This window comes from Myodes glareolus, chromosome 1 (genome assembly GCF_982192425.1).
Source record: "Myodes glareolus chromosome 1, mMyoGla1.1, whole genome shotgun sequence".
Taxonomy (NCBI): Eukaryota; Metazoa; Chordata; class Mammalia; order Rodentia; family Cricetidae; genus Myodes; species Myodes glareolus.
The window spans coordinates 129,591,673-129,880,030 of NC_142026.1; the positions used below are offsets into that span (position 1 = coordinate 129,591,673).

At 41.0% G+C, this 288,358-nt stretch overlaps 3 protein-coding genes, 1 non-coding gene and 1 pseudogene across 8 annotated transcripts; 2 read left to right on the plus strand and 3 right to left on the minus strand.

Annotated features, from left to right (window-relative positions):
* Positions 1 to 10,568: 10,568 nt before the first annotated feature.
* Fbxo5 (F-box protein 5) lies at positions 10,569 to 17,834 on the minus strand. Its single transcript, XM_048419949.3, has 5 exons — positions 17,418 to 17,834; positions 13,716 to 14,379; positions 13,054 to 13,144; positions 11,799 to 11,978; positions 10,569 to 11,384 (listed from the first exon to the last, which is right to left on the minus strand). The coding sequence occupies exons 1-5, from the start codon at positions 17,494 to 17,496 to the stop codon at positions 11,127 to 11,129; spliced, it is 1,272 nt and encodes a 423-aa protein (XP_048275906.3). The 5' UTR covers positions 17,497 to 17,834; the 3' UTR covers positions 10,569 to 11,126.
* Positions 17,835 to 20,750: 2,916 nt separating this feature from the next.
* On the minus strand, positions 20,751 to 30,875 carry Mtrf1l (mitochondrial translation release factor 1 like). Of its 3 annotated transcripts, none has more exons than XM_048419961.3 (8): positions 30,482 to 30,875; positions 28,804 to 28,883; positions 27,290 to 27,473; positions 26,991 to 27,107; positions 25,960 to 26,123; positions 24,427 to 24,544; positions 23,377 to 23,513; positions 20,751 to 22,778 (listed from the first exon to the last, which is right to left on the minus strand). In XM_048419961.3, the coding sequence occupies exons 1-8, from the start codon at positions 30,717 to 30,719 to the stop codon at positions 22,578 to 22,580; spliced, it is 1,239 nt and encodes a 412-aa protein (XP_048275918.2). In that variant the 5' UTR covers positions 30,720 to 30,875; the 3' UTR covers positions 20,751 to 22,577. The 3 variants fall into 3 exon arrangements, with proteins under 3 accessions (XP_048275918.2, XP_085544121.1, XP_048275928.2); XM_085687995.2 differs by having other exon boundaries at positions 28,799 to 28,883; positions 30,482 to 30,500; XM_048419971.3 differs by lacking the exon at positions 26,991 to 27,107 and having other exon boundaries at positions 30,482 to 30,865.
* A 2,452-nt stretch (positions 30,876 to 33,327) lies between these two features.
* Rgs17 (regulator of G protein signaling 17) lies at positions 33,328 to 127,663 on the minus strand. 3 transcript variants are annotated; one of them, XM_085687979.2, is made up of 5 exons: positions 127,519 to 127,663; positions 62,863 to 63,001; positions 46,040 to 46,129; positions 43,855 to 44,089; positions 33,328 to 40,468 (listed from the first exon to the last, which is right to left on the minus strand). In XM_085687979.2, the coding sequence occupies exons 2-5, from the start codon at positions 62,979 to 62,981 to the stop codon at positions 40,280 to 40,282; spliced, it is 633 nt and encodes a 210-aa protein (XP_085544105.1). In that variant the 5' UTR covers positions 62,982 to 63,001; positions 127,519 to 127,663; the 3' UTR covers positions 33,328 to 40,279. The 3 variants fall into 3 exon arrangements, with proteins under 3 accessions (XP_085544105.1, XP_048275938.1, XP_087768182.1); XM_048419981.3 differs by having other exon boundaries at positions 62,863 to 63,005; positions 127,519 to 127,657; XM_087912056.1 differs by lacking the exon at positions 127,519 to 127,663 and adding an exon at positions 127,127 to 127,365 and having other exon boundaries at positions 62,863 to 63,005.
* Positions 127,664 to 155,337: 27,674 nt separating this feature from the next.
* On the plus strand, positions 155,338 to 155,833 carry LOC125392227 (large ribosomal subunit protein uL11 pseudogene; annotated as a pseudogene).
* Positions 155,834 to 156,558: 725 nt separating this feature from the next.
* On the plus strand, positions 156,559 to 156,662 carry LOC125392432 (U6 spliceosomal RNA). The gene has a single exon (XR_007229512.1). It is a non-coding gene; the product is annotated as a U6 spliceosomal RNA (small nuclear RNA).
* The last annotated feature ends 131,696 nt before the right edge of the window (positions 156,663 to 288,358 follow it).

The window sequence follows — 288,358 nt, forward strand, 5'->3', positions numbered from 1 at the left end:
CTCCACAGGGACTCTTCCTTGCATCGAGAGTATTGCACACCAAGCCTGGCTTCAAGCACTTGCCATGTGTCTAAACTTACTTAATACTCACAGCTACCCAAAAGACAGGTTTTATCAGGACAAAAACACTGCTGCTCGGAGAGAAAAGCCAGAGAAATTCTCCATAGCACAGAAAGGATGGAGAGCAGAGTGGTGTCCTAACTCAGAGCTTGGCTTTGGGTACCCTCAGCAACGATTCCTAGGAGCGATGAAATTCTAACCTTTCAAAGAAACCCACAAAGTCTCATCTGAAACAGTGAAGAGGACAGCTGCAAGCTGGGGATTAGGTGGGTTGCTTCTGCCCTCTGGTGGAAACCCAAAGAGGAACAGGATGGGAAAGAGACCATTCAGTACAACCGGAAGAGGAAACAGCAAGTTCACCCACATTCTCAGCTCTTCGAAAGGGTGAATACTTAGAAAAACAAGAGGAAAAATCTAGGAACAACCTTTAAGAATATAAAGAGTGTGTCCAAGCACCTCACACAACACAGATCTCTCGAGTTCTAGCTACACAGGCAAAGCTTTCAGAGTGCCGAAGGGAAAGGCAATGCAGTACCATGGTACCACTTCAAATTTTACTAGAAATAATTCTCAATAAAATAGTTTTTGTCGGTATTGAAAGGACACGGTCTTGTATCTACAGCACCTTGCCTCTTAGGAATGGATTGGTTAAAAGAAATGTGGTGTTCTCGTCCTTATCCCATTGGAGTTGACAAAGCTGATGTGTTTCCGAAATGAAGCCCCCCTAGCCCTTATTGGCATTCTGTTTGCGGTACTGGTGACTCTCCAGGAAGAACCCATGTGGATAAGATCTGATCCCAGCTCTTCACTTACCAGGCTATATTAGTCTAACACCAATGGGTCAAACTGGCAATAGCGCAGGGTTCCACATGAAGTCCCCAACACAGATACATTTCCTGTGCTCCAACAAATGCAGAAGGGTGGGAAGGGCCATAAGGTCCTCTCTCCCCTCTGCCCTTCAGTCTTGGCAATGCCAACACCTGATTTCATGTGGGCCAGCAGACTCCAGAAAAACTTTTGCTATCCCCTGTAGTGGTAAGAAACTGTTCCCCTCAGTTTCTCTTTTTGGGTAAGTATCCCCTATCTCTTCCCAATCACATCTCCCCAGAATATGGATGGCATAGATATTGCTTGTGCATCTGTGGCCTGAGAGTCTGGAGAGAAAGGACATTCTCCCCTTCATCTTGGGTCTGGAACATCAGTTCTCCAGTGGTCTGATTCCACCACCCTTCCTCCTCTGTCCTCCTACACTCAACTCCACTCATTAACATAACTTCTAATCCATCCTCTAGAGAAAGGAAGTCAGTCATTAATACAACTAAAACATTTCTACTAAGAAAGGTTTAGCCAGTATGGCAGGACACCTAAGTCATCTCCTATTAACCGTTAGGAGGCCTTAAAACCGAGTTCTCTGATGGAATTTGGACACAGGCTCTGCATTTGACATTACCCAGACAACTGGCATCATTGTACACAGAAGGTGCTCAATAGATGTTCTAAATATGGACAGATGAATGACTTTCAATGTTTACGTTAGCACTTTGAAGGTATTTAAAGGTTCATTAGCTCCATCCTGCAACAACATTTTTATCCCGGCAGTAAGTCCGTTTTCTTTTGTCTCCCTATTGAGGACAAAAAGCTTTTTAGTTTACAGCCTCACAGTAGTAGAGATAATAGAAAGTTTAACACAAGGTTATTTTGGTGACAAAAGTCACACAGTTGTTGGGAAGAATTCCTTCATTTTGACTACCATAAATAACAAGATATACATAAGAATTAACATTTTGAGCATGATAAGCTGGTATTATAGTTACATCTAACTATGCCACAATTATTTGAGCATTTCTCCTGTATTTTCTAATTTAATCATTGTGTTAATAATATCAAGTTAGTCAGTATTCCTTTTTCTTTATGATATGAAAACAGAAGTTTACTCATGTTAAAATAAAAAAAAATTGTGTCCACGGTTAAATAGTGAGACAATCAGAGGCTGAAGCCACAGACATCTGATGATGAGGGATCAGGTGCCATCACTGTGTCGTGGAAGCACGGGAAAAACAAATCCACTGTAGGGTTGGAGAGATGGATTAGCAGTTGAGAGTGTCCACTGCTCTTGCATGGACAGAGTTCAGGTCCAACACCCATGCCAGGTGGCTCACACTTCCTGTAACCCCAGCCCCAGGGGACCCAGTGCTCTTTCTTGTCACCTTTTCTCCGTGCACAAACATGTATACATTTGAGTAAAGATGGGGTGTTTTGGTGTACCTAGTGCCTGACTACATCTCCTATTCGGTTACGGATAAAGTTACCTTTTACATATTAGAACTCAGAATCACATCAACAAAACATAGTGAATATTTAGCCTCCAGCTTCTGTAAAGATCCTTTATTTTTTTTTCCAGCAAATGTCCTCTCACCTACATATCTATTAAATAAGAGGATTTCTTTTAATAAAAACAAACAAAGAACTTTGAGCTCTGAGTGTTAGGGTCCTCTATCTTGACACATCACTTAAGGTGCCAGAAAAGACATCTCTGTAACTTGGGTATTTTAATTACTCAGTAAATCTAATGTATGCTTATTTTCATCAGTAGTCAATATGGAAATTGTTCAGATGATTTTGTTTTATTAAGTTCGGGTCTCCAATATCTGGTGCGCATGCTACATTCATCTCAGTTTGGACTTGGATGAGCTGTGATTCAAATGTCCTCAAACTCCACGCTGCTTCCTCACAGGTTGACACAGAGCTGCACTTTGTAAGGAACGATGCTTTCAAACAGTAAGCAGAAGTCTGAAACCAAAAGTTAAACTGTTTAAAATATAATTATCCTAACATATCAATATATATGTACTCGATCTTCTCATCTTGGCAACATAAATTGAATAGAAAAGCAATGATATTCTTCCATCCCTTTTCTTTTACATTCAAGTCACAAGACGGTGCTGAAAGAGCGCCATCTCGTGGCCATGTGTTCAAACTGTTGAAGTAGAAGTTGAGGAAACAGCAACAGTGCCTTATAGTCAAGGGTGGGACTCTAAGCAAGAAACTCTTAAAATTGTCTTTCATATAGTCAGCGTTTATAGCAGCCCTCGAGTTGTGTGAAAAGGCCTAACAAAGCTTCCTAGACAGAGTCCTGGAAACTCTCATCTCCTCATACCCAACAGCCAATGCACTCCCCACAGGGGCGTCGGTGCATGGTAAATTGAAAAGACAGCAATTGATTACATGAAATGGGCAGCACTGAGGTTGAGACACACCCGCAAAAGAGCAAGGCACCAGGTGGCAGTGGCACCAGCTTTTAATCCCAGCTTTCAAGGGGCAGAGGCAGGTGGATCTCTGTGAATTCGAGGCCAGCCTGGTCTACAAAACAGTCAAGGCAAGGTTACACAGAGAAACTCTGTCTTGAGAAACTAAAAACAAACAAACAAAACAAACAAACAAAACAAAAGAAAAGAAAAAAGAACAATGCATATGGGTACACCGGAATTTTACGGAACTCTCATCTCTCATTTCCAGCATCTGAGACTTGAGTTAACACAGGACTGCTAAATGCTAAGCCAGAACTATCTCATGAGGTGAAAGGCCTCAGCAAATCTGTACCAGTGGGCAAAAGGTTATTCCAAAGCAACACATCCACCTCCCACTCTAGCTGGATGGGGAGGCACAGACACTGGAGAACACAGGCTTCTCCCTGGTTTGATCAGAGGAGCCAGGTAAGGAAGGCACTGCCAAGATGAACTCCGAGGAGCCAGGTAAGGAAGGTACTGCCAAGCTGAACTCCCAGCTTGAACTTTGCTTGGCCAAGGCCAGTCACTTCTGACTGCCGCAAGTGTTCTTACTCCAATGTAATTACAGTATCTTGTGATCTAGATTTTATCTAGGTTCAATTCAAAGAGCTGGGCCAACTGGGTGTTACAAGAAGCTTCCGTGAGCTGTAAGCTAGCCCTCTGGCTTCCCCTGAACAAGCAAATGTGTACACAGTGTATACCTCATCGCTGAAATGAGGGTAGAGCTCTCATCGTCTCAGCACATCCCAGTGAGTGGAGACCAAATTATGCAGCAAAATTCCAGCTACGCTGATCAGTGAAAGGAAGACATTTATAGATTCCATAGCATGAAAGGGACCTTTTTGCCCACACCATACTAACCAATTTAGTAATTATTGTTCCAGGGAAAAATACTTGAATAACGAATGTATTCAAAGAGAAGTGAATAAAAATGAAGACCTGAAGAGTCTTGTATCTAATTTAAACACACGCGTGAACACACTTTTCCAGATCCGGGCAGCTTTCTGGATTTGTTTGTTTGTTTGTTTGTTTGTTTTTCTAGACAGGGTTTCTCTGAAGCTTTGGTGCCTGTCCTGGAACTAGCTCTTGTAGACCAAGCTGGCCTCGAACTCACAGAGATCCACCTACCTCTGCCTCCTGAGTGCTGGGATTAAAGGTGTGCACCACCACTGCCCGGCAGCTTTCTGGATTTCTAGATAACAACAAAGGAAGAGAGCCTTCCAATTTTACATGAACATCCCGGAAACTGTAAATGGCAAGTATGTCTCAGACACTGTAAGAAGTTACAAGTCAACATCTCTTATGCACACAAGCACGGCACTTCTCAACACGCTCATGTGCACATGCACACACAGTGTGCACACACATGCACACACACCCAGGCACTCACACATACACATGTAATCCAATAATGTAAATAATAAATATCGTGACCAAGTGGCCTTAATCCTAGAAAGGGAGGTTGTTTTAACACTAGAAAATAAAGGTTAATTTGTGGTAGCCATGCTCCCAATACCCAACATGACCATGTTTGCAAGGGAAAAATACTGACAATAGTCAACACAGAGGAGTATCAGGTAAATGGAGGCAACTCATGAAAAAAAAATGACAGCTAACATTGTTCTTTATGTTTTCCTTAATATCTGGGACATGACGGAAGCAACACCAGCATTTCTGCTGAAGTGCCGGTTTTAGCCTATAAGATATGTCACACACACACACACATACACACACACACACACACACACACACAATCAATAAACAAAAGGCATCTTTAGAGGTTTATAGATTGGAATAAGAGAAACAAATTTGCTTAATACAAATCCACTCGAGTACTCAGCATACTAATATGGTCCCCGAAAACCCAATCAAAACGAATGTGCTTCTATAAAAACTGATAAACAGATAAGATTTATGTAGAAAATAGGCAACATAACTTGGAAAATGTCTGGAAAAAGATTAAAAAACTGCCACTGTCAGATTATAAAACTTACCAGAATGGCGTGGAATCTACGAGGCATTCCAGTAGACAAAGGATATGTGTCAACAACAGTGCTGGGACAAATGAGTACCCATTTCAATAGACTCCTCCCACCATTCTCACCTCCAGACCAGTCATAGACTCCAAACATAAAATTATAAAGTGGTCTTAACTTCCTTGCTCATACTCTCCCTCCTTCCGCTCTTCAACTGGACCTTGGGAGCTCAGTCCAGTGCTCCAGTGAGGGTCTCTGCCTCTGTTTCCATCTGTTGTTGGACGAAGGTTCTATGGTTAAATTTAAGATAACCATCCATCTGACTACGGGGTAAGGCCAGTTCAGGCACCCTCTCTATTGCTTAGGGTCTTAGCTGGGATCATCCTTGTGGATTCCTGGGAATTTTTCTAGAGCCAGGTTTCTGCTAACCCTATAATGGCTCCCTCAATCAAGATATCTCTTTCCGGGGGCTGGAGAGATGGCTCAGTGGTTAAGAGCACTGACTGCTCTTTCAGAGGAAGACCCGGGTTCAATTCCCAGCACCCACATGGCAGCTCACAACTTTCTGAAGTTCCAGTTGCAGGGGATCTGACACCTTCACACCAATGCACATAAAATAAAGTTAAATAAACCATAAAAAATAAAATAAAAAAGGTATTTCTTTCCTTGCTCTCATATCTGTCCTTCCTCCATCTCATCTATCCCATTCCCTGAAGCTCTCCCCAACCCTCCCCTTCTCCATTTCCTTCTATTCTCCGCCCCATGCTCCCAAATTTTGTCAGGCCATCTTATCTACTTCCAATTTTCAGGTGGATCCATATATATGTTTTTCTTTGGGTTTACCTTATTACTTAGTTTCTCGAGGATCATGAACTATAGGCTCAATGACCTTTGTTTATGGCTAGAATCCACTAATGAGTGAGTACACACCATATTCATATTTTGGGGTCTGGGTTATCTCGCTCAGGACAGTGTTTTCTAATTCCATCCATTTGCATGCAAAATTCAAGATGTCATTGTTTTTTTACCACTGAGAAGTACTCTAATGTGTATATGTGCCACACTTTCTTTATCCATTCTTCCATTGAGAGGCATCTAGGTTGCTTCCAGGTTCTGGCTATTACAAATAATGCTGCTATGAACATAGTTGAACAAATGCTTTTGTAGTATGATTGAGCATCTTTTGAGTATATTCCCAAGAGACCCAGCGAGACAATGTGCCTGAGCTAATGGGAGCTCACCAACTCCAACTGGGAATGAACAAGCATGGGATCAAACTAGTCCCTCTGAAGGTGGCTGACAGTCGGGCAGCCTGAGAGGCCGATGACAATGGCACTGGGATTTGTCTCTACTACATATACTGGCTTTTTGGGATCCGATTCTTTTTGGATGTATACCTTGCTCAGCCTGATGTAGTGGGGAGGGCCTTGGACTTTCCACAGGGCAGGGTGCCTTTCCCTTCTCTTAAGATTGGAGGGGGGTGGGTGGGGGCCAGGATGTGTGGAGGGAGTGGGAGGGAAGTGGGAGGAGGGGAGGAAGTGGGAATTTCGATTGGTATTTTTTAAAGTAATAAAATAAAATAATAAAAAATTATAAAGTATACAACTGGATCAGCAAAATGGCTCAGCAGGTAAAGGTGCTCGCTGCCGATCCCAATTACCTGAGTTCAATCCCCCAGTCCCACATGGTACAAGTTGGAGAGAACCAACTTCCACAAGCTGTCTTCAAAGCTGCACCTGTAAACTCTAGATCATGTGTCTACCCACCCAAGCCAAAATATATAGAATGTTTATAACGTAAAACATCTAAAAGTGAACATAGAAAATTGCTGTGTATGTAGACTAGACATTTCTTAGACGCAGCAAGAAAAGCATGATCTATAAAAGAGACATCATTCAGAACAATTTTTAAAAACATTTCCTCTAAGGTGCTAGCAAATTGAGAGACAAGACACAGGTGAGTAAAGAATTTGATCAAGTATACCACCCCACCCCACCCCACCCCTCCAGGTAGCGGTGGCACACCCCTTTAATCCCAGCACTCAAGAGGCAGAGACAGCCTTGACTGAGAGGCTCCAAAGCTATAGAGAAACTTATCTCAAAAAGCAAAACAACAAAAAATATATAGCGAAACAACCCCCAAAGTTATCAGAGAAGCAATGCAAAGATAAATCATTCAAGTTCACACTTCACCAAGGAAGATGAAGCCGAGCAACAGAGATGCTAATCATCCATCATCGGATAAAAAAGAGCCCGACAGGAGGGAGCCACTTATACACCCCAGCCAGTACAGCGGCAAAAACTACAGACTACAGTAGTGTTGACCGGAATCCCAAATAAATGGAACTCTTGAACATTTCTTCAGAAGATGGTGCCAATTTGGAGAACATCTTGATATGTCCCTGAAAAGCAGCCGCCTAAGCTACTCTCCAGTCTGTGATAAAACCCCACAACCAAAAGTAATTTGAGGAGGAAAGGGTTTGTTTCAGCTCACAGTTGACAGTGGTCCTCTCTCATGAAGGGGAAGTCAGAGCAGGAGCTCAAGGTAGGAGCTGGGTACGGGAACCGAAGCCGAGACCGTGGAGAAATAGTAGTTTGCTCTGTGGCTCGCTCAGCTTGCTGGTTTTATACACCCCGGAGACACGCATACAGGGTGGCACCAACGACAGTGGGCTGGGCCTTCCACATCACTCAGTAATCAAGAAATGCTTCTCCACAGATGTGTGTACTGGTCAATTGTATGGAGGCATTTTCTCAGTGTGTGTGTGTGTGATTTCCTCTTCCCAGATAATCCTGTGTCCAGTTAAAGACAAAATGAAATAAATAATATACACATATTGAAATTTTCTCCAAAAACTAGAGGCTTCTCTCAAATGACGGGATACAAGTTTTGGTAACCAAGGGGAAATACTAACTATCCCAAGGAAAGAATCATACTGGAGACCAAGAAAGGGGTGGCAGGACAGCTCAGTTTAGAGCAGTGGTTCTCAACCTTCCTAACGCAGTTCTTGTTGTGGTGATCCCCCAACCACAAAACTACTTTTGTTGCTACTTCATAACTGTAATTTTGCTAGTTGAATTGTAATGTAAATATCTGATATGACTCAACAAAGGGCTGTTTGGCCCTCCCAGGGTCTCCTGACCCCAGGGTGAGAACTGCTGGCTTAGAAGACAGAAAATGCCTTATGCATGATTGGGTGTAGGCAAGCCTGTGGAGCATTTCCTTAGTGATTGATGAGGAAGGGCCCAGCCTACTGTGGATGGTGCCATCCCTGGGCTGTTCTCACGTTCTGTAAAAATGCAGGCCAAGCAAGGCAGTGAGCAACACTCCTCCGTGGCCTCTGCATCAGCTCCAGCCTCCAGGTTCCTGGCCTGTCTGCTTTTTTATTTTTTATTTATTCATTTTTATTGAGCTCTACATTTTTCTCTGCTCCCCTCCCTGCCTCTCCCCTCCATCCCTCCCTCAAAGTCCCCCTGCGCCCAATTTACTCAGGAGATCTTGTCTTTTTCTACTTCCCATGTAGATTAGATCTATGTGAGTCTCTCTTCGTGTTCTCCTTGTTGAAGTTCTCTGCAATTGTGATTTGTGGGCTGATTTTCTTTATGTTTAAAAACCACTTGTGAGTACATGTGCTAATTGTCTGTGTCTGGGTTACCTCACTCAAAAATGTTTTCTACCTCCATCCATTTTCCTGTAAAATTCAAGATGTCGTTATTTTTCTCTATTGTGTAGTACTCCATTGTGTAAATGTACCACATTTTCTTTATCCATTCTTCAGTTAAGGATTTAGGTCGTTTTCAGGTGCTGGCTATGACAAACAATGCTGTTATGAGCATATTGAGCACATGTCCTTGTGGCACGATTGAGCATCCTTCAGATATATACCCAAAAGTGGTATTACTGGGTCTTGAGAAAGGCTGTTTCCTAATTTTCTGAGAAATCGCCACATTGACATCCAAAGGGGCTGTACCAGCTTGCATTCCCACCAGCAATGCAGGGGTGTTCCCTTTTCCCCACAACCCTCTGCAGCACAAGTTGACATTAGTGGTTTTGACCTTGGCAAGAAATTGGTTATCAAAAGAACAAATAATCTAATAAAAAAAAAATGGAGTACAGACCTATACAGAGAACCCTCAACAGAGGAGGAAATGTTCATCCTTAGTCATCAGAGAAATACAAATCAAAACAACTCTGAGATTCCTTCTTACACCTGTCTGCTTTTGATGAACTGATCTGAACTGAGTGAAATTTACTTTCTCCTCCAAGTTGTCTTTGGCTCTGGTGTTTCAATAGCAACAGGAACTCTAAGTCACCTCAACAGGTGAGACCAGGCTCATGAATGAGCAGCAGGAATTACAGACCCAGGAATGATTTAGTCAGGCAGCTTTAAGTGGAGGGGGAAGCAATTATGACATCTTTGATCCAACTAAGAAACCAAATCTGAGACCCAGTGTTGTTGAAAGCCTGAGGCAAACTAATGATACAGAAACCTATTTAATGCAACTGTAAAAACTCCTCTAATCCAAGAGAGGGAAAGTAGACCACCAGCTTCAGGAGCCATTACCAAAATACCAAAATATAAACTATAACAGGAAACAAAACAAAATAAAACCTTCCTATGCTTAAAGTACCAACACTACAGAATAATACTGAGTGTCAGGTGTCAAGTTATTTCCATAGGTAATCCCATTAGCAATGACTTGAGGTCAGGTCAGCTGGTCTAGTGATTTCCAAGACAGCCAGAGCTACACAGAGAAATCCTGCTCCGAAAACCAAAAATAAATCAAACCAAACTAACAATTAAAAAAAACCCCACAAAACCCTAAAAACAAGAACAAACCCTAATTCGCTCATCAGCAATCCCCAAAGCCAGGAAAACACTGATGGATGGATTTCAAATCCTGCGTGAAGCGAACACTCACTAGGATCACCGTATGCATCAGGTTATTAAACCCGAAGGCGTGAGAGACAGACTGCTCAGGATAAGCAGAAGCAATGCACGACAAGATCGCTACGCGGGCACTGCAGGTTACCTACAACAAATTTTTGTTGGATAAACCAACAAAAACCGGAAAGTAAAATCAAGCAATTGCCCACTACTCTGATGAGCCGGTCTCGACACAGAAGGTGTCCCCCCCATACTTCAATGTTTAAGAATATGCCACTAGGGGGGAGAAATCCCTTCACAGCTCAAGTGCTTGTTTCCAGTGCTAACGTGTTCATAAAAATAAACAGCATGCGTCACTGAACTTATAACAATTTTATTTATAACAAAACAAAATAAAGTTATGCATATTTATTTTCTTTGGCACGTAAAAACAGAAATATTTACAGGTATAAAAAACATTAAAAAAACAGACCAGAAATAAAGCAAACAAGTTACAACAGATACTTCAAACACTGAAAATGGCTCACACCAACAAAGACAGACATTTAAATGCAGACTCAAGCTAACAAGAACACAATTGGTAAAGCATCACAGACGCCAACACTGAGCCACATCGTTTTAAAGACTCCATAAAATTACAGCCTTCACCTGCCATAAAATCCAACGAATTGATTTTAATTTACCATCTAACTACAAATAGATATTCAGGTTCTTTTCTTAAAAGATATGAATCTTTTGCATCTGAATGGATTTTAATTTTTTTCATATCAAACTGTATTGTTTTAAGAGGCTCTATGTCCTCTATTCGCCAAGGGGCATAAAGGCACCAGGCATTTATTTTTACCTTCTCAAATTAAAAGTTCACATTTCTTAAAAAGTAGCCCTTAAGATCACCTGCAATTGATTTACTAAGGGTCACAACCTCTGTAAGTTCTTTTTACTCTTTTTTGTCCCAGGCAGAGGGCCCATCACTTTCCAGCTGGCTTTGAGGAGTTTGCTATCCGAACAGTCTTTGGTGTTGGTATGGTAATCACACAGACACCTTGTACAATAGTCGAATCCACAGCTTTCCCGTTTGCAGGTCGCTCGCTCCAAATAGTGGTCATACTTTGCAGGGAAATTACAGCGAATACAGGCTTTAAGGCTTTCGTTGTTTTTTAATGTCTTGCCCGCCTAGAAGAAAAAAAAAATCCATACGTGTATTTTGGTGGACTGAACACATTTTAGTAACTAAACCAGGAAGGGCAGTCATGCCTCCAATATACAGATAAATATTTACAGGAGACATTTTAGTATCTACTACCGAACGGTTCAAAAGCTACAGCAAACTGCATTTGTGAAAGGCCCTTTTTTGTCCGCCCGTTCTGATGACAGCATTCACTACAAAATGTAGTACGGAATAGTTTGAACAAAGAGGACAGAAGGCTCGACCTCTTCAATAACCGCCCTAATGCTTCTCACTCGAAACTGAAAGAACATTATCACTTAATTTAATTGGGTGGCAAACACTAGATACTATGTACTTTGGAACCCAGCTCCCTTTAACAGTAAGTGCCCCTAGTTCTGTCACACCGATTAGATAGTTACCTCGAGGAACTCACTGTACCGGCTGTAGGCAGAACCCTTCTGATCACGCTGCCTAGGAAACTTGGCTTGAGCATCTTTTTTGGGAGGAGTGCAAGTCGATGACTTCTGGACAGAGGTCAGGGCCATTCTGCTCACAACGTACCCTCTGGTTGAAGTATGCAGTGACAACTTATTGGTTTCCTGGTTGAAAGGGGGTTTAATAGGAGATTTTAAACTCACGAAAGTACCAATTAAGTAAGCCTATGAGGGATCAAGGTGACTTTAACCAAGACCAAAGTTCTGTTCACAGAGCATTAAGGTCATTCACCCCACTACCAGTAGGTGGCAGTAGTCAGTCATCAAACATGCAGTTAGTTCAGGTTTTTGAGAAGAGGTCACAATGTAGCTCCAGTTCTCAAATCTTCTCAAGCCCCCCAAATTCCCGGATTACTGATATTAGCCACCACCCCACCCTAGCAGCAGATTTAACCCTTTGAAACAGACTTCCATTACTAATAAAGAAACTGAGCACAGAATTTAAGAATCCCTTGTCTATAGTCACCTGGTTAAGTCTTAAGTAGCATTTGTTGCCCAATCACATACTGACCAGTATCAGAAATACGACAATCACCAAGCACTTCAGAAACTTAAACACTTTCTCTATACCAGCAGTGTATACCACCCTGTGGGTTACGACACTTTTGGGGAGGAGTCTAATGACCCTTTCACAGGGGTTGCAGATCAGATATTTATATTACTACTCATAACAGTAGCAAAATTAGTTATGAAGCAGCAACAAAATTAATTTCATGGTTAGGGGTCACACACCATAAGGTATTAAAGGGTCGCAACATTAGGATGGTTGAGAACCACTGATCTATACAGTAGACACTCCAGTATGTTGACAATTCATTTCTTCTTGTAACTGACCAAGCTAACACACAGCGCTTATTTAGAAATCAGTCCAGAGGAAACAGCATTTCCAGGTTATGGAAGTGTAACCTATGGAATGATTATCTATGGAAGACCCGCACACCGCCGGCCTCTCAAACCCTTTCTCTTTCTCTCCAGCCCCTGCTTGGGAGACTGAAGCGCTGCTTTATAAATTTAAGGGACTTACAAAAGTCTTTTTTTGTTTTCAAGCAGTGCTGGCTGTCCTTGAACTCAGAGATCCACCTGCCTCTGCTTCCCAAAGGCTGGAATTAAAGGCGTGTGCCACCGCCACCACCCAGATATAAAATTTTCTAAGGAAAAAGAACGATGACATTGAACTTACAAGGACTCTCTGCAAGGCTCTGCTGTACAGCTGGGATGCTCCTTTATCGGTCTCTACGATCTTCTTCCAAATTCTGCTCACTTTAGACAAGCTAGAAGGGAAGGGGACAAAGATGCTAAGATGAACCAAGAACGGAGCACAGCGCAAGTTTCTCTAACCCAACTAAACATCAAGTCTGCTTAGACGACCAAGCCCGGTTACTAGTGTTTAACCAGACTACCAGGGGGCCAAAACGTTAAAATGTTTTAAAAGCTCCATCAAGCTTCTGTCACATCCAAATTTTCTGTGTGTGTATCTGTCCGGAGAACCAATTTCAAACCAGCACAGTGTGCACACCTCCACCTTAGCTATTTGATAAGAGAACTCTCGGCCACTTGTAATACATTTTGAAAACGCTTTGTATTAAGTGAAATGGCACACTCCACAATGCGGGTCACAGAAACCAGCCAGCAATAGAAACCAACACATCCACCCTGTTTCACGTCAGACATCTAGATCACAGCCTTCTAATAGCAAGACCAGACTAGATGTAGATTTCCCCAAGTTTTCTTTCATTTCAAATGCTGCCCATCAAACACGAACCAGCTCTGTTAAGGCCGGTTTACACTCATCTGCACAAGCGGGTCCCATGTTATCTAACACATGCAGTGTGCAACACTCACTTTATTAAGTCCATGCCACTGAGCTTCGTCAAAATATTAGCTAAAAGGTGTTTAAATCCCCTCCGGGAGAGCTCAGTAAGGATATCTAGATGTTCCAGGCCCATTTTCTTGCCAATTACATTTTGCAGTCTAAAGTTTCCACTGGCAATAACTTCCTTCAGCATTTCTCGATCCATTTTAGGGTTTCGCTTGGAATTCTTTTTTAATGTTGAGCAAACCACTCTTTCAAAATGCAGGACAGGCAGCAGGTTCTTATTGGGATACTGGTCTGGGCTCTGGGACGGCAGCAGGCAGGGCTGGGTACTGTTTCTGAAATTCTCCAGAATAAGGATGCCATCCTCATGTTCGCTTTGAAGGGTAAATGACGCATAGCCGCTATCGTCATACAGTCGGCTGGACTCTAGCGCTTCTATTTCACTAGAACTGTTGAGTATCTTTTGTACCCGCTGATTTTCCTTGTTATCATGTCCCACAACTGGTGACTCGATGAAGGACACCCTTTCCTGGTTTCTCAAGCAGTCCTTACAGGAAGGCTCCACACACACGGGGCTGTAGGAACCTTGCCGCTCACTGTCAGGCTTCACCACTTCAAGCTCAGAAAGATCAGGGTCACAATTAAAACACTTCATTTTAACACAGACAACAGGGCTTTCTTCTTTACGTCCTATGAAAAGAACACAATAAACAGAGTATAAATCACTTTGGGGCTAACACGTTCCCCTTCTCCTTGTTGGGGACTGACCCAGGGTCTCACACCAAGGATCAGCATCCTTACATACCCAGCAACAGAAATGGACATATTGTGTTACCATGACAAGCATGTCCCAACCAGATTAACCAATGGTTACATGGCCCTTCAGCTCTTCTCCCCTGTTCCAGGCCACCACACTCCATCTAGATATCGCTATTTCTGTAGGCTTCCTCTCACCCTCCACTTTTTTGTGAGGGTGTGCATTCGACACAATGCACATGTGGTCAGAGGGCGACCATGAAATTGGTTTTCTTCTCTCTTTATGTGGGTTCTGGTGGTTGGGCGCAGGTGGCAAGCTGGTGAGACAGCACATTTGCCTTCAGCTCCGGCTTCCCTCAGTCAATGCCTCTGAACTGAGATTTCTCTAATGCATTTCCTCATCTGAGACAGGACTGGCAGGAGCAAGAACACCGCAGTGAACAGCTCTGGCACCAAACGTAGTCCAGGAGGCTCCTGTTGGCTCAGACTGTTCTAGGTTTTGCTCATATGAGCTTTCCCAGCTGGCTTGGGGCTGTATTTCACATGCTGGCATCACTTCACTTTTTAAGCAGTTTTTTAAACTTTTTCAGACTATAGGAGCCCCTTTATTTTTTGTTTTCTAAATTAGAGAAAGTATCAGAAGACAAAAATCTGGAATGAATACATTATATATATATATATATATATATATATATATATATATATATATATATATCCATCTTGGATGAAGAACTTTCCAAAGATCAAGCTAAGAGCTCCTAAACAACCCAAAATACTTTATCAAATGATCACATAAAAAAAGCAGATTACCTGATCCCATACCCCCCAGTCAAACAATATACGGGGCACGTATCTAGTTCTGCCATTTTATCCATCTCATACTCATTTAATGATAGATCACTTTTAGAGGCAGGCAGACAAAATTTTTGCATTTTTCTAAGCAGAAAGAAATTTGGCTCCAAATTTGAAAAGGTCACAGGTCACCAGCAATGGTGAATTGCAGGGAAGTAATGGAATCAAGGCTAGAAGCGTTTACACGCGTCCCAGTGGGTCTAGGGCGTAAGGCTGTAGTAGAAATGCAGGCAAATGACCCCAATTAACGAGTGCACAGGATATGTATTGTTAAGCAGAATATAAGAAATATCCTGTGGTTCAAGACTCCAGCAGTCATCATATAGAATACCATTTACCAAGCTGGGAGAAAACGACAAAAACTTAACTCTAAAGCTTAGTTTTCCCATCCACAAAATGGGGAGGAAACTGTCTTACTCAAGAGCACCAGTCACCGTCACCCACATTAAGCCACCCTCCCTCCCATTTCTTCCACTGTTAAGATCAATTCCACGCACGTAAAAATTTAGGAAGCAAAATTTCAAATGAGAAAGATCTCTGGTGAACGTTCCAACCAGCTTATTCTATTAGGAGATTTTTGGTTTGCCTTTAAACAAACCCTCAGATAAAACTCACATTTCACCGTTTAGAACTAACTTTATCCCTCAAAAGGCCAGTCAGTGGGATGGGGGAGGGGGCAAGTTTGAGTTACAAAGGGCACCAAGCCTGACCTTTCCTTCGCATCAATAGTGACTTTACATTCTATATCAAACACTAATTAAAACTGGCATTAAAGTCTCTAGTTCTTCCATCTGTTAAGTAAGTTTCAGTCTCAGTCCAACCATGTGGCCAAGGTCAAGCCCTTCACTTCTCTGCTTAAACCTGACGAAAGATGACCAAAAGTAGAATTCACAAGAGAAAACCTTTAAGTCTACTTGGAAAAATATTTAAATGAACAAAAGTAATTTTTAAAAAATGTCCTCAAAGCTGTAAACCAAGTCGGGGAGGGGACTCGGAGGCAGCACGTATTTCCTGAGGAGGAAAGCCGAGCAAAAGAATTCCACCGTAAAACTTTAACATTTCCGACATTTAGGGTTGATTTAGGATTCAAGATCTTTTGCAAACACAACGCGCTAATCCACCAGTTTCTACCTCTCAAGACTTAATTCCGTTTCTGATGAAGTAAGATATCAAAGAATTGTGTTTTTGTCGTCGGCTTCGAAAATTTCTAGGGTAAAATAGATGCATCTGTCTTTCATTGTGAGGCAACAAAGATAGATTATATAGAACTAATATATGTTATATTTATATGCAACTGAGTTTCTTCAACTCTCACCCAGGCTTTGAAACAAGTGACCATTAACTTCTCAGTCCACAGGGGGGGAAAACAAAATCTTCAATCCTCACTGTCAACTAAATAAGAGGCAAAATCATGTTTTTTGATTTTTTTTTTTGGCGGGGGAAGCGCTTTTCAAAACCCTCCCCTGAGAACTCCAGGTCTTAAGACTTACTCAGAGAAGAGGGGAAAAAAAAGAGGAGAAAATAGATCTTTTCCCATTGAGTTAGGTAGGGTGGGCAGAAGAGGGTCTCTACATTTGGCGGGAGCAGGGAAGGAGCCCCTAGAAATGCTGAGGGGGTCGGTGGTGGGAGGTGCCCCGAGGGCGCGGTGCACGAGGAGAGAGGGCGGGAGATAAGCGCAATCTCCCGCGCTCTCCGGCCAGGACGCTGAGGAAGAAGAGTTTGGGAAACTGAGGAAGTGAGCTAGCTAAACAACTGTGAACAGGGGGTTTAGGGGGCTGGAGATGGGGCCTCTGGCTGGTCTGGAAGCCCAAAGCCCTGTCACAGCTCGGGCAGGAGTGGGGGAGGGGAGGGGGCTTTTGGCGCCCATGCAGGGGTTGGGGTGGAATCCCGCGCGCAGCTGCCACCACCTGCACGTCCCCACGGCGGGACACCTGGATGAGATGGGATGGTGGGACCCCGTGCCAGCCACACACCTGTCTCCACTCTGCACGAGGCGACTCTCCTCCCCGGGCCCGGAAGGCCGCCCGAGGCCCGGGACCCCACGATCTGCACATGCACCCGGTCATGAGGCTGCAGCCACAGAGCGGGGAACCCGTCCCTACGATGCCCGCCACACTCACCGTCCGGGACCGTCCGCGAGCCGAGGCTGCAGGGGCAGGAGGACGGCCGGGGCAGCCCGCTACAAACGCGCCGGCTCATGCCGGAGGGCGCGGGCTCCGACGCAGGTGAAGTGGCGGCGACCACAGGAAAGAGGCGACTGGCCGCTGCGCCGAGCTGTAGCTCTTAAAAGGCGCCAGCTGGTACTTTTAAAATCTTTGAATTTGGTGCCCAAATCAGAACAGACCAATGGGGCGCGGCGTCCGTACGCGCGCGCCAATAGGCAGGCGGTGTGAGGGGGACGCCCTCGCTCGCCCAATAGGAAGCCGCGGGGGCGGAGCCAGCCGCGGAGCCAGGGTCCCGCCCACCGCCCGGATCCGCGCCTCCCCGAAAAGGCAGAGGGCGTGGCAAGACGGCTGGGGCGGGGCCTGCGAAGGCGGAGCGCCGGCGCAGACCCGCCGTGCTTCCCTCCCCCCCACGCTTTCCCGCGAACCGTCCTCCCGCGAGTCCTTGTGTCCAGCGGACAGCTGCGACTTCTGCCTGCAGATCTGTGACGGGCACAGGCGGGGCCCATGTCCTCTTCCATCGTCTCGTTAAGCGCGAGCTCGGCGAGCGGCAAAGCCCGCCGCCCGAAGCGCAGATCTCCCAGAAAGCAAGGCCTTCCCCTCCGTCTCAGGACCCGCCTCTCTAGGATTTAGGCGCGCTCCACTCTCCCTCCTAAATTGGCTCCGCCCCTCGCCTGGAGCCTCCGCGCTTGCGCCCTGCCCGCCGGCCGCGCTACGGACTTGGCGGGTCGGCGCTTGCGCACTAGGGGCCTGGCGGGTCCCTCCGGGCGGGGCGGGACAGGTGGCTGCGAGAGGACCGCCCTTGCCCTCGGGATGGCGCGCTGAGGCGAACCTCGGCACCGCTGGGCTCGGCGCCACCCGGGGGCTGAGGGCGCGGCCTAATCTCCAGTCCTTGCCGCAGCATTCTTTTGGATTCTCAACCACGGGGAATCCTTATGAATGTTAATTGGTATTTTCGCTTTTCTGTGTTTTTTCTTTCCCTTCTAGGTTAAGCGCACAGCACACCTGTTTCCTCAGATAAGTCAAACTCCACACTTTTGGGGAGCCCTGGCTAGGTGGATATTTTTGTAGCAAGGGTGGGAGCGAATGTGTTAATTACTAAGTCTGATGGCGAGCAGAAGGGCGCCGCTAGTGATGCTGGGCATCGCACACCTTGAATTTGTTCCTAAATGGTGATCATACAACACCGGACTCGGTTTCAGAATATGGCGCCCTAAAGCCACAGGATGCTCGCTCGGAGAACGCCCACCCCCTCCTCTTGCCACTTCCCTCTTGCTTTTCTGTGAGAATATTTGACTTTCAGTTAGGGTTCCTTGCTGTCAATGACAGCTCCTGAGTAAGGCGGGGCCAAGACTAGGCTGAGTCATACAAGTGCGGCATGGATCGAGTTCTTGTCTAAATTTGTTTATTCCTAGTTTTCTGGCTTTTGACATTTGAAATGTTGCATAAAAGTAGTTGTGGATGGTGATGCTTACCAAAATCTTGGCAGCATTTTCTGTTTTGTACTTGAGAACTGAGCCTCTAACTATAATGGACGGAACAACAGTCTTTCTGGAAGTTTTTGTAATAATGAGAACGATACTGGCAATCAAAATTTTCAGTAAATGAAAATAGATAGTAAAACAAGTGGTAAAAGAACTGTAAACAGAGACGTCGTGGGTTGAGAATTTTGAATAGTCAGCTAAGTCTGAGTCTTTGCACCGATCTTGCAAAGCACTGCCTAAAAAGTGCCTGCAGCTCATCGAGCAAGGGAATCGGAAAAGTGAGAAGCTAGATCTTGGGTCTGCTGGAGATTTCCGTGTGAACTTGTACATTTCTTCTAATCGCACTGCATAGGGATTTCAGCTAATTTGCTGAGTGAATGTTAAAAATGCTGTCTGATCGGGTATGGTGGCACACACCTTTAATCCAAGCAATTGGGAGATCGAAAATTGAGTTCCAGGACTACACAGAAAAACCGTGTCATGAAAAAGGAAAAATATTTTTTAAAAATGCTGTACAAGAGCGACGGTTGTGTAAAATATAAACACTAATGGAGAAGCGCGAACTGAGTACAGAGCGTTGGTGGACTGTGTGTACGTACAGTAATGGATATGGGCTTCAGAGGCAGCGGAGACCTCTTCAAATGCTGGCAGGGAAAGAAAAAGATTGTATTGGCTTGCCATTCTTAAATAATCTTAGCATTATTTTCACTTTATAATGATTGTGCTAAGAAGTCTTAAGTCAAATTTCCCTGTGATTAATAGGATTTCAGAGCTAGTCAAGAGGGTGCATGGACTTTTGATTCCTCCAGGACTAGGGGGAAGAATTCTTGAGGAACTGAGAAGGTGAAAAATCCACGTTACTTTAGGGAAGTCCAAGGTCAGGCAGTGGTGGTGCACATCTTTAATGGAAGCACTCTGGAGACAGACAGGTGGATCTTGGTGAGTTCAGGCAAGCCTGGTCTACAAAGTGAGTTCCAGGACAGCCAAGGCTACAAAGAGAAACTGTCTTGAAAAAACAAAAATTTCCTGTTTCAAAAAATAAGCATGTTGGAGCATCATCATCACAGCTGTCTAAAGAACATTTGCATCAATCATGCAAGGACTATGGATGACCCTGTCCTAAAAATATAATCTGTACTGCTGTTTTTTCAGAGAACCTAGGTTCGATTCCTAACACCCACTGGCTGTTCACAACTAACTGGAACCCCAGGGGATCAGATACTCTAATCTGGCATCCAGAGGTACCACATAGTGTACGGACACACATGCATCAAAAACACCCATACATATAAAAAACAGATTTAAGAAGTATTTTTAAAGGTAAAGTACTTTCCATAGAAGGGAAGGATTCTGTTTACGTTACCTGATTTCTGTATTAAATACTGTAGACAGCTTGAAAACCCTTGCTTATCATTAATGGTTTTGTACTACTCACTTTCCAGTAGAGTGAGACACTAAGTCCTCAGTATAAAGTGTACTGAAATATATAATTGTATATATATATGTTTATATATGTGTATATATATGTGTGTGTGTGTGTATGTATATATAAGATTAAGAGAAGCACATTCTCATTGTTCCTAAAAACTTAAGACTAAAGCTGATAACTAGAAAATCTGGGCAAGTGCCTCATAATTCCTTTATTATTTAGGCTAGAGGCTCCTAAATCCTAGTAGCAAGGAACAAACCCTCCCTATTTCAATAGGATTTTTTGCGACAACAGTACTAAGTCACAAGAAACAGTATTTAAAAGTTTCTGTACTCTGATAAACCTTTCCACCGAAGCAATAATCCAAATCAGACCAAATTATTTAATGGTATTTAATGAATACAAACGCTCCTAGATGGCTCTCCAGCCCCACAGAAAGGAAATGGGAAAGGAAGACCAGTTTATTCTCAGGGTGGGAGTGGTCTTGAACATCTCTGGGGAGGGGTCATCTTTTGGCTGGGTTTAGAATCTGGACTGAGGCAACTCACAGGGGAGGAGGGTTGGGATGGAACTTCCACCCAAACACTCCAGACTCGTTGGATATATGGATGCCAGGGGCTGTGGTGTGGCCTTAACCTAAACATTCCAAACTCTTTGGGAATTTGGATGTCAGGGGCTGGGTGACGCTTCCACCCAAACAGGTGTGGGCAAACTGACCAAGTCTCAAGTGTTAATATCCAAACAACTCACATAGTACCAAAATATCTAGTTTGATCTTCATAGATGAAAATCCAGTGCAATGTCTTGAAAATCAGGATCAGAGGTCTATGAAGGGTAAACCCACTGGATTATGTACATAGTTAGATCTTAGTTTGAGAAAGTCAGCTCCAACACATCTGGGGAAGAAGCAGAGAAATCTCAACTATTAGTTTTAAGTATTTGGGGTCTACCATGAATTGTGATGTGTGATAATTATGCTTAAGTAGTGCCAGTTGATATGTGTGAGAGTGAAATGTCTTGTTTGCAATTTATTTCAGACACTAAATGTATGAAAACATTATTGAAAATAATGACAGTGACTCTGGGTGTTTGACAGTTAAGACTTTAAACTTATTCAGAAGGGACGCTTAAAACCTTAGTTGTGAAGCTGACATACTTAATATCACACTGGCAACACCTGGGTTTTGAAGGGGACACATTCAAACTACAGCAGCCTTTCTTTGTGGTCAGTATGTGAAGCTTGTCGGCAGCAGGTGGTGGAGAAACACTGTAAGTAGGGCAGGACATTTTTCATTTCTCCTCTTCCATGGTACAGCCTCTAGGGAAACTCTTGGAAGGAAACCTTAATGGTCTATTTCACAGATCTGGCTTGCTGTTACCAGTGTATTTGGTAACACATTACTTTAGATCTTCTCAAGTTTTGGACGGCACTGACATTGAAATCAGTGAAATGTCAGTTAATCTACATTGCCCGTATGGTAGCATGTTTACCCAGCCAGGCTGAAGGCCTGAATAGAGAAAACCCAGCCTCCTCCAAACAAGAGAGCATTCCCCAGCAAACTTCCTCTGAAGTGAAGTGAACCATTGCCTCTTCTTGGTCTCCTCCCAGCTGATTCACACTGCAGATCTTGGACACAGAGTACTCTATGTGGGCATCCTTACAGTCCATCTCTGTAGATACATCCTACATCCTATCGGTTCTGTTTTTCTGGGAAACTGATACAGGAGCCCACCAGGCTTATTATTCAGGAAATTTTGTTCACATTTTAACAAGAGGTTTTCTGCTTACCACGCCCCATGAGCTTGAGGTACTCTGTTTGCAAGGTCCACATTCCCAGCTGCAGGGCAGTCCAGGAACCTTTGCACCACTGAGTGGGCTACACCATGCCCTGCAAGAGACCTGACTCTGGTGTAGACGGGAGCACCTTGTAATGGTATCTTTACTCTAGGAACTTCATGTAGGCCATTCTCTCCCAGTCCCAATGTACCTGACTTTTATTGCTTGTTAATTTCACTGTCAGATTCTGTCTCTTTATATCGTAAAAACATAGATATTTCTGCTTAGTATTATGTCTAATTTTTTATAGAGTAGAGTCCAAGAAACTGTTAACTTACATTCCTCAAGAATACCGGTTAAGTACTTGCACACAAGGATTCGCTCTAGGATTTTCCTAGTCTATATAAAAAATAGCTTTATACAATAGCTTAGTCTTTTCTGGAAATTATTTCTACTAGAGATTCGTAATCCGCATAGTCTTTCAGTGACTGTATCATGCCATCCAGAAGATAGTCTCCTTGCATGAAGCTCTCAAGGTCATGTAGTGATTTATTTATTCTGTGGTCTGTGACCCTGTTCTGCGGAAAGTTGTATGTTCTTATTTTCTCTGATCTTCCTTTTGTTCCAACCTAAAGAAATAGGGAGAGAGAGAGAGAGATGAGACGCATGAGGATCCAGGAGCCTACAGCAACTCAAGAACCAAGTCTACGTCCCTGATTAATGGCACAGAGAACAGAGGTGGACTGTACAGACACAGTACCTGGGTCCTGCCTCTGCCCCTTCAATGCATTATGGCTGAAGTCTAAACTTTAAGTTTCCATCAGCAAAATACTGATGACATAATGGCGGGGTCGGCAAATGGGTGGTATTTAAACAGCAGAAGCAGCACATTCATGTGTACATTTTATGTGTATGTTATCCCGGAGTGATGATAAGGTGATGGGTGGTCATACTAGAGAAGTCATGGAAGGACTGTGTATGGCATAAAATCAAATACAAAACAGTAGGTTCACACTTCCAGTATTCCTGCTTCCAAAAACTCAAAGGACTAAAAGCTGAATAGGGACGCGGTCCACTCTGACAAAGCTAAGACAAACACCTTTGACTACAGAAAACAGGGTAAAGCTCTCCATAGGTACTGCCCTATAATACACACAAGAACAGTACTAATGTAAAAACTACACTACCCATAAACATTTTATAAGTGTTTCTGAAACTCATTCTTACCTGGATCTTTCTAGCATTGTATCTTTTTGCAGTTTCCTCCTCTAGATGCATGCTGTATAGCCTTGCACGTAACTTTTTCATAGCCAGCTCCCTGTTCTTCAGCTGAGATCTCTCTTGCTGGCATTCAGAAACAACACCTGAATAACGATATGAGAATTGGTTTTAGTATGAAAAAATCTTTATTATCAAGGATTATTCCTCTTCTTTCTTATCCCTTTTCTTCTTTTCTGAGATAAATCAAGAGTCTGATAAAAGACTTTAATATTTTTAATACAGACTTTCTTCACATCCTCAGCTAGCTATCAAAATCTTAAAAGGCGTATAAAAATGGAAGTATATAGAAGTACAAATCCTAGTATTAGAGTTAACAGAATATAGCTGAGGATTTCCTTTTTATCTATTTGTATTTATACATCCCACTTATCACCTCAATATTTAATGGTTTTCTGTAGTTACAAGGACAAAATCCTACCTGCCCACCAGTCTTCTTAACTACTGGTCAACAGGAACTACGACAATTTGTTCTAGTTAAGGGACGTCTGAAATGTATAAACCAGGCATCCTTGCCCCCTCACAAGCCACTCCAGTACTCTAGTAATACTTCAAAAGCATGGTTCTGCTCAGCAGAGTACAGTCGTTTGCCCAGCTATTTAGATTCAGATTGCCATGGACTTTACAGTCTTAGAACATTTTCTGTTAAATAATTTAGGGAATTATCTCACTGAGGGTTTTTTGGAAATAGTGATATCTATTAAGTATTTGAACCCCCTCCCCCCGGCAGGTGGCAGGACTCTTCTCTTCATCGTCACTACCATGGAAAGCCCTGTGTTTAGCCTTCCCTCTCCCTCTCCTTGACTCTGTATCCTACACAGCATCAACTGCGGAACCTACAAGTCATTAGTTAAGAGCCCTTAATGGTTTCTTTTCTTTGGGAACTGAAGATCTGCTTCAGTGGAAAAATCAGTCAGTCCCCCAGAAACTGATCTTGATTCAGAGTTTCCCGTGAAAGCCCAGCACCTACCTGTGGGAAGATGGACGCCCAGCACCTACCTGTGGGAAGATGGACGATTCGAACAGCGCTGTCGGTGGTGTTCACGTGCTGACCTCCAGCTCCACTGGCTCTCTTAGTGTCAATTCTCAGATCTTTAGGATTAATCACCAGCTTAATCTATACACATAAAGAAAAGCTGCAATTTTAAGAAGCAATTGTATGTACTAACTGTCTTCAGGTGAGACCTACACACTGTTAAATACATGCCATACATAAATCACAAAACATTTAAAGCAGTTTAAAAATAGACCATGATTAGGATATCATTAAATGGTTTTTTTTTTCTTCTTTGAATGGAGGGAACAAAAGCAACACTCCCTAATCCTCAAAAACTGAGCTTTTTCCTCACAAATGATGCAGTTGAGGACAGTAAAAATAGGAGATTCAGGGTTGAAGAGATGGCTCCGTGGTAAAGAGCCTGTGCTGCCCGTATGGAGGACCTGAGTTTAGTCAACACATCAGGTGGCACAGCCTCCTTTAATTTCAGCTCCAGTGGATTCGTGCCCTCTTCTGGCCTCCATGGGCCACATATACATAGATCTACACGCACAAACAATTTTTTAAAAAAGTAGAAAATGTAGTATTTTACTGAATTCAAAAACTTTAGCAGATGAAATAAAAAATAATAGCAGTTTGGGTTCATAAAACTGTTTTAGGGAGAGAGGAGATGCCATTTCTAAAACGTTACACCTATAATTTAGAGGCAAAGATCATGAAGGCAGGGTATGCATTCCATGAACACTGGAATCAAACAGGATGACTCACTCCCAGGAGATAACATCAGAAGCACCATGGTTAAAACTATCTGCCCAGTGAGCAACTAGAGACTGCTCTATGGCGTGTCAATCATCCTGCAGTAAGATAACGCCCTTCAGAGTTGCTAGGAAAGCTACACAGAGCCTGGCCCTCACTCCCAGATCCTGGAAGCTATCAGGATTCCTGACAGCAACTCTGCTGCCCGCCCTCACTCACTCTTCTCACAGATATTAAACCAAGGAAGGAAAGCCTTTCAACCCTATCAGACATCTAAGTAGTACTATTTCTTAAAAATAACAGGAAGACACCCTCAACTCATTTATCTCTCATTTTTAAGTGAATTAATTTGCCACTTTTAGCAGAAGACAAATTAACAAAGCAGGCTATTGTCTTACACACTGAGAACTTGCTTTGTGAGGAAAGACCCACACTCAGGCCCCTTCTACTACAGCTGAGTCAGAAGGTAGCAAGTGTGCTGAGTGACTAGTTCTTTCCTGATGGCATCTGGAGAACCCACCCTGCAATGTAGGGAGGCAGGCAATCAGTTCACAGTATTACCTGACCCATGATGGGGGTGTACAATGCCCTTTACTGCTGGAGAAAAATTCTGGCATAAATCTGGACAATCTATACATATTTTTATTCTTACCCTCTGTTGTAAAATTACATTTCTTGGAGCAAATTTTCAAAAGTAACTCAAAATATGAAAGGAGGACCAAATGACAAGGTGACAGTGGCGGGGAGCGCCCTGCGCGAGCTCCGTTCCTGTGCTTTACCTCAGCAGGCTGGGGCAGAATCGCCACTGTCATGGTGCTGGTGTGGATGCGGCCTTGCTTCTCTGTCCTCGGCACTCTCTGCACTCTGTGCACCCCTCCTTCAAATTTCATGTGCTTGTAGGCTTCCAGGCCTCCAATGCTGGCTGACGCATGCCTAAGGCCACCTTGACAACAGGGAGAGCGGAGTCCTTTTTACCGTTCTGCCATGCATTGTTTAAACTGACCATCACATGTATTCTCATGAAATACAGTTGAAAGAGCCTCAAGCTAATAATAGAGAGTACAGCACATTGAAAAACTTTAGCAAGTCTTTGATATCTGGTGTTTCAAAATATAATCTTGAATTTTTAAAAAGATTTATTTAATTTTATGTCTGAGTGTTGTATCTGTAAAAGTTATGTGTGTGTAACACATGTGAGCCAGGTGCATGCGGAGTCAGAAGGCAGCATCAGATCTATCAGAGATGATTTATGGGTGGTTGTGAGCTACCGTGCGGGCGCTTAGAACTGAATTTAAGTCCTCTGCACTTAAATTCAGGTGCTCTTCACTACTGGGCCAGCTTCCCAGCATCTTAACACATAACTGTTTCTGTTCAGTTGTTAAACTACAACACCGCTGAATCCACATCAGTAATAGCTAAAAGACCACCGTTTTTGGTTTCTTTTTGAAACAGGTTCTCCTGTAGCCAAGGCTAGTCCTGAACAGTGTAACTCTTCTGCCTCAGCCTCTTGTGTGCTAAGATTACGGATGTGAGGCCAGAGTACCCTACAACCTCTTTTCAAAGTGGTAAGTGATTATCATGGAATAGTTTTCCATCATACTTTACAGCAAGCTTCAAAACTCTATTTTTATTTAAAATCATTAGGTAAATAATTTAGTCCTTACAAATAAGTTCTGATCATCATCTTGCCTTTCTGGGACACACTGTAGATAAATCGATGCTTTACAAAAACAAATCCACCCACTTAACAACTGCGCTGTTTAAAATCATCTAGGAAGCAACTTCACCTGAGAAATGAGTGCACACTGACCTGTAGGGAAGTCTGTGAGCTCTTCTCTTGATTGATGACTGACGTGCGAGGGGCACTTGATGAGGCAGAGTGGTGCTACCCCTGGGCGAATGGTCTTGGGTATATAAAAAAAGCAGGCTAAGCAGCCGGAGGGAACAAGCCAGTGAGCACTTTTCCTCCATGCCTGTGTTCCTGGAGTCCCTGCCCTGACTTCCCTTCACGGTACTGTAAACTGAAGGATGAAACAAATCCTGTCCTCCCCAAGCTGCTTTTGGTCATGGTGTTTATCACAGCCACAGGAACCTAACTGAGAGACTGACCTAGTTCACTTGAGAAATATTCCAGCGTTTCAAAGTGCCATCTTTTAAATGCCGCATACTGCTGGTACATGGCAAACATCTCAGAGGTGAAAAGCATGGCTTCCTGGCCGCCCACACCTGCAGTCACCTCCAGGATCAGGTCACTCTCGTCTGTTTCTTCTGGAGGAACCAAAAGGGAGATGATCTGTAGATACAAAGACAGCACCTTCCTGTAACTAAGAAATCCTTCAACTAATGCCCAAAGCTACGAAATTGGAGAATTTAGATATGTAACCTAAGTTTCTTTAAACAACTCATCTAATTGCTCTTCCATACAGTTTGATCAGCTTGCTAGCTAAAAACGTATACTGCATAACTTCCATTAAGGTATTAATTTTCAGTTACATTTTAAATATTATAAAATGCATCTACTTTGATGGGTTTGTTTTTATTTCTTCTTGGAATTCTCTCTTGTGTTTTGGATGCCCCTGCCTCCACCTCCTCAGTGCTGGGAATACAGGTGTGCACCACACCAGATTTTATGTGGTGCTGAGGACTGAACGCAAGGCCTCATGATGCTGGACAAACACCCCAATAACTGTACCGCGCCCCAAGCCCCACTTTGGAAATCTTACATGCTTTCTATCAATTCCCTATTCAGGTAATTCAGAATTAAATGCTGGGAGCAGGACATTACACCACAAGTAGAATGTAAAAGAAATTCTCCTCTGTTGAAACACAAGCCTAAGAAGGAAGGCAAACCGGTCCTCATCTTGCATTTGCCAATTACGCTTCCTTAACACGGGAGGGAAAACTTTTGATTTTGGAAGTTTAGGAATGGCACTCTGTCAATACTGAGATAAAAGCCACATTCTCATCCTGGGGAATCTTTCCTATCTACTGTCCACACACAATGAAAAGAAAAAAAAGCAGAAGCAGATTTGTCTTTTGAACATATCTTTTTGCCTTTGCCTTCCCAGTAAGAGCTGATAACTGAATTTCTCAGTGAGACCTGTACTCTTGTAGCGTGAAAAATGTGGGAAATAGGAAGCACGTCTTTTTCCGCTTTAGAATCTCCTTTGACCTTGGCAATCCCTTCATGGAATGTGCATACTAGAAAACATCACATTGGAGGCCTCCAGTTTGTCACTTGAAAGCCAGCAAGACAGACAAGAGCTAAAGAAGTCTAGACTTGGAGAGATGGAAATAGCTCAGTGGCTAAGAACAATGACTACTTTTCCAGAGGACCTGGGTTCAGTTCCAGAACCTACTTCACGCAATTTACAATCTGTAACTCCATTTCCAAGGGATATGACACCTTCCTCTGGCCTCCAACCGCATCAGACAGGTTTGTGGCACACAAACACACTTGCAGACAAATATTCATAGAAAAATACAGAAAAGACAGCAACAACAGCCTGCTCTATCTAAACAGATAGTAGTAACAGGCTACTTCTCTGGACTCTTATAAGCCTGCGATGAAACATGTAAGGAATAAGGGCAGAGATGCTTTACTCTTTGTGTACATACCATACCTGATGCTTCAGCTGAGTTATTTCTTCTCGACACAGAGCTATCTCACTTTCTGCAAGTTTCTTCAACTCTTCATTCTCATCTAGGAAGAAGAGCAACAGTTATGTTTGTCTTAATTAGTGCTGAATTCACCTCCATGGAAGTCATGATAATAGACTTTAAGAGAGAAAAAAAAAAAAACCTAAGGGATGGAGAAACGGCTCAGCAATTAAGAGCACTTGCTATTCTTGCAGAGGACCTAGGTTCAGTTCCCAGCTCTCAGATGCCGACTCACAACCATCTCTAATTCTAGCTCCAGGGATCTGACACTCTCTTCTTATTTTCGTGGGCACCAGGCAAGCATGTGGTACACATGTATACACACAGGCAAAATACTCATACATATAAAGTTAAATTTTAAAAATGTTTACTGGTTTTATTTGATATGTATGAGTATTTGCCTGCATGTATGTATGTGCCACAGTGTATGCTGTGCCCACAGACTGGGGTGCTGGACCACCTATGGCTGCAGTTACAGACAGCCGGAAGCTGCTGCATGGGTGCAGGGCACACAATCTGGGTCCTCTGCAAGGGCAGTAAGTGATCTCCACAGTTGTGCTTTCGCTCCAGCCCCAGTAAGTAGACTCCATTTACCAAGTTAGGCTTTACAATACCAAATAGATGCATTTAACTAGTTAGAATACCCAGGAGAGGCACAAAAGGTTTTAACAGCTAAGCCAAAATTGAAAACTACAGTCCAAAGTTAGTCTTAGTGAACATTTCCTTCAGATGAAATAAGCATGTGACCCAAAGCATTGCTGGAGTCTGTCCGGTGTTTACACAGGATATTCCTTCCATCCCTGCTTTCATAATTATTTTATCTTTGGGTTCTCACTTGTGACTTAGAGATCCACTTTCTCATTCCTGTTGCTCTGTTCTATGGACATATGCAGCCTAGGAAAGGGGATTACAAACTGTTTGCTCTCTGAAACATCAAACATACACACAGTTTAAGAGTGCACGCTTATCTATGAAGAATCTACATTGATGGGAAGTGTGACAGTACACAAGCAGGGCCTTCCGAAGGGCAACACTGTAGCTCTAAGTTCTGGGGCTTCTCACTTTGGAAGGTTTGGTTCTTTCCAATTCTTTAAGCAATTATTCATTGTGAACTCCAGTACTCTCGATAACTAGAAGTTATTTTTGGATTTCCTGATTACACAAATCACACTTCTAATTAAAATTCTCTTTGGTAAAACTGCCAGATTTAAAGGTGTTTTTCAATGTAAGCTGGAAAAGGTGAGTTCATCCTAAGTCAGGTGCCGGCACGATCTTGTTTCACGTAAGTAACTGGTTTCTATAGATTCAGTTAGTGAATTCTTTCCGAGTCCCAGATGTCGGTGCTGAGAACTCGGATTTCCTGGTCTAGGATTCTAACTATACAGTACATAGCACCTCACACTAACGGGTGAGTACCATGAAGTCACCGGGCTGCAGAGCCTGTCGCAGGCACTACTATCTTGTCTTTCTGAGCTGCCAGAAGAGTAGGGAAGACAACCGAGAACCTGAGTAGCTTCTGAGGACAGACCGGCGGAGCACCGAGTCAAGGGATCCCTGCCGAGCCTGCCAGAGGCCATCAGAACCCCAGTGACGAGGTCTGGAACTCGGGTGGCTTCAAACGCGCTGCAGCGGGCGGCTTACCGTGCAGTAAGGACTCGGTGTCCCGCAACTCCCGCTCCTTCTCGCTGAGCAGCCGAGCCGCCGCCGCCAGCTGAGGCTCCCTGGCGTCCAGAGTCCCGGCCTCCGAGCACGCACGGCGCTCCAGGAAGGCCCGAAGAGGCCCTTCGCGGGCGAAGAGCTCCTCGGGCGGCGGCGCAGTGCGGCTGAAGGCGCGGAGGGCCCACAGGCGCCGGGCACCGCTCAGGAACCCGCTCCGCATCCCGGCCGACCAGCACCCCGGGGCCGAAGCAACCCAAGACTCTCGGGAGGACTCGGAACCCGGCTTTCAAGCCAGCTCTTAAAAACTCCGCCGGAAATGTTGCGAGAACTTCCGGCAAAGTATGGGAAAGCCGCTAGGTTTCTAAAGACCAAAAGGTAAAGGGGCGGTGCGATCACAGGACGTTTGCCCCGCCTCCAACCCGAGCTATGACTCCTGGGCCCTGCCCAGGGGGAGGGACTCCAAACCCTAGGCCCCGCCTCCAAGGGGGTTGGGAGCTCCAAGGCCTGGGTCCCGCCCCTCCAGGGAGCGAGTAGAAGCTGGGCATCCTCGGCCCCGCCTCAAGTCTAGACCGGTCCTCCAAATGGAGTGCTCCAATGCCTCGGCCTCACATTCAGAGAGGAAGCTCGACTTCCTCGGCCCGGCCTCCAAGTGGGATTCCGCGATGCAACGGCCCGGCCTCCAAGTGGGATGCTGCGATGCAACGCCCCGACCTCCAGAAGGGGCGCTCCAATGCCTCAGCCCCGCCTCCGAGGGGTGGGGAAAGAGCGGCTTCCTCGGCCCCGCCTCCGAGGGGGAGGCTCCGTCGCCTCGGCCCGGCCTCCAGGGGTGGAGCGCCATTGCGTCTACACCGCCCGGACCGGGAAGCGCCTAGGCCTCGGCCCTATCTCCGAGAGGGGAGCTCCGAAGCCTCGGCCCCGCGTGCATGGGGAGAGCTCCGCCGCCTGAGCGTAATTTCCATGGGCAGAGACCCGCCGTCTGGGCTAGACCAGCAGGGGCAGAGCTCAGCTGCCTAGGCTGGATCTCCGGGAGGCATGAGTAGCGCCAATTCCTCGGCCCCGCCTTCGGGGAAGGGCTGCAGAGCTTCAGCTCCGCCCACGGGGAGGGAAATTCAGCCGCCTAGGTCCCGCCTCCGGGGGAGGGCTCCAGAGCCTCAGCTCCGCCTACAGGGGGAGGAAATTCAGACGCCTCGGCCCCGCCTTCGGGGGAGGGCTCCAGAGCGTCAGCTCGGCCTACGGGGGGGGGGAATTCAGCCGCCTCGGCCCCGCCTCCGGGGGAGGGCTCCAGAGCCTCAGCTCGGCCTACGGGGGGGGAGGGAATTCAGACGCCTAGGCCCCGCCTCCGGGGAGGGCTCCAGAGCCTCAGCTCCGCCTCCAGGCGGAATTCAGACGCCTCGGCCCCGCCTCCAGTCGAGGCTCCGGCCTCGACCCCGCCCCCATGCCAACTCGGAAGCCTTGACCCCGCCTCCAGTCTGATCTTGGACGCGCCCCCAGGCCAGTTCCAGGGGGGACAAGCCTGAAGTTAACTGAGGCAATGTCTTTGGCATTCGACAGTGAGGTTTTGCTTCCCTAGTCTGCGCGGGTACTTGAAGAACCTGTGGATAGTCAAGTACCCTGCAGACGCAGAGGTACAGCCACGGAGGTCATCTGTCCCCAATCTCTAAGAGTGACTTTTAAAATGGCCATCAGTGTTTTCTCCTCTTCTTTTGCCTGCTCTAAATTTTCTGACAAATGAGTTAGATTAGTTCTCAAGGCAGGTGTAACCTACAACGACTTCCTAGTGATGCTATCGTCACCGATCACAGCTTTCTCACGGTTTACTGTCTCACATTCGGGTCCATTCAGTCCAGCTCTCTATTGCTCTTTCCCTCTCTTGCTCTTGGCCCACCCTCCCACTCCTGCAAATCCGTGTTAAAACTAACAAACTGCAACGCAAGGAAGCCTTCCTTCCTTCTGTTCTGGAGTTGTTCCTCACAGGGGAAGGACTCGCTTAGCTTGCTCAAGGCTTAGTCTCCAGCCCTGCAAAGAAAATATCAAAGACCTGCTTCTGGTATCCATCCCATCCTAACTGCTAACTGAAGCATTTGCAACTTCAAAAGACTTAACCACAGCCCACCTGAGAAGTGGGTACCGGAAGTGGGTAAATACAGCCAAGCCATTCTTGGGAAAGCAGGGATTGAAGCTACAGGATTACTAGTTGTTGTTGTTTTTATTTTTTATGTATGTATATATATATATACATACATATATATATATGATTGTGGCTCATTGCTGAACAAGCTATTCTCGTTGTAAAATAAAATGGTAAAGAATGGGTACTCTTAAGGTGAAAAAATTAAAACTATTAATTACAAAACTAAAAAAAATGAATTTTGCATCATATCTCATCAATCCTTAAAATCAAATACAAAGGTACTGAAGTGAAGAAATAAAGTGTCCCTTCAAATAACTGCAAGCAATTCCAGTACCTCAACTTTCCCTCATCCTTGTGTATTCAAGCGACACCCTGTAAATGTTTAGCTGTAAAATGGAGGCTGAGAGCCCGTTTTGTTTTGATTCTGACCTGAGTACAGAAAAGTATTATCACGTGGTTTTCTATTAGGAAAAGTTCTTTCTAACTCTAAACTCAAATTTGAAGTGATTTTTTTTTTCTGCCTTAGAAATCATGGTGAGAGTACTTTGAATTCAGCGTCAGAAATCCTCCACTGCTCCCTCCAAGGTGTCAGTTCATTTAAGACTAATCTAAGGTTCCATCACGGCATGAAGAATCCACAGTCATTCTACTCAGATAGCCGTACACCAATGAGCAAACAATAACTTGTCTACATGTATACATGGGAGAATTCTTTATTAATTCAAAACAGTTTAAGAAAATCGGTATAATGCATATGCACTTTACAATAATAGCCATAAATCTCCACAATATAGTTAAATGAAAACACTTGTTATTTGATTTACTTTAAAAACTCAGATACACTTAGAGACTTCTGAGTTTTCTTACAGTATTGTCATGCTCAAATCTATTACATGGTAAAAACTGTAGCACTTCCAGGAAGTCTATTACTGTACACAGGTAAATGATAAAATCTACTCAGTGGAATAAAATCCCAGAAAAACAAACTACAAGAAAAAGAATCTGGATTATCTATTCGGTTATGAGTACCCATAGTTATTTTGGTATTGTGAAATAGCCAAGCATGGTTACTCTTGTATTCATGTCGTCAGAAATTGTGGGTGGTTTACTAATAATACAAATATGGAAATAGATTACTAAATAGAATGAGCATGGAAGTAAGAAATTGTACATGTTCAAAATGATAAATTTCACAGAATCAAATTCATTAAAATACTTTTTAGTATTTTGCAAACTCTTTAAAACCATACACAAGAAACACTGTGACAAACAGGTTAAAGCTAGAGGGACAACATCAAGTCTTCCACACCACTTCAGCGCTGTGTACACTGCTCAGTGGATAGTATAGAGGAAGGCATTAAACATGAGTAATAAATAACCTCTTGCTACAATTAATGAGACTAAAATCTTTGACTCCAGCATATGCACAGAATCTAAGTAAGTTCGCAGGGTGTGTCGGGGAGAGGGGAACTGGTCGCACTTTCACTAAGTGAATATTCATGCTAACACTGGTTTGGAATTTGACCCATTTCGCTTCCTGATTCATTGCACTTTCTTGATAGTATTTGTTAGTGACCCTTTAATGAAACCTAGTATTAGTGCTAAGAAGTCTGACAGAATTGTTTGTTTTCCTTGCTCAATGTAAACGCAGAATCCATTTGCCTCTAAGACACCCTCTTTGCACATGTGCTACTTGTCAGCAGAGAGCCGGCCCTTTCATGGTATGCTTTAATCAGGTGATAGGAGAAAGATGACAACAAGAGGAGCCCAAAGCAAGAGCAGTTAGCCTGCTGACATGTGCCTTTGATATCATGTAATAAACGTGGCACTATTCAGGGCTGGACAGGTGGCTCAGCCGGTAAGAGCACTTGCTGCTCTTGCAGAGGACCCTGATTCCGTTCCCAGCACACACCTAGGGACTCAAAACCGTATGTAGCTCCAATTCCTGGGGACGCTTCTGGCCGCTGAGGCATTGCATGTCACACCCACACACGCAGACAAAATACTCATACACATAAAGCCAAAGTAAATCTTTACAATAGCAAGAAAAGAATAACACGATTCCTTCCAGAAACCAAACGCTCCTTCTAAACACGAGGAAAGTAGGCAGAGCCCAGCAGAGAGATGCTCTGCACAACACATATGTGCCTCTTCTCAAAACTGTCACGGTTCTGCAAAATAAAAGAGCATTTCTAGAAAGTCACAGCTGAAAAGACAGGAGGAAAGGTAACAAACGGCTTGTGGTTACCGGAGGGAGGGGCAGAGAAAAGACACTAGGTGAAACATCTGGATATTGGAGTGGAGTTCAGACTCAGTGAGCTAATATTACTCTTTTAGCTGTGACTAAGGGCTTCCCAGAGGGGTAGGGCATGAGGCCCTTCTTCACTACCTTTGTGAATTTTCTATAATGCTGACAATATTCTAAACTCTGATGAGAGTCTTAATGAACCCATAGCCACTTTCATTAATTTCTCTATAACGCTGAGAATAGTCTAAAATCTGATGAAAAACTTCTTGTATACATAAGCACTTTCATTAATGTTTTCTATTCACAGATGCGTGATAGAATTGACAAAATCACGCTAATATTAAGAAATATTTTTGTAATGGTGCTTTACGAAATTACATTATCTCTATCACTAATTGACATAGTTGGAATATTGCTAACTAACTTGATTTTATATTATTACTATCCTTGGGAATATTCATTTTACTTCCTATGTTTCCACCTTGGTATGTGTGAGTGTATGTGCATGCAGGCATGTGTGTGCCCACGTGTGTGTGCATGTTCATATTTATATTTTTCAAGTATGTTTCAAGTAATCAAGGGAAGTAGAGGGCACAGGGAAAGTCAGTGGGTAATAAATGAGAACAAGATGTAACAAAGATCTCTATGAAAATGTCATAATGAAACCTTTTTTGTACGCTAACCTAAAAACTTAAAGGAAAAATTTTGGGGAAAGTACATTAAAATGACATTGACTACATACCTTCCTAAAAAAAAAAAATGTGACTATTACTGGCCTGAAGAACTCTGATCAATTATCATATGCAACATCATTGTTCCCATGGCTACCCCATAATTAATTTTCTTCACTTTCAGATAAAGAGACAGATTCAGACAAGATAATGGCTTTTCTACCATCTCTGGATATAAATGCCACTTGAAATCAGCTTAGTCATTTCAGAAGGAACTGTGCCCAAACCTAAGAGAGGGCATTTGATTATCGTTCTAAAACACGCATCTCTAGCTACTTAAAACCTGAAATGCTGCAATAAAGGGCTAAATCCGCAGGAAAATTTGCATCCAGAAACATTTAGTACAAAGACGTGCCGGGGAACTGAATTTCAGATTGCACACATAATATTAAAAAATTGCCTTTGGTCATCACTGTCTGCTCGCGATAACGGCTTTCCCCAACTGGTAGCTGCTGTCACAAGAACCGAACAAGCCTCCAGCCCCATTTACCCAGTTGAGGCAGCCCTGCTCCTCGGCGTTTTCCCTGGGATGATGGTCTGGAATATTCACTCAAACTGGTGGGGACGCGAGTCACTTATGGCTGTTCAGGACGAGTTCTATCTGTAAGAGTAATATTTTTTTTTTAACCTAGGCAGAAACCAAAGTTTGTTGTTGGGAACTAATACTTTTCCATGCCCTGTGTGTTGCAATAATAGGATAATCTGGAGGGAGGTTTGGGATGTTTTAGTGGTAAATGTTTACAGTTGTGGCAAGTGAAGAATTACTAAAATTATTACACTTGTTACACTCCTTTCTAAGGATGGCATAGTATATTGACCAGAAATTTAAAAACAGAAAAACAATACTCAAATACTTGAAAAACATACTTTGGTGGTTGGTCATTAACTGGCAATATAAACAGATAGGCAAGCCAATCTTTCGACATTCTTTCTGATTTCAAAATAATAAGCTAATATGTAAAGCTTAACGAATTCAGAATTCATGTTATGTCAGGTTCTAGTTATATCTTCTAGCTGTTTAAAAACAAATTGGTGGTTTTTCAAAACGTTCTTTCCCTAAGGTTTATTTTAAATTCATCCCAGTTAAAAATCTTTACCAAAGCACCCAATAGGTTTTATTTGTTATGAGTGGATTTCCCACAATCACCATGCTATTTTACCCAAGAAAATTAAAGAATTACAAAAAAAAAAGAATAGACTTAAATCAAGATTCAAGTATTATTTTAAATCAGCACAATAGGGGAGGGCATGTACCTGTTTTCAATAAACAAGACTTTATCTACTCGTTTTACACTGAACTATCAAATAAATAAAGCACATACTTCCTACTAGGAGGCACTGGAAAGCACTAATAAGCGTTCTGGCTATTACCACTGTTAGAACTGCTCACATCTAAGCAGTATATGATTTTTTAAGGGTTATATTAGAATTTTGACTTTTGCACTTCATATTTTCAGTATCAAAGTCCTGTTTTGCTTATATCCACGTGCGCCTTGTCATACTGTCAGAACATCTGTGAGAACCATAGATAACATCATGATAAGCCAGAAAAAGAAGAGTCCTCCATCCAGTGTTAGCATGCCTGTGTGAAAGGTCCACCTCTGAGGACCTCTGTCTTCAAGACGCCTCTCTATATAGCATCTGCACCATCGACGCTTCTCTCCATAGCAGACATGCCGATAGATAGGTACTGCAGAAAGTGCATTCACTTCCTCTGTGTGCACTAGCAGATTCTAACAGACGACGTCATCTTGGCAATCTAAAACACAAGGTGCTTCATTTTAAAGTGCTAGTATTTCCCCAGGGAGCTATGTACTCACTAGGAATGAAATCGAACTTGAATAAAGCGAGTGAGCTCTTGAAACGGTGGCAGGGACACGAGTGGAGGGCTTTTGTTGGTTTATTATATCTCTGTGATTTAAACAGAAGACATCATACTGTACCTTAAAAACCACAGACACACTCTTCCAAACCTGAAACATTCTGAAATGAAATAAGGAACCCTCCCCCTGAAATCGGATTTTAGCACAAAACTGCACACACGCCATGACACGGATTGTGCAAATGTTCCCTAGAACTTTCTCGATGAAACTTCTTAACCCGGGTTCCAAAAAGACACAGCAACTTTGCAATGCAAACATAGCAAATGCCCAGGTTAGAAATGAGGACTCCTTACGAAGGCCCTTAACTTTTACATTTGGTAAAATATTCGATGCATTGTCAAGCAGACAATTCCCCTAATAGTCCAGAGCATCTTGTAAAGATAATCCAAGATAGTAAGTCACCAGCATCCACAGTAACAACAGGTTTATAAAGGCTACATCGAAAACAACTTTGCATGCAGGGCGTCATAGTATATTACATATCTCCTGGTACGCGCACCAATGCATTGTGCCTCAAACACAGAAACACATATGATGCCATACTATAAACGTGTACACATCACAGTAGCGTAAGAAACAGTAATCAAGAAAAGAGTTAAATGATTTAGATGAAGGGACTTCACAGTAGAAGCGACGATGCTCTTTGTAAGCTTTCTTGACTCTTTAGGAAAAAAAAATAGGATTTTTTTTGTAAACATCTTCATAACTATCTTTTTCTCAACATATTACTGAAGCTACACAAATAGTAAATATCTAGGAAACATGGATAAAGCACATCTTAAATACACTAACACTTTCAGAAAAAAACACAGGCATTTGTTAAAAGATGACTATTATAAATATTTTCTATCTGCATCTTCACTATGTCTACATAAATAATGTATTTAAAAGTGCTGAACACGGTAGGATAGTCAGCGCCGCCAGTGTAAACACAGCATTTTGTTTTCTACTCTGCAATTGTTTTTAAAATCCCATTTTGTCAAACACTGCAACAATTAAAATATTTGCATAGGGAATAGGTAATAGCCCTTTTAATCATAGCTCCTGAATTCTATATAAGTTAGAAAATCATACTCGTTTAAAAAAACAAGTCTTAAAATGCTTTAAATTTATGGAAAAAGAAACATGATGCCAACCTGTCAAGTAAAACAAATTTAAAAAGAAAACTCCAAACTTTTCTTTTTAAAAAAATATGTTTAATAAATTAAAAAAATGAGAGGTAGTTAAAAAAATGACAAATAAAACCTATAATTTTAATATCATCCTTAATATAAGGCCAGTATTCTCAGTGGATATAAATCTTTTTAAATCTTCCATTTTTTTAGATTACTCAACATTATATTCATTGAGTTTAAGATTAAAAAAATAGTCTCCAGGGGATATTGATATTGAAAGATAAGACCTTGATATAAATATGACATTGGTTGTAACTTTGGATTTGTGCACAATATGACCGTTCTGAAGGTCAGAAATGCATGCCAAGGTCAGGTGAGTATTTCATGTAAAGAGATGGTGTAATTACAAAAAATAACATTGGCAGCTAAAGAATTTGAGCACTGTACTGCCTTTTAATTGTGGGTGAGGGTTAGTAGTTTGTTTTGAACAATGTTAAAATAAGTCTTTCTTGAGATACCACATGAAAACCGTTAAGGTCTGACTTCCAAAGTTTTCATCTTCATAACCCCTTGTAAAATGTTGCTTAGGAAAAACTTAAGCTTTTCACTGGATTATATGTCCCAGGCAAATACGCCACATGCCAGACGCAGTTCCTCAGATGCCTTTCACAGTGCTGCATGTAGGCATTCCCTACTAAATCTTTTCCTTCATAGCCCCACACTGGATTATCAAGCATCCTATTGTTTTCTTACTGACATACATACGTTTACACAACTATTTTAGAACTGGAGAGCCATTCTTTAATAAATTAATTACAGTATCGGACATTTGATATATACATACTCATTTCTTCTTTCATACCTAAAAACAGTATCACTCTCGGATTTTTTCAGCGAGATAGGATATCTTCAGATTGTTTTGTGCTTTTTAAAATATTTTTTATCATTGTTAGATTTTTGTTGCTGTTTTATTTTCTTTTCTTTTAAACATAGCAAATTCTTCTGTAATGAAAATGCCGGAGTTTGGGCAGTGAACAACCAGAGGACTCTCAGACCAAGATCCCGTCAACAGGCAGAGATATACAGCTACTTTTTCTTTCCATGTACAGAAAAATTGGCTTCAAAGTCTATGTACTAAACATAGTATGTAGCATGGTTAACTATCACAGTTGCATGTTTAAAATAGCTTTTTTGTATCAGATTAGGCTTAAAAAATGCAAACCACAGCCAATTTGTTGGCAATTGTTTCTAAGAGACCATATTGCACAAAAGTCCTGAAATACATAGATAAGGTACACTACAGATTAAATAGTACAACGAAGTGGCAAACAAAGCTGTTGTACTTTGCACATGCGGCCTCTGGAGATGCAGTAGGAGACGGTTCAGAGGACTAGGAACACAGTTTGCTTGCAAGTAGAACAAGTGTTGAATCAGACAAGCTTAATTTGGCAATTTTCATTGTCTTATATAGGCTTTCCTCCACCCAGAATCATGGATAACCTTGATAACAATGGAGACAAAGACCTTCACGGCTGTCTCTTGCCAGCATCCCGAGGGTGCCGACCTGTAGTTCTCCAGGAACTCAATTTCTGATGTCATTTACCTACTCACATTTCCCATCCCAGCCCTCTGAAATGATTACTTTTTTTTTTTTTGGCCTTTCAAACGAAAATTAAGATTCAGAAGAGGAGGTGGCAGTACTTTCAACAAAAGTTTTATAGATTTGCGAGTTCAGGAATCTGGGGAAGGAATCCCTGTGCATTAGGGTGTAGATCTGCAGCTGGGCATCTTCGTACATGTGAGGGCTGGGGTCCAGCAGGTTCCTGTTGATCACCTCCCTAACTCGGGAATCCAGGCTGACCTGAAACGGAACAGAACCAGGTATGTCCGGGTGGTTTGCAAACGACTTCTCAGAGAGACTTCATCGGTTAAGTCGGACACCCAGAACCCCAGATACTGTCCTTTCAAAGACTAAATATTTGTGATTTCCCCCCTTTTAATGGTAAATTAAACAACAGGAAAAAGGAAAAAGGAAGGAGAAGAAGAAGAGAAAAAAAATGGTTGGCAGCTATCTTGGCATCTTTGTGTTTATCTTCTCCATGCAACATTGTGTAGCAGAGACTAATCAGAATATTATTCACACCCTTCATTCCTTCGATTGCTACGGTGAATCTGCTGACAACTAGGTACACATCTGAAAAGAGTTCTCCAACCACACTCAACACACATATCACATAAGGCACTCATTAGTTTCATATTCCAATGAAAGGGTAAGGCAGAAACAGAAGTAGGTCTAAAGTCCTAGGAAACATCTTTAAAAGATCTCTACCAAACAGACACTAGGGTAATGAAGCATAATATTTAATAAAATAATCTTAGGAATTCGGAATACTTACTAAAATTACCAATGCAGTGTTGCTTTGTAAGTATTCAGAAATTAAATTCTATTAAAAAAGAACACCCAGTAAGCCATCGCGTGGCCCATTACTGAACAATTTGCCTGGGGCACAAAGGATATGTCAGGAAAGTAGGAACAAATGAATAGTACTAAGGCCATGGTGAGGGGAGCAGAGTGAACAATCTGTCCTGAAGGACCATGTTAGAACAGAACCGACAAATGGAGAAGACCTCGATACCCAGCCCAGTCAGGGAGGAGGAGAAAAGGAAAACTCTACAGAAGGCAAAACAATCATCCAGGGTGGGGCAGGCAGTGGTGGTGCACGCCTTTGACCCCCACAATTGGGAGGCAGAGGCAGGTGGATCTCTGTGAGTTCAAGGGAAGTCTGGTCTACAGAGTGAATTCCAGAAAAGCCAGAGCTATACCAAGAAACCCTCTCTTGAAAAAATAAACAAACAAACAAACAAACCAAAAAATCCAATCACTCTGAGTGTTGCTTTCAACTGTGGGCTCTTAGCATGCACAGTCTTTTGTGTTTATACTGAAATGCCTTGACACAAGCATGTTGGAAAAGCCATCTCGGTTCTGGGTGCTTTCTTCCTCCACAGACACGTCTGTGTGTTGTCTGCAGGGATCTCGGAATGAACCCAGCAACCGTGTGAGGTTGGTGGAGACCCCAAAGGGCAGCCTGCTGGGTTTCTCAGGAAGCAGAGATCAGCATTCAGGTTCCTCAGGTTGACCTAACCAACTTATGCATAGAAAAACGTGTTCACCTCTTAGCGGGACTGCACATTCTTTTTGTTTGGGAATTCTCTTTTTTAAAACATGCTTTATAAATGAGCTCTTTACCTTTTTGCCTTTTTAATGTTATATAAAGTCACCACCACCAACAAAGTAATAAAATTGTTAGAGCTTTCATCCGAGGCTTTTATCTTCTCTAAAGATCTTTTTTTTTTTTTTTGGTCTGTTTCTACTGAATAAAAATATTGGGATTGGAGTTCAAGCTGGCTTATTTTATCCCGAAATGTCACTGTCAGATGATATCCTGCCAGATACCCCCACCCCCCAGTTTTCAGCGAGGGGGGGGAACGACTAAAGATCTGTGGCCAAGAAGAGAGGTTTATTTGCTTCTTAACGGTATATTGACTTCTAGAGCAATAACGACTTCTCGGTAGCTGGTGTCACATTAGTTATCGTAACACAAATAGAATCTAACTTTTATCTTTTTGAACATTAACAGCAATGAAATATAGTAATCACTGTGCAGCGCTGCATTTGGACCCTGCAACCATCATGTCTTTGCATTGGCCTTTTAGAAAACGAAATACTGACCCCTTCCTCCCACGAATTGTTTTATCGCAGCAATAGAGATGCAGATTAGGACAGAAGGTTGGTCGATGTGTAGAGAAAATACTGCTGGAGTATTCTGGAACACTGGTGACATTTCAATAATAAAAATCGAGGTTATTCAGGAGGACTTCATTCAAAGTGAAGCAGTTTAAGTCACATTCCCAATCTAAAGACATTTTTACATGTCTCAGAGGAGGAGGAAGGGTAGAGAGGATGCCTTCCGACTGAGAACGGGACAAGGCACCGACACCTACAGTCCAGTTCTAGGGGACTTCAGCCAAGAAATGCGCAAGAGGCTAAACTCTGGGATACAAAAACAGGTCTGGAATTTAAATGCGTAGGTTAAGCGTCACGGACGGAAAAGGCAAGAGACAGGGCAGCGAGGAAAGGGGAAGGCATTCTAGAAGCCTCCGCGTTTTCTGGGGGCTGGCAAGACATCTAGAGCTCTGACACCCAGGCTCCGGGGGTCTGGTCATCACATTATGGTCACCCCTTGATGGAACATTTCTCAAGAGCAAATTAACTTCAAATTTTAATATGCCTGCCAGAAGTATTCCTTAGAGGTTCATTCAGATAATGGGAGAAACAGGCTAGCACTTCTGATAAAGTGTAAGGAAGGAAAACAGTTTCTATTCTCCATTTCTGTCCAAGAGTTAGTAGTAAAGAAAGGAGGGCGGGGCAGGAGAGAAAGGTCCAGTTTAAGAATGAACAAGGATGCCTTGGGGTTTTATTTGTTTTTGTTTATTGTTTGTTTTGAGCGCCATCTAGTCGCCAAATGTTTTCAAACTAGTATTTATGTGAACAGCTGGGTAAAAGCAAGGGATCCTGGGCTCTGCTTCCCTAAGTCCAGACTATAAAGCAGTATGGGGTGTAGTGGGGTGTGAGGTGGGGCTGGCTTTGCAGTTAATGCACTTGCCTTGCAGGCATAAGGCCCAGAGTTTGGTTTCCTTCCCAGAAACCCACAGGAACGCCCCGTGGGTGAGACAGTCCCTTGAGAGTCTTGGAGGAGGCAGGAAATCCCCAGAGTATGAAGGCTGGAGTGGGGAGTTCTGGGTTCAATTGAAAGAACCCACTTTGATGAACAAAATGGAAGGACAATTGAGGATGATTCCTAATGCATGTGCACTGATAGGCACACACATGCACACACATGCACACACACACACACACACACACACACACTCTTGGGTATAGGCTGTGATGATTGGCTTTTTTAGACAACCGACCTAGGAGACTCTCAGGCAAATGGCCCGAGCGTCATTCTTTGGAACGCGCCACCCACATTAAAACATAGCCACTTGCTTCTTTCTGCACGGCACTAGTTCTGGAAAGCAAGCCCCCGTCACATACCATTTGGCTAGAGATAAATTAACAAAACCCAACTGGGAGACCTGACCTTCACCATGTCCAGGGGGCCACTGAATGGCAGCTCATTAGCCTACCCAGAGAGGGTCACCCTGGTCTCAGAAAGCCCACCTCAGCGTTCTCCAGGTTCTTACCTCCTTCGGCGACAGTATAGAAATGTAGTCTTCATATATAATCCTGGCCTTCTCTTCAACGACTTTTTTGTTCTGCTCTTTCTTTAAGTCTTCGCAGGCTAGCCAGAAGAGGAGGTTCTCCTCGCTGTATTCTGTTCGGAGGAACTCTCGGAAAAGGTTTCTTCCTGCAGGAGCCTTCATCATCTTGTCAAAATTTTGAGACCAGGACATGACCTCGTCTGCAGTGGGGTTTTGGCTGCGGAGACAGAATGAAGCCATTAGAAGCAGCTTCCACCTGTGAGTGCCAGCAAAGGGCGGGTGGTTTTAAATTCCTAGTCACGTGCTGCCCTCTAGTGGTCGTATTTCGTTATTGCGTCTGGCTTGATCTGGCAAGCAATCTGAGGGACTGAATCAGTCCTGAGCTTTGACAAATGACACCGTGGGTGCAAAGGCAGCGATGGGAGCTGGGAGTCAGAACAGTAAGGAGTAAGATACCACATGACCACGGCTGTCGGACAGTCCTAAAGAATCCTGCAAGTGGTGATGTTTCTTAGCTTTTTCTTGTAAATGAACGGGAGGTTTTCCCTCTCCCTCATTTGCACTGGTTTAACCGTAAGAAAGGGTTGATTTTTCACCTCCAGTACCCATGGCTTATTATTTACACAATCTAAAATAGGAATACGTTTTGTGCACTTTATCCCCAATGCTCAAAATATTCCCTGGAAGGCAGAGGACTAAGGACAGCGTGCGGGATTTTCTGGATAACTATATATAACAAAGATCATTATTGCCAATCCACCAGTCACTGGCCAATTCGCCTTCATACCAAAGAAGAAAGAAGGAGAAGCACAAGGCTTGAAGTTTTTTTTTTTTTTTATCCAGAATCTTGGCTTTTGACTCAAAATATATTTGGTTAGTAGGGGTGTTATTTTATTTTTCTTAATGTGTAGCCAGGTCTCTTAAATAGACTAGCAGCTGCCCCATAATATCTGAAGCTCTCCATTCATCTACAATATTAAATTTAGGGCTGGGGATGATTCAGTGGGTAAACCTGAGTTTGAATCCCCAGCCCCCGTGTAAAAGCCAGGTAAGGGGACGTGCTTCAGCTAGGTAAGGGGTCGTGTTCCATAACCCCAGTGCTTGGGGTAGGGGACAGAGATAGCCAGATGCCAGGCACTCACAAGCAAGTAAGTTTAGCAAAACTTTGAGTTCCAGGTTCAGTGAGAGACCCTGCTTTAAGAAGGTGGGGGTGTATGGCGTGATAAAGGGGGTCACTTGATGCTCTCCTCTCACATGCACACCTGCACACATGTGCACATACGCATCCATAAACCATGAACGTACACCTGCCCACACTCACCACAATAAAAAATTAAATGTACAGCTGTCTAACGTCACAGTGAAACTCATACTGAACTTCCATGAAAAGCAAAAGAGGAGGCGTTTACAACGATGTGAACCATCAACTTATAATTAGGTTGTCACCTCTAAAATCACGTTTCATTTCCTCGTTTTGGAAAGATGCGGTTGAAGTCTGTTGTGGTGGCTATAAAACCAGGAGTTGGCTAGCTGGCTATTTTTCCTGGTTGATTTTGGTAATTCAGTGTGTGTGTGTGTGTGTGTGTGTGTGTGTGTATTTCTGTTATGCATATATGTATATGTATGTTCTTGTGTATATGTGTATGTGTGTATATGTACATGTGCATATGTATGTATGTGTGCAGTAATGTCCATGTGTGTATGAGTGGGTGTGCATGTGTGTTTGTGTGCATGTGTGTGTATATAAGTGTGCATGTATGTGTGCAGTTGTGCGTATGTGTGCATGTGGTATTAAGATTCCTATAAAATGAAGACAAATTTTAAAATATTTCCAGTAAAATATTTTAAGAGAAGTTAAAGTAAAAGAGAAGTCAAAGTAAGGCATTTTCTGCAGTAATTCATGCAATAAATTTATTGAACTACTAGAAAGATAAACTTAGACAATGCTTGACTTTGTAGCATAGCTAATAGAAAACCTGGTCAAAACTAACTGCAATCATAAGTAAGATCTTCCAGGCTGAATGCTGAGCTACCATTCCTTTCCGAGACCCACAGAGGTGATGCTTCTGCACGGGGTGGGGGCGGGGGCGGGGCGGGGGTGGGGGCGGGGGCGGGGGACAGTGGCACCGACACACAGAACGGACTCCAGCCCGGCTGCCACACTCACCATTCCTCTAGGACCTGGATGCTCTCCATTTTTGTGGTGTGGGGGGGTCTCCCCGCAGAGTCTCCTCTCTCCTCATTCCTGACGGTGAGGCTGAAATGAACACATTTTGTCATGGGAATTGCAAAAAGTCAAAGAAAAAATATCACTTCCACAGGAGAAACAGGTCACAGAGATTTTACTGCCAACCATGTGGGGTTATTTAAAATACAGAAGGAGGAATACCACTTTTAAATGATGGTGGAGAGTTGGTAGGTCTATACCAACTTAAAAAATCATAAAATAACTCAGAGCCCTGACATGGATATCAGTATCTATTCTGACTTCATTATTATGTAACCATAACTTAAATTACTTAAATTCTTTTTAAGATTTATTTATTTATTATGTATACAACATTCTGCCTCCATGTATGCTTGCACACCAGAGGAGGGCACCAGATCCCATTACAGATGGCTGTGAGCCACCATGTGGTTGCTGGGAATTGAACTCAGGACCTCTGGAAGTGCAGTCAGTGCTCTTAACCTCTGAGCCATCTCTCCAGCCCCCTTAAATTCTTTTACATAAGTGTACCTTTATAACCTCAACACTGGACATGTGTTAATATTTGAGATATCGTTGTGTTACCTTTAAAAGTGGAGAGTCATTTGATTTTTGCTTAGTTCTGTTCAGTTTTTCTCATTTGTTTTCTCCCTATTAGTAGCTAAGAAGATAGAATATGTCAGAAGCCAATACAGACTTAGATACCTTTGTACCATCCTTCCCTTCAAGCCAGATTTTTGTCATCAATACTGTTGTTCCTCCAGACCCTAAAGTCTGAGCAATTGGATTGGATTCTATGTCAGTCAATCTCCAGCGGCTTGGGAGAGACAAGGAAGCCATTGCAAGGGTGTGGAGCAGGAGACCATTGGGTGAGTGTGCTGATCATTTTCCACTGTCACCTCAACAGGATCCAGAACTATCAGGAAGACGGGACTCTGGCTATGCCGATGGGGGAAATACCTTGATTATGTTCACTGATATGGGTGGAGTAATTTAACTGTGGGTGGGGCCATTCTTCAGCCAGAGTTCCTGGATCTTCTGAACACGTTAGCATTGCTCCTCGGTTTCCTTACTATGACTATGGCAAGACAGTTGCTTCGGGCTCCTGCTGACTGAACCTCCCCACCATAATGGACCATACCTTGAACTGTGTGCTAAAATAAGCCCTTTCTCCTGTAAGCTGTTTTTGTGTGTGTATTCTATCACGGTAATAGGAATGAAGCTGAGGCTGGAGAAAAAGGCTCCAAGTCAACGTGACCCAGAACAAGAGGTTGGGGACCAGGAAAGCCCCATGTGTTCCATTAGAACAAGAAGAATCACTGATTAAGGTCAACTGTAGCTTAATGGTGCCTTGTGGTAGAGACCAGGGTTAAGGGGCAAACGAGAGAGAGAGAAGGGTGTCCTGTAGATGCCAAGGGCAGGTGGGATGGTTCCAGGGCTTAGTTGGTTAAAGCACCTGCCCAGTGATGACTCAGTGGTCCTTCATCAGCAGAAATGCAAGTTCCTGAGTTTAAAACAAACAAACAAACGGATATTTCTGTCTAGAAGATGACGGGCTTCTTGGGAACCCATCAGGAGCAAGCACAGGTCCTATATCATCTCTTCCATTGGCTCATTCGCTCATGTACAACCAACAGCAATGGAAGTTAGCTGTTAGTGACACCATTCTCTCTATGTTAAATATTACTGCCCCCATTGTATAGGGAAGGAAAGCAAAGGTCAGAGTGCTCTAAGTTGGTCAAAACCAGAGCGGAGCTGTATGATATGGCTTGAACTACATCTTTATTGCGTGCCTGCTCTATACACCAGGCCTCCTGTTAGGTACAGTCATTGGTAACCACTAAATATGGCTGTGGTAGAAAGGAAGCCTGTGGGGTCAGGGAGATAACCCATGAGATGTTCTTCTCAGCCTAGAAAGTCTGGCTAGCGAAACTGCGAGACAGTGTCTCGTGAATATAGTCGTGACTCTCAGATTGTGGCAGGGAAAGATGGAGAGACTGTAGTGTAGAGAAGAATTTAAAGAATTCAGGTTCGCAGGGTGGTGGTGGCATAAGCCTTTAATCCCAGCACTCAGGAGGCAGAGGCAGGCAAACTTCTGGGAGTTCGAGGCCAGCCTGGTCTATAGGGTGAGTTCCAGGACAGTCAGACCTACACAGAGAAACCCTTTCTTGAAAACAAACAAGCAAAACGAGTTCTGGCTCCTACCAGTGAGGCCAAGCTACCTTTGAGTCTGACTAGGTGGAAAAATTAATCGGCAAAAGTACATCCATTGGAGAGAAAAGACGTTCTCTTTTCTCTTTCCAACGTTGGGAAGGACCCTTTAATACAAAGAAAAATAAATAAATAAATACAACTTAATAATGAAGTAAAGTACATGTTCCTCCTCCCAGCTTGGGGTGAGGGGCAGTGGCCAGCTTGCTGAAATAGGACTAGAGCGGCAGAGGCTTCGGTGCAGCGCAGCCAGGGGCAAGACGCTGAGAGAAAGCAGCAGTGCTCAATTTAGCCCAGCGTGTTGGCACTAGGGATACGCTTGAAGTCCGAGATAGCCCAGAAACCGCTGCCTTCATTACAGTGATCCTAAGATTCCTCGCTCGCTCTTTGAGTGAAGGTGTTCCTGGAATTTGAGTGGCTGTTTGGGTGAGACACACCGCGACGTTACTCTGTCGCATTTCCCCCACATATATCAAATATGTGCCTTTCGTGACTTTTACAAAATCTCTCATTGAGACCGGAAGTTCCTCATTTTCACCCAGCGTCCCAGAGAAGGTTTCACACAGAACGCAGGTCACCGCGCACGCTCACTTCATGCAACATATCTTGGAAATTGCTTCCCTCTGGGCCTCCGCTGCAGGCAACCAATCTGGAGTCCATGTGCATGAATCACACGCTTCCGAGCATAAATCCTGGCTCTTGTGTCTGTTCCTGCCATGTTTACAAACATCTCAAATGCCGCCATATTAGAGCCATCAGTACGAAATATTGGATTCTGTTGGCATCTCTCGTTTCTACAGATGGTAAAATATGGACACACATTTGGACTAAAACTAGTTGTGACAGACATTCAATAAATGCTTCACTGTTCTCCACGGATGCCGTTCTTAATTTAATACTGGGCACAGCCTTAGCTTTCGATAAAAAAAAAAAATCAAACTTAAGCATTGGTAGCGTAGGCACATAGTACAAGAATCCCCAGAGATAGTTGGCTAGGTACATTAGCCAAGGGGGTGATTTCTGGGCTTGACTGAGAGACTCTGCCTCAAAGAATAAGTTGGAAAGTAAATTTCTGATATTAACCTTCCTCAAGTCTGTGCACGTGTGTGCTCTCTCGTGCAAATTTGCACACACACACACACACACACACACACACACACATGGGGGGGGAGAAAGAAAGATTAATCACCAGAAATGTCATCTAGAGCTTGAGATGGAGAAAATGAGGGTGAAATCGTTGCTAGTCTGGCTACCTGTCCAGAGACTGACGTCTTTTCCTTTCACTTGGCTCTGCCCTAAGGACTCATGGGCTTGGGTTGTTTTTGAAGGTAATAAATTATGGATCATATTTTAACTCTAACCTTCTCAGTGTTCTGTGTGTTTGAAGAAGTTAAAACATAAGAGTTGTGAGATCTCAAAATGATGTGTGTGTTAATTGTCCATTTGACAGGCTCTAGAATCGCTGGAGAGATGGGCCCCTGGGCATGCCTATGGGAGTTATATTGACTGTATTAGTTAGTGTAAGGAGACCTAACTTGACTGTCAATGGGGCTAAGAATCTTGTAGGGGGTTCTAGACTATATAAAATAGGGGAAGTGAGTTGGACATTAAGACATGTTCGCTGCTGTTTCTTGTCTGTGGATGTGATGTCGCCAGCCAGCTACTTCAAGCCCCCTGATGGACTATACCTTAAATTGTAAGTCAGAGTCAACTGCTCGCTCCTTAAGTTATGTGACTTTTTCTCCTTCTTCACTTTTAGGTTGATAACAGTTAAATAAACATTTCTACCTTCTGATCTAAGACACAAAGAGAAGGAGACACACCCACCGTGCTCTCTGTGGGGTTCTCCATCAAAGCCTACACACTTCAGGAACATGGAGCCTCAACAACCCAGGCTATAGCTGCAAAAGCAATCATGGAGACTCGTTAGAGATTCTCAGGCCTGGTGACCCCGGGATGGGAGGAAATATGTCTAGTACATTTCAGAGAGCAAGAAGTGGGCTTTGCCTGTGGCTGGTGGATTGATTGCAGAGCAGCATCAATTGTGGCAGGGGTGAGGGAGTGGGGAGTGGGGGGTAGGAGGGGCAGGAAGAAACGCCTGAAGCTGGTGGCGGCTTTCCTCGCCCGTTATCAGAAATCGAGCACACTCCATTTTGGAAGGCGGTCAGCTGCTGTAAGGAAACAATGAGTGCTTAGAAACAAGGCTTTAAGAAAGTGGTAAATACCATGAAACCTTTGCGGTAGCCATGGTGATGCTGGAATTGCAGATGATCACGCGTATTTATGTAAAATGCGGTGGGGAATGAGTAAAGTGCACAGATTTAGGCCACGGTGACAGTAAAGCTCCAGAAGGGCACCACCCTCATCAGGGGACAGGGACTGGATTACCAACCAGCACCATCTCATGTGCAGGGACACAGGAGCTCAGGCCGACTCACACTGCCCCCAACCGCAGCAAGCTGGGGCCGACATCCTCTGACTCCCCGCCTCATGTGAGCTTGGCTCGGCAGCATGACCACTGCCTCTTCTTAGAAAAACTGTCCTGGATGTTTTACCTTCTCAGTTATTCACAGAAGTGGCCCGATCTTAGAGAAAAGCTGTGGGAGGGGCATATCAGAGTGCTATGGGCATTGGTCCACAACACGGGGCACACAGAACACACACACACCAGACACAGACAGCTCTGCAGTCTCCAGACAAACCCACACCTCCCCCAGGACACACAGCACACTGAGACAACAGCAAACGAATCACAAACACACTGAAGTCAGACAGTGGCCAAGGATGCCTTCAACGTCAGGCAGAGGCTAAGTCATTTTTAAACTAAGGATGTGAACATCTCCACGTCCACATGTTTGTAATATAGCTTGGTTTTGAATGGCATGTAGAGAACAGACAGTTTAAAACTCATGTCTGGAACTGTCATGCAACACATATGTATAATTTTGGTGTATTTAGTGAAATGTTAAAACAAAGCTGCTGGGTTTGAAGATGTAGACCAATGAATGGAACACTTGCCTAATGTGCATGAAACCCTACGTTCAATTTCCAGAGCCACATAAAACCAGGCACAGTAGTGCACACCTGTAGTCCCATCACTAGGGATGGGAAGGTGGGAGAATCAGAGGCTGAAGGTCAACCTCAGCTTGTTCAAGGTCAACCTATGCTCTGTAGCCGCAGTCTCAAGAGGATCAACCAATCACAGCACACCACATCACAAAGACTCTTCCTCTTTACAATCATATATTATGTGATGAAATAAGAACTCGTTCAGCTTTTTTGTTGTTATTGTTGATGATGATGATATTTAAGTACCTGGAGTAAGATAATATGCTATTAAAGTTGCTTCCACTAGATGGCTGTGTTTCCTTTAGAAATACAAAGGTAAGTCAAAAGAAAGACTGAAAATCTTTCTGAGAGCAATTACCCCTTTTTGGAAAAATAAATATTCGTGGGCAGACACTGTCTTGGAGATGACGTGTGGGTAATCATCCTACTCTTTACATGACTTATTCGACCGGGGCGCAGGCATGGGACTCGGTGTTCTTGCAAAAACTGCAGAGGGGGGAAGGTTACGACGCTAGCAGTTGATATACAGAAATGCGCTTCATAGTTGGCAGGGATTCATTCCCCATTCATCGCTCGACTGGGACTTCCCAGTTCCTATGACTAAGATTTCCTGTGGAATGGAAGTGGGGGGCATCACTGGGGATGCATATGATCGGCAATAACAATGTTAAGCTGCAGGGAAATGTCAGTGCTCCATATGGAATTTCTGAGGCTCTGAGGATTTTCTGCCAGCGTGGTGCATCCTTCAAGAAGATTCTAGAGAAAGAATGCAGAAATGGTATTGGTTTCATTAACTGGCAATGTGCTAAGGAGAACATTGGCAAGCACACAGTGGTCAAATCTTACTATGTCTGGAAAATCCCTTGTACACTGAGACTTATGAGGTCAGAATAACTTTAGTTAAGGATTATTCATGTGAAGATTGTAGAGTAAAAGGCTTCTATGTACATGAACGCTGGAAAACACAACTCTTGCTATACAAACTTGAGGACCTGATTTCCAGCCTCAGCACCCGTATAAAAATATGGTACAGAGCTGTAACCCCAGTGCTAGGGAGGCAGTGGTCAGGGGATTCCCTGTTCTGCCAGGCTAGCCTCATTGTTGAGCACGCAATGATAAGTTGTGTTTCAACAGAAAGGCGGAGGGTTATTGAGGGACAACTGAGGTTTACCTCTGGCTTCTGTATCTGCACATGAACATACATGTAGAGTCACACACATGTGCACATGTGTGTGTGTATGCGCACACACGGATTTGCTTATGTTCTTAATCACATCGTACTAAAGAAGAAGCTGAAGCTCAGAGGGATTAGGAGACTTGTCAAGGGCTTCACGTTTACATGTAATAAAAGGGGCATATCAGATCTGCCTAATCCCAGACTGGCTAGTCTTCTTAGGTTGTGTCCTGAAAGTCAGCTTTATTTAAGGGAAAAAAATATCTTGAGAATTTTTGTGTTGTCTTTAAATGTGACAGGGCACCTGTTATTCAGAATGAAACGCACGGCACTACCACTGTTCTGTCTCTTACAGGATGAATAATTGGGATGGTTCCATATTCTTATGAAAAATACACGGTTTTATTAAAAAAGTGGTACACATTTGCTTTCCACTTGGCAACTGATGCTGTCATCCGTGAGAGGTATGTTCATATTTACTGATATAAAAACACAGATATATGTGATGATTAATATTGATTATAAATTTGACACCATTAAGGATTACATAGAAGACAACCCTCTGCAGTTGCCGTGAGGGAGCAGTGGGATTGGGTCAACCTCTGGCCACACTCGTGAGAGATTCTCCTGATGAGACTGGTTCACATAAGCAGATCCATCCTAAAGGCAGACAGCACCATTCCCTAGGCTCGGAACCTCAGCGACTAAAGGGAGAGCCAGTGGAGCCCCGGCCTTGCTCTTCCTTTGCCTCCTGACTGTGGTGCAATGAACCAGCTACCCTACGCCCCTACTGCCAGGACTTCCCTGCAATAATGAACCATACTTTGAACTATGAGCCAAAATAAAAAAAAAATTCCTTCCTAAGTTGCTTTAATTATGGTATTTTTTTTTAAAGAGAGAGAGATTTATTTATTTATTTTGTATACAACATTCTGCCTCTGTGTATACCCGCATGCCAGAAGAGGGCACCAGATCTCATTACAGATGGTTGTGAGCCACCATGTGGTTGCTGGGAATTGAACTCAAGACCTCTGGAAGAGCAATCAGTGCTCTTAACCTCTGAGCCATCTCTTCAGCCCCGGTATTTTTTTTTTTTTTAAATCACACTGACTGTCTTAGTTTCCTTTCCTGTGGCTGTAGTTAACCCATCCCAACCAAAGCATCCTAAGGCAGGAAGAAGCTCTGTCTGCCATTGTTGGGAACTCAAGACAGAAGAATCTTGATGCATTCAGACACATGACTTCCACAGTCAAGAGTGGAGAGCGAGGAATTAATGCAAGCAAGTGTTTTAGTGAGTTTTCTCCTTTTTATTCAGTCCAGAACCCCAAGGCCGGGGAAAAGTGCCACCCAACGTGGGTAGTCCTCCTATACCAATTAATGTAGTTAAAGCAATCCCTTGCAGACATTCTCCCAAGTGATTCTACTCTGTGCTGAGTTGACAACTGAAACTAACGTCACAACAACAGAAATGGACGAAGACAATATGGGCCTCACTGCATTTATCACAGAACCATTTCAGCAGGATAATTATAGTGTAAACTTTATTTTCACCAAAATTCAATGTCTTACCTAACAAGAAAAAGAGACAAAATACTTGAAAGATGTCTTAAAATATTAGGCAGTTTGCAAAGGTTAACCAGACCTCAACTGTGAAAGAAAGCAGGTTAGGTAGGCACGAAGAAAGAAGGAAGAGTTTTAATGGGGATTGAATTTCCAATTGTCTTGGTCATGGAATAATTTACTATAAGAAAGAAATGGAAGTCCAATTTCCCTCACACTGACCTTTTTGCCCCAAAGGGTCACAGAGTCTCTGAACATTTAAATAGAGTTCACTTTTTTCCCTATGTTAACAGACTTTCTCTGTCAACTTCCTCCTCCTTGCTCACCCTAGGGAGAAAATTGGTTCTCACAGAATTCACCAATAATTATTGATTGGCCAGCTCAGAAAGTTCTGTGCGTGTGTTCTCTGTGAGCTCTCTCTGGTGGTCTTATCTTTGGGCCATGTGAGCAGCTCCCATGCTTTCTTTGCTGTTTCACTGTAGGCCTGACCTGAGCTTTCTGAGCACACTGGGGCCATCATGGCTCTCCTCTCCCGGACACTGAATCCTAATGGTTTTTAGATTATCACCATTCATGCTGACTAAGCCTGCAGGTTTCAAATTTGTTCCACAACTAACACATGGGTACTGCAGAGAAGGCCATGGCAGGCATCATCTTATCTTCGGACTAAACAACTTCCTCCTCTTTCATCTGACAGCCTCATCTTTCAAAACGGTGACTTTCAAAAAATATTTGACTATGTACTCATTCATCTCCTGTATGTGCCTATGGTTTGTTCTCTTCTCCTACCACCTGGGGACTGAACTCGGGGCCTCTAGCTTGGTGGCAGGGGCCTTTACCCACTAAGCCATCTCACCAATCTATTGGTCTAGGATGCTAGGCTTCTTTTATGGTGAGTAACATATGAGACTGTCTTCAGAGGGGCCTACCTTTCCACGACACATCCACTCTCCCTCTTTCCCTGCCTTCAATGGGCCCTACTCTGCATGTTGCTCTCCCGGTACCCAGCACCGTGCTCTAAGGAGCTTCACAAAGACCACTTCTCCCGCACATGTTGCTGGGTAAGGTAGCAATGGGGAGGGGCATCTGGAGTCTCTGATGCTGTGCCATCTGACCTCTCTCCCACTACTCTCCTCTCGTGGCACTGCCTACTGCACAGACTTCTCTCTTTCTGTCCCCACCTCAGGGTACTTGAGTCAAAGAAATCACTAGTGCTGTCCCCAGAAAGTTTGCTGGGCCACTGTCTTTGTTCTGTACTGAACAAGCTGATGTATAGAGGAGCCATCTTAGCTCCCAAGATGGCTTCCTCCTTACTGAGCTGACTCAAGTTAACCATCTTTCTTCTGCTCTTATTGTGTTATTGTGCCCCTTTTACTCTCCTAAATATGCTCTGCGTGATAAATTAATCTACTATTTCATTTCTTCCCTTTGCATCTTTCCACTGGAAACTAAATTGTGTAATGGGAAACTTAGAAAATATTCATCCTTAAAGGATTCATTCATGTTTATTTTATGCATGTGATTGTTTTGTCTACATATTTATACTACACTGACTGTGTGCCTAGTGATCACAGGAGCCAGAAGAGGATGCCAGATCTCCTGGGCCTGGCGTTCTGTTTAGTGGTGAGCTGTCGTGTGAGTGCTGGGTGCTGAAGCAGGGTCCTCTGCAAGAGCAATGAGTGCAGACTGAGCCATCTCTTCCACAGAAAAGCACTTTTTAAAAAAAAAAATGTAAGTGAAAGTTCAAAAAAAAGGTAGGGAGACTATATCTGTGATGGACACAGGTCAGCTTAGGTTTTATTCCGGCAGCTTCATAACGGACAGGAGCCTATCAAGTCTGTTTTAGATGTGATCAGAGGCAGCTAATATACTGAACTCCTTCAAACACTAACCTGGTAATCAAACCAAGTACTGGTGCCTGGATTGTCTAATGACTTTGTTCTTTGTCACCATGGAGACAGGGTGAACTTGGTGAATGAGTGTTGATGAGATAAAACCATACCTACAATGGATAATCAATCAACTGTAACCGTGTGATTTAATAAATGAGTGCTGTATAGACGTTCCAGAGATCTACAGCCCACTCTTTGGCTTGTGTCCATGGCCGATGAAAGCTACAATCCACTGGTAGCTAGCTGGTCTCTTGGTTGGGTAAATGTCACATAGTTTAAAGGAGCTATTGAGGAACTTCCCCCATGTCATTGTAGGATGGTGTCTCATGCCAGGACCTCTGTGTAAGCTATGTTCATGATGATTCTCTCATAAGTGCTGTGTAGAGCAAATCACTTTAGAGAAACAGGTTATTCTTCATGCGAGATGAATCAGCTCTCTGAGGGCGACAGGTACACAGGAGACACTTGTTCATCACAGCCTCTAATGAGATCATTCAGCTTGCATGCTGTGAGTCTCGTTATTTCCAGGGAGCGGTTTCTTCACCATGGTGCAGACTTGGATTGTTGTTTTCCTTTGCAAAAAATATCCTTTGGCTTTGGAAGCATGCATCTTAGTATTTCCATTGGCAGGGAGCTCGGGGTGACAGCAGCGGGGGATAAAATAGCACATTCTTTTTGCACTGTTTTGAATTACAGAGGCTTGGTACTTGTTAAAAATGGAGGGAGGGACAACCAAAAGCATGTTTATGAAGGTCTCAACATTGGCTTAGTGAGATCTCTCCCACGGTCTGAGAATTCTGGAAACGAATGTGTCTAGAAGACAGTTTTAGTTTCAAAGGACTAGTTAATGTACTAAATTTATTCTGTGACCAATCTTTCCTGCAAGGAATCTAGTGTCACTGGCCAAATCTGGTGAGCAATACCCCAAGTAGCATTCGAGATTGTGAGTTAGGCTGGGAAAGTTGTATTTATCAGTGGTTCGTATCCAATCTGGGAATGAAAAGTTTGTAAGTATCATATGAATGGGGACTGGTCAGTGCACTGCATATTAAAATGCCTGCCATCTAATCTCAACTCTATAGCAGGTACGTTTCCAACCTGTGAAATTAAAAGACATATTTCCATCATCATTTTTTTGTGAAGATAGTTTTGTTCCTTATTTTGGCCTCTAGCCTTGGGGGATATTAATTCATCATAGCAGGGAAGCATCTTCTGTGGAGATGGGACCTTGTGGTGGCTGGCCCCTTCATAAGGGCAGGCAGGAAGCAGAGGGCGATGCAGACATGAATCAGGTGTGCAATAGCCCTCAGAGCTGCACACCAAGTAGCCCATGCCTGCCAGCTGAGTCTTTCCAAAAGGTAAGGCTTTAAAAAAAAGGTTTAAACCTTTAATCCTTAAAAAAAAAAACAAAAAACAAAAGGCAGGGGGTTATGTGGCCTCCCCAAATGGCATCATCAACAGGTGACCAAATGTTCAATTACATAAGTTATTTTAATTGCAAATGACAATACTATGTCTAATGCATAAAATAGTCAGAGGAAGAATGAGTCCAATGGAAACTGAAAACAAAAGCCGTAGGATGGCTTCTGTCAGGAATCTTTTGGATCCTGCTGGCTCATTTTATGTCAATCTGACACAAGTTACAGCCATTTAGAAAGAGGAAAACCATGAATGGGAAAATATCCCAGTCAAATAGGCCCATTGACAAGCTTGTAGTGCACTTTTTTTTTTCTGATTGATGATTGACATGGGAGGGTCCGGCTTACCGTGGGAGATGTCACCCCTGGGCTGGTTGTCTTGGGTGCCATAAGAAATCAGGCTGAGCAAACCATGAGGAGCAAGCCAGTAAGCAGCACCGCTCGCCCCACCCCGTAGTTTCCGCTTCAGCTCCTGTCTCCAGATTCCTCCCTTTCTTGAGTCCCTGCTCTTATTTCTCTCACTGATGGACTTTTACCTAGAAGTCTAAGATGAAAGATAGTTCCTCCTCAAGTTGCTTTTGGTCAGAGTGTTTTATCACAGTACTAGAAACACTGAGACACTGGCCGTCACTCATCATCACACAGGTCATGTGAACGTGGGGGATGGTAGACCATGACCATTGAGTTCCATTTTTTAATCTTTCTTGCTTGGTGAACACCACCGAAAGCAGGCAGGTATTGAGGAGAAGGTAGCACCCAGTGACTTGGGGGAAAACTATCCTGCGTTATTTTAATGCAACCTCTGCTGTCATGGGAGGTTTGCAGGCCATTCGGACCTTGGCTTTAAGTTCAAAAACACTCTGAAAAGCTTTTACTCTGTGACCTTTGTCATGCCCTGTACATAGAACTTCTGTGAACACAGACGTTTCTAGTCCCCAGGGCACATGCACAAGTGTTGTCTTGGATACAAGCATTTCAGCAGCTCCTATACGTCATACTGCCCTGACAACAGGCGGCGAGAAGCAGCGGGGTATTTCAAAGTGTTCCTCGGTAAAAAGAATCAGTCAGGAGTCAGCTAGCTGAAGAGGCCAGTTAGGGTGGACCTGGAACCTTCAGGCAGCGGTGTTGTCAAAGTGCCCCTCTGCCTGCAGAAAAGGCTCGGTGCACACACAGATTTTGTTCACTGTACTTTGGGCATTCGTGGTTCGTGTCTGAGGCAGTTAAAGGATGCACACCTCATTTTCCTGACATTTCTTCTTGAAATGGAGGACACGAGGGAACAACAGGAGGAGAGGAGACTGTGTGAGGGAAGCAAGTGGCTCTTTCACAAGGCAGCAGTCCCTAGCTGTCACTAGGAACAATGTCCCACTCTAGACGTGGAGGAGACTATCGGGAGACCCAGCACAAATGCACTCTGCACCCCTTCTACCATAATATATGCTGATAATTTTATAAGGGGCGTAAATTAGGAAATGAGAGGCGGCTGTCAGTGAAGTACAGATGAGAAATGCAAATCTGAAAGCAATACTACATTATTTTAAAAGCCATCATGGGAAGCTATGGTGAAACATTTACGTTTATTCCTAGACATAGAAATTTACTTTTTCGGCCCTGGATCTCCTTAAAAGGAAGTGAAACCCGTCACCTGGCAACAGTCCCCATCCGTGGTGACAGTTGTTGCATGTTTTGATTCCTAAGGCTTCTCAGGCTCTAAATCACACTGTTGTACTGGTGCTTTTGTTCTGCCCCTGTGACCTAGCCTGGAAATTTTAAAGAACATTTCTTTCTTTCTTTTTTACTCGAAAAAAAAAAATAAACCTTGGAATTTTCTTTCCTAAATTCAAAGTAAAAAAATAATGAAATTCTGAAAACTTTATATGTGAAGGACATTTTCATCTGAAATTAAGTAAACAAGATTACAATTAAAATCCATAATGCAAGGCTATTGAATTTTTGTGCTTCTCGAAAACCCAAATTGCTTCTCTCTGGGGGAATGACTAGGAGGAGGGGTGGAGAGAGAAGAGCAAGGGGAGGGCGGGGGTTGAATCTACTCAAGGTATACTTAACACAAAACCATCCTAGTGGAATCTATCACTATGTATGATGAACACAAGGAGTTAAATTTTGTGTTAAAAGAGAAACTACCTATCACAGCTTACATGGCTCGTAAATGTATAGACTATTATTTTAGGTGATCATGATCATGGTTGACAAGAGCAATTCTGACAACTAGATTCTCGTTTCAGGCTAGCTAACACCCCAGCACCCAGCCACGGCATCACATTTGCGGGAGTCCGTTATCACTCCAAAGGTGTTGAAGGCCGATGCAGCTTCCAGAAGCTTCTCTGTGTTTGGTGACAACTCGATGCCTGTGTACGAGTTGAATAATCAAACACCCTAACTCTTCTGTAAGCATCAAACTGTCCCAGAGACATAGATGTCTGTGAGGCAACGGAATCAAATCTCACGGAGTATAGTTACATACTACATAGAAATGCTTCCATCAGTGGCAGATCATAGGTAACACTGGTCCTTAATCATAATGGAACTTAAAATTCCCTCTCTTAGTGAGAACTTAGGCACTGTAGTGTCGTGGTACAACACATTACCCACTCATCTCTGATGATACTGGTGTGGACAGTCACCTAGCCTGTAGGTCCCATGAGCACACAGCACACATAGTTATGTGTAGCACACACTTGCTAACGAATAACTACATTGTTATCCATTTTTGTATCTACTGTAGTGTACTTTTTATTGGTTGAGTGCACTAGTACATAAAATGTCCTAGGATTGGAGAGGTGGTTCAGCAGTTAAGAGCATTGGCTGTTCTTTGGAGGATCCATGTTCAGTTCCCAGCACCCACATAGTGGCTCACACTTGTCTATAACTCTAGTTCAAGGGGATCTGATGCTCTCCTCTGGCATGTGGTACATATACACACAAAGCACCCATACACAAAAACAAAATAAAATAAAATAAATGATATCACTCATAAAATTAGTCCAAGGAGCTACACTGCAAGCATCCATCTCCTGCCTACTGAGTTCTCAAGGATCCACATGGAGTGATTGGCCTGCATGATCTACATTTATTTAGGTCCAATGTATCATGCTATCTAAAGGAAGAAATGGCCCTACTTACAGTTTTCAGAATAAATACCTGCTGTTAAAATGACCAATGTCTATTTATTAGGCATCTAACCGAGTGCCGCCCAACTTTAAGGTTATTGTAGTGTACTTTAATTCTGAAAAAAATGAACGGGAGCTGGAGAGATGACTCGGTGGTTAAGAGCACTGGCTGTCTTCCAGGTGAGCTGGGTTCGATTCCCAGAGCCCACATGGCAGCTCAGCACCATCTGTAACTCCAGTCCCTGCAGATCTGATGTCCTTTCTTGTCTTTCTTAGCACCAGGAGGCACATGGCACATAGATGCACATGCCAGCAAAATATCCATACACATGAAAGTTACAAAAAATCAAAAAATTAAATATTATCAGATAAATAAAATAATAACTTATCTCAAGAACATGGTCAAGAACAAATGAGAAATAGATGCACATCTTTAACACTGTGTAACCGTGTCTGATGTTTATACGGAATTTAGAAAAAAAAATGCTTTATTTTCTGAGACAATTTCTGTGTTGTATATACCTGCTGTTTCTAAACATTCATTTTTGTTGTGTGCATATATGATGTGTGTGCATGTTTGTGTATGTGCAGGCACGATTGTTGTATGATTAATGAAAATCCAGAGACAGATATTGGGGTTCATCCTGAAGACCAGAACAGCAAAGCAGCCAGCCACTGACTTGTACCTCGACCTCAGTCTGAAATGGCCATCCTGCCTCTGGCAAACCTCAGAATGAGACTGAGCCTGAAACCTGTCTCCTCCCATTTTATAATCCTCCATAGTGCTGAGATTAAAGGCATGCACCAATACCACCCGGTCTATGGCAAACTAGTGTGGTCACTGGGGTTAAAGGTGTGTGTCACCACTGCCTGGTTTGTATGGCTGATCAGTGAGGCTGTTTTACTCCCCGATCTTCAGGCGAGCTTTATTTATTAAAATACAAATGAAATATCATCATACGTGATATTGCATCTACGTGCTGCTTTTAAACTTTCATAATTTCTGTGTGTATATACACTGTGCGTGTGCTTGTGTGTGTGAGAAATGGGTGTGCCATGGCAAGTGTGTGGAGTCAGAAGATGGTCCTACAGGGTGGCTTCTCTGCTGTCACCATGCTGGTTCCAGGGATCAAACTCAGGTCACCAGGCTCACATGGCAAGTCCTTTTGCCTGCTGTGCCATCTTGCTGGCCCTCCATGCTGGCTTTTTAATTTTGCACTGCACTCTTTGAGCGGATTCGATTATTAAAGTATGCGATTATCCCTTGCCCGGGGAGCTAAGTCTCATTAGATGCTCGCTCTGTGTCACACGCTCCTCTTAGGGCACCACATGCAGCATCTCATTTAATTTTACAGCTTTATGAGGTATGGGTTTACATTAGTTATTTGACAGGTAAGGCTGTGAGGACCAGCAAGATGAACTGATGTATTACTGGTCACACAGCTGGTAAGAAACAAGGACCCCATTTGATCTCTGGCAGTCTGACTTAGGAAACCCCGCACAGTCTCACTAGGCCATTCATGGGCTGAGACTTGTGCACAGCAGTCTCTGTGGCAGTGATGAGGACAAAAACAACATAACTATGACAGAGACAGCAACTCCTTCTAGAACTCTCTTTCCTCCCTCTGAAATTGAATGCAAATTAATCATGTATGACTTTCCCTAACAGAGAATCATCATTTATATATACATAAATGACTAGTCTGAGCCTTCCTGAGCCTTCCTGATGTCTATAATACCTGGAGGTTTTCTGGACCTGCAGTTTTCTTGATCAGCCACAGTTTTGTTTTTTTTTTTTTTGTCATTAAGGTAGACCACCAATTCACTAGGATTCACTAGGAGGATAGATTTCATTCCCATATCAAAGAGCAACTTTAATGGACGCTGGAAACCAGTGGAGACCATGCAGAAGATGACGCAGCCACATGAGCCTTCTGTCAGATTTTGAAATAGGCCAAGGGGACCTATTAGCCACTGCTAGGCTAGTAGCTCTCCTGAGAAAGTTGGGTCTAGAAAAAAATCCCAGGCTTAGGGTTCGATGGAAAGTTCCTGTAAATCTAGTCTCGTCTTGAGCTGTCTGGTCCACGGAACTCTCATAGATTTTGAATGCACTGATTTTCACATTAACTACACTTTGTGAATCTGGACCTGGAAAGAGATCTGAATCATGGATATTTAGCACAAGACAGAAAACTTGGAGACCAGCTTGTCCTTCTCTTTATGGTTTGATAGGGGAAAAAGAATAAACATATCATGCAGCGCATCAAGGGTTAAACTGCAACAAAATCATATTGTTTGGCTCCAAGTTTAGACATTTTAGGTGACCTACCAGGAGCAGCTGCAGCAGCAGCACCAGCAGAAGCAGCAGGTGTTGTTGGGCCTCTGGTTTCCGGGTGCTGGAGACACAGCCTGTGTTCCTTCATTTTGGGATTGCTGCCTTTTTCTCATTTCAGCTACTTGGGAACCAGCTGGCTGAAGAAACACAGAAAATACAAGGTGTGAAAGGTTATCATAAAGGTAACTGGAAGGAAACAATATTAGATACAAGGTTTCAGAAATGGAAAACCCAAAACATTGGAATGCTCTCTTCAAAGAACACCCAGGAGCTGGAGAGTGGCCCAGTGGTTAGGATCATTAACCCGTCTCTTGCAGAGGACCCAGATCAATTCCCAGTACCCACTAGGGGACTTGTAAACAGCCTGTATTTCCAGTTCCATGAGACCTGATACCCCCCTCTGGCTCCTTTAGGCACTGCACACACATGGTACACATATTCACATGCAGTCAAAATACTCATGCCAGAACCTGGAAACAACCTAAATGCCCCTTGACCAAAGAATAGATAAGAAAAATGTGGTACAGTCACACAATGGAGTACTTACTACACAGCAGAAAAAAATGACATCTTGAATTTTGCAGGAAAATGGATGGAGCTAGAAAACATCATTTTGAGTGAGGTAACCCAGACACAGAAAGACAATTATCACATGTACTCATTCATAAGTGGTTTTTAAACATAAAGCAAAGAAAACCAGTCCACAAATCACAATCCAAGAGAATCTAGACAACAATGAGGACCCTAAGAGAAACATACATAGATCTAATCTACATGAGAAGTAGAAAGTAGAAAAAGACAAGATCTCCTGAGTAAATTGGAAGCATGGCAACCTTGGGGGAGGGATGGATGAAGGGGAGGGGAGAGGCATGGAGGGGAGCAGATAAAAATGTAGAGCTCAATAAAAATCAATAAAAATCAATAAATTTAAAAAACACTCATGCAAACAAAATAATTAAATCCAAAACAATATTTAAGAAACCTCCAGAAGAATTAAGTTACAGCATCACAGAATATATAGGGAATGCAGCAAAGACAAAAACAAAAGATTAAAGCAGAAGAAGATGGACACAACAGGGGGGAAACACAGAGGTCCCAGCACATGCTCGACAGTATTTCCAGTCTGAGGAAAGAATTAACAGATTGTCAGGGACAAGATATTTTAAGGGGAGTTGGCTGGGAACTTTTCAGAAGAAAACAAAACAAACACACCACATGTCGAGCGGGATGCAGCAAACAGAAACAAACCCACACTCACACATAGAGCGAAACCCAGATTTACAAAGCCAAGGGGGATTCTGTGGATCTAATGACAGAGAAATAACATTTTGATTGAAAGTAAGTTGTTAACAAGCATGGTAATGAGGAGGAATATTATGCTTTCCATATGCTAAGAGAGAATAGACCTTCGGTAATTTTATATTCAGCTAAATAAAAACTCAGGAGTGGGGATTATTTCTGACAAACTCAGATATTACCTTAGCCTGCTGGACTTTAGTCATAAGAAAACAAAGTTAGAAGAAGGAGCCATGCCATGTTGGTGAGGAAAGCCCCTCTTCCTATGTGTTGTTTTGTTGGTTAATGAATAAAGAAGCTGGTTTGGCCTGTGATAGGGCAGAATAGAGAGCTAGGTGGGGAAAACTAAACTGAATGCTGGAAGAAAGAAGGCGGAGTGGGGAGAAACGGTGTAGCCCTGCCAGAGACAGACTCCAGGGATAGAACTTTACCCAGTAAGCCACGGCCACATGATACACAAATTAATGGAGATGGGTTAGTTTAAGATATAAGAGTTAGCCAGTAATATGCTTAAGCTATTGGCCAAACAGTATTACAAATAATATAATTTCTGTGTGATTATTTCAGGAGTCTGTGTGGCCAGGAAATGAACAACCTCCAACAACAACACCATGTTAACAATTAAACATTGAAACTGGTAAAAATATGACACCAGACTTAATGACTGGCTAAGATAGAGCCCCAAGTTAGTTAGTTAGTTAGTTAGTTAGTTAGTGAGTTTGTTTGTTTCTTTCTTTCTTTTTGGAAGAATCGGAATTGAATTTAAAGTTACATAAATTAAGAAAAGGAGGCTCTGCCCTTCCTTCCTATTGAAACTGATCTTGTAGACCTCACAATGTCCCCATACCTTTTAACTTAAGACACATTTTCTTTTTCTTGTTTACTGGACCATGGTGGGTTGAATGTCAGAGTGTCTCAGTAAAACTCACACTGAAACTTAACTGCTCAATGTGATAGCAGAAGGGGAAAGCCCTACTGACGATTGGATCATGGTGGGTCAACCTTTGTGAGCTTTCAAATGAACTTCCAATGAGACTGAATTATCACACGAGTGAGTTATTTTACGTCAGCTTGCCATGGTCTACTCCTTCACATATGACTGATTGCTGTCTGTTTTCTGCCTTGTGTTGACTTTGCAATGGACCTATGGACACTAAACAGGTGTTGGGGCCCCATCTTCAAACTCTTCGGCCTCTCAAACTTTAAGGCCCAAAGGGAACTTTTTTTTTATACATTGCCGGGCTCCAGATATTCTGTTACAGTGATGGCGTTAACTAAGACACAGCAGGCCTATTGGTAGCATTCATCATTAAACCAGACTGAACTTATCACCCCCAAATTCTCTGAATTCCTGGTCCCTAGTGTGATGGTACTAAAAGGTAAGGCTTTGGGAAGGGAGTAATTGAGTTAGGGGGATGGTGTCCATGTGAGTAAAATTCCTACCTTTAAATAACAGACCCAGGGGCAATTTCCTGCCTTCTTCCATGTAAGGATTCTAAGAGAAATCAGGAGTTCATCAGAAGCTGGCCATACCAGACCCCAAATACTGCTTCCCAGCCGATGAAACCACAATAAACACACGGCTCTTGTTTATAATCCATGTAGTCCATGGACATTTGTCACAGCAGCCTCCAATGAGTAAGGTAGGAACGGATGACTCTCGGAAGTCCTCTCTTTGTTTGCTTTCCTGAGTGCCACACTCCCTGTTTTCTCTCTCACTCCTCTCTTCTTGCAGGTCAACACTGGTTCTCTCTTCTCATCTCCTTCCCCTTCAAAATTAGGATCGACACATGGATCTACACTTCAAACAATCCTGCCATTTGCTTTTTCTGAAATCATTGATTCTTTAAAAAGTGGATCTACTAGGTTTCTACTAAAAAAAAAAATCTGCGAAATATGATGCCCAATTGAGATTTTTTTTTTCTTTTCAGAATCTAGGACCCTTCATCACAGACAGCCCAAGAATCAGTCCTGCAAAACAAGTTTATTTCTCAACTTGGCACCTCAAATATGGCACCCTAATCTGACTATTATCTTTTCCCTGAAGGACCCCAATGCGTTTTAACCACAGTTATGCCGTTCTGCAAAGGTTTTCAGACAGCAAGCTTAATTAAGGGCCTCCGGAGTTCAGAGCCTCCGGAATGCTGAGCAGATAACAAGCTCCATTAAAGGCCTCCGGAATTCAGTGCTTCCGGAATGCTGAGCAAAGATACCTGAGGACAGCCTTATCTGACTGCAAGACAGGAGATTTATGAATTGGTCATAGAAACAAAGAGAGAGAGGATTGCGAGGCCTGAGTCACGTATAAAGCGGGGCTCGTCACGAGTCAGGGGCTGTGCAATCAGACATCTGGTCGCCAGCCAGGAAAGGGGGAGGCAGGATAAGAGAAACAGTAAACCGCTGAGTAGGCCCCTCATTGTTATCTAGGTTAAGAATTTACCACCCTGCATCTTGCTTCTGTAAACCTCGCTTTTTGCTCTCCTATAAAAACCCCTCACCCCCAACCTGCGGGCGCGCAAGTCCTCTGAGAGACTTTGCAGCCCCAGGTACCTGTGTATCCAATAAACCTCTTGCTATTTGCATCCGGCTGCGTGTTTTCGACTGATCTTTGGGCACGGGGTCTCTCCCAAGGGAAGACGCCCCCGGGAGTCTTTCATCCCCAAACTTTATTTCTTCTCCCAGTTTTCTTAGTTTCAGTAAGTGAAACAGTCCGTCGTTCTAATTATCCTGGCCAATGTTCTCCATTTCTCCAAGGCTTCTCTATTCTATACAGGCCCCACGTCAGCAGCTCTGCAAGTGTGAGGCTGTTAACTGGTCTCCTCTGTGCCCCCCCCACTACTCAGCTCTTCCCGCTCCACCCATTACTCCTAACACAGCAGCTTGTTTTTCTCTTAGCACATAGACCAATCATTTTGGCGAAGAGTCTCCATTTGACCCTGCTCAAACATCTCCTGGCAGTTTCTCATCATAGGGAAGAGTGGAGCCAACATCTTGCCTTCATCATCTCTTTGACAGATGCATCTCTGCTCATCACGTACTTCGATCAAATCACTGACTTCCTGGTGACTCCCCAGTCATGTCTGGTACCCACATGTGTGTCCAAGCCTTTGGACTTGTTCCATCCTTGGGGCTCAACTCTTTCATGTCTTGACTCAAACACCACACTCTCGGAAGAACACTCCAGGCCTGTTTTATTTCCAGTTAACTCATTCTGCTTCTATGATGAACTGTCCTCTTTCCTCACTAACTTTTCTCTCTACTGGGCATTATCACCAGATTCCTATAAGTTTTACACATTTTTCTAACCATCTAGTAAATTTAATGAGGACAGGGATTTTTTTTTCTGTCTTTCTTTTCAATATTGTAGCAATGTATGGCATATAGGAGGCAGACCTAAATATTTGTTAAGCTGGTGACGTTTACATATAGTCCTATTAATGACAAGGCAAGGACAAGGAGGGCTTTTATACCCAACATTCGAAATTATCAATTTCCTAGACAGCCAATTCAGTCATGTAAGAAAAAGTGAGTATGATGGGAAAGGAAACACATGTTTGATGATTTATAAGCAACATGGTTGCCTAGAAAGCAATTCTGAAGGATTGAGGGGACGCTTGGTCACAGACAGCCCAAGAATCAGTCCTGCAAAACCAGTTTATTTTTAAAATACTAGCACCAATAATCAGAATATATTTTGAAAGGCATAAATCAAATAGCAAACTTTTAAAAAGTACTATATCTAAAGATCATATAAGAGCTTGACGGAAGGACTATACGCCTAGATAAAGACTGATTATTACTCTGAGACTGGCCATTTTCTCAGTCAATAGCATCAAATGTCTTAAATGATGCCATCAAATGATTTTATAAATTCAGTGCGCATATCATAAAAATATTAATTATACCACTCTCAGAACTTAGCAAAAGGATTAAAGAGGCATTAAAAACAACAACAACAAAGGGCACTGCAAACATCAGACACTTCTGGTAGTAACAACATACAGGAGTGCTGGTCCCACCTATCAATGTAATACTGTGAAAATACAGATATATTTATTTTATTTTATGTTTAAGGTGTTTGCCTGCATGTATGCCTGTGCACCACATACATCCTCTGGCCTGAAGAGGCAGAAGAGGGTGTTAGATCCCCCAGAAGTGGAGTTGCAGGTGGTTGTGAGCCACCATGCAGGTCCTCTAGAAGAGTAGCAAGTGCGGCCTTAATTATTGTGCAATCTCCCCGGTCCTTCTCATTCTGATAACTTTGATAGTGCAGAACGGCAATGAAAGAGATCAGTGGATCAAAAGAATGAAATTCCCAGAGACATGGGACAGAGTCAAGCCCCATGGCAACCATGCCTAAAATGCAGAATGCTTCTATGTTGTTCATGGTACATGCCTGGAAACAGTGGTGCTGGAGGGAACTGGCTGGGTTTTAATGAATACAAACAGAAGTAAAATCTGCATGACTCATACTTTGATCTTCTAGACCTCATCAATTTCAACTTTTAAAAATTATTTATTTTTAAAAAATGATCTTTTCTCATTTTATGTAACTATCCCAGTTCTACCCCTCCCCTCCTCCCACTCCCCCTTCCTTCCTCCCTCACCATCTACTCCTATAAGGCTTCCAGTGGGGAGTCAATAAAATCTAACATATCACCTTGAGGCAGGACCAAGTCCTCCCCCCCTTTGTTTAGGTAAGCAAGGTATCCCTCCAAAAACAATGGGCTCTAAAAAGCCAATTAAAGAAATAGGGATAAATTCAGTCTGGAGTCAGTGAGCTCCCACTAACTCAGGTCAGCTGTTTCTGTGGATATTCCCATCATGGTCTTGACCCCTTTGCCCATAGTATTGTTCCTCCATCTCTTCTGTATGTTTAGTGTTTTAATTATTATGTGGCAATAGGATCTTTTTTTTGATCCAGTCTATTTGATGTTCTGTAAGCTTCTTGTATCTTCATATGCATATCTTTCTTTCGGTTGGGAAAGTTTTCTTCTACGATTTTGTTGAATATATGTTCTGTGCTTTTGAGTTGGACTTCTCCTTCTTTTATCCCTTTTATTCTTAGGTTTGGTCTTTTAATGGTGTCCCATATTTTGTGTTAAGCTTTTGTTAGATTTAATGTTTTCTTTGACTGATGAGTCTATTTCCTCTATTGTGCCTCCAGCACTTGAGATTCTCTCTTCCATCTCTTGTATTCTGCTGTTTATGTTTGCATTTGTGGTTCCTGATCTTTTTCTCATAATTTCCATTTCTATGATTCCCTCAGTTTGTGTTTCCTTTATTGTCTCTATTTCTGTTTGAATAGTTTCTTCCATATTTTATTCCTTTTTCTTAATTTTCTTTAAGGGATTCATTGATTTCTTCTAATTTTCTGTTTTTCTTTTCCTCCATTTCTTTGAGAGAAATTTTTATTTCCTCTTTAAGGGCCTCAAACATTCTCCTAAAGTTATTTTTATGTCATTTTTTTCTGTTTTATCTATATTTGGTTGTTAATGACTCACTGTTGTAGAGCCACTAATTTTTATTGGTGTCGTGTTGCTCTTTGTGGTGTTGACCAGGTTCTTACCTTGTCTATCTATCTTTTCCTCTGATTGGTGTAGTTGGGGCTGTGCCTCTGGTAATCAATCTTCCAGGTGCCACTGAATCCAAGGCTCAGATGTTTGCTATTCATGGTGCAGTCAGGGTCACAATTCCAATCACTCTGGAAGTTAATCTGTCTTCCTGGAGGTCGCTCAGTGCTCCCAGGCATCACTCTGCAATACCAGGGTTCTTTCAGGGCCTGCTCATAAAGGTTGCTTGCTTGGGGCTACTCCAGCAAAGGTCAAAGTCTTGGGCCTGCTCTGACGGATGTCACTGGAGCAGGCCTGTTCCTGTAGATGTCCCCTGACTTGGGCCTGCTCTTGCAAGGTCCCTGGTTTGGGCCCAGTCCTGCAGCGGTCTTTGGCTTGCACCTGCTCCCTCAGAGGTCCCTGTCTTGTGCCCAAACCCGCAGACGTCTGTGGCTCAAGCCCGCTCCGTCAGCTGTGGCTCCCTTGTATCTGCTCCAGTGGAGGTCACTGGATAGGGCCAGATCCCTGGACAGTTGCTCCTGTGGAGGTTGCTGTCTTGGGCCTGTTCCCTCAGAGGTCCCTGACTTGTACTTGGTTCCACAAAGGCCTCTGGCTTGGGCCTGTTCCCTGGGCAGTCTCTCCCTTGTACCAGCTACTGCGGAGGTCACTGCCTCAGCATGTCAATGCTTTTTTGACCACTGAAGAGTATGCCATTGTGTAAATGTATCACACTTTCTTTATCCATTCTTTGTTTGAGGGGCATCGAGGCTGTTTTCAGGTTCTGGCTATTATGAATAATGCTGCTATGAGCATGGTTGAACAAATGCCCTTGAGTATGCGTGTGCATTCTTTGGGTATATGCCCAAGAGTGGTATTGGTGGGTCTTGAGGTAAATTGATTCCCAGTTTTCTGAGAAGCTGCTATACTGATTTCCAAAGTGAATGCATAAGCTGGATTCCCACTAGCAATGGAGAAGTTCTCCTTACTCCACATTCTCTCCAGCATAAGTTGTCATCACTGTTTTTTTATCTTAGCCATTCTGACTTGTGTAAGATGATATCTCAGAGTTGTTTGTATTTGCATTTCTTTGGTGGCTAAGGATGTTGACCAGTTCCTTAAGTGTCTTTTGGCCATTTGAGATTCTTCTGTTGAGAGTTCCCTGTTTATATCTGTACCCCATTTTTTAAAAATAGAATTACTTGGTATTTTAGTGTCTAATTTCTTGAGTTCTTTATATATTTTGGAGATCAGTCCTCTGTCTGACGTGGAGTTGGTGAAGACCTTTTCCCATTCAGGAGGCTGCCACTTTGTCTTATTGACTGTGTTCTTTGCCTTACAGAAGCTTCTCAGTTTCAGGAGGCCCCATTTATTAATTGTTGCTCTCAGTGTCTATACTACTGGTGTTATATTTAGGAAGCGATTTTCTGTGCCTATGCCTTCAAGTGTACTTCCTACTTTCTCTTCTATGAGGTTCAGTGTGGCTGGATTTATGTGGCAGTATTTGATCCATTTGGACTTGAATTTTGTGTATAGGGATAGATATGGATCTATTTTCATTCTCCTACATGTTGATATCCAGTTATGCCAATACCACTTGTTGAAGATGCTTTCATTTTTCCATCATATAATTTTAGTTTCTTTGTCAAAAATCAGGTGTTCATAGGTGTGTAAATTAATATCAGAGTCTTTGATTCAATTCCATCGATCCACCTGTCTGCTTTTATGCTAATACTAAGCTGTTTACCAAAAGCAACCCACAGATTCAATGCAGTCCCCATCAAAATCCCAAAACAATTCTTTGCAGACTTTGAAAGAACAATACTCAACTTCATATGGAAAAACAAAAAACCTAGGATAGCCAAAATAATCCTGTACAAGAAAGGAACTTCTGGAGGCATCACAATCCCTGACTTCAAACTCTACTCTAGAGTTACAGTTATAAAAGCAGCTTGGTATTGATATAAAAACAATTTCAGCAAAACAAATTTTAGTATCATAAATAATACCTGAAAGCATTACATTAAGTGAAGCCCAATTCTCAGATACTTTTGGATATGTGCTAGTCAACACTTTTTATTATCTCTTTGACTCTTGGGGGAAGGAAAGCAGAAGGAGCCGCTCCCTCTTTCTCAAAGATGCTTGTACCTGCTCCAAACTACGGCTTTACATCAGGCTATCTGAGGATAGCCCAGGAACCAAAGCAGAGTAGAGAAGAGCTAGCCAAGCAGCCAGTGCACAGCCCCGAATGCTTCTCTCACACCAGCCACATTCATAAATGCCTTATTTATCCTTTATAATAAATGCTGGGAAGGCCGCGCTGAAATCGGTATTAACGGTTGCAGCATCACCATTCTCTCCTCAAGGCCGAAACAAATTTGTTTGCCAGGAAAACCTACAAATTAGGGACAGTGACCTGGGAGGATTGTTTCTCTGTTTTGTAATACTTGTGTCTTTCAGGGAATGTTAAAATTCTGATCTCATTTTCAGCTGTGCATAATTTGTTCTTTTATTTCTCGTATTCCTTGAGTTCCTTTTGGACCAGATGCAGTGATCAAAATCATTTTATAGGTTGAAGACCGGGCCATATAAAACAAGATAAAATTTAAAGGGATAATTTATAAGTTTAAGGATGCTGATTTGGGGCCTCAATGCAGCGTCTTCAAACTAGGATGGGAAAGACACAGCTTCATAGCAGCACATAAAATGTCCGGGTGTTTGGAGGATTATATCAGCCAACTGCATTTTGTTCTGAACAAAACAGATAATGAGACCTGAGAATTCATTAACGGAAGAATATTTTCTAAAAGAAGCTGAGGTACATTTTTTTCTGGGATGGTTAAATATTATGCTCAGTTCTTGTCACCACCATTTATAAAAGACATTGAAATGTGTTCAGAAAACTAAAAGGAGGGCTTAGGAAGGAACTCACAAATATCTTTTTAAAAGAATTCTATCTTTATAAGAAAGATAAGCATACTCTAGACAAAGAATCATAACCCAGAATTTGAGATGATGGCATGAAGATGAGAATATGGATTTGCTTTGCAAAGACCCCAAGTGCTAGAAGATGGATCGGCAAGTCAGAGATACTGAGGTTTGTCTCAATGGTGGCACGGGTCTCAAGTGACACCTTCTTGAGCCTTCAATTCAAAGCCAAACAATATTTGAAGGAGGTTGACTTCTGGAGGTCAGAAAATCACAAGGATGATAAGACTGAAGCGAAAACCTCCCTTGGCTCTGAGGCCACATGTTCACAGTACAGTTGCGAGGAAGGCAGAGAAACCCTGTTTACATCAATGTCTACAGTTTCAGGTCATACTGCCAGTGATCAGCAACAAATAGTATTCCTCAAGGTTTTGTTCCATTATTTTGTTATTCAATAATATTGTAAAACTCTTGAAAAGAAGATGTGCATGGTTTTGTGTGTGTATGTGTGTGTGTGTATTTTGTGTGTGTGTACCTGTATATGACTGTGTGTGTGTGATATATGTATGTGTCTGTTTCTGTGTGATGGGTATTTCTCTCTGTGTGTGTGTGTATGTGTCTGTGTGTGTGGTGGGTATGTCTGTGTGCGCATGTTGAGTGCCTGTGTCTGTGTGTGTGGTGGGTATGTCTGTGTGTGGTATGTGTGTGTGTGGTGTATTTGTGTGTATGTGTGTGGTGTGCTTGTGTGTGTGTGGTGTGTATGTGTCTTTGTGTGGTATGTGTATGTGTGTGTATATGGTGTGCCTGTGTGTGTGTGTGTGGTGGGTGTCTCTCTGTGTGTGTGTAATGTGTATGGGTCTGTGTGTGTGTGTGGTGTGTGTGTGGTGTATCTGTGTGTATGTGTGTGGTGTGTATGTGTCTGTCTCTGTGTGTGTACAGTGTGTGTGTTTCCTGGAATCACACAGTACTCTCTGTCTGTAGTAGATGCACAATAACTACTGATTACTGATAATGGTAGGTACCGGTGATTCCTTCCCCTGCGTGTTACAGTGTCTGTTTCTCTAAGGTGGAGATCTGACAATTTCGTACACAGTCCTATAACTTCAGATAAAGTCCCCATTGGATCTGACCTTGTTCCTCGCCTTTTCTCAGTCTACTTCATCAAGGATGAGTATGAACATCAGCTATGGGTCTAAAGAATTGATGACTGTGAGGAAAACACTTCCATTCTACCTGAGAGGTTATAAAGTTTATATAAAATTTGGATATTTTGATTCCAACTTTGAAGAAAAAGAAAGTCCATATATCTTCTTTAAAGGTTAGGACACTGTGGAAGCAAGATGATTCTTATTGGAAAATTAGGAAGACTTGGGAAAGTACTGACTCTGTACATCCATGTTAGTTCCTGGACCAGACGGATGGCTCAGTGGGCCCATAAGGGTAAAGACTTGGGGTCATCTCCTCAGAACACATATTAAAAACTGAATCTGTGCTAGCATGTGTCTTTAACTCCAGAGCCGTGAGATGACAGGACTAGAAGCAGAAGGACCCCTGGGTCTCACTGGATGTACAAGCATAGGTCCAGTTTCCGCCACACTGAAGTGATGTGTGCGAGCAAGTTCCCAGTTCATATTGCCTGGGTCCAAGTCTTGAGTCTGTTGTTTATAGGAAGATCTCTGGGTAGCTGTTTAAATGATTTTTGTGGCAGTTTCTTCACTAGCAGATAGAAATTAACAATCAGAGAGCACATCAACACATCAGTCTAACAAGAATTAAAGAAATCGATACGTTAAAGACTTGGCCCAAATCCTACACTCACAATAAGTACCCGGTAAGTGTCAGCCCTGGCAAGGGACTACAGAAGCAAGTTGTTCCCCGTCTGCCAGCAAGCTGGATGCCATAGTGTTTCCAGGCTACAGATGGCAAAGATTTTCATCAGTATCTTCTTTCTTAAGATCACTTCTTCTGTGATGGGTTTTTATGCGCCTTGGTTAGGTTCTTTCTGTCTCAATGGATCGACACAAAAGCATACTCACTGAAGAAAAAAGATGAAGGAAGCTGGCTCCTTCTATTTCACTACTAGGCTGTAATTTTTATCGCATGTAAATGAACCGAGCCCGGAGTGACTCATGGTACCCACAATCAGCTCGTTATCCAACAATGCACATCATTATAATTGTGGCCATCTTGTCATATTGAGGGGAGGCGTTCTACTCAATTATGTCCTCACTGACTCAATGTTGAGCCCCCAAAAGTTATTTGCTAAACAAGCCAAATTTGTGAGTCTCTCTTTTGCGGTGTGGTGGACAAGGAAGCAATTTATCACACAAAGATAATTACTTTTGGTTGTGATGTGGTTTTCTTTTTCCGCCTTGGAGAAAAGCAACTCCTCGATGCAAATTTTCTGCTCAGTCCTCTGCATCAGCTAGGTCAGCATGTCTTTTTAACTGAACAAGTTAGATGCTATGTTCCACTTCCTATTCCATAAATATGTATAGAGTATTGTACCCAAACCAGTGTTTAGGTTGGGAGGGTATATATTTTAGTGTTGTTTTTTTAAAAATTCATTAAATTAAAAATACTATTTATTATTGTTTGTGTCTGTACCTGTGCACACTCATGCCACAGTGCACAAGTGGAAGTCGGTTAACAGTCTGAGGAAGTTGATTCCTTCCTTCTACTATGTGGTTCCTAGGGATTGAATTTAGCTTGCCAGGTTTGGTAGCAAGTACCTTTACCTGCTGACACCAATTGCTGGCTCCCAGAACCAATATTTTCATGAATATATTAAAGATATATCTCAGCACTGGGTAGATAGATCAGTTAGCAAAAGTCTTCCACACAAACATCAGGACCTGAGTTTGATCCCCAGTACCACCTGGCGGTGTGGCGATACACACTTATGATCCCAATATTAGTGGGGAGACAGGAGGGTCCCTAGGGCTTGCCAGCTAATCTAGTCAAACTGGGGAATCTCGGGTCCCCGTAAGGCAACCTGTCTCAAAATGTAAGGTGGATAGTGACAGAGAAATGACCTCCAAGGTATAGCTCTGACACACACCTGCATCTTACATACACACACACACACACACACACACACACACACACACACACACACACACACAGAGAGAGAGGCATACAGTGCATACTATGGCACACGATCACACAGGACTGGTTGAACTCTACTCATGCCCAGTTACCCACAAGTTTGTTTTTTGTGATGTTAGCTTTGCTCCAACCTGCACCATTCACCCCAGGTGTCAATTCCCTCCGTGGACATGTCTCAGCTGTATAAAACCACCTGCAGTTAATCACGTAGTTCCCCTTATGTTAACTTCATAATAGCCCCAAAGCACCATTGCGCATGAACATATCAACAGAGCAGTATTAGAGTTTCAGGCACCCACTGTGGGTCTCATCACGCAGTCTCTGCCGGGAAGGTGGGCGACAGCTGTCCTAATCGTCCTGTGCTCACAACCCTGTCTTTCCCTCTGTTCTTTGCTCCCATGTCGGCAAAAGCAGATTTCCCTCTGTGCCCTTACAGCACGTCATGCAGCTATGGCTCACGCATAGGTCACCTTCTCTTGCTGGATTCTGACTCTCTCTCTCCATCTCCCCAGCACTCGGAAGAGGTGTGTCCTCCAGCTAGTCCTGACAGACACTTCCAGCCTTGGGAAGGCACCGGTGTGACCTCCAGCTAGTCCTGACAGACACTTCCAGCCTTGGGAAGGCACCGGTCACTGGTCACTGCTTCACCTTGCCCTTTGAGACTTCCACCAAGATTCTCTGCATTCTTAGGGCAGAATCTGGGTCTGCCTCCTCAGTGCTCTTGTTGTCTGTGAGAAAAGAAGCAAGAATCCCACCGAGCCCTGAGAGCTTGCTAGTTACAGCTTGTTTTCCTCAGAGGCAAAGAGATTTAAGTGAGAAAACATCTCTCAAAGGAATTTTACAGGTTTTTATTAACCACCAGTGTCTATATTCTGCAAGGTATAGTATAATCTGGTATTTAATTTTCACGTACATTTTAAAAAATTAAAATGTAATTACATCACTTCCCTCCATTCCCTTATTCCAGTGCCTCCCATTTCCACACCCTTCAAATTTATGGCCTTCTCTTCTTACGGTTATTGTTGCCTATATCTCTATCCATCTATATCTGCATGACTATGTAAATACAACCTGCCAGGTCTGTTTAGACACATACGTTTTAACACCAGCTGTTTCGACACTCTTGCTTGCTCTATGAAAATGCTTAACCTGTGAGCTTGGTTGTTGTGCGTTGGAGAAGCGAAGCAAGAGAAAGAGAAGTTTCTTTCCAGCCAGGTGGGAATCCAGGCTTCCTCACAGCGGCCAGATTTACACAGATAAGGCAGAGGGAAAGATGATCCCATTGCTTAGACATTTAAGAGCACCTGGAAGACCAATTAGATAAAATGGCATTTCCGGGTTTTGTTTTGTTTGGTTTGGTGTTGGAGATAAGGTCTCACTGTGTAGCACTGGCTGGCCCGGAACTCACTGTGTAGACCACTCACCGAGATCCATCTGCCTCTGCCTTCAGAGTCCTGGAATTAAAGGCCTGTGCTACCATACCCCACTAAAAGAGTATTTTTAAAAATACGATGTTTATGGTTGGGGAAATTGCTCAGTTGGTAAATACTTGTCATTCAAACATAGGACCTGTGTTCTATCCCAAATGTTCACAGAAAAAAAAAAAAGGAAGAAAGAAAGAAAGGACAAAGAAAGAAAGAACAAAGAAAAAAAAGAAAGCCAGGAATGGTGGCTCACTCTTGTAATACCAGTTTTGGGGCTGTGGAGACAGGCAGATGACTCAGGCTTGCTGAGTCCAGCCAACTCAGTGAGTTCCAGATGAGCAAGAAGCATTGGCTTTAAAAACAAAATAAAGGGTTCCCTCCTTGTTCAAGGTTATCCTCTGGCCTCAGCATACATAGTTGTATACCCAGTAGCACATATGTATATAGAAACATACACACACACACACACACACACACACACACACACACACACATTCTGATTTTTACTTGTCTTATTCAGGATTTGCATTATTTGGCGACACCAGCATTACCTTAGGGTGAATGATTTGAAAATGGGGGAAAATACAGCCAGAGCTACTTGAGTCATAGACACTAGATGGTGATGAGAATCCATGAGCATGGCCCCATTATAAAAAGAAAAAGTCAGCATTTGACCTAGAACCATAATGTGCTTCCTTAGGGAAGTACCAACAAAATACTCATCCATGGGGCACACACATTTTGAAACCAACAAATAACAGTCAAAGAAGATGTGCTCTCTATTCCATCCTCATAAAGAAGAGGGGATGGTTAAAATAAGATGAAGAAAGCAGACCTCAGATACGAGAAAATTAAACAGAAAAACAGAACCACTGCGAATGAAAACGCGTGGCAGAACCATCTCCTTCAGCAGTAATGCTTCATGTGGTCCTTAAGGATGGTTATCCGAACAGGCGGGTTGCTATGGAGACAGTGCATACATACCAGAGCTTACCATGGAGAGGGCCAAACATTCCCACTGTGTGGAATGACCCATAAAGAGCAGAGCACATTGTCTATGTCCCCTTGATGCCGGAGTTTAATGCAACATACCCGAATGGGACTCAGCTATTTTGTATTTCCACATCAGTGCAGTAACCTTTGTTTCTCTCTCTCTCAGTTCATAGCATCTTGTGTTTTGAAAAACAACCCTCCTTTGGAATACTCTCAAATACATTCAGCATAGGAGGGGACATGTGGTCCAGTCTTCCCCAAACTAAATTGTGTTTATCTAAACCAATAGACATCTGAAGAGTGTTTATAAAGCTATGATCAAATGATGAGTAGTTTTGTTTTTTTTTTTCAGAAGCCACTCAATGCCAAATCAGCCCTGGAGAATTTATACCATCTTTTCCTACAATACACGACCTATCATACATCTAATCAAAATAACTTTTGGCAAAAAATGTATTTTCTGCCTACTGGCCCTGGCTTATTATGAAATTCATACCAGTTAAATCACATTTTGCAAAATAAACACACTGACATCCAGGAAATACCCAAGCGATAGAATCCATTTAATCAGTGTTTTTCATGCACTTTGCCAAATGTGTTCACTCATCCGAGGAGCAGAGGTCAGTGGCCGTCAAAGGCGATACTTGCCAGGGAAAGGTTCCACTCTAAGGCCAAGCAGCAATCCCCAGACCCCTAGGAAAATATCCTGAATACAGACCTGAAGCTAGGAAGTCAGACGGCAGGGTCTGCAATCTTTCCTTGGGTGGTAAGGAACCAGGAAGCTTCTCTAGTCTCACACATGCATGGAGGAGCTCTGATGCAAATGCATTCAAGAGCATTGGCCTTGATGGGTCTAGCTTGCAACAAAGCATGAAGCTGGGGATGGTGGGAGAAGTGGGTCTTGGCAGCAATATTTGAAACTTGATTGGATGAAGCATGCACAGCTGTTGAGAAAGAGAGAGCCTGCTTTTCGTCCCGGCTGCCCAGCTAGCTTACACCCGAAATAATCACACAGAAATTGTATTAAATAAATCTCTGCATGGACCATTAGTTCTAACTTCATATTGGCTAATTCTTACATTTTAATTTAACCAATATCTGTTAATCTGTGTTCACCACAAGGTTGTGGCTTACCGGGAAGATTTAGCGTGTCTGACCTTGCATCTCCATGGCGGCTCTCTCCCTCTGCTTTCTTCCTCCCAGCATTCAGTTCTGTCTACTCTGCCCACCTAAGTTCTGCCCTATCAAAAGACCAAGGCAGTTTCTTTATTCAACCAATGAAAGCAACACATAGACAGAAGCACCTCCTACACCACACAGCAAACACCCTGTGATGCTCCAGGGTTGTTGTGAAGCTATCAAACAATTCTTAGAAAACTATTAGGTAGCAAGTGCTCAATTATCACCAACTCCTCAAGTTATCAATATAAATACTTCATCTAGATACCTTGCCATTTCATCAATGTTGGGGCTAACGGGTTACTCTCCCATTATTGCTTGTGAAGAATCAGGCTATTGTTTTAATCTGAAACCAGCCATGTAATAAGATTTCCGTTGACTACCCTAACAATTAAAAAATACAATGAAGAATCATGCAAAAAGTCAATCCCTGATTAGTTTTTAAACAATATTTAATAGGTATAAAGTTATTCTACCAAATGGTTTCTAATGTGTTTTTACACTGTTATGGTGCATTTTTGGTTGTAGGTCGGTAGTTCCCGACCTTCTCAATGCTGTGACCTTTTAATACAGTTCCTAATGTTGTTGCAACACTAAACATAAAGGTGTTTCATTGTTACTTCATAACCTTAATTTTCCTACTGTTATGAATCATAGTGTAAATATATGATAGGCAATCCCCAAAAGGCTCGTAACCCATACTATGAGAACCACTCTTGTAGATCAATTACAAACTTTTGGCAATGAGAACAGTTAACACAGAGTAGCTGTATTTCAGCACTTGAGTACAAACCAAAATGACCATTTTTATGGAGCTGTCATACTCTCTTATGATCCTCTAGCTGTTTGGGAAACCATGTTGAGTCCTAGATCAAGCAATTGTAAAAATCGAGGTAATAGCATTATCTAATTCACGGATTTTCTGATGGTTAGATGGAAACCAATACAGTAACTGGCACGGTACTAGGTCAAAGATGAGCCCACTCCATGCAAATTCTCTTTGGTTTTTAAGCTTCTGTACTTTCTCCCCACGTGATTGGAGGGTGAAAAATATTCCAGATTATTATTTATATCTGGTAGCATCTAGGGCTGTGCCTAACTGCCATAGGGAGATCAGTTAATGCTGGAGATTCCTCATGTAGAAATAGAAAGATGTCTGAAGCAGAGGAAAGGTATGAACCATTCACATACTGCTGGAAAAGCACCAGAAAACTGCTCATTTCATTTAATGCACAGCCACTCAGACTGTACACTCACAGGCAGATGCAGTGACATCAGTACAACCATTAGCAAAAGTCAGCTATATGCACTGCCTGTCGGGGCGTCACTGGGACTGGTAGACAGGTTGCGTAACTAAACAGAGGTGGGCTACAGACACTTCTTTCACTGCTGAGATTTTCTTCATGCATTCTCCAGGGCAAGCCCATGAAGTAAACACGGCTATTTTATCACCAGAAACCAGACATATCACCCAGACACTGGGTATTCTGCTAATGTCAAGGTTTAAATTAAAATTGCCCATCATCTCCTGAGTCCAAGATCTTTCTTTGTGAGTGGACAAACTTCTAGGTCAAAACCCATAGAGGGTTGAAGAAGTGATTAACACCAAAAGTAAGAACCCTCTGGCCAATGTCTTTTTAAGTGATGGGCATGTTCCAGATGCCCTGAAAGGCTTCTTGGTTGTGGCCACCCATGCTGCCAATTCTCAAGTGGGCTAGGCTTCAGTATCTTGTCATTATGGCTGAGAACCACAGAGTCATTTATCTGGGAAGTCTATTGAGGTACCTGTTAAGGCTCTGTCTCAAAAAGAAGCTTATAGTGCTTGGGTTTCCATTGCATACGAGCTATGAAACATTTGACCTAAATTTAAGATAAACAGATTTGCAAATTTAGGAAACCAGCGAAGACACACGGGTACCTCTTCCACACAGCTTCCACCAGGCCTGAAGATGCCACCTTGCTTTTCCTATTAATAACTACCGGCTTGAGTTCTGAAGAAGCACCCGCACCACCACAAATGTTTCCCCGCAGGCAGTCAGCAGGATTCCAGAGAACAATGCAAATGTCGTCATTAGAATTGCCCTAAGGAAAAGTTCCTTTCTCTCTTCTCTATTTTATTTTATTTTGGTGTGGGGGCACACACACCATAGTGCACAGGTGGCTAGAAGACAAGCTAGCAGCAGCTGGGTCTCTCCTTCCACTATGCTCGAGGCATTGAACTTAGGTTATCCAGCCTGGTGGCACACCCTTACCCACGGAGCCATGGCTCCAGTCAGGGGAAAATGTCACTCATTCCTGTGCTGCTGTCTCATTCTGCTGAACTCCCCGTCTCAGTCCCTCATCAACCCAGCCAGGAGATGCAGGAAAGTGGGTTTTCTTCACTGGCGACAGCCCTGTGACACACTGAACATTGGTTGCGTTTCCACCCCCAGCTCCAGGTGTCACCACCATGCCTTTGCTACCACCAGGATCCTCTGAAATCTCCAGAGGGTTTGGCCGTCAAGACTGCCAGAGGCAAAGGAAGATAGAATCAAATTTTAATAATAGGTTTTTAAAACACAGGTGTGGTCAAATATAGGGATGCCCCAAGACATGGTGCACCACACAGAAAGTAGGTAATAGGTACAGAATCGACTGATTACTGAGTCACAAGACACAGGAAAAGTGATGGCTGACAGGAGCTAGGATCAGTGGGGCGGGAGAAGAGATGTCTCAAGCAGTGGCCTTAGGTGCACTTCAGACAATGAACCCCAACTCCTCCCAGTGATGTGCCTTTGGTCTGTCGATAGTGCTCACTCCTGGCTGAAGCTACTGAAGAATCTCTTCTAGACCAGGCTCCTGGAACAGAGGGGAGTAGAAAGGAGACTATCCTGGAAGATCAAGTATTGGGTATTAAGTCATGAGGGTGGCTCTGTTCCTGAATGTTTCTGTACTCGGTGACTTGTGACAAAATGTTCCTGCCTGTACATCACTGTCACGGTCAGTTTGACCCAATCCAAAATCCCTGAAAAGAGACACTCAGTGAGGGACTGTGTAGATCAGGTTGGCCAGGGAGCATGTCTGTGGGGACCGTCTCAATTGTGTTAATTGATCTGGCATGATGCAGTACCCTGAAGGTGGCACAGTTCCCTGGATTTGTGCTCTGGACTGCACAGGAGTAGAAAAAGTGAGCTGAGCCATGGGCACAAGTGTGTGCATTCTCTTCTGCTCCCAACCGTGGATGTGTGAGCTGAGCCATGGACACAAGTGTGTGCATTTTCTTCTGCTTCCAACCGTGGATGTGTGAGCTGAGCCATGGACACAAGTGTGTGCATTCTCTTCTGCTCCCCACTGTGGATGTGTGAGCTGAGTGATGGGCATGAGTTTGTACATTCTCTTCTGCTCCCGACTGTGGATGTGTGAGCTGCTTTAAGCCCCTGCCTTGACTTCCCCATGACGATGGACTGTAAAGTGGAGTTGTAACTCTTTCTCACTAAATTTGGCTTTGTCAGAGTACTTTATGACAGCAACAGAAACAAAAACAGGACATTCAACATGTGCAATACATGGGCCTAAAATAAAACCCTACCCGAAGGAGCTTGCTTAGGTTCACTAAGTTGAACTACCTATCCCTCTTGAAGTATAAATCAAGAGATCTTCCCCAGCATTTTAAAAAATATTTTTTTAAGACAAGGCCTCATATAGCCCAGATTGGTCTCAAACCTATTATGTATCTAAGGTAGAGGTAGCCCAAAAGTCCTTAGGAGGAATTGGTCCCATCAAGAAAACAGCTGCTTTTAACTTTTGAGATAAATCTCCTGCATTTCCCAAGTTGTACTTTGTTGACTCCGTTCACTGCTGACTGTTCATTTACCCATAACCACTCAGTCAAAAGTCAGCCCAGTGCAGCGGATCCCAGGGCAGCTTTTGAGTTTTGATGGCAGGCAAAACCTATTCAATAGCAGTCTTTTTCTCTTAATAATACATTGCCTGCATATTTTGGTTCTGCCTCCTTTGTTCTTAATGAAACATGTAAAATATATTATTAAGAACACATCCATCTTCAACAGCTTCCTCCCTAGAAGGCATCCTGTTAAAACAGGATGGATGCCAGGCACAGGGACCCCTCCAGTTAGCATTTTGATAGGACCATGAAGTAGATGAAAAGATACTTTTCCTTAATTTTCTAACTGGCAGGAAGGCACTTGCCACCACAAATGCCAGGTGTGCAGGAACTATAAACATGGTGCATCTTACTAGAAATTTCTACTTCACCTGGAAAATGGATTTTTTGAGGGATCTATATTATCACCCTTGATAATACTTGGAAGTGTATTTTTTTATAGATAGCAATTCATGACTAGCACCAAAGAAGGAACGTGTATTGGCTGAGGGGTGGATTGCCACCTGCCTGGGAACCTGAGGGTGGGAAAGCTGTACGGGTGTCTTTCAAAGTAGCTGAGAGGAGAGAAATTTGGTGGGGCCAAGAAGGTGGCTCAGTGGGTAAAACATTGGCTGCCAATGGGCAAAACTCAGGCGACGGCCTGAGTTTGAATTTCCAGAGCTTGGATAAAGCTGGGTCTGTAGTGCCTGTCTGTGGTTCCAGTATTGCTAAGGCGAGATGGGAGAAGCCCTGAAAGCTTGAGGGCCAGCAGGTCTGCAGAACACAGCAGGTAACAAGACAGACTCTGTTTCAGACAATGTGGACACAGAGGACTGATGCTCAAGACCGTCTTCTGACCTCTGTGTGTGTACACACTCACAAAGAGAAATCTGCAGAAAGAGAGAAAGTATCCATATTGTATACATACAGAAAGAGGGAGAGGAGCAAGGGAGAGAGGAGAGAGGGAGGAACAGAGAGGAGAGGAGAGGATAGGAGAAAGGGCAAGCAGAGAGGGAGAGAGAGAGGAGAGGGAAGAGCAGAGAGACAGAGAGATAGAGACAAAGACCCTGGCAAGTAGAGACCATATCTGCTACAGTTAGTGTGGTTCCATGTGGAATCACAAGCTTGCCTTCCCCCTGATGTTAATCAGAACAGAGAACAAAACTGAGTTGATTACTTCAACTGCTTGGCTTTACACAATGAGGTGTAAAAAGGAGTTCATAGAGTTTCAGGTATTATAGATTATTTACATAGAGAAAATTGGACAAATGACTTGAAAATAATTACACTTACTATTAGTCAAAATTCCAATCTTACTTGTCCCAGGTCAATTTAGAAAAATACGGACACTATTTACAGAGAAACTTTGAATATAAATAAGTGGAAGTATATTTTGAAGCAGCATTTGAAGGAAGATACAACCATTTCCAAAATTCATTATGACCTTAAACTGTGCCTTAGGCAAGGCATGATCGTGCAAACATTTTATCCCAGCACTCAGGAAGCAGACACAGGCGCCCAAGCCTCAGGCTCTGGATTGTTTCCCTGGGTTCCACACAGTGGAAAGAGAGAAACAACTCTTGAGAGTTGTCTTCTCACCTCTTTACGCATGCCTCAGCATGCATATAAAATAAGTTCACACAAGAGCTCACTGAAGCACCGTGTTTTAAACACGATGTAAGAATCAAGATCTGAACAACACAGCCCCTTAGAGAAGCTGGTATAGAGAGTGAGTTTTCATAGCTGTAGGAGAGATGGCAAAACCATCCAATCGTTGCAGAGAGAATAAGGTTGTGTGCATGGACCCCCGGATGCAGCCAGTCCCACCTCCGGGGGAATCTACTGTGAACACTCATGACGGTAAGTGTGAAACAGCTCAGCTCACAGTTAAACAATGCTGTGCTCACTGAGATGAAAGGCAGGAAGAAACCCAGATGCCCATCAGGATGAGGGCTGGCAGAATAAACTATGGTATATGCTCTGTGGGTAGTGTCAGCCAAATCATTTTCCGTTCTGTGTGGATTTGTTGAACTGCCACACTGTACTCCTGGCATCTCTACAAAGTTAGAATGCTCACCGTCGCCTGTTAATGCTGCCTCAGAGATAAACAACCCCAATGTATGGCATGCACCCGGACTGGAATATAAAAAGTTGTTTATAGTTTCACGTAAGATGCCAACCTTTTAAACTGGGCATATGGCAAACAGTTATAGTTAGAATTATGCCTGTCGTGACCAGGTGTGGTGGTGAACATCTTTAATCCCAGAATCAGGGAGGCAGAGGCAGGTGGAATCTCTATGTGTTCAAGGACAGTCTGGTTTTCATTGGGAGTTCCAGTGTAACCAGAGCTATATAGCGAGATACTGTCTCAAACAAAATAGATACATGTGTGTATGTGTGTGTGTCTGTGTGAGTATGTGTATGTATATATGTGTGTGCATGTACAGTGTGTGTATGCATCTATGTGTGTATGTGTCTCTGTGTATATATGTATGCCTTATGTGTCTATACATGTGTGTGATAGTGTGTTTGTGTGTGTATGTGAGTATTTCTGTGTGAAATGTGTATATGTATATGTGTGTATGTATGTGTCTCTGTGTTTTTGTGTATGTATATGTTCTGTCATGTGTGTATGTATGTGTCTGTGTATATGTTTGTCTCTGTGTATGTGTGTGTATACATGTATATGTCTGTATATGTTTGTCTCTGTGTAGGTATAGATGTATGTGTGTGTATGTGTTTGTGTCTGTGTGTGTACATGGATTATTACTAGAAATTCTCGCTTCTGTGGGAGGCAGGAGCCTCCTTGCCCTCCCCATTTTTCCCTCCCTTCTGTCTGATGTGGACCTCATTTTCTAGTTCCTGAGATGTGTCACCTGAGGAACAGAGCTCCTGAGCTGCCTCCTGGGCTGTGCACAACAACCTGACTGCTGCATGGATTGCTGCTGAGAGCAAAGGCTGACGATGCCCTCCGGCTCCTGTTGCTTCTGCTTTTAAGTGGCTGAAAAGACTTCTGAGGGAATGACAAGAATAGCCTAAGAAAGTCCCGGGGTGGGGGGCAGGACACTGTATATTCATAAAGAGGAGAACTGTGCACCCGAAAGTAAAGAAAGGCAAGGAAGATCTGTCTGAGCTGGTGGGCAGTAATTCATAGCACCGTGTTACTGCACAAAAGGAAAGAAAAGCAGTGTGCCCTTCAGTGTATATACGTGTCCTTCAGAGTGTGCAATTCTGAGAGGGCAAAATGGATAGACATGTGTCACACACATAATACACATAATACACATGCATGAATCCTTGCCTACTTCTCTAAAATAAAAAAAAATGAAACAGAAGAGAAACCAGGCAACATGACGATTACTTGTAATGAAACAGAAGGAACTGGACAATTAGAAGCAGAGTTCTCAGAAAATAACTGTTTACATTCATTTTATTTTTGAGCCTTGTTTCTCATGTTCAAGAAAGAAAGAAAGAAAGAAAGAAAGAAAGAAAGAAAGAAAGAAAGAAAGAAAGAAAGAAAGAAAGAAAAAAAGAAAGAAAGAAAGAAAGAGTACAAAATTAATTAGAATCATAAACCTAGGGCAGCCAGGCATATTGATGAGGTTTTTAACCTCAGCACTTGGGAGGCAGAAGAGGGTGGCTCTCTGTGAGATTGAGGCCAGTCTGTGCTGACAGAGGTTTCTGTCCCAGCAGGTCCCACAGTCATTTAGTCCCAAATAAACACACAGAGGTCTACATTAATCATAAAGTGGTTGGCTTTGTAGCTGAGGCTTCTTATTAATTCTTTCTTACATCTTATATTAGCCCATTATTCTTGTCTGTGTTAGCCACATGGCTTGGTACCTTTTTCAGTGAGGCAGTCACATCTTACTTGTTCTGTGTCTGACTTCCTGGGCTCTAATCATTCCCACAGAAAGATCCAATTACTGTTTAAAAAAAAAGTAAAATTTATTTATTTATTTTTTATTTTTGAGATAGAGTTTCTCTGTTGCAGCTCCAGCATTCCTGGAACTCACTTGAAAGACCAGGCTGGCCTCAAACTCAGAGATCCACCTGCCTCTGCCTCCTAAATGCTGGGATTAAAAGCATGTGCCACCACCTCTCAGCTAAAAATGGTACATTTTTATAAGCTGGTAGTAGATTTGCCTTAGTTCATTTTGCAGTGTTCTTAGGCTACTGTGCACAAACTGTATCTTCCACATATGATTTTCTCTTTGCCAATCTGCATTTCATTTTCTGTCATATTGCAGTGGATGGAACATGTGAGACACTGTTGAGAAGAAAGAACGATCATTCCTGATTTGTTCCTAGCCTACATATTAAAAGAGACGAATTTAGTTTGCATTATTCACTGAAGGGTTGTATGTACAAAAACGTGTGTGTGTGTGTGTGTGTGTGTGTGTGTGAGAGAGAGAGAGAGAGAGAGAGAGAGAGAGAGAGAGAGAGAGAGATCCATGTCAAGTGTCTTCCTCAATTGTTCTCCCCCTAATTTTGAGACAGTGTGGTGGTCCCCATAGGCTCATATATTTGATTGCTTGGTCATTAGGGAGTAATTAGGGGCACTATTAGGAGGTGTGTCCTTGGAGTAGGTGTGACTTTGATGGAGAAAGTGCATCACTTAGGGGTTTCCGAAGTTCAAGTCAGGCCTGGTGTTTCACTCTCTCTTCCTGTTAATTGGGGATCCACATGTAGAACTCTCAGCTACCTCTCCAGTACCATGTCTGCCTGCATGCCACCATGCTTCTGCCATGCCATGATGACAAGGGACTGAACCTCTGAACTATAAGCCATCCCAAGTAAATGTTTTCCTTCGTAAAAGTTGCCATAATCATGGAGTCTCTTCACAGCAACAGAAACCATAACTAAGACAGACAGAGTTTGTCCACTGACCCTGGAGCTCCCCGATTGCACTAGGCTGTCTTGTCCTTGAGCCCCAGGTGACCTCCACTGCCCACCTTCCCAGAGTTAAATTACAGGTGTAACTGTCCATGCCTTTTATGCTGGAGAGCTAAGCTCAAGTCCTCAGGTTTGAACAGCAAGCACTTTACCAGCTGAGTCCTCTCCCAGCCCCTGACACAAATTTAGCTGTTGGTTTTTTTGAAGATGCTTTTTTGTCACAGTGAAATAATTTTCTTCTATTCTTTTGTTAACTTATTTTTAATCACAATCGGGGGAAAAAGACATTGAATTTTCTTGTTATGCAAGCATATTGATGTGATTGTGACTTCTTTTGATTATATTAGAAAGATTTAACATTTTGTTTCATTGCGGTGCAGCGTTTGGTACTAAAATTAAATTGCTTGGTATTTTTAAAGTTTTCTCTTTTTCTGACTTTTCATGTACTCTATTACAGAAAGAAACATTAAAACTCCAATTTTTGCTACCATTTTCTCCTGTTCTTGTAATTTGTGTAGAATTCTACCAACTCACTGAATTAGATATGAGTATTGTTTCGGGTATCTTAGACCTATGTATCATCATTTGAGTCTTATTAACTAAATGTCCTTTTTCCTGTGCATATTATTAATGCTCACATTTATATCTCTGATACACTCCTTCAAATTTCTTACAGTATTCCATTCCGCAATGGACCTTTGCTAATTCATTTCATCTTTATTTGTACCTTATTTTTAATGTGACATTTCATTAGAATACATACATAGCATAGCCAAGTCTGACAACCACTATCTTCTAAGAGAAATTAAAACTATACATAAATGATCATTGAGTTGGGTGTGGTTATGCTTAAAAAGACCCAGGACTTTGCACATGGCAGACAAGTGCTCTACCACAGAGTTGCACCCCTGTCTCTGACACACTTAGTCTTCAGTACGCCATCTTTCTACTTAGTGAATATTTCCACCACCTCCCTATCACTCCCTTCCTGAAGTCCAATTCATATGACCTGCTTTTTTATGCACTGAAACTGCTATACATTTTATTTTCACACATGTTAGCATATTTGCTTTAACCAACCAATAAGTATTTTTGTAAAAAAACGTGAAAAAGTCATGAGGAAAACAGCATTTCAGCTTCACTCAGATTTTTTATTATGGTAGGAAAACCTTTGGTGATGCTCCGGGTTCCTGTATACTGACTTTTTCTTTATGGCTATGTAATGGCTTGCAGGACCTACTGGCATGTAACACTCATCTCAACCTTCATCAGCACAAGCACAGATCTTTAAGAACCAGGGGCATAGACAGTGACTCTAGGCATTTCTCGCTGCGCCTCCAATGGTTATTCCCTCAGTTCCTGGATCCCACAGTACTTGAGTGAACTTTACAGTGGTCCTTATTCTCATGTGCACATGATGTGTGCACATGGATATCTTTTGGATGTGCGTAGGTTTCCTTCTATTATCAGTTCTTGCAATAGTGTTTATGGTAAATGTGGTATGATTTATCTCGGAATTGAGGCTTCAGAATAATTCACCAAGTTTGAAAAACTGCCAGCCATCATTCTTTCAAATTTTTGGGGGGCATTCTTTTCTAATTCAGGAGCTTCCGCTGTGTGTATGTCATGCAGCTTAACAGAGATCTCTATTACAGTTTCTTTTCTTTTTCATTTTTAAACTGATTGGAACTATTGGTTAATTTTTGAATTTACTTATTTAGAATTATGTAATCTAATTTTCTGTTAAGCCAATACAGTAAGTTTATTTGACTGTGGCACTGGTTTCTGTTTGTTTATTTTAAATTAAGTATCTATGATTAAGTTTCTGGTTGCATTTAAATTTTCTTCCAAATTTCCTAACATTTCTATAATGGTGGCATTTACATTTTTCTGTTTGTTCTTCCATCTCTGGCTGGAGACAATTCCATTGGCTGATATTTATCCAGACCCCGGATATAAATCATACTTTACTGTGTTTTTTTGTTTGTTTGGTTTGGTTTTTTTGTTTGTTAGTTTTTTGAGACAGGGTTTCTCTGTGTAGTTCTGGCTGTCCTGGAACTTGCTCTGTAGACCAGGCTGCCATGAAACTCACAGATCTACCTGTCTCTGCCCCCTCCCCCAGTGTTGAGATTAAAGATGTGTGCCACTACCGCTACCAGCCATCTTCACTCTGTGTGTGTGTGTGTGTGTTTAACATAACTGATAATTATGTATAAATACTGAAGGATTAAACCTAAGTTTTGGTGGGAGATGTGTTTTGCACTGGTGGACTATTCAGCTACTTATGGAGAGATATGCACAATCCACTAAGACCCATTTTTCAGATTTACTAGGATGTATACAGAGAATACTCCAGGCAGACAATCCAGTGCTGTAGGCAGCCACTGTGAAGTCCTTAATTGTTCTAGCTAATGAGAGTTTGAGTTGTTTCCTGCCCACTGGATATCCTTGCATGGTGTGGGAGAATTGTCTGTAATCTGTCAATCATATTTTAAATAAATGCTGATTGGCCAGGCCAGGCGGGAAAACCAGACAGGAAGTAGAGGTGATGCAATGAGAACAGGAGAATTCTGGGAAGCAAAAAGTTCCCTCTCCATTCCTGCACAGACCACCGAAGAAGCAACATGTGAGCTGACCGCTGGAAAAGGTACTGAGCCACATGGCTAACCCAGACAAGAATTATAGTTTACCGTAAGATGTAAGAATTAGTTAATAAGAAGACTGAGCTAATGGGCCAATCAGTTTATAATCTTATGGAGACCTGTGTGTGATTTTCTTTGGGACTTGCCGGTTGTGAGGTACTGGGCAGGACAGAAACCCCAACAAGCTGGCCCTCCTGTTACACTTGCAAATATTTGGTTTACAATTCTCTCCCCTCCTTCCCTTTCTTGAATTATGTTTCACCTTTCTTATCCATAGCCTCGTACTCAGGGAGGAATCAGAAGGTCCTTAGGATTCTGGGGTTCTTTTTCTAAAAAGATACCTTCATTCTGTACTCTTCTCCACAAATTCCACCCTCTGTCTCCATCAGCATAAATGCTCATCTCTAACTAAATGTGCATCCAAATCCTGCAATGAAGTTAAGACTGTTTTCTATATCAGTTTTTGGGAAACCGATTTATGAAAATAATTATAGTTGAATAATAAGCTTAAAGGTTCCCTTCTGTTAAACATGCTAAAGCAGAGCACTGCCCATGCAGGATCAGTGGGAATTAAATACTTTCCAGTTTCGTTTTATTTTGTAACTGATGGCTCATTTCCTGCGGGAAAGCAAGCACAAGGAGAAGCTGGCAGAATGGCGAGTTGTTTGATGAAAATAGGGCCATTAGCGCCAATTTAATGAACACAATCCATTAACTTTTGGACAACACTGATGAAGGAGAAGAGAAGGAAACAAACCAGCAAAGAATCCGCAATTACGCGTCTATGCTCTCAACCTTGGAGCCGTGTGACCAGAACTCCTATAGCATGCATTAAAGGTCAACACTGAATGCTTCATTCTAGCCAAGTGTGAGATGACAAAACAGACTTCTTGACTAATTGAGGCCACAGGCTAAATGACATCCGCATCTTGACTGGATGTGTCAGTGCTGGCATTGCAGAAGCATTCCACTGTACCCGTGTACCCGTGTCGTTATGTGGTGTTGGGGATTAACCTCACAACACCATGCTTACTTGGTAAGCACTTCACTGAGTATCTCCAGCCCCTTATTTGTGAGACAGACAGACAGACGAGACAGAGAGACAGAGAGGGAGACAGGTGGAGAGAAAGACAGAGACTTGAGTTCTGCCTTATGTGGTCTTACATGTCTAGTGCTCAGTGCCGTACATACAAGGCTGGCTGGGTCATGAGCTTTCAGGCATTCATTTTCCTGTCTTGACCTCTGATTATGTGTAAGGAACACAGGGGGTAGGGAGGGTAGGGGGGTAGGGAGGATTGTTGACATGTTTGTTACAATTCCTGGCTTTCCATGGGTTCTGGTGATCTGAATTCAGGCCCTCATACTTAGTGTGGCAAATGTTTTACACACTGACTATACTGGCTGGTTTTGTGTCCACTTGACACAGGCTAGAGTCATCTGAGGGAAGGAAGCTCCAGGTGAGACCATGCCTCCATAAGACCCGGGCTGTAGGCAAGCTTGCTTTCTTAATTGATACATGATGTAGGAGGACCCACCAGGATGGCCTACCCCATTGTGGGTGCCATCCCTGGGTCATCTCTGGGCTGGTGGTGATGTAGGAAGTCCTTTTGTATATGCGTTGTTTTTATTGGTTAATGAATAATGAAACTGGGTTGACCTGATAGGGCAGAATAGAGGTAGGCTGGGAGAAAGAAGGCAGAGTCAGGGAGAAGCCATGTAACCCGGCTGGAGACAGATGCTGGAACTTTACCCAGTAAGCCACAGCCTCATGGCAATACACAGATTAATGGAGATGAATTAACTTAAGATATGAGTTAACCAGAAATACATTTAAGCTATTGGCCAAACAGTATTGCAAATAACTTGGTTTCTGTGTGATTATTCCAGTTCTGGGCAGCTGGGAACAAACAAGCGGCCCTCCTACAACATGGCGGTCCTGGGCTCTATAAGAAAAGAGGCTGAACAAGCCATGAAAAGCAAGTCTTTAGGAAGCAGCACTCCTCCACGGTCTCTGCATCAGCTCCTGCCTCCAGGTTCCCACCCTGTTTGAGTTCCTGTCCTGACTTCCTTCCGTGATAGACTACGGATGTGGAAGCATAAGCCAAAGAAACTCTTTCTTCCCAACTTGCTTTTGATCATGCATGGTATGTCCTCATAGCCATAGTAACCCAAACAAGGACACTGACCCATTTCCTCCACTCTTGTCCTGGATTTTAATAGTCAATTTATTTCCCTACTCTTAGATTTTTTCCTTGACAAAACCCAAGAGATTGAGTGCTTGAAAATACAGCTTATGTATTCTATTGACAAGTTTGAGGTTGATATATGAAGCATGCTGTTTTAAAGGAGTTTCTTGAGGGGGCTCACCAAGGAAAATGGAGGTTCAAGATGCTTCTGTCCTTTTATCTTGGTTTCTTTCATGGTTGGAAAATTCAGTAGCGATCTTGGGATGCACATGTATCTGTGTGTGTCTGGCAGAAGTGATTCTTGTAGGATAATTATAACCCCACTAAGTCATAGGCTTCAGGTATTCCTCTGATGACTACTAAAATGATTGCTTCAAGAATTACTTTATGGGCTTAGTCACCAAATGAGCCATTAGCATCTAGCTCTGTTTCTCTTAATGAGGAAAAAATGACAATATAAAAACATACAGGATGTCAGGATGGGGTGATTCATTGTTCTCACACTAAGTTGACTTTGAGCACTAATGACAAATTTGGGTACAGTGCTTTAAAGATATATTCCACAGTTCACAGACTCTCTGAAGGTCAATACTACACGTGAGAGAAACTGCTTTTATGTCCTAGAGTGTTACAGAGCACTGATTACATTTATCATCAACAAACTAGTCCACACATCAGTCACACCGAAGAAAAAGCACATAACCTGGTGCGAGAGAATTATCAGTATTCTGTCAATTATGTATTTTAATAAAACACTGATTGGCCAGGCAGGAAGTATAGGCGGGTCAACCAGACAGGAAGTAGAGACGGGGCGATGAGAACAGGAGAAGGCTAGGAAGGAGGAAGCCCATTTCTCTATTCCTGCCCAGACCACAGAGAAGCAAGATGTAACCTGCCCCACTGGAAAAGGTACTGAGCCACATGGCGAACACAGACAAGAATTATGGGTTACCATAAGATGTAAGAATTAATTAATAAGAAAACTGAGCTAATGGGCCAATCAGTTTATAATCTTATGGAGTCCTCTGTATGATTTTCTTTGGGGGTATGCCAGCTGTGGGGTACAGGGCAGGACAGATACACCAACAAGCTGGCCCCTCATGTTATAATAGCCTATTCTTTTTAACCATAGAAATGATTGCCATAATCACCACAATGCATAATGTACTCATAACACTGGGAAGAAAGCCACAGCTGCTACAGTGTGCCACTCATGTTAGGTATCATTTGGGTTCTGAAAATAATTACATAGATATGTAATCATGAAATTATAAATGTCATATAGCTTTTAAAAATTATATTAAATTATTATTATAATTATCATTATTAATAAAATACATAATCATTAATAAGGTATTATAATATAAAATTATACAAAATTTATAATATATGAATGCATATAAAATTATAAAAATATATAGATAGGTATAGGTATATTATTTATGTATATTATATGTATTTCACTTTTGTGTGTGGTGTGTATGTGTGTGGTAGGCGTGCTTGCATGTGTGTGGGGTATTCATGTGTTCATGCATCTACGTAGAGACCTAAGGTTGATGTTAAGAGTTATCTTCGATCTTTTTTCACCTTATCCATTAAGAAAGGGTTTCTCAATGAAACCCCAAGTTTGCTAATATGAATAGTCTTGCCAGTCAGCTTGATTTGAGGGTTCTAATTTTACCCTCTGAGGCCGGAATTACAGTTTTGCTGTCTTGCTAACCTAGCATTTATGTGGGCTCTGGGGATTAGAACTATGGTCCACACGTTTGCACAACAAGCATTTTAGCCATTGTGCAATCTCCCAGCATCATGAAAATGTGTGTGTGTAAAAATTAATATATTACATAAGTTTATCTATAATAAAGTGTATATGTTTATAAAATGAAACTTAAGATACTAAATTGTATCTAGTCTCTGAGGAAAACTTTGCTAGTGGAACACAGAAAAGGTAGATTTGGAAAAAACACTGGCTGAGTTTTAGTCATTCTATGGCTTGACACACTGACTAAACAGGGCCCATCACTGTATAATGGGTACACTCATTACGCTCTTGCAAAGGAGGGAGTTCTAGTCTGATTTGACATTCACCCAGGAACTTCTCATTATGGCTTGATCTTCTCACAGTTATTCAAAAAATGAAAGATGCTAGAGGCAACATTCCTTAACATTTATTAATAAATATACATTGTGCTGTCCGCATTGTGCTGTTTTGTAATCTGGAAAAATAAAGTAGTTCATCATATTGAGTGTTTGAATTATGTGTGTTTCACCTAAAAAGGTTTTCAAGTGTGGATATGTTACAAAAGCCAGAAGTACTTATTAGACAAATATTTGAAAACACAAATATTCATAATAATGAGCAACATCCTATCATGCAAGAACAAGTCTTAGTGTCTGTCTCTCCATCCATCCATCCATCCATCCATCCATCCATCCATCCATCCATCCACCATCCATCCATTCATCATCCATTCATCTATCACTCATCATCCATCCATCAATTGTCCATCTACCCATTATCCATCATCTATCAATCATCCATCCACCCATCATCTATCCTTCCATTATCCATCCCTTCACTATCCATCCATCCATTATCCATACATTTATCATCCATCAATCGATTCATCATCCATCTAATTTTTTTTCAGCCAATGTCAAGAAGCTGGACAACATGCAGAGAATGAGAGGCCTAGCAACACTCACCTTGTTTGGATGTCTCCATCAAATCCTTCCCCTCAGAGTTCAGGGAAAACATGGAGCTTGAAAAGTGTAAGGGCCGGGGGAATGGAAGACACCAAGAAAACACGGCCTTCTAAATCACCCTGTTCAAAGCACATATGAACTCACTGGGATTGAGGCAGCATAGATAGAGTCTTCACAGTTCTGTACTAGAAGAGGCTCTAGAGATGAAGGGGGAAGTGGACACATGCCCACATCCCTAACATGAAAGCTATCTCCAATTGATAAATACTTTGCAAATAAGGATTTAGTTTACTCCAAGGGAGCCTCACTGGGAAACAAAGCACTATGAAGGGAAGACTGCATGTACGGAAGTGGATGGCCATAGAAATGAACTCCACAGCACCTTGGGGGTCCTCGCCTGACAATGTCATGTTAGATCTTTTCCTTGTTTAAAAATTTTATATTATTGTTTTAATTTTTATTTTATTTATGTTTTCTCTCTTTTTACCCTCCAGATTCTTGGCTTAACTATTACTGCTTCCAGTTTAGTGTTTTTATAGGATCCCTAAGTATACAAGCAAGTGGGTTTCTGTGTCTTGTGCCTTCTCAAGTTTTTTTCTTGTTTTGTCTGATTTCAATGTGTTGGTTTTTATATTATATTTATTATATTATATGACTGTTATTATCCCTTAGAAGCCTATTTGTTTTCTAATGAGAGACACAGAGGGAGTAAGTCCAGGTGGAGGGGAGGTGGGGGGCAGTGAAAGGAGTAGAGGGAAGACAACTGTAATCAAGATATATTATGTGAGGAAAAATTTTCTTTTCATTAAAGGAAATAAAAGCTTCAAAATACTAATTTGCATTTTTCCTTTGGAAAAATAAGGAAATAAAATCTACTTTTAAAGTCTGTGAGTACTTATTTTAAAATTTGTATAGGAAGCCTGATGGCAGTGGCGCATCCACTTAAATCCCAGCACGTGGATGGCAGAGGCAGGCAGATCTCTGTGAGTTCGAGACCAGCCTTTTGGCATGGAACATCTCCTGTCTTCATGCACTCTTCTAATCCTGGTTTTACTAATTCTGACGTTTGAATACAGAATGTACAATCATTCAGGGTCTGGAGCAGAATGGGCTCGGGATACCACCCAATAGAAGTGGGGTACCATCCAATAGAAGTGAGGTACCACCCAATAGAAGTGGGGTGCCACCCAATAGAAGTGGGGTGCCACCCAGTAGAAGTAGAGTACCACCCAATAGAAGTGGGGTACCACCCAACAGAAGTGGGGTGCCACCCAATAGAAGTGGCACAATGCACTTAAGAACTACCCTTTAGAGCTGGCAGGATGACTCAGTGGGTGAAGGTGCTTGCCATCAAGACTTATGACCTAAGTTCAATCCCTGAGACCCACATAGGAAGAAGAAGAGGATTGATCCCTATGTCATCCTCTGACCTCCCTGCACGAGTCAGTCATTTTCCATTTCTTTCCTGTAATAGGAGATGTGTCAAATAGAGATTGATTTCTGGTTTCCTTCATGTCACAGATCACCACAGATATATGAATGGCCATTGGTTAATAAACAGCTGCACTTATTTCTAAAATTTACAAGTATTTCCATATGAAATGCCTTTATTACAAAATTTTAGTATGGCAAGTTTGGTGACTCAAAGGGGCCACAGAACTAGCCCTCATTTCTTCAGATTGAATGAGTCAAGAAGAACTGAACACCCTTTTATGTCTTCTTCAGATAAATCAAATTTTCCAATTGATTTAAAAAATGTCATAGTATATCTGAAAAACATGGCCAATGATGGAATCCTTCTTTCTTTATACCAGGGTCTCCTCCTCCTCTAAATATAACATGAATTGGTGATGAAAGACTGTCCACTGTCTGTTTGCTATGTGTCTGTTTTAATTCAGTGCTTTATTGGCTTGCAACTTAGGAATTCTTGAAATGTAATTGGCTTAACAGACACCTGGATTAATTGTTCTAATAAATCCTGTGAAAAGCGGTGAAATTGCCAGTTGTTATTTGGTAATCTTTCTTTAATTCCTGGAGAAATATTCCATATTTTTTAAAATTTTATTTTATATGTTTGGGTGTTTTGCCTGCTTGTATGTCTGTGTATCATGTGTGTTCCTGGTGCATACAGAGGTCAGAAGAAGGTGTCCAGTGCCCTGGAACTGAGTTAAAGTCATTTATGGGCCTCCAAGTGGTTCCTGGGCATCTAAATGGGGTCCTCTACAAGAGCGGTCAGATCTCTTAACCACTGAGCTGTCTCTCCAGCTTCTGTTTGTGGCTTTAGAGCATGTATGTATCACAGTTAAAAAAGGAAAGGAAAGGAAAGGAAGGAAGGAAGGAAGGAAGGAAGGAAGGAAGTCAGAAAACAAATATTTCTGAAGATAAAATCAATAGGATTCGTTCTACATATTTTGACTTATTTAATTCAGTAAGTGTTTATTGAAAACATAGATTGGTATAACTTGTTTGAATCTATGTGTGCATGAATATATATATATATATTCAATATACATATTAAATGAATGCTATATATCGATACAAGGTGTTTTTTGAAAATATCAACCCTAAGATGAATTTTTTTAAAATTAAAAGCTTTAGTAACCGGATCTGAGAAGATACATATGAAGTATGTTGTATTAATTTTTAGGTCCTGTATAAGCAAATGAAGTGTTGGAATTCAATTCCCATTCAAGATGGGAATGGATTAGTGGTGTCAAAGGACTGGGCAGTATTGAGATGCTGGAGGTGCCATGGATGCTTGCCATTCCTTAGCCTAAGGAGGTGTGGCCTGGGAGTGAGTGTCTGGTGTAGAGTTGGGATACAAGATCACTAAGAAAGAAGAGTTCAAGACACCTCAGGGGGGATTTATAATTTAGGAATGGGAGGAAGAGAGGCAAAGACAAAGTACTCTAGAAGCAAAACTGGTGAGAAGCGAGGGTGAGAGGCCTAGGGGCAAGCAGGTGAAGGTGGCGATGGTGGTCTAGGCTCACGCGATCCAGAGAATTTTAGCGAGAAGAGAGGACGATGGCTCTGGGCGTGGCAATGGTGAGCAAGAATGATTCTTCAGTTTCTTGGCCAACTATGGCAATGAGGTCCAAAGCCATGAGAGCTGCCAGGAAAGTTAACTACATGGGAGAGTCGGGTGAAAGGGGCAGCTGAAGAAGAGGCCGAGTGTACTGGGAGTGGATCAGGAACTGGAGAGGTGTGGTCAGTAGGAAAGAGACTAGGAAATGGGGCTTTCAGGATGAAGTATGAGTTGTCCTAATAGGACAAGACTTCCTATAGTAGTTTATAATGAAAAAGCAAGTAAAACCCTCTGGGGTGATTGGTTACCATGAATATCAGGATCTGTTATGTCTATACCTCTCACGAAAGGCTTTTTCAACATCACCTCTCCAAATTTTTAACGCATGCTATTCTTAACACCAAATACATATTAAATGCACTTATTGTTCCCAGGATGTTATAATATACATTATCTGCTTTTGCTTGGCACTGTGTTTTTATTGAAGATGGAAATCCTCTATATAGCGATGGTTTGGTCTTACATCCCCATGTGATGATCAGCTCCCCTAACAACTCCTGAACCTCTTTGGTGCCTCCACTGAGTTATGAAACTAATAGGTAGAAATCATCAAGTAATCAAAGTAGATGAGGTCTAGTCCTGCTTGATGACCAGCTGACAACTTTGCTTCAAGAAAGAGCAAAGACAAGTCCCAGTGTTGGGTGGCCTGCCAAGCGAGGGAGTTTGAGATTAAACTTACAATCAGTTTCTTTCTGCTATAAATGACACCCTTCTATGACCTTCAAAGATTAAAGTTCAACTTGGAATTGACCTGATCAATCAGAATATTATTTAGAACTGCATACTTGAAGAATAATTCTAAGGAGAATCAGGGATGGAGAGGGGAAAAAATGAATGGCAAAAACATCAGGACGGAAGAGGGGTCCATGAGAACCTGTACTCAGTAGGACTTCCTTGGAATGATTCATATCCACATACCTCCTGGCCTCATGTAAAGGTTTCTGGTATTGTCTCTCACTTCCTAAAACAAAGCTGACTTATGTGATAAGGCGTGTATTCCCTCTAGCAACATGGGATTGCCAGATGAGAGTGAATACATGACGGATATGCACACATCTATGGCCTTCAGTGAGAAGCAAAGTCTGGTCCACCCATTACCATGGACACACTTGAAAACAGAAGCAGGGATTTTCTTGTTTTTCTTTTTCTTCTGGCAAAGATGGAGTTTAGAGAAAGGTGACTCTTTCTTTTATTTTTGTTAAATTAATTAATGAATGAACAGCCTTTCTTTCTTTTTTGAGACAGAATATTTTATATCTCAGGCTGGCCTTGTTCTTATCATGTAGTCAAAGATAATATGAATTTCGGATCCTCCTGTCCCTACCTCTTGAGTGGAGGTTACATCCACCAGCAGCTGCATTTCTGTATTTTAGTATTTATTACTTATTAATTTACATCTATATGCTTTGGATATCTTTAACTCTTGTTTAAAGATTTAACAGAGGAGATTTGGATTCAGTTTCAAACATACTTGAGCCAAACTCAAGTTTAAATAAGTACAATTTTGGCTTAATTGGAATTATTTTTCTACTTTGTCATAATTAAATAAGAATAATTGAAGCCAATTATTATCTAGAATTTGTTCGGGGCGGGGGAGGAAGAAAGTGATCACATGTGTTTTACAGGAAGCCAGAACTCTGCCTGTTCCAAGGTCCCCTCCTGCTGGCATCTAAGTGGCTTTGTATGTGATGCCTGGCTTTGCACATAGGAGTAAAGGATTTGAGTGGCAGATACAGAGGTCAGGGTTTACAGACACATTTCTTGGGTGAGGTTTCTGTCAAACCACATGTGAGTTAATAGGGAACTCTGAGCACATGAACGAAGTTCCTAAGTTCACTTTCCTCATTTCCAGAGGGCACACTACTCCTCAGAATGAGAAAGGACTGAGCATCTGTGGAAGGACCTGGTTCAGTACTGACTCCAGCCTATTGCCAACTTCCTGGTTAGCTTTTAGATGGAAGGAGAACTGGGCTTAATGAGATATCTCAGATGCCTTCTATCAGATGGTATACTCAGGATATTCTCTTTTATAGAGAAGAAATGTAAGTAAATACGTATTAACTTGACAAGATTTACCCCCAAGAAATTAAAGGTGTCATAAGCCTCCATAAACAAGGTAGATATTAAAAGCCTTCTTAACCAGCTGGAGGCACCATTTTCTGAGCATTCTGAGAAAACAAGGTTTTGTGCTGAATATTAAGTAACTTGTATTTCTAAAAAAATTTATGTGGCTTAACAATTTTTAGTGTGTGTGTGTGTGTGTGTGTGTGTGTGTGTGTGTGTAGGCACACACATGCCATAGCATATGTGGAGGTCAGAGTTATCTGTCTATATAAAAACTAAGTTGTTCTCCACCATGCAGGTCCCAGTGACTGAACCCAGATTGTCAGTCTTGGCAGCAAGAGCCTCTACTCATTGACTCATCTTGCTAGCCACAATATATATATATGCTTAGCTTTGTGTGAAAATACTGCCATACTTTTCTTCTCTATATTACATTTATTATATTTTTTCCCACTTTGTGTGTGTGTGTGTGTGTGTGTGTGTGTGTGTGTGTAAGGGGTAGTAACTATACTACAGTTTATCTTTCCTTTTACAAACCTTTTCTCACATATAAGCTAATATCCTACCATAACTGGAAGTAGGATTCACACACCCACAGGTAAGGTAATCATGGCACAATATTAAGAGATACTAGATGTTTTTGCCAGTTCTACTTTGACTCAGCTAATTTCTTATGATTATGTCTGATGAATACTCTTGCTATTTCAGTAAGCAAATCTAAGTTTCAAGAATCTTAAGCAACTTTCTGATGTTCCAATCAATACAATTATGTTTTGTGTTGGCCTTGAATTTGCTATGTACCCAATGCTGGCATTGAGCCCGTGGTCTCCTTTGGAGTGCTAAGATTATAGCCAAAAGCCACCATGCCCAGTTCAGTTATTAGTTTTGAACCTCCTGTATTGCATTTCAAAATATGAGTCCATTCTACTACGTATTCTGTCAGTAACCATCTTTTACACTATTAATGTAAAAGTTCGGGGGAACAGAGGACACCTCAAGTGAGTGTGTAAGGAGTGACTAAAGTCCTCAAGTGTGTCTTGCAGACATGCGCATACAAAGCCAGGTGAAGGACTCCAAGGGTTCAGACCCGAAGGAATAGCAAGTTGTTTTCCTTGGTGAGGTTCAGAAGGATGAGAAAGACTTCCTCTGGTCAGAATGTCACTGTTGACAGTGTATGCAGAAACACTCAGCCACAACTTCCTCCTCCTCCTGATGATGACAGCAGCCGAGACTGCTGCCTAAAGGGTCCTCCTACCAAGATTAGCTACACAAGCTTGTCCAACTGTATGCCCTGAGCTCTTATCCTCAGTTCAGTTGTATAAAATGACTGAGCTGAGTTTCTGCGTTGCTCTTATGCATTTGGTGCCTCTCATCACAGTGAGCACAGCTTCCATGATCCCAACTTTTATGTACATGAGCATCCTTTCTTCATTCCTGCATGGTCCCAGGGGGGCCAATCCCCGAAGCCGTGCAGAGTATGGCCAAAGGTGATGGCAGATGCCCTTGTGCTGTGAAGAATACCTACTTCCTAAAATGGAAGAGGGCACAGACTTACCCAAAGCCACTTCCTGTATTTTCTACTCGAAGCAACTTCCTGTGAATTTGCAGTGGGCCCTGGTAGTAAGATAGCAAATTCATTATCTAGCACTAAAGTCAAGCTTGGGGGTGTCTTTCTTTAGACTTAGAGGCATTTTGCTCTTCTACAGCCTTCTGCAAGGGGAAGTGATAAGCCTTATCACTTAGCTCCTTGATAAATCCTAAGAACCAGCCCCCAGGCCACACTGTGAGGGGGCTAACAGGACACTGTAAGAAGACTTAGATGGATCATACTGTAGAAATAAAGTGAACAAAACTGGCATTTCCTGAAAGTTGAAACAACTGCTCAGGTACACAAAGATACCCAGATAGGGCTGTTCTACTGCCACCACAGTCCTAGAGATGGGACCTGGGCTGCACAGGAGTAAGCTAAAATCAGACTCCTCGGGACTTTTTATCTGACCCATCTTTTATTTTTTATTTTTTATTTTACTCTGGAAATAGTTTTGATCAGCAAAGGAACAGGATAGATAATTCTCCAAAGATGATAAGCAAAAGACCAGTAAGCACACGAGATGTTCAATATGACCAGTCACCGAGGAAACATATTAAAAATAGGAGTCTCTTTCACATCTACTAAGATAACACAAGACACAGGCAATGACACTTGGGAACAATGTAGAAACTGGGACATGTGCTGTACTGATGAAATTGCAACATGGTACTGCTGCTGTGGAAAACTCTTTGGTGGGCTCTCAAAATGGGCCAGAAGTGGGGACTTATCCCTGTAACTTCAACTATATATCGAAACCCTGTCTCAAAACAAAATGTTGCCCATGGAGTTACTATATGAAGAATCAATTTATGTCTAACTACATAGATACAAGAAAAGTGAAAAATATATCTGATGAAGTAATGACAGTGGAAATGGAAAGATCTGACCCATCTTTTATCCTTATGACTTAAGTCTTACACCGACTCGTCGCCATGTTATTCTATAACCTACTTCCATTGTTAGTTTGGATGGACGTGCCGTCAAATGAAAGGTAATGTCCTCATTTCTTAATGTTCAGATCAAAGGCAAAAGGAATGGCAAATAGATGGCTTAGATCTTAAGTTAGAAGAGTTCCCCACATGTCAATCTGGTTGGTCAATTTCTCAGAGGGAAGAAAAACAAGGGGAGCTGAATCTTAGTCTGTATGACTTACAACCCCATGACCCCTGCCCAGTATACAGAACACAGATGTAGGATGCATGAGACACACAACTGAGTCACAGACATGATCAAATGCATCACATACACAATGAAAACAGACAGAAAAGAAACCCTGGTCTTTATTAAAAGTGTACCAACACACTTCATAGATGTTTCTGAAGCCCCTGGCACATGCAGAATGTCACAGATGGAGATGATCTCCTGGTACTCCCACAGGCCCTCTCTACATGCGCAGGAGTCCAGTAAACTGACAGCTGGCCTAAGCGGATGGATCCTAAAATATTTTTCCAGACTATTACTTTCTTTCAAATGCTAATATTTGCAAGCTCAAAGCTCGGCGGTGCCCTCGCGATGTAGAGCAAGACACAATGTAAACACGAGGCGGTCTGTTTTCATTGTATTCGTGTCTTGTTTTGTGTTTTCTGGAAATACTTATTTCTCAGATCCTCCCCTGTTACACAAGGGCTGGCACTTCATAGACTGTCAGCCACATCTGCCGAGGGAATACACTGAGATAAAAAGAGATTGTGTTATTAGAAATCATTTTGAAAACGTGACACATCCCTCTCTGCGGTTCTGGAAGCCGCACAACAAGGAACGCAGTGAATGTGCTTAGACTGCCCTCCAAATACCCAGCTGGCACCCAGGCTATTCTTTTCCAGTTTCAATCATTGAAAGCCAGGAACTTTACAGCCAGTCACAGACCCAGGAAGACAACTTTTGGGTAATGGCTTCTCGTTATAGGGCCAGTGACTTCTGTTGAACAGATCAGTTAAGGAATAATGAATCTCAAATGTCACCTTATCATGATGATCTCTAGTAACAGGCCTTTTTTTTTTTTAAATCTCTTTGACTTTGTAGTTTGTTTAAAATAGACCATAAACTATTAGCACCGATTGACTGAGGGTATGATAAGACAGCTGAATTTCCAGGAGCTTTGGCAGAAGGCAGGGAGGGTGGAGACTGTTGCTCTGAGCTCATGCCTTCTGCCACAACCCTGCTGCCTCCTCCAGGACAGTGAAGCCGCACATCCGCTGGCTCACGGGCTGAGCTGTCCCTCTCTCCTAGCAACCACATTATGCTAAAGTGCAAAGGCTGGGGTTGCCAGGATATTCTTCTATTCTTGTCTTCCACAACCAGTCCCTCTGCAAGAGAGTGAGAAGCAGATGAGAGGCAGAGGCACGGATAGCAGGAATCAGGGGCCAAGAGCCTTTTTTTTTTTTTTTAAGAGGAAGCAAATTAAGCCAACAATTTTGCTGTTGATGCTTGCGGACTTTTCCCTTTTCTTTCAAAATCAGACAGAGCCATGATAAAGACAAATTACAAAACTCCCAAGTATTAAACATTGTAAGACAAAATTCACCACCGTTAGAAGCCACTTTGTCCAATAGAGGAAGAAAGACACATTTCTTGCAATTGCCAGTGTGGCCCAAAGATTCTGAACTGTAATTACTGTCTTGCTCCATAAATAAAATTTCTGAAATAGATAGCACACACTGTAGAGCCAAAGACAGCACCAATAATCAACTGTATACCTTGACATGATAAAGTATATGAAAAACATGCATCTTTTAAGGTTGGGCAGCAGTGCCACAGGCCTTTAATTCCAGCACCTGGGAGTTGGAGGCAGGGGGATCTCTGTGAGTTCGAGGACAGCCTGATCTACAGATTGTCCTAATTCTAGGACAATCAGGGCTACATTGATACCCTGTCACCAAAGAGTAAAAACACACTGAATCATGGCTTATTACCTAATTTGATATCATAATGAATTTTGCATTTAAATGTCCTCTGGTTTACAGAAAAGCCCACATAAGCTCCTTAGACATATACGACCAAAAAGAAGTTGAGACAGAACTCGGATCCTTATCTGGTTTATGCTGACATCCACCTCCATTGTGCCATGTCGCCTCAGTTCCTCACACAGATGAAAATAGATAAAAACAGGCAACTTACACGCTTGCAGAGCTTAGGCTGCTGCTGTGTTTGCCATGCTCTTAGCGATCCAGTAGGTGTCTTCTTCCTGCTTTTACAAATTAGAAAAACTGGTCCAAGAACGCCTAGAAGACTCACCCACCTCATGTAATCAGAAAGTGGCAAGTCGGAACGAAGCCCAAGATAAATGTCTCTTCATCCAGAACATGCTTGACTCAGGTCAGACATTAACCACCTATCAGAACTGATATCAGAGCATGGACGTAAAGAACATGATATTTGGATATATTTGGAAAAAAAGGGCCTAGTGCACACGTCTAAGGGATTCATTGATTAATTCAATAAATATTAATTGAGTGATTCTGTCTTGGTACCTGGGGTGCCGTGGCGAGCAACAGGAAAACACAAAACCACACAGAGCTTCTAAGTTGTGTGGATACAAAGTACACGTATGTCTGAGGAAGGGCAGCAATTATAAATAAAGGGAAGGCATCCCTGAAAATGTGACATTTGAGCAAGCCACGTGGGTATCTCCGGGAAGAGCACTGTGGGCAACAGGGGGAAAGTGGACAAGCTGAAACTATCCCAGTCCTATACAAAAGAGGTAAGAGATTGTGTGGAAAGGCAGAGAGAAGCATTGAGAATGGTGGACACTGAAGGCTACGTGTGAGGGCGCTGAAGAGAGACCACATGAGGGCTTTGGAAACCAAGGTCAGGACGGGAATTCACTCAGGGCTCAATAGTAACCCTAGCCAAGCATCCTCAAGAAATTTAATAACCACAGCTCCCATGAATCCGTTCTAGATTCCCACATAGATCCGCACTCAGTCCAATTTGATCTTCAGTTATCTGGAACACAGACATCATTTCTTCTGTGTTGTTAATGTGTTATGAAGTAAGGTCTGTTTTACAGAGTGGCTGGAACCTTCTCAGCAAGATGGCTAATCAATAAATATGCTGAGCATGGTAAGGAGAAAAGATTAAGTTCCCTCTCTCAGTGAGCTTATACCTTAACCATGAATGCATGTAAGTCTCTACCAAGTGTCCATTTGTGGAGGAGTATGCACAAGGTTATGGTTATACCAAGGGCAGCCAAAAACAGTTAATCAAATATAGTATCTGGAGGGGGACTTCGATGGTAATTTGTAAGGCGAGGTTTTCGAAGTTGGTGACTCAAAGTAAAGTACTCTCTGTACATGGGGCAGGAGAGATGGCTTAGCAATTACAACCCTCACTGCTCTTACAGAGGACCCAAGTTCGGTTCCCAGCACCCCTACAGTGGCTCACAACCACCCACAATGCCAGTTCTGGGCATGTGACACACTCTGATGCCATCTGAAGGCACCAGGCAGGCACATATGCACATACATGCATAAGGCACTCTCTCATACACATAGAAAATAAAAATAAATATTTTAAAAATAGATGTTCAGAATTTGCACTAGGTAAGGTGTCACACACCTTGAGAGGCTGAGGTCAGAGGTCAGGAAACTTGAAGACTGTGTGGGGTAGGTACCAGAGGAGACCTTGTGTGGTTGTTTTATTTTTTTAACATGCAAAGAAAAGATTAAGATTTGGGAAAGCAAAGGGGCATGAAGCAGGTAAAGCATTCTGGACTAGAAGCAATGTGAGCAATGGCACATTGACAAGAAAGATTAGAGAACAGTCTTGGGGGTCAGCCCACGGAGAGAAGAGACCAGAGTGAGAATCAAAGCGATGAAGAGGTTGATGTACACTGGTGTGGGCTCTGCATTTGGGTGTGTCCTTTCTCAGAGAGACAATGCATGCGCTATTCTGCAAGCCCTCTGTGTCTGTTGTCCGTCACCTTTTCCTGGATGCTGAGTGAAAGCCGTCAGCATCAGCACCATCACTCTGACTGCCCTTGACTTTGAGTGGATATAACACTTTACTGTGGGGGATTGCTAAGTCTCCCAGCGGGAGCTGCAGCTCCTGTTAGAACTCTGCTCCCTAGGTCTCGGGATAAAGTGTTTTAGGAGCTTGGCACTTGTCCACGGATGGCCTGTGCTCTCCAGCTAAATGCCGTGCTGATACATGAAGAGCCAAGAGCAAGTTTAACAGCCTTTATCCGATTTTCAATTCATCTATTTTTAATTTCTTGTATAGGCTAAGCTCAATAAATTCTATAATGAGTGCTGTATACCTTAAAAAATAATTCTGTGCACAATATAAACAGCCTACATGTTTGCAGAACTTATTGGACTCAATGGGTTTTAAGAAGGAATGAGGACCCAGTGTTGGGAGGGTACAGAATGAAAGGAAATCTGGGAGGAGATGGGGAGAGGACTGTTTTGAACAAAATACAATATATAAAATTATCGTAGTTAATAAAAAACATTTTTAAAGTCTACATTATATTTTCTGTTGTTATCAGGTAATACTATCATCAGGTTTAAATTCTATCCGAATTACACGTGACATTTTGGAAAATCAACCTTTAAAAAGGTCTTGGCTGAAAGAAAGCCGCCACTCGCTATGTTCAGCCTTGAGTAATTGCCAGGCAATGGTGGAGTGCTTGCAGTATTTTCTCCACACCCGTCATGTCCAAACAAATAGAACACCAGCCGGGGCATTAGCTACTGCTCCCATCTTCCTGGAATTCATTCAGACTCATCCCTCCACCCCCGTTTCCCTTGACAACAATCAAATCCCCCAGCAGCTCTCAATAATCCAACAAGTCTTGCTTCAGTGTTATCTTCGAAAACAAAACAATGCTGGTTTGCTGTATATGCCATTAGGAACCAGAAGAGAAGGAAAAGCACGTAAAAGTCAGTTCAGATTGCTCTGATTTTATTTTTCTTTTTTCGGTAAAAATTACTTTTCCAGTAGCTGGATATTTGAATGAATGCCAGTCACAAAGGATTCTAAAAACTACCTGCAACCATCCTCCAAAGAGGAAAATACCATTTTCTTGGTGACTTGAACTGTTTCTTCTCTCATTTCATCCCATGGGTCTGTGCATTATACAGCCTCCATCTGTAATTTCACCAAGAGTTTAGAATGAAATAGAATTAGATCCCTATCCTACTGCCTAAATATGCATTACAAGAATATATTCCACAAAAGGAATATATTCTTTTTTGGACTTTCTCATCTGTTGAATATGATTTTCATTTTCTGATGCTTTACAGAATTCTGCTTCTGTTAATTATGCTCTAAATTTTCTGGAATGCTCCTCCAGGCCTAGAGCACTTGGAGCCAGGTTTGGCGGGCAAACCTGCCAAATGCAAGAACAGTTAAGGGAGGAAGATAAAACATGAAGTTCATTCCTGGGAAATTCCTGGAGGAAAGTCAGATTTCTAGTCTGAGAAAATGAGCTCACTTCTCCCCCTTGTGCCCAGACGTCAGACGCTACCGGCCGTGCATTTTCTTGAACGGGAGCATGGAAGAGAGAAATTGCCTTCTTCACTTAATGGCTCATTCCAGTCCTTTTTCAGGCTGTGCGTAGTAAATTTGCAGTAATATAATGAGTTAGCTATATGAGTTCTTAGGGCCCTATCATGAAGTCCCTGCCTGACCCCACTATTGTTCTTTCCATTGATCTATTTATTTGCACCTAATATCAGTTCAGCATGCGCCTTTCAGAAAGGACTCCAGAGTTGGTACTCGAAACACACTGGAAATGAAAGCACAAAGCCTGGTGGAGCCAAGTATTTCTGTTATCTGTCCCTAATAAACCAGAATCTTCCAGAACAGGGTCTGACACAGTAAGTGTTTCTGTCACAAGACAAAGTCAATAGGATAAAACCCACACAAAATTTTAGCACGCAACCCATTCTTGTTTCCTACCCTAAGTGCCTATTTCTCGTTCTCTGTCCATGGTTACAGAAGCAAACAGCAATGGGGCGCCAAAAGCAAACACACGACATGGACGAAGGTGAATTTAACTTCTGAGTCCCATTGGAAAGATATGTAGCTGTGATCCAACATGTTTTTTTATTTTTATTATCTAAGTTTCTTGGCTGTCCTGTCTCTCCATTATCAGTGGGATGACAGCTCCTCATTATACCAGAGAAGAAGCATGTAGGGAAAGTTACCTTATTTCTAGATTTAATTCAAGAGTCCTTCCTCAATGAGTTTTTGAGGTCATTTCCCTGCTAGCATTCATTTCCATTTTGAAGAGTACATCATTTCCCTGTGGAAATAGCAGTTTGCTTCTGCCTAGTACATGAAGAAGACCCTCACATGCCTGCTCGTCTTCTTATGGAGCAATTTAACAGATTCTAACGAAGAAGGTTTTTGCCTTAAAAAAAAAAAAGCAAGCAAAGTTGGTGTTACTGACTTACTAATGCAACTAACATGAGGATCAAACCAGCTCCGCATATAAGAAAAGGCACAGTCGTAAGGTTCTATTCTTTTTCTAAGCTGGAAACTTAGAATGAGGTGGGCTGAGTCAGACTCTGATACCTCAAGTAAAGCTACTGAGGAAACCTCAGCTGGTAATATCTGTCCCACAGCCTCGTCCTTCGGGCTATAAGTTAGAGATGAGAAGACAAGGGAAGAAAATCCACTCTTTCTGAACATTTAGATGATTTCAAAGAGGCTTGTGAACTCCCAGTGTTCTGTGGTTCTAAACTCCCTAGCTGGTGCCCCGCTTTGGGGAAATTCCACTCTTCCTGTTGGACAAACTTGCACCCTGGAGCCTGGAGCCAAAGCCCCATGTGGTGCCAAGATCATCAGAATTGCTTCTCAGTACCAGTTCTAAGACAAAGAAAAAGAAACCAACACATAAGTATGATGTGCCATCCCCTAGAATATGTTTTTATTTGGATGTAAGATATCTTACATTTCTCAAGTGTGACGGGAACAGAGGCTCCAGGGTGCCCCTTGGCACTTTTCCTGATGTGTCACCATTGAAAGCTCTGCTTCTCACAGCCAACAAGCTCGGGGCTCTCTAAGCTCTCTAATAAATGTTAGAAAGCTCCCTGGGCTCTGCACACCCTGCAAGCAAGCTGCTTCTCCACTAGCCGGTCCTCTCTTCCAGTCCTCGCAAGCCCGGAATTCTCTTGTCTCACCTCCTGGCCTCTCTCTAGATTCACCCTCCGTCTGCGATTCTAAGTAAGGGGCTCCTGCCCACTCACTTCCAGCTTCCTGTTTACCAGCAACTTGACTTACCTTTTAGACAAGTTTTGAAAAACAGTCTTCACAATTTTAATGGGGATCTGGAGAGTTCAACCACCCAAATGCATGCTTTGCAATGACGAGGATCTAACTATGGTCTTTGCTTGTTTGCTTTTGTAATCTCTGCGTTGTAAAGGTATAGGTACATGGATTACAGATGCTTGCTGGCCAGCCAGCTTCGCCTGCTTAGTGAGTCCCAAAGCCTAGTGAGAGCTGTGATCTCAAGAAATAAGGTAGCTATTTCCCCAGGAATAACACTAGAAGTTGATCTCTGACCTCCATAGAAATGCACATGCATGCACAATCACACACATGAATGGGTAACATGGCATACTTTTATATAATAAAGAAAATGGCATTGATGCAATTGAGGGCTCTCATACTCATTAGTCATTATCTTTCCATTCCTATTAGTAAGGTCTTTTGGTTTCTTCTTCTTCTTCTTCTTCTTCTTCTTCTTCTTCTTCTTCTTCTTCTTCTTCTTCTTCTTCTTCTTCTTCTTCTTCTTCTTCTTCTCCTCCTCCTCCTCCTCCTCCTCCTCCTCCTCCTTCTCCTCCTCCTCCTCCTCCTCCTTCTCCTCCTCCTCCTCCTTCTCCTTCTTCTTCTTTTTTGAGACAGGGTTTATCTGTGTAACAGCCCCTGGACCCTGGATATCCTGGAACTTGCTTTGTATACCAGGCTGACCTCAAACTCACAGAGATTCACCTTCCTCTGCCTCCTGAGTGCTGGGATTACCGGCATGTGCCACCATACCTGGTTTGTCAACTGAGTCTTTTGAGCATATAGGAAAGTGTATAGACACAGTGACCCGTGCCCTCTGCCCGGTGTTTCCATTAAGAAACTGCAGGATTACCAGAGTCATGGTTTTCCTCTCTCCTCCACATATGGAGGCTTTGTTCGGGTCCCACCTCTACCTTCTGGCCTCAGCACAGAGCTGAATTCTTTCCTTCACCACAAACCTCCCTTCCCTCAGCTCACGAAGCACCTTCTAAGTCTCTGGCACTGGCTTATCTTCTACTGTGTGGGAAGAGCGAGGTGGCTAACACATCAAAACACTTTAACAGAAGAGCAAATGCTGTGGAAAATGGAAACAGTGGTTATCAGAGGAGGGTGACAAAGAAGGGGAAAGACCACCTCGGGCAGAGTCCAACCCAAGTCTCTTTGGAGCTGAACCGAAATCTGAAACCTGAAGACTGACAAAGGGTGGAGGGTTTGGATAGAGAGGTTGCATGGTTCTGCCCTCTTTCCCTGTCCCCAAAGGCAGTCCTGGAATTACCCTAATGCCTTCACTTGCCTTCACTTTCCACACTAAGGGGTGTCTGGAAGCCTCACTAGTCTTTGCCCAAGGGAATTGCCACTCTAATACTGGAATCTAAGGACTTCATCTTATTCCTGCACTCTTGACCTTAAAAGGCTTACAAGAGAAACAGCGACTTTAGGCAAGGCTGGGACTTTATTGGCCTTATCTACGGTGTCACTGTTCTGGCTTAAGAATCCAGGCCACATACTATATAGAATTGGTGACCAGAAAAGGAATTTTTCATCTGGAAACTAACTTCTTGCATTAACCAATAAGTTATAGATATTCTGGCTAGTTCCCCAGAGGCCTTGTTAACAAGCAGGGCTCTTGTTCCAATCACTCTTACCTAAATGCCATGGTCCCTTCCTGACTCAGCCCAATACTTTATCTCTCTGAATTTTTATCTCGGCTATGCTTCATTTCAGTTGCCCTGAATGGAAGCTGCCTAAAAATTTCAAAAGTAGATAGTGCGTAAATCCCTCAGCACCATGGCTGTCTAGACCGTAGCAAGTAGTGGCCTCTTAAAGTCTGACAGTTCATCTTGGTTTTGTTGTTACTTGGACTTCTGCTGCTTGGCATAAGTTACCTGGCCTTCTTGGTCAAACTATTTTTTTTTTCAGAAGATTTATACATATATATTATTTATTTGTATGTCTATGTGAGTACATTTGGTTAAGAATCCTGTCTACTTCCTTGGCTTGAGCACAATGTAGTATCTTTATCCTGTCTTTAACACTTCTTATTCCTTCTGATGACCTCATGCACGAATGCACATATATAGAATGCATGTGCATGTGCAGGCATGCGCTTGTGGTCCTCCCTTTCCCCACACATTCATTCATTTCAGATCAGTTCCAGGTAACCATTGTAAGCATCTCCTTTTCCTGCATCAATAAGAGACTTCAGTGTTTATATCTCTAGCCCCAGTTTCTCTAAGAAAGATCCAATTCCTAATCCCTGCAGGAGGGGGGGGTCATTTGAATCTCAAATTACAAGGGCACTTGTGGGTTCCCACTCTGTAAATCTCCATCACATCTCTGCCACCGCCTGTCTCCCTTCAGCTCTTAGGCACAGCTTCCAAGGCAGCACACCTTAGGAGCAGGCTGTCATTGTTGCAAAACCACCTCCAGCAGGACTGCAAAATCTTTTACAACGCCCTGTGCCCAATGGTTCCAATGTTACTCCGCAGAGTCACAGTAAGAACTAAGATGTGCCAGCAGCAACTGTATGCCAGGGCATTGCACACACAGTCTCTGATCAACTCCTCCGCCTTGAGATTTTATTGCTTCCATTATACACTGTGGTAATTTTGGTTGAGTCTAATGATTTCCCATGGCTCCTCTCCAGGAGGTGAAACACACCCATCCTCCAGGGGAACCACTCTATTCCTGTCTCAGAAAGCACAAGCTTCTCCAATCATGCAAATGTGTGTGCGTGTGTGTGTATGAGCTTGTTTTTTTTTTTTATCATCTTCATCCTTTTTAACTTTTGAGATGAATTGGCAGAAGGGAACAGCCCTGTCACCCGGTTATTCCGACCTTGTGCACCTCTATGGGTGCAGTCCAAATTCATACTTGATATTCCTGCAGCTTTTTAATTATAGCGTCTGTGAGAAGTCTGACACATGTCGAACTTTATTTCATTCTTAATGAATGAAACAAAGCGCATCATCGCTTTGTCTTTGGCACTTTAGAGGGAGCTTATTTCCCAGAGAAATGAAACGCATCATCGCTTTGTCTTTGGCACTTTAGAGGGAGCTTATTTCCCAGAGACTCAGGATCGAACCCTCCACATTCGCTCTCAGGCTCCCACTAAATCCTTCGGAGGTCAGGCTTCGCTGGAGGAAGTGAGGTGCCTTCTCCTCCCCAGTACACAGACCTGCCCGCTGGAGTGCCCTTCCCAAATCCTCCCTGCCATCCAAGATCCCTCCTTCCACAAACAGTGCTTGCTTATCAAGGAAACAAAACTTCCCACCCCGGAAAGGCCACAGGCAGCACAGATCTGCTTTTCCCCACCATCCTGCAAGTTCCTACATGGCTTAGGCTTTTGAAAATTGGGCCACATAATATTCCTAAGTTTTCCCAGTGTCTGTCTGTCTGTCTCTCAAACAGCTTTCCTCATTCTTCCTGCAAGTCGAAGGAACTTTTTATGATAAAAAGTGTCTAATGTCTTTTGACCTCATTTGAAATGGAAAAGGCTCATTTGAAACCTGAATAACAAAGAACAACTTCTACCTAGGGTTGAAATCTCATCTGCATACACATATTCCTAATCACACGTTATTTTAAGCTTGTATGTTTTAAACCATGTTTATACAATATTCCGTAGGACTGCAGTGAGCATATGATATTGTTGCTTTTGTTGCGATTTTGACTTGACTCTCTAAAATTTGAAAACAGTACTGTGACAAGAAGCCATGGAATTATTTTTCACTGATGAAAACAAGAGCTGGGTTCAATCTTTCACCATATATTTTTGAAAATGTCAATGTCATGGGGTTGGAAAATTATTCTCAAAACTTGAACTTGAATTTTTCTATAGGTCAGATTTCTGAATATATATATATTCAAGGAATATATATATCCTTATATCCTTGTAATTAAACTTTTAGCTCAGAAGATAGCCAGACTATAACACTGAAATAATATCTTCAAGTAAAAACATTACCACTGTGCATTGGAGTGGCTCCCTGAAGGTCAGACATCGATTGGAAAGGGCAATGAGTCAGCCTTTAGATGCAACGGAGCTCTACTTTTTCTAATCATTTTTTTTACTTATGTTTTTTTCAAAGATAAAATGTGCTCATCTACATCTTCAGGCAGAAGAGTTACTAACAATTTCTAAATTCAAAAAGATATTCTGTATTTCTTCTATTTAGACCACCTATATTATATAACAATGTTTTCTTGAGGTACAGGACCCAAATAATTAGGGTCTCATCATAAACTCAACAAATAGTGACACACAGAATGGCCTTATTATAAGGTCTTTGGAATTTAAAAAAAACAAAGCAAAACAAACAAACAAACCAACAAACCACAACTGCTATTATTTTGTAAATCCCTTTCCCTCTGGGGTCAAAATATGTGTTTGAGTCTGTTCCTGTTGAAAATTTATAAGCATCATTTCGTCTGCAACATGGAGTTTTGGCCAATCACAACACTCCGGGGGTTTGCCAAGTACCTTGTTACTGCTTCAACAGTTGTATTCAACTAACTTGTCCAAGACAGGGATTCATCCACTACCAAAATCCCACATCTTCCCCAGGCTCCTCTGCCCTATAAGTGTTGGATTCTGTATTGTGGTTCCCAGTCCATTGCCCATGGGGCATTGCAGTCTCCAAGACCTAAGTACTGAGTGCCTTTGTTTTTATAACTCTTGAGCTGGGAAAGTCTTTCTTTGCTTATCAAAATTTTGTCTTTCCATACTTAAAAAAAGGAGTCACAATCTCAGATTCTAGTTTAATTTCCCCCAGATTCTAGTTTAATTATCTAACATGCTTTCAGTTCTTGAATTTACGTGGCATTTTATTTCTCTCCTAGACTATTTTAATAATAAAATGGTACGTATCTTCTTTCTTCAACTCATCCTCAGGATCCTTGAGACTCAGCTATGTCTTATTTAATTTTAGTATTCCCAGTCGCAGATCAGGGCTCCAATTACACAAGGCATTAATTAAGATGAAGGAGGAAGGACACAGAAGAGGTGAAACTGATGAGTAGCTGAGCCTGAAGGGAACACGAAGCTTGGATGTGAACACTCTGAAATTCAACCCAGACTCTTCTCACTTTCTATCAGGTTGGCTTGCATCTAGCTTAATTTTTGAGCTTGTACCCTGTGAGCGCTACTCTCAGGCCCATGCTCTCTCCATTTTCCCCCTGAAATATAGTCAGATGAGAGTTCTTTTGGGGCTAAGTGGTCAGAGGCAAGCATGCCAAGTACCAAAGTTGATTTTAGCTATAATCAGCAGCTTCACCAAGTGACCAATTCTGGCAAACCTACTAAGCCATAAGTACACGTTCTCTTCAAGATAATGTTGGTGACAGTTAGTGAGGAAGTTTCTCCACATACACTTGACACTCCTCTGAATCTTAATAAACAGTTTAGATATTAGGCCACTGAATGGCCCTGCCATTCAATAAAGAAAAGCTTAGTTTGTATATTAATTTACTGATGCTATTCACATATACAGATGGGTGAGTCTATAACATAAAACCAGAGCTGATCTTATACTCGTCAGATATACAAATAGTAGCATATGAAAAAGAACCTGACAGAGATATTTTATCAATGGGACTGAATTTCGGTATCACTTACAAAATTTTGTCAGCCATTTCCAGTAACCCACATACCAGGACAAGAAGTGCTTCCTGCGTTTTCTTTCCCCTTCCTGGAACTGACATTTATTTAATGGAATTCTACCTCATGACAGCCCACTTGCATCACTGCGATGTTTAGTCAACGAAATTACTGAATTAATGGGGAAAATTGCCTTCTTAAGACTGGGTTTCACGAAGTCTCAAAACCAGAAGTGGTTACATAACACAGCAGTTATATAACATGCGGTGAACAGCATTATACTTTCAAAGACAGTGAGTTTTCGTTGCTGCGAGCCGCATTTTTCTGACTGCAACCTTGCCTCTCTCTGCTTGGATCACTGTGACCTCATTGGCACCGCCTCTTTATTTCTCAGCTACGCCACCTTCTGTTCCCCAAACACTAGGCTGTGGTCATACAAACATCATTCAGTTGTTTGTCTTTCCATCCATGGATAAAAACACACATACATCCCCGTACTGAGGCATGAATCATCCACTCCAGATATTATACTTGGGAGATAATTCCAATCTATAAAGAATTTCCATCTCTTGGCTTTCAGTATGAAATAATTAACATAGGCATATTTTTCAATGAATTCACTCATCTTTATAAAATAGGTAAATCATTCAATATTGACTTTACTAAAGATCATTTTATCTAAACCATTTCTTCACCAGTGAAAATTGGGTTTGCTTGTTATGAGCAGATAAAGGAAGCATGGCCTTCTATAGCTTCAGTGAAAATTGCCAACATTAGTTATTTTGAACTTCACACAGACAGGACAAACTGGGCATTTATCCTTGGATACCAAACAGATAATGAAATAGCACTGCATTTTATCTTAATTTTTGCTGCTGTTTTAATTTGTCCTGATAGAATGAAGCATTTGTGTTCAAATCTCTGATGAAAGCTTATTTTTCAATCCTGAATAACATAAAATGGGGCAAACAAGATGGCAGAACAGATAAAGGTTCTTAGCACACAAGTGTGAAGCTCTGTGTTCAATGAAGCATGAGTAATAAAAACCCAGAGACAGATATTGGGGTTCAACCTGAAGGTCAGAAAACCAAAACAGCTAGTCACTGGCTCTTACCTCTACCTCAGTCAAAAATAGTTATTCTGCCTCCAGGAATCCTTAGAATGAAACTAGGCCTGTTTCCTCCTGTTTTATAATCCTCTCTAGTGCTGGGACTAAAGGCGTGCACTACTACCATCCAGTTTCTATGGCAAACTAGTGTGGCTACTGGGATTGAAGGTGTATGTCACCACTGCTGGTCTGTAAGGCTGACCAGGGTGACTGTTTTACTCTCTGATCTTCAGGAAAGCTTTATTTATTAAAAGACAAATGAAATATCACTACAGTCCAAGCCCTGAAACCCATGATGAAGGGAGAGAACCAACTTGAGAAAGCTGTCCTCTCACGTTCACACGTGTGTGCAAGCATGAGTGTGCACACATAGTATTAATAATAAGCAAATAGTTAAAGCATAAAATAACAGTAAATGTCTTTGTTTTTTGATATGTTAGTAACTAAAAAAAGAATTTATATTCTGTCTTCCTCAATTTATATATTTTGAAATAATCTGTGTGTGAAGTTGGGGAGATGGCTCAGTGGGTAACGTCCTTGTAGACATTTGAGGATCTGAGTTCGGATCCACAGTTCCACATAAAAACTAAAGAGCTGGGTGCAGCCGTGCATATCCATAACCCCGGTGCTGGGAAGGCTGAAAAAAGCCAATTGTAGTGACTCCCTGGTCACCCAGTCTCCTCAAAACTATGAGGTCCAAGTTCAATGAAAGTCCTGGAAAATATAATGGCGTTATTGAGGAAGACATTCTCTAATGGTCATATCAGCCCTAGTGGTAAATACACCACCTACGTACAAACACACACACACACACACACACACACACCACACTTGCAACACACACTCATAAAACACACACACACACACCACACTTGCAACACACACACACACACACACACACACACACACACACACAGAGTCATACTCTTCTTGGTACTTTGACTAACAATACTAACAAGGGGCAGGGAAGTCAAATGTCAAACTTCACTAAATAGCAGGAAGGAAAGTATGACTGTCACAGCTCCCAGTCGAGCATCCAGTGCTGTGACTTACGGTCCTGGACACTCTGATTCACAGAGCATCATTGCAGGAAGGTGTGCCCGCTTAGAAACGTCACATGTGACGATATATTGATTCATACAGGTCTATGCCTCAGGGCCTTCAGGAAAACTACTTTTTTTCCTTTGCCTTTATCCTGTCAATCTTGGCCACACACGACTGAGACATTTACAGGTGGAATGTGGCACGGTCATGCTGAGCCGTGATTTAAGAAAGAACTAGGTCCAAACTCCAAATTAGCACACACTGTTATTAACAGCCCATTCGAAGGTTTAATGACAAGCAAGTTCAATCTAGTGGATGGCAGGGGTTCCACTTATCTTCAAGCTCATTCATTCCTAATGTGGACATATTTTATTGCCACAAATAAGCTAACTAATGGTGTGTGCATAACATTGCTGAGCGAGATCACATCTTTCCTGTTCTATAGATAATATCAAAGCCTTGAAGTTCAGGATAAATCTGGGGAGTCGGTTGAGAGATCATTCTGGTAATTACAATGGATCAATTTTTAAGATGTTTTTATGTCTCCAAAATCAAATTTTTCTTTCTCAAAGGAGTAGTCTGGCATCACAGCAAATGCATGAAACTCCATCATAAAGGAACACAGAGGCAGGAACATCGGGGGGGAGGGGGTAAACGTTATCCTGGGCAATCTACTGTGTTCAAGGCCAGCCTGAGCAATGGGAGACCCTGCCTTTCCCTCTATCTGTCGCACGCGCGCACACACACACACACACACACACACACAAACAAACAAAAAAACCCAAAACTGATTGATTAATTAATTAAAAAGGGAAACATTCTGGATTTGGGACCTCTATTCTGTTTCTCCAAGAGCATTCATTTTCTAAGATGGAATTGGAACAGCATCAGAAGGGAACTGTGTGGAGCATTTTAATTCATAGGAGACACAGGCCCAATAGCACATGGGTAGGATGCTGGTTCCTGGGACCCTCTGATGCCTACAATCCAGGACACCTTAAGCCCTTTCTGGACAGTCACCCCGAAATACACCTTTAAATGGAGGAGGGGCATAGGAGGGACGCAGCAGGAACTAGATCTTCTCCCTGGAAGCTCACTCAGAGGTTTGGGGCTGCTGTCTTTTGCCTCTTACATGTGGTGACTGTTGCTCAATCACTGGCCAGGCACCAGCAAAGCCACTTCCGGCTTCTTTTCTGGTCTTTGAGTCTCTCCTTAGCAGTTCCCTTGCCCTTTAGAGGTAGTGGCTTCTAAACTTTGAGGTCAGCTAACTGAAATTCCTAAACCCTAAGGAAATCCTTCCCTATTGCTCCCATGTGGTATTCAGGGGTGACTTGGACACTTAAAGCCTGAGCCCTATCAGATAAAATTAAAAGAATGTGTTGAAGAAATATATGTGAATTTATTAGACACAGGGGTCTTATTTAGTTAATCTTTGCATCTGAAATTCATACCATGGAGCCTAATATAGTAGCAACTGGAAATACGTATGACTGAAAAATGTTTAACTCAATGGTTAGGCAAATTAGTCAGAGAAAGGGGAAATAAAAACAAGAAATGGACAGGGAGACAAACTTGTGCATGAATCAGGGCTCCTTGGTTAAGAGAAGGATTTTTTAAAATTGATATTTATTGATATTATCTACATTTTTCTCTGCTCCCCTCCCTACCTCTCCCCTCCCCTTCAACCCTCTCCCGAGGTCCCCATGCTCCCAATTTATTCAGGAGATAATAGAGATGTATGTCTCTATTAGGGTCCTCACTGTTGTCTAAGTTCTTTGGGATTGTGGTTTGTAGGCTAGTTTTCTTTGCTTTATGTTTAAAAACCACTTATGAGTGAGTACATGCAATACCACTTTTGGGTATATATCCAAAGGATGCTCAATCATGCCACAAAGACATGTGCTCAACTATGTTCATAGCAGCTTTGTTTGTCATAGCCAGAACCTGGAAACAACCTAAATGTCCCTCGAACGAAGAACAGATAAAGAAAATGTGGTACATTTACACGCTGGAGTATTACACAGCAGAAAAAAATAACGACATCTTGAAATTTGCAGGCAAATAGACAGAGCTAGAAAACATCGTTTTGAGTGAGGTAACCCAAACCCAGAAAGACAAGGACTTTTAAGCAAGTAAAATCTTTCATATGTATAACACCCATGCAGCATTTCTTGTATGTGTTTATTTAACTGCAGTACAGTATGTAATGCTTGCAGACAGACTGCCAATCCAAGAGTCATTTCACACAGAACTATCCCCTAGCTTACTCCGTCAGCATTTTTGAAAATTATCATTTTCAGCATCATAGATAGCGGTGCTCACAAGGCTAAAAAGAGCTTGAGGCTGAACTTCTGGTTATTCTCAGGAAAAGCTTTGGCTCTGCCTACAAGTTACCCTCCCTGCTGTTAAAATCTCTGCCATTTTCCATATATGATTACACCTGTTATTTAAATGAAATGTCAAATGTCAGGCTTTAATTTTGGCTAACGGAATTAAAAATTAAGTAGGTGCTCCATGCTCAGCAGTAGATGGCCAACACAAAATGAGATTAACAGTGTTTTTGTAGATTTGTTTTTTAATCTTACTGGTCTTTTGCTTATATAGTATGATTTCGTGTTTTTATGGGTTTTGGTTGTGTGTGTTTCTTGTGTTTTTTCTTTTTGTTATTTTTCTTTATTTGCCTGCTTTTTATTTTTTATTTACAGGGTTTCTGTGTGTAACAGACCTAGCTGTCCCGGAACTTGTTCTTGTAGATAAGGCTTGAGCTCACAGAGATCTTTCTGCCTCTGCCTCCCTCCTGAGTGCTGGGATTAAAGACGTGCGCCACCACCGACTGCTTGTTTGCTTTCTAAAGGGTGGGGGGCGTGGAGTTGGGTAGATGGGTGAGAGAAAACTATAATCAGAAGATTGCACAAAGAATTATCTCCATTTTAAAAAAAATAATAAAAAGGTGAGTTGGGGAAACAGAGATGAAGGGTAGATATCTTGGACTAAGCTTGACTTAATAATTAGGTAGACAGGGTCTTACTCTGTAGTGCTAGGGGCCTAGGATTTGCTGTTGCTGTATAGAACAGGCCGGCCTCACACCCACAGAGATCCTCTTGTCTGTTTTTTATGATGCCCCAGCTCTTGAATTACAACCTGTATATCTCAATAGCCAATCAGCAGTACTATAAAAAAAAAGTCTTTGGTCCAATATAAGGAAGTAAATATTTGCTTTGTGAACCACACTCATTGTCTATAATAAAATTACATTATTGACAAAGGGATTTAAAAGAAAATGTCGCAAGCGGAGTTTAAGAAAGTCAAGGAGATTTTGGACGTCAACACCTCTCGCTAGAATTCCCAATACAAGACACTTGTGCAACCTTTATGAAAACCCTGCAAATCTGCATCAGTAACAACTCAGATTTAGTTCTGCCGGAAACAGGATTTTATTTCCCATCACTTTGTTCATAAGGTCCTCCCGCCCATCATTAGAAAGCTGTTCAGGTTCTCTCCGGAACCACTGGGGTTTGACTGCAGTGGGTAAATGGAAAAACCTGCTGATGATAAAAATCTATGCTCCGCCATTGAGTTCTTAGAGAATGACATAGATTTTCCAAGTTCAGGGATTAAACTTTGTGAACTAAGTTTGTCAAAAGCCACAGAACTTTAAAAGTCAGAACTAGAAGGTCATAAGGTCATCGCTTTGTGCAGGTGAGGTGTCTCAGCATGTAAACACGCTTGCTGGGCAAGCTTCAAGGCTGAGGCTGGTCCTGGAAACCCAATAAGGATGGAGGGCGAAAACTGACTTCAAAGTTAACCTTTGACCTCCATATATGTCATGGCACTTTCTCTCTCTCTCTCTCTCTCTCTCTCTCTCTCTCTTGCTCTCTCTCTCTCTCTCTCTCTCTCACATGCACACACACACACACACACACACACACACACACACATTAATAAAATCATTCATAAAATGAAGTTTTTTAAAAAGCCCACTGATTCAGGAGATACACTGTGGCAGTTTGAATGAGAAATGCTGCCCACAGGTTTATGTAATTGAAAGCTTGCTCCCCAGCTGTGGTGCAGCTTGGGAGGTTGTGAGCCTTTGGGGGTGGGTGGGCGGAGTCTTGCTAGAGGAAGCACTTTCCTGGAGCAAGCTTTGAGAGTCTGTGCTCCTGCAGCCACACCTTCCCTGTCACTTCAGACATTCAGCCCCCTGAAACAGAAGCCGAATCCACTCTTCCTTAAGTTGCTTATGTTCATAGCGTTGGCTTACAGTAGCAAACAAATAATTAATATACACACTCTGGATATGAAGGTCATTAATGCACATTAACGCAGTAAGTTAGCCATCTGCCTTTACATATGTAAATTTTGCATGCAGCTGAAATTTAGGGACGGGATATGACCCTAACCTGACATGATTTTATAACTCAGGTATTTTTGACTCCCCTCCTAGGATCCCTATCACGCCCATTTTCTGTTTAATCTAGGAAAACTGGACGTTCCCTTTATGACATCAACAAGGGATGGAAATGATCTGCCCAAGTCCAGGAACTCTTCATACTAAGCCATCTGTACTAACATGCATGCTTGAGGATAATTCAGGGATTGGCTGCTTCCGAAAGGAACTGAGCAGGCTGGCATGAAAGCCCAGACACCGGGGCACAAGTTCCAAGAGTTGTTCTTCCCTGACTCCACAGCCGCTCGGGCTCCAACCCTTCAGGGTTAGCCACAGTGATTTCTCTAATGTTTGCCTCACACACTCTTTGCCAGTGAGGGTGTTCTTTCCTCAGTTCCGCTTTTTTTTTTTAAAAAAAGGGATTGTTATCATCACTTAAGGAATGAAAATACATCTGAATAGTATTACAGACACAAACAAGTTGCCTTTGGAGAAAAAAAATGATTGCAAGCATGTCATAAGGTCATCTTGCTTAGTAAAAGATCAAGAATTAAAAAAAATATTAATTTCACCTGCCAACTTAGCAATGATTTTTTGAAAAAAAAATGTTGGCGAGATTTAGATAGGGTACCTATCAAACCTAAAGGGGAAAGGTGCATTACAGGCATGCATAAAAATTAGGACAAAATAGCATACATGATTTAAAATAGGAAAATACTAGAAAGAACATAAAAGTTCACAAATAAAAGAATGGGCAATAAATTAAGTTACTCATAAAATGAAATATGTTGCTGTCACTATATGACACTAACATACAGAAGCAGTAACAAGGTAAGAGGAGTTTCTCTCTCTCTCTTTCTCTCTCTCTTTTTTTAAAAAGCAAGAATAACACATCAATTATTCAAATGATGGTATGGTATAAGACAAATTGAGGTAAAGTATATCTCCTGTATGTGTGTTCTATCTGTGCTTAAAACTATCCCAGGATCGCTGCACAGAAGGAAACTGAGGCTTGGGGCAGATGAACAACAAAGTCCCTAAATGGAGGCATCAGGACATAAACCAAAGATGTCTTGACCAAATAATTCTGTTTATTATATCCACATGTGTCCTCATTTCAAATAAATTCCTCTGTTCCAGGAGATCTAAAATAAGCAAGTATGGTTTTATCACCAGAATTCAAAACTCGAAGTGTTAAATCAGGAGAATGTATTTACAGTTCTAGAACTTGCTTCCTCCAAGACGTGGGACCATGGACATCATCTCAATAAGGGTACTTGGTCAAGAGTATGAGTGTGTGTGTGTGTGTGTGTGTGTGTGTGTGTGCGCGCGCGCACACACACACACACGCATGCATGCAAAGAAAGACTTCCTGTCTCTACCTTGACTTTTGAGAGAGGGTCTCTCACTAAACCTGACATTTGTAGTTCCTGCCAGGTTGACTGACCTGGGATTGGGTTGGTTCCTGGGATCCTCCTGTCTGTCTTCCTGAAGCCCAGGGTTGAGGTTACAGGCATTCAGAACATGCCTTGTTTATATGTGGTTGCTAAGGGATCTCAATCCAGGTCCTCCTGCTTCCAAAATAAGCGTTCTTCCCACCTAAGCCATCTCCCACCACTGTAGTTTTTGAAACAAGGTCTCTCACTGATCCTGAGCCCACAGTTTCAGCTAAGTATGTCAGAAGGCTTCTCTGAGCCATGTCAATTTTCAAAGTTAATTCAGTTAGGAAAAAATTAATACTTCCCCTTTCTTAGTTACTATGCTAGGCACTAGCAGAGCAGCCTGGATAACAATCTAAGTTGTTTTGTTTTTTGAAGTTACTAAAGTGTCTTCGGAGGCTAAACTGAGATAAGGGAGACAGGAAAGATGGCTAGAGTATCCATCCATGTCCCATCAAATGTCCTACTGTCTACTTAGAGGAAGGGAGGTATTTGCTTTAAACGCTCCAGAAAACCCCATAGTACGGCCTTTAGTAATCAACAGATAAACTCATTGATTCTTGCATTTTCCCTTCTGGAGAGTGAAGTACCTTCTTTGTTCTATAGACAGAACTAGGGAATCCAAATCCCTGCAGAGATGCGATAGGAAAGGTTCCCAGCCCTGTCAGGCTTCACTGCCGATGACTGCTTTTTGCTGTGCAGTTCAGTCAATGGACTTGTAATGCACGATCCCGTACTTCCATAGCAGAACACGCACACCTAAGTTCTTCCTTACCCTCCAGTCTGTGAGTCAGCAGAATGCTCAGCAATGAGGACCAAAACCGTTCACTTTTACTTAGCTGTTTAATAAAGTCAAATAGAATGTAGCTTTTTGTTTTCAAAGTGTCTGGCCCCGGGGTATGCTAGGGAGACTTCTTTAGTATGAAAATATGTAAAAAATCCTTAGGAATGATGATGGGTTTAGGCCATTGACACGATGAATGAGCTTAAATGAACTAAATCCTGACGGGGTGGTCATCCAAAACTGAGAAGGAAAGGCCATTTATTTGCCTTAAAAAATGAACACAGAGCCCAAAGTAGGGTCTAACCCAAGGAGAAATGGAGGCAACACAGCTAAAAATAGTGGAAACGGGCAAAAGGACCATCTTACACTGCTTGTTTTAAAGTGAGTGGCTTTCTTTATCTTTTGGAGACAATTTCAAGAGGGAAGATGGCTGCCGGTGATCTAGGTTCAGGCACTATCCCCAAGGACAGGCATCTCATTGACAAAATATACCTTTTTCTGTAATAATAAACACTTGTTTTCTTAGTTTCCAAAACTGTAAATAAACCTCATCCATGGCCCCTAAATACAGTCCATATGATTACAAAATAATAAATAAATTTTTGTTGCTATGAGTAGACTAATTACTGTTTTAGTTCATGATAACAGAGGAAGCTGCTTCATAATAGTAACTTAAGGGAAGGTCAAACTTCTCAGTCATGTGACTTGATGAATATGAATTACCCTTTGATTAATTATCAGTGTTGCAACGCATGTTCCATGCATAACTGCTACTGCTACTACGACAGACTTGGGAAATGCATACAAAGAACTTAAAGAGCTTCATGGTTCACAGATTCTTTAATATGCACAGCGCCTAGCTGAACCTTTAAGGAAAACATCATCTTCATTAGAGGAGTAAAATTTATTTCTCGCTTTCCAATTAAATTCTTTCCAGAAAGGTTCACTACCCTGAAAACCAGTGTCTGAGCGCCGGAAATGCAGATGGACCAATCTCAGAAGCCTTTATCCTAGATGGGAATCAAACTAAGGTTTCTCTTTATCTGTGATAGCCAACTCATGATGGACAGAATCCCGTTCGTTGTAAGCGTCCCCCGCTCCCCCCCAATCCCCTTTAAGGAGATGGAAAGGTAGAGCTAAAAGCTTGCAAAGTTCTCCAGACAAGACAGAGAAGGATGAATTTACTGAAGGGTCAGTAGGGAGCGGGGAGTGTTGGAAACACTATGTTCAGAGCCAGTGGCAGGGTTCCTGGGCAACCAGAATCTCTCAAGTGAGCCTGCATCCCCAGCTCTTGGTGGAGGAAGAGGACACACGGACACACATACAAGCACACACACACACACATACACACACACACACACACACACACACACACACACACACACACACACACACACGGCTGGTCTCGCACCGGTATATTTTAAACCAGGTGACCCCTGCTCAGTCTCTCTGAGAGCCTTCAGACTCTCAAGTGAGTGGTGCGAACTGCCTGGGACGCGCAGCAAGTCGCCTCTAGCTAGCCAAGAGCAGGTCCCCACCCGATGCTCTTTCTGCCATCCTCAGGTTCTCCGACATTTTTCACCAAGACAGAAGAGGAGACAACAGGAAAGTGTCTGCACCCAGCCTCTGCGGCAGTTGGAGAAAAGAGAGGAGGAGGAGGGAAGCTAGTGAAGAGGCAGCTAGAAGCGGTGATCCAAGCGTAATCAGGAGAACCAGCTCCCACAGCAAGGAAGTCTGTGATGCCACCCAGCGGGGCAGCGCTGAGGGCTGGTGGGCGTTCCTGGTCTTTGCCGCCCCCCCACCCCCCGCGGTTGCTGTAAAACCGACCCGGTGCCCTGTACTCCAGAACTCGCTTTCTCTGGACTAAGGGGTGGGGGAGGAACAAAAGAGACTCTCACCTTCGGCACACACACGCACACACACACACACACACACACACGCACGCACACACGCACGCACACACGCACAGCAGCTGCTTAAGGTATCTGTAAAACCATCATCTGCATCTGAATCGCTTATTGTCCCTAAAGGCACCAAAAGATAGTGAGGTGAGACTATCCAAGGTGGTCCGCGGTCGAGACCAAACAGCAGCGAAAAGCCTGGGGACCCCAAACCCCTGCGCCCCCCCCCCCGACACCGCAGAGCCATCTCACCTCCAGGTCCCCGAAGGTGTTGAGCTCTCTTCCCGCGGGAGCGCGGACACCCGAAGCCGCGACCGGGCAGGACAGCTGTCCAGCCCCTCTGCAGAGCCGGGGGTGGGGGGGACGCGAGTGGACTGAGCCCTGCGGCGGGCCACGCGGGATTCAACTTCGCGGAGCCACGGGGCGGTGCTGCCCACAGAGACCCGCACACCCCACTGTCTCACCAGCCAGCACACTGGCGACAGACACCCCCTCCGCCCCCTCTTTCCTACACCTCCCCCTCGCAGTGGAGGGGGGAAGCAAAATGAAAAAAGAAAAAAAAAAAACAAATCCACCCATCAATGCAAAGCAGACATTTTTATGTCATTTCTTATCCTCTTGGGGATTCAGAGGTCGCACCTTACCGGGTGGCCTGGGGTGTGGGTGAGCGCACCGGGGTCCGAGGGCGCGCGAGGCTGGGCTGCTCGGTCCTCTAGAGGATCCGGCTTGCTGCCATCCGCCCAACTTCAGCACCCGGCGACGGAGAGAGGGAGCCAGGCCAGCCGAGAGCCGAGAGGGAGGAGGCTGGGGTGGGCGGGGAGGGAGCGAGTGGCTCCCAGCGCATGCGTCTCGCAGCCCCTCGCCCCGCGCGGCCGGAGGTGAGGCTTCCTCCCCTCCCGCGGGCCCGCGGCCGGGTGAGTCACCGTCGCGTCCCTGCCTGGTGTACCCGCCCGGGGACCGAGCTCAGGGTGTCTCGGTGCCAGGCAGCTCTGGCGACACCAGTGGGGAGGCTTGGGGTGCCTTCCTGGAAAGGACACATTTTGTAAAGAGGACCCTCCTAATTTGCTTCCACCCACAATTCGCCTAGTTCCTGGGACCAGGCTTGCAGGTCTTTCAGGCACGCAGGGCGCCTTAGGCTTGGGTTGGCCTCAGTCCTCTCTAGTCTGGGAGATTCAAGACAGTGTAAAGTTAAGTAAGTCTGAGTCTTTTACTTTATTGATGTCTTACCCCAAACTACCCAAGAATTCCCCTAGGTGCTCTCTGGTCTTAGGTGTATGCACCCTCTGGACCACTGGAGCTGGGGTCCGGTGAGAGAAATTTAAAACAAAGCAGGAGTCAAGAACTCTTAGCGGGGTGTGGAAACCTGGGGCCTAAAGCATCCTTCTAGGGCCACTTGTCAGTCACAGGAATTGCTAATCTTTCTTTTCCCCAGCAGAGCCCAGTTTGAGGATGCAGGAGCCTTGGATGCTTACTGCATTCCAAGCACTAGACTGCATCTCCTGTGATTAGACTGAAGTGTTTCTGAGGGGGAGCGAGGAAAGCGGATGTCTGTCTCTCTAGACTCTGCATCTGTGGGAAGAGGAGTGCGTTCCCGCAGGAATGATTAGACTCTTTCCTTTCACCTAATTAGAACTGATTGCTTGTAGATGTTATGTGACGGCCCCCTGCTGGGGTCCTCCTGTAGCAAGTACTGTCTTCGGTATTCCTTCAATTAATATAATATAACTCAGTGTGTCTTTTCTTCAGCTTCACCCTTGGCTTTGTGTGCTAAGGCCCGGAAAATGCACTCCAGAGAACCGATGGACAGACTCTACTGGTCTGTAATAAGAAGTAAATACAGAAATGGAGAGTAAGGTTTAGAAATTTTTTTGTTGGGATTTACCTTTGCCATGGCAGCTGAGTGCTTCAGTCGGCTGTGGTTGGTATGCTGGATTTTAAGGGCAATTCATTTGGTGTTGTTGTTGTAGATTATGAACGTTCATCTTATTCATTATGGCCTCTCTAACATATCACAAAATGTTCACAGACAACAGAAACTAACTCCTCACTATACTGGAGAGGGTCAGAGAGTCCAAGGTCAGATGTAGTCAGATTGGGTGTTTTTTGAGGGATCAAGTACTGACACATGGGATGCTTTGTCCTCACATGCTTGGAGTAAATAAGACAGTCCTCTGGTGTGGCACGTATAAAAACCGCTACGTCCATGACACTTCATCCGTGTGAACTAACCACTTTCGAAGCCGACACCTCTGAGTGCAGTTACTTTGGGAATTAGGGTTTCAATGCAGGGATTGATGGAGACAAGTGTTCTATATTACTGGCCCATAATGGGCCCCAAAAAAAATCACCGAAAATGGTATGAACAATAGGGGCTCCCTCATGTCACTCTCTTACACTTGTGCCTTTAATCTAATGAGCTTTTGTTGACCCACCTTAATTGCAGAGTTACAGCCATTAATAATTCTTGAACAACCACCTTTACTTCGACAGCTATCATTATTAGTATTCATTGAGCAATTACTCCCTGCTGGATACTGGCCTAAATTCTTTTCATGTGTTTCTTCTTTTCTCCGCACAACAACCCCACAAGGTAGATACTATTATTATCACATTTAACAGGCATCTCAGAAAGTGAGCGGCGGAAATCCACCCCCTCCAAACCTGTTCTTCCTTGGATTGTTCAACCCAGTTATCCAATCCAAAAATGTAGAAGTCATCCTTGCTTTACCTCCTTGCCTTCATCCTCATTCAGTTAAATAGCAAGTCATATTTTCTCTTAATATTTTCTCAAAAATACATACTCAGTTTGTACACTCTGTTCCCTCTCTACCACGGTAGCCTTGTTCCAACCCGATGCCGTCTCTCACCTGGATAGCTCAAGGCCTTCTATTTGGATTCCTTGTTTTCTCCTCCCAGACACTCTAAATAGCAGCTTAACGATCTTCTAGAGGCATACAGATCTTGTCATGTGCCTGCTTAAGATCCTCCAGTAGTCTTCCTTGTATTTTAAATTTTAAATACAGCCCATGATCCATCTCTTCCTGTGGGAGGTTCTGTCCAATAGCTTTCCAGCTTTATTTACTGCTATTTTGTTCTTATGGACCAAAGCTATGAGTTCCTGGCTACATAGGCCCAACAGCATATGGTGTCTTTTGTTTTTTCTTCCTGGAGTCTATGCATGTAGTTCCTTACAGAGGAGACTATGGAATATCATGGAGGCATCTACTCCTAAGAATGGCCTGATGGGACCACCATGTAAACTGATCCAATGAGGCAAACATCTTTTTCTATTTAGAAGGATCCCTTTGCCTTGTTTCATTTTATTAAGGAAATACTTTTTCACTAGTCAAATTAGTTGCTTAGTCTCTACCTTTTTACCCCATATTAGAATAAAATTTTCCAAAAGTTTACTTTTTTTCAGTTGTACTCTGCAGTTCAGAACAAGATTTAGTGCATAATATCAACTTGGTAAATACCTATTGAATGAATAAATGGATGATGGAATAAATCACAAACCTAGAAAAGGTGGCTTTGTTCTTTTCTGTTGGTTCTTCTTGGAGTCCGATTGCTTCTCAGCAGAATCTGTTGTTTCTAAACACATACAATAGAGAACTCCATATCCTCTGCCCAACCTATGAAAGATAGCTCCACGTGACACACATTTGAACTATATGCAAGGGACAAGTTCCAACAGCAAACTTTAAAACGAGAATACTGCAGTTTCTCTTTCTTCCATTATCAAGAATTAAACCTGTGGCCTACTGAATGCTAGGCAAGATCTCTACTACGGAACATTCCCAGCCTTCTTTTTAAGTCTTTATTTGGAGACTAAGTTTCACTAAATTGCCCAGGCTGTCTCTGAATTCACTCTGGACTGTGTGTACCTTGAACTTGCAATCCTCCTGCCTCAGACTCCTAGCTCTATAGGATCATAGGACCTGTGTTGTACCATATTATTTATTAAAGTCGGGTGGTGCGGGAGAATTATCTGTATTCTGTCAATCATATTTTAATAAAATGCTGATTGGTCAGGCAGGCAGTATAGGCAGGAAAGCCAGACAGGAAGTAGAGGTGGAGCAAAGAGACTGGGGTATTCTAGGAAGCTCCCTCTGCCAGTTCTGCCCAGACCACCGGAGAGGAAAGATGTAACTTGCCCAGCTGAGAAAGGTACGGAGCTATGTGGCTAATGTAGATAAGGATAATGGGGTAACATAAGTTATAAGAGTTAACAAGAGGCCTGACCTGATAGGCCAATCAGTTTATAACCTTATGGAGTCCTGTGTGTGATTTCTCTTTGGGATTTGCTGGTTGTGGGGAACCAGGTGGGACGGAAACCCCAACAAGCCGGCCCCCTCATGCTACATATGGCGCCCATGTGGATAACTGAATCCACAGAAAGCCTGAGAAAGCTTGGGAAAGAATAGAGTAAAGCATATTTTCTTGTTAGCAGCAATTTCTCAGGTCTGCTTTGCTTGCTAGAGGCAAGCAAGCACTCTCATCTAAGAGAGGCTTCCTGACTCAGCTTCAGCTGCAAAACCTTGCAGCTCTTTTAAAAGGTCCTGTAACAAAACACTTAAATGGTGTTGATGAAAAGCTGAACGCATGCTTTTCGGTTTTCAGCCATAGCAGGAAAAAAGCTGCACTGTTTTAAAATGCCAGCTTTCTGGGCCGTCCTGCCAGGAAAAACTCTTGACTCTTTCAGGCAGGCAGTCCAACCGAGTGTGGTCTGTGAGCAGAATGCTTCAGCTTGCTTGCTGGCAAGGACCTTGAAGTGCCATAGAGTTGTGGCAGTGAACACAGCTCTGGCTGGTATCTCAGCAGTGAGGCTGGAAAGCTAAGGAATGGGCTGGATCTAGCCTTCAAAGCCACGGCTCTCCATATTGCTTAGTAAATTAAAGGCTTATGTAGTCAGAAAAAGAGAGATATACAGTAAAGAGAGATTCAAAGAGGAAGAAAACCTCTAACTGGTTTATAGTATGTTAAAAATATATGCAGGCTAAAGGTTAAAGGCATTAAAAATAAAAAAGAAGAAAAGGGAGACATAGGGTGTGGTGGTACACACCTTTAATCCCAATGCCTGGGAGGCAAAGGTATATTGATCTTTGTGACTTCAAGGGGCAGAGGTAGATTGACCTCTGTGACTTCAAGGTGTGGTAGTGCACACCTTTAATCCCAATGCCTGGGAGGCAGGGACAGACAGATCTCTGTGAGTTCAAGGTGTGGTAGCATACACCTTTAATCCCAGCACTGGGGAGGCAGAGACAGCAGGATCTCTGTGAGTTCAAGGACAGCCTGGTCTACAGGGTTATTCCAGGACAAAGATATATACAGAGACCCTGTCTCAAAAAGCCAAAAGTTAAAAGTAAAAATAAAAGAAATAGAGGTTGAAATAAAGCTGCATAAAGATGGAAAATAAACAGAGAATCTTGATACTGTATGCTATTATTCTCTCTTTGAATTGTTTGAATGCTGAGGAAGGAGCAACAGCTGCTAAAAGACTTTTGTTTATAAATGCTGCTGAACTAACCCAAGATAGGCATTTTGAAAATACTTTGGCTTCAAAACTGAAATCAAAAGGTATGTTACTTTGGAGAAGAGATTTTGCTTTTGTTTCCACAGAAAATGAGAGACTATGGATTCATTCTGAGTTAAGAAAAATCAGCTTTGATCAAGGGAGGCCACCTGAGAAATCTCCGACAGGAACAGATGGCCCAGATGTCTGAGTTCTTCATCCAGAACAGGTTCAAGACTGCTGCCTGAGATGATCAAGACTCACAGGATACTCCAGTCAGAACTTGATTATAACTCTAAATTTTCTTTAGGTTCCCATAAGATCATCAGCACCCCCAACCAGCAGGAAGTAGCCTGAAATACTACGCCCACATTCCCAACAAATGGATTATGGGTATTTTCCTTTGTTTAAAAAAAAAAAAAGAGGGAAATGGTGCGGGAGAATTATCTGTATTCTGTCAATCATATTTTAATAAAACGCTGATTGGCCAGGCAGGCAGTATAGGCAGGAAAGCCAGACAGGAAGTAGAGGTGGAGCAAAGAGACTGGGAGTATTCTAGGAAGCTCCCTCTGCCAGTTCTGCCCAGACCACCGGAGAGGAAAGATGTAACTTGCCCAGCTGAGAAAGGTACAGAGCCATGTGGCTAACGTAGATAAGGATAATGGGGTAACATCAGTTATAAGAGTTAACAAGAAGCCTGACCTAATGGGCCAATCAGTTTATAACCTTATGGAGTCCTGTGTGTGATTTCTCTTTGGGATTTGCCGGTTGTGGGGTACCAGGCGGGACGGAAACCCCAACAAGCCAGCCCCCTCATGCTATAGTCGGATGTAAAATATTTGTCTCTCTGAGTGTGTGTGTATGATTTTTTTTATGAGGCCTTATATATTTGCCAAAATATGACAATGTTCTAAGAATTGGGCATGTTGATTATCATCTGGGAGAAGGAAAGATGGGCAAGTTCAATCACAGTCTTCGTGATCTTTATCTTCTAATTCTTTTAGTCTCTTCATTTGTATCTTGGTCTTAGAAAATACCTGCAGCTGTATTCAGGGCACTCAGGTCAACATCTGAAACTTTATACATGTCTACTATTTTCCCGCCACTGTCCTCTTCTTCCTTTCTCTCTCTCTCTCTCTCTCTCTCTCTCTCTCTCTCTCTCTCTCTCTCTTTCTTCTTCTTTTTTAAAAAGTGTCATTGTAATAAACGATTATCTTATGTGAGTCTGAAATGAATTCCTGTTCATCTTGACAGCAGGGACTCCTGCTGGACTGTCTATACAGACCCCAGACCCTGCTCAACTCATCAACATTAAACATTTGTGTGGTAACCATGGAAAGCAGACTCTCACCATGAGCATCTCTAGGCTGCAACAGATGTGTTTTTTCAAGTAGGGAAAATCTGGGTACAGTAGCAGTTTGGGTACAATGTTTTCTTACTAAAGTAGACAGGAGACTACAGACCAGATATTTGCAGACAGCAGCTACTGGGGAAGTAAGCCACTGTCCAGCAGCCCCAGTACATTTACCTGTAATCACAGATATTCGTTAGAAGAAGTGGGAATGATCTTGATAAATCTGATACCCTTAAGAGGTTGTTCCATTTTATTCTCCTTTCCCACATATTTATCTGAAAGCAACTGCTTTTTCCTTCCAAGGAGCAGGGAAAGGAAAACCCTTTAAAACTAGGAAGCTGTGACTACTACATCCAGATAAATGTCTACAGAGGGAAGCTGGAAGGAATCATGTGACTGAGAACGTGGACATAGTTTCTATTATGTCAAAGAGCTACAGTGTTTCACCTACTTTTAATCTAACTCCTAAGACCCGGTCTTCCCAGAGAACCTAAGGTGGAAACCCTTGTGCTTCCATGAATACTCGAAAGAGATAAGGTAAAGAAAAACAGATAAAAAGAAAAAGCAGATTACCTCCCAAATAAATAAAAATGTACTATAACTCCATATTTTGTACATACTTTATTGTTTTACAATTTGTTTTCAACTAAAGTGTCTTGAATTGCTCAACTTGCCTGAGTTGGACTTGAAAATTTCAATGTTATTACCTCAGTCTTCCAATAGAGAATTTGTATCTCAAGGAAGAGGAAGGGGTCTGTGACTGTATACACAATCATCTTTATTTGATTTTTATGGGCTGCACTCAGTTCATATATGATGAGTTACCATTTTTACTTAAAGGTGCAGAGTTGGTTTTGAGCCTGCAAGATCTTGGTTCCAATGCCAGAAAACAAGGAAGGTTATGGGTGAGGCAGATGCCAGCAGGTACCCAGGTGTATGTCAAACTACCTGGGCCACACACAGGCAGCCACAGGCACATACTCAGACCATAGGCCTCATGGAGGAAGGCATTCAGGCCTACAGAATGATGCACACAGGCAGGTTGGGGAAAATTAGGGCTCAGGCTTCAGTGCCTTTGACCTCAAGGTCATAATTATGCATCACACAAAAGTGATGCTTCACCAAAAATAGTGATATTGCAGATTCTATCACTGGTTCCTTGGACAGTTAGTGTCAGGCACTTATGGGCAGACTTACAACTTCCTGGGTGTCCAAGGGCAGCCATGTTTTGGCTGACTCACACCAGAAATCCACATCAACACTGTGTGGCCTAAGCATAAATTGCTCTTAAGACCTTCTGTTTCCAACAGAGACATCTGGAGCACCGTCAGAAACGCGTTCAGCTGAGAGAAGCTCCACCTTTGCGTTTGGTTCTGTTTGAATCGGCGCAGTGTACTGTGAGACACTATTTTCTTGCTCTTTCACAGCGAGGAAGGAACCATCTTTTCTGTATGTTCACCTCATTTGGAAAATGTGGTGACTTTCAATTATTGCAGTCAGATCCTTGAGAGACTAGCACATTCCAGAAGTTAATGGTGACGGATATGTTATCTGGAGACCTGCAAAATTCCTACTCGAGAGCTGCTGATTTGCGGAACAGTCTTCTCACCTATCAGATCTTCCTCCAGGGCTGGAAGGAAGTAAGATAGGGGAAAACCATGTTTTGATTTTTTTGCGTTTTTTTTTTGTATCTTTATTATACTTCGGTTCATCGTACAGTAAGTTTGAAAAGCTAAAGCAAGTCTGTGAGTGTGTGTCTGTGGGAAAATGGGAAAATCAGCCAATCAGCTCATTGAGGATTTTCAACACAGAGAAGAGTCCACCGACTGCTGTTTGAAATGTACTTAAACCGAAGTGAGGATGTCGACTCACATCATCACAAGACAAGCCTTGTTAGAGACTTCCTGGTTTCCTGATTGTCTGTGGATGAGTCTCACAGCGTGAAACATGTTGGAGTGATATATGAAAATACTTTCCGGAATCTCGCCTCAATCTGTATGTGTGAATAGTAGTCGAGTTTATCGGATTCGGAGTGATTGCCTATTCAAGCTTCATCCACTCTCCCACTCAGGAGCGCTCTTAGGCAGCATCTGCATGGCATGGTGGGGAAAGAAAATATATTGGGAAATAATCTTGAAGCTGTGTAAATCCGATAGTGTCAGGTGAAGAACGCATTACATGTGTGGCAAAACAATGCTAATAGTTGATGGAATATTTTTTTTCTTTTTCAAATTCAAGTCAGACCTATAGAAAAGAAAGCATCAGAACTCTCAATTGCACAGTATAGAGTTGCCAACAGTCAAAATGGCCTGTGAATGTTACGCAGAGAGAAAATGTTGTCTTCAGTAGGAATGGTCAAATGGCTTTTGTGAATTTGCAATAGGAATACAAGAATGGAGAGAGTTCAAATATAACATTTGCAGAAGAAGTCATTTGCTTCTATCTGCAGTTGACAGCCACAGAGAAGACCATGATTGGCACCATGCAATTACATTACAGCACCAACCCTTTACCTAGAGATCTGCAATGTTTTCATTAGTAGATAAAACTAAGAAATAAAGGGTAACTAACATCAGCTCTACCTGTCTGTAGGGCTCAGAGTTAACTCAGTAACTAAGAATGGAGGTCATTTGCTTATGCTGAGATACGTGGAAGGAAGGACATTAGCAGTTTCCCTGTGACGATATGGGATGTCTTTCTGCATATGTGTTGCTCTTATTGGTTGCTGAGTAAAGCTGTCTCAGTCAATGGCTTAGCAGAGTAAAGCTAAATGGGAAGAGAGAGAGACGGCAGAGTCAAGGAGATGCCATGTAGCCGCCAAAAAAGAAAGAGATCTGAACATTACCGGTAAGCTACGAGCCTCATGTAAAACATAAACTAATAGAAATGGGTTAATTTATAGTTAGAGCTAGTCAGTAAGAGGCCCAAGCCATTGACCAAATCATTATATTTAATATATTAGCCTCTGAGTGATTGTTTCATAAGTGGCTGTGGGAACTAGTAAGTGGGAGAGAAACCGGTCCAGGAGGACCAATGGGGCAGAGAAAACTTCCATCTACCTTGGAATGTCATAATTAGCTGATTGATTCAGTAAGAATTACAGGATACTTGATTTTTATAACTCCATTAGAGTGCTCATTCAAGAAAAGTCAAATAGTTGTAAATATAGACGAGGCTCCATTGTAACAAGAAAGGCTTCCTCTTTCACCATGGGAATTTGTACATCTCTGTACACGGTCTAATAAATTGGTAGTAGTATTATGTTGAATGGGATTCAACAAAAGGGGGAGGAAGTTGGCGTGCATGCATGTAGCCTGGAAGTTCTCAAATTAAATGTGATCACAAGAACAGCCTTTCTGGAAGGTGATTTATGAGTGGGGGGGGGTCTGAAGAAAGGAGGAGATGAAGTCAGAGGACTTTTGGGGGAAAAGAATTCCCTCCAAGCATCCCCAGAGCCTCTGCTCTGGGGGATGGTGTAGGTCAGGGATAGGGCAGCAGAGAACAGGTAGAAAGTGTGTTAGGCCATTTAGATGTACATATGATAAGTACACACTCAAGCCTAAGCAACCAATACAGAACAGAGCGTATCTGTCTGACAGTTTTAGAGACAGGAAGTCCAAGGGCATGGGGACTGCATCTACTTGCCATCTACTGAAAGACTCCTTTATGTAATGTGAAGTGACAGACGGCATCACATGGTGAGACAGATCAAGTTGCCTTTCTATCTCTTTCTCATCTTCAAAAGCCACTAATGCCTTCATGGAGTCCCCACCCCTATGACTTCATCAAATCCTTATTATGCCTCAGACACTCTAAACCAAGTACCAGTGCCATATACGTTTGGAGACTAAGTCTGCAACATGAGAACTTCCAGAACACACTCATTCTATGGCAGAGAGAGTGGCGGCAATGGAGGTTAGGACGGAAAAGGACTCACGTGTTGCTTTACATTGTGTGGTGCTGGGTTTGTGTTCTGGGTGACTTGAAGGTGCATTGGGAGATTTTGAAAAGGACTGATATAAAGACGAACCACAGTCTGTGTAAGAAGGTAGGGGCAACACATATGGAAGATAACTTTATAAAGGCCTGCTAAATATCCATGAGGAGAAATCCAAATAGAAAACGAGGCAAAAGGAGACTAGGTTTCCTTTGCATCCCACAGTGAAAAGAGACAGACTGGGAAGCTATTTAAAGGTTGCTGAGGTGACAGCCAGGATGAGAGGCATAGCAGGAAAGCACACAAGGGTCGTCAGATGCTGTGTGTGTTTCTGGGTAGTCTGTCAGATTGAGATGTCAAAGCGTTCAAGTGGCAAAGAAGACTTCATTGGATTTAGTGTTGTGATTGAGGCTTTCCTTTAATCATGGCGTCTTACTCCCTGCGTTGTGTTCTCTGGATCCCTTAGATGAGGCTCTAAGATTCCTGTGTTTATCTTATTTCACAGTCTTTGATGTCAGCTACCTACCTGCCTACTGCCTTCTGCTTTATATTGATGAACCTGTTGCCATAGACATAGCTGGACCATAAAAAGTTCTGTCTGTTGTCTGCGATGGGCCTTCTGGAATGAAAACAGCTTATCACCCTCTGCCACTGTCCTCTCAAGCTTTACGTGATGAACAGCAATGCTGAAGTTTAAGCCAAATAAACCCTTTCCTCCCCAACTTGCTTTTTGGTCATGGTATTTCATCGCAGCAATAGAAACCCTAACTGAGACAGTCAGTATTTGCCACAAGAACAGGGAAGCAAACCAGGATAATGCGTTATGGGATTATGCTCAGGTAGAGTACTTTACCGTGCATTCTGACATATTCTGGGAGCCAAACACATTTTGACTTATCTTCATTCTCCTTTCCTTCTGTAAATATGAATAAAGGCACTGGGAACACAGGATAGAAGAGGATCGGGGTGTGAGGAAAACTCATGACGTTAGGGTTTGGAGTCCAGACTTTTCTCGACGCCCTATTCTGAACTCAGTCAGAATATCACGCTGGCAGTTGTATGTTTAAATGAAGATTTTCTCATTGAAATTTTGCTTTTGGAGAAGGGTACCTCAAATCCTTCTCAAATTTGGAGCCCAACATCTTGCATGGTACTATGTATAGAGTATCTGCCATATGTTTTTTGACTAATAGTAACAATAACAGTGGATGTTGAGGCTTCCTTGTGGTCGTACTGGTGGAATTACATTTTAGAGAAAGAACAAGATGGCTTCAAACAAGAAGAATTGCATGGAAATTCAAAACTTAGCTCAAGAAAATACAAGCAGTGAAGGATCCAAGCGAAATGGGAGAGTTTGGATTTTGGGAGGTGGCCAGGATCGAAAGGTTTGTGCTGAATGTGAACATAATAGCTTAAGACTTTTTCTGACAGGATTTGAAGTAGAACATGAAGATTTTCACTCTCTACTCTCTACTTCCCTTTAAAGGCTTATGTCCCAGCCTAGCCAACACCTTCGCACACTTCCTCTCCCCATCCCATGACATCCCTGCAGGTCACCATGCTTCGTGCTTGCTCTCTTTGCATATGTTGTTTCCTACATATCTCCATCAGCAATGCTCCCATCCCTTTGATACTTTGTGTGTGGGCATTGTGTGGAGGACAGAGAAAAACTTCAGGTGCTGTTTCTCAGGAGCTGTCCACTCTTTTTGTTTGGTTGGTTTTGAGACGGGCTCTCTCGCTGATCCAGAGTTGTGTAACTCACTGAGTAGGTTAGGTTGTCTGGCTACTGAGCCCCTGTGATCGATCCGTCTCCTGCAAGCATCCGGCATTGCACTCAGCTTTTGCCTGAGTCCTGGGGATCAAATTCAGGTTCTCTCACTTACACGGTCATCACTTTTATTGACCGAGCCGTCTCTCCAGCCCTCCCCTCTTTGAGCTTCCTAAGCCCTGGCCCTTGAAGTTCACATATAAGAAAGGATGGCTTCGGATTTATTACTTGTCTTATTCCTCACATCAGCCCTGTGAAAAGACCCTGCTCTGTCATCGTTTTTTTTTAAAGCCCGAACAAACTGACAGTGCTTTAAAAAAAATTCATTTTTTAGGTGAGTAAACCTGGTGTGTGTAGTAGCGTATTGGCTAAGGTTAAAGAATAAAGTGTAGGAGTGAGAGTGTTTGATGCAGAAAGCTCTGCTTCTACTGCCTTGGGACATGGACACTCCATTCCTTGCTTAAATAGAATCACGTGACTCTTCTACAAATATGTATGTAATATTTTGTCAGTCTAAATTGTCATTGTTTCCTTTTTGTCCAATTACAGTTCAAAAACTTCCTGTGCCAAATCGCTCTCCCTCCCCTTCCTTGGTGACTTCTTTGGAAGATCGCGTAACTATCAAGTCACATTCCCTTAGTAAATGCTAGTGCAGGTTATAATTCTAATTTGTCCTTTTTGGAGAGATTTTTTCTACCCAGTTGAGGGGCAAGCTTCTGGCTCAAGGGACTTGGAATAAAGCCTGGACACAGATCTGTTATTCCCTCCCCCACCTCTCCTAGCTCTGATTCAGCTCCTACTGGGTTAGAGGTAAGCAGGGAAGAGAGATGTGGAGAAAAGGGCAAAGAAGTCTTTACTTAGCTGGTCTTGGTCACAACCTTCTTGTTGGCTGTTTGTGCCTAGAGACAGACACCAAGGGCTGGCATCTGCATGTGTGTAGCAGAGGTGTGGTCCTGGTGGACCATGGACAACTGTGGGATCTTCAGAAAGCAGTACAGGCCAGACAGTTTCCTCATACTGGAGACTGGGCTCCTGCTACAAAACTTCTAGAAGCTTCTCTTACAACAGCTCCTGTCACTGGGGCTCTTTCCATAAACTCTCAGGGCTGGCATCGCCTTGCTAAGTGGGTTGTCACTTGGGCTGAGACTCCAGCAAATTTGCTCATATATAGATAAGTCCCAGGCTAGCCATACAACCACACAGTCTATCACAGTCACACAGTCTATCTGCTGTGAAGGATAAAGAGTATAGGAAGCTACTCTTCTCCCCTCTGCCTCCTCTCCTCTCGTCAGAGCACCATTTAACCATAGGGCCAGTGAGTCCACAACCCAGGCAGATGCCTGTGCCCTGTCCTGAAATCTCTGCTCCTCCTGCAGCACATATCCTTGTCTACTGCTTTGGAGTTTTAAAAAGGTGTGCGTGTGTGTGTGTGTGTGTGTGTGTGTGTGTGTGTGTGTGTGTGTGTCACACACACACACAGAGAATGACAGTGTGTCTGTGTGTGTGAGTGTGCATGTGTGTTTGTGTGTGAGTGAGAGAGTGAATGTGAATGTGTGTGAGAGAGAATGTGTGAATGTGTGTATGAGAGAGTGTGTGTGAGAGTGTGTGGTTAGAGAGTGTCTGTGTTTGTGAGAGTGTGAGTGTGTTGTGAGAATGTGTGAGTGTGTGTGTGTGAGAGAGTGTGTGTCTTGTGTGTCTCTGTGTGTGAGAGAGTGTGTGTGTGTGTGAGTGTGGGGGTTTATGTGTGTGTATGTGTGTGAGAGAGTGTGCATTGTGTGTGTGTGTGTGTGTGTGTGTGTGTGTGAGAGAGAGAGAGAGAGAGAGAGAGAGAGAGAGAGAGAGAGAGAGAAGGTCCAATGGTGACTATTTCATTATTTAAGACCTGTCTCTTTCTCCCCAGCGCTGAGATCACAAATACACACTGCCTCACCCTGCGTTTTCTATGGTTCCTGGGGATCCAACTCAGGTCCTTCTGTTTGTGTGGAAAGTACTTCACCATAGAGGCATCTCTCCAGCCTCTTGAAAAAGTATTTTTCCCCTTTTCATAAGCTGTGATATGTATAACTCCATAGGCAGAGGGTTTGCCTAGAATTTGCAAGGTCATGTATCCAGTCCTGGCACTGTAAAGGCTTTATCTGAAGAACACATCATTTATAATCCCATACCCAGTTTAAGAAGCACCAGCAAAAAACTCATTCCTGTTTTTCCTTTTGAGAACTGAAATATTTCCCAGGATATCATCTGAAGCTAGGTTTTGTGTTAATTCATTCATGTACATTAAAAAATATTTTAAACATACTCATATTGTTTCTATTGTAATAAGTTACCAGAAGTTGCGGGGCTGAAGGCAATACCAATATACACTACTATAGTGCTAGAGATTTTGAGGAGTGCATGGGTATCTCTGGGCTGAAATTGAAAGTATCAGGAGGATTTCACTTTCTTCTTGAGGCTCTAGCAGAGGCTCTAGACTCTTCCCTTTCTTTTTTCCAGAGATCCCAGCACTCCTTGACTTGTGGTGGAGTCCATCTTTGAAACCAGCAACATGGCATCTCTTATACCTTCTCAGGCTCTGAGTAAAAGACCCTCATGACTGCAGGGGGACCACCTACCTTGCTCCTCAACTCAATTTCTTAATGTGATCTTGTCTTCAATTTCTCATCTGCTGTGTGAGCTACATATAGGCTAGTTCTGAAGAATATTTTGAATAATTTATTCTGTGTTCAAACTAAAGAAAGAATTGGTCAGTACATCTTCTTGCTCTTTTCACTTGGTCCTGTTTTAAGGAAACAAAAGCTATAGCTTAATTGGTGCTCACTATTCCATTGTATGACTATAATAATATTTAATTCCACTGTTAAGAAAAATTTCATATATTTAAGACTCTTAAGAACATTGCAGAGACAAATCATCTTGCAAATATTCCCGGGTTCATACGAACACATTTAAAAACGTTGTTTTATAGCTGAGCAGTGGTGGTACACACCTTTAACTCCTGCACTTGGGAGGCAGAGGCAGGCTGATCTCTAAGTTCAAGGTTAGCATGGTCTAGAGAATGAATTCTAGGACAGTAGGGCTACACAGAGAAACCCTGCTAGAAAAAAAAGGGGTGTGTGTGTGTGTGTGTGTGTGTGTGTGTGTGTGTGTGTGTGTACTTAGCTCTGGAGGCCAGAAGAGACATCAGACTTCCAGAACTGGAGATGTAGGTGATTGTGAGATGCCCAACATGGGTGCTGCACACTGAACTCAGGTCCTCTTAACTGCTGAGCCTTCACAGGTATTTCTTTACTGTTGCATTTAGTAATGAAGTTGAAGCTGTTTCTGGTGTTTTAGAACCACCCTTTGCTTGTTAGTAGCTGTGAGTTTATTTTGCGTTGTCTTATCTGCTTTTTCACTCTGGGTTCTTTTGTGACCTTCTCGGTCTTTATCCTGCCATTTTATTTCTGTCTCAGTGTGTGGATTTCTTTGCATTTATGTTCCAAGAATAGCTTCAAACAAATCCAGTAGTCCACCCTTGGCCACCAGGGACACAATGCAAGAGTCACTGTGTATGCCTGAAACCACAAGGAATCCTGAAATTAAAATGTACTATGATTTTTTTTCTGAAGTCATAACTTATAATAGTTTAATCTTCAAATTAGGCAAGAAGACTTTATAATAATAGCTAGCCGTAGGATAATGGCAACAACCCGCTGTAATAAAGTAATATAAATCCAGTCTCTCTTCCTCTTTCAGAACCTTAGACTAGAACCATTTTTGTTTTGAGGATGGGAGATGATACATTGCCTGAACAATGAGATCAAGTGAGGTGAATGATGTCGACATTAGGCTTTCGTGCCAGTATTTCCTTTAACACAGACACTGCAATACCTGGGACCGACTATGCAGACCAGGCTGGCAGAAATCCACCTGCCTCTGCCTCCCCAGGGCTGCCATTATAGTGTGGCCACCACACCCAACATCTGTGGATCCTTTTAACGTGCGATGTGGGAAAAGGCAAGGGAATGATGCTCTGTGTTTACAGGGCAGACAAGCTGTGAGTCTGCTCCCACCAGCCCCTTTCACAGCAGCTTTCATCCCCCATGAGGACAAAGTGTTCACAGCCAGAAGGTCCCTCTGGAGCCCGTCTCCCGACAGGATCCCTCTGGAGACTGAGTGCCTTCTCAGTGAAAGGGGGGAGACACATTCTAGATTGCAACTGCTGGGTAGGAAGGAAGGACTTAGGGGTGAATTAAACTGACAGAAGGCTCACAGTTTTGCCTTTAGGCCTTGAGTTTTTAAAATAAATTCTGATTCTAGTAACCTTTTTGTCATTTTTGTTGCATTTTTATAGTGACAGATATTTAGCCTCTTATACTCTTATTTTTTTCTCTGTTGGTTTTTAGTTTATACCTATCTTAATTTTACCCTAGAACATTCCAAAGGAATGGCAATGAGTACTCTTAATTGATTTCAGCTTATCACAAATGAATCTGATCCATTACATCATACATCATTGAATAAGATTGAAATAGATTTCCTTTTGCCTACACCCCACTTTTAACTAATTTTATCAGATGTGTCATAAACCTCATGATTCAGATTTTTCTTTTAGATTTAAATAGCCAAATATCCTTCAAGTAAGTCAGAAAAATGAAGACATTGGCTTTACTATTCATTGGCAAATTTACTATGTTTCAATCTTTGAATACCACTTTTCCCCCTGAGACACAGAAGAAACACTGTAAATTAAAAATAAGACCTATTTCCTGAAGCATAACACCCCAATAATTAATTCTATTAGCCTTTATGTTTGTGAAGGGGTTTTCCTTTCATCTTCATGTTTTTTTCAGATTATCGTTCCTACAATAAACAATTTGATTTAGAAAACAAAAATGAAAGCAAAAATCTCAACCTTGTGGTGGTTTGAATGTAAATGTCCCCCATAATCTCATAGGGGTTCTCACTATTAGGAGGTGTGGCTTTGTTGGAGTAGTTATGGCCTTGTTGGAGGAAGTGTGTCATTGTGGGGGTGGGCTTTGAGGTTTCCTATGTTCAGGATTCCACCCAGTGTTTTAGTTGACTTCCGGTTGCCTACAAGATGTAGGACTCTCAGCTATTCCTTGAACACTACATCTGCCTGCATACTGCCATGCTCCTCGCCATGATGATAAATGGGCAGAAGCCCTGAAACTGTGAGTAAGCCATCCCAGTTAAATATCTCCTTTATAAGAGTTGCTGTGACTGGAGGTTTCTCTTCTTCCTGCCAGTTCCTGAATATCCACTCTGAGGCTTACTATTAATTACAAACTGGTCTGTTCGCTCAGGCTTATCACTAACTAACTTTTACATCTTAAATCAACCCATTTCTATTAATCTATATATTGCCTCAAGGCTGTGAAATTAACTCGCATCTTGCTTCTCTGGCGGCTGCTGGCATCTCCCTGACTTTGCCTTCTTTCCTCCTGTATCTCTGTTTGGATTTCCCACCTAGTTCTATTCTGCCTGGCTATTAGCCAAATCAGAATCTTTATTAACCAATAGTAATAGTACATACTCACAACACACAGACAGATAACCTACATCAAGTTGCCGTGGTCATGGTGTCTCTTCACCACAATAGAAACCGTGACTAAGACACAGCCCTAACAGCATGCTGTCTTATGACCCACTTTGCTCATGTTGTGAAGTCAAGAATGACGTTTTTGTATTATTTTCTTGAATGAAGTGGAGCTAGTGTTTCCTTGTTTCTCTTGCTAATTTCTTGCATTCTCTTTGGTTTTTATTCATATCCAAGGGATCACCATGTGGTTATGTAGGTGTTTCTTAGAATTTATGTTACTTGAACTTCATTAAATGTGTTATATCTCTGGAATGTTGTTTACCAAAACAAACAAGCACACATCTGTGGAACTTCTGCTAGCATTTTTAGAAAGTCTTCCCTCTTCTCTGTTCAACTCTCTTGAATCCAATTTTATGTATGTAAATCTAAAACAAAGTCCTTAAATTTTCTTGTCAACACCTTTAAATCTTTTATTTCTCCTATTTTTAGTTGAGGGACTTGTGTCCTAACCCCCAAGTTCACTGCTGTATTTTCTCTTGAGTCATTTTTCAATGATCTTTTCAGATTCCAGAGTTACTCCAGCTGGGTGTTGGCCTCTGCCGCTATCCTCAAGGCTCTAGGCATTGTGAGTGTCCACAGTTGCCAGCGTTCTGTGTGCTTTGCTAGTCTCTCCATGTTCCTCTGTATACTTAGTGGTCCTGATACAGAAGAATCACTAGCCCAAGAGAATAGTTAGAAAATAAAAATAATACAGAAGTCAGTGAAATAAGATGATTTTTTAATAAAGCCAGAAAGAATAAAGTAAGCCCAATTTCAGAAGAAAAGGAAAGGACTACACAAAGTTTGGAGGGAAGTCTGGGAGAGACAAAGGAGTACCAAAAAACCACAAAAGCAAAAGCACATTTAAAAATGGTCAGTACTGATAAAGTTCTGTTGAGTCTTCAATGGCAAAACAAAAATAAACATAGTCAGCAGAATTTATAAACATTTAATAATCTAATTCCAAACCTGTTAGCACATTTCATTAAGTCTTAATGACATCATTTCTAGGTCCCCAAAGGCACTTCTATTAAAAAAGAGATGATGGGCTAACACTGCTAATTTAAATTACAAAAAAAATTGTTGACAATCTCTAATCAGTGAATAATACTCCACAGGCATGCTTCATCAAAAAATGAGTTTGTCCCAGGATGAAAGGTGAGCATTAGGGAGGTGACTCTTATGCATCTTCATCGCTGGCACAGACAGGGACAATCTTCTAAATAAATTAGGAAACGTGTTCAACAAAACTCCATCAAGATAAAACTCTAAGAAGAAAGCACTGGGATCATCATCAGCTTGTAAAGACACCTCTTTACAATGTTACAGCATATATTTAATGGCGAAATAATCAATACTTTTGTCCTAAGGTAAGGAGCAAGGTAAAGCAAGTCAGTTCTATCAGGGCTACTCAACCTTACATGAAAAGCTCTACTTGGTGCATTCAGTGGTGAAAAAATTACAGACATAAAAATTGGAATGAGAGTAAGAGAGAATAATGTGTTATTTTTAGTGACATAACAGTAAACACACCAAAATTTGGGGACCCAACATCTAACAAACACTGTAATCAATAAATGTACTTAACAAGATATAAGGACATAGCAACAAGCTATAAGGACATGGCAACAGATTTGTAACGGTGTCAGTTACTTATCTTGTGGGTTGGGCCAACTTGTAGGGTGTGAAGTTTATTTTGACTCAGGTTTCACAGGAGGCAGTCCATCATGGTGGAAGGCAGAACAGCTGCATCCTTGGTGGTGGATCCTCTCACCTGGACAGAGAGGGTGCAGGGAACAAGGCAAGAACGGAGGCCCCAGGAGTGATATAAAATGGCCTAATCTCCAGAGACCTACATAACTTTGCCAGGACTCACCTCCTAAAATGACCTGATCTCTAGAGACCTACATACCTCTGCCAGGACCCACCTCCTAAAGGTTCTAAGTTCTTTCCAACCTGCACCCCCCACAAAGGTGGGAAGTAAATGTTGAGCAAGTAAGAACTTATGGAAAAAATAACAGATTCAAACCATAGCATTAATGAAATGTGTAAGAAATTTCACATGTAAACCTAAAAGACCTAGAATAAGAGACCCAATCTTCCTAAGGAAAAAAAATGGAAGATTTATAACATCTGATTTAAAATTTACAAGAAAAGATACAATAACTCAGATATTCTATTTGTCAAGAGAAGTCAACCATCCATGGAACAGACTTGTCAATCTAGAACCATAATATTATATTTAAATTTCAACAGAGTGACCCAAGTGAGTCAATGAAGGAAAAATAACCTTTTAATGTATTCATATAGGAGAAAAGGCACATAAAGCCATGACTGACCCTTTACTTTATATTAAAAGTGTAATATTTAGAATGTGTTAATTAGTATCTGTGCTATAAAAATTATTTGATATTAATGCATACAACACTTGTAGATATGAATGCATTTTATTGAGAGAAACATGTCAAGCTCACTTGTGATCTTACTCACTTCAAATTTAAGAAAAAGAACATTTTGATTCAGCACAATGTCCTTTTTTGTTTTGTTTTCTCATTCGTTTATGTTTTGATTTGTCAACTTAATACAAACTAGAGGTATTGAGAAAAGAGGCAGGCATATAGTGCCACCCATGGTCTTTGCTTCAGTTCCTGCCTCCAGAGTACTGCCCTGATGTCCCTCAATGATGGACTGTTACCTGAAAGTGTAAGAAAACAATAAATAATTTTCTCCTTGAGTTACTTCTAGCAATGGTGTTTATCACAGCCACAGAAATAAATAAAATGTGTGGTAAAAATCACAGGACTTTATTTAAGAGTTAAACTTGGACTTCTTAGCTGTTATATTTTTGGTATATAGATTTTAAGGGTACAACATTCTGAAAATGTAGCTTTAGCATTATATATAATAGAAAAATTACATATAACAAAATAGTTATCAAGCAAGAGTTATAGTTACAGTATTTCTTTATGAGTCTGAATTTTCATAGTTAATTTATCTTTTAACATAAGTAAGGAAAATTATAACTGTCTTCAATTCTTCAAAGACACCAGAAGGATATAATATTACCTAAGTAATCAGGAAGTGTATTGTAAGCAACTTCCAAATTTCTAGAATTGACAGAGACACCTTTCTGCCTGGACAGTCACCCAAAGTTCTTCTGTAACGTGGAGGCATCCATCTTCAGCCTACAGGTCCATAGTATGCAGTAGATTTTCCCATGCAGCAGGAAATTTAAAGATCTGTCCTGCCTTATAATGGCAAAATTCATCAGTGGCTTTCTTCTGTGTTCTGCAGAATGTCTGGCAGTTTCTCCTGTGAAGCAGGAATCCTGAAGGATCATTCTGTCTTTTGGAAAGTTCAGCAGTCACTTTTCTGTGGGCCCTGTATGTACAGTTCATACAGCATACCATCAAGCAGCTCAGGCAAGAACAGTAGTTTCTTGTCAAAATGACTAACAAATTCCAAAGAAACCTTTTCAGTGTCCGTCATTCTCTTGAAGTAGGTCAGTGTTGCCAGGAGATGTGTCTCATTCTTATGAAAAGTCTAAGTTCTTAAAACATTTTAAATGCCATGTTCCATAGTCTTTGAGGTGTTGAAGATTATCTATGTAACTGAAATATGTTTTTGTGTATGTAGGAAACCTAACTAACATGACTACTATTTTGACTATTATAAATATAAAGACTATTAATCTTCATTTTTAATTATCATTAGATTTTTAAATAAGTTATTTAAGCATAATGCCTTAAACAAGAGTAGAAATACACATACACAGTGTAACAAAATTGACCATAAATTTGTATCAATTGACTAAGATCCATACCAATGCAAAAGTATTCATCTCTGTATCATATCCCCTTTTAAGTGAAAACAAACATTTTTAAACAATCATTTTTGGAATTTGGGCATAGTTTTCTCCAAACTGCTTCCTGCTGTTTATTGGGCCAAGTATTTTTAGGGTTCACGGGAACCTTTCAGGGGATCTTGTTCCATCAAACCACTTTACCCTGGAAGGAATCCATAGGTTTTCATCTTCTATGGAAACAAAAGCAAAACCACTTTTCCAAAGAAACATATCCTTAGACTCAAATTTTGAAATCAACATACCTTTAAAATATATGTTGGTGTAGCTTAGCAACCTGTACAATGAAATGTCTTTCTGTACTTAGCTCATTCACAGTCAAAAAATTTTAAAAAAACCACAATAATATACATAATCCAGACTCTCTATGCATCTTTCTGTGGCTTATTCTTCTTATTTTTCTTTACTCTTTTAATCTATGACTGTCTGTGCTCTGTTTCTTTTAAGACTTTGTTTTAGTTTTTAAAACTACTTTTTATAACTATCATACTCTTTTTCTCTCTTTCCCAAGCCTATGTACATTTTTCAAAACACACTGTGTTATATTTAGAGGTCTTTTACTGTCTGAATCTGTCCTTACTGTGTATCTGTAATCATTTTCTGACCAGGAGCTAAGTGGGCAGGGCTAGGACCACCTCTGCAGTCCTGCCTGTTTGTTCCATCCAGTCCAACATAATGGAGTTCTATTCACCACCTCTGCAAGCCATGCTCACTGCCCCAACTCCAGGGACACAGTGGTCTATATTGCCATTAGTCAGTTTGTAACATGTTGCTCACAAACCCCATTCAGGTGCAGGACCTCCAAATGAATAGCCAGAGCTATTCATGCCACCAGGAGCCAGCATGAACCAGGAAGCCTCTTCTTAAAGAAGCTGAACAGTTTTTGCTGCTCATGCTGAGTTAGGAAGCCTTCTCTTAGAGGAGACGCACCTCTGCTCACTGCCAGCAGGCAGAGCCGATCTGAAAAAAATTGTGTCTACAAAGAAGTTGCGCTGAACTCTGTTCTTTTGTGTCAAGAATTCCTTCCTAAGTCCTCTCAGTTTTTATGTGGATATAGTTTCCTTATGCTGGTGCCATTTGTAAGCAGAGACTACTCATTCATTTCCCAGCTGCCCAGACCCGAATAATCACACAGAAACTGTATTAATCACAACACTGTTTGGCCAATGACTTAAGTGTATCTCTAGCTAGCTCTTACATCTAGAATTAATCCATTTCTACTAATATGTATTGCCATGAGGCTGTGGCGTACTGGGAAGGTTCCAACCTCTGTCTCCTTCAGCAGCTACATGGCATCTCTTTGACTCCACCTACACTCTCTCTCTCTCTCTCTCTCTCTCTCTCTCTCTCTCTCTTTCTCTCTCTCTCTATCTCTGTTCTGACTTCCCACCTGGAAAATCTAAGCCATTGACCAAAACTGCTTTATTCATTATCCAATAAAAGCAACACATATACAGAAAGACATCTGACATCACTTATTTCCAACCCTTTGTTCAGTTTGGGGTACTACTGCACTGATAATGGTATCCACACTCAGGCTAACTCTTCCCTCTTTTGTTAAACTTTCCTGGAAAAAGATGTATAAACACACACACACACACACACACACACACACACACACACACACACACAGAGTTTCCCTGGTGATTTTAAATTCAGTCATATTAATAATGGAGACTATCACAACTCCACCTTTGCCGGTCTGACACCTAAACACTACACTTTAAACCATAACATTCCATCTTGTCCCCTAAAGTCTTGTTTTTACCTTATAATGCAAAATGCATTTCACCTATCTTTAAATATCTCAAACCATAGTCTTTCATAGTCCCAGCACTGTTCAAAAGTTCCAAATCCTAAGTCTCCTCCGGGACCCAAGGTAATCTCTTAATTTTTAGTCTCATTAAAACAAAAAAGAATATGTACTTCCAATATAAATGACATAGTGAGAAACAGAAGGATGGCAAGAAAAGCCTGGATCAAAATTGAAACACAGAAGTGCAAACAGCAGATCCACAGCCCTATGTCCAACACCTGGGGCTCTTGATAGAATCACCTAGGCTCCAACAGCCTTGGGAAGGCCTAACCCTCTGGATCTGATAACTGCAGTCCATGTGGCTTCTCTCCTGGCCTGATTCTTCTGTTCCTGCTTTCCATTCATTGGCAGATATTACATGGTCCAGGCATGGCCGTCCACGCTCAGCAGCTTTGACCTTTGCATCTGTTGTGTTATATTCTAGGACACTGAATGCCCTCATCAAGCCCCTTCATGTACTCACATCTCTAAAGTCCCTTGCTTTGCAAGGCAACACTTTCACATGTTCTAGGGATTAGGGTGTAGACATCATTGGGAGTCACTTCTGCCCACCACACACCACACACCACACTCTGCTTCATCTGGGATTAAAGGTGTGTGTTACCATACTAGTTTGCCATAAACACTGGGTAGAACATGCCTTTAATCCCAGTAGTGCACGTCTTTAATCCCAGCACTAGAGAGGTTTATAAAACAGAAAGAGACAGCTCTCTGGCTCAGTCTCATTCTGAGATTTTTCTGGAGGCAGGATCACCATTTTGGACTGAGGTCGAGGTAAGAGCCAGTGGCTGGTTGTTTTGCTTTTCAGATCTTCAGATTGAACCCCCATATCTGTCGCTGAGTTTTATCAATTGTGCTTCAGCTATGATCAATCACTGTGTGTGAAAACTGATCACACAGATAAACCCAAGGTAGTCCCTTTGAGTCTAGTAAGTAGAAGATTCCTGGTAAGAATTTCAAATTTCCTCTTCATGTGTGAAGTGACTTCTGAGTTTTTATTTCTATATCAAAACGGAGCTTATTTGCTATTTTTTTGAAAGTGGAGAAGAGAGATGAGAACAGATCTTTCAGTGTTAGTTCTAACAATGTACATGAAACATAACATGGACTAAGATCTAGTGAAAGACATACTTACTGTAGTCATTGCTGTACATGTTACAACTTGTAAAGCAACCAAATCATAAGAGTCTCGTTCTGGTAGCAGTGTCCACACGATTTACCAAGAAAAGACGATAGGTAGACTGAGCGTGAAGCAAACGCTTAGGTCCCTCAAGTTCGGATTTTTGGTTTTTAAATTTTATTGTGTTTTATTTTATTTTTTTGATTTTTTTAGACAATGAAAAATCTACACCCTACTGTGTTTAAACACATACACCATAGTTTGTTCTCTGATCGAGCACCGCTTAGGTATTCCATAGTGAGATGTCTTCTTACCCCACCACTTTCCAATTTGCTTTTCTGTATCTGTGAATGTGTCTATACTCTCTCAGATTCTCCTGGAACCCTCCCCCTTAACAGAGAGCAGAACCTATGGGGTCTCTGAAATGCCTGTCGTTGTAATCAAGAGGCAAGAAAACAGTGGGGGACTCTGGTGTGCGTAGTCTGACTTTGTTTTCCAGTCTTGAAATGAATATTGATTATTTCTAAAAGAACAGACATTGCAGTTGGGCCCCTCAGAGTGAGGCAATCTTCTCTGTGGGTCACCGGGGCCAATTAGATGTTCCTCGTCTCAAGGACATGTAATGGTACGTCCCTGAAGCACCATGAAAAGGCACGTCAGTTTGTTCATCCCGTTTTGTGGGTTCTGTGCTTTACAATCAGACTCAGCTCTCTGTCTTACAGAAGTCAAGGCAGAGGTCACTCTAAGTATGACTTTTCTTATCCATGTTTCTTTGTTTGGCTGTTGTTTAAATATGAGTACATACACTGTCATGGCAACATGATATTTACACACTTTCAAGATCTATTTTCTCAGAGTAAAAATGTTTACCCAATTTTAGTTTTTGGCCAATTATTTCTGCCTATGTTCTGTCTTTTGGGTGATATTCTGTCCATTTCTCTATTGTAAAAATGGAAGTAAATGTTGGTAATAATTCTTGGAGAAAAGTGAAGGGCATTCTTATATGTGACTCCACTAGAGATTTTTTTTTACCTCAGCAAGGAGCACTCATGTTTTTCATCATTATCATTATAGTTGCAAGAAAAGAAACCCTGCCCCCTCTTTTCCAAAGTTAAGACTGTTAAGGAACCCTCCTCCCAAGCCACTGTTCAAAGCCTGCGAGGAATGCTTGGAAAAACTTCCTTTGGGCCTACACTTGTAGGATTTGTATCTGTTTAAAGCTGAAAGTGGGGCCGCTCTTCCTGCCTTCCATCGCTGATAAGGATGTTGTCAGATTTCCAGTGGCCCCATGTCAGTTATTCTGAGCGACTTTCTGGGTGTGGGTGCTGGAACAGATAAGGGGAAAGCCTCCCTCTACTACAAGCCGGCAATTCTGGGCCTTAAAGGCTCTGGTTTTAAAGCCGGGAATGCTACTGCTTCTGAGCTATGCAAGTTTTAATGGAATGTGGTCACAAAAGGAGAAATCAAAGCTACTCGCCCTTGGACGACTAAAAGTAATGTTGTCCTATTGTCACTCCCTTTACTCTCTAAGTTCAGACAAATGAAGAAATAGTTAAATTCCAAGTGAATGTGTATTTTGATGGGAAATAATTTAGACAAACAAAAATTTTTTCAGTGAGCTTTATATTACTACCGTATTAAAAACATATTATCCACAAAGTCTATTCTGAGTACAGAATTTAATATGTTTAATTATGGGTGCATAAATTACAGGCTAATTACCTGGTGATCTACATATCATATTTTTAGATTCATGTTGCCAGAGTTTAATAATGATCATAAATTCTTAGGTTGTCATGCATAATAAAGTCTAATTTTTATACTTTGGTTACAAGAAAATAATAATACAAAACCTACACAGAGAGACTCAAAAGTGGATAAATAATTTTAAAATAATTTTTATAGTTATGATTTCAAGTGTATGGTGTTTTGCCTGAATATATGTCTGTGTTCCTGGTGCCTGCAGAGGCCAGAACAGTCATCAGATTCTGAGGAACTGGAGTTACAGATGGTTGTGAGCTGTTATGTGGGTGCTGGGAATAGAATCCAAATTCTGCAACAGCAGCCAGTGTTTCTAATTACTGAGCCACAGATAAATATTTTTGTGTCTTACAAATCCATGGATAGATAACTTCTGTATTAGTTAGGGTGGTGGTTTGAAAGAAAATGGCCCCCAAAGGTAGTGGCGCTGTTAGGGAGTGTGACCTTATTGGAGTGTAAGGTCTTGTTGGAGGAAGTGTGTCACTGTGGAGGTGGGCTTTGAGATCTCATATATGCTAAAGTCATGCCCAGTGAGTTCCTTTTGTCTGAAAGCCAAGATGTAGGACACTCGACTTCTTCTTCAGCACCATGTCTGCCCGCATGTCACCATGTTTCACCATGATGATCATGGACCACACCTATGACTATGTAAGCCAGTCCAAATGAAATGTTTTTCCTTTATAAGAGTTGCCATGGTCATGGCGTCTCTTCACAGCAATGAAAACCCTGACTAAGACAGTTACCTTTTCACTGCTGTAACGGAATTCTGTGGCAAAGGTAACTAGACAAAGGAAGAGGAAGTCATGGTCCAGAAGCCAGAACCAGCCAATCTCTTCGCATGCACAGTCAGGGGGCAGAGAGAGAAGCATGCCCCTGCTCAGTCTACTTCTTTCCTTTAAGGCAGTCTAGGACCCCAGACTACTGAACGATGCTCCCTTCTTTGCAATGGGCCTTCTAAACCCCTCACAGGTGTGTTAAGTGACTTGTCTCCTAAATGAGTACAACAATCAATACAGACCATCATAACATCCTTAAGCAGTTTTAAAATAGGTTACATTTAAAAGCCCAGGTGATACATCTTTTAGTAAAATCACGAGTATAAAAAAGTCTTAACTGATTGTTTAAAACCTCTCAGAGCATTGGAAACATGATCCATATATCTTACAACAGACGAATAAGAGTTTCTGAGGGACTCTAACATGATCTTGGCATTAGAAGTCCATTGTTACTGTCAGTTTTTATATGCCTGGGACATGTTTGCACTCTATTAAAAGTTACATCTGTATATTTGTATAAAGACCCTTAGCTTTAGAATACATTGGGAATAAAAGCTATGTCAACAAAGCTATACTTGCCTATAAAGCACATTTAAAATACTGATGTGAGACTATAAATTGGTCCACCTGGCAGAATAGCAGAAATGAGCTGTGAGAAACATGCCTCATCGAACAAGGATTTAATAAGCAGACTGGAATTAATATTGGGAGGTGGGAATCAAGTCGTGATGCCCCTTGCTTTATAGCTGTTTGGAAGGCTTTGACAAGTAAAAAGAAAGAAGGAAAACAAATGTTTATGAGGATGCAGAGAAATTGGGGCTCCTATGAAGGATGTGAAATGATGCTACTGTGCAAAACCTGGGGACCCCTCAAAAATTAATCATGGACTTTTTCGGCTTTTGGTTCAGAGGAGGCAATGGTGGAACTTTCTTCGGCTGTCCTGGATCGGGTTCATCTGACACCAGCTGCCTCCATCATGCTGTCCAAGTATGACGCCAATGAGACCAAAGTTGTGTACCTGAGGTGCAGCGGAGGTGAGGTAGGCCCCACATCTGCCTTGGCCTCCAAGATTGGCCCCCTAGGTCTGTCTCCAAAAAAAGTTGGTGATGATATTGTCAAGGCAACTGGTGACTGGAAAGGCCTGAGGATTACAGTGAAACGGACCATCCAGAACAGAGAGGCCCAGATTGAGGTGGTGCCCTCTGCCTCTGCCCTGACCATCAAAGCCCTCAAGGAGCCACCAAGAGAAGGAAAGAAGCAGAAGCACCTAAAACATAGTGGAAATATCACTTTCAAGAGATCGTCAACATTGCCCAGCAGATGCGATACTGGTCTTTAGCCAGAGAACTTTCTGGAACTATTAAAGAGATCCTGGGTACTGCACAGTCTGTGGGCTGCAATATGGAGGGCTGTCATTCTCATGACATCATTGATGACATCAACAGGGTGTAGTGGAATGCCCAGCCAGTTAAGAGGCAGCAAGAGAAAATATTTCAAGAAAAGACCATCTGATATGGAAGCAAATTCAGAGACCCACTATTGGAATAGACTGTTCGTTATTTCCTGGCTGCTCAGATTAGAAATAACCACACAGAAACTATTTTATCTGCAATGCTGTCTGGCCAATAGCTTAAGCATATTTTTAGCTAACTCTTATATCCTAAACTAACCCATCTCCATTAATCTGTGCATCACCATAAGGTCGTGATCTATGGGCAAATTTTTTTGGCGGCTACATGGCTTCTCTCTTACTCTGCCTACTCTCTCTCTACATCTTTGTTTGGATTTCCCACCTGGCTTTACTCTGTTAAGCCATTGACTGAAAGCAGCTTTATCCATTAACCAATAAAAGCAACACAAATACAGAAGGATTTCCCACACCAATCCACAGCCAGATATTATACAGAAAATGAGAGACCTTGAAACACTCAGTCATAAATGGGATGTCTCCATCAAATCCTTCCTCTCAAGCTGGGAAAGAGCTTTTTATTTTTATTTCTATTTTTTATTACGTATAGTGTTCTGCCTCCATGTATGCCTGAGGGCCAGAAGAGGGTGCCAGATCTTATTACAGATGGTTGTGAGCCAACATGTGGTTGCTGGGAATTGAACTCAGGACTTCTGGAAGAGCAGCCAGTGCTCTTAAGCTCTGAGTCATCTCTCCAGCCCCAGGAAAGAGTTTAAGAGCTAGAGGCCAGTGCTCGCTTCGGCAGCATATATTCTAAAATTGGAACAATACAGAGATTAGCATGGCCCCTATGCAAGGATGACATGCAAATTCGTGAAACGTTCCATATTTTTGAATACCAATCTTAATCTCCAAATCTTAAACATTTTGTTTTAGTTTTTTTTTAAGGATGAGGGCATCTGAGATATTTTTATTTTATATAACCTATAGCATTTTCTGTCTCAACTTGGTATACCAGACTTTTTTGACTCCCCAAGTGAGGCCTTACCTTCTCTGAGGAGTGCACAGGGGTAGGGTGGGCTGGGACAGGGGAAGATGGGAGAGCGGGAGAAGTGGAGGGGGAATGGGAGTTAGTATGTAAAATTAAAAAACCATATAATAAAAAAGAACTAGAGGCCATGGAGGACACCAAGAAAACAAGGCCCTCTAAATCAATATGATCAAAGTTCATATGAACTCAGAGACTGAAAAAGCATTGTGAGATTCCTTAGAGTGAGGAAGAGTGGGTCTGATTCTTGTGCCTCTCTTAGATTCTATTGGTTTGTCCTGTCCAACTCTGATATGACATATTTTGCTATAAAAAATAGAGCATCTGATAATCTGATAGCCAAAAAAAGATTAATCATGATGTCACACTAGGACCAGTGATTGCACCTGTGTTCATTATACTTGTAAGAGAGAGAGAGAGAAAAAATACTCAACTTGGTGTTTCTTTGACAGTGTTCACTGAAGCAAGACTTACTGCTTCTGAAAAGGAAGCAAGTAGATGAGTGGATGAACAAACTGGGATTTCACGCAAAAAGATATTATTTGTCTACAAGAGGGACTGGAATATGATATACACTATCATATGTGTGGGTCTTGGGAAGATTGTGGTAAGCAAAACAAGGAGGATAAAGATTGATATTGCTCCTGTCATAGTGACATAAACTAGAGGTTACAAGAGGCAGGTGGTGAGAAGGGTCATAGTGTGAGGGGTGGCTCACCTGTGAACTGGTCCTATGAAGTAGGTGTGGAGATATATCTCAGGCAAGCATGTCCTTTAAGAATGCCAGCCATCATGGGGAGGACTTGTTTCCAGATCCCACCAAAGGAGTGTCCCAAGCTAGGGAAGGAAGAGTCTGGGAACAATGGGAATTCTCCACATCGAGAAGTTTCTCAAAGAAGTGGGTTCTCTAAGATAATGATCAGCCTTACTGTGGGGAATGCATGACTTGTAGGCACTAGATGATAGGGAGACCAGTTTGGCCTGGGTACCAGGTCACACTTGCTTGTAGCCACAGAGGCATAGAAGCATTGTTAGGCCATTGTCATTGTACCTGCAGAAGGATAAGGACTTGAGAGAAGTGTGGCTTAGGTCATTCACTTCCTTAATCAAGTAGAGAGGACTTCATGTTTACTGGGCAGAATTGAAAAAGACTTCTGTGATAGTAATGATGACTGTGCAAGACAATACAGCCAATGCCACTTAAAAAGTTGGGGATTTAGCTCAGTGGTAGAGCGCTTGCCTAGCAAGCACAAGGTCTTGGGTTTGGCCCTGGGTTTAGTCCTCAGCTCTGAAAAAAAAATCAGAAAATCCAAAAAAGTGTTAGTGAGAAAAAAACAGGGCAAGGTATAAATTTATGGCAAGAGTAAGTACACACAGAAGCTCAGGAAGCTTTAAGGTAAGACAGACACACGGACTGTTCATAGACAATCAAAGAAACTAAAATTAACTACACTTACAGACCAAGATATAGCTGACATATTAAGATACAAAGTGTCATAAAAATTGTAAGTGTAAAAAATTGAGAGAACAAGATGATTTTTGTTGTTATTGCTTTTATTTTGCTTTCTAACTGCCACTCTCAGCTGCAGAGGACTTCAGCTCTGGCTTACTAAAACTTGGAGCAAATGCTGCCTCCTGTCCCAGGCACCAAAGATTTTTTTGTTTATTTTGTTTGTTTTTGAGATTGCATTTTAACTACAATATTTCTTCCTCCCCCAGGCTCTCCTATACATCTTCTCTCCCCCCACTTCACATTCATGGCCTCTTTTTTTCACCAATTGTTATTGTGTGGATATTATGTCTTTGTATATAAATATCAACATAATCTATTATGTGTATAGTCATATCAATATAATCTATTTCTATATCCATAAAAGTATAATCCATTGAGTGCATGCATTGTTACTTGCAAATCCAGAAAATTTTGTTGTTACTTCTTTTGCTACTTAATTGTTATATTTTATTTTCACTTTAAGTTGAAAGCATTTTAGAGTAGCTTATTATAACCCACTTTGTTTTGTACGAGTAGTTATGTGGTTAGTTATGGTAAACACACAGCAAAGGTTTATAATACATGAACAAAAGAGAGTAAGCAAGATTTAAAATACCTTACTAAAGCAAATCAGTTTACCCACAGAAAGGAACTATAATGAAATTGAAAACTATGTTTCAAAAGGGCATTAGTAAGATCTTAGCTAGTGATGAAGGTGAACAAGTGCCATTCGGAGTGAAAACAAGAGCAAGCATATGCCACATAAATCAAATCATCTCACCTCTAAGAATATACAGATAGGAAGCAAAAAGATGGGACTAACGAAATTAGTTAGTCCATGCAATGGATTCCAGACAAAAGCATGAGTAACCATGTTGTTCTCAGACAAAACTGAGTTTAAATCCAAGGCAATAAAAAGAGACAGGAATGTTATTATATAATGAAGGAATCAATGCAATAAGGGAAAACATTGATTCTAACTATATTTACACTCCCTGTCATCATACCCAGACACATAAGACAAATGTTAATAAATTTAATAGGGCAGATAAACTTCAATACATAAGTGGAGGAGGACATTGATAGCCCACTGTTAGTAATGGGCATATGAAAAATCAACACAGAAAAAACAAGTTCAATAGTACCTGTTAGGCTTAGGATGCCGACAGAGGGTTTCAAAACACCATTGAGATGGGTGACTGTGGAAAAAGGGTTATTAGAGTTGTTATTAACACCATGGGCAGATAGACTTAGGCACTAGAGCCTGGTGAGATCTTCAAGAAGAGTTCAGACCCCAGCACTAGATACAGACAGCATGGTGGGCAATATGTACATGCATACCCACCACGTCATATATATGTTTACATATATATGTTTACATATGTGCGTGTGTGTGTGTGTGTGTGTGTGTACATAAGTATATGAAGAAATTTTGTCCCCTGTGATACCATGGGTAGAACTAGAATTCATTACATACATGAGATGAACAAGGCATGGAAGGACAAGAATGTCTCACTCACATGCAGGATCTTAAAGTTGACCCTAGAAGTTGAGGGTAGAAAGTTGTTGACCAGAGGCAGGGGAGGAGAGGAGAGAGGAGCACAGGAATGGGTAGAAACTTGCAGGTCGAAAGGAGTTCAGTGTGCTATTGCATACTACGGTGATTATGGGTTTTTAAAAAATTCTCATTTATTTTAAATAAAAGAAAGATTTTGGATATTTTCATCATACAAACAGGGTAAGTACTTGAGGAAATAGTTAGTTAGCTTGATTTAAATAGTGTGTAATGTATTGAAATACCACATAGTATACTGCTAACATTTTTTAAAAGTTTCATTTATTTTAAATAGAAGAACAAATCTTGGATGTTTTCACCACATAGATTGGATAAATACATTGGGAAGTAGATGGATAGTCTGATTTAAATAGTATACAGTATATCAAAATGTCAAATAGTGCACTGTTAATATGTTTAACTTCTATTTTTGCCTGTCAGTTAAGCATTTCAAAAACTATTAAAATGAGAAGTATGCTATATAGTATCACAATAAAGCAACAAATTGAAGGGCAAAAATAAAAAAATTGGGGCTGTTGTAGCTGGACTTTAACATCTATGCAAATATGACTCCTTCTTTTATGCAATACCTTCATATGCCAGACCCTTGTGAGTTGTATGTGGTTTCTTTATGAATCTTAATCCATGTATGAACTAGAGTGCGTCTCTAAATCCATGTCCAAAGCAATTACAATTCTCATTCACTTCAAAGGATTCTGAAAACAGAAGGAATTGTTATAATTGCTATCCGCTGAGACTGGTTTCAGTAACTTTAAAATTAAAGGTTAGAATAATGAAATCCCCAAAGTGAGATCCATTGGGGAGTTCTTAAAAATTAATAATAAAAGATGAAAACAAAGAGGCTGTGAATTCTGGAGAGAGAAAGGATGATATGGGAGAGCTTGAGGGGAGGAAAGGGGGAAAATGAAATGATGTAATTATACTGCAGTCTCAAAAATAAAAAAAAAGATCTTTAAATAGAAGAAAGAACTTTAGGCAACTTTAAATTATCTGCATAACCAAAGTAGATAATTAAACAGATAATATTGAAAGCTGTTATGGCTATTTTAGTTGTAGTTTGAATCTTCCCTATGAATATAGATAGAAATTGATCTTTGGAAAAGATGTTCAGCTCCCCGTCACTGTCCTACCCATCAACATGGCATTCCTTCACACATGATTATCATGGCAGTGAACATTGTCATGCATACTTGCTGTGAAACAATGGTTTTACCCTGTAAAAATTTGTTTCTTGTACCTGTTTAATAAACACTTATTGGCCAATAACCAGGCAGGAAGTAGAGGTGGGGCAACAAGAATTCTGGGAAGAGGGAAGTTTCAGTCTGCAGTCATGACCCAGATGCAGAGGATGCAAGATGTGACTGCCTCGCAGAAAGAGGTACCAAGCCATTTGGCTAACACAGACAAGAATTATAGACTAATATAAGTTATAGGAGTTAATAAGAAGCCTGAGATACTAGGCCAATCAGTTTATAATTAATGTAGACCTCCATGTGATTTCTTTGGGACTTAATGACTGTGGGAACTGGGCAGGACAGAAACTTCAGACAACACATACTTTCAATCATTCTACCCCACCTACATCAATTCTCCCTGATGCATGCCCACATACAGGTTTTCAACATGGCTTCTTATTCCCTTGGGTCAGTCACAAACAGCTTATGTCAGGATAAACTCAATAAACTCATTGAAAAGCCTGTGGTGCTGTATTCCAGCATGAAGACCTAGAACCCTTATTACTCTTTCCAGGATGTTATTTAGGGCTGATCCTCTCACACCCATTATGTTACCTTGTTTATGAGTTTTGACCCTAGCCAGGCTCTTTGGGTAAATTCCTCAGCTTCATCGATGATTTGTCCAGCTTCTCCCTGAAATTTTCCAAGAGTTGTGGAAGAGTGAGGGGTAGTAGCAGGGGGCAGTTGAAAGGGGTCCTTCTTCCATGCTTAGCCTCTTAACTGTTTCAGTCCAGTTATGCTCTACAGGCCTGCATCTATTCTACTGCCATTCAAAGGGATTTTTTTTAGAATGTGTGCATAATGCTTTCTCTCTAGAATGCTGTTATGAATCAATAAAAAGTCATGTTTTCTTCATGGTTAGGTATTCTATTTAGTATAGTGTGAAAGTGATGGAAGGGTGGGAATGGCCTACTTATGATGTCTTTGATATTCTAGACAGAGCTACATTCTCTTGAAAATTAGGATTCCTAGTTCTAAGGAATTTTGTTGATTATCTGGGTAGACATGCAGCCTCAAATCCTTTACTATTAAGCACAGAGCATGCTAAGGATTCATGTCCTATATAATCTCCATCAACCAAATATGAGCAGTTCAGGGCAGGAAAGAAGAAAACCTTGCATTTCATGAAAACTCCTTCTTATAATTCTCAAGACTAGGTGTTAATAAATATCAAATAAGCAAAAACATTTACATCCCAACTGCTTTGCTTTCGTGAAAAGCACCATGAAATAGTTAATAGGTTTAAGTAACGTTCCTCTTGGGTTTGCACGCCTATCATTTTCCTTCAGCAGTTTCCATCAATCTTGTCAGTTAATTGCGAACTCCGTAGAGGGGCTGGCTGGGGCTAAAATTTCTCCACTATTAGTGTTCTGCAAACAGTTGTCCCTGTTTGGGCTGCAACAATCCTCAAGAATTATGAGATCTATCCTTGCCTAATAATTCAGCTGCTAATAAACATCCAATGCTGGTTATTTTGTCATTTAAGACACAGTCTTCCAAAGTGATGGCATTTGTTTTAGTTTATACTCTCTCTGCACCACTCTAAGGGCATCGAGTTGATCTTTGTTCTCAGGCAATGTTTTAATTATAAGGCTTGTATTTGCAAATGTATTCATGACTTACTGTGTTAACTGTTTTTATGTGGTTGTGAAATACTGTGGTACTGAAATACTGGAGGGACCAACTTAAAGGAGGAGCATTTATTTTACCTTTTAACTTTAGGGGTTTTAGTTCATTCTCCTGCAGCTTCTACCTTCCCAAACTGCATCACTAGCCATAAAGGTGATTCAACACAAAGGCTTAGGGAACACTCATTATTTATGTAGTCAGGAATTATAATTTCTAAATTCACTTCAGAAGAATGTATTATCTCCCAGTTCTACTGATTATAACACTACTGATGTGTAAGAATAATATTCACCATCGTCACCCAGTCCCTGAACAAGCTACCTTGGAGAGGAAACCAGGCAGTCAAGAGTGACAGCCCCATAGCATTGCTACACATGCAGTCAGGTGGAAACACCCTTGTATTTCCTGTCTTATAGAATTAAGGCAAGGAAATTTATATGGCTGTAAATGAGTTGGAAATAGCAGTAAAATGACCCCAGTGACTGGTATAGTAGAACTATCCCTTTAAGCTTCTGCTGACTGGTAGTCCCTGCAACGCCTACTAAAAGTCAGACAGAGGAAGTCTTCAGGCACTAGTGCTAAAAAAACACATTGATGGCCTTCATCATTTTGTAGAGTGAATCTACAGATGTTTTCAGGGCATGGTTTAGAAGCTACGATCATTTGGTAATTTATGTTCACGTAAGCATTTATAAATTAATCTAAATATCTCATGCTATATGTTTGTTTTGCTGAAATGTTCTTGGTGAGAAATTAAGGGCTTAGTCATAGAAACATCTGGGCAAAGCTGTGGATGACTCAGGACAAAGTCATTACCATTATTGAAACTGAAAGATCATGGCTTCCTGACAGTGAATCACAAGAGCCATATTCTTAGGCAAAGGGTCGTGGTCTCATTACGTGTCCACCCTTGCATCCTCAGCTCACCACAGTATTCGTATAGAACTACAGGCTTCACTGGTAAAATACCATCAGTAAAAAAGCCCTGAATTTTATCATATTTTTTGTGAGCATTGCTTAATGGCTTCTTCATATAGTAACAATCACAAAATATTATTTTTCTCTAAATGAGACCAGAAAATTCATGAACTGTAAGAATCATGAATAATAAATATGTCAGCTACTGTTTGGATGACTGCTTAGGCTAGAATCCAAGACAAAATAAAACCTTGAAGACAATTAACCATTTTTATTTAAACTGAAACTAAATCCTTATTATTAGCCTTATTAATCTCGATAAAAGTTAATGAAAATGTTGTCACTGTTAAACCAAAGTCATTTTCCCATGATAGTGGCTAATGTTTCAATAAGACTATGAAATATGTAAACACACTCCTTTGGGATTGAGTAAGAATGAAGATTGCATAAATCTGTCTTTCAGAAACTCTTGCTTAAATCTGGTTTCAATACCGTGTTACTCCTGCGCCACCAGCTTTAAATCATAGCTTTAAAGCAAGTAACTCCTAGTCAGGAGCTAGAGTGTTTGTATGGCAAAGAGCACAGACTTTTTAAACTTTTTTTGTTTGTTTGTTTCTTTTCTTTCTGAAGCTTGTTATGATTTAATGTAGACCTTGCTTCTGGTGTCCAGATATTGTTTGGCGTTTACATTAGTGTTCTTAGAGGATGACTTATGTTATAGATTGAGGATGATACTCTGGCATTTTGAAAAGGGAAAAGTTCTTTCTAGAAAGAGAGAGGGAGGAAAAGAGGGAGGGAGGAAAAGAGGGAGGGAGGAAGTAAGAGAGAGAGAGAGAGAGGAATTAAGAGAGAGAAAGGGAAGAGAAGAGAAGAGAAGAGAAGAGAAGAGAAGAGAAGAGAAGAGAAGAGAAGAGAAGAGAAGAGAAGAGAAGAGAAGAGAAGAGAAGAGAGAAGAGTTTCTATCCTGGAACAGCTATCTGGAAATTACTTAATCACAATAATAAAATAATATTGGGCAATTTTTCAAATGGCCTTCTGTGTTGGTAATTCGGTTTCACAAGAAGAATGGCTTCAACTAGCACCGACCTTGTTTCAGGATCAGAAGCAGAAAGTACTCTTGAGTTGCGAGAGCATCCATCTATTATCCAGAAATTTGGGGGAAGTTGGAGTAGTTTTATATGTGTTGTTTAGTGCTAGGCAGGTTGGCTGTCATGTGTTTGTAAACTTTAGTCCTGTCCAGATTGAAATACAAAATAAATTAAGCCAAGTTTGTTGTGACCTCTCTTTTCTAAAGACAAAGTATACCACCCATTCCCTAAAAAGTGAGAGGCACAGTTCAGAAAGACGGGCCTCTTGACAAGTAGGGAGGTCTAAATGAAGATCAGGGTCCAGGGCTCCAAAAGAAACTTGGCATGCATGATGATGCCAGGATTTTAGGTTAGATAGGACAATGCCAAACTTCTGAGCTCAAATTCAAGTATTTTGTCATGGTGTTTAAAATATTGCATCTTAAGATGGAAAAAATTTAGTTTGAGGTGGAAAAGGAGTGTGTATATTGGTAGAACTGTAATAAGAATTCAATGTGGTGGCCTAGTTAAAAGATGGTAGTTTATACAACTAGCTTATTCAATGGCTGACATTTATTATTAATGTGAAAGAGAACATTTTCATTTTCTTTATTTTCCTTTTTTCTTTTAGTCTTTCTAATCAATCTCATTGGGCCATGTTTTCCTTTCCCTTAGTGATCCTTAGGTGGATCCGTAGCACATCCTCAACTGGGCCTATTTCCAGTCTCAATTCCATGCTTATATTCAGATATGTCCTCTCTCTTCCCGTTCTTCTCATCTGCCATGCTGCTTATAAAACATCTGTAGGGAAAGCATGTCCCGTCCTCTCCCCACCATCTCTCGTCAGGTAACCCCTCCTTCCTGGGCATACTTACAGCACCAGGAAAAGAGTGAGAGAAGAGGAGTCAGACACCCTTTCTGTAGTTGGAGATGATGTCATCTTCTTTGACCACACTGCTGCTCTGGTGAATGCCTATGGCTGGGACAGCTCTAAGGGGAGGGTCTTCTAGTGCTGTTTTCATGGGCCATGTGTGGGTCTGTCCCATAATGCCTCAAGGGTCTCCCTGCTGTCTCGATGCTCCTGTACTTTCTCCCACCTCCCATCTCTCTCTCACCTGTGCATTTGCCTTTTCTGATAGACTTGTTTGTGTACATTGGTGACTATTTGGGGGAATAAAAAACAAACTGGAAAAAATATCCATTTGAAGCTACATCCCAGAAACAATAAAAATCCTCATATTTGCCTTAGCACAGATGTGTAAGGACTCCATGGGCACAGGAGACAACATGCAGTTCCTTTAGTGCAGCGGTTCTCAACCTGTGGATTCTGACCATCAGAAAACACATATTTCCAATGGTCCTAGGAACCCCCAACCATAAATTTATTTTTGTTGCTACTTCATAACAATAATTTTGATAGTGAAAAATGTCTTGCTTCCTAGGACTGTTGGGAAAATGTTCTCTGATGGTTGCGACCCACAAGTTGAGAGCCACTGCTTTAGTGTGAATCACTTACCTAGTATTTCTGTACCAAAAGCACTGCATCGCATCTGCCAGACCCATGGACTGTGTGTGTAGGAGAGACACTACACCTACCTCAGAACAGAGGATCTGGCAGGAGCAGCCATGTATCTCCCTCAAGGTCAAGATGAAGATACTTAGGTGCACAGCACCCTGCAGAATAAAGAAGACCCACAGCAAAGGGGGTGAAGGGAGAAAAGCAGGTGGTGGCTGCAGTAGTGGGCATTCTGGTCACTATTAGTGATTCTGAAGGAAACGTGGCATGGAAGTTAGAGATTTGGAAGAGACATCAAGACCCGAGAATGGTTTTGTTGTTATTAGTAAACATTTCCCTCCTAAGGTACTTATTTTTAAAAAAAAATCGGTGTGTAATTCCTGAAGTTCACTATTAAAGATAAAAAGGAAAAGGCATAGTAATTTATGATAATGACAGCACGCATACTTTCCCTGTGCATCACCTCAGACAGTATCTGCGAGATCGGCACATGCGTCTCGAGATGCTGAATGTGTGATACTCTGGGAGATGCAAAGATGTGTGAATTGCCAGTCTCAGATGCTGCAGGACATACAATGGAAACTTATCTTTGCCAACACGAGCTGCCCACACACTGTTTCCTGATACATTATTAATAATTATTTCTCACTTTGGGAAAGAGATACCTCACTGTAATTTAATCAGAATTTGAGGTTCTAGTAAAGCAGCACTTTTTGCTAAGGACAATGTGTACATTTTAATTTGAATGTTTAAGTGGTTTTAGGACTAATAAGTACAAAGTTGACTGTATTATAGATCTAGCTTTCCTCTCTCTTAGTGTTAAAAAGCATTCAAGATTAGAAAAAAATTATTTACATAAGTTTTTATTTTTACACGAAGAGAAACCTCTGAAAGAGGTCAATTAAAAATGTTATCTAAAATATTCAAACTAATGGAAGAGAGTTATTTTTAAGTCATTAAAACCATTTTGCTTTATGAATTAGCATAATAATTTAATTCTGGTATATAAAAATGTCACTAAAAGGAGCTTGAATTCTTGAGATTTAATTTTATCTCAGGCTTGATCTTCTTAGCTTCCATTTTATTTGGTCATAGCTAAGTCTTCCCTGATACAAAGATCCCTAATTCTCTATCAGGGTGCTGTGTGGAGCAATCCCAATGAGTTCAGGTTCTCATGAGCCGTACTTCCTGGGCTTTGAGAGTTCAGGAAGCCAAGCAAAGATGTAGATTGCTGAGGATCTGCCTTCATTGCCTTTGTGACTCAAACGATGTTTCCTTGCATATAAACAAGGTCCTCCAGCTATACAGCAAAATCTAGTGATGAAGACTGTTTGGGGCAGTTGGTATAGTTGGGTGCAGAGGCAAGAAAGGCAGAGAAAAGTCTAATTTAAGTAAATCAACATTTCCCACACTCCCCTATAGGAGTCTAAAGCTGTCTCTGCGGAAGAAGAGAGCGAACCCCATCCTTGCTGAACATCACCCTAACTTATCAGTCTTGAGCAAGCTGTCTTCCTTTTCATATTCTCCTAGTAGCAGTGAAGGCCTGCTGTCTAACGCCATGTCAAAGTATCACTTCTAAGAATCTGGAAATGCACATACATGGAATATGTGGAAGGTTTGAAGAATTTACTTATTTTATGGTGATTTGGTAAAGAAAGAAGAGAATACTTTAATCATTTCATATGTTACTTACTGATGCCTGAGAACAGGTGGTGCTCAGGATTCACAGTGACTCGCTTTGAATGGTTTACCATTGGCCCAAGATTTCCTGGGATATTAGGAATACCTGCCAGGTTTCTCTATTTTACTGTGAAAGTATTACTTTTTTTCTGAATGTCGTGGCATAAAATGGATGGGAAGCATTATTTAAGGTTTCTTTATTTTTCTGTTGTTTCCAGATTATCTTTGGAATTGGAATAAGCAGGTGCCAGTAAGTTTTCTTGTTCAAAAGAGACATCCTACCCACTCACAATACAGAAATGCATTTCTAAAATATAAGTAATTCAGACATATCTGATGGTCAGTTACACCTGTTCCCTGAAGCTGTGAGTGATGTGGGATCCCCTCTGCCTGCTGTGAATACCATTGGTGAATAAAGATACTGCCTTGACCTGTTAATAGGGCAGAACTTACTTAGGCGGGGAAAACTAGAATGAATGCTGGGAGAAAGAAGGCGGAGTCAGGAGAAGTCATATAGCCCCCACAAAAGACAGTTGCCGGAACATTACCCAGCAAGCCATAGCCTCGTGGTGATACACAGGTTAATAGAGATGGGTTAATTTAAGATATGAGTTAGCCAGAAATACGCTTAAGCTATTGGCCAAATAGTATTTCAAATCATATGGTTTCTGTGTGATTATTTCATGGCTGAGCAGCCAGGAACACACAAGCAACCTCCTACTAACACCGTGAGGAGTAGTGTTGGAGCCCATGAATGTGAATCTGTTTCACCTTGACCAAAGACCAAAGAGTTAAGGCCTGTTCTTGCTCCTGTAAGATTATGACAGGAGTTTTGACCCAGGGAGCAGCTGCCTACAGGATGCTTGGCCTAAGGTGTGGTCACATTGCCTAAACAAGTAACACCTAACTTAGGATATAGTTACTTGATGTTTCAGGTATTGAAGAGGTAATTGTTCTGTTTGTTCTTTGTGTCATGTTAAAGCAGTCTTTTGCCTTCTCCCCCCTCTTTTGGATTGGAGTATATAAGCATATTGAAAATAAACACAGATGAATTCAGTATTCAATGGGTTGCCCTCCCTACTCTATTTTGTGTTTCTACTTCTTTTATATCTCTGCCTAATATATTTCTAATCCACACACTCCTACCCATTGAAGCTGGACCCTGACAGAGTAGCTTGTCTTCTTTTTTTTTTCTTAGAAAGAAAGGTATTTTACCAGAATTTTTAAAAGTTCAAGCAATGAAATCACTCTAACAGCAAATGCACTTTCTGCTTACGATTAAAACCTACTTCAGTTCAGACAATGACTTGAGTGGCAGATCCACCCAAGTTACTTCCAACAGAAAATCTCACAGCTCAAAAAACATGGAAGGAATGTGACTAACCAAAAGACTGCACATGTTTACCACATAAGTGATACAGTATTTTATACTGCAAGTAGTTTCTTCAAAAGTCAAGCCACTTGTGAGCCCGTTAGCAAGCATCAAAACTGAAGCAAATGGTCAACCATAGGAGTAAATCAGGCACCATAAAACCCATGTCTTTCGCCTCTGTTTTCTCACCTGTAACAAATGAGGTTCACTCTTGAGCCAATTATTTGGGCACTTGCTTTTAAAGATAAGGTACTGAGTGATGGAACGATTTCCTATCACGATGGTAACCTCAAGGAATGAAGATGAACATTCTTATACATGATTACACTGATTATTACTTCTACTTATAAACTCTGATTTCCATGTCTTGATTCCTCAGGTCTCAACTCATGTAAATCTATTGTGTATGTATGAAGTCAATAGTACAGCAATATGAGTTACTACTGACACCTATGTTTGAACTCATTGAATTCTTAGCAAGTTATGCTATAGTAGCTTGTGTTCTTGTATGACTATGCTGATCAGTGTGCCCGATGCATGTGTTGCTACAGAAGTCACAGTAAAGAGTGCGTTTGCAACTAACCTGGTGCTCAGCAGTACTGGCACATTACTTAACACTTCTGGTCCTGTGTTTCCTAACCTGTGCATGTATGAACGTGTTTGTATATACATACATGCATACATATATTCATGAAATTTAAGCTGGTAATAGTTTTTATCCCATTAACTCAGTCAAGGTTAATTAATTGACTCATTAATTGATAAAGGTAAATCTCCTTGAGTGGGGTGGGGAAAATTGTTATCTCTGGGGAATTCTAAAAAGCTGCAGTTTGGGATGTGTATTATAAAACTATTAGCTATAATTATTATTTTGAGAGAACCCAAGGCAGGTAGAGAGCAGGACCAGTTATATATCTCCATCTTGGTAATGTCTCTGAGACCTGAAGTAACTCCCTGCATCTGTGATGCCCGTGATTCAAGCCCAGGGTTGTTGTCCTGAGCAGAAAGCTGATCTGTGCTATCTTACTACCCCGCATTTCTGAGACTACTCTCCTGGCCTCAGCTAACCACAGCTTTCTATTAAATTCCTTTTCTGTTTGGTTTAGTCCAAGATCATCAGCTGTTTGTAAATAGAAACTCCAAGTTTAGATGTTTCAGTAAAAGGGACTCATAAGGATTACACATCTTATTCAAAGCCTTTATAAAAGTCCATGAATTGTCTAGAAGGACTTCAACATGGACTCGGCTTTTTTGAGAAAGGTTTCTTTATTTTATGTCTTCATGCCTCAGTGTATGTATGTGCACCAGGTGTGTGTAGTTTCCCTTGAAGACCAGAAGAGGGCCTCAGATTGCTCTGGAACTGGAGTTGCATGTGGTTGTGAGCTGTATGATGTTGGCTGTGGGAATCAAACTCAGGTCCCATGGAAGAGCAGCCAGCGTTCATAACCACTTAGTCATCTCTCCAGCCACAACACCAGATTCTTACTCCGACATCCAGGCACTATATCATAAGAAGTTCTTGGAAGGAACTCCTTTAAAAATGGTATGTTTAATTAGGCCACCTATGGCATAATATACTAAATACGTGGCTATATGGGATTTTTAATTAAAAAACAATATCCATGTTTATTTTATTTTAAGTATCATAAAGCAGGGCTATAGGATTGATTTAATAATGATACTTCATTTTGAAGCACTATTCTTGGCAAATGCTATCTGAGATTATCACCATCTTAATGTCTTGGCCCCATGTCATCTAGAGGACTTTCTATTGTACAACAGTCAATGCAGAAGGAATTTTGAGATATGTTGTATGGCTAGTAACAAAGAAGTGATGAAGTATAAATCTCACTCTTAACAGCATCCATTTCATTGATAAAAAATGAGCTATGATATAGATAATTAACTAAGATCTAGCTGGAACTAGAGAACAGTATTATATGATGAAATTTGAATAGAAGCAAGCCACTGAAAACCTTTCAGAAAGTCATGAAGGCACGGAAGGTAAGTTGCCCAGGATTCTGGCTCTTGGGCATTTCTGAAGCTTCACTTGACACTTGAAGATGTAAAAATGAGCAAGATTTGACTGGAGCCTCCAACCAGAAGCACAGGACTCTCCTCTGTGTGTCTGAAATAATTCCATTTTGTATTGGATCAATCGATCAGATATTGATGGGGAACAATTTGGTTGCCTTGGGAATGGGACATGAAGGCAATCTTACAGGGAACACATGGATTCTGAAGGAAGTTTTGAATCATATTTCATTTTTCGTTTCTCTGCCTTTGCACTGGTGGCTCTGAATCTCTAGTCTTTCTGAAGTCTTCCTGGATAGATACACTCTTCCTTGGCTGTGCTTCTCCTTCTGTCCTGTGTTGCTTTCAAAGTGTTCTTTTTTAACCTTGCATCTGTCTTTTATGAATCTGTTTAAGTTCTTTTATCTTTGACTTGACCTTACTCTCTCTCTGTTTGTGTGTGTGTGTGTGTGTGTGTGTGTGTGTGTGTGTGTGTAGTTGAGAAATGTTTGAAAGGATGTAGATAAACACTGTATGTCTTAATTCTTGATGAGACCTGATCAGGGATTGATTAGACTTTATCCAAAAATTAACAATGACATTTTTGATGTCTCTTTGGAAAGATCCAGTAAACTCTCTTCATAGAGGGGAAAAAAGAAATTCAGTTGTTAAATTTATAATGCCTTGAAATATATATGAAGCTACTTACATCTTTAATATTTTCCACCAAGGACATAGAGCTACATCCCAATGTGATAAAATAGAGGCATCAGTTTCTCGGTCAAATGAATCCCTGAACATTTTCTAGAAGACAGAATATGATCCATGTGTAGATTCGAGTAAATTCTGACATTTCCCATGGTGCAGAATCATTTTTTTGTTTCCATTACAGATTTTGTCTATGAAGAGGAAAATAAATAATTGAGAAAAGTGTGAAAGAAATTCTCCGTGTGAAAAGTTTCGGACCCACCTTGACTCATCTTCTCACTGTTTGACTTTGAAGTCCCAACATGCTCATGGGAGTCTGCTGTCTGTGAGCTGAGAACAAAATTAAAGATGCCTGTTCAGTTTTACAAGGTGAGGAGAATATAGCCAGGACTTAGCAATAAAAAGAGCCAAACAAACACAAGATGAAAGATTTCTGACAAATAAAAGGAAAGAACGGACTGCAGCGCAAACCCAAACAGTTGCTCGGAAATACAGAATTATTGGGTGCTAGACAGGTGGATCAGTGATTGAGCACATTTTGTTCTTGGTGAGAACTTAAGTTCCCAGCACCCATTTGTAACTCTTGGTTCATGGGAGTCAACAATCTCTTCTGGTCCCCACAGGTACCTGTACTCACAAATGCAAGTGCATACTCCCCGTAGAGACAAAATTAAAAGCAAAATCTAAGAAAAGAAAGAAACATGGAATTATTGAACTACCTGGCTACACATTTCACATTTTCACACACAAAGAATATTTGAGTTAAAGACTCAAAATCATAGCCTAAAGGTCATTTTTTCTTTGTTATTTAATCATCTATTGATTCCACAAATACTTGTTGAACTTTTTTATTTACTATGAGAAATTTGAGGATCTGTTGGGGAAAATACAGAATTTGTTTCTTTTTTTAACTCATAAAGAGATTAAGATCTATGTGCATTTCAGCAATTAAGTAGACAGTGTTCTTTCCTAGGATAACTAACCGGAGGCCGAAAACATCAGGTGAGGCTGCAGATCTGCAGGAGAGATACACTTTTGTATGCCAATTGTAGTTGGTCAACTCACTCTTAGATCAGTTAAATTATAAATATTGATGCTAATGAGGTAAATTCATTATACTGTGGGGAATCTTAAATAGCGTTTGAAAGCCAACTCTAAATCACGTTATTCTCACTTGGTACTTTTGTGTAGATATGTGGGCTCCCAAAGTTTGTAAAGAGAGATTACCATCAGTTTTCTGAAGATTGTAATTACACTAAAGGGTTTGATGAGCACATATATTTTGGGGTATTTCCAATTGGAAAAGTAGATATAAAACCTGGTTCAATCTTGTTAAGACTTCAGAAGGGGTGTGATCAATTTTTGATCAAGACCTGCTGTTCCTTCTCTGCCCTGCTCCTCACCCGAGTGTCTGCTTGCAATTAGATTTGACAAGGAAAATGGAAGGGTTAGAAGAGGGCCTAAAATATTGTCTACTTTAAAAATCAAGCTGAGAAAAAGTTTGATGGGATGAAGTGGCCCCCAGTGTGCATTTAACAAGCTAGAGGTATTACCAAAGGGACAGAGACAGGCTGCTTGGTAATAAGAATATTACTTTCATTGAATCTGTGTGAAGAGCCAAAGGTTCTAGAGATTCTAAAACATACTGAATTGTTTCTCAATCAAACACTCCATAAACATATGGTAAGTTGTGCATTTGTTTCTAGTAGATGTTGAGGCTGTATCAGAATAGAATTCTAACCAAGGCTCCGGTGTTAAGTCCTTACAATGTTCCTGTGTTGCTAATGAAACAATTAATCCCCCAGGGATCAATCGTGTTTAAAATTTTTTCCTCAGAAATTCTAAAGAAAAGTTACAGGCTTTGAGGGGGTAGAGACATGGTTTAGTGGTTCAGAACACACACTTCAGTCCCCAGCACCCACGTCAGGCAGGTCAGACCTACCTGTGACTCCAGCTCAAGGGAAATCTAATGCCCTCCTCCAGCCTCCATGGACACCAGCACGAAGGGGCTCATGTTCGCATACACATTCGTATAAATTAATCACACAAATCTCTAAACAGGGTTATTAATAATCTAGTAATAACAGCATCTGTGTTTGACCATGCTTGGCAAACTTTATTAGGAGATAATAAAATTAATAGCCTGCTGTATTCCATCTTGGGCCATTGTATTCAGTACTTTGCCAGTGTTGGAGGCTAGTTTCTTAAATTTTTTTGTTCATACTGTAAAACTCTGGACAAGAATCATGATTGTTTTATTCAGTACAGATGTCTTATGGAGAAACAAAAAAAATTTACCAAATGAAGTTGTCATAGGTTGAGGGACACTGAGAAAGCTAATTTGCATGAGTTATATCATTCCTGTATATAATCCAGAACTGTGTTCCTACGGTAGAGACTTTACATGGTTCAGACAAGCTCACACATGGAGATACTAGTGATAAGACAATGCAAAGAAATAAAGTTCAGTGCAGATTCATTAGAGGTTTGCTTGTCTATGAGACAACAACACCTCATGGAGTCTCTCTTAGGGTTTCTATCACGGTGATGAAACACCATGAACAAAGCCACCTGGGAAGGAAAGGGTTCATTTCAACTTTCTCTCGGGTTAATAGTTTCATCATTGAGAGAAGTTAGTGCAGGAACTCAAGCAGGGCGGGAACCTGGAATCAGGAGCTGATGCAGAGGAGGGGTGCTGCATTCTAGCTTGTCCCCATGACTTGCTCAGCCTGCTATCTTATAGGACCCAGGTCTGGGTCCTCCCCCATCAATCACTAATTAAGAAAATGCCCTACAGGCTTGCCTATAGCCTGATCTTATGGAGGCATTTTCTTTACTGAGGTTCTCTCCTCTCAGATGACTTTAGCTCGTGTCAAACAGACACAAAACTATCCAGTACAGAGGCTGACAATCCGAGGCAACCAGATATTTGCCATGAAGACGAGAATTGTATTACACGTAACTATGAAGTACCAGGATCTCCAAAGAGCAGACCGTAAACCAAGCACAACACAGCACAGATCTGTGTAAAAATTAGTTTATTTTTAAAGTAACATTTCAGATCACACTTGTCGACTCGTGCTGTGATCACACTCATCCCACCAACTCTCTCTGTCTTCCGTCCATTCCTGCTCACCCACTTCTTCCCAATGGATCTCCACCCTCCGCCATGTCTATCTTTTCCTTTATTTTCCCAGGCCCCAGACACTCATTCTCCATCACTCTGGGGTGAAGATTGCAGCAGCCAGGTCTTATTTAGAAGACTATTACAAAGCCCCCAGCATTTCCTTCCCATTCTCTGGTTCACACAGCTCTGCTATCCCCATCTTGTGCAATTTTGTCTGGGCTACTTCAGGCTTTAAATTGATGTTTATCTACAAAAATATTTGTTTTCCCATGGAACCGATGAGGGTGCTTAAAAAAGTATTGAACTAGGTCAGCTGATGTTCATTTCGGGAGGGAACAGAAGGAAAACTCGCTTTTACTGAGATTTCAAAGCAAAAAAATCTGTCCTTGGTATCAGATACCTGAGCCTCTCAACAGCAGCAATACCAGAAATCACATATTGAATGCTTCCTGCTTCTAAATCTCTTTTTAAGCAGCTTTTGTGCATTTATTTTGTGAAAAAAGGTATATGTTCTGTAGGTAAGGAAGTGTAGGTCAGGTAATTCAAATGTACGAGGAAGACCCAGATGAGGACTCAGGTTCTGACAACTTGTCTTCAAATCCCATGACCATGACCACAGCCTCTGTGTAAACAGAGAACTCTAAGCAGAGGAATCTAAAATGGCTGAAAGACACTTAAGGAAATGTTCAACATCCTTAGTCATCAGAGAAATGCAAATCAAACAGCTCTGAGATTCCATCTTACACCTGTAAGAATGGCCAAGATCAAAAACACTGATGACAACTTATGCTGGAGAGGTTGTGGGGAAAAGGGAACACTTCTGCATTGCTGGTGGGAATGCAAGCTGGTACAGCCTCTTTGGATGTCAGTGTGGCGACTTCTCAGAAAATTAGGAAACAACCTTCCTCAAGACCCAGTAATACCACTTTTGGGTATATATATCCAAAGGATGCTCAATCATGCCACAAGAACATGTGCTCAACTATGTTCATAGCAACATTGTTTGTCATCGCCAGAATGTGGCGATGCCCCTCGACTGAAGAATGGATAAGGAAAATGTGATATATTTACATAATGGAGTACTACACAATAGAAAAAATAATGACGTCTTGAATTTTGCAGGAAAATGGATGAAGCTAGAAAACATTATTTTGAGTGAGGTAACTCAGACACAGAAAGACAATTATCACATGTACTCACTCATAAGTGGTTTTTAAACATAAAGCAAAGAAAACCAGCCTACAAACCACAATACCAGAGAATTTAGACAACAACGAGGACCCTAAGAGAGACTTACATAGATCTAATCTACATGGGAAGTAGAAAAAGATAAGATCTCCTGAGTAAATTGGGAGCTTGGGGACCTTGGGGGAAGGTTGAATGGGGAGGGGAGAAACAGGGAGGGGAGCAGTGAAAAATGTAGAGCTCAATGAAAATCAATTTAAAAAAAAAAAGAAGGAATTCCCAGTAAACAGTTCAGCAGGTGAAGGTGCCTGCCATCATGTCTGCAATTTGAGTTTAGTTCGTGGCTCAACATGGTGGAAGGCAAGAACTGACCAGAGTGGTGACTGCTAACTCAGACCTCTCTTCTCTTTATACACTCTGGCATCTGTTGACTAGGAAACAGTCACATCCATAGTTAAGATATGTCTTCCTCATCGATTAATGTGACCAAGATAATCCTGCACAGGAATGCCCAGATATTCCTCCCCCAGGTGATTCTAGATTTTTTCTTTTTCTTTTCTCCTTCTCCTTCTTCTTCCCTACTCCTCTACGTGGATCTACGGTGGACAGTGGAAGCCTGCAGGCCTGTGGAGGGCGCTGACAGACGGTACGGAACTACTTGCGCTGGGCCGGGAATCGAACTTGAGTCCTTGGGCGGAGTGGTCGGGCGCTCTCCCTCCTGAGCCATCTCTCCGGCTGGGTGATTCTAGATTTTTATCAAGTTGAAAACACTAATCAACATCACTGGGGACTCTATACTGCCTTAGGGTTTCTTTATAACAATCTACTCTCCAGTTATCAATATGAGAATCACTCACAAGACTAACAGCATCATGGGCAAGCCACTGAATGGATCCCTGGAAGAGTGTTTCAAATCTCCATATTGTGCTTTATTCAAGAACAAGAAGAGAAATAAAACCCATGTGGATGTGAGAAACTGCTGGTCCAGGAAAGGAGCAATGTTGTTCAAAAAAAAAAAAAAAAAAAGAGAGACACTGAAAACAATACCACGAGGCCATTTCAAAAACCATATAGAATGGAAGAAAAGAAAATGAAAATGGCAATGAGAAAGAATCATAAAGATATTCAGAAACACTAAACAAATGTTATGAAGCCAAAAGATGAGTAAAGAAAGCTATCTGACATAAATTTCATAGGAGGACATCTAAAAGTGAACTAGCCGACTCATAGGCCACCATGGATCAGTCACACATCAGAGCCATAGGAGAGAATGGGTTAGTGATTTGGCAGCATGACAGAAATGCGAATGAATGAATAAATTTGATTGACAGATATAAAAACAGACAACAATAATCAAAGTCATAACCAATCAAACCTCCTTGCATGTGCTGATCGAAAGGTGCAAGCCAATGGGTACAGACTCTCGCTGGGACATATTTAGAACCTGAAAAAGGAGAGCATGAAAATCAAATGAGTAACTCCAATTTGCCTGCGGGGGGGAAAGGAGACCATGACTAAAGCATTTTATGTAACCCTAAATGACAAGGATGCTTATCACGTGTGGAAAGCCTTCAGGTGGTCTGATAACGTAGCCAGCCAATTTGCCCTTCGATTATAAAGAGACATAAAAGCATGATTGTTTATCAAACCACTATTTAAATGTTACCTATGGGCTGTCATCTTTTAAAAGTTGCTAGGTGACGCACATCAAAAGCAAAGGGAAATCGGAAATAGAGTTAGGGCGAGACGAATGAAATGAGATCATGATTCACCAGAAGAATGGGACTATAAACATGGAATACAGCTAACATAGTTGATGCAAAAAAGAAGATGAAAATATTTAAATACATAATGCTGGGCTGGAGAGATGGCTCAGAGATTAAGAGCATTGCCTGCTCTTCCAAAGGTCCTGAGTTCAATTCCCAGCAACCACATGGTGGCTCACAACCATCTGTAATGGGGTCTGGTGCCCTCTTCTGGACTGCAGGCATACACACAGACAGAATATTGTATACATAATAAATAAATAAATATTTAAAAAAAATACATAATGCTGAAATTTCATGACAGTGTTTGCTGTATAAAACCCCAGATTATATTGAACAAAACCAGCAAGTATATGGAAAAAATGCTTCTCAAAAACTTAAAAGTTAGCACTATAGAATAAGAATGCATGGCTTCCAAAATATTGCAGATTATATAAGTAATAGGAAATGTTTGAAAATCCATGCATTGAAGAAAACAAAAGAAACAACATGAATTTAAAGCACAGAATTGTGGAGTAGACCAAACACAGCCAAAACATTGCAGAGAAAAAAAGAAAAATATTTGCTTGTCCAATTTCAGAAGAAAGGCATTATAAGGAACAAAGACCCCTATCTAGGGCCTGGAAAGATGGCTCAGTGGTTAAGAGCGCTTGGTGTTCTTGCAGAAGACCATAGTTTTAGTCTTAGCATTGATACTGGTGGTTCATAATTGCCTGTAACACCAGCATCCAGAGATCTGATTCCCTTTCCTGGCTTCTGTGGGTACTGCAGTCACGTGACAGATACTCACAGACCTACATACACATGAATAGAGACGTGAAATAAACTGAGACAAGAAATAAACAATAAGTAGCAAGTAATAAGATAAAATTGTGATCAACTGCCGCACGATGTTGCAGTTGCCAGGGTTCCCTACACTTATGGAGACATAAACTGGGAATGGAAGTGAGGATAAATGTCCCTCAACCTTGAAACTTCAAGATTCAAGTGAATGACAAACCTGGCAAATATTTGCAAAGTTATGACACTCAAATGCATAGATCTTAATAGAGTTTAATAATTAAATACTGAATGTAATTGGATTATTCTGTGCAGAAATGATCAACGATCAAAGCAAAAACAGGGAATGGAAGAAGCAGAGATGAAGTTTGCCACAATTGAGGACAACAGCATTGCAGAACCAAATGCATTTAACTATTAGACTGAAAGAGTGGGCACTTTTCAGTGTGACCCCACTTGCAAACTCTAAACATTTTTGACAGTCATAAAAACTATCAATCTTTTTTGAAGGCATGTCATACTTTATATTTAATGTCCTAAAATATCATTTCATTTGATTCAGTAATTTTAGGGGAAGAAGGTATATATTCATACAATAATGTATTAATGGAGTTTCAAAGCTTAAAGAATGACCTTATAAAACTGGTAATTATTCAGATTATAGATCTTGAAAAGTAGGTGGGAATAGAGCTAGGGTCAGAAGTCAACAGAGTGGTGTGAAAATAAGCCACAAAACGTTAGATAGAATATCCGTCTGTATGTCTATCTGGCTATCATTATATACTTAAATATATAAATATAAATATTATATATATATATATGTATGTGTATATATTTTCACCTCCTTAATTGTTACAGCCACGGGAAATGTCTAATAGTGTAATAAAGAATATGTCACAGCCTTTATGGTTTTCCACAATGGAGAAATCTAGTTTTAAGGTTGAATGTCAATAATAACATGATTTTTTAAAAAAATGGATATTTTAACTTCCCTATTCATGTATAACTCAATAATCTGCACATGAATAATGGAATGTTTGAAAAGACAAAAAATATACACAGACATATTGAAAGTGTTGCTAAGGATAGCACCGCAGAGATGAGGTCTAGTAAAATTCTTGGTTTCCAGAGTTTGGTAGCTGTTATATTTATGGACACTCTGTCATGTGTTGACCTCTAATCATTGACTGCATGCAGTTATATATGGGTGAGGATAGCTACAAATTCGTCCCAAACAAAATTGGAAACATGAAATATTATGAACTTTTCGGTAATTGCCCTCATGTGTTGCAAAGAGAATTTTTATTTTTTGATGAGGGGTGAAAAAAAGATTTACTTTTGTAATTTTGGAGGGTTAGATTAGATTTAGTGCTTTCCAAGCATGAGCTTTGTAGATGACATCTTCACATTGTGATGTCCAAAGGCTGGACAGTTTATGTGGATGAGGTAAATGATGAGTAGGTGAATAGAAATGTCTTCTTTTTAAGTCCCCCTGCATGCTTATTTTCAATGATCTAGGAGGATGGCAGGGATGGAGGTTGTCTGTGGATTCTCCACCTCGGGCATCCCTTACAAAGAGAGGATTTTGCTATTGCTTAGTTCATATCATCCAACCTCCTGACAGGATCCCAGAGAGGCACTAATTGCATGGGTTGTGGGGTCAGAAGGAGGCATGGTTATAGACTGGTTCATCAAGCTGTGTCAGGTCAGGGGCAATCATCTTCAGTGGGTGGGACCTTGGTTACAACGTGAATTTGCCTTCTAGGGTGGGGACACTTCCACCAGCATCACTGTTAGTAGATCAGTGAGCCTGGAGTTCATCATTTAAGTTAAACTGCATGACTATTAGAGCACTGCAATCCTGTCTCTGGGCTCCAGATTATACATTTGCTCTGCCATGTTTCTTTTATACGGGTGCAATGGATTTGGATGCACGGATTTGGATGCACGGATTTGGATGCACAGATTTGGATGCACGGATTTGGATGCACGGATTTGGATGCACGGATTTGGATGCACAGATTTGGATGCACGGATTTGGATGCACGGATTTGGATGCACGGATTTGGATGCACGGATTTGGATGCACGGATTTGGATGCACAGATTTGGATGCATGCTCTCAGGGTTGCACAGCGAGTATTTTACTCATTCAGAAATGTCCCCAACCTTCAACATATTTTAGTAAATACATATTTGGTAAACATTCTCAGTTGTATGTTCATACCCTTTACTGTCATCTAATAAAGATATAATTTTTCTTCTTTTTCAAAGGTCTATTTAAAATTGGCCTAGTTAAAATTTGTCAACATGTATACCCTTCCCCAGTTTTTAAGTTAGACCTTTGTTCATTCTTTATTTGTTTTTCATATTAAACAATAGCAATTAAAGCCTGTTTTCCACTTAAAAAGGGAAGTGTTATCAAAAGAGTATAAATAGCTTACACAGAGCTATGTCAAGCACCATGATTAAAGTAGTAATAAAGTCTCCCAACAAAGAAAAACCCAAAACTGAACAGAATCATTGCTGAATGCTATTGCACTGACTAGTCAACATGCCACAACTTATAAGCATCTGGGACAAGAGCCTCTATAATTTATCAGTGAAGGATTGTCTTGAATGTGAACTGGCGAAGTAAGATCCAGCCCACCATGGGTGATGCCATTCCCTAGAGAGATGTTTTTGAACTATATAGGGCAGGAGAAAGACAGGAACAAGCCTCGTGCATGCATTTGCTTGTCTGCTCTTGACTGTGGGTACAGTGTGAGTGGGAGTCTCAGGCTCCCGTGTCTGTGATTTCTCTGCAATAATGGACTATGACCTGCAACTGTGACCTAAAACACACCCTTTTGGTAATAGTATATTATCACAAAGACAGAACTATCTAGAGCAGCTATCAAGCCTCTAAAGAAATAGCACTAGAAAGGAAAGGAATGCTTCCAAATTTATTTTATGGAGCCAGCAAGACCCTGCTACCAAAAGTGCTAGGAACACAACCTTGAAAACAGAACATTGAACACCAGTTTCCATGATGAACATTGACAGAATTCTCAATGAATTACTTGTAAATAGAATTCAACAGCCCATTGAGAGAATGCATCACACAATTAAGTTGGTTTTGTTTTAGAGTCCCAAGGGCTGCAGCATACACTGATCTAGTGCCGCATATAAATAGGACAGTAACCAGTCATATAATCTTTCATTAGCTGTAGGAAAGGTCCTCGACAAAGTTCAACACACCTTCAAGATAACTGCCCTGTTGGCATTAGATACACAAAAAAGGTACCTCAGTGTTTTAGGCTAAATAGGGCAAATCTATAGCCAATATTGTAGCAAGTGGGGAAAAAGTAGGACAGATTCCCTATAAAATCAGAAATAATACAATGATTCAGTTCTCTCCACTTCTACTCTGTGTAGCCCTTGAAGCCTTAGCTAGAGAAATAGCGCATGAGAAAACACAGTGATTCAAAGAGGAAAGGGAGAAATGAAATTGCCACCATCTGTAGGGGTCGTCCTTCCACGCCACCCACATCCCACGAGTTCCATATTGTCCTAGGGGTTAAAGCACAAGACGCACACACACAGATACAGAGTTCCAGTCATCCTCAAGAAGAGAATGCCCCTTTATTCAACTAACTCCAGGGTTAAAATACCTTTGGCCCCAGTAAAGGAAAACTCCTCCCACCCAGAGGGGGCTGGGGAAACTGGCCTCTGTGGGAGTTTTTCCCCAGGCAGGTGGTTGAGGGTTTAAGGCAATGTCAGACAGGTTAGATGGGCCTTGGTGCCTGAGCTTCTTTGAGGCAGGTTGAGAAATTACCATTTTAAAGTAAAATAGATCCCTCAGGCTAATGTACCAGGCTGTAGCAGAACCAAGGACAGAACTAGCAAGAAGCTTAGCTGGTTAGCGTAAACATTATTTGCATCCAGTATTTTGGCCTCAAGGATCAGGGAGGACAGGGTCCCACAACCATCCACAGATTTTAGTCTGTACTTTAGAATCCCAATGACCTCCACCCAGATATTGTTAGATTGCATAAACACTTCAGCAATGTAGCTGGATACAAAATCAATACAGCAAAATGAGAAACTTTCTTATATGCCAATAACAAACTTGTTTGGAATGAAATAAAAAAATCCACTCACAATAGACTTTAGAAAACGTAAAATAATTAGGAATAAATTTAACCAACTAGGTCAATGGTTCTCAACCATCCCAATACTGTCTGTCATACTTTAAAACACTTTAAAACATATTCATGTTGTGGTTACCCCCACAAACATAAAATTATTTCATTGCTACTTTGTAAATGCGTTTTTTTCTGTTGTTATGAATCGTAAAGTAGATATATGATATGTGACCCCTGTAAAAGAGTCGTGTGATCCCAATGGGGTCATGACCCACAGATGTTGTAAGAAGAGGCTGCTTGTTTGTTCCTGGCTGCTCAGCCATGAAATAATCATACAGAAACCATATTATTTAAATCACTGCTTGGCCCATTAGCTCTAGCTTCTTATTTGCTAACTCTTACATCTTAATTTAACCCATCTCCATTAATCAGTACATCACCACGAGGCTGTGGCTGACCAGCAAAGTTTCAGCACATCTGTCTCCAGCAGCTCCATGGCTTCTCCTAAACTCTGCCTTCTTTCTCCCAGCATTCAGTTTAGTTTTCCCCGCCTACCTCTATTCCCTGCACAGATCCAAGACAGATTCTTTATTAAGCAATGGTATTCACAGCATACAGAGGGGAATCCCATATCACACTGTAACATTGTGTAACTGTTTGTTGGGGGTTTCTGTTCTGCCCGATCCCCCAGCTGTTTAGTCCCAGAGAAAAATCACACACAGATCTCTATAAGTTATAATACTGATTGGTCCATTAGGTCAGGCTACTTATTAGCTAACTCTCATATCTTGATTAACTCATTTTTCTGATCTATGTTAGCCATGTGGCTCAGTACCTTTTTCAGTGGGGCAGCTCACATTCTGCTGCTTCGGTGATCTGGGCAGGAGTGGGAGGAATCAACTTCCTCCTCCCCAGAATTCTCCTGCTCTCCTTGCATCATTTCCACTTCCTATCTGGTTTTCCCACCTATACCTCCTGCCTGGCTAATCAGTGTTTATTTAAAACATGGTTGACAGAATACAGAGAATTCTCCTGCACCAGAGAACTGCTAAACTAGTTGGAAGATTTCTGAACCAATAAGAAATTGAAGAAAAATAGCAGAAAATGGAAAGACCACCAATGCTCTTGAATCAACAGAATTAAAATTATGCATATGACTATGTTAAGGAAACAGTCTATGGATTCAATACAATTTTCATCAAAACCACAGATGCATCCCTCCATAGAATGAGAATATCAATACAAAAATTCATAAAGATGCACAAAAGACCTCAAGTCAGAGCAGTCCTGAGCAATTTCAAAATATACAGCAGAGACATCATTACAAACAGCACATACTACTGTATTGAAACCAGTTGTGTGTGTAGGTCAGTGGAGAAGAAGGGAAGAGTCAGGAATAAACTCACACAACTACAGCTACCCGAGTTTAGACAAACGTACAAAAAATACCTTGAGAAAGATAATTTCTCCAACAAATGGTGTTAGAAAAACCTACATAGAATATTCATATGTAGAAGAATGAAGAAAGATTTCTACCTACTTAGATGGCCATGGTGGTGCACACCTTTAATCCCAACATTTGAGAGGCAGAGGCAGGAGAATATCTGAGTTTGAGTCCAACCTGGTCTACGGAATGAGTTTCAGGATGGCCAGAGCTACACACAGAAACTCTGTCTCAGAAAAACAAAAACACAAAATAAAACAAAACAAAAAAGATCTCTGCATACTTATGGTACTCAGACACATATATCACGCCTCTAATGAGCTTTTAAACCAAGATACAGTTCTTGACTTGTGGTAGCATCACTTTGTGCTCTATCTGTGAGTCTCTGTGTCAGAGGAACATAAAAACAAAGCATAAATTTTATTAAATAGAAAATATAAGAATATATCTTCATATCTGGTAGCAGTCAGTATCTGTAGGTGAAAGAGAAGACTGTACATTTAATTTTTTGCAGTGGCTATGAATTAATTTTATGACTAAATATTTTTGATTTAAATAACTAAAGTTGTTTTAGTAAGTAATACATTTGTATAAAATCCAACTCTTTAGTTTTTAAAACACTGTACTTAAAGATAAGTCAATATTTTAAGAAATTTATTGATACCAACGACTTTTGATCAATGGGAAGGGTAGAAAGGAAAATTAAGATTTGATTGTGAATTTGTGTGCAGCCATTCCTCTGTTTGGAAGAACTGATTGAACCATGGGGATTTGTAATTGCCTAGGTTTTCAGCAGATTGGGGTATCAGGACAGGATTGCTTTTGTTATTATTTCATGTCACTAAAATCACGTATTTATACAAACATACACATGCCAGTATTTGTGTATTGATGACACTGCTTCTGTGTGCCAAAACTGAGTCCCAGAAGAAAGGGAAGGAGCCTCTGTAGTTCAAGATTCTACAGTAGGTAATGTTAAATCATAATGAATGTGTAGGTATCTATGTCTCTATTTTGTAATATTTCAAGAAAAAAATTACTTATGGAATTGTTCCAAAATGACACACGAGACATGGCCAATGCAGAGCCAATGCAGATGTTTCTTTTCATTTTCCAGATCCTGTATTTCTATGCCATCTCATATGAATTTCTAGTCTGCATCATGTTCTCTGATTAAGGGAAGTGTTGTCTGGCTGCAAAGTTAGACAGACTACTGCAAACGTGAGTATGAGATTCAAGCACTGAAGCCTTAATCTCTGTTTCTGGACTATTTGCTAGGATTTCACTGAGAACTCATAGGTGGTGCTTAGACATCAAAGTAGGACCCCTCCGCTGACTATTCAGTGTGTCAGCTTTGCTGAGGAAAAATGAAATAAACCAGATGAGTAAATATTTGGAGGACGTCTTAGTGTGGGAGTTAGTTCTCTTGGGGCAGCCCTTCTAGTTTTTGGGTGCATTCAGTGGAGGCAGCTGAGGGTACTCCTGCCATAATTTGATCTCTCAAGAAGAAGTGGCGCTTAAGATTTCAGAAAGTTGCATGATGGATGAGCAGGGCTTGCTCATTTAGAAAGTAATCACTGTGTCTAAACTTCCTTCCCAGAGACATAGAGAACATCTATCCCTTTCCTAAGGTTCCAATGATAAACCAAGCAGAATTCCACCGAGTACACTTGGAGAAACCAATGGGTTAATTTTGCTGGTGAGGGATTACTTAAGAGAGGTGGTTGCACCTCACCCTAACAGACCACATCTGTGAAGCCTTTACTCAGCAGGAATGAAGGTTTTGCCCTAGCAATGAGCTCTGTGTATTATTCTTCCCTTGCTGGGTATATGATGTATACTCTAGCCCTTCACCCAGGTCATTGCAATTAAGGTGGACCTGTACACAAGAGGGGGTAGGGAGCAGCCAGACTGCACATGAGAATCTAATGCTCCTCTCTGCCCCTATATGTGAAGGCTTAAAACATAAAGAGGCCCAGCTAGTATGATGTTTCTCAAGGGAGTGCAGTTGAATACGCCAAGATGGCCGTTACTCAGTGAACGGTCACTCAAGACACTGACCTATCTTGCTCTTCTTTGAGGGCTAGCCTCTCTTACCCACAAGATTCCAGTTTACCCTTTAGTAACTGGTTGATGGTCCATTTCCAAGCCCCCATACCAGGGATGATAAAATTAAGACCAAATACATGAGTTCAGTTGAACAGAGTGTGGTTATCAGCAATTGTGTTGCTCAGTAAAAGATTTTGTTCTTTGCTGGTCTATACCTATTAGATCCTGAGATTGTTTCAGATAGCAAAAGTAAGTAATAATAAAATGTAGGTTTGTTTTTGCCATAGAGCAAAATTAAAAGATTCAGAACTTTATTCAATCAATCCAAGCATAGTTAGTGGACTTAAGATAAATATTAAGTAGATAGAGTATTGCAAAGAATGCTGCTGTCTTCAATGCTAGCTGTCTTCTCAGTACCTCTCCTTTTGAACATATTAAGCCAAAGTTCATATAAAATATCTGTGCTCTTTATACATGGATATTAAAAATTTTATATGCTTTGTGCCAGCAACCCCTAATGTTTACTCCTTTCCCGTGGAATGGGATGGGAGGGAGGCTCCTGCCTCTGCATCCAAACCTTCATCATTCAAGGGCATCCAAAAGCACATGCATTTGAAGTTTGGTCAAGTTGACCATCATCTCCTCTCTTCCCTTCCCTTCCCCCAGCATTCCTGTCTATCTCACAGGACAGTGAGGCAGAGCTGTTGGCCACACCCTCTGTCTACTGGAGGTCTGCCTTTAACCTTCCACCAGCTTTGTTGGCTTAGAATTGAACTCCCTCTGCTGAGATTTCTCATCCTTCATTTATCTAGCAGATGTGTACCGAGTCCCTCTCTGCCAGAACTGGGTGTGGAGTTGAGAATGGGCAGTGACAAGACCCAGACTCTAATGCCTTATTGAGTTCACAGCTTAGAAAATAAGAACATTCACCAAATATTTACTTAATTCAACAAAAGTTTATATACATTCATAATGGGCACCATGATGTTGTGAAATCAAGTGACAGTTCAATGAAAGAAATCTGTATGTATTCTTTATTATTTTCTTTTTTACCTGGTTGAGAGACTTTTAAGTCATTTTATAAATGCTAATAAATATGTTCTTGTTTGTGTTCTTTTCTAGTTGGGATGACAAACTACCTCCAGAGTCACTTCAGGAAGGGAGGGTGTCCCCGTCGTGGTGGGTAACAATGAGTGCAGGAGTGTGAGGTCTTTACTCACAGTTTATCTGTAGCCCAGAAGCAGAGAAATGCTAGCACTCACCTGGATTCCTTCATTTTGTTTGGTTCAGGACTCCACTGCCTTGCATGGGGCAGCTTATATTCAGGGTAGGTCTTTTCTACTCCGTGGTACCTTTCTGAGAAGTCACTTATAGGTACTCCAAGAGGTGTGTTTCCATGGTGATTCTAAACCCACTCAGATGACAAAAAAAATTAGCTACCATCAATATTTGCTATGTGTGTAACACTGTTCCAAGTGTCCACGACAAAACAATGGAAGAAAACCGAAGATAAAATATCTGCTTAATAGAATATCATTTTAGTATGTATAAAATGTCAGCCATTGATGTACCAGGGGACCAGGTGCTGTAACACAAACCAGGAGACGGAGCCTGAGGTGGCAGCTGTGGTATCTACGCTGGGCCCTGAAAGATCGGAAGGTATCAGCTTGGGCGAAGGTGCTAAGCAGAAAAATATATGTTAGGCATAGAAAGTATATATTAATGATCTTAACTAATAAGTGACTGTAGGAAAATACCCAAAAGTCATTAAAGGGAATACCAGTTGAATCCAAATCTTTACTGGCAATAGAGCTAGATTCACTTGGGACATCTTTTGACATTGTTTTGTAAAAACAAAGCAAAACTCAATGTAAGAGACCATTGGACATTAACTCAGTGGACACAACCCAGTCTAGATGGTGCTACAGCTGGCAGTTCTTAGGTTCCCACTTAGACAAAAGGTCAGCCAAGTTCAAGGCTCTCACCCACATTGAGGCTGATTAGATGATGCAGGACTGAGGTCACCCATGACCTGAAAGTGGCTCGGCTGACCTGCAGACTCTTGAGCCCTAAAAATGTTTGGTGCTTTTAGCTCCCTGAGTTTTGAGCCTTTTTTAAAAACCATTTTGTATATATTAAGAATTAATTTAACCACAGAAGACTGAGGAAGAATAAACTTTTAGGTTTTGCTTTGAGTGAGGAAAAAAAATGGTTCTCTAACTCTGTGATGGATAACTAGTTGAAGATTTTGAAAACTAAGTGATGAACCACTCCCGTTAGAAATATATCCATCTTAAATCATACTGCCTTTGAGGTGAGGAGAAATACTGAAAGTAGAAATGTAGAAAGCTACCTGTGTAACACGATTGTTTTAGTTACAAGTTTAATGGCAATTATTGTTTTTTAATAAATACTAAAATGACAAATCTTTAACTCCACACATTTCTCAGGAATAACGAGTTTCCCCAATTAGTGGACTGCTTCACTTAAGTAATTTAGAGTCTAAGCCTGAACGCTGTTCCTTGGATTTTAGGTGCTGAGGATGGAGGAAAATCTATCTCACTAGTAGACAGATTCTGAGAGGTTATGCAAATGTTAACTGATTTTTTTTTTCTGGATAGTGAAATTAAGAGTCGACATTTCTGGTCAGCGATCATTCTTACTCTTGTTGTATCTTTATTTTTGATAAATGCTGTTGCTGTCATAATAATTATTTGGTCATACACATTTTATATTGTATTTTCTATTTGACCCACAATTTATTTGAAAGTGAGATTTGGTTCACTTAAATTTTTGTGGGGGACTAGCTCAATTTGTTATTTCTGGAGTGGATCAAATAGTAACGTAGCTAGGCTGCCCTGAGATATCCCAACGAGCCTAGCATGCAGATGGTTTAGAGTGCTATGATTTATTCCACAGCAGTAATATTGGAGGATCTGTAACTGCTGAGTTGGTATTGGTACCCACGGTATTGCTCAGATCTTCTGTGTTTTCTCTGTTTTTCTCTGATCCTTTTTTTGTTTGTTTGTTTCAATTTCTGAGAGTTCTAAACCAGTCTCTTTAGGTAATCATGGAGGAGAACTCAACCTGACATTTAAATTCTTTTATATCTCATTTAGCTTAAATTTTGATTTATCCAAAAGCTGTGTGAGGTGTACTCTTCAAATCAGTGCCACCAACGTCTTCATTCTCAGTTGCTAGCTGACAGAAAATGGTGACAGCCAGAGGAGACGTTCCACAGCCCTGTCCCCACCAAACCAGCCGTCTATCTAAGCACTTGTGGTCGCCTGTCTAGAGACATAAAGACTTGCTCTGTCATCTTCCCTCATCATCAATTTCTGCTTAGACTTTGCTTTTCACTGTACCTGCCACTGTCCTGCTATTTTTAGTGTGGATTATCTTCCATGACATGAAATTGGCGTGGCAATCTTCTGCTGCCTGAGAAGCAGACATCAGCGAGTCTTCCTGTGATTAACTTTTTTCAGAGACTGGAACTGCAAGTGAATTGCATTCTCTTTTCTTGAAGAGTAACTATTAGAATCTGGATGAAAGCATTTGTTTTGGCCCACATTTTGAAGGAACACAGTACATCATGGTAGGGTAAGCATGGCAGCAGGAACTTGAGGCAGAGAGTCACATGATGGACTTTGGTGCTCAGCTTCCTTTCTTATTTTTATGGCCTGAGCCTCCAGCCCTGGGGATAGTGTTGCCCATATTTGTTGTGAGTCTTCTCTCTTCAGTTAAACCCTGAGGTATGTTACCATGGTGATTTTACATGCAGTCAAGTTTAACAATGAAGATTAAGCAATGCAGTTGTAAAGGTTAAATCCTCTAAAAGGTTTCTCTTCTTTTGTTTTGTTGCTGGTGGTTGTTGGATGTCACCATCTTTTTTGGCTTCCCTGGTTCCTTGGCAGATGGAGGTGTCTTAATAGACAGGCATAAATGTCTGCCCTATGGATCTAAGACCACCTACTTTTTTTTGTCTTTTACAGAAATGATAGAATTGATTTATATTGTATTAAAGTCAAGGCTGCCATTTTGGGACCACCCCTTGTTCCCCAGTTTGTAATTGAGCCACACAATGAAATATGATAGGGGCTGGAAAAATGGCTAACCGGTGAAACGTGCTTAATGCTTTTGCAGAGGACCTGATTTTGGTTTTCAGCACCTATGTTGAGTGGCTCACAACTATCTATAACTCCAGCTCTGGGGGATCCAATGTCCTCTTCTGAACTCAGTGGTACACACACACACACACACACACACACACACACACACACACACACACGCCTGAAAAGATATGATATGAATTTTCTTTAGTTTTTTCTGGGTTAAGCTTTTTCTAGTGTTGAAAGACATGAATCAGAAGGGGAGAAGATGGAAAATTCTGTGCCTGATCCTCTACCCCAAAACCTATCTCCCAGAGAGGAAAGAGCAAGGGGCTGAGTGGATTCCTGGGGCATCATCTGTGGAGTTCCTCCTTTGGATATTAAACATCTTCACTCTCTGCCTAGATGGACACTACGGAATGCCATTGTTGTTTCATTTACTTCAGATCTGCTTTCCTCCGTAACCCCTGTCATTTTTTTTTCATCTGTGATGCCTCTGGGGATAAGCAGTGACTTTTGGCCATCTCAGGATGGGGAATGTGATTTTCTTCTAGTGAGCCTCTGGAGAAAGGTGATGACTCATGGGTTACATTATCACCTGAGTGGGAGGTTGGGGAGAAATTGTATCTATAGTGAGGAGTAACAGCTGATTATAATCACCACAAGAACAGGGTTCAGTAGGCCTTGTGCCCAATCCAGTAGGTCAAGGTAGAGCCATCATCCAACAGCCGATTTCTTTGCAGTTTGTGAAATGGCAGGGACAATCCATAAGATGTTCTTCATACTTATCTAGTTAATAGGAGATATTTCATTAAAGTCATCCAATTTACATTACAGAGAAGAGAGGATTTTCAGACCCTGGAATCTAAAGATTGCGTTAGTCTGGGGAGGTCCCCGGAGTTTAGAGATGAGATGTTTTAAAAATCTGCTTGAAGTCAAACCACAGGAAGAAAGGTAAAACCAGTTTTTTTTTTAAATTTAAATTTGAACCCAATATACATGTTGTCTTGCTCTGAGAAGGGCCTGGATTGCCCAGTTCCATGACTTCATTAATTCTGTCATGGGAGCCTTTTAGTGGCAGACAGCTTAATGGCTTTTGTCTGACTCATGCCAGCAGATTGATGGAAGACAACAGAAAACTTAAAGATGAAGGGAAGAGCCAAGCAAAGACACTGGAGGGAGAAAAAAAAAGTCCTTGCTTGGGTTTATTTCCTGATAGAGAAACTGAAAGGAGGGAGAGCCATTACAGCACAGGAGGGGTCGCTTGGCTTTCCCTATCCCTAGGACCAGGGCAGAGGCTTTGTGTAGCCAGAAACATAATCGTTTGCAACTGCCTTATGTAGTCACTGTCTGTAGAGATTTCTAATTTTTACCCCACGCTAGTCACTTGCTTGCCGTGTACGAGTTGCTCAAGAGAAGCCACAGCATCCGAGTAAGTCATACTATTAATATTTAACTTCCAGGAATAGGCATTTTTAACTCAGACACATGTTAAAATTCAAGAGAAATGAATAAAAGGGAAGGGAGAAAAACGTTTAAAATCAAAAGAATAGAGTTAGATTCCATTTTGGAGAGCATAGGCAGTTCTGAGGAGAACATTTAGTGGTAGAGAGCAGGAGTGTGCTTCATCACCTGGATGGCAGTCAGATATGGTAATTGTGGTCTTGCTTGGACCTGAGTGTTTCCTGGTCTTTATCCAAACACTTTAAATAAGACTTACAGATATGCAAACACAGAAAGAGGCTTTTATTTGGGGTGAAGTGATGGCGCAGACTAGGGAGGAAGACACTGTCAAGACAGACTGTGGGCCACATGCATGAGGGGGTTCAAGGGCCCTGATTATATGTTGGGGTTCCTTTTCTCTGGTTCAAAACAAATAGGAGATTGGTTGCCAAGGGGTCTGGCTTTCTATTTTAGTCGAAAGATTAGGTTATAATATAATTATTTTCTTAGTGCATATGTCTCTTTCCAGAGTAGATGCCATTTTAATCACATGCTCTCTGCATAAGATGTTGAATAGTTGAATCTCCCTAAAAGCTTGAGAACCGTTTGCTGCATATGGATGCAAACTCATTTTAGTTCAGATCAGGATTTCTGTTCTTCACACCTGGTACGCTGAGTTATATTAGAACAGAAATTGTCAAAAATCTGATCATTATTGGGAACCAAGTCCATTGTTCAGAGAGGGTTGTAAATGTACCCTAAAGCATAGGGGGTCTGAAGTTGCTGGATTCATTCCTTAGAGAGGAGTATAATGTGCATTGCATATGAAGATAAAGATTCAAGACTGCCCTGTAAAACGCACTGTTAGAAAAGGGGGAATACACATAACCCACACCAAGCTTTGTTCTAGGTTTCTGTACTATTCCCCATGCGGGCTCGCCTCAAGTTTTTTGCGCCCAGCTATTTTGTTGTAGCATTCCTTCCTAATATTCACAAGAACAGACATGTTTTGTCAATATGTCAATACCATATTCAATTTTATTTTACATACTACTGGATCTGGTGTATGTAATATATGCACATTCGTCACGGTTTCCCTGCAAAAATAATAACCTCAGCTTTACTATATATATATATATATATACACTTTTCCCAGACTGATTTTCATCACTCCATTGACCAGTGAAGACAGAGCTTCAAAAAGGACAGCGGCCTGAACCAAATATTTCTGTCTTGATAGAATGGTGACATATGTGCAATTGAGACTCAGGCTGGTGAGAAAAAGTCATATTGGAATGTTTTTAGTTTATATTGGCATGAAAGTCTATCAGTTTGACCACTCCATAACATTAAAATTGCTTTCAGAGTCTCAAAAAGATCTAAACCAACAAAAACCAGGCTTTTTACATCATCTCCTTTGCCCACCATTGATTAATTTTCTTCCCTGATCACAGAGAAATAGAAAAATCATTTATTTAATGGACTTTTCAGATTTTGTCTAAGGGCAGGAACGTGGGTGAGGCACCAGAATGGAGCTCGAGTTTGGAGCCTTGGTGTAAGGGGTCAAAATTTAATTTCCCTACTTACTGTTTACATGATTTCTGTTCATTGTTGCTTGCAGAAATGGGGAGTTGTAGGTGTATTAGCCCTTCTCTCATTGATGTAAAAAAATACCAAAAAAAAAAAAAAAAAAAAAAAGCAACTTAGGGAAGGAAGCGTTTATTTTGATTTCTAGTTTCAAGTGCAGTTCATCATGAGGGCAGGAAACAGTGACGGCGGCATCAGGCTGCTGTCACAGTGCATCCGTGGTCATGAAGCAGAAAGCATCTGTAGCTCGTGTTTTTCTCACTTTCTCCTTTCTTTTCGGTCCAGAAACTTAGCCCATAGAATGAAGCCCATAGGTAAAGTGGGTCTCCGTCCCTCCCTTACCCTAGATAATCACTCAAGGCATAGCCGGAGGCTTGTCTCCTAGGAGATTGACTGTCACATGGAGAATTACACTATTTACAAATAATTCCATGAAATGACACAGAATGCGCCAGACAGTGCTGGTCACAGAATAAGGAACCTGTAGCCGAGTCACTTTTCTCCCTCTCAGAACCCCCGGAGGTAAGAGTTAGAGCATCACAGGATTCTATCTGGACCCCCTCCAGGTGAATGGAAATGTTTGCAAGCCTTTTCCCCTGTCTTTGTTCCCAACCAAAACTGTTCTGCCTTTTCTCTCAAGTGACACAGCTGAATGCTGTTGGGAAAGGCTACCCTGTTATGTCTGTGGCCCTGCAGTCTTGGTCCGAGTCCCTCAGCTGACAGGGCAGGAAGGGCTCTTGGCGTTCCAGGGAGCCCTGGGAGTCCTGGTCCATGAGCGCTCGAGTGGAATGACCTTTGAGCTTGTATGAGGGGAAGATGTTCTGCTGAACATTTCCTCAGATAGACGTTGTCTCATTGTAGCAGATCTTTATCTAGACCAGCACGGGGTAGATTTCCAAAAATAGCCTCGATTTTTTTTCCCCTTTCCCTTTTTGCAGACTCATTTATACCGAATCCCACATGCTTAGGGAATATTTGAGGACTAGCAAGTGTATGAGATGCCTGCGCGTCGTTGCCTGCTGTCAGTTGGCAGCTGGGAGTCTCTCCTCTTTCTCTTCCTGCACAGCTGTTCCCTCTGTGTGTGGTGGCCCACCCAGCTGGCCCGGGCCGGAGAGCCTTTTCCTTTGTTGGGTGCAGAGCTAGAGAGGGTAGCGCCTCTGTTTGTTTGTCCTAGATAGTACTGCTGGACTACATACCACAGACAAGGGATGTAGAGCCTCCACTCCATCTCAGACAAAGAAGGGATTCTACTGAGAGATGATGATAGCCAATATTCTTCCGTTTTGGCTCTGGAAAAAGTTACCAGCTCCAGGAGTTAGTCCAGAGGGAATATCTCAGTGTCCAGACACAAGCTGGGAGGGGTGGTCATGGAGCAGAGGTGTGGGAATATTTCTAATGTTGAGAATTAGCGACATTTTATTCAGATCATGAAACTGCCCAAAAAACATCCCCAAAAGAGTTCACTCAGATTTGCCTTCATATCTATGTGACAGCTCCCCTTAATTCTTGTTTAAAAAGTGAAGTTATTGATACTTTTAAAATTTTTGTTGGGATAGCATTTTTCTGTGACTGTCGTGAAAAATAGCCACAGGTATGATGTCACTACTACAACAAAAATTTAGTTTCTCATAGTTTTAGAGTCTAGAAGTCTGAATTCTAGGTGTACATAGGGTTGTGATTTATCTAGGTGCTCATGTGAGGGATTTTATTCCCCCTGTCTCTGCCATTTTCTGGGCCTCTGGCATTTCCTGACTTCTAGTTGCTTTATTCAAATCCATTTTCATCTTCTTTTCATTGCCTTCTTTTGTGTGTACACTTATGGTGTGTATGTGTGTGTGTGTGTACGTGCACTTGCCTTATAAGAGATGTATGATAGGGCTAGGGATGTAGGTAAGTTTCTAGAATGCCTGTCTCGCATGACGGAAGTATTGAGTTAAATCCTCAACGCTGTAACAAACTGATTATAGTGGTATACTTGCAGGGTGAAGCCATCAGAATGAGTGGTTCAAATTCATTCTCTGTTACATAATGGCTTCAAAGCCAGCCAGAGCTTCATCGAGACCCTATCTCAAAAGAGAACCAGTCAACAAACAAACAAACCAGAACAACAAATGTGTATTGTAGCTTGACATTTAGGGAGTTGATAGGTTAAGGCCGGGGAAGGCTTTCCAGGCCAACGTCTTTAACTTACTCATACCTACAAAGTCCAGATTTTCAAACAGGGTGACACTATTTATATAGTCCAGGAAAGAGAACCTGGGGTCTTTTGGGCCGTTGTCCGGCAAGTCTCTCCAATGATGGTAAGAAACACTGTCACAAGATGGTAAATGATGCTCAAAACCACCAGCATGGCGCCATTGGCAAAACAGCAAGCCAAGTCAAACTATCTCCTAAGGCAAATATCAAAGATGTATGTAAGGGCAGAGGAAAATAAATTTGTGAATGAAGTCGTGAGGAATGGTAGCGAGCAGCTAGAAGCCAAGAGGCTGGATCCTGAGCACATTCAAGAATTCCCATTGCTAAGGAAACCACTTCACGACTTCCTGTGTCTGTCTCAGCTCTGAACAGCTGCTCTGCTGTTTCTTGGCTTCCCTGAAGGACTTTAAATTCTAGGTGAAGAAAAACCAGAGCCGACAAGTTAGAACAAAAGGGGAAAATGATGGCCACGCGACACAACACAGAAGAAAATGGTTTTGGGGATTGGTGACATGAATGTTTTAGAAGAGAAGGCTGCTACTTTTCCTTCCCAAAAGTCCCCCCCCCCCCCATCCCGCCCAGGACAGGGACACAGGCATTGGAAGTCATTTCTCAAGTCTGGGGCTTTTAGGTTTTATGTGACGACAAAACATAAGCCAACAATGTCAGTCCATTTTCATCACTCAGAAGTGTCTTAATAGCTCATATTGGTTGACCTTCTCTCCTTTTGTTGGCTTCTGTTCAAAATGAATGTGATTCTGGACACCTCAGTGTGTCTGTGAAGGGGTGAGGGGGCACCTCCAGTTTAGCAAGAAGCTTACACTCTTCAGAGGAAGGTAGTTTTAGCTTTGTCAGAAAGAGTGCTACCAAGAGACTTCTCTCCTCCACTCTCTTTCTACAGCACCCTCTTCATTTGCATAACAGAAGGATTATGTGCCCAACAGGGTTCTTCTTCCTCTACTTTCTCCAACACTATGACCTTCTCTTTTCTTTCTTTCCCCCGCCCCAAATTCACTTGTCTCTTAAAAAACTTATTTTTTGCAAAGTAGGGACTGGTTGTTGTAGAAATCAGCCCTTATGTGCTACCCTTACAGGTGCCATTGCATTGAGGAAATAACAGAATGAAATCTAGAATAACTTTATCTTTCATCAAGGGAAAATTCAAGACACTCCTCAGAGAACAACTAAGCGACACTCTGCAGCAACCTTAATTTGTCTCTGGATTTGCAGTCTCTGGATTGAGAGAGCATAGTCACACATCCTGCTACCCAATGTGACAGGCACCTGCTGCCAATGCCCCAAGAGTGGTGACTGTGACCAAGAAACAGAATTTCCTATTTTGTTTGACTTTAACTAAATTTAAGATCAATGCAGATTGCAAGTGAACATTATTGTGGGAGCCCGTGACTCTAGATGAGCCACAGTCATATTGTCTTATTTATTCTTATTTTTGTAATATTGTCTGATGTGGGATTCCCCCTCTGTATGCTGTGAATGTTTTATTGCCATTGGTTAATAAAGAAACTGCTTTGGGCCTATTGTCAGGGCAGAATAGAGCAAGGCAGGAATACTGAACAGAGATGTAGAGAGAAATTAAGCTGAATGAAAGATACCATGTGGCTGCGAAGGAGACAGAAGCCTGGAACCTTACCGGTAAACCACAAGCCTCATGGTAAAATATAAAATAAAAAAAAATGGGTTAATTTAAGATGTAAGAGTTAGTTAATAAGAAGTCTGAGCTAATAGGCTGAGCAGTGTTTTAATTAATACAGTTTCTGTATGATTATTTCGGGTCTGGGCATCCAGGAAATGAACAAGCAGCCTCTGACTTCAATTGTCAGCTTTGTTGGTACTTTTTAACCTACTAAGGGCCACATAGGAGAAAGGATCTCATTTTACCAAACCAAGACACAAGTGCATGCAGAATGTGACCTGGGCTCAGACTGTGTATGCATCTGATTTATGACCATTATTAAGATATTTAATAGTTTTTATGTCACAAGATAATAGAGGTAACATTTTCACTTATTTTAAAAATTTAAAACATCTGCTTGAAGGGGCGTGGTCGATCGGTAATTAAAATTTAACCAGACTAGCTTAATATAAAAAATATAGCTTTAATAAACAGAGGAAAAGAAAACTTACACCAGGGTCCCAACGATCTGAGAGCGCAGGGGCAAAGAGGAAGCGGCAAGCGCACTCCTATCTTTTATTTGTATTGGATGGCCGGAGGCGGCCATCCCTTAAGCAGAATGTGATTGGCTGAGATTCCCCATCATCTGCTGCCCATGTGCCATCCATTTACCCTAGGGAATCAAACTTGGCATTTTAGTATCTCAAGTTTGTCCTTGTCTTTTGTCCCATGTTGTCATAGTCCTCAGGTAAGAGACAGGCTAGGCACAAAGCCTTCACTCTTGTTCTTGCGTGCAGTGTGGGAGAGGGCTAGCTGCTGGAACTTACAAACTCTGCCAGGATCTGCTGAAGGTTCAGGCAGGACACCAGCCAGTGTTAGTTGGGGGTCGTTTCTGCATGTGTGTGGATGGGCTGTCCCCTCCCATGGCACTAAGAGGTGCCAGTGCTTCTGGAATGTTCTTCCCCTCAGCTGCTGTCTTTGTCCTCTTGTTCTATTGTTAACATGTGGAGCTGATGACCTGCCACAGACTGTCAGCTCCTAGAGGATTATGCTCCCCTCCCCTCATCACTTAAGTACCAACCCAATGTCACAAACATCTCAATGCTGGGTGCCTCACTTCTTCCTCTCCCTGCCCCGAGGGAAGGGAGCTCCACACTGCAGCATCAAGAACATTTTATTCTTTTTATCCCTGACGTCCATTGAATGATCATATCCAAATGACTTGGGAACACTCTTAGTATTTTGCAGATTTAGAACGAGGAAAAGATAGGATGACTCCAATGTCTGACACAGAGTGCAGCTCCTTCTGAGAATCTCCAGTCTGGAAGAGAGACACATTCTGCAGGGACAGCAGACATAGGACAGGGGAATCAGAGGGAGTAAGTAGGCCTGGTCTCGCTTCTCAAACCACAGTGTTGTTAATAAGTGTCAAATCTGATTTCCCTGTTCTGGCCATTTTGAGTGTTCATTGTGAAATCATTATGTATTGCTTGTTTCAAATCGTGATTCTGATGCTGAAGGTAGGGAATATAAAAGAACTAAAGTGTTCTGAACACCCATGTGCAAACCCCTTTTTTTCCTGTGGGGTCACTCCAGGTATCTGCTTCTGCCACCCCTTTGCCCCCACCCCTCTAGTAGTTCCTTGTTTCTGCACTGAGATGTTGAGGAGTCTCTACGCAAAGTAGGGTGCAAGAGCTTCAGCAATTAGCTGCTGCCTCCCACTTTGGGATTAATAAGAGAGGTGAAAATAAAGGTTAATTGCTACTTCTCAGAACAATTCTGAAGATAATTAATGAAAGTATTTTTTCCTTAAGAAACAGGAGATTACCAATTAATTTTGTGAAAGACCTGAAGAAACTGTCTTATTATTCCTGGATCCGCTTTTCTGGGTAATGGAGGATAATTAACACGTTATCATTCAACATTAGTATAAGGAAAAAAAAATAATAGCCAGAATACAATGTTAAAACCCATGTGAGTTAGCAGGAAGTTTACAGGAAATAAAATGTTCATTTCCAGTTGTTACTATGAAGTTGAGCTGTAAAATCCAACTAAACTCAGCTTTCAATGTTATAGTATATATCCACATATGCATATATAAGTAAAATTTGCAAGCAGCTTAATATGTTTGTACATATGTGTGTGTGTCTGTGTGTATGTGTGTGTGTATGCATGTTGTATACATACATAAGGACACAGTGACACACACACATATATGCACACAGGCACCTGCACACATATGGTTAGTCACTTGGGTATGTATAATGGATATATTATACCCCTTAAGAGATGTGGTTTCTCTTGTTAATGACAAGAAGGGTTAGTGTGTGATTAAACTTTTTGCTGGGTTTTCAGTGGTTTCTAGCAAGGCTTTGAGGCTCATCCGGCTGGACAATTTCTACATTACTGCTAACAGAATGGCCAGCATAGATAGCAAAAGCCTGACTGTAGCTTGTTCATATAATAGAGCTTAGCAGTGCCCAGCCCATGCATGCTTCTCTAGGGGCTAAGAGGAGAGTGGAACCACACAGTCATCTTCCTGGGCATTCCTGCTCACCCTCTGTAATGTGCATAGTAATAGCCCAATCCTCCTGACACGTGACTTGGGGTAAGGTTAGGGCTATCTTACTGCAATACTATCATTTAATGAATGCTATAGGCAATCTTCCCCTCTACCTTTTGTCATAGTTTTCTAAGTTATGTTCCACATTCCAAGATGGTGCTCATTAGAAATCATCGTTCTTACAGAATAGAAGTTTATTCTCTCTGTGCATGAAAGCTTAAGGGGTTGAGACTGAGGGTTGTCGAGAGAAAAACAGGAACAAGAATCTGATGCTGTCGTGGCTTCAGAGTCATAAAGAGGCCTACGTTGGGAGGCATTTGGTTGTCTGAAAGCAGCGGCACAGATACAGGTGTCTGGGGACCAGATGTGTCCTCTGACTGGAAGAGAGCCCGGGATTATCATCAAGAGGGTCTCAGGGAAGCGCTTCTGTCTGGAGTGAGGCTGTGACTATAGAGGGGGTGGGGTTGCCAGGGCTCAAGATGCAGGACATGGCCTTAAATCACCATTGAGAGTGTGATATTGTTATTAAGGCGTGTGTACACGGGAGGCTTCCAGCCTCCCCATCCCATGTCCTGTTGTGTTTTGTTTGTCTTGGGGACCTGGAAGGTTCTGGGTATCAGAGGGGAATGGTGCAGCCTGTGGTGTTTGGATAGCTGCATTTACGAGCCGACACTCTTGTCAGCTGTTCCTATGTGACACATTCCTGTCAGCTCACAGAGAACCCTCTGGTAGTGAGAAGGAGGGCAGTGTTCTTCAGAGGGGGAGGACACTACTCTTGAACCCCTTCTGTTGGATGACAGGACATCCTAAGTGGGAAACCTCCCTTATTCCGCAAGAGCTATTACTGGTCAGCATGTGTAAGCTCAGTGTGGGAAATGTCAAAACACTGGCCATGGGGATAAGCAAATTTTTAATGTTTGAAAATTTAATTGATCTGTCAATCATTTAGAACTATGTTGCAAACTCTTATGTTGGTGAATTTTTAAATTAGTGCCGCATTTTGGTAGTACAATTAACTATATGAGCCACAGAAAGTAAAGTATAAAGAAAATGATTTTTACAGGAAAAGTTTTTTATAGGGAAGCAATAAAAACGATAGGGTAGTTTTAATGCAAATGAGAGAAATAATGAAAAATTGAAATCTCTTTAAAAATTTGGTTAAGATGGACATCAAAACCTAAAGGAAACACAGGTAAAGCCATAGTCCAACATAACTGCAACTTAATGGAAAAGTGACGAATACTAGAAATTAGTGTGTCAATATGCAGGAAAATATCAAACACTAATGCATCCATTGTAGACCTGATGGGTAGAACAATGCTAGGAAACCAATTTGTGAAACTCTTATTAATAGCCAAATTAAAAATCTGGAGATACATATGAAGATTGATGAAATATATATCTTCTTGGAGTAATTCATACTTCTAATATGTGAAGTTGTGCAAAACTAAGTTCGTGCCAGCTTCTGATTACATAGACTAAGCTTACAAGGATATGAGCAGCAAGCATTTCTTTCTTGTGCTCAGCACACACACGTCTGTAATTGGCGCATCATCCGTCCTTAAGTCCTAGTATCCCAGCAAGACGCACCCACTTCCTGTCAAGTTCGACTTAAAAGTCCAGTCTCCTGTTGATTGCACAACTTCTCTCTCTCCCCAGCTGAGGCTTCACCACGGAAGTTCCAGAAAATGTTTATTCTTCCCTTTCTCTAGTTTTCACTTCCACATTCCCATCATTTGGGTCCTTCTGAGTTTGTTTGCTTTCTGGTCAGTGTTTCCAAATTCCAGGACCCACAGCTAAGATCTTTTAAGAACTATTACCCGTTTGGTTTTGGTACTCTGGCGGAAGGCAGAATATCTCAGCAGCTGGGCAGGCCTCGCGTGACTGTAGAGGACTTCATCTCTGAGTGAACCTCTGCCTCTGTCCTCTTTGTAGCTTGGTGGGAGGAGGGGACAGTACTGCTCCTCCTGTATTCATCTGGAGGATGGCCACCAGCTACCCAAAGCACCATCACAGATTCGTTCTCAATCAGTCCTGTGTTCTGCTGATAAGGGATGAACAAAGACACAGCCAGATTCCAGGCAATCCCTAGAGAGTTGTCTGGCAGCTTCTGGGTCACTCTGTTTTGGAATGCAGAGTTCTTATCTCTCGTCTCCTGTACTGAGGGTTTAGCTGACCTTACATAGGTAAAAAGGACTCTCTTCCTGCGACTTGCTTTGCTAGGATGGTCCTCGTTTTCTAGCAGACAGAAAAAAGCAGCTTCATCCTCCTCCCTTCCCATCTTCTCTGCGAACTGTTTATTACCCTATGGGTAAAATTTCTGTCAATTTCTGTCCTCTTGCATTTGCCAGCATAACTGCATTCAGTTAGCTCTGTCACTTTACCAGCATCTCCTTTAACGCATCCCCCACAGCGCGTGAACATTTTCAGACTTGGTTCGTCCACACCATGCTGAATGGTGGAATTTTCATACTCTGTGGAATGCTGACCTCTTTCCTCACTCAGAAAGAGCAGGCTGCTTCAGCAAAAGAGCAAGTGTGTGGTGAGATGGACCAGGCTTCGAGGAACTCTTCCTAAAGAACAGCTGGTTGAGAAAAGATGACCCTGGTACTAACACGATATGGGGAGCACAAGCCAAGGGACTGGGACCAGTCCTAGAGGACCATCTGGTGCATTCATGGCTCTCATCTGGGAATCCTACAGGATCGAGAAGCCCTGGAAAAGTCTGGAGGGCTGAGATACACTCAGAAATCATTAATGAAAGTTATTACTGTCATTATTTTAGTAGTGCCATTATTTTAGTAGTGTGTGTGTGTGTGTGTGTGTGTGTGTGTGTGTGTGTATGCATGCATGCGTATGCACGTGTGCACATGAACTCAGGTACTGTGGAAGCCAGACACGTTTGAAACCTGGAACTGTAGTTACAGGTGTTGTGAGTCACCTGATATGGGTGCTGGGAGTCTTACTTGGTTCATGGCCTTAACCAGTGAAACATCTCTCTAGCTTCCCCAAATCATTTCTCACAAGAGGTGCTTTCCAGGTGACAAAACTATGAACCAAAAGTGAATACATAATTTAGAAAATACATTAACAAAGATAATATGTATGCTCTATTATATATATATATGTATGTATGTATATATCTCTGTGTGTGTGTCTGTGTTAACAGATAACACAGACACACACATATATAGACAAAATAAGTATATCTCAAAAATTTAGAGTATTAGTCACCCAGAATTTAGAGAAAATGTGTAGACTTAAGTGCTTATTTTGAAAAAATTTTAAAAATAGATGATACATGGCAAGAGGTAGTTTTTCTTAAAAGTCTCAGAGAAAGCAAGACTTTTAAATAAAAATTAAGTTGACACAGTTTTGACAAGATAACATAAAAAGTCAGAAATATATTTTCATGGAATTTTAAAAGAGTATATATATATTTATATATTTCTATATATAGAAATTAAGAATACAGGCCATGTATTACTAAAGACAGTTCTATAAAAACTCTTTCGGAAGGAACAGGAACCATGAAAGATCTTGTACTACTGCAGAAGGGTATTGATGGCTAAATATATAAATATGAATGTGCAAATAATATGTAAATATGAAAACTATGTTTGGTCTAGACATAGAGTTCTTGCTGCAGCCAGATATGTCAAATGACACGTGTGGTTCACCTTGACTCAGCCATCCCACAGGCTGTGCGTGTTTTTAAACAGCATGCGTACCATGCATTACGTAATTTCTAAGAGAGCAGACTCAGAGACAATGCTATAGATAATCTTCAACAAAGAGATATTGGGGAACTTGAAAACTGTTGGTTTCTAACTAATTATCTATGCCTCAAGTTTGACAAACTGGTAACTCACCAACAGTTTTAGACCAGACGTGACCTTTTTATCTTTTCCCCCAGCATATCTTACTTTATATCCCTGGCAGGGCAACAGTTGGGTGGGTACTTAGGCAAGACTGACTTCATATGTACAGAGATCGGACTGCCACTGCTTCCTGAGTGCTGGGGTTAAAAGCCTGCAACACCGGACAAAACATCTGTAGCATTGTCTCTGCTGTGTGTTCTCTTCTTTGTCATCCTCTTAATTGACAAGTAGCAATGACATGTGTGGTACACATGGTGTTTTAGAACATACACGGCCTGTGGGATGGCAGAGTCAAAGTGATCGGCCAGCAGGTGTCACTTCACTATCTGGCTGCAGCGAGAACTCTATGTCTAGACCAGACATAGCATTCATATTTACACCCTGGAGCTAAGTAAATACCACCAGTCAAGTCTTTACTTGTCAATCAGTGTAATACTGGTGAGCTTTATGGTGGGGTATCTTACTCTGTGTTATGATTGAAACAAAAGCACATTCATACACAAATAGACAATTAGCTACATGAACAGAATATAGAATCATCCAGTAACTACAAATGTATTTAAGAGATAACATATGACAACTTGGAATCTTGATTGTGTTGCAAAATTATGGATTATGGAATAGATAACATGAACAACTGGCCATTTCTCAGAAAGGCTCAGTTAGATTCTAACCGTATACCTCCTCTTCCTTAGAAAAAATTAATAAATATTTCTCTGAAATTATAAAAATATACTTGAGTCAAAAAAGCAAAATTGAGTTATTATTAAAGCTCGGTCTTTGTAACAAGGCCAGGGTGCCTTGGGAAACCCATTTTTGAAAATATTTCAGGACTTGACTCTCACTGCCAAGAGTTACTCAAAGACAACCACACTCCTTGTGGAGACAATTTTCCATTTGTCTCTCCTATTTCTGTACCTTCCAAAACAGGGAAATGGACCACTTTGCTCCCAGCTTCCTTTCCAAGAATGTTTGTTCTGTTTTTGTGAAGAACTGCAGAGAAGAGAAGAGCACCCTGCCCCTCACCCCGCCGCACACACTGAAACCAGAAGGTGCATTTGCAAGCTTAGACTATTTCTGTTGTATGCACATTGTGGGTTCCTAGAGCTCCTTCTATCTGTGAGACTGGAAAGAAGCAGAGCTGGGGTAGATGCAGACAACATGGCTGTGCTAGGATGACCAGTAACAAAGGACGCTGTGTCCTGTTTTAATTGATATGTGTATGTGGTGTGTGTGTGTATACACAACTACGTGTGCGCCGTTTAGTGTGCATGCAGATTCATAAGTACACATGTGTGCATGCATGTACAGGTTAGATGTGATGACAAATGCCTTCCTCAATGGCTGTCCACTTTATTGGCCTCATGAGGCTTGGTTTCTCGTTGAACTCAAAGCCTGAGGAACTATCTAGCCAGCTTTCACACAGAATCCTGTGAGTGCTAGCATTAGTCAGGCCTCCATGACCACTCAGCATCTTCATGAGTGCAGGGGATTTGAATTCAGTGCTCTTGCTTTTGAGAAGAGAGATTCATCCACTGAGCCATCTTCCCAGCCTTTGTCTCTTATCCGCAAGTCTCTTGTCATAGCATCACGAAAGGCTACTTTGTTAGCTTATTCTTCAATTTTTCTTTGCTTTGGTGTAAGAATTTCATCCTTAATGGTCTATGCTATAGAAGTGAATCCATGCCTCTGATCCCAACACTTGGGAAGCTGAGGCAGGAGATCTGCCTTGAGTGTGAGGTGACATTGTCTCAGAGACACCAAGTAATAGCAACAACAGCAATAATAATGCCTAAGAGTGTAATCTTAGGACAATGGAAACATAGAAACAAAGACCTGATTACATTCTAGATATTTACCCATAGTAGAGTGAGGTATTAGAGTTATTTCATTAAATAATATGGAAAGAACATAGGTTAGCATCTATCTTTTAAAATATTATTTCTTTTATTTGTTTGAGAAGATGATTACATCATTTCCCTCCCTCCAAATATTCTCATGTGCCCCTCCTTGACTTATTCAAACTCTCATAGCTTCTTTTTTTCAATAACTGTTACTAGTATGTACATTCCTGAATATTAATGAACACTAATTAATTGCCTTTACTGAACATCTATAGGTTATATTCCTAAATATGTGTACATTTTCAGGGTTATTATTTGGTATTGGATAATCAGTTGGGCGCTCATCCCTGGGGAAGACTATTTCTTCCGCTCTCAGTGCTCCTTAGTTACCTGTAGTTTTGTGTAAAGCTGTGTTGAATTATCACTATTCAAGAAGTATAAATTACAAAGCAGCATATTTAACTCTGTGATTCTTAAATCAATGCAAACTGAGACCCCCTCCCGTGTGTGTGTGTGTGTGTGTGTGTGTGTGTGTCTGTGTAAAGAAAAAGGCATGGTATTTTCTTTTCTGGGACAACAGAGGCGGCTACAGCTTAAGGGCTTTTAGAGACCTAGGCTTTTATTCTACTCATATAGTCTCTAGGGTGACTCTCTCCTCTTCTCCCCATCACCTTAGACCAGGGTTGCTTATTAATTTGTGAATGATTTGATAGCTACTTCAGAGTGGATAATCCCACTCCACAGTTCCGACACAGCACCCCTACTGTTTATACTCAAGTGCTTTTTCTTGCTTCAGCAACAGAAGAAATGTGTTCTAATAACAAATTACAGTTCTGGCTTTTCGTTCTTCTCCTTGCAGTTAGAGTTTTTCGATGAAGATCTAGCCCAATGGGAGATAAAGATCTGTTGCCTTCTCCCCTTGTCCATGCTACTTACTCGAACAGAGGGATGGCCACCGCCAGTCTGCATTGCCTAATTTCAGAGCGTTCTCTTACATGAGAAATGCAATTGTATCTTTATTATATTATTTAAAAGTATTCTGTTTATGTTGTTCACATTTCCAGGACTGATTTCATAGCTGACAAAACAGCTTTCTCTGTGTCTGTGAGAACCCTGACTTTTTAAAAGTTTAGTAGACTTTCATCTGATTACTCATAATTTTTCATTTATTTATTGTTTCTCTGATAGGCCTTACCTGCTGCCAACATCATTTCTCCAGCAACTATTTCATATGAATGCTTTAATTTTGTTTTTCTCTAAGTAGATCTCATCAAGGGGTTCAGATTCGGCAACTCCCCAGCCAAGGTGGCTTTCCTAGGAGTGTGTGTATGTCGGGTGGCACCTTTGCCTTAGCCTGCGCGGGCATGGCTTCTTTGTAAAACATGTGGTGCCTCCTTAAAAGTTGAGTTCCTGGTTAGTATTTACTGGGAAATTCTAAACAGTTCCCCAGTTTAGCTGGCACAACATCGCACAGATCTGGTTTTCTGCCTGGAACATCCAGTGCCAAGCCACACATTTCCCTCAAGCTGAAATTCCAGTCCCAGTATGATCTCTACAAAATCCCTCTTATTTTCTGTTAGTGTTCCAAAACCCCTCCCTGCTTCATGCTGGGTCCCGTTTTTTCCTCTTTGTTCCTCTCTTCAGAATTTAGGAAACTGTGGTGAATTCACCTGCTGCTTGAATGGAGGGTGGGGGTATTAGCCTGAAATCCAACTGGGTTTGACCCCTAGGCTCCAAATCCTCATTTTGCGCCCATCACCAGCATCAAATACAACACTTTAAAGTATTGACTTAGGTGACCCAACCCCACTGTTTAAACGAAAGTGTCCTGGAGAGCAAGAGCGATTTCACAATACTGCACCAAAAGGAACACTCAGTCCCCAGCACTGTTTCCTACATCCTCTGGTCCTTTCCTGTCAACTATAGTTGCAACAGGCCTCATCTTGCTCATCCTAGAAAGATTCTGCATTCTCCTCCTGGGTGACTCTCATATTCTCCGCCATGCCTTCTCTTACTGTTTCACAAGAGTTTAAACTCCTTGCCTACTAAGAAATTCTCTCAAGAGCATATGGAGTAACAAAATATCAAAACGGAAAAAAAACCAGTTCTTTGTTGAAGTTATGAGAGAAGATTGGGAACATTTATAAGTTACTTTCTGATGCGGGAGAATTGTCTGTATTCTGTCAATCATATTTTAATAAAACGCTGATTGGCCAGGCAGGCAGTATAGGTGGGAAAACCAGACAGGAAGTAGAGGTGATGCAATGAGAACAGGAGAATTCTGGGAAGCAAGGAGGTTCCTCTGCCATTCCTGTCCAGACCACCGAAGAGGCAACATGTAAACTGTCACACTGAGAAAGGTACTGAGCCCATGTGGCTAACATAGATAAGAATAATGGGGTAACATAAGTTATAAGAGTTAACAAGAAGCCTGACCTAATGGGCCAATCAGTTTATAACCTTATGGAATCTTGTGAGTGATTTTCTTTGTTGCTTGCCGGCTGTTGGGGTACTGGGAGGGACAGAAACCCCAACAAGCCAGCCCTCATGTTACAACTTTCTAAGAACAGGGTCTCCTGTAGGCCAGGCTGACCTTCCTACGTGGCTAAGGACAGCCCTGTACTCTTGATCTTCCTGCTTCCACCTCCCAATTGCTGGGATTACAATTGTGCACCACCATCCCTGGATGAGTTCATACATTTTGCCAGGACACAGAGACAGATGAATATTTACCTTCATTGTTTTTAAAATTTCTTTCTCGATAGTGTATCTAATTTTCATCCGTACTTGTAGATTTGAGGCCACCAGCAGGATCGGTGGTCACCACAGTCACCCACAGCTGCTGTTTGTTGATTCTATAGACACCACACTTTTATATACAAAAGCAAGGCAAAGCTGTAAATGTTGACAGAAGTCATAGTAAGTACTTTACCCCAGATGTGAAATAGATGGATCCAAAGGGATGGGTCTGGGAGATTCACAGAACAGGTAAATTATTTTTCTTTAACACTTACTATTTTAGGGGAAAGTGAACTATTTCTCAGGGATGAACTTCAGTGATCAAAAGCAGATGAAAAATAAGGGGAAACTAATAAGAAGGGGACAATGGGAACCACCAAATCCTTCCCAGGTCCTTATCACACTGCAAAAGATGGCACAGGACTGTACTCAGGGATGGTAGTTGGTGACCAGCACCCAGGGAAAGGGATTCTGAAGATGTGTGGTGAAGTTAACCATGGGCAAGCTACAGTTTGGTTGTAAGCACTTTTGAAGGTGGGTACATCATTGTTTTCTGTCTACCAGAAGCTAGTCAATGGGCTACCATGAAGCAGAGCTAGAACCAAATGAGTGTCCTGGCGAATCCTTTAAAACAGACAGATATTTCTTAGACAAAGTTTCAGGAGTATAATTTACAAATTACCTTTTAAAAATATCAACAAGGTTCAATAAAATATGAGCTGCAACCAATGAGGTACAGAGGAATACATGATAACTGGACAGATGAAGGAACTGGGAGGCCCGTAAACAGAAAAGAAAATGTAAAGCACAATGAAGAATAGACAGCCCTATTCTCCCAAAGCATCCTTGCATGCAAGGGTATGGACAGAAGTCCATATGTGAGTCCCTAACCTCAAACAGGACTGTGTTCAGGGTGATGAGCAACAGAAAAGTACGCCCTGAGCCCTAAGGCTGATGCTCTTACATGAAGGCAAATCAATGCCTGGACTGTAAGGGCATAGTGAGAAGGTACCACCAGCAAACCAGGGATAGGTCTCACCAGACACCAGCCCTGTAGACACCTTGAGCTTGAACTGTGTCCTCCAAAACTGTGAGAAAGAAAATGAACCTTTGTGCAACTAGAGGTTTCTCTCCTGACCACCAGCTCCCAAATAACTACTCTGAGGCTTAATATTACTTATAAACTGTTTGGCCTCTTAGCTCAAGCTTATTATTAACTAGCTCTTACCACTTAAACTAACCCCTTCCTATTATTCTGTATTTTACCATGAGACTTGTGACTTGTTACCTCACATGTTACTTCCCTGGTAGTTGATGGAATCTCCCAGATTCTGCCATTTTTTTTAAAAAAAAACTGTATCTTTGCTTGAATTTCCCACCTGATTCCTATCTGTCTAACTATTGGCCAAGTCAACTTCTTTATTAACCAATGGTAATAAAACATATTCGCAGCATACAGAAGGGCATCCCACATCACCCTTGTTTAGGCCCCAGTCAGTGCAGCTCTAAAGATGAAAACAGACTGAGTCTGTGTGTGTAGTTGGGATCACAGTGATCAGGAAGGGGTGGTGTGGGAGTACCTGGGAACCATCTTCCGAACATGGAGAAAGACATAAGGAAGGAACAGGGAAGATGGAAGATTTGGGACACAGAGATTTTGAGTACATAGTTTTACAAGCAAGTGACACCAAAAATAGTACCTAAACAACATTTACAAATGTAAATTACAACATTTTAAGTGATAAAACTGCAAAGATTACTCATAAAATGGCTCCTTATAACAAAATATATTTGATTATGGCACTAACAACTTCCCTTAATCCCACACTATTGAGCAGATCCAAGATTAAAGAATCTTTTAAACCAACCCTGGTTTCCAAGTCTGTGTTGGATGTCTCCAGGTACCAGGACAAAGTTCAGGGACACTGGACATGCCGAAGGAGCTGTGGGTTTTGCTTCTCAAAGTAGTTCACAGTTTGGATTTTAGATAGTGTTTTATTCCTTTTTATGATATTGCATCATCGTGAAACTGGATTCCTGGTAGATGCATTGACTAAAGAAAAACACATTCTACATGAAAGTTAATGTGAGCAGGAAATGAGGCTGGAGCTGTCCAGTCTGAGATGCTAGAATAAGCAAGGAGACATATGGTACTGCTGTGTAATTGTGTTTGTTGGATAACTTAAGGGTGATTGTTAAGCAGTATTAAATTATTTAAAGTATTTCATCAGTTGGGGATGTTTGGAGACTCCTAAGTAAGTAACAAGGATACTTGAAGAGGTTTGTGATATATTTTTCTCTGTTCTTGAATGTGAGTGTATGTGTGTTTTAGTTGAATGTAATTTATAATTGTTAAATGATACTAACAGAAGAAACTCATAAAACATAATATTAATCTAAAGCACTAAAGAGTCTGTGAGTTCATTATAGAAATGCATCAAAGCCCAGCTATTTGTATATATCATTTCAAATCCATTTAAATAGTAAATTATTTTGGAAAAAATAATATTTTTTAAATGTAAGCTGACTACATTGCTTTTTCAGATAATAAATACAATAAAATTAATTTAAATCCTTCATTGGCTTCTACTGAGATTTTATTTTGCATGCTTTATTGAGAGGATGCTATGCTCTAAGTGCGTCTAGGGCATTGAAGTGTTTTTTTTCAATATTTCAGAAATTTCCATGGCATTTTATTGACACCCTTAACTTATTTAGGAAAAATTACATAAGTCATAAAAAGGTGATTTTAAATATATCTAAGGTATAACCTTAAACTGAAAGAAAAAATAAAATCTCAGGTGATTTTAAATATATCTACGGTATAATCTTAAATTGAAAGAAAAAATAAAACCTCAGATATATGTAGCTAGCTTCTTTTCTTTTTTTCTTTTCTAGATTCAAAAGCAAAATATGTGGAAGATGCATCAAAACATGTTATTTTTATTGCATTAGTGTTGAGTCTAATGACAGAAGTTTATGCAATAAAATGTTTTAAAACTCTTAAGTAATAATTACTATTTTCCTTTTAATGCCACGAGGTGTTTAGAGCCAGGCATTTTAGTAACAAGTTTTAATGATTTTATAAACATAAAATTATAATTGGTTAAGCATGTGCAGTTGGCCTTTATTTTTAAACTCATTTATCAAATTATTTTGAGATTTCTAGGTTATATCATACAAAACCATAAACAGTACCATGAAATAAAAGCAAAACCCCAAATGTAGTCAGAAATTTCTGTCCCACCTGGTCCCACAACAATTCAGTTCCAAAGAAACACAGAGGCTTATGTTAATTATAAACTGTTGGGCTTCTTAGATCAGGCTTATTATTAACTATCTCTTATAACTTAAATCAATCTATAATTCTTATTTATATTTAGTCATGTGGCTTGGTACCTTTTCTCAGTAAGGCATTCTCATCTTGCTACTTCTGTATCTGGACTGTGACTGCTTCTCTGCCTTTCTTCTTCCCAGAATTCTCTTAGTCTGTTTTCTCCACCTATACTTTCTACCTGGCTACTGACCAATCAGTGTTTTATTAAACCAATACAAGTAAAAAGCCTTTACAGTGCACAAGAGCATTATCCCACAGAATTTCCCCTCTATTCTTTTCAAAACAAGAACTCTGAATTTAATTTATTTAGCTTTTTTCTTGACCATTATCCATAACAACTTGTAACCAACACTCTAAACAAAGATCAACATCCATAATCCAGTTTTTGGGAAATTGGGTGTAGTTTTCTAAGCTACTTCCTGTTGATGGGTTAAGAGCCAGTGGCTGAATGCTTTGCTTTTCTGATCTTCAGGTTGAACCCCAGCATCTGTCTCTGATCTTTTATTGTTCATGTTACATTTGACACCCAACATCTGAGGATATGAATTCACAAAAAAGTCATTTGCCTGAGGCTTTTTGCACACCAGTATAGGCCAGAGCTGCACATGGGGCTCCAGTCCCACTCAGCCAGGCTTTCTTCCCCCGCCCCCAGACTCTCGACCCCCTGTGTGCTTTTCAGAAAACCCCCTTCTCTCTCTTTCTCCACCATTATTGCAGGCTCTCCCTGAACCTCCTTCTTGGGTTGCTGCTAAACTAGGTAGCTGCCTTGAAATCTAGTCAGGATTTTCCTGCTCTGTGCCGCAGCAATAAATCTCACATTGTCATCAACATCATTGGTAGATTTGGTAAGACAATTGGGAATTCTTTAAGGGAGGATATAGATATGATAAGATAAAAAGGTAGATTATTGAGTCTACTTTTAAAAAGCAACTACTATTTTTAAATTGGATTGGACTTTTGTTTAGTGTATACAAATTTTGTGTATTGATATGAGTTTGAGAATAATTTTGTTAGAATATACTGTACATACATTTCTACTCTCATTCGAGGTATTGTACCTATACAACTCATTTAACAATGTAATGCAAATTTCTAGTCTGTAATAATTATTATTACCAACTATTTAGGATAATGGGGAAATGCAGGCTAGTAGTTAATTACCTAGTATAATTAAACTTGTAGTCACATTAGGTATGGTTTCAAGGCCAAACAAAGGTATATTTTACAGAGACATGTCATCTTCAAACACTTCAGAGAGCTACAGAATATGCCACTTAAGATGTTTTAAATAATAAAATACGTTTTTTCTTTCTTTTTTTTTATGACAGGGAGACATTATGCTCCTGGCAGCATCAATCTACCTCAGAGAATATGATGGGCATCAAAGAAACTCCACGTTGAGCTTGCTTTCTTTGTGGCAAAAGTAAGCCACTAGAAAGAAAGTGCCCTTGCCTTAACTGCTGATAGTATGCTAGTCCTAATGGGACAAGCAAGACACAAAAGAGAGTGACTGTCAAACCTTGTCCAGACAAGGTCGAACAGTCCTTCAAAAACCCTGCTTCATAGAAAAGTCTGTTGGATACTATGGGCCAGTAGACTAAAGCTGGATGCCCCGATACTGCAGAGAAATTATGAGTGACTGTCCATGAAGTTAGCTGTTTCTGTCTTTTCTCACAATTTTTGAAAGTTGCTTACTTGCACTTCTTGCTTACTCAGTTAATATTGTTTTCTTTTTTGGGTCTCTGAGGGAGTTTAAGACTAGAGAGTTATAGTTTTCCTTGTTCACCTGCCATAGAAAGCAAGTTATCCTAGAAAATAAATTAGGTAAAAGAATTTGGACTAACTAAGGTAGGACAGATATGGTGTATTTTTTCTTAATTTGTCAAATGCAGATGGACTAGACATTTTTGATTTATTTATTGCCTGTATATATTGTATATAGTCATTGTACTTATTGTATATGGTTTTTCTTATATTAGTTATAGCCTTCTTTTTTATTTTAGACAAAAAAGGGGAAATGTAATACTATTTCATTTGTATTTTAATAATTAAAGTTTTCCTGGAGGCCAGAGAGTTAAACAGCTGCACTGGTCATCCTTACAGACCAACAGTGGTGACACACACCTTTAATCCCAGCAGCCACACTAGTTTGCCATAGAAACCGGCAGTGGTAGTGGGGCATGCCTTTAATTCCAGCACTAGAGAGGATTATAAAATGGGAGGGGACAGGAGCTCAGTCAGTCTCATTGTGAGGAACTAGAGGTTTATCTTGAGTGGACCAAGTCAGGTTTCCAAGCTGTTAAAACACTTCCAGGTGTGTGTGTGTGTGTGTGTGTGTGCATATGTGTGTGCATGCATGTGCATATGTGTACTTGTGTGTGTGTGCAGTGAGTGCATGCATGTGTGTGTGCATGTATGTGCGTGAGTATGCACATGTGTGTGTGCTGTGTGTACAAGCACAGGGCAATATCTTGCAGGGAACCCATGGCTCAGGCCCCTCCTGTTGCAACCTGTATGTCCAGGTGCCAACTTGAAGGCACATGTGAATCAAAGCACAACTATTTTACTACCACGAACACAGTTGCCTCTTTATGGTCACTAGGTTTCATGCTATTTTAAGTAAGGTTATGTTAATAATTTCTTGTACTGTTACTTGATTAAAAGCTAAACATGTAGAATTTTAAGCTCCACACCAGGGAACTTTCGTTTGCCAGCCTTTGTTGTTTCGAGGCAGGGACTTGCAGTCCATCCTGGCGTACAGTAGACCATACAAGCTAGCTGGGCCTTGAAGTCATGACAACAACTTGTCTGTGCCTTTTCAAGACATCATGCAAGCTTTTAAAAAGCTCCCTTTCAAATTGAATTTAAAACATTTCAAAATTCAATTTAAATTTAACCTGCACATGAGAGGAGCTTGGGTTGGGTTCACTTGCCTTGCGTGCAGGAGGTCCTGGGTCCTATCCCAATGCTGCCTGTTTTCACCGTAGCAGCCCTCTCCCAGCACACATAGGAATGTCATATTAGAGGTGCTTAAGGAAGATCTTCCTTAGCTCAGTGTGAGGATAAGATCTTATCACATCTGTTTTACATTTGAATGAGAACCACCACATCTGTAAAATGGAAAATAAAATCTATGGATATTAACATAGCACATATTTCTGAAACTTGTTAATGACTGGGTTCTAGACAGAAGAGCTAGCTTTAAGTTTTTTTGTTTCGTTTTTTCTGCGAGATGCTGACTTGGGCCATTTTTACATTATGGAACATTTAAAATGCTCTAAAATGTTTTCCAGAAGAAACTGACTCACTTATAATTTGCGAGCATCTCCCTCTAATTTCTACAGCACGATGATCCCAAGGAAACATGGTTGCTAGACAAATGGTGGTTCCCTAGGGCCTTCATAGGGCTATGGCTTCACTCACTGGAAAACTTCCTTGTGTCAGATCCTCACATTATTGTTTGTGAGTTGAGCCTGCTTTGTCCTAGCTTCACCTGGACTTAAGTCACCTCTCCTGATGCTGTCCCATGGCATAGAAAGCACCACGCAGGCACTCCGTGGTTCTCTGGAAAGACAAACCAAGCTCTTTTCAGTTTGTTTTCATTTCAGTATCTCATTTTCAAAGCTGATTTTCTGATACTATTTGTTATCTGTAGAATTTGAGTTAATCTACGCAAACAAATGATTTAAAATGAAAAGAAACAATTATAGACACTTCAAGATCATCATTATGTGTGTAAGGTTGATGTTTGTAACAAAATGAAAGCGTGAAATAGCCCTCTAATAAACTGGATGTGATCTCTGCATTTATTCACGGGCTACACCATTAAAGCATTTTATATACAATGTTTAAAATCCCTTTCTCAGAGATGTGCTAAGAAGATCGACTAGACATAAAATGAGGTAGAATTTCAAAAACTTTTATCGAGATTTTAGTTTCTTTAAAAGATAAATTAACTGAATTTTGTGCTGTGTGAGAGTCTGTATGATGCTACAGAAAATCTGCAAAGGAGAGATCCATGCATTTGGACGCCTAAGGGGTGTGATTTTGCGACTGTGCTTCTAGGCAGCAGCACCAGGAGGCGCTAGTGCACCGCAGTTCGTTGTCTCCCTGACAGCCCAGGTGTTCCCAGCTTGTTCTGCACACAGTCTGCTCGGCATCTGCTCTTCAACCCAGGGCCTGGTAGTGATGGGCAAACTGCAGCCACAGTCGATTTTAGATGATTTTTAATAAGGGTGTAATTCAGTTTCTTTCTCTAGCTAGGAGGGATCTTCATGAAGTGAACTGAAGGACGCAAGAATTAGTGGCTGATGTCTGGAAAGGAGGGACAGAAACAACGGCTTGCATTTGCTTGGATTAATCTCTGGCCATGAATATTTTAAGGTCAGGGACTTCCGGCTATAGGGGAGGAAATATTAAGAATGGGAAGTAACTAAGAAGAGTGATGGAGAGGCAACTTTATTTCCTTTGAAAATGATGGAAATAGAAGATTGTGAGACCACATGATCATAATAATTAGGAAGACTGATAACATTTCTTTTCTCCTTTCTTTCTTAGAAAAAGTAAATATTCTTGTATCAGGTCTCTTCTCAGGACATGAAATGCTGGGTCGCCACTGTGTTTTGAACCAAAAATGTTCACTGGGGAAAAATAATCAATAGACTTAATTCCGTAATTGCTCACATCTTATTAGACTGGTGCACGAGCCATCACATTAAGTAAGGCAGCAAAAGCAAAGTGTATTTGTCTTGTAAACGGTGTGAAAACGTTCAAATAGCACCAACAGTGCATTGCATTCGTTTTTGTTGTTTCTGACATCACAGGAGCCCTGTCAGTCCCCAGGGACATGCTGGTAGAGCTTGGCAGCCATTGCAAATGAACGTGGACGGACTGTGCCAGGGAGGAGGTAAAGCTCATTCTGTTCTTTGGGTTTTCTTGAACTCTGAATCAAGTTATTTATCAAAGAAAAACATCTGATAGTAGTAATGGAGAGGGCCTCGTGAACACCAATTCATTGTCTAGAGCGCCGAGAGCTGAGCGCCCTTCCTTCCTCCTATTCTTTCTCCTGCTTTCGTCTCTTCCATGCCGGAACTACAAGCATGTGCCATAATGCCTAGTGTGAATCTTTAAAATATCCATATTAGATAGACCATTCTTCAAAAGTTGATTTCTTTTGTTTTTAATTTTGTGACCGGGACCAAAATCTATGTGCCTTCTACTTCCTAAGAATGTTCTGTACCATTGAGTTACATTCCCTCCTAAAAAATATTTTTGAAAAACAACAAAAATTTTGGAAAAATGCAATGTATTATTGGCCATATATTGTGGTTCATGTATGAAGTACCAGAACATAGGGGGCTAAGACAGATAGATCCTGAATTTTAGGCCAGTTTGGGTGACATAATGACTTTTAAGCCAGTGTAAGGTACATATCATGACATTGTCTCAAAGATAAAGGACACAGAGAAATGTGTCACTATATTTTCTGATTGTCTGAAAAAAATAAGAGACAATCCAAAAGCAGGGATTTGTGACATCAAACCAGGCAGACAGGTCTATTGAAGTGGTCAGTCATTAAGAGTTACAAGTCAAGACTTTTCAGTAGATATTCATCAGGAAGTGCTTTGGACTACCCTTGAAGAGATTTCTTATATTTATTATTGTACTAAGCCTACTGTCTATAAATTTACACATATTTATCACCAACTATCCTAAATGTAGTTAATCTCTCTCTGTATCTACACAGAGTGTGACAGAAGAAATAGGGCAGTCTAGGTGGAAACAAGAGAAATTTCTAAATGATCCATGCTTCTTTAAATTTTGAGGGGATGTAACAGACAGCGATGCTGGCATGACGGTCAGAGATTAAAACGATGCCATTGCTGTTTGATAAGGAGAAGGTTTCAAGTCTCTTTCCCAGACCGTCATTTTTAAGAAGAAAATTTTATAACACATAACTCACTGACAAATATGAGATAATGTTCAATGAAGCAATGAAGCTTAGGATAATTTTTATTGAGAACAAGAAAACAGCACTCTTTTTGTCTGCAAAATATGGTTATTCTTTCAAATGCAAACAGAAAGCTGAAACTAGTAAACTTTAATAGGTGAATTCAATGAGCTCACTCACAGTTTGAATCAGCTCACCCTTTTATGCTATTAGATAATCGGTCTGAAAATGCAAGGGTGATGGGGGTTACATTCTGAAGTTGGGACCGATCTTCAAGGCAGTGCAATGATACCCAGATATACACTTGTGGAATTTTGTTTCTTGTTACTGTTTCACATAATAGTTCTGGGATTTGGAATATCTAGTTAATTTATATCTCTATCAGAATATAAATGTATAAGGACCCTATAATTATTTATCCTGAGCCATTGATGCTAAAACAAGGAAGCTATTGACAAATATTTGAGTTGTTTGATAACCGAAACCTCAAGAAGGTTGTTACTCGTGAGAAAATCATGACAACAGAAAACAAAATCTGCGTATATGGTTTATGAAAAGAGAAACCGAAAATGTGTAACACTCAAGGCCAAAGCAGGCGAGTCTGAGGGTCTCGCACATCCGGACTTATGACTCTGATTTGAGGAAAGGACATATGCTACACGGAAGAGCGTCTCCTGCGCAGACAGGAGGGATTGTGGGAGATTGAATGCTGTGATGCAGGAGGAACATTTGCAAAACAGGGTACATTTGTGATGAATTGCTCAGCAGTTTGCCTTCCAGATGGCCCGGAGTCCTTTATTCTGAGATCCAGTTTTTGGTAACAAGTCTGAAATAAATACACACTCATGAAAGGCTTGCAAAAAACAAAGCTCAAAATGTCTTGATATCTCCAGGCTCTCATAGGAATGGATGAAGTTGCTGCCCAGTAGCTGGTCTAACTACAGTTAGTGTAGTTTGTGCACAGTCCAAATCTTAGAACTAAAAGTGACAAATGATCGAAATACCCGTGACTTCCAGCACTGTTGGTGTTCTCTGTCATCCCTGTCATCATCACCATCAGCATCTCCTTCTTCTCTCCATCACCATCCTCACCAACAGCATCATCATCTTCATCATAATCGTCTCCATCACCTCACCATTTTTATCCTCATCGCCATCATTACCATCATTTTTCTTCCCCTTCATCTTCTTCCTCCTCCTCCTCCTCCTCTTCATAGTCATCATCAGTTACCAAAGTGCACTCCGTAGGCCAGGCTAAATCAATCTATAATGAGTCTAGAATTTAGAGACTAATTCTATCTATCTATCTATGCACCTATGTATCTATCCATCCATCCATCCATCCATCCATCCATCCATCCATCCATCCATCCTTCTATCTATGTATCTATGTATCTATCTGTCTATGTATCTATCTATCTATGTATCTATCTATCTATGTATCTATCTACCTATGTATGTATGTATGTATCTATGTATGTATGTATGTATCTATCTATCTATCTATCTATCTATCTATCTATCTATCTATCATCTATAAATTATTTTTTAGTGCTGGGGAACAAATTCATATTCTTGAGCATCCTCATCACTTTGATTTTATGGACAGATTCTCACTATGTTTTACCTTGAACTCATCATCCTCCTGTCTCTGTGTGCTGACTGCTAGAAGAGAAGGTGAACATCACTGTGCCTGCAAGAGAACTTCTATTGTCAATAATAGCCCCCTTAGTGTGCGTTTGAGAGAGACACCTCCAAGGCATACAATGGCATGAATGTATGGTAGATACTACATATACTTTATTTAAATCCATGAAGATTTCTCATAGGTCTTTATGCAAGTAACTGAAGTTGTAAAATTAACACATTTTCTCTAAGTCACAGTAAAAAGTAAAATTTTCATAATTTAGACAAGCTCATTATGCTGATACTAAATTATATATTATATATTTACTTAACTTTCTAATAGGTATTGTGTGTGTCTCTTTTTACAAAGTTTGTTACATTGTAAAATAAATCTTACAAAATTTATCAAATTATTCTAACTTTTAAACAGATACCAACTGTATCTTTATCATATCGTACTTAAAATGATTCTTTATTAAAATTTTATGTCTTATTTATTTTTATTGCATGAATGCTTTGCCTGGATGTATGTCTACTCTCCACGTGTGTGCCTGGTCTTCATGGAGGTCAGAAGAGGGCATAAAATATCCTGAAATAGGAGTTATAAGTGACCATGGGCCACTGTATGGGTGCTGGAAATCAAACCTATGTCTTCTGAAACAATAGCCAATGCTCTTAACCTCTAAGCCATTTCTCCAACCCCATACTTGAAAAGATTAATTCTCAGAGACTAGATGAATCAACAGTATCTTAATAATGACTTTTGACTTCTTGTCTTACTAATAAAGAGAAAAATCTTTTGATCACTGAGAGTCTTTGGATGTAAAATATGGAAAGATAGAGTCAAAAGCTAAGATTTGCAATCTCTTATGTCTTTCAAGGCTGCATGAGACTGTGATAACTACACAGCTATACCTGTGGCCTGTTTCATACATGTGTAGTCTCCAATTTGAGAATTTCCAGATAAAAATGTGTAAAGTGTTTGCAGCAGCATCAACAACAGTACTGTCTCTGAGTATTGGAAAATACACACCCTCCCCTACCACATAGACACAGCCTTCTGAGTTCTTCTGCCTCCTGACATGATACCTACACAATTCATCTGCAAACTAAAGTTAAATTGAAATTTTTTTATTATGAATATTATTCTATGAGAATCTTTGATATTTCCCTATATCTACGAAGAGCCACTTGAAACTTCACCCTGGCTCCCTCACCAGGAAGCCCTCAATTACTTTTCATTTTACCTAGAGTAAAATACAGAGTCCTCACAGTCTGTAGGAGAGTGTCATAAAGACTCTGAGCATGCTCTGTTAGCATCTTCCCCACTCATCTACAGTTCTCCCCTGGCTGCTCTTCCGTGCCTGGAGATGCTTTGCCTAGAAGCATTTCATAAGACAGATACAGTTTCCCGAGATATTCATTCACCTGACTTTTTAAGATCATTAAAACTGCTTAAATGGTCTTTTCAGAGATATTGTCCCTGGACATCTTATATAGGATACTTCCTTTCTCTGTCACCATATCTGTTTCATAACCTACCTACTGTCCCCAACTGAATACCGTCTTCTACATGTGGGTGTTTTATTATCTCTCTTGAGTGTGAACTCCATGTGTTATAAGGTTATTTTTTCGCAGTCTCTAGTGTATTGTCAGGTACATGGTGGATGTTCAAAAACATCTATTAAATAAAATCATTGTAGTTGTTTTAGTTTCTGTGCATTTATATATAAATTTTAGAATTTTGTCATTACAAGAATTGATGTTGAGATTCCCACTTAAATTATGCTGGAACTTGCACATTATTTAGGGATAGTTGACATCTTTATTTTGTTGTGCTTCTTAATTCCCAAACATGGTGTGTCTTTTGATTTACTTAGACCTTCATTTCCACCATTGGCGTTACAGAGTTTTGAGCATGTAGTCAGGCATGTGATGGTTTGAATGAGATTGTCTCCTGCTTCTATATTAGAATGATTGTTGCATAGTTATTAGAACCATTTGGGAAGGGTAGCAGGTGTGGCCTTGTAAGAGATGTGTTATTGGGGGCAGGCTTTGAAGTCTTAAAATCTAATGCTATTCCTAATTAGCTTTCTCTGCCTGGTGCCTATGGATCAGGTTGTAAGCTCTCAGATTTCCTGTGCCTGCTTACCTAACTCTAACTCTCTGAATGATGAGCCCAGTACATGCTGTCTTTTAAAAGTGCCATCCTCATGGTATCTCATCATTGCAACAGAAAAGTAATTAAGACATTCGATATTTATGTCTTAGAATTTAATTGTGTATGTGTGTGTGTGTGTGTGTGTGTGTGTGTGTGTGTGTGTATGTGAATTTGTGTATTCTCCTCTGTGTTGGGTATATGTTTACGTTCAAGGTATTCATGCATTTGGAAGCTGGAGGCCAACATTCATTAACCACTCATTCCTCACCTTGTTTCTTGAGACAGGGTCGCTCATTGAATCTATAGCATGTTGATTTGGCTATAGTAGCTGAATAGGAAGTGATTTTGGTTTCCTAGCACTGGGATTACAAACATGGCCTCTGCACCCAGGTGTTTTATGTGGGTTCTGTGGGTTGTGTGTCCCATGCTTGCCAGGGAATAGCAAACCAATTTTCTAGTCCCCAAATTTTGAATTTTTAATAACTCATTGGTTTTATATTTGTAATATTGACATTTATGTATCTGTCACTGATTAGAAAATTACAATTGTTTATTAAAAATTTATCTTGTTTTTTACAACTGGTTGAGTTCACTTATTTCTGCAAGAAGGTTTCAGACATCCTGGAATTTTCTGTAAATATTAGTATCATTAGTAAATAAGAACAAATCTATTTTTTTTCTTTCTGATGAGTTTGTCTTTCATCTCCTTTTCTCACATCATTGCTGTCAGCATTTTGCATGGCATTTTTCTCTTGTTCTTACCCTTTGGAAGGAATTAGGTGAATCAATAACACAAAGAGGAAGCCATCAACTTTCTTCACAATACATTTCTATAGGCTGGTTTTATAACTGGAGTCTTTTGTAAGCAAAGTAAAATGAAGCAATTGCCTTAAAACAAATCAAGAGAGTCAGTTAGAAGCAGCTGCTCAGCTAATCCGTTGTCTAAGTAGGAACTTTCCATCCTACTGTACTCGAATGATACAGATGTCTAGTTGGGCAGGTAAGGAACATCTTTTCTCTTCACTCAGGCATCCAACTACAAAAGTCCCCTGCTGGAGTTCTCTGAACCTCATCCAGTTCTGAGCATTGCCCAGCTCATGAATAATTCTTTGCTCAATAAACCCCGCTTACATTGTGTAAAGTTTTTCTTTGGTGCTGTTAAGTATAAATTTTGTGCCAATATTCTTTATCAAACTGAAAATGCTCATTTTACTGTCATTTCTTCTGAGTTTTTTTTACTGGTTATAGAATTTTGTCATCTATTCTTTTCCACTAAGTTGTATCATTACATTTCTTCCTTCTTTGTCAATTACTATGGTAGATTACATTGATTCTCAGATTTAATCAGCAAATTGGCACAGATGCCTGGAATAAACCTCTCTGGATCATAGTGTATACTTTTTTTAATATGTTGGTGGAATTAATTTTAATATGTCCTCCAAGGCTTTTCTTCTCTGTGGTTGTGGTTGAGTTAGTATGACATTTTCCTCTCTTTCCTTTCACTTAATCGACATCTTTTGCCTGGTTTTGGTGCCAATTTTTATAAGATGAGTTAAGAAGTATTTTCTCCTCTTCTAGTTTTATTTTTTTAAATTTAATAAATATTTATTTGATTTGTCTCTGGGCAATGAATTGTGTTTTTGCCACAATGATTCATTAACTAAAATTACATTTGTTGACTTTCTATATGTCAGTGTCTGTACTCAGACCACAGCAATATCATTGGATATTAATACATATTTTAAGAGAAGCTCTGTCTTCCTTTTCCATTTTCACTTCTGGCAGTCATGTGCATCACACAATGTATAATGTTCATGTTTGCTCCTGCTATCCATCTTATTCTTCTACCATCCCTTGTAGTAGTATATTGTTTGCATTTTGATAAATAAATCTTGCCTGAAGACCAGAGGCAAAGTTAAAACCACTAGAGGTCAGGCACTTGTGACATACACCATTAATCCCAGGATTTGGGAGAGAGCCAGATGGATCTCTGTGAGTTCAAGGCTATCCTGGGCTACACAAAATCAATGCAGAAACAAATCTAGGTAGTGGTGGCTCACACCTTTAATCCCAGCCCTAGGGGATCACATGCCTTTAATGCCAGCACTAGAGGGAATATAAAATAAGAAGAGAGAAAAGCTTAGTTAGCTTAGTTTGCAGTCACCAAGCCTTGGTAGAAGTAAGATTTCTCTAGTGGTTTGGTGGCTTTGCTTTTCTGGTTTTTGAATTGAATCCCAGTTTCTGACTCTGGGATTTTATGATTCATACTCCAAACCCTGCTGATCACCTAGTCCCCAACAGTCTGTCTCACATCTCTGTGTCTTTCTGGTGCAGGTCATGTTCAGGTTGCAAAATATTATGTAGAATTGGTCTTAACTGTTTTTAAAACTTTGGTAAAAAGTCTCCAATATAGTCAACTAAACCTAGAAAAAAATCTCTACTGATAGTTTTAAAATTATGAATAAATACAATTTCCTCAATGCCTACATGCCATTCAGTCTTCTACATTACACGGACTATGCTGTAAGACTTTTGAGGAACTCAGTCTGCGATATGTACTTCTCACGTGTCCAGGTACTCACTGTATATCCACTTTGTCTTGCTGCTGTCATCATGATCCACAGTGACACACCCTGTGTCATCGCAGATGTAGATGGCTTCTGCTTTCCACTTTCTCTCACCTGCCACTTTGATCTTTCCAAAGAACCACTCATTTGTTATACCCATTCCCATCTTATTTTTCACAGTGAACTGACTTTTGTTTCTAGTGGAGCTCCCATTCCCTGTGGAGACCTCCTGGTCACTGTACTCTCCACAGGAGCTGCGGACTCCGTGGATGCTGGGAAAAGAGAAGCCAGGTTATCCCAGGACAATAGCTGTGGTTCTAATTCTCCAGATCTCCTTTGACACAGTTCCAGCAAGAGAAATCCCACTAACTGATGTGAGATTCCCCTCTGTATGCTGTGAATATGTTTTATTACCATTGGTTAAAAAAGAAGCTGCTTTGGGCCTATGGCAGCACAGAATAGAGCAAGGTGGAAATTCCAAGCATAGACAGAAGAGAAAAGAAGGTGGAGTCAGAGAGATTTCATGTACTGACAAAGGAGACAGAAGCCCCCAAATCTACCAGTAAACCACGAGCCTCGAGATAACATACAAAATAATAAATATTGGTTAATTTAAAATAGAAGAGTTAGTTTATAAGAATCCTGAGCTAATAGGCCAAGCTGTGTTTTAATTAATACAGTTTCTGTGTGATTATATTGGGTCTGGGTGGCAAGGAAATGAACAAGCAACCTTCATTTACAACTAACCCTCTGGTGGCAACAGGCATTCAGACTCACTACTGATCCACTCTGATGCCATAGAGAAGACCTCCTAACAGGCAGACTCACCTCTGATCTGTCCTGATGCCATAGAGATGGCTTTGTAACTAACAACCTGGAAAGAATGTCCACCCAACTCTCTGCTTGTGGTTTCCTGACAGCACTGTTAAGGGTCCTGGGACTTTCTAAGGTGTCAGTAGACTGGATGTGCAGGTGTCTTATTCAGTGTTGTGAGAGCATGGGGAAGGGCAGTTTTCATTGGTGGACTGACTGAACTGGAGTTGTCAGTGTGTTCAAGTTTTCTTCTTTTCTAGGTACCACTTTCCGATCCTTACACTAAAATGTAAAAGCAGAAATGTTGATGCCTTTCTTCTTCTGTACCTGTTGATGAGTCCAGGCTGGCTTCTTTGGCTCCCTGCCTGATACCCAGTAAAACGATAAAGGAGTTGAGAGATTCCTGAGCAGGTAAGAACACTGTCTCCAGATAATCCAGTTCACAGTACATAAGGTGGCTCATAACCAGGGGATCTGCTGCCCTCTTCTGGTCTCTGTGGGTACTGTACACAGGTAGTGCACAGACATACACGCAGGCACACAAACACACATAATAAAGTAAAATCATAAAATAAAATTTTGTTTTAAAGAAAACCATAGAGCTCTCAGTGGCACCCCTTCTTCATTCCTTAGATCATGAATGGATCCCCACTGTCTTTCAGTCTTTGAAAGGGCATTACTATGCTTGTTTTAAACATGCCTCAAGGATTTGATTGTACTTGTCAGGAAAAATAGAAGAAAATATGAAAGAGACAGAAATTTGTCAAGCGTGAATTTGCTTTCTCTGAATGGCTCTCTGGTGGAAATCCATCCAATAGCCTTTTGTCTCTTTCCACCTGTTTCCTTTCTAGGATAGAAATCACCAGTGAAAGCATTCTAGAACCTTGTTCAGGAAATAAACAAACAGCATCAACAACAAAACCAAACCAAGCTGGGAAAAGTAGCACTACAGAACGAGGACTCTGGAAATCACCTCCCCCTTCATTTTCTATGAGTACTAATTTTAAAGTACGTGGCCATGTGTCAGGTCTGTGTATAGAAAAATGCGCCTTAGAAGTTGTAATTTTCCTGAAATCACTGGCTGAGTTCAAACTCTTTCTGCCTAAATTCACCAACACAGTAGATCTCTCTGGGCTTCAGTTCGGGCTTTGAAGAATGCTTGAAGGACTCTTGGGATTTGGGAACTGAATTTGGTTTGGTTCAGTTGTCTGTGGATAGAGGCCAAGCGTGTAACTAAACACCTTGAACAAAAAACAAATCAAAAAACAAAACTAAAATGAAAACAAAACCAAACCCCACTCAAGATAAAGCACCAGCTTATCCAATATGTCGATGGCAGCAATGTGGAGAAATCCTGCTGCAACATGTTTCCTTGCTAGTGACATGAGAATGGGTCTGAGGAGGTGAAAATGGCTTTTGGAGCGTTGCCTTGGGAGACAGCACAGGGTACAACGCACGGAAAGGTGAAGTATCAACCCTGGAGTCCGAGAGAATCAGAACTGAAGCTGTGATTTTCTGGGAGAAAGACATAGTTATGTGGGTTGATGACCCACGATATATACAGCAGGTGAAGCTGTGCACAGAAAGGGATACCCAAACATGCTGGTGGGATTAGAATTCATACACGTGTTTTAAAAAGTAGACCAGTAATTTCTGGTGAAGTAAATGGTGCACATATTCTCTGACCTAGAATTCAAAGTCCGGGAATGCAGCTTAGGGACCATTGTTTTGAGTACTGGGAGATGCATTTCTATCTTCTATCGTGTGGAGAGAAAACAAAGCTTCCTTCATTGGTTGAGTACATTAAATTACGGTTGATTTTACAGATGGATGCCAAGGGAAGTGAATTATAGATGTATGTCAGCAATGAGGACTGCACACTCCACAGGAAAAGGGAAAAAGCACTCATTTCACAAATTGTTCATAGAATAATTCTTGAAGATTTTTATTAGCAATTTTGTTACTACTGTGTGTGCAGCATGTGTTTGGTGTTCATATAATACAGCATGCCTATGCCCTACCTTTCTATGGATTCTGGGGCTCAATCTCACATAGTTAGGCTTACGTGGAAGTGCCTTACCCAGTGAGCCATCTCACCAGCCCTGTAGACAGAATAATTCTCTTAAAATGTGTTGCATAATAGAGTTTGGAGAACATATATCTAGTAAAACAGAAAGGGGGAAGTGGAATGAGGAAATGACCAGGCTCTGTGTTGGAATACTTCTTTCCGAGCACTAAGGGAGAAGACCGTGGTGACAGAAGAGGAATGGGGCCTCGGTGCCTCTGTAGTACACGCAAGAATGATTTTCCCGTTTTATGCCAGCTATACATAACCGTTTATTTCTATACAAATCATGTCCCTTCTGTGTATGAAAGTCATCTCATTGTTTAAGGATAGAAGTACCATGGAAGCATGTGGTGCTAGGGAGTAGCAATGCTCCAGGACAAATATTTAACACACGACTCCAAGAAAAATGATGTGTCGTGCACATGCATTGTGCCCAGTGTAGAAGGAAGACTGAACAATTGTGGCAGAGATCACAAAAAGAGTCACAAATAGCTCATTTTCTTCTTGGCAAAGCATGGCCAGCCTGCCCCACGATTCAACCACCAGCTAATTATCACTACATTAAATCACATGGGGTATCGAGGATGGCAAAAAGTGTTCTTGTTATGAGAGAAGACAATGTAGCAAGTATATCAAAAATGTGGTTTATCATCTGGCCGCGTCAGTCTTCAAGAAGTGGCCAGTCCCACGTGGCTTTCTTAATCACCAAAACTCAAAACCTCTTGTGTAAGATGATGTTCCATAGGCTGCCTTCTGCATCCCATCCATTAAACCTTTGTCAGCATCTCCACTGCTACAGCGGTCTGCTCACTACTGGTGCTGTGTAGGTACAGAGAGCCCCATGATACCTGTCAAACATATCCATACGGCAATGTCACCGCCCAGATGGTAAGTGTGAGAATTATCACTATCCTCCTGCATCAGATGAAGAATAAATGAGTCAGGGACAGACACAGGGGTTACTAGGTGGTCTAGCTGTGTCCCAGCAAACAGACTTGAGAAACAATGTAATGAAAATACAGCGAGAAGGATGAGAGCAGGGTAATGTACATAGATAAAAATAAAAAAAACACGACTAAACAACAGCACACGTTATAAGAAGACAAAAATGGATTTATACAAATAAAGCACAGGGTGGGGACTAAAGGTTGAGAGCAAGAGGACACCAGAAATAATAGACACCTGAGAAGGGGAATGAACTCAAAGCTAAAGTGATTTCGAACAAACTGATGGGATTCTTTTTTCCCTCCTGGGTCTTTGTTGTTGTTTTCTTTTCTAGCTCACTAACAGAGTTATTAAAATAGCCAGTATTAGAAACTGGGTCTTCAGGATGAAATAAAATCAAAATATTAAATTGCTTTTATCTCGTGCTTTGTGCTGTGCAAACAGTAATGATTGTAGAAAGACGAAAAGTCAAGCAAGAGCTGGAGAGGTGGCTCAGCAGACAGGAGCGTGTGCTGCCTTCCCAGAGGACCCGAGTTTGGTTCCCTGAAGCCGTGTCAGGTGGCTCACAATGGCCTACAACTCCAGCTCCAGGGGATCTGGTGCCTCTAGCTTCTGAGGGCATCTGCACTCACATGACCATGTCCACCCTTTCCCCAAATATACATAATTTAAAAAATAAAGTTTCAAAGTACAATTTTTACCCTTGAAGAATTATGAAAACTTTGATATAAAAATGGAGTAAGAGGCAATTACTGTATCCAGTTCACGCAAGTAACACGTTTTGGGTATCAACTGAGGGTGTGTTTGAGATAAACCACTTAACAAAATCTTTGTATTCTTTATCTTATCGACTTTACATTTTGTGTGAGCTGTGAGGTCTTAAACAATAAATGCAATAAACAAGTAAAATTAAGTATAAGTTCCAGAAAAATATTCTGAGAAAAATGAAATAGTGAATAATGAAATAGTAGTTGAGAATGTTGAATGTGAAGGTTTGGTAGGTAAAATTTTAGATTAGTTGGCTATGGAAAAACTCACCAACACCATGACATTGAACAGAGACCTAAAGTGAAGACAGCTATCTGTGCTGGTTTCTATGGTAGGAGAATTTTAAGTTAACAAGAAAGCTCACAAGCATTGCTGGTGCAAACATTTGGGAAGCAGACCAGGTGTTGAGTTTGAGCAAGATTGAGAGGCTGTTACACAGCCAAGAGACGACTCAACTAAGGCAGTGAGTCTAGGAGTCTACGTTTCAGGAATGATGCCTACAAAACAGATACAGTTTGGGAGTTGTACTGGCTGGTTTGTGCCAGCTTGACACAAGCTATGGTATCAGAGAGGAGGGAGACTCAGTTGAGGAAATGCCTCTATGTGATCCAGCTATAAGGCATTTTCTCAAGTAGTGATCAATAAGGGAAGGCACAGCCCATGGTGGGTGATGTCATCCCTTAGCTGGTGGTCCTGGACTCTATTAGAAATCAGGCTGATTAAGCAACACTCTCCCGTGGCTTCTGCATCAGCTCCTGTCTCCTGGATGCTGCTCTGCTTTAGTTCCTGTCCTTTGGTGATGAACAACAGTGTGGAAGTATGAGCCACAAAACCCTTTCTTCCCCATCTTGCTTTTTGGTCATGATGTTTTGTTGCAGTAGTAGAAACCCTAGCTAAGATAGGAGGTTTCTAAATGTGTCTTTTCAAGCTATGCTTCAATCTCTAACAGAGTGGGCAGAGCTGGAAAGAATAGCAAATCAATAGTTTTTTAATGGCTGGCCCCATACCGTGACTATGGGGAACATAAACTGGTCTGAACAGGTTATTAAAAATAAAATAATGGGCATGAAGGTGGTGGATGGAGAGTTGTGTCTGGAAAGAGTTAGAGGGAGGAGTGGGGTGAGTGTGGTAAAAGTACATTTATGAAATTCTCAAAGAATTACACATTTAAGAAAAAACTAACGTACTATCCCAGAAGCCATGAAAAGAGAGTGCCAACTAAAGACAAATTCTTTTCAAAACTAGGCATTATAAATATGTTCAGAATTTAAAAAGAAAACTTGACCAAAAGAGATGAGAAATGGGATACATAAAAAGCACTTGGATTAGTATTTTTAGGTAAATACAAAATAGAAATAGAGTATCTTAATTGTCCGAAAAAAATGTCCTTAGGAAATGAGAGGCTGCAAGGCAGAAGCTTACTGGGCACTAGCTTGGAGGAGAAAATGCAGGCATGACCTGGCAATCAGCTTACTTGGCACAGTGTGCTTCTAAAGAAGCAAGGCACACTATGCCACAGAAGTCAGAACACTAAATTCTGAAGTCGCTTGAGTGACAAGTGGCTGGCTTGGATGAACTCTCCACATCCCCTTTATTGTGTCTCTTCCACACAGAGACCCTGGTGGTCCAATCTGAGATAAAGGATAACAAAGCCCAGCCATGGACTTCCACTACATCAGTGGTGGCTCACACGCACAGTCACTGTTCCCTGAAACTGGCTCCGGGTGGTTTAATTCCATGCCTTTTACCAATCCACTGGCATTGCTGTCTTGTCGGGGATGCCTCGGTAAGGATAGCACTAGCCCAAATAAAACCAGAAGAAATTCACAGGGAAAATGAATGCATGCCTTCAGTGACCGTGGGGACAGTTTCGCTGGCTCAGGTGACAGGCTGTAGTCTTGTGAGGGGAGAAGAGAAAGGGCAGACCCTTCTCCTGCTGCCTCCTGTCTAGCTAGAGGATGGGAAGGAAGGCTCCCAGAAAAGCCCCTGTCAGCCTGCTGTTACTCCAAGTTTGTTGAGTCCAAGCCACATAAGGGAAGTGCTACTAGGTTCCTTGTTATCGGGTGATGGGAGGGACAGCATCTACTTTGCTGAGAAGGCATTTGCATCCTCTGAGAATTCTTTCTCTTCATGTCTGTCTCCTCAATAGTTGCTTCTTCAAGATGGCTAAATGTTTCCAGAGGAAACTATTTGCAAATCCGGCAAGCTCATCCTATCCTGGAATGGGCACATCTGCACTCATTATTTTATTATATGAATTTTGAAACCCTTTAAAAAACCTTAGCATAGTTTTAAATTTAAATATAATATAGCATGGGTAAACCCTAAACCACTCTTTCCCCTTAGATTAGAAATACTGTTATATTAAATCAACTTGTGGAGTCTCTTGGGTATTGATATAACTATGGTATGTTTTGTGATTGTTACATAATGTATAGACATAGGCTTATAAACCTGATCATTATCTCAGAGGGTGCATGTAAATGACTTTGTAATTTATCAACTAAAAGATGACATGAGTTGACCATTCATTGAGAGTACAATGCTGTTGATTTAGACATTTTTAAAAGCTAACATGATGTGCAATTTTTTATTCCATCACAAGACAGTGACCATCTGGAAACTATTTTATTTTTGTCACAGATTTGTTGCTTTTACCTTGAGATGCGTGTTTCTAGACAAAGTGTTTACTTGGGAGAACTTCTCCTCATTTGTCTTTCTTTAGTGTCAAACATTGCCTAGTCCTTGATTTTAATTATGTGTTTGACGACTCCCCTCTGACTTCTGTAATGCAGTTTTCTTCTTATCTTGGATGAGCATACACCTTGTGCTTTGAGATGGAGAACTTGGATATTACTGTGAACGGTGACTTCCCGTTGTGCTTCTTGAGTTTTGCCATAGAGACTCTCTAGAACGAAGGAGATACACAGACTGGTGTTTCGTGGTCAGTGGGCATGGAGCGTGGCAGGCTCAGAGGCTTCCCCATGGCTTGGACTGTTCTTCTGTTGGATTCAACACCATTCTCTCTCACCCAGTTGTTACACCCCCTACTCTGATCTCAGAATACCTTAATTCTGCTGTTTTAAGATCAGCAAATGCTGTGGGAACTCCTTCAGCCATTCTGGGCTAGTGTGGAACTCTTTTGTATGCCAACAACCAAGAACCAATCCATCACTTAAAAGTAATTCAAAGTGTGGTGCACTAACCAAATTCATTTTGGTTTCTTAGGAATTATCAAAGCCAAGAAAATATGCAGTCACGTTTTCTGAGCAACAATTTATTTTTCTGAAAAGATAGATGGCATTTCGTGTTATAAATAGAAAGAAAATTGGAAATTTGGGAGCCAGATGAATGAGTTGAATTCACACAATTTTAGTATTCCATGGTCAAGAATGCCTAATATATCATCTCCAAAAGTAGAACCTGCCAACTGGGCCAGGTTGCTCTTGTCTCTGGGCCAAAACTATCTCTTTCCTGGGCCATCAGGAGACTATGATTAGTTTTGGCCTTCATTATGTTTGCTTTTGTATTATTTTTGGACTGAGAGAAGGCATGTGTTTTGGACAGCTCATTTTCTCATTTAGATAACAGTAAGTTTTCTGGGACTCAGAGACATTGCTTCTGAGGTGATTAAAAATATCTCTAATCCATTAGATACCAACTTCATGTTCAATAGTTCTTTTTATTGGTAAACTTTCCAGTTTATGCAAGGCCTTATATCACTGACTTCTTCAATGCTACCTTTCTTCAGGGGCTGTTAGTGACAGTTTTTAGGAGAAAGTCGTTCTCTATTAAGTACTTCAAATGGTTTATGCACTTTAGTTGAATGATGAATATAATTATACTTGATTAATAAAAACATTAAGCAAGGCATTTTATTTTGATTGGGCATGTTCTCCCTGTTCAGAACCATCCCTAGTCATGTCCAGTATTGAGTCTTGGGCTCTAAAGTTCTACAAAGTTTCCTTCTCGCCGTCCTCCTCATTTTTGTTTGTAGTTGAGTGTGTGAGCTGCTCTTCCCAGCTGCACTGCTTCTGTTTCCAGAGTAAAACACTGCTTTGTGTTGCTCAGATGCCTTTCATCTTCCACTGTCTGATCACAAGCTCTTTCATAGCTCCTACTTCTTTCAAATACCACTTTAGGGAGGAAACTGCTTTAATTTCCCATCTTTGCTGACTATATAACCCTTTTGTTTCTGAAGGAGAGAAGGGTAATTTTATTTTGTTATTTTTAAAAAGATTTATTTTTAATTACAAGTTTATTTTAAAAAAAACTTTCATACAATGTAGATTTTCTTTTCCTAATGCCTCAGGAATCCTCCCCAGCCTCCCTACCCACACAAGTTCATTCTCTCTCTCTCTCTCTCTCTCTCTCTCTCTCTCTCTCTCTCTCTCCCACAACAAAACCACCAAAAGTCAAAGCAAGCAAAAAACCAGTAAGACAAAAATACCAAAGCAAAATATAGAGAACTAAATCCTGCCCTCCCCCCCATGCACAAGAAACCCTGTGGAGTTCATTTTCTATTGGCCAGCATGTCTGAGTATGAGTATGTGCATATGAGCCAAGTGTTCCCTGACGTTAGAAGAGATACTGTATCCCCTGGAGCTGGAGTTACAGGCTGTCGTGAGCTGTCTGATGTGATCCTGTGTATGGGCAACCATCTCTCTTAACCACTGAGCAATCTCTCCAATCCTAAGAAGGGAATAAAAAAATAAAGAAAAATTGACAATTGAAAATACACTTAAAATATGCGAAGCACTTGAAATATGTGGCTCCTGTCTTAGTTTCTTAGGTAGGTATCTGCTAAACTCTAAGGGTATGCAAGCATGATTGATAAATTCTGTGTAGTTCATCAATTTATACTTCCATGGGTTATGCATATGAAGGTGGTGAGATTAGCAAATGAATAGACATCTAAGTGAGAGTTATGTCCTTGTGGCTAATATATACTACTGAATAGAGTTGCATTGGAGTTAAGTATATAGAATTAGAAACACGGAACAGTAGGAAAAAAAAACCAAAGTAAATCTCAGTGGCTTTTTACCTTCCTCCTCAATCCATGCCTCAAGATAAAGTCTCCCAAGAAGACCAGGGTTAGTCGTTGCTTATGATTCTTTCTAGAAAACTCTTTTGTTTTGAACCTTGCCTTAATAGCTTAATTAGTGTTATGTTTTAAACAGATGAATAGTTTTCCCGTGGTAACTTTGAAGGGACTTGGATTCATGTCAGTTCTCTAGCTGCTGTCTTTAGGGCTTTAACAAACGTGATGTTACAAGGCAATTCTACCATAGAACAAACAAAGCCAAATAGAAAGTTTGTACCGCTGGCTGGTGGCTGCAGGAGGAACTTGCCCAAATCATGCAGTCCCATGCTCACTGTTTTTTGCCTTTTATGTAGAAAAAAAAACATATTCTGGTTGACACACTTGAATAGTTAGCAAGAAGCAAAAAGACAGAAGCCAGAGGGCAAGGTTCGTGCATTTAGGGACTTTCCTGGACCTATGGGACAAGGTCTTTGATGGATTATGCTTTTGTTGCCATTTGACAGGTGTTGAGGCTATGTGCTAAGGTCAGAATGGTGCCTCTACCATGACATGAGTTGTGCTAAGGCCTCAGATCCTGTTATAATAACTTCTTTATTTATTATACCCGTTATAAATGGACGGCATTGCCTCTCTTCTGAGGAAAATGAGAAAATTACTAGACTCAGCGCTTGATTAATTTTCCACCATGGCTCCCATTTTGGTTCATTCCTTTATATAATTTCATTTGTAACTCTACATAATCCCCCCCTGTACATTTCTCAACTAGTTTTAATATTTCCTATGAACATAAAATGACAATAAATAAACATACAAAAATAAAAAATTAAGTGTTTGTTAAACATTTTCTCTAACTTTACTCATTTTTAAATTTAATTATTTTATTTTTATGTTTCCAGTTGATATTATTATGTTACTCCATATGTGACACATCTTTCTGCAGAATGCTTTAACAGTAAAAATGAAAAGAGTCCTTAGCTTAATTCCATATCAGATTTTAAGTATTTGAATCATGCCCACGATGGGCATTTCTTTAAGATGTAGATGCTTCAGGATAAAGAGCCAGGCTCAGACTGTGCACACCATGGCAACTGTAATGTAGCATCATTTCTAAAGAAGGCACCAATGCACATTCCCTTTGCCCCTGAAGAAGGAGCATGCAGTCGTGCCTTGGTGACTCCCGGAAAGCTGGCTTTGCAGTGTCATGAATCTCTTTGATGATCCTCCTGTAGACTTGACGTGTGGTTTTGTTTCCCATTGAGGTCAGAGAGAAGCATGCTACAAGAGACTGTCTACTCAGTCCAGAGAGGGTGACAATGTTCTTGGAATTTATGTGAAGGTACTTTTGAGAGCTGGTAATTAGATCAAAACTGGGGAAAACACACTGGCTATGGAAGGAGGGCTGGGACCAACTTTCCAAGAGTCTGTTTTTTGAGGTCAATATTGTTTTCTACTCAAGTGTTAAGTTAACTTCCCCGATTACTAGCTTTGGCTGCACCCACATGTTTGAGATCCCTCTTTTGTCAAGAGATGAGTGAACCCTGGAATATGGGAATTTAAGCTCCTGAAGTCCTATGCACATGTTTATATAAATTGATAATATGATTTGAGATCACTTCCCCCAAGCAGCATTAGTGACTTAAGATAAAGACTATGTTACGAGTGTTTACACTCAGGTGCCTCACTCAGTTCAACTTATGAAAATGCTAAATAATATTAAAAGGCATTTAATTCCTGATTTTGAATCTTTCTTTCTTACTTTAGAGGAATAATTTGTTGTTTGTTTATGAGCCAGGGTCTGACTATGTAATTGTAGTTGTTTGGAACTCTCTCTATAAACCAGGCTGGCCTTGAACTCAAGAGATCTGCCTCCCTCAGCCTCTTGAGTGCTGCTATTAAAGATGTGCACCACCACCCCAGCTCTAGGATGCTTTTTCAAAATGAACATGTAAAATGTTAGCAAACTAAATTAAAGAATAATGGATAGCAACTTGCCCATTATTAGAAAACTAAATAAGTTTGGCCTCTCTAACAGTATTGCATCTTCAATTTCCATGCAAAGATATTTGTAAATATTTTCCATAAGAAATAGATATCATGTAAATATATATATATATATATATATATATATATCAGCATGTCTGACTATTCCATTTGCGTTTTTGTAACAATACTACAGGTGGAATGATTTGTAGAGAAAAGGAATTTGTTTTATTCTTAGAGGGGCTGGGAATCCGAAGATCAAGGCATTGGCATTTTGTTTGGTAAGTTAGTCAGCTTCCTGTTACTCTAACGGACATGCCAGAGGTTGTCAAATGACCAAGGGAGAGACTGACTTTAGTGCATATGTTTTAAATGTCTATTCACAATTAGCAGCAAAGTTGGCTGTCTTCAGTTTCCTGTGGCACACCAGAGGGGAGATGAGCAATGGAACAAAGCCACAGTCTTCTCCAAGAGCACATCTCCTACAGTCTAGGCCATCTTACCAGGCCCCACCTTCTAAATCTTCCATAACTCCTCAGTGCACTAAGCCTTTGGGCACATTGCAGATCTGAAACACACACACACACACACACACACACACACACACACACACACCAGGGCTCCCTGTTGCATCTTCTCAGGGAAGAAATTAGGAAAGCAAGTTTGCTGAAGGCTGAGGCTTATTGCTGAATGACCTAACTAACATGGGAGAGGGAGCAATCTTTAGGACCCAGGAACCTCCCAAAGATGCGAAGTCAGAAGGGACCAGGTCAGACCATATTGCTTCAGCATCTGAGTTTACTCCTGTCGTATATACAAGGTTCAGATGCACCAATCCAGGTATTTTTGGATCCTTGCTTATGCATATGTCAAGGACCAATTTTCTAATTCTGTATTTTCATTGCTGATTGCCTTTTAAAACTTTTCTCACTAATGGGCCAGCTTTCTAATTATTTGAATTAAGTTTTGGAGACCTCTCCTTGCCTGTGTTCAGAGCAATTACTTCACTTCACACTCTCCTCCAAAGACAGCTTTATAATGAGGGTTTTCTTACCATTATCCTCAGTAATTTGAAGATAAATAGTTAGATTAGATTTTTGTCTCATTTTCTTTTGTGCCGTATTAATCAAGGTCTTTCGCTGATGACCCAGCTGATTTCTAGACTCTTCTAAGAAAAGAAAGCAAATCTTACTTTCTTTAATATTAGAAACCAATCCACATTTAGTGTTTTATTTGCAGACTCTTTTTTTGGAACATTTTTCATAATATAAGGAGCCACTTTATATTTAGCATTTATATCATAGCATTTTTCTATGCTAATGTTTTATTTTTGCATATGTGTGTGTCCATGTATATGTAAGTGTGGGTATACATGTGTACATGTAGAAGTCAGAGGTTGATTGTGAAAGTCTTTTTTTTTATCATGTTTTACCTTACATATCAAGGCAGGGTCTCCACCTTACATGTTGAGGCAGGGTCTCTACCTTACAGACTGAGGCAGGGTCTCTACTTTATATATCAAGGCAAGTCTCTCATTTGAACATGGAGCACAACAATTCAGCTAGTATGGCAAGTCATCTTGCTGTAAGAATATCCCAATAGTCTCCTGAATGCTAGGATTGCAGGCAGCCTTATACCTGCCCAGAATTGATGTAGGGACTAAAGATCTGAATTCTACTCTTCCAACTTACACTGTAAGTGCTTTACCCATTGAGCCAGCCTCCTGGCCTGTATGCTGAGTTTTGATTGCGTTAGTAATAAACTGTCTTGCTACAAGTCACAGCATTATGCAGTAATTGTTCAGCGAGATTTTCATGAGTGACTTATCAGAGCCGAAGGCCCTGGTGAAGGCCAAGGCTTTCGGCATTATTCCTTTATGAATAAAGTGGCTGTCTTCTGTTGTAAATTCTCGCTGTAGCTCACTCTCTTTCTGTTACATATTTGGAAATTAATTCCCATAAATCAGAAGTGTCTTCTATGCTTTTGGGACTTACTAATCACCTTCCCCTAGCTACGTGTGAAAACAGTTTCCCACTGCCAGGTCTTTGGTCCTCTTTCCTGGGTAAATGCCAAAATCTGTCTTCCTGCAATTATCTTTATCAGCAGACATTTGGTCATGTTTAGGGCAAGGAAAGAGCACTCTATTTAAGATATTCACAAATATCCAAGGACATAGATTTGTCCAAGCTGCTGCTCTGGTTTTACCTCACTTATGGATAAGGAATGCAATAGCCTAACACTAACCTTCATTAAAAGATACCTAATGTTCTATGCTTACTTCCACTTCAATTTACTGATGATTTTAGTTCAGTAAATTTACTGCTTGTGTTTCACTCTCAAGGACAGCAGAAGAGATAATTAACTGCAATCCAAGAGAAAGACTCACTTTCTGCTAGAGGCACAGACACAAAAAGGATCACCCACAATCAGGATGGCTGATAACAGGATACCCTGGAACTGATAATTTTGAGACCTCTTTGTTTCTATCACTTAGGGCAAGAAGTGTAAACTACAGATCTAGGCCGGTAGAAATTACAGCATCTGGTGAATGTGCTAATCAGATCAGAAGCCATTAGCTTCTCCTTGACAGTTTATGTAGGTTGCCTGGTTACCCCGTATCCTCTATGCATGCTGGGAGATAAGTGGCATGCTGATTTAAAATACAATCCATGCCCTATCCATAATTTTACAAAAAATAAACTTTTAGCTCTTTTATCTACCACCTAAAAATGTCGCACACAAACCTTCCCCTAATGATTTAATTCCTTTCTTAACTAACTTTCTCCATTATGAAGTTCACCAGATGTGCACTAGCCACTCCCACCTTTGAGCTGACAGCCATGGATCTCTCTCTCTCTCTCTCTCTCTCTCTCTCTCTCTCTCTCTCTGTGTGTGTGTGAAAAACCTCATCTAAGTTTTTATGGGGAAAAAGAATTCTAGCCCTAGGACCTGGAGGGCAGGGGAATTGCTGGATTTAAGGGTATATATATATATATATATATGGGTATATATATATATATATATATCATAAAAAAGGAAGAAGAAAGAAACATGGACAGGTGGATCCTGTTGTGAGTAGATTTCTTATGCCCCAGATTCTAACCCCCTTTGCTTATTGTGGGGTCTTTAATTAAACCTTGAGAGGAATTTCTTAAGAGCTGAACTCTTAAGGACCCTGTTTCTGTCTTTCCTACCTGTTTTAATAATCTTATACTCTTATTCTCAAGAAGTAGTTATGTAGCTTATTTCCTACCCCTCTGTAGACAGTTACTGGAGGGTTGTACATATATCCAGGCAGTGGTCCTGGCTTTCTGACAACCAGGCATTTCTTTCAGTAGACACATCTGAGAGCCTTGTTGGGTGTTTCATAACAGACATAGAGCAAGAATCATCCGCTGAATGTACTTGCCAAGTCCAGACACTGTGCAGCTGTGGTAGACACTTTTCCTGACTGAATCATCACCTTGTGTTGTGGTGATCTTATGTGTCTCTTATGATGAAGGAAATGAAACTAGACAGTCTGAAGAACGTGGCTAAATTCAGCAATAAAGAGAGGAAGGGATTTGAACTTAGGCTGGTGGTCTCTGGAAAACCCCTTCGATTATGTGCTCCTACAATCCATGACACGTAAAATACAAGGGATACTCTTGGTTCCGTCACCTCTATTTTCTGATCAGTGCTGGGAGCTGACTTCCTGTTTTTTCCTGCTCCCACTGGTGGCCTGGTGAAGGCTATTTCTCCTGCACTCAGCAGTCCTTAGTAGCGTGCAGTTCTTTAACAAATGCTCAGCTGTAAAAATGTATAGCTACAAGTAACATTATACAAACCGAGAAACTGAGAAGGTTTTCTTTAGGGATACACAGGCATACACACATACATATGTATAAAATGTACATGTTAAATTTATATTATACATATTTTTCATCCTAGTGACCATGAGGTGAAGAGGTTTCCTTTGCTGCTCCTTCCTGTAGTGATGTTTTTGCCCTGAATCTCATAGCCATTGTACCAAGTGATCATGGTAAGCAACCATATGATAAAATTAACCTCTATGTCTTATAATTGGACTATCTCATGTATTATCCTAGTGGCTTCCCAGCTATGGTGGCAGGTGGTAAGTGAAGGACCCCAACCTTAGTCTCCATCTTAAGATTGAAAGACCCAGCTCTAGTCTCCATCTTAAGATGTTTTGATTAAACAGGCCAGGGCAAAGCAGGATATCTGTGGGTGGCAGAAGCAGTCTTAAGACCGGCTGCACCTACCTAGAGGATGAAAACAGGATATCTGTGGGCGGCAGAAGCAATCTTAAGACCGGCTGCACCTGCCTAGAGGATAAAAACAGGACATCTGTGGGCAGCAAATGCAGTCTTGAGAAAAACACCCAGTCCTTTGTGTATTGAAACCCAAGGGGGCAGAAACTGACTGAAACTAGCTTAATTTAGACTTGTTTTGTAGACTTGTTTTGTAGACTTGTTTTTGTAGACTTGTTTTTGTCCTGATGTTGATCCACCCCATATGTTAATTTAATTTGAGTTGACCAATGGCGTTGCTGTTGCTATGCTTCCCCGTTATGTAACCCTGAGATCCTATAAATACTGGCTGGAAAAATACAAGGGGGAGCTCAATCTCACTGGAGTACTGAATCGCCCATTGGCACTTTCGACAATAAAGAATCCTCTTGCTGTTTGCATCCATTGGCATGGCTTATTGAGTCTGGGGGATCCTTCCTAAACCCTAGAAATTAGGGTCTTTCAGTAAGCTCAAAAGAGTTTGTTCTGACTGGGAACCGTGTGAGGCAGCATGCTAGAGAAATGTACTTACTTGATACTACTAAAGCAATAGGTCCCCAAAATGTGTTATTTTCTAAGCAAATGTCAGAATATCTGCTCTTACCGTTATGTAGGTTCCTCTAGTTAGAACATGGTTATATCACTATTTAATGCCCTTCCCTGTGTTGACTAGTCAATATTTCTACAAGTTAGACTTTTATTTTGTGAATTCTGGCACACTGCGCTGATGGCCTTTGATTTCCTGTACGTGGTTATGCTGCTATGTAGTAAATCTCGTGAGCCTTGAGCCATCTGCTTGTGCCTAACATAAATATTCATACCAAACCCTTCAGGGACCATTCACATATTTATAAAAACTGTGGAACTGGGATGGTGCAAAGAGGGAAGCACCTCTTTTTATTTTTACAGGAAATTAGCCAGATGGCTTGTAAAGGTGTTTGTCCAATTGCATTTTGTCGAATACCCGCAAGGTCAGTTGCGTCTCCCATAAAACATGTAATGAGGTTTGTCGTAGTCTCTTTCCTTTGGCATCTTCTTTGCAAAGCCAGGCATTGTAAGAAGAGCCAGGATAGATTTCCATCTCTCTCCCTGCCTCTTTCAGACCCATAAATATGCATGCTCTTAGTGATCTGCCTTCTGTACAACTGGGACCAGCATTCTCATTTGTAAAGCTTTGTAGCAATTGCAGCTACCTGGATTCAGCAGCGCTGTGCTTCTCTTACCCCGCAATGTGGACATTTAGCAGAGGGGAGCCTTTGACAGCCTCATGACTTATTTAAAAAACAAAGCTGAAACATAACAAGTTGGGCAATGAAATGTGGCTTAAGTATAATGGTTCCTCCTACCTGACTCCAAGGTCATTTATTGTTATGCCAGTGTGTTTGGCCTGGCTACTCTGCTTACCGCACAGTGATAGAAACCTCCTACCCTGTAAACACCATCTTCTCCTCTGGGAGAGCCCTTGCTTTTATTATGTCTATTCACCCTCGTATTTCTTGCATGTCTGAGAAACATGAACTCAGGAAGTCCAGAGTGTCTCAGTTCCCTTCAAGAGAATCCATTGAGTCAAGAGGAATCAGGGTGGGTTTCATGCCCAATTCTCTCCCAGCTGAGATGGGAGTCCATGTACTTTCTAGAAGCCCTGTTCTTCCGGCACTTTCCAGAGCCCCGTCTTACTCAGTCTCCTCAGGATTCAGAGTGAACCAGAATATACGTCTGTCTTCTGAACATTTGAAAAACAACGCTGTAATGTTTGGTTTTAGTTTCTTCATTTTTCAAGTGAAAGTATTTCTGTCTTGTGAACATACAGCTCAGTCATCTCTGTGGGTGACCGAGGATTAGGTGCCATTCCTCCTCTCCTGGAGGCTGTCACCTAGCCAGGAGAATGCTGCTGTGTGATTTATTAGCAAACAGCAGGAGGCAGAGGATTATCATCAGCGGTGGGAACAGGAGCATGCCCTCTCTTCCCCACAGTCTCCCCTGGCTCTCTGGGGTGAGCAGAAAAGGCACGGGTTAGTTATGATTACTAGAAAAAGATGTAGCTCCATGGTGAGTGCTTTACACGTGGGAGGCCAGGGTTCAGTGACTCAGTGCACACACACACACACACACACACACACACCCTGACATATACACACAGACACAAACATATATACAAACACAGATACACAGACACACTTCACACACACACACACACCCTGACATACACACACAGACACAAACATATATACAAACATAGACACACAGACACACTTCACACACACACCCCCCACACACAGTTAACTCAGCAAAAAGATAACGTTTTCAGGCATTATTAAAAAAAATCAGTTCTGTCAGCTTGTGTTTATACATGCTAAAGAAAGCAAGTCTTTTACATTATATTTTTTGTAACTGCCTCATCAGCTCCATTCCTCACTCGTTATCATTTCTAGTAATAAAATTTTATTGACAAAAAGTTTGGGTTTTATATATAGTAGTAGTTTTAACATATTTCAATTTATACATTACATATGTATAAATTACATATGTATAAATAGTACTGTCTATTATAGAAGTTTTAATAAAGATATTGTTGAGGGAAAAAGTACCAAAGTACCAATCATGTAAACATGTATGACATAGAATCATATCCAGGACACAATGCTCTATGATTACGATGAGTGAGTAGGGTAGTAGTTAGTTATGATTATTAATTTGAATCATCTACTTGGTTGGGCTAAGAGCCACTTAGTGGATAACACTTCTGAGTGTGCCTAAGGGAACTTTCCAGACAGGATTCCCCAGGTAGGGAGACTCTCCCTGAGTTGGGGCAGCACCTTGCAGTAGACTGAGGAAGCCCGCTCACTCACAGAGGCTTGCTCTCCCTGTGCCTCTGGCAGTCTCTGTGACCCCATGCCACCTGCTGGAGTATTCTTCCTTGCCTCAGATCCAGACAGATAGGACTCAGGGTAGAAATGCATTAAATTTCACATTGTGATATAATTTTCATTTTGAGAATTTCACATGAGTATTGTACTTATAGCATTTCACCTTCCTGCTTCCCCTCCATCTCTTCCCAGCCCTCACCACTCCATCTCAAATTTATGACCACTTCTGCAATTATTGTCGGTAAGTATTTGAACATATAGCATATATACTTTTTAGTTTCGAGTCTTCCATCAAGAATAATACATATTTAGTTATCTGCCATAGTTTGTTCCTGAATAGATTCTGTCATGTGTTTGGTCCATTATCTATTTATGCATTCACCAATTAAAGGTCAGCTAGGGTATTTCTCCTCTTAGTTTGTTGTTGAAGAATGTATGTCTATGTTAATAAAATCAGGATGACCCCCCCCCCACCTTACTGTTTATTGAAGTCTCTGAAACTGAGAGTCAAAAGTGACCTCTCCTCTCCGTTTCTGTATGGCATTTATCCCAGCCATGAAAAGCATGACCCCCACACTGGCTTACCGATTTGTAATTCCTATACACATCTTTCTTTTTAAAAAAATGCTTCTACTTAACACTTGACTGTAAACATTCTGCCACATTATGTAAAGAGCTGCCCCAACCATCTCATGCTTGTGTACAGAGACTCGGTGTAGCCTTGGTCTGGACTGTCTAGCATTGTGTGGGTATGCTTTAGAAATGTTTCTCTGACAAAAATTGTGTAACAGTACACTTCACTGGACCATGCCTTTTTAAGGGACGTCTACACAAGTCTGTAGGTGCCAGACTGCATGGCAATGAGCGTGGCTCAACCACACAGACAGCAACACGCAGAAGTGGAGATGTGTGGCACCGTGGTCCCTGGCTGATCCCGATTCTAAGCTGTGTTTGCTCCAGGAGTCACCAATACAGAAATGTTACAAAGGAGAGAAGCATAAATATTTGCCACGGGATTTTAGATATCTTCACAATAGAATGGTGGGAATCCACCCATAAGAAATGTTTTCTCTCTACTCCAATCTCCCTGGTCCTACACAAGCGTATTGGAAGAATTCTCTTCTGCTTGCTCTAAGTTCTTGCTTCCCAGTCCCACTTACTTGCCATCAAGTGACAATGTGACTCTTATACTTAATACTATATCGAGTATCTGAGTTCTAGGGTCACCAGTGACATCTTCATCCAAAAGGAGCTTCCTCACTTGTTTTGCCAAAGTTGAGCTTGACCATGAACCGACACTTTCCTGATTTTTCTCTGCTGTTCACCCACTATCTCCATTCCTATTTCTCCTTATTTTCCCTCTCTTAAATGTTTCTGTTCATACAATTCTGTTTCAAAGCCAGGTGTACCTCTTTTTGAATCCTTTCTGAGTTGAAGACTGACCCAAATGAGGCCATTCAGCCATGTCTCTTTGAATCGAGTAGGAAGTCATTCCCTTTCCCGTCCCACACTGTGGATTCTTTACATTCTTCCTGGTCTCTTAACTTGCATCGTGACCTCCCCTTCTGTTTTGTGGTAACAGTCTGCTTCCTACAAGTCTCTATTTCTCTGATCTCTTTTTCATAGCCTTCCTTTTTTTATTTTGTAGGGACTGTTTTCATTACCATGGAAAATCTCTTGCCAAAATGTCCTTGTGCTCAGCTGGATTTTTTCCCCTCCATTTTGCTGTGTTCTCAGATCATCTTAGGTATAACTAATTACCTCTAGAGGTCTAACCTGACACCTCAGTGTGCTTCTCATGCAGACCCTTGGATGTATGATTTAATGCTTGTTTTGAATTTTCATCACCTACTGATTAGACCTCATTTTAAAAGCACATCTTTGTCTCCTCTAACTGGCTATCCCAAGTTCTTTGAAGATAACTGATCAGCCATGGCCAATAAGTTGTACAGATCCACATGTAACATATATAACTAGACATTGCTCCCTCCATATTTGTCAAATTAGTAAACATGACATTATTTATTAACATTTCCTCTAAATATTAGGCCTGTGCTTTCTTTATACTAGTCTTTGTATTATAAGAGAAAGTTGGTATGGTGTAGGTTAGCAAGAGCTACAAACTTTGCAGTATGAAGAATAATTTTAGAACATGTTTAATATAGACTTAAGTGCCCCATATGATTTCTGCGAAGATTACATATGATAAGCCATGTGAATGTGTCTAAAAACTTTAATTTTGAGGACTGGAGCTCATACTGCTCTTGTAGAGGACCTGAGCATAGTTTCAAGTACCCTCATTGGTTGGCTCACAACTGTAACTTCAGCTTCAGGGAAGCCAATGCCTTCCTTTGAGTCAGCAGGCACCTGCATTTACACACACAAATGTGCAAACAGACGCACATACATGTTGATACACACATAAAATAAAAGTACAAAGATTGTTTTTAAAGATTTATTTACTTTCATGTTATGTGTGTGAGTGTTTGACTGATGCTACTGGATCTAGAGATGGTTGTGAGCCACCATGTTGGTGCTGGGAACAGAGCTTCAGGTCCTCTGGAAGACCAGCCAGTGAGTGCTCTTACCCTCTGCACTACCAAGCTTCTTAAAAAGATTGTGGGAGAATTGTCTGTATTTTGTCAATCATATTTTAAGAAAATGCTGATTGGCCAGGCAGGCAGTATAGGCGGGAAAGCCAGACAGGAAGTAGAGGTGGAGCAAAGAGAACAGGAGTATTCTGGGAAGCAGGAAGCTCCCTCCGCCATTCTGCCTAGACCACCAGAGAGGAAAGATGTAAGCTGCCCCGCTGGAAAAGGTACTTAGCCATGTGCTAATGCAGATAAGGATAATGGGGTAACATAAGTTATAAGAGCTAATAAGTAGTCTGACCTAATGGGCCAATCAGCTTTATAACTTATAGAGATCTCTGTGTGATTGATTTTCTCTGGGACTTGCCTGCTGTGGGGTACTGGGTGGGAACAGATACCCCAACAAGCCGGCCCTCGTGTTACAAAAGATGAAGCTCATATTCACATGGTGGCTGTGGCTACTTTAATATTTTTAATATACTGGAAATAAACTCAATAATTGAAAGCTAAAAATAACAGAAGAAGAAGAAAGTCCCCTGTCTGTGTGCAGATGTGCAGCATTTCCTAGAACTCAAGCCATGTGAAGTGCAGAGCAAGGTGGGGGTGAACGGGAGGCATAGCCCCCTCTTCAGTCCTTCCCGTGTAGGTCTGATGGCTTATCTATTTTATGTCTGAATTTTTATTTTAAAAACATAATTGAGGCAGTATTGAATAAAATAGATTAATGATTCTGATTGTGCACTTTAATGAGATTAGCAAAAGCATTCTCAAGTATAATTGCAACATGAAATATTGGGAACTTTCCTCATTTTAAAGAATTCCTGTGTTGCTCCAGATAAGCCTCTCACCCAAATGACGCATCTGCTTTATATTAAGAACTTTTTATTTGTAAGTTCTAAATTGTATATAAATGGAATTCTACAGTTTACTGTTATCTAGTACCTAACTTTTCTGATCAGTGTACTGCTTCTGTGTTAGTCTGTATTATTATATAGATCAAGAATTCACAGTTTCAACTGTTGAATATCCAAGTATGTGGATCTATAAGAACATATGAACTCATCTGTTAGAAAGTGTTGCAGCTATTCTTCCTTTGGGGCTATTATGAATAAAACTGATTCTAATGTTTGCATGCAAATTTCTGATAGGAAATTTGCCTTAATTACTCTACTAAATAACTTGGGTTAAGATTGCTGGGTCATATAATAAATGTATTTTAATCTTTATAAAAAATAAGTTTCAAATTCTAAAAAAATTTAGATTTTAGATAATTTAATGGAAATCTCTCAGGCTTTGATTGCACCTTGTCATCTTGAGTGTTTGATATCAGTCTTGTAACAGGTCATTCTTGCGTATGCAGGGTGACATAATATGTTGTAACTGTTGTTTCTGCATTCTGGGTGTTATTCATTTCCCGTCCTTACATCTTCTTTATTAGGATGATATTGAAAGACTTTTGACCATTGCCCTTAGTTTCAGTTCTATGCATTCTGGATTATAGTGCTTGCCATATTATTGTAAGAATTTTCTGACCTTTGTTTTTTTGGTTTTGTTAATGTAATGTTTGAAATTATATTTTGTTGGAAATGAATTTATGAATATTTTCTTTAAGAAATTTTTACTGCTTCAAGGTAGTTAAAGAAGATACTTTAATTTTAGTTTTTGCTCTTAGGTCAATCAGAAAAGTAGTATGTTTTTTGGTTAGTATTTCTTTTTGTGCAGACATACATTAATTCTTACTAACTCCCTCTTCAACCATTTATCTGATTCTCAAACCAAGACCCTAAAAGATTTTATTCAAAGTTTTCTGTAAACCCTGAAGTTAAGTCATATGATTCTGATATTATCCTCTTGGCAGTTTTTCATCAGTCAACTTTGCCTTCTCTGAAATTTTATATGTAAGCTTTTCAATTTCTAAAAAAAAAACAAAACAAAACAAAAACAAAACAAAACCCAAAAAACAGAATAAACTTGATTACACTGCATTAGTCCACCAACTAGGACAGAACTTTCCAATACACGGAGATGATGTTTCATGCATATACTTTTATTCCCATGTATTTCAAATGCTTTTACTTTATTTTAAAATGTTCTTCAGTTTTTAATATTTTTCAATTTTGTAGGTTATATTTTTTATATTATCTTTCTATAATTTCCATGGAAATGTCTCACATATTTTCTGTAAAATCTATCCCACAGCTATAATAAATGTCAATATATGATTTACATTTCTTCACTTAGTCTTTGCTCAGAAGTACAATTAATTGTAGAACTCCTTCTTTTATTCAGAACGGTGGCTAAATTCACCTATTTTGTACTGTGGGTAATTAGCACACTGTCAGGGATTTTATGCATAAGAGAAGTAGTTGTACTCTGTGGTCTCAAACGTTCTCTGTATTTGTGAGATGTTTTATGTCTTCACATAAAAGACAAAAACCTGGGCTGGAGAGATGACTTAGTCATGAGAGTGCTCTGCTCTGCAGAGGACCCAAGTTTTGTTTCCATCAGTCACGTAGGGGAGCTTGTCACGGCTGTGACTCTAGCTCCAGGGCACACAGAGCCCTTCTAGCCTCGTGGTCACCACACTCATGTGCACATCACACAGTACACATAGTTAAAGACAAAAACACTTTACAAACAGCATAGAAGCAGAGTCTCTCTCTTCGCACTGGAATGACTAGGAAAGACCACTGGCAAATACAGAGGTCTAGTATAGCATCTGTACTTTGACCTCCTTTTCACATTAAATAGAAGTGTATATTTTTGCCTAATTACTAAACTCCAAAATAGAATTCTTTTTTAAAAACAAATGTGCCAAAACCACTTAAGGACACAAAAAAGATAAAAATTTCTTGGCTAATATGAGACACTCTTGAGATTAAATTTGAAAATGTTTCTGCTACTTAAACCTTAAGAGGATGGGTAAATAAGTACAAAAATATTAAATGTATTTATATTATTGAATTCATAATGCCGAAACAGTTGGTCATCACTACATGCTGAACATCAATTCATTATCATTGGACATTGTTAACTGAGTAGAAAGGATCACTTATTTGCAATAATTTTTGCATGATTTTATATTGTTTTTAATGATATGTGTGTCTTCATGTATGTGTGTCTGAGTACAGTTTCCTGTGGAGCCCAGAAGAAGGTGTTAGATGCCCTGGAGCAGGAGAACAGTCACTTGTGAGCTGTGGTTGCTGAACCAAAGTTATTCTGGAAGAACAGTTTACACTCTTACCCACTGAGACATTTCTTGGCTCCATGGCTGAGAATATATATGTAAATATATTTAAGCATATATAAAATTATATGTATATATTATATATAAATGTGCACATACATACATATATGTGTGTATATGTATATACGTATGTATATGAGAGAGAGAGAGAGAGAGAGAGAGAGAGTCTCAAAGTACTCTTACTGTGGATATTGACTAGAATAAAACAGTATAATACTTGACCAATTTTTATTTTTGTTTGTTTTTTTTGTTTGTTTTTGTTTTTCGAGACAGCATTTCTCAATATCTTTGGAGCCTGTCCTGAAACTAGCTCAGTTTGAGGTTGACCTCAAACTCACAGAGATCCACCTGCCTCTGCCTCCCAAGAACTGGGATTAAAGTCATGCACCACCACTGCTTTATAGCAGGATAATCAAATAGTACCAAAGAAATAACCTCCTGTAAAAATAATTTAGATGATTTATATAAAACAAATGACAGAATTACAACTTAATCAAATGAATAAATGTGTCTTGGCACTCAGTATCAGCTGCTGTCTAAACTTGAACATCGTAATTTTTTTCTTTTTGGTTTGCTATTTTGTTTTTATTTTGAAACAGAGCCTCACTTCATGTTCCAACCTGGCCTTGAACTTTCAACTCCCCTACCTCATCATCTCAAGAGTTGATTACAGACAAGTGAGCCATGGGGTAGCTCACTCAAGTTATTATTTGCATTTTAACTAGTATTAAGCAATTTAATTTTTCTAGGTAAGTCCCATCTATGGATAAATGTTTTAATATTCTGTATTTGCCTGCAAATAATAATAAATATAAGGTGTGCTGTGTTTGGCACATGATTAACGGATTGATGCTTATTCAAATTTTGGGTTAGACATACAAAAATTCATTATAAAATTCTGCATTTAAATTATAAATTTTTCTATTTTAAAAAAATCACATAAGCCAGTTCAAGACAAAGTCTGTGTTGCAGAGTTTCTTATGTTAATTAAGAAATGACATTCGGATCTATTAGTAACTTTGGAGTATTAAATAAAAACAAATCAAAGTATGCTTACTTGATTATTGCACAATATTTCCATGAACTACATTTAACTCATGGTTAACCTCACAGTTCACGGATGCCAGAGAATTAAGTATTCTTGTATGTGCACAGAGTGTTTCTCATGTGTTAGGCCCAGAAGAATGCCATTGCACTCTGCATTCATTTCCTGAAGCAGTGAAAGAAGACAGAGATGACAGCAATTCTTTCTAAAACCATTGAAATTGTTCAGTAGACTGAGGGCATCATGACTGGCCTAATAGAGAGGATTTCTCGCCAAGGATTCATAGGAGTTAACTTTCATTCCCTTTTCCTAGGTGAAGTGAAGCAGAAGTAGGCTGCATAGAGATGAGAGAGAAAAGAGAGAGAGAGAGAGAGACAGAGACAGAGCGAGAAAGAAACAGACGAAGACAGACATGGAGACAGAGATCAAGATACAGAGAGACTAAGAGAGATAGAGACTGACACAGAGACAGAGAAACAGGCAGAGAGAGACAGAGACAGACAGACAGAGATCTCCAGTTGAATTTTTAAAAATATAAACATATTTCAACTTTGTTTTCTTTTCTATAAGATATAATGGTACGTTCTGTAGTTGTTATCAGTCCTCAGTGTATAGCTGAATGTATATACTATTTATTATCTTATGTTTGGTTCTCTTGTTGTTTTAAAAATACCCAGTACAGTTACAGTTTTGCTGGTTTATATTTCAGGTTTTAGTCCATAAATATCACAGTTGACTTGTATTGATAAGACTAACTAAGGTACAAGTCATATGGATAATAATATATTTTTATCCAGCATGCTAATGGAGAGGTCAAATGCTATTCCCTATATAATTTCATTCTTTTGGGGAAAGTTTTATTATGTTAGTTATAGACCTATTATTTTTCAATCTCTAGCATTTTAGTACAGTATCACCCTATCTTTCAGGTTTCCTACTTTGGTGAAAGATGCTTTTATGTGCTGTGGTATATCACTGTGTTCTGAAGCACCACTCAGAACACCTCAGCAATTCATCACTTGCCCACAGTTAAAGGTTTCTGTAGCCCTGACATTAAATTTAATAACTCTCATGAATTTGCTGTGGGCACTATAAATTTACTTTGCTCCTTATATTTTACTCTGTCCTGACTCTGTGCCTTGGAGAAAATCTTGCCAGAATCCTGTGTCTGATGATCTCAGAGAAAAACCTTACTTTTTCTCTACAGTGTTAAAAGCTGGGCTGTTCATGGAAGCTGACTGACCTGCTATCCTTAATGGCCACAGTGGGACCAAGACTATGGAACTAGGTTTTCTGTTGAAGAAATGAAAGATTCCCTTGTACTCCTTTAAGGGTAATGAGGTGATAGAGCACAGACCTGAGGAACCCTGTGGGGGCAGATGCCAACCATTCTGTTATGGGGCATATGCCTATCCAGGTAAAGGGAATGTGGACAACATGAAAGAGAATAGTGGATGTAGGAGAACAGACGACTGAGTGCCTCAAGGCCAGTTAATGGTTCATCTTTATTATGAAGCTAGTTTAAATTTGGGGTGATATTTATGAACTCCCAAAGGCATTGCTGATATGTACACACGCTTGTTTCCTGATCATCCTGTTGAAATTGTGTCTCACAAGGATTTGAAATTGCTTTTTAAGAGGTGTGTGTGTGTGTGTCTGTGTGTGTGTGTGTGTGTGTGTGTTTTAGCACAGAGTTTCCACAGCTTATTCTTTTACTACTGGTTTTGTTGAGAGAAGAAAAAAAATAAAAAGTGAAGTTCAGTGTTAAACAACTGGGGTGATTTGGGTTAAATAAATGACATTTCTATACTGTGGACATTCAAATATGTTAGCTGCTAAAGCGCAAGCTGAAAACTGAATTTTTATGTAACTCTTTGTTTTACATTGTGATCTATGAAAGCGGGTCATCAAAGGGTGGAGAAGGGGAAAATGAGAAAGAGATAACCAAAGCTAAGGATATAGAAAAGTCTTATGGAAATTGATTCATATGGCCTGACTGTGCATAGAAAACTATTAGAAGGTTTAAGTTAGTTTTTGTAACCCCAACCATTCTGGTAGATGATGATATAAATAAAACCCAAACTAGGATTATAAAAAATAGAATGCCTGGAGTCATATAACTGAAAAGATTGGCATGGTTTTATGCATTGAATCCAATTTTTAAAGACTCTCTAATTTCTTTCCATATACTTTCTCCATTTTTACAATACTTCTATAAATGTTTTTGGTTCTTTCTTTTTTTAAAGAAATATAACTTTATTCTGAAGAATTTCAAATGTGTATTCAAATGAAATATACTTCCATTTAACCCATTACCTCAGTTTTGTCTTATATGCCTAAGTTGTTAGAGGATGCTTGTTCGTCCCAGCCACCCAGAACCCAAATAACCACACAGAAACTATATTATTTAAATCACTGCTTGGACCATTAGCTCTAGTTTCTTATTGACTAACTCTTACATCTTAATTTAACCCATCTCCATTAGTCTGTGCATCATCATGAGGTCGTGGTCTACCAGCAAAGTTTAAGTGCATCTGTCTATGGTGGCAGCTCCATGGCTTCTCCCTGACTCCACCTCCTATCTCCCAGCATTCTGTTTAGTTTTCCTCACCTAACTCTGTTCCCCTATAGCTCTACTATAGGCCCAAAGCAGTTCCTTTATTAACCAATGATATTCACAGCATATAGAGGGGAATCCCTCATCACCTCCCCTTTTCTGTTTAAATAAAAAGGAAGGTTTTAACTTTAACATAGTAAAATTATATATAACAAAACAGCCATATTCTTTACTCTTTGAAAGGTTTGAAGAATGCTTAACCATCTGAAATACATCTCTGTACATCTAGAAACTCTAACTAACATGACTACAAGCTTGACTATTATAAATGATTATTTACTAACTTATATTTATTAATTATGCATTATATTTTAAATGAGCTCCACAAACAATATCTTAATCAAGAGTAGAAATATATGTATACAGTATAACAAAATTGACCTTAAATTTGTATCAATAAACCAAGATACATACCAATGCAAATCCCCCTTTAAATGTAAAGAAACATTTATGAACATTATTTGGGAATTTAGGCATAGTTCTTTAGACTACTTCCTGCTGTTTATTGGGCAAAGTAATTTTTTGAGGGTATTCATGGCAGTCTTTCAGGAGGTCTTGGTCCATCAAACCACATTAGTCTGGAATGAATCCACAGGTTCTCATCCTCTGTGGAAACAAATGAAGAACTGCTGTTCCAAAGCAACATATCCTTAGTTGCATATTTTGAAATCAAGATACCTTTAAGGTATATATGCTGGTTTACTTAGCAATCCCCAGAATCAAATGTCTCTCTGCAGTCAAAAAATTCAAAGAAAACACAGTAATATACATATTTTTTGTTCCTTCTTTTTAAAAAATGTGACTTAATTCTTATGAATTTCATATGTGTACTTAATGAAATATGCTTCTATTGAACCCCATTACCCCAGTTTTGTCTTATATGCCTATCAACAGGTCCTGTTTCCAAATTTATGTCTTTATTTTTTATAACTGAAGCCAACCATTGCTGCTTGTGTGGGCCCTAGTGTGGGCCCATCCCTGGAGAATAGGAATTCTATCAGTGACTCATCCTCAGAGAAGAGTGAGTCTCCCATCCCCAGCAGTATCAACTAACCCATTCATGCTGGGATTCTGGCTCGCTTCATGTTGTGCACTTCTTATGCTGATAACCACAACCGTCGGCTCATGAGTGTTGCAGCTGGCATGCTTCTTAACTAGAAGTTCTTCACCAAGTAATGACAATGAAGACCATATTCTATATTTTTTTTTACTTCAGAAAGAAGGAAACAAAAATTTCTTAATACATATTAATCAAATTTTGCCTAGAATAGTCAATGAATACAATCCTATCAGGCAGGAGTAATTGACGATAGTTATACCATCAAATCCACCATCCTCAGAAACTGACTTTTGAAAAGGGTCTCTACAATTAATGAAGCGTCATAATTGCAGTGGGTAGGATTTTTTTTTGAGAATTTGGATCTTTTATACAAAGTCTGAGGGGTAAGCTAACTGCTGCTAAGTAACAATGTGTACTCGAGATGCAGTGAAATTTGTCATTTAAATGAGATTGTGTCTTATAGCACACCATTCTACATGCTGCATGTTTACTATAAATTGGGAAAAGCTCATTTTCAATTGTCTTAGAAATATTTATTACTCATCTGTCTTCAATAATTACTGAAAGAAGAATTTGACTTCAGGAGTTCATGCTTAGCTAGTTTTGTGACTATCTTGCATCAAAAATTCTATTAACCAAACAATAAAATGACAGCAAGAAACAATTTAAAAGGACATGACAAAAATCTTTTATAACTTTCATAATAACAAAGTAAATGCAAATTTATTATGCACTATAATAATAACTGTCTTATTAACACATGGTAAAAACGAATGAACAAGACAAAAAGACAACAATGACAATTATTATATACTAGATGCCACATTTCATTTTTCTTAAAAATGAGTGAAAATAGTGTAATAATTTGAAATGGTATTAATTTTAAAATTATTTTCCAAGTAATCATTGTTATTAGTTTCTGGTGATTCAAAGTAAACCCAAAGGCACCAGATTTACAGTTATATTAAATTGCAAGGTTTCACTTTAAGACAATTTGAAATGAACTACTAAGTGAAAATGAAATCTGTAAAATAATTAAGAAAAATTAGAAAACAAATTTAGCTTTAATTTTTAAATGATTATTGAACACTTATGTCAAGTACTACAATGCATGATTCCATTGTATCGGTTTCTTAAAACAGTACTTTAATCCCTCATGTAGAGATGACAAGCATCTGGTCCTGTGCGGTGCAAGCTGTAATGTTGGTCCAGTTAAGTCAGTTTTCTTTTTCATGATTAGACTTTAGTTTTTAATGATATTTTAATGATATTTAAGACACTTTAAGATAGAAGTGTCTGGAAGAGCCTTCCTGTATCCTACATACATATGTTATCTTCTCCCATCCAAGGTCTTCCACCATCCTGACTGGATATGTGGCCTGTTCTGTGGCAGAGAATACATGTCAGGGACCTGTCAAAAGCCTATGGCTGAAGAGGTCACAGGCCATTTGGGTGAATTTACTACTATTATTTTGCCAAATGATCATAGATTTAAATGTCCTTTTAAATGTTTATGTTTGTACTCATTGATGGGTGCAATTTTTAGCAAACTTCAGTAGAGAAGGCTGTTGGCAGAGGCTGTTTGTTTGTTCCCGGCCACTCAGACCCAAATTAAAAACATAGAAACTTTATTAATTAAATCACTGCATGGCCAATAGCTTAGGCATTTTTCTAGCTAGTTCTTACATCTTAAATTAACCCATTTCTCTTATTCTATATTTTACCACGAGGCTCGTGGTTTACTGGTACCAGCACAAGGGCATCTTTTCTGGTGGCTACATGTTATCTCTCTAACTCTGCCTACTTTTCTCTTCTATCTCTGCTTGGAATTCCTGCCTTACTCTATTCTGCTCTGTGATAGGCCCAAGCAGCTTCTTTATTCATTAATCAAGCGCATTCACAGCATACAGAGGGGAATCCCACATCAGAAGATTATTTGGGTAGCGAACAAGGTCAAATCAGTGTTGAGAATAAGAGCCCCTGAGCATTCAGCCCTAAATGGGACATTGATATCACCTCCTCTGAAGTTGTTACAGTCAAAGTTCTATTGCTGTGAAGAGATATTATAACCCTGCCAATTCTTACAATAAAAAGCATTAGATTGGGGCTTGCTTACAGTTTCAGAGGCTTACTTCATTGTAATTATGGTGGGGAGCATGATGACATGCAGACAGATATGGCACTGGAGAAGTAGCTGAGATTTCTGTATCTGAGTCTGTAAGCAGAAGGAACAGAGGGACACTGGGCCTGGCTTGGACTTTTGAAACTTCAAAGCCCAACCTCAGGGACAGACTTCCTTCAACAAGGCCACACCTCCTAATCCTTCTCATGTAGTGTCACTCCATGATGACTAAGCATTAAAATATATGAGCCTGTAGGGGCCATTCTTATTCAAACTACCATGGAGACCCAGGGAATATTACGGAAGAGGGCAGGGCTGTAAAAGCTGAAGGACTGGGTCAGTATCATGAGGTTCTGTCTTCTCGCTATGACATGACTGTGACAATCATAACTATGAAGCAGGTGTGAGTGCCTGCATGAGATTTGCACACATGCACACTCAAAATACATAAAAACAGGAGGCAGACTTGTTAGGAAGAGAGAGGGTATTGACAGGGTGGGTGTGAGACAAGACTATGAGGGGAAAGGGTATGATCAAAATGTATTATATACAAGCAATAAATTTCAAAAAATTAAAAACAAATAAAAATGGTCTCCTATCACAATGGTATGTTTTTACAATTTATGATTTTTCATTGACATTTGGTCACCGAAAATTCATGATGTCATTACTGATGTACTCTTTCTGTGGACTTGTAGATTTTTATTCTTTTTTTTTTTCTGAGACAGGTTTCTTTGTGTAGCCCTAGTTATCTTGGAACACAAAATGTAAGCACCTACTAGTATAGCATTAAACAGGCCATTTCCATTACTCAGAAGTCCTTTATGGTAACTTATTTAGCTTCCTTCTTCTCCATCCTCTGGCAACTATGTACCTTTTCATTGTCTTTGAGATTTGTTAGTCCAAAATTTTACATAGTTTTTAATTTTTCAGATTAGGTTTATTTCATTTGGCTACTAATTTCTTTTTAACTTTTCATGGATTTAAAGTTCATTTCTTTTTAAATACCAAATAATATCCTACTGTCTACAATACAATAATTCATCTATTATTCATCTAATAGGAGATGTCATGATTCTATTCAAATTTTGGTAATAATATAAGCAATAATAATAAGATAAGATAAGCAATTATGTGATAAACCTAGTCAATATTTCCTGTATGAATGCCATGAAACATATTGCAGGATGGCATTACAAGAGTGTGTTTGCACACTATTTTATATTCATAACAGTAAAGACCAGAAAACCCAGTTGCTTTACATCCTCGTCTCTGTGCAATGTCTGCATTATGGATTTTGATCATCCTAGCCATTGTGGCTATGCATTCAATATTTATAATAGAACAGAAGATGAAAAAAAGTTATGTCTTTCCATGAATATAGAGATATAACAACAACCTGGAAGCTTATAATTGGGAGTTTTTTTTCTGATACTTTCTCAAACTTAGCACAAAAATTATTTTTTTCCTTTATTTGTGAGTGTCACACACACGTGCATACAGGGCTCAAACATGAGAAACAAAGCAACATCACTCCTCCAAAAGATTTTATTTTCCCAATTACCAAGGGACACTGAAGAATTAAAAATGTTATTTATAACAATGACTATTGGCTTCTAATATAACACAAATATGCATATGTATAGAGTATGGAATCAATTGAAAATTTTAAAAAGTCATAGAAATAAGTGAGAAATAACTATCTAAACTAACCAAAAGAAAGGAACGTTAGAAATAACAAAATTTGAAATAATAAAAGATTCACATTACAGCAGATATAAATATAATTAAAAGATCATTAGATGATGTTTTGAAAAATTGTTTCTAAACATTGTTTCTAAAACAATGGAATATCAAGAAAAACAAACAAATTCTAAAACACGTATGACGTTTCAAAATTAAATGAAGATAATTTAAACAACTTTAATAGATCAATTGTTAAGAAAACAGTTGAAGCAGATATAAAAGCCTTCACAAATAAAACTCCATCACCAAACAGATTCACTGAAGAATTCTATCTGTTCATTAAAGAAGCACTAACCTCAAGTTCCTCAAATTGTTCCTTAAAATAGTGAGAGAGAGAGAGAGAACACTATCAAACGCATCCATAAGGACAGTAATATTCTGATACCAAAACAAGATAAGGGCACAATAAAATAGAAATCCATAGATTACTTTCTTTGACAAACATAGGTGAAAATGTATCAATAAAACACTTGTAAAACAAATTCAACAACACGTTAAAAAAATACACCCTACCACATACAAACTTCTATTTCATCTTTAAAATATACCCTGAATTCATTTACTTCCTTTGTTCTCAAGCGCTACACCCTCATCTCTGTCCCTCTACCATCACCGAACACCCCACAGAAGTGCCTCTTCTTTCATTCGGTCTCTACAACCAAAAGCATGGGAGGTGGCAAAACAAACAGAAAACAAACAAACAAACAGAACAAGTAGAGATTCATCCCTATCATTTAATGTCCTTAAAAAATTTAAGAATAAAATGAAGCAAATTCTTAGCAATGAAGGAACGGAACGTGCCTTATCACGTCGTTTTCTGGGGTAGAGTTCTTCGAGCACTGACGTCTAAGTTTATTCACTGGTTTGCTTTGCTACCTTTAATGTACAAAGGTCAAGTATTTGACAGGGACTGCTTCACACACCATATCCAAAAGTCCCAAGAACATGTCAGCTTAGTCTTTACAACCAATCACCTTGGAAATATTGCTTTAGAGTAAATAAGTGAGTGGATTGAGAACATCCATATGACAGATTTCCCATTTATTAGAGGTTTTATCTTCCTTTTCTTTTACTGGATAATATTTAATTCTTTATTGTTTGAGAATCTTATAGATGAATAAAATGTATTTTAATCAAATCCACCCCATCCCTTCCCTTTCAAATCCCTCCCTTAGTCTACTCTGAATTTCTGCCCGATTTCACATACACCCTCTCTTTTTAAACCTGCTGAATCAGTTCATACTGCATCTGTGTACATATGTGAAGAAAACTCTCCTGGAGCATGGGTAGCTTCTTAGAAGCTTCATCTCTGCAGGAAATTTTATTTTCTTTTTCCCAGTGGGTATAAATTATCAATAGTTTCTCCCCCAGGGGTGAGACTTTATGAGTCCCTCCTCCAGCCATGCTTGGTTTTGACTTGCTTGAAAATAAACTGGGATCAGTATAAAGAATGAAAGGGAAGTAGCAGGGCTAAATGGGTGAGGGTTGAGGGAGCAGGGGAGGAGGGGGAGTATGGGAGAGAAAAAGAACACTAAAGTTATTTGACAATGCCACATGAAAACCTGCTACTATAAAAGATTTCTAAGATATATACATATTCATGGATAAAATGAGTTTAAAGAGAATTATTCTAAAATGGGGTGGAGGTAGTATCCATTCTGGACAGCACAGGGTTTTAAACAAAATGCACATTGGAAGGTATGGCTTACTTCTTTTCAAGTTGTTGGTCTGTTGGGCTCCACAGAACCTTTGTCCAAAAGGATATGACCATTGTTCTTGATTACCCTCCAGAACTTAAATGTAAAATCCTATTGTTGAATACAACCACATACTTGAGTCATAAAACATGAAGAAATCAAGTCGGTAGTAGTCTTAAAACTTCCTTCCATTTGACTCATTTTCACAGTATTGGAAGGATCTAGTAATTTCTCAGAGGAGGAAATTATCCAAAAATCCTATCCGGCTATGAACCCTATAAGCCTAGTAACAATTTGTCTGACAAGATAAGCTCACTTGTGCAATAGTGGTAAAAATGTTATGGGAGAAACCAACCACGTACTGCATAGCTTTGAAGACAGCCCTACAAGATAGACCTCATGGCTGGTCCTGTTAACTGGGAAAATATCAATACTGGCTAAGTCATAGACCACAGGGGAGAACCTAATACTATTATACTGATAAACGGTCATCGTATCAAACGTCTCCATAAGTTCTTACCTTCAGTTAAAGATTAGTGCACCTTTCAGCCCTCATCAGAGAAACTTCTTTTTGTACAAGACGGTAATTACAACAACTGGTCAACAGGCAGAGAATAAGAGACTAGGATGCTCAGCACTAAATGGGATGTTGATATCATACCCACTCCTACAACAGCTTAGTGATCATCACGAGAGAGGGGTAAAAAGATTATAACAACCAGAAGCAGTGGACACCTGCAGTGAAACATTGTTTGCTGGCAATGACAGGCCTGTTGCTCACATGAGCTCCCAGGGGGTACGACTGCATGCAGACACTTCTCTGAAACCATAAATCATCAAGGACTAGATGTATCTCTCAAAGTGAAATTGTTGAATTCCTTGTATTTTAGGGAAACATACTTATTTTGGTGTTACAAAATCATGCAAATAAATAGATGGTTTCTGTTTAACTTGTACAACCTCACATTTAGGTAATATATTGATGTGATCAATCTTTTAATTAAAACTAGCGTGCGTTCCATTTATACTATTTATGCATGCATTGTGCCTGAATATATGATTTAGTTTTTAAAAAATAGAAGTCATGAGGTGATTCATCATGAGCAACTTTGGGAATGTGATTCTCTTTTGTCAGAAAATTTATGTGGGAGATAATTCTCTGGTAAGCATTACATAATATAAACCCTCTGATTACAAAACACCAAAGCTACTAAATTTTAAGGTGGCATTATAGCGGTGAAATCCAGCTGGTAGATTGTGTCTTTTATTTATGGCTTCTGGTTTAATGCCTCCAGAATAAAACTGTTCCTCTCAGAAGTGGTATTCATTGGTGAAACCAGTAACAAACCGTCCTCTAGATAAAAGCTACGGAACTATAGAGCAAAAGATGCCTTTCAGATGTGAGGGTTTCAAAACCTCACATTCCACGATGGTGGGCCTGCAGTGAAAGGTGATTCCCTCTACAGGGCACTCAAGTCTCCAGAGAATTTCCCCACCATGGATAAAACCAGGCGTATGCAAGGATGAGGAATGAACCTTTGCATGTTTTATCATCTGACCACTCTGCAGTTGTAAAACATCAGAAAAAGCTATGCACATATAAACCTGCAAAATGAATGTTTAGAAAGTTATATTTATTCAGATATTCACTATTCCATTTTCAACCAGTATCAGCAATAGCTATTAATATACACAAATGACACATTAGCTATTTAACTGTGCATGTGTGAATTTTTGAAAGTACAGAATGTTATACTTATTATATATAATTTAGAAACATTCAACACTACATGGTGATATTTTAATGGGATCACTTGAAATTATTAAACAAGCTGAATTAGGCATAACACCATTCAGAATACTTCATAATCCACCCTGTTTGACCTTCTGTTATATGATGGTGTTTATCCAAATTCCTACACTCATGCTATAACCGTGTGTGTTGGTATAACCATGTTCATTCACTTCAGTCCTATGTCCTCTGGTGACAGTCTTGGTAGCTGAGGTCTTTGTGATGTAGTCAGATCATAAAAGGAGAGCCTTCCTGACTGGAACTAATGACTCCAGAAATGGAGCCCCTCCGCCACATACCTTCCAGGTCATGTAGACACAGAAAGAAAATATGGTCTAACAAATCACCAGACTTTGCATTCCCAGAGCCCTAACCCGGCATCTTTCAGGCTCCTGAACAAAGAGAAATAAATCTGTAGCAGCCAGAATAGGACTAAGACACATGTAGACTGAGCCAGGATACAACATAGCTACCATTACAACAGTATTTTCTACACTTGGCTTATTCTAGCAACATTTTATTTTTATAATAAATTGTGACTACACAAAAAAATAAAGAATATGATGCAACTTGATATTTTTCTTGTTAAATATTTTCTTGTTAAATATTTCTTGTTGTATGTATGGCTACATACATAAAATCAGGTAACCCACCTAATCAAAAATAAGCACGCTGAGGACTGGTACCTCTGAGTGTGGTTGGAAGTGGGATTAACACATGAAACTAATTTCCAAATTGTGCTCTCTTCAAATTTTTGCTTTTATTTCTTTAACCTGTTTGGACTTTAAATATATTCACTCTTAGATTTGAAAATGAAATAAGTGTTAGATAAAAATCTTAATTTTAGTTGATTTGTATAATTTCTAATTATTCTTTGCTATGTAAACACAGAATTTTTAGAGATACTAATCATTGTTCTTGTTCTGTTGGTATGTGATTGGGTCTAACATTCTTAATGCTTTAGAGTACAATATTATTTATGTTTATTTTGACATATTTGCTCATGTCTGCTTTCCTAACACCCATGTTGCTACATCATAATCGAGTTTCTGCTACTGCTTGTAAGAGAGAAAACTACCAGACATTCTGATAGCAAACATCAAGGATGCACAGGGAATATCAGATGACAGAAAAAAAAATTCAGGACTTGAAACGAAACAAAGTAAAAATCATTTTAGTTCATAAAATGCATATGCTGCTATTTCAAAGAGTCCAGTGTCGCGGTGAGCTCATAATAAAGGTGCAAGAGTTATAATGATGGCAGTTACTAGTATATTTTTGCATGGTTGATGCTAAAGATTAAATTGTAATCTTTACATATATCACCTAACAGTGCCTGCCTCACCTCTCCTTCTATACATAGGATAACTGACATCTATAGATCTAAAATCTTATCCAAAGTACAAAGATAATGCTTGAAGAGATATTTACTTCTAGTAAATGCCTCTTCTTTAAGGCCAAAGATGATTGGAAGTCATGTTTTTTAAATTTGTTTTTTACAACCCTGACTCATCTGACTTGCATTTGCAGCTCACTACTCAGTGGTTCCTGTGTAGTAGGACGAGGTTGCCGAGTACCTCTCCGGAGGTGAAGAGACTTTCAGTTTGCAGGAATCTTGGGCAGAACTTGGCCATTTTATAAACCCTGGGGTACAAGTCTTAACATTCAAAACGGCAAGTCATTAATTAGAGTTTTACAAAGACCTGGGGACTGTTTCTGGTGTCACATCAACTGCAAATAATGACAGGCGTCTTTCTTTCTCTCTGACCAGTGTGACACTTCCTCTTGTTAGTTTTTCCTTAATAACCTGGTTGGGGTTTCCTAGTATCCTGGCTGTGGGAGAAATGAGAAGGCCTTAAAAACATAACTTTATAGAATGTATTGCAAATCCACCCACCAGTACTGTCAATCACTGGGTGTCACCCCACAACCATGTATGTCATTAAACAGAAGGCAATCAGAAACTTGAATTCCAGAAGCAGAAAACCCAGTCTCACTCTTCATGGTGTCTAAAATGAGCGTGCGTTCCCTGTAATAGCCCTCACTGTGAAGTGGCCACACATTGAAAATTGGTTGATAGGCTACAGAACTCCACTATGTCTTTTCGGGTCAGTCTAATGTTCACTGTGCCTAAGCCCTTCCCACTTATCAGATCCAGTAAGATACTGGGCTGGCTACCCGTCCTATGGATGAGTGATCAGAAGCCAACAAAGATCTCCATTGTTTAAAGCCTTTCTGGTAAGTGGCCAGGACCTGATGTTTGCTGTTTCCCAGCATGTGACTTCAGTTCTGTCACCTGGACCTGCTTGTCCTGGCTCCCAGGATCTTTGGATCAGAGAGTGCATCTCAGCAATAAATCTTCCCATTGCAAGGCAAAACCAACGTGGTGTTCTGTACCTACAATGGTACCGAACACATTTCTCAAAGGCTTGATTGCCAGAGCTGTCTGGGAGTTGGAATTTCTGGCATCTCAAATGTCCATAGTGTGGGTCATCTTTGCAGCCAGACGCTAATATACCAGTTGGGCAAATTACTAGAGCCATTCCCAGCCATCCTGGGAGAATACAGACTCTCTACTCAGAGCACTTATATTGAGAAACTCAGCCTAATGCATTGCATCTTCCACTCAGATCCCACACTTAAAGTTCAACATCTAGTTAGGTGGTTACTTGGCATATACCTTGACAGTTGGATTATAGCAATAAACAGAGCACAAAGCAATGGAGTGTCATATATAAATCAACACTGTTAAGAGAATAATTTTATCACATACCCAAACCTCAGCAGTTCATTACAGCATGCTTTATTGTTGGAAAAGTACCCACTGCTTTTCATTGCTAAAAATACTGCTGCAAATGCAGAATTATAGTATCTCGGGATTATTACTGATGTGATGAAACACCATGACGAAAACCAATTGGGCAAGAAAGGGTTTATGTGGCTTACACATCCTGAGTTACAGTCTATTAAGGGAACCTACATCAGAACTCCAATCAGGTGGGAACCTGGAGGCAGGAGCTGATTCAGAGGTCATTAAAGGGTGCTGCTTACTGACTTGCTCTTTGTCTTAGGGTTTCTATTGTTGTGAAGAGATACCGTGACCGTGGCAACTCTTATAAAGGAAAACATTTAATTTTGGTGGCTCCTTTACAGTTCAGAGGTTTAGTCATTTTCATCATGGTAGAAAGCATGGTGGTGTGCAGGTAGACAAGGTGCTAGAGAAGGAACTGAGAGTTCTTACACCCTGGCTCACAGGCAGCAGGAGATGGTCTGACACATTGGCGTGGCCTGAGCATATATGAGATCTCAAAACCAACCTCCACAGTGACAAAACTGTCCTCCAACAAGACCACACCTATTCCAATAAGACCACACCTCCAAATAGTGCCACTCTCTTTGGGGGCCATTTTGTTTCAAACCACCACACTCCCCATGGGTGGCTTGCTCAGTCTGCTTTCTTATAGAACCCAGATCCACCAGCCCAAGGGTGATATTGAAAGACCTGGATAAATCCAGATGCCCCTAGCAGGAAAACAGAGCCAAAAATCTAGCAGGAAGAGAAGAATCAGAAATCTAGGATTAGCCAATTTCAGGGTTTCAGGAACTAGCTGAAGATAAAGGTAGATTGTAATCTTGAGAAACAGGGAGATTCTCCCTAGTAATTATCACCCCCTAGTAATTATCATTGGTATAGGAACTAGCTGATTATGACCTTGAGAATGATCTTGAGAGGCAGGGAGTTGCCCCCTTGTAATTATCACTGGAATTTTCGAAATTTTCTGTGACACCCTCTCTGCCCCCCCTTTCGGATTACTGGGCTGCGTGGTTTCTTCTTATAAAAACTACTTCTCCCGGTCACTCAGGGTCGAACTCTTCCCCTGCGTGGGTTATGAGTCTCAGCCCCAGTGCACTGGTCCCCGTCTTGTTGTCTTGTCATTAAACCTCGTGTGATTGCAGCAAGGACGGTCTCTCGTGAGTTACGGGGGGGGGGGGGGGGGTTTCGCGTCTTCCCGAGGCTCGAGTGAAAGTCTCCCCAAATCGGGGGTCTTTCAATATCACCCACAGTGTGTGTGTTGGGGGGGGCTTGACTAATTGATAAAATGCCCTACAGATGAATCTTAAGGGGGCAGTTTCTTAACTGAATTTTCTTCTTCTCGAATGACTCTAGCTTGTGGTGACATACAGTAGCCAGCAAACACAGAATGGAAAACAACCCTGAAAACCCCAGTCCACAAAGTTACAAACAAGCCTTGATTTTGTTTATTATTCTGACTCCAGACACTAAAATTTAGTGTTTAGACAAGTAAACTTGTTGATAATCGATCTCACCCATTTCAGGTGACAGGGGGACACAGCTGTTAAGAGGCATCTCGTCCCCCCTTAAAGAGGAAGTCCTATAACTACTTGCTTAAAATTAAATGAGGAACCACATATCAATAGATTTGTGTTATTTTACACTGTCATTTATTTCATTTTTTTCTTGCTGAGCTTAATTTTAAAAATCTTGTGTGGAGAAAGTTCAGTGCAATTTAATCAGCAGGAAAAAGAATTTATTATGGAGAGAGCGTTTAAAGCAACAAAGAAACAGGACTGCCGGGGGCATTTATTTTGGAAATACCACCCAGAGGGCTAAGGCTAAAGATTCAATTTACACTCGACAGGACAGAATCAGGGAATGGAGGAGGCAGAGTGACTTGGTTAGCAGGGCATTTTATGGCACACAGAGTCCATGCAAAATAATCAGATTGACTTGAACGTGGAAATGGAAGATGCAAGAAGAAAACACAGCAGTGGGGCAGCTGGTGCCTGTGCACCCGTTGTTAAAAGTCTGGATTTGTGAGGCGGAAACATCAGACTTTAAATCTTGCTCCCATAGTGCCTCCATGGGTTATTGCAAAATGATTGAGTTCATAGACAATGCCCTCTTGATGGGTGTGCTCATAATCTTACAGGCAACAAACAAAGGAAATTGGCTGACAAGTATTCACTAGGCATACCCTTGTTATACATGACCTTATTACAGGACGTACATAGTTTCTGTCATACGTACTGGCTTTGAAATTGCTTACCTTCCTTGCTCCTGTTTCCGAGCCACTGCATTATATTTAAGAAAACCATTTTATTGCTCTAATTTTTGTTCTTAAAAACCCTCTGTTTTTAAAGCTACTTTACTTTTTCTTCTTGAGTAATTTGTTACCCACTACAGCGCTTGATCAACAAAAGTTCTTAATATACATGTCTAGTACATTTTTACATTGGTCTTGCTCGGTATGTTTGGTAAACTGACAGTAATTTTATCAAAAGTAGAAGTTGTTGCTATACACTGCAGGTTGTAAAAGGTAAAATCCACCAGCCATTAGAGGTAAATGGAGTTCAAACACTTTCATTTCTCGATTCAGACCTGTTAGAATACTTTTTATTAAAAAAAAACACCATTCATTAAAGTTATCCTTAAAGACAAGAAGCAAAATAATACGAACAGATAGGGTTCAGGCTTTTGTAGATCTACATAAGGAGAATGACTTCTTCAACAGGCACAACTGTCTGTCTTTGTGGTGTCTGAGGAAGCCATTGCCTGCATTTTTGATAGAATGACAAACAGTTTACAAGCATTGAATGTTAGAGTGTGAAAAGCAACAAGGTAATGTATTTGATGTGTGACGATTTCGTTATTTCCGTATATTATATTCTTCCTACAGCAAATGCTTCACGAAGCTGGGAGGGCTGTACATTGCTCCCAAAGACCGTCTTGCCTCCATGGGCAAGCACATGGGCAATGTGCTGTGCTGAGAAGGCGGCTTCACCTGCATGGGAGAAAGGGTCTTCAGTATGCCCAGCCTAGAAATTCTGATAGCCATCCCTGCAGGTGAGAAGGGTAATCCTTAACTCGCAGAAGACCTTGAGAGTGGCCAGGGGTTTCACACTGCTGAAGAGACACATTGGGCAGAAGGCCAGGCAAACAGGTTAGCAGCTCAAACTAGGGTCAGAAACAGGGCCAACACTCACTCAGGGCTTGAGCATATGCAAAAGAGTTTCACCCTGTCTCCTCACTTCTCTCATGTGTAAAATGAGACATTGAAGCTTACTTCGCTAGATGACGACAAAGAAAGAAGAACAAAAAGCTCTCAGAACATAGCCCATGGTACTTGCCTTCCTATGGCAACCTAATATCATTTAGGTGTTTTTAATATGGAGGTGGCAAATGGCACAGCGTTTTTGCAGTGATTGTAACATATCTCAGTTTCCATGTGCCTTTGCCGACTTGCTAGAATTGAGAATTCCTTCATCTCCAAATCATTTAACGGGCATCTCCCGCGAAGTCTGCGTCACCACCCTCCCGGTATGGATCATAACTCCATACCACCATGTGCTTGAGGCAAGGTCCCTAGAGGTTAAACACAAGACGTACACACACATAGAGAGTTTGGGTCATCCGCCATGAGGTGAATGCCAAATTTTATTCAGTATATGTCAGGTTAAATACCCTTTCCCAGAGGAGAGAAGGAGCCCCTCCCAGCCAGGTGTGGAGCGCCTGGCGCTGAGTGGCAGGAGCTTCCAGGCAGGGGGTACCGAGCTGGGAACCCTGACAGACAGATAGGAGGAGATTTAGGGCGCCTGTGAGAACCCTCCTTAGCAGGTGAAATTACCATACCAAAGACGGAAACAAGGTTCTGAACTAATCCCCTCCGGTTGGCAGAGGAAGCTAGGCTGGTTAGCTAGACAGTTCTGCATCCTGTGCTTGGCCTTGAGGAACAGGGAAGACAGGGCCTTATAGTTAAGAGTGTTTGTGCCGATGCTGTGTCATGTTTTGTTGTTGTTGTTGTTGTTTTTTCTTTTGCAAAGCTTCTTGTGGGACGTGATGGGCGCTAATCAAGGCTTGGTCTTTTTGACTTTCACTTTTCTATCTGTTCCAGAACAGGAGTAACAAAGACAGGCAAAATAATATTGATAATTAAGTTAATCATGCTGCTTTAGCAAATTCCCGGGTGCCCAAGTCCAGCTCCACATCTGCCTGGCTGGAACTCAGCAGCTTCCTTGTGGAAAGTGCCCATCTCTCACTTGAAACTGAGAAAACTGGGGATTGAGTGTCTTTAAGGATTCGCCCAGACACATTTTTGCACTGATTTGACTTTAATAGCACAAGTCTGGCAAGAACAAGATCGTAGAACATTGTCAGTGATCGTGTCAGCTCCCAACAGTGGACGACGCGATCAATCTGATGTTTCATTATCCTTGTAAATTAGGAGGAGCTATTCCAGACAGCACAGAGATGCTGAGAGGAGGGGGCCACCACGTTCACGGTGACCTGTTACACTGCATGGTTCCTACTGTGGGAGCCACCCACTGCTGGCCACTACCCTATCTTCATTCTGGGCTTGCTTTTAAAACGACTCACTTTATTTTAGAAAGATACAGTATGCTTTCTCCAATCCTTGATGCATATGCTTCTTATATGCTAAACTTTTCCATGTGGGCTAGATCTCCAGCCATATCCTTAATCCATTGTATAAAAAAGCATCTGGAACAGGTTTCAAGAGGATAAAAATGATGAAATGATATAAACAAGCTATTAGAGGACATAGAACATATTAACAATACCCTCAAAAGCCACTATTATTTTTATACGTGGCGCTTAAGTGCTAAACATCAAATTCATTTTTTTTCTTACAGAACAAGCATATAATATTTTTGATTGCCTTTTGCAAAGCATTTAGATACAGATGAAAGTGGGGGACAGGAATTATTGCAGGAAATAAAATTGAAGGCTGCCATATCCTTAGCTTTACTTGATCAATGAACTACTGACCTTTAAATTTTTCTTGCTTATCTTATGCTGTTGTTGTCTCATTATGTGTCGCCATATTAAAGAAGTCTGTTTGGGAGGATAGCTCTCTCTACCCCGGTGAAGTCTAGTCATCATAGGTTGGGATCAGTTCAGAAAATAACTGTCCATGAACATATGCAGCAGCTTGGACTCATAGGCATTTCTCTATAGAACAAAACTTGCTCTTCAATTCACTCGCAGTGAGAGAGTTCAGCTTGTCTATCTGTGCCCTGGGCGGTATAGTCAATGTCAACTCAAGTAAAGCCCTGCTCAGGTTCACTTTAAGCTTAGCAGACTGTTCAACTGGGACTAAAGATACTTTCTGGTCTTTGGTCACGGAGTGCTGTAGACCTTCAAATTAAGCTGGTTGGTCTTTTCTTCAAGGTCCGAGAATCGTTGGCTTCCTTCAGGCTCTGGCTTTGGTCTTTTTAGAGAAGTCATGATTTGTTTCACATGTGACCAATTCATTCCTAATGAAGCCCCTCGAATTCCCAATAATTATGAATTCCTAACATAACTGAATATATGACACAGCTGCCATTCCTATAAGTTCTCTGTTAATGTGAAGATAGTGGGTTCTATTAAGAATGATATTTTTTCTGGTTCAATGTAAATACAAATACACAGTCTGAATGTGCTAATTTTAAGCATGTAATCAAGTAAAAAAGGTAGTGTTTTGTACAGTCTGAGCCAATGTAGTACCCGATGTTGGTTAGGAATTATTATTTTCCTTAGTGTCCCTGTGAAAGAAATTCAGATAGTTCTCTGATAGCAAACAAGCTTACAGTGCTGTGGAATTTAGAACAGCAAACAAAGACCCCCAAGGACATCACGCTCACAAAGGGATTTCTCTTCATTCATTCTCCCAGTCTCTGCTAAGCTTATGGGTTCCCTGGGATGTGGGAGGAAGGCAGGTGATGCTGAAGCCTGATCATATTTGCCATCAACTCCTGCTTCACATTCTTCACATGTGGAAAAATAAAGGTAAGCAGCATTGCAGAAGTAGATAATAATTTATATTCTCGTTGTTACGGTGGAAATACCAATATCACTGGCTGCCAACGAGAACATTTTTATCAGTAAACCCTTTTGTTTTTCTTTTTAGTGGGGATTAATCTTGTAATTTAAAAAATTTGGTGCCCATTTTTCTTTTTCTTGTTATTCTTAGTAGAATTAAACTTTCAAGCTTCGCTGACTACTGGCTGAAATTTCATTACTTTTATTTCTCATCAAATTATTTACCTTGCCAGGCATTTGCCACCCACTTTTCTTCTGGAATTTCAGCTCATTTTATCTTAAAGTACAAACGTGCTACCCTTGCAGATGACAAAATGTGTTCGTGGCAAGCAGAGAAGAAACACATGAAAATCCCATTAGAAGGAGGGAATTTGTTTCTCTGATGCCATTTAGGATGTGATAGATTCGATGGGCAGGGCTGATGGAATACACAAGCGTGCAAATCCAGTTAGTGAGAAGAGAAATAGCCCCTTCTTCCAAGGATTCTGAATTCTCATCAGCTCAATTGTGGCACCACATTTGTCTTGCCTCTGTCAGGAAATGCGTTTGCAGATGCTTCAGTTACTTACATGGGTCTTAAGAAGTTCACTTTGTTAAATATGAAAGTGTCTTTTATTATGTTGTGTGTATTCATCATCCCTCACACTGAGGTGGAATGAGGACAGGTACATGGGTGTGATACTCAGGTATGGGGTAAACACGCATCACACATTTAAAGCTTCTGACTTCGTGCATTTTCTTCCTTCTGGTCCACTAGATTATCACCACCACAGATGGATGTGTACCTTGGGACAATAGCTAAAAATGATCGATCTTATGAATTTTTATGTTCCAAGCACAGAAACTTTTGAAATAATTGATACACTTTTATCTTGTACTTTAATACAAGAATTAGTGCAAATTATTACAAACTTGAGACACAATGAGTAATCATTATATTTTAATAAAAAATCCATTAAATTACAACACATACCAGAAAACGACAACAGACCTGTTGTTGGTTATACGGGCATAGACTTGGGGCCATGCTTCCTTCAATAGGAGCCTGGGTAAGGGTCCTGGCATTACTCTCAGAGAAGACAGCTGCAAATGGCAGGGATCGCAAACACATGTGTAGATCTTTGTCTCACCCAAGTCTCCCGCTACAGGAACAGCACCTGGGAAAAAAAGAAAAGCAAAACCGGAAATAAGCACAAAGCAGAGTAAAGGAGAAAGGTCAATGAACTTAGAGGTCGAAAAGGAGATGTATTTGCAGTAAGAGGACTGGCAATAAAGTTAGATGAAAAACAGCATGTGGGAAAATGAGTCTAAGGGGCCGAATACTAGATGGTGGAGGAACTAGGATGCTCTAGGAACCTGAAGACTGGAGCAAAGGATGGGGTGAAGGGAGGGGGACTAATTGTGGGTCTCCTGGTGCTCGTAGACCTTTTTTTATATAACAATCTTTTTCATCTGAGCTGTTAGGCAAGCACCTTCTTTGCCCCCTATGGGCTAGATAGTCTATCTATAATATAATAGAATATAATTTAAACTTTAAGGAGTAAGAAAGGCATGAAACATGGAGGCTAAGGTGCTCTTTAGATACACACATAAGTTTGAAGTTAATGTTGCTTAGACTTCATTATCCCCATCCCTAAGGCCATTGAAGAGGTTTCTCTGAATAAATTGACAACTTTACTCTGAATAAATTGACAAGAGCATGAAAAAGGAAGTTGGGAACAGTTGAGGAAAGCTCCATCGAGCTGGGCTGAATATTAGTAATGGTGAGTGTTTAGTTTCGGACAGGTTGTCCGTGTCAATCTCCTCCATCCCAAGGCTTCGGAAACACCGAGGAAGAAGGTGCAGAAGAAATGTAAGAGCTGATGGATGGGGAGGAGGCTGTGAAATGCTCACTTCTGGATATGACATTGCAGTTGCACACAGCAACTCACAGAAGCTGTGCTTACCTGTACGCCATCAAGTCAGTCAAAACTGCAGCAGAGTGGAGGAGAGACCACGATGCCCTCCCCTAGCAGAGGTGCTTCAGGCAGTTCATGACTCAGGAGAGTTGCTATAGTTACCAGTAATACATAGCAGCACTGTTCAAATTACCCAGGAGACAAGATTTTCAATTTTGTCATCAGAAAAGCATGACCAATGTCTGAAGCGATAGATATGCTAATTATTTAACTATGATCATGGCACATTGTAAGCAGGTATCAAAAATCACGTTCCCTCAAACATGAATACTTATTATATGCTAACTAAAGCAAAAAGTATTAATTATTAGTATTTATCAATATCTATGTCTACATCACCACATTCAGAGAAAGACAGGCAGAGGTGAAAGCAGAGACAGAGCTGACCAGTCATAGAGATATAGAGATAAATAGAGGCAGAGAAGAAGACTTAATGTTGGCAGAAACCTAGAGAAACACCAAAGCCTTGAACCTGGCTTAGATCCCCAACTTGTGACGCTCTTCTCCCATAGGTACAGCCATTCTAGCTGTCTGGTTAATACCTAAAGTATAAGGTGACACAGACTTCAAAAACACACAAGCAATCCATGAAGAAGGAAGAACAAAAGCAATGATAATACACTCTGAGTGAAAACAAAACCACAAAACTTGCTATCTCTGAAACAACTACTACCCGCTCTTTTTAAAAAGAAAGGGAAGAGAAAGCACTGTCAATACCACCCATTTTCTCTCTCTAGGGGAGTATGAAGTTGGAGTAATCAGCTCTCATCAGATTGAAGAATGTGCCCTTCCTACACAGAGTGACAAAAGTGACCTCCTGGAAGGGTCAGCACCAGCATCTGGCTTCAAGATGGTGATTGGATTCTGGTGTTTGGACTCATCACCCTAAAAGAGCCTAGAGTGAAGCCAACACAAGGAAGGGGTCTTCTGTTCCTAGCATGCTGGTGCCTGTAGGTCTTATTCCCTCCATTAGTAAGAGTCAGGGCAACCTAAGACACTTCTTTCCATGACCTCAGCACCAATAGCCTCCTCACACTCTTGCCTGTCTTGAATCCACATGGGTTTAACAGTATTATTTTTCCTTTCTCTGTTGCCTCAAAGGCATCCTCATCATTTACACCATTTCCAGGGCATCCTAGGCATTATTTTACAACTTCCCCATCCCTCCACAAATCCCAACATTGTCCCCACTATTCTTCTAGTCTGACATTAGCTGAATCTTGCACACAGTCTCCTGATGATCAGAGTCTCTTTTTACTCTACCAGAACCTGCATCTTCCATGACAACATCATCTTCCTAGCCATGCTCTTAGGTGGTGACTGCCATCCCTAAGCACGATTTCAGGAAGTGTCTTACAGTCCCTTTCAGTTTCCAGTCCCTCTCCTCCTCTCTCCTTACAGTCTTCTCAGGAAGAACTTGGTCTCATTTTCCTTCAGTCCCGAGGGTCTATAGATTCACAATCATTCTTCTAAACATTTATTTTTCCAATGATGATTTCAAGAAACATCCAAGTAACCTTTCCAACCCAATGATGTGTGGTTTCTTTGGATCCTTGCCATGACTGACTGATCATGTCCTTCATCATTCCCAAGTCATAATATAACCTTATGGCCATTTTCTAGAGCTTGTCAGTGTTTGGAAATGTAACCCACTGATGAACACAGGTGCATGTACCTCTTGGCTGATGTAACCAATTAGCCTATCTAACTCCATCTAGTATTTTGGCAACATCTCATTCCTCTCTAGACACCCTTGTTCTCACTTCTTCACATCCTCTTCCTTAAAGGGACATCCAGGGCTGAAGAGACGGCACAGTGCATAGTGGTGCTGGCTACCAAGCCCAACGTTGTGAGTTCAAACCCTGAGACTCACGCGGTGGAAAGAGGGAGATGAGAGTCATCTTGTGAAAGTTGTCCTCTGACTTTCACATGCGTGGTATCTTGTATACTTGCATTCTCCATTAAGAAATCTGCAAGACGTAATAAAGAACTACAATTAAAATCCTAGTCTGTCTCTATAGTCATTTCCTGGTAAATCAACTTGGCTCCCTTGTTCCATTTTTTCCCTGTCTGGACCTTCCGTGGCCTCTTTGTCTTCTCAGTTTCTCACAACACCCTCCCGTCCTCACGCTCAGCTGATCACGTTACCCCCTGTTTTCCCTGGGGGGAAAAATCAAACGAATCAAGGGACAGTACCTGTGGCTCATTGAGTTTGCACCTGTCTACACCTCGTGTTAGTAACCGCCAGCTGTTCTGATTTTAATCTGCTGCATAGGATTAAGCATTTTGCCATATACTGGGGAATCATGCTTGGTTTTCGTTTTCACTGTTCATAGCCTCGATACCAGGCCCTGCAGTCTTTTGGGAAGGCGTGATTCAATTTCATTTCATCCGAGGAAGGCTAGCTTTATTACCTCTGCCCCTGCTACTCACTCTAGTGTTAAAGCTAGCAAAGTCTCTGCAGCTTTCCTCCACCCGCCAGCAGAGAGGAGAATTAAGTGGAGCATAATTATGCAAATCAGACAGTATCAAGTTTACCTCATAATCATAAAGAAAAAAAAACCAGCGTGACTCTGCTAATTACTGAAAATGATGAAGTCTTCTGACTGAGAGACTAGCGGTGGCTACACTCAAGCGCGAGCTGTTCCCACGATGACGGCACAGTGCCATCTGCTGGTTTGCCGATTCCGGGCTGAGGGCTTATCCCCACAGACAGCATGTGCAGGGGTCCTCCATGGGGGTGGGGCCTCTGCTTCCATATCATGGCTAATTTCAAAATTATTTAAATTCTGAACCTCATTCAAATCAGAAAAGAGACTCTGAGTGAAGGAATCTAGTGTTTGGAAATCAACCACCGTCCGCATATACTTTCTCTTAACATATTTTTTCTTTGAGGATTTCTTACATACATACAGTGTATTTCAAACATACTAATCTCTCCTGCCTCCCTCCTCCAGGTTCTCCCAGATAACCCCTCATGACCATCTCCTCACTTCACATCCTCTTTTTATCTTTTTTTAAAAAATGAAATGATATATAAACATATCACATACATTATGTGCATAGTGACAATGTATAACTTAGTCTATAAGGTGGCTGGATATGAATACTCGAGCCTAATTTCCCTTTTCATTTGATTAATAAAAACTCCAAAAGGACACCTTTATCATTTATAGGCCATCGCTTTCTCCTTTATTTAACGTTGCTCTAAAGGATCATCTCAAACTGGCAAACTATGGAATAAGGTGAAAAGCAGAACAAATAGTTAATTAAACTGCATATCGTGAATTCTCGACAGCTTAGATAATAAATATTGTACTTCTCAAAGGCTGTGTTTTCTCACAAAAGCTGGAATACCATAAGTTCATTTCTCTGTTAATGTCTGGAAAATTGCTTTTTGATGTTGCCAAATCCATGTTGTGGTAACATTCGCAGATGCTTCTGTATCGTGCTGCTTAAGGCCCATGATGATTAGAATGGTAGGCTTTGTAATTTGCAAACATGAAGCTAGATATTTATCTGCCTTGGCAGCTCTTACTTGTCAGTAGTTTGATGGAAGTACATTCAGATGCTATTTGAGATTATGTATCTCATGAGGCAATAAACATTTCCCTATTCAGAAAGGATAAAAAAGCCCAGTGTCATAGAGTAAGATGTTTACGCTGGTAAATAACTTGCAAACTACATATTATTATTTCATTCCTTCAAAACATACTAATTTAATTCTTGGAATATCATTATGGACTTGTTGATGTGACAATTCTAAAAAAAATATATTCCATCATATGTTTCCACCTGACAGCCATACTAGAGATTGCTATCATGTAAATAAAAATGCCCAAAAAACTTAGGACAGAGCAGTTGCATCCACCACCAGATGGACTTCCGCCTGAGCCTCTCAGATGCCAGGATTACAGGTATGAGTCCCCATGCCTCACATCAACATACTAATCTTTTATTTGATAACTCACTGTTCTTTGAAGATTTTGCTATCTCAGTCCTACAAATTTTTCCATGTCTGGTGAAAGTATCTTACCAACATTTCAATGATTCTTTAGCTCTGATCTTTATGATGTCACTAGCTTGTTCACCAACTGGACACATTACAACTGTCAATCAAAACTGGTGAAGGATGGAATTGGCTTTAGAATCAGAGTAGATGAGCTATCTTGATTAAGTTCATACAAGGAGAGCCTCTCAGACAAAAGGTACCGGAAGAATAATTTCCTAAGTAGACTCCCAAGTTTTGTTTTTGTTTCTAAGTTAGTTTCACATTCTAATGGCATATTCCTTGACCAGTAATAAAGAGTAATATGCTCGTCTCCCCAGTGGAAGGATGACTAACTGTAACCAGCCACAAAAGCCTGAATCACTTAGCAACATCAAGGAAAACAACAAGAACTGGGAGGAAATTGTGTTTTTGTGAAACAAACAGTTTAAATCTCCGATGGTACCTAAAGCAAAAAAATGCTCCCCTGAAAGTGACTCTGGAGGAAGACCACAGAGGGTGGTTTTCACAAGATGAACAAGTGCTGCACAAAAGGTAAAAGCGAATGTCTTGGAGAACTTTGTTGAGCTTTTGTGTTGGGGCTTTAAAATTCCTAATTGTGTGGCAAGGTTTGAACTCTGAACATCACTGTGGTCACCCAAGGCTATAGACGTGCCTCTTTAAGTCAACATCTCAATCCTTATGAAGAGCATAGCCTGAACCACCATCAACATTAACTAAACTCCAACACAGCACCTCATGAGAACACACATGCTTTGCTTCATTGGTTGACACATATGTATGGTTTGGCGCTCCATGCAGCTTTTATCCTTACACGGATTCAAGGCCATCATGGGGCAGTAGAGATGGTGATGGCATTCAGAGGAATTTGTGTGCCAGATAGTCTAGTCCTGAAGCTCTTGTTGCAGGGCCCAGAGCGAGCACACACTGAGGGTCCTTAATCACAAGAGGCCATGATAAATTTTACTTGTATACTTAGTGATAGATCTAAGATTAATGATATATCTACTGTTTTACCTTCTTATTCCATTATCTTTTCCTTTGCGAATTGGAAGTATAATTTTGTTTCCAAATCTTGTTTCACTGGATGTGTGATAAACTATCCTTAAATGTTAGAGACATTCTTGCACCTCTAACGGCAGTCTCACCATGATGCCCAGAGCTCTCTTCATACAGATAGGTTTTGGGGGAGTTTTGTCTGTTCTTTTAACACCTAGGACTTAATATTCTTGCCATTTAACATGTAAACTTGTAGTATTCTATCTTTTGTGTCTGGTTGAATGTCCTTCCTAAGCTATCTATGCCAAAAGAAATGGAATTTCCCATCTTTAAGTTTTAAATATTCTATTGTGTATTGATGCCACACTTTCTTTATAAGAGAGACTATATTTAATGTACATTCATTTCTTTGGTGAGCAAAGCCTTATATACTCTGCACCTAAAACATTCTTTCTGTTTGTCTATCTTTTAACCTTTTATCTTCTTCATTGTTTGATAGTGATTTTGAGTTTCTCATCATTCCCAACTCTTATGAGGAAGCCATGCTGCTTCATCCCCTTCAGGTCGGTTGCCTTCCCTTTTCTTTTGTCTGGGGAGCATTTACTCACCCACTCACCCAACTTCCCTGTAAACACTTTCGTGCTCCAGTCAGCTTCTCTGAACTCTCTACTCAGGGGCGTGGCTTGTTTTACCCTGCTTCTGTGGTGCATGATTTTTGTTAGTTTGCATGACCGGAGGGCAAGAGCTAAGCACTGAGGGCATCTTCCTGCACATCCTTGCACACACTAGGAACAGAATAACTGAGGTTGGGCTTTGTTGTTGTTTGTTGTCTACGCTTTGCTCTTTTGATCTCTTTTGGGCACCTGCCTCCCAGCTCCCAAATAAATCACACAGGGGCTTATTATTATTTTTGAATGTGGGGCCTTAGCTTGGCTTATTTCTAGCCTGCTTTCCTTAATTAAAATTATCCCATCTACCTGCCCTTGGGCCTTTTTCTTTCACTTCCATATATCTTACTTTCACTCTTTTTCCAAGGCTGGCAGTGTAGCCAAGTGGCTGGCCCCTGGAGTCCTTCTCTCACTCCTGGATCCTACATTTTTATGTTCTTCTCCTACTGTTTATTCTCTCTGCCTGCCAGCCCTGCCTAGTTCTCTTTCTCCTGCCTTGCTATTGGCTGTTCAGCTCTTTATTAGACCAATTAGGTGTTTTAGACAGGCAAAGTAACACAGCTTCACGGAGTTAAACAAATGCAACACAAAAGAATGCAACACATCTTTGCATCATTAAACAGACATATCTTAAAATAATATTCTACAATAGGGTTGTCATCAATTATGACTTCATCCCATTTAAAAACAGAACCAGGCTTTAACTTAATAATAAGTAAAGGCTTATGAAAAGCTATAAAGTGAAATTATCTGTGCACAACAGAACAGTTGGTGTCAGATGGTTTAGCTACTGTAGGTTTCTTTTGTTAAGTAAATTATCATTGTCACCAGTCGATCAATACGACTGTTATTTGAATAGAACTAAGAGTAACCTTACTGTATTAGTTCTCATCTCTATTCAGTGTAGTTGATTAAATCACTTGGGGGGATGTTGGTTTTTTGTTTAATGTAGACATTCCTCTGGGGAATCATGGCATCCCTATCTTCTCCCAAATTTTTTCTATTGGGTGATAGATTATAATAAGAGAAAGCTCTAAGCCAAATCCCCATCTTTACAGTATGTGTGAATAAGTGGGCACAGTCATACACTTAATTACCAAGCAGTTGACCTGTGTGCTGCAGGCACACCTTACACAAACAGCTTACAAAAATTAGAATAGGAATCTGAAGCCAGCAAGGGATTGACTTAACACTGTCCCCAACCAAAGGACCTGTATGGAGGGAAGAGATGCGAGCTCTCTAAACACACTAGCCTATTCTGACGGTGTTGAAACTTCCATGCTCTCTGGCTTTTTTAGCATCCTGCGGGAAATGGAGTCATTCCTGTCAGTGTTGGCACTTGCCGATTACAAGTTTTATGCTATTTTACACTACCTACCAACCTTAGGAACTCCTTATTGGGTGCCCCCAGATATTGGCAAACATTTTTATACATACATCACAAAATCTAAAGTATCACTGAAATATATAATTATAGATACAATACAATGCACCCTCCATTTCTGTGCCTCACGTTAATCCATGAACAAAAGGAGTTTGAATCACAGCTGATGTTGAGTTTGAAGTTAACATCCTTTTACTTGGTGTCCTATTGTTTATAGAAGGCTCTGCATCTGGCTTTGGTTTTAGTCTGCATTTTCAGTTTGCATGTCACCTGGTGGATTTGTGACCTACTGTTCAGTCATCTTCTAGAAATGTATCTCAGACAAATATGTTGAACAAATCCTGAACCTTTCCCTTTCTGTTACTCACAAGAAGCAGTGGACATTTCTCCCTCCTTGAAATCTGACAATCTGTGGCAAGAATTCCCAGTCTACCTAAAGAGTCGCCTCTCACCGATATGGAATATTTCATGTGAAATGCTAATTACCACCACTTTCCAAGTTGCCAATTGCCGTTCTTGCTGGTCTTGCTATGATTGTTGTTGTTAGTATTTGAATTTGGTGTTTACTTATATCAACATTACAAAGCAGTAATATGTTTGTTGGTAAAATAAAAATATTTCTTCTTAATCCAGATGCCTGTGTTGTAGGAGGAGACAGCTTGTTCATCCTGGATACCCAGAACCAAATAATCATATAGAAACTATATTATTTAAAACACTGCTTGGCCCATTAGCTCTAGTTTCTTATTGGCTATTTTGTACATCTTAATTTAACCCATTTCCATTAATCTGTGTATTGTCACATGGCAGTGGTTTACCGGGTAAATTTCTGTCCAGCTCCAGCGGGGCTATATGACTTCTCTCTGACTCCACCTTTCTTTCTCTCAGCATTCCATTTAGTTTTCCCTGCCTACTTAAGTTCTGCCCTATTAACAGGCCAAGACAGTTTTCTTTATTCATCAGTGGTAATCACAGCATACAGAGGAAAATCCCACACCACTGTGTTGCCTGGTAGATTCACTTAAGTTAAAATGCCAGAGTAACCTATTGTGTTAAACTTAACTCTGTTTAATAGGTTACACATATTGAAAATTAATTTTAGAAACAACCCCTAAACTTGTCACATTGCTTTATTTGTGCCATGAAGATTTAATCTCCAGAACTACAGCATTTGGAAAAATAGCTACACGCTTTATTGGGGAAAAAGGATATTGTGTCATAATGCGATTTTTGTCAGCTTGAATAATGCTTAGAAAATGTGGGTATAAAGATTTATGGAGCCCAAATGTAACCATGAACTCTGTTCATGCTTTGACAGGTCTCCAGGGCAGAAAGTTCAATATTCTCTTTACCATTGCATCAACTTATACACGCAAATATCTTTAAACAAAATTGTTATTTTACTTCTTTAGGTGAATTTTGAAGATAATAAAAACATATGGATTGGTTACATCATAGCTGAGAACTCAGAAACCAACAACCCTGGACTTGGTATTCTGGGGACACTTGAGTTACTGAGTTCAAATGCTCCTGGTAGAATGTGGATATAGACCAGACTGAGCATGGCAGTTTCCCAGCATGACATATTCTTGGCTCTTATCTAAAGTAAGGTTACATTCACATCAGGTCATCTGCATGAGAGTCCCGGGACTTCACAATCTTTTCAAAACCTGCAAGTCACAGATACAAGTCACACATCAAAAGTTTGTATGTACAAAAAGGGTGAAAATTTTGGCTATTTTCAATTTCCTTACTGTCTTAGTCAATGTTTTATTGCTTTGAGAGACACCATGACCACAGACAACTCTTAGAAGTGAAAGCAGTTAATTGGGGCTTGCTTATAGTTTCAGAGGTTTAGTCCATTGTAATCATGGCAGGAAGCATGGTGGTGTGCAGGCAGACATAGTGCTGGAGAAGGAGCTGAGAGTTCTCCATCTGGATCTGTAAGCTACTAAAAGAGCCAACCACTGGGCTTGCCTTAGTCTTTTGAAACCTCAAAGCACAATGCCATGACATTTCCTCCAACAAAGCCATATCTCCTAATCTTTTCAAATGTTGCCACCCCTAAGCACCTAAACATATGATCCTAATATATGATTCTTACTCAAACCACCACACTTAGCAGCACTATTTAAGAGAAAAGGCAAGAAGGGGATGGAGCAAGCACTTAATAGTGTTTCTCAAATTTTCATGCAAAAACAAGCCATTTTGCACATTCAATAAATTGCAAACCTAAAACTTAAGCTATAACCTTTGTCAACATGAAAGTAAGCTTGGCTTTCTAGAGTCTTTATTAAAAACGTTTTGCTTCCTCCACTTAACTCAGCTGATGATGACCTCAAGTCCAGGCTTTAGGAAGAGGAACGTCAAGAGGGGAGGGTAGAGAATGCTGAGAACGCTGCTCCAGACAGAACGAAGGAGACAATGGAGAAGGGGCTGAAGGTAGCATTACCGAAAGTTAATTCCTAGTATCTGACAGACTGCAGCTGCTCTCGTATTCACAGATAAGCAACACATATCATGAAGACCCCCGGACATCCCTGTGAAGTAGGGGAGCTTTATCTTGTCATGGATATGAAGTGGAATTTCTGGGATGTGGTCAATGACTTTGTAACTTGCAATGCAGTTTTTGGATCTGTTAAATCTTGTGATTTACCTGAGTCAGGAGGCAAATTGTAGAGACGGGGAAACTAAGAATGGATTCATTACATCTCCCCAAAGCTTGGCTCAGTGCGTAGACACTTAGGGTAGAAAATGTTCCCAGTACAAATTAATTTCAAAGGAAGGAATTTTTATGAATTCAAAATGTAAGAAAAAATGAAATCGTCTTCATTTCAAATTCAGCCCTAAAGAAAAACGAGGAGATAATGACACTCGTGAGTTATACTATTTAAGAAATATGGTTATTATTATAATGAATTCACCTATAAACTCTTGCTCCATTTTTATGGCCACCAACTGTATTTTATTTTGCAGAGCTAAATGAATGACAAACATCAGAAATTTATATATATAAGGATCTACAGCAACTAAAGAAACATTTTAAGAAAATAATACAGGCATAATGCATTATAGAAAAACCAGAAATGAAGCTGAAATATTAGTCACTCAAAAAATCAGAACATCTTTTTTTAATATTTAATAGTCAGTGAACTATGTCACCTGATAGTCTAGTAGAAAAGTTCCAGCTAACCCGTGATGCAAAAGCAAATGAAGAATGGTGTGGGTGTGTCCTCGGCCTTGTCTAGGAAAACCCAGCTTCCTGCCTTGTAAGACCTGCTTTCAGCTCAGCTTTTCTCTGGAACCAGGCTACCAAGGGAGGGCTCCATCCCCAAGGTATGGATCAGAGTGTCAGGCATCCACTTGCAAATGAATCATCCTTCTAAGACTGCACCTCTCCATTTCACAGTTAAAGAACTGTCAGAGCTCTCCCGCTGGGCTTTCTTCAGGCTGCCTTTTGAATCCTGGTTCTGCTAGGAACAATTCCCAGGCTGCTGTCCTCCCTCTCCATAGTTAGTGGGGCTTTGGAAAAGCTGTGGATGACTGCGTTTGTGGAGAAGCCTCCTAGAAAGCTGGAGAGACATGCCTTTGGGTGCTCTTAACTTTGACCTTTGGCGGCCTTTCCTACTTCATCTCCCATGATGTGAGTGCCTGCAGAAGTGTTGCCATGCTGAGCAAGCTCTGACCTCTTGTTCTTCCCATCTTTAGAGTCCATAGCATGCTTTCTGCTCGGTCACGCCTTTCAGTTCACTATGAGGAGGCAATAATGAGCAAGTTCACTGATGGGTAGGTCCTCTACTAGTCACGTGGGTACTTTCAGAACTTAATTGCTGTGGAAATGTTTGAGAGGAAGTAACTAATACCAAGTTCTTTATTCTGGTGAATTATCACCCTGCCTCCAAGCTCACAAGACCCACTTTATAGACAAACATTACATATGTTACTGCCAATATGGAATAATACTTCTGAATTTGTCCTGAAAACAAGGGCCAAAAATAAAGACTGTTAATACACAAACCAAAACCTCAGATAATTTGAAGTGTTTAAGCTTTGAAAATGTTCCTTAATGATTAGTCAATACCAGTGACTAATGATCAATTGTCCAGGAAAACATTAAATTAGGAGGTATTGGGGCCTCACAGTACTGATCTTTGATTATCAGCAAGGGAAGCTGGAAGGGCTTCTCACGTTAAAGATGCTGCATTTACGGCAGAGGAGTCTTTCACTGTGCTTGCTTCTCCTCAAATCAACTACCCATAAACAGAAAGCCAAAAGGCATGAACTACCTTCCTTCCGTGGGAACTGTGGTTGGAAAACCTGAAGCTAAAGAACAATGTCTGTGCTTTTTAAAATTGGTTGGACTGCTTATCTCAGTGAATCAGGAAGAAAAACTTAGCAGGCAAGCCTCTAGAGAAGACAGTACCTGTAACAAAAAGAAGTATTTGAGCTGAACCATTGTGATGGGAAACACAATTAGACTGAGCTGCCTGTTGTCAAGGAGACAGAAAGTTGAAGTGATTCACAAGCCTGATGACAGGAGGAGAAAGAGCAGCTGAATGAGAACACAGCATGGAGGATGGGGGAGAATGCGGTGCAGCTAGCAGGCGTATCAGGCATAGATTGCTGGGCTTTCTGTTGTTGTTGTTGTTTCTCTCTTCAGGGAACAATAGAGAAAGTCTGAAGACTTACTAGCTTTTTTTTTTTCCCAACTAAAACTACTGATGTAGATTTAAAAAAAATTACTTTGGCAGTGACAGTTTCTGTGAAACCTCTGCCTTTTATTGCCTTTCATGGGGGCGGGGATCATGGAAGGGCATTTCTTCCTAAACTCAGGCAGTTTGGATGGTAATTCTGAACCTGTGGCTTGTTGGAAGAAAATGGGGTTGAAAAGGGAGCAGCTAAATGTGCTGCTGGAAGTTGATCCTGTTTCTCTGGGTGGCGTCAGTGTCGATTTTTAGCATCCATGCTGTATTTTTCAAGTCTGTTCTGTTACAGTAGGTGGGAGTCCTTCAGTGAGGGGAGGCTGAGCAGCGACTCTCCGTCTTTATCGCATGGGGCATGAGAGCTACCCTGCGGAAGACAGTTAAACATGCATACCAGTGTAAATTGTCTGTGAGGGTAAATGTCAAGGGGAGCTGATGCAAACTTTGCTCCCCATCTACATATTACATATAATACTTCATACACAACACACGGAACAGTGTTCTCTTGTACGTAGCTTTTCCCTGTCCGGTTATGGTGCCCTTTTGCTAAATTTCCTTCTATCTGTCAAGGTGTAAGTAATGCACCATAAACTGTAAGTTTGGTTCATGCAATTTGAGGAGTTTTGTCTTATAAAGACAATGGAAACTATCACAGTCAGGTTATTTTTATTTGTTTTTGATTACTTGTGTGTGCACGTGTGCATATCCACACTCAGGTGCCCTCAAATGTGTGCACACCTGCACACACACTTATGGAGCCCAATAGACAGAATCATATATCTCAAGGAACTAGAGTAGCAGGCAGTTGTGTGCCAAACCTAGGTACTCAGGAAAAGCAGGATGCAGTGCCAGACACTGAGCAATCTTTCCAATTCTCAGGGTTTATTCTAAATTTTTCTTACCAAGGCCTTGCTTGGACTCACACATGTGTTCTATATTGTGTTCTTTATCAACAAAGCTCAGCTCACATGTTCTGGCAATGGACACTTACCTGTCTTCATGCTGCATTCTTCTTTGTCCAGCTGTTTTCATGGTGGCTTTTTTGAGGACCAAGCATGGTCTATACATTGCATGCATAATTCTTTTATTTGTGAGGCGCATCTCTTCGAATATACCACAATCTGACGGCAAATCTGTGCGTTACTTTAGCTTTGGTTTTAGAGTCTATAACATTCTTCCTTAACTTGATTAACCATCTGGGAGTAGCATTGTTGGACATTAGAAAGTTTCTGCTGAATTTTATAAGAAGTCACCAAGCTCTTTTGTAAATGGCTGCACTATATATTAACATAATCTGTATGAGAGCCCAGGAATCCCACATCTCTCTTAACATTTGGTTTTCCCAATCTCCTAAATCATAATTCTACACATATACTCTTATGTTTGATATCCTTGTTTAGAGCCTGTTAGGCTTTCAATATGTCTTTCCCCAGTGACTATCAGACAATACCTTTCTGCGTTCTTAGTTCAACCAATGAGAAAGTGTACATTCAGATTTCTGTCCATTTTAATTTGGTGTGGTTTTATTATATTTCCTTATTATTGATTTTGCATTCCTTGCATGTTTCAGTAACAGGTACGCTACTCATTGAATATATGTTTGTGTATCCCTTTCCCATCCCATGTCTCTTACTATATCTTCAGAGAACAGAGTTTTAAATTTGATGGGATACAACTTTTGGATTAAAAAATTGTGACTTGTGACTTTTATATCATGCCTCTGACACGTTTGGTTTTTTTTTGAAGAACTCAAATAACTAAAGGTCCCATGTGTTCCTTAAAATGACTTATGGCTTAAAGTTGTATTTTCGAATCTACGTTTTCTTCACATCGTTGTGTACTGTGAGTTGTGCAATATGTCCTGATTGCTTGTTATTACTTAGTTTGTCTTTGTATATTTAGTGCATGTGCTTACTTGTTTTGATGCTCTTTGTTGGAAAACTTCCCTTTATCCACAAAATGGCTTAGTTATAAAGACTTGATATATGTGTAAGCATCTTTATAGTTTCGCATTCTGGTCCATCAGTCAATCCGTCTCTGCCTCTATAATAACAAATTCATTGTCACTGCTAATTTATTAATTTTGTTTCTTCTTTGTTAAGAATATAGGGGCTAGTAAGAACTGTGAAAAAGGGGCAGTCACGCGGCGCTGGTGGGGAATAAAGGTGAGCCACTGCTCAGCCCTAGACCATCCTAGAAAGACTTGTGTATTCCTGATAGTCCTGGTGCTGGGCACAGGTGTGTGCATTTGTCAGTGGCACTCAGTTGCCCCTGGAAGTCCTGCAGGGTTGTTCTGATATGATATGCAGGGTTGTAGTGGAGCAAAAGTACATTACACTTTGCTCCTTGGCACTCTTCCAAGGAGTAACACACCTCTTGGACTTTCTCAAGTACTGGAGCCACAACGATACTGATTATTCTGCCTAGTGTTTTACTAAGTAAGACAAGAGCAAACAAATGCCAGCTCCTTTGTTTTCTTGCCTCTCATCCAGTCACACACACACACAACTTCCATTATTTGTTTCATTTTGAGACAGAGTCATGTAGCCCAGGGTGACCCATATAGTCAACGCAGATTTTCAACACAGAATTTGAATTCCTTTTGCTTCCTAAGTGCTGTGATGATACACCTATACCACACTGAGCTCCAATTTCTGTTTGTTTTTACATTGAATTTGGTTTCTTCTTATTTGCAGGCATGTTAGTTTTTTCTGGAAAAGGTCAAAATGCTCCAAAAACTTGTCCCATATCTCCCACATATGATCTGATGTTTATTTTCAGATTGCCAAGGAAGATAATGAGTTTTTCTAGGCATATATATTTATGTGATGAGAAATTGTGGATTACTGTATGTGATTAGCTGGCAGGGATGTCTCCATGTATGTTATTGTCTTCTGGGGGAAGGAATGAGACCACATGTCACAAAAGCACTCAAATGGAAGACTCCTTGCAGCCCCCCATCCCTGCATATCCCTCCTCTGCCACCCCCGAGGGAGTCACAAATGCCAGCATTAGTGGGCAGCCAATGGCATTCTTTGCTGTACTTCGGTGTAGTCTGTGATATACTTTGAGCTGAATGAGATGTAGATCCAAGTGCACTTTTTGATATCTGAAAGTCATGTTGTTCACAGCATCCAGTTATCTGGGGAATTATGGGGTCTGCTCTGATTGTCATCTACTGCAGTGAAAGTGGAACTAAAAGACTGAACTTGAAGATAATTGCAGACAAAGATTGCTGGTGTCCCACTTCTCTCTGTAGGGTCATTATTGAATATTTAATATTCAATATTAATATTCTGAATATTTAAATTAGCTGTTTAATGATTTTGCTGTGGCTTAATAAGAAAGTACTTTATTGTTTGATAGGCTTAGCATTAAACCAGGTTTTTGAAATCCTTTTTGCTTATTAGAATAAACAGTGAATGGCTGTCAGCTTCATTAAAATACCAACAGAGGCCCAAGAATACACCCATACATCCTGGACAATGATGGCATTGGCGTGGCGCATCAAGTAGCAAGCCCCAGTAGGGTTCCTTAGGAAGCACCGATCAAAGTAAGAACTTTGCTTCCTAATGTAACATTTGCCACAGATAGACACTTCCATGCACTGCCTTAACTTAACATAAAACTCTTATGATGCTTACTTAACAATGGACAAGGAGAATGCATTTTCAAATGTTTTTAGAGTATGGAGGTAAAAATAAATGAAAAATGACTGCCTTAACATAATGTTTCATGACTAGATGAAATAAAAATGTGGAAATGGTGCTTCCAAAAAAAAAAAAAAAAAGCAGTGCACAGAGGAAAGTCGGCCATCAGACTTTTTACCAGATCTAAGAGTAAATGACCAGTGGGGATAGATGCAAAGCTAATGGGTCACAAACGAGTCTCCATCAGCAATGAGCAGCTTCCGAAAGGTCAGAAACAGCTGGGTGCTCCCCCTATGGTTTGCCTAATGGCTTAGAGAGCCAAGGACACCAGTAACCGCATGTGGGATTTGTTTTAAGAAATGGCCAGGCTTGGGCTTTTCACTTCTTGATCAGGCTTCTAATCAATTCCTCACGGTTGCAGGCAATACACAATTACAGTTCTCGTAGCAGTTGAGCAAGTACTGCTCTGCTTCTTGAGAATTTGTCCCTGGAGTAATATGACTCAGTCAAAATTGCATAGAAAAGTGATGATGCAAATACGCTTGAAGATAAGCATGTAGCTTTGGGATAGGCTGTTTTCCCTGGAGCTGAGAACTAGACGCAAATATAAATCAAACCTAATTTGAAATGCCATGTCCTAAGGACTATCAACACCAACATGCCACTCTAATGCGTCCTCTAAGAAGCAGCTGTCTGCAGCCGTCTATATTCATCACAACACTTAGAAACTAACAGCTTCCCAAATCCCAAGATTTAAAATATTCTACGTAACCAACACATTTAAAAATAATATACAACTTGAAGCTGTATTACATGAAAGGGAAAATCACTAGCCCCAAGAAGCAACAAATAGCCTTGGTCTGTTGATTTTGCTTCATATATTAGAACCTCATTGGACTGTAGTGATCTAGGGATTATCAGTCATTGGGCAGCATTCCTGAGAAGATTTTATTACATCTCAGTTTTGCAATTTTTTTTGCTTCATTTAAAAGTCCAAGTTCAAGAGACACTTTCTTGCAGTATATTGATGTGGGATTCCCCTCTGTGTGCTGTGATTAGCACTAACGAATAAAGAAACTTCCTTGGCCTGTTGATAGGGCAGAACTTAGGTAGGTGGGGAAGATGGAACTGAATGATGGGAGGAAGAAAGGTGGAGTCAGAGACACCATGGAGCTGCCACTGCCAGAGATAAACATGCTGAAACTTTGCTAGTAGGCCGCAGCCATATGATGATGCACAGATTAATATAGATGGGTTAAATTAAGATATAAGAGTTAGCCAATAAGAAGCTAGAGCTAACGGACCAAGCAGTGTTTTA

What these genes read in the sequence shown, in the direction of transcription:
- Fbxo5 (XM_048419949.3), bottom strand. Translation starts at nt 17,496, where the DNA reads ATGAGCCGGCGCGTTTGTAGCGGGCTGCCCCGGCCGTCCTCCTGCCCC. An exon ending in CTCGCGGACGGTCCCGGACG is followed by an intron (nt 14,380 to 17,417) that starts GTGAGTGTGGCG and finishes TTCTTTTCATAG; the next exon opens with GACGTAAAGAAGAAAGCCCT. An exon ending in GAGCCTTGCAGAGAGTCCTT is followed by an intron (nt 11,979 to 13,053) that starts GTAAGTTCAATG and finishes CCTTTCAACCAG; the next exon opens with GAAACCAATAAGTTGTCACT.
- Mtrf1l (XM_048419961.3), bottom strand. Translation starts at nt 30,719, where the DNA reads ATGCGGAGCGGGTTCCTGAGCGGTGCCCGGCGCCTGTGGGCCCTCCGC. An exon ending in ATATTTCTCAAGTGAACTAG is followed by an intron (nt 27,108 to 27,289) that starts GTCAGTCTCTCA and finishes CCGGCTGCTTAG; the next exon opens with CCTGCTTTTTTTATATACCC. An exon ending in TTCTGCCCCAGCCTGCTGAG is followed by an intron (nt 24,545 to 25,959) that starts GTAAAGCACAGG and finishes TTATGTGTATAG; the next exon opens with ATTAAGCTGGTGATTAATCC.
- Rgs17 (XM_085687979.2), bottom strand. Translation starts at nt 62,981, where the DNA reads ATGAGAAAAAGGCAGCAATCCCAAAATGAAGGAACACAGGCTGTGTCT. An exon ending in ATCCAGGTCCTAGAGGAATG is followed by an intron (nt 44,090 to 46,039) that starts GTGAGTGTGGCA and finishes CTGTCTCCGCAG; the next exon opens with CCAAAACCCCACTGCAGACG. An exon ending in CTATACTGTCGCCGAAGGAG is followed by an intron (nt 40,469 to 43,854) that starts GTAAGAACCTGG and finishes GTTCCGTTTCAG; the next exon opens with GTCAGCCTGGATTCCCGAGT.